A 282,703-nucleotide genomic window follows, 5' to 3' on the forward strand; every position below is an offset into this window, starting at 1 on the left:
CCCTATTATTCTCAATTTGCATTAAGGCTTGATTTTAAGTGAGATAACTTCAAGTTGTTTTGGGAAGGTGAATTGGTTGAGTCAAAGCATAAAAGTGAGAGAAAATAAGAATTGCATGGATATTTCTTCAAATTTTATATTTTCCAATTGTTTTGATCGAGTGGACAATCTATTCATGATGGTGTCAAGTGAAACAACATCAAAATATGAAGTCCCGTGAGACCTATAATCCTTCCACTCAAAAGCTAACTAAGCCTTCCAAACATTTTCAATAGTGAGGCGTGAATTCTCTGGAAGAAAACTTATGAAGGTTGAAAGGAGGTTTATATTGAGAGGTATTGGGGGCACGTTTTGGAGTGGTTGGCAATGTTCCCAATAGTCATTCAAAATTTCTTCCAGGTGTAGTTGTGTCCCACAACTGCCACCTTGGCTGCATGCCCTATGATTTGGACACCAAGTTATGTTCATCCAAAGAGGGAAAGAGAATCTTAGATTTTAGGAATCAACCTTTGATCTTAAACCCCGACCAAGAGATATGAGACTTAAGGTAGTTCTCAAAATCACACGTCTAATTTTTAGTCCCTTCATGGTTTATTCTTCCCATTGGGTTTTTGGACATTGGATGATGAAGGATTTAAATCTCCTCAAAAGACAAATTTTATGTTTCAAATGAAATTGACTAAGGGAGGTTATTTGGATGCCTATTCCCAAAATCCGAACCAAGTTGCAAATTTCTTTTGTGACCTTTCAATGGAGAAGCCTAATGTTTTGAATTATGGTTTATTTTCAAGAGTCTTAGAGTTGGGAGGTTGGGCCAACTCTCTTTACTTAATGAGTGAATGGAACAAGTTCTATATTGGATAATAATAAACTTTTTGATTCCCTAGGATTGCTTATGAGCGCAAGGGAAATAACATACTTATTAAAAAATAACCTAAAAGAATTTTCAATGTGTGGTGTTGATTGTGTGCAAGTGAATTGTGCTAATCACATGTGTTTGCATTGCAATATTTGGATATCACTAGATCCTTTCTAATATGCTAATTAAACTATATAAGATTGTATCCTCGTAAAAAAAAGAAAGGACGTGTGCATGTATGGGGCATTTACTTCATTGTCTAATTAATTCCATGTGAAGTTTTTTGTCTACTTAAGAAGGAAGATGAAGATAACTTAGAAATTGTTTTGCTTCACCAAGAACACAAGATGTGTGAGGTGAGGAGCATAACTCGATAGAAAGCTTATTTTTTGGTCCCAACTTAAGAATGATGAAAATTTAATTAACTAAGTCAAATGCTTTGTTGAATATGGCCATTTATGTGGAAGAAAGAAAGAAATAAATGGTTCCTTTTAAGCCTTTTCATCCATTATGCAACCTAATTTAGCTTGCAATAATTTGTAAACAACCAAACCACATAATTAAGGAGGTCTCAAAAATTAATGGATACAATCTCACTCACAAAATCAAACATAAAAACCTTTGAAATTTACAATGTTGCAAGTTCATGCAGAAATCATGCAAATTGGAGAAATCAACAATGGGGAAACCACGTGACTATTTTATTGACAATCATGCAAATTGACTATGAATGGAAAAATAAAATAGTAAAAGTTAAACACAATAGAGCCTAAGAAATTCGTTTAAAGGTCTAATGAACTCCTTGTGGTTACCTACAACACAATTGGCAGGGAAGAAGGCTATTTAGGTAGCCAATAAGGGATGAAATCAAGTGGATGATGGAATGGAGTCACCAAATTTGTAATATGTTTTAGGCAGAGAGGGATCGCCAAAAACACTTTGTTATAAGAGGAGGCTACTAACCTACAACAAACAACAACTTATTACAGGGAGTTTGAAGAAAAACATATTGCATCGAATAATAAGAATGAAGCGTACATTAAATTACAAACGTGAGACATACATAGACAATAGAAACACAACAATAAAAATGGAAGCATGTTCCTTTTATTTCCAATGGAGAATGGCAAGTGGCCTTGAATGAGACACTAATGAACGTTTGTATGGCACTTGTGAGTCCTCTTCTAACCTTCCGAGGGAGGGCCCTTAATGAAGTTTTGACTACTCTCTCTCAATACAAGAAGGATGCAAGTGTTCACAACGGTGAAGCAACTCTTCACAACAAACAATGCTACTACAATGAAGCTTTAAAATTCTTGAGAATTCTGGTGAAACTCGGGCATCATAACTTTACATTCAACTTCTCATATCAAATGGTTACCCATAATTCTTAGTTATTGGTTTTTCTTGTGTTTCTTTGAAATTGGTTTATGGTGTGAATAGTGTTGACATCCATCATGGTTTCCCATGCATGAGAGGGACATGGTAAGAGCCTTGAGTTGTCAAAGTACTTATCATTAAATCTCCTGGAGCTCTAATCTAATCGAACTTGTATTCAATACTTTCCTTCTAATGGAATATTCATCATTTCTCATGTTATTCATTAATGAACTATTGGCTTCTGCTGATTTGCATGGATATCAAAGGGTTAGTCATGTGGATCATGCAAAACCTGTATTAAAATTTTACACAAAATGAATAAAAATAACTTTGTAATGTTTTTTCTCAGCTATGTATGGGTTGTTGATTAATTACCATGGATAATATTTCTCTTTGATGTATTGATGATATTTTATCATGATCACCTATATAGTTGTGTGAGTGATTATTGCTTGATAATAGGGATGATCATGAAATGTAATTATTGCATGTTCCGCACCCTAGGGGAAGGAACATTTCATAGGTAAACCCTTCAATCAATGGATGTAAATGGTAAATGATATAGTCTGCGATGTACTTCATGTGTGGTGTCATATCCTTATACATAAATTATGTAATACTATCATCCATGAGGACCTTTGTGGTGGGAGCATTTGCATTACTTGAATTACCCTTTCCTCGACGCTACTTTTTCCACCCTTTACTTAGCCTTTTTCTATGATTTGTTTGGATTACATGGAAATATTTCATTGATTTCATTTAAAACCAACTTTTAATATGGGTAATTCATTACTCACAAGGTTTGGGATGTTTTCGTCCATTCCCTTTTACTTTGATAAGTATGACATGCATGGCACTAGGGTGTTGGACTGGCATGAGGGGGTACGACTCAAGTTACTCTTGGATTTTCATTTTCTATTCACCCTTCTCACTCTTTTTAATTTTAATAATTGGCATATGCTCTTAACATTCTTTCTTTTTTGTAGGTGCATCATCCTTTGGGAAAATTTCCAAGCCTTGTTCTCATGGAGTGGAACAGAAAGGGAACTAATATGAGTAATTGGAAACAACGGAACAAAAGGGGGGGAAATGAAATAATAGATAAATGGTGAATGTTTAAAATGATAATAACATTGACACATTATTTCTATCAAGACATCTTAATAATGGCCCTCCTGGAAAGTGAAAGAAAAAACCCAAGTTGTTTTCTCTTTACCGAAAGTAAGAGATGCCCACCAGGGTGAAATGAGGCAAGAAATATAACTTCTAAGCATCATGATCCATTATTATATTTCAATCCATATCATTACTTAAATGTTCCAAATCATTAAATGTAAATGTACTTCACGAATGTTGACCTACCTTCATTGGATGAGCATGCTGATAAAGTGGATGAACTAACCAATGAGTTGGAAAAAGGCATCTGAGGCTAATATGTGAGGATAAGGTGAGGTTGCTTGATGGAAATCTACATCTTAGGATAACATTTTTCTCCTAGGATTACCGATGTATATGGATGGATAACATGCACAAATGCATATTTGTTGAAAGCTTCATTTGTTTCTTGGAGAGATGTTTTCTTGCTTCAAGTTGGTGCTACTTACCACATGAAATTTTAGATAGACTTATTTGAGGAATTTTAAATACAGGGTGCAATATACTTTGAAGATATATCTAATCACAAACCTAATAGAATTAGCAACATCAAGCTTACATTGCCTAAATTCCCATATTTTTTTACATGATGTTCTCTACCTTCTTGAGTTGTAGAGGAACTTGCCATCTCGTGTGCACAACTAAAAACAAGGGCATACTATTCACATGTTTGGTGGAAAAGGTTAAATAAGGAGTCTCTTGACAACAAGTTCATCGTGATAGGATGGGAGGATGTGAAAATGGTGAAGTTGAAATGGACATCTACATGAGCACTAAATTTTGCATATCTTTCACACCTTAATGAAGGTCTATTGTCATCGAGTCTTTTGTGACATGCTATATTTGGGCACATCAATGATGATAGTCTTCTCACATTAAAGAAAAATGGTGTCTGTTGTTTTCTCACCATTTTAACAAATTTGAAGCAATGTGATGCATTGTTATTGGTAAACATAGCAAGCAATCTTTTCATGATTCCACTTTGAGAGCATGTAGAAAATTAGATCATTTACACTTTGATTTGTTTGGCCCCAAGCCTATTGCATCTATTTTCAACAATAAGTATATCGTGACTCTTATTGATGACTACATAAGGATGTGTTGGGTTATTTATTGAAATAGAGATCTCAAACATTTGAAACATTTAAAATTTCGATGTATGAATTGGAATTGAAGCACAATACTTTTAATTAGTTTGAAAGTTATCATTGCCAACATGGGATTCAGAACCGAACCTCTATTCCATATTATCCACAATAGTATGGTGCAATAAAAAAATATGATTAGGACACCCTTAAATATGGTATGTTACATGTTATTTCTCAAGAAAGCAAAGTTGATGTTTTTGGTTGATGCAGATCTCTATGTAGTGTACTTGAGAAATAGAAGTCCATCTCATGCTCTTATGAACAAGAATCCATATGAAACTTCATATAACCTAATTCCTTTGGCGAGGTATCTTAGGGATTTTGGTTCCACTTGCTATGCCTTAATCCCTAAGGAGAAAAGAAACAAACTAGGTGCAAGAAGTTAAAAATGCATCTTCTTGGGGTATTCAAATACCACCAAGCCATATTATTTTTATGATGAGGTGAGCTAAATTTCCATTGTTTCCATAGAGGTGAATTTTCTTCCATTCACTAAAAATGACAACCTTGTTGAACAATAAATTAATCATATTGATAAATGTACCCATATAAAGGAATATCATGAGTTTAATATTGAGACTTCGCACCTTGAAGGGGGATGATTATCTTGGATCAATCTTTGGAATATTCCTTTGATGTATCGTCTCCCCTTCATGTAAGAGATCCAATCACTTCATCATAATAGGACGTTCAAATGGATGGTGTGACTATGAGAATTTAAATTTTGAATCTTGAGGGGAATGAATTACCATCTCAATTAATTGAGCAAGTTGGACCATCATATAAATTTCCAAAGTGGGTCATGAAGACATTTGAAAGTGTTCATCTTAATGAGATTGGAAAGACAAGAACTAGAAGTTTGTAAAATAATCAGATGGAGGTCATGTAGACGATTCACATTTAGGTGATGATCCAGGTGGATATTGGTTCCCACCCATCAATTCCATTGACTCATAACGCAATTTTCCTATCTTGGTAGTTTTCAGGTCCTAAACTTTAGAAGTTGTTTTGAGGCCTCAAGATAGACCTCGAATAAAGCTTTCTAATGTGTTATCGTATGCGCCAAACAAAGATTGTATGCCAAAATTACGACCCTAAGAAGTTGACATTACAACTTACCCCATCAGGGCCCATGAGCCTTTGGTGTTTCATCTCCTAGGGTTAGGGTTTGGATGTTTAGGGTTTCTCATTATTTCACTCATGATAAAAATGCCTTCCAGCCTCATTGTAACTCAGTTCAAGAAGACACATAGCCATCACATCTCTTCTCAAAGATAAGCTATCATCATTCGAGCTAGTTTCCTTTCATTTTGCATGAAAACAGTTTCAACGTTTCTAGTTATTAATTGAAGTGCAGTTTCATTATATCTTTGTGTTTTGATTTTAAATATATATTTCATTGTTTTCCCTTCTTAAATTCAGATCAATGGTATCAGAGTGGTCTGCTCTTTCTCTATTTTTTCTATGCATGTCCCTAATGAGGTTTGGGTATACGAAGTTGGGAGTTGAACTGCTTGATCCCTTGCAAGACCGTCCTTGCCAATCTCGACGGCCTCCCGTGGCGGAAGAAAAGAAAGTTGAGGTAGTAGGAGAACCTATCAAATTGTTGCTCAAAGAACCCCTTGAGCGACAAAGGAACAAGATAATGGATATTTTTTATCAGATCCTTTAGTGAGTACCAATATGTGACACATCTTCACCCAACAACCACTTCAGAGGTTCCCCACCCCTTAAGGTACAAGTTAATTTTGATATTCCTATATTTGAAGGCCAGGTAGATGCAAATGCTCTAGATAAATGGTTAAATCTATTAGAAGGATATTTTTTGGTTCATAACCTTTCCGATAGAGAAAATATTAATTTTTCACTCTTTAAGGTCACTCCCCATGTCATGGATTGGTAGCAAACTTACTGTGAGGATAGGGCCACGGAGGAATCTGCCCTATTTTTAGTCACACCCTCTTGGAACTCTTTTAGGGATGTTATTAAGGAACAATATTACCCAGTTGAAAGTTATGAAAAGTATATAAAATGGATCACACTATAACAGGAAAGGTGCCAACAAGTGCCAGAGTTCACGGACATATTTCATACCTTGCGCACAAAGCTAGGTATCAAGGACTCTGAATGACATATGGTGCTCAAGTACCATGGTTGTCTGCATAAGTTTATCTAGGCATAAATGGAGTTCCTGGACATCTCTTTGCTTGGCACAACATATTGATATGTTGTCAAAATTTGTACAAATTAATATGTAGATTCAATATTGCTCATGAAATTTACTAAATCACAAGACTTGAAGCTACTCTACTTATCTGTGAAAGTTAATTCACCATCTAGAACAAAAAAACATATATATGCAAAAAGAAACATCACACATGCACATAGATTTATCTAGGGGAAAGCAACTGCTCAAAACCCCTTACTATCTATATTACATTAATAAGAGAATAGAGATGAAAAAGATATGCTTTCGCAAGCCTAAGCACACCCTACAAGTGTATATTCTATCCCTCTGCCTGACTAACTGACTCTGGGCAATGGTTAGCCAATTTTCACGCCCTCCAAGCTCCTATTTCCTTGCATTGTTCCTTTGGGAAATTGGTCCCTATTGTTTAGGAATTTCCTACTATTGAATTATGCAATTCCCGATGGTCCTTCGTCTGACTGCTTGCACCACCTATACACATTGGAATATGCTACAATTGATAGTACACTGCCTTACAATCTCCATCTCAACTGGGTAACTCTAATTCTCTGCATGCAACAAATATTTTGGGTTGATTAATCAGTTAACTGGTTGATCGCTGAGTGTGGTTGAAGTTCCACTTCCATAACTTGACCTCCACTAGTTCTTCTAACATTTAGAACTAGTTAAACTAACAATAACTCAAATTAAATGAAACAAATTGCTACAAATTAGCAATAAAACATATTGAACTAAACTCAAGCTTCCCCAAATTGAATTAACTGAGTTAACTGAGTCATAAGTGCCACATCACCTCAGTTAACTACCTCCAAGATTTCTACTGAAATAGAAATTCGAATTTTCTCTAGTTTGACTAAGGCAAAGTCAAACTGAGATTTTCTTGCTGCGTTTTCAACAAAATAAAGCAAAATTTTAAATATAAGAAGCAGGACTTTGGATCTGTGAATCTGAAGCAAGGAAAGGGCACCCCCAAATCATATAAAAAAGGATGGAGCCATGGTGGAACACCCCAAGACAACCCATCAAAGTTGAAATCAAATAATAGTAACGGGAAGACGAAGAAAGATATAGGGAAGTGGTGTGAGTTCCGCAAGAGCCCCACTCATAACACAAATAAATGTCATGCAAAGCAGTCACTAGTGGCCAAGTTAAAAGATTTAAAGTTGGGTGTGGGTTCTGACTCTAAACTAGAACCTAAGAACAGGAAACAAATCATTAATGCAAAACTCGGTGCCATTATTGCCACCACCAGGCTCCAATAAAGTGAGCCCAAAGATATGGAGGAAGGCGAGCGCCTCTTCCACTCATAAATGTGGGTGGAGGGTGCTCCACTGCATTCATTGTCAATAGTGGGAGTTAAAAGAACCTCATCTCAGCAAAGGTCATTTAGTGGTTCGGCCTACCGACAACACCACAACCACATTGATACACCAATGGGTGGCTCCACTAAGGGTGATATTTCTACATCAAACAACAATGTTGCCTACCTTATAGCATCAAGCCTCTCATGAATGAGGTATTGTGTAATGTTGTTCCCCTTGAAATTTGTGATGTTTTATTAGGCCAACCATACTTGTGGAAGTGTCATGTTGTATATGAGTCCACTGTTATTGTTACTTTGGGAAGAAAACTATACAATATACGAAAGGTAGCCTCACCTACTGCCATTTCTTTGATCTCTACTAAGAACTGGAATAAGATCATCTCCCATACTGGGAAATTTTTTTTTCTCCTTATTCATTCCCAAAGTAAGGGGAAGATCGTGGCCACATCCATGGCCTCCAGAAAGGGCTCCTCCATGTAGCAAAAGCAAGTGGACAAGGTTATAGAAGAGCACAGGGACATCTTATACTCACCCACGGGGGGTACCTTTTCACTATTAGGTCGAGATAATCAATCGATATGAACCACAACACACCTATACTTAATGGGCCAATCTAATGCTGCTTTCTTTTGGAAATCAAGTGGCAGATCTAGGAGCTACTACAAAAAGGGTACATCCAACCAAATTTGCTCACCTTGTGGGAGCCCAATTATACTTGTGCAAAAGAAGGATGGCACTTTGATACTTTTCACTGATTATTAGGATTTGAAAAAATCATAGTCAAGAATAGATACTCGATTCCACAGATAACGACCTTCTTGAAAACTCAAGGGGACTAAGTACATCAACAAGATTTATTTAAATTCCAGCTATCACCAAGTTCCAATAGAACCGATGGATTTGTGGAAGACCGTTTTCAAGTCCAAGGAGGGTCTTTTTGAGTGGTTGGTCATGCCCTTCAGTTTGATGAATGCCCCTACAACTTCCATGAGGTTGATGGATGAAATCTCACAGCCTTTCACCAGCTTGTTCGTGGTTGTATATCTAGATGATATCCCCAACTTCAATAAGAGTTAGGTAGAGCACTTCCAACATATTTGATAAGTCCTTCACACTCCGCAATAACACAAATTATGTCTAACTTAGAAAAACGCTCCCTTGGCATGGACAAGGTCCAATATCTAGGTTACATTATTAATTAGTGAGGTGTGCATGTGGATCTATCTAAGATCCAAGTCATTCAGGATTGGTCGGCCCCAGCAAACCTAACAGAGCTTCGCAACTTCTTGGCCTTGCTAATTTCTATCGAAGGTTCATGTTGGGGTTCTCTCATATCACTTAGCCCTTAAGTCAAGTCACCAAGGGCAGAGAAAAATTAAAGTTTTATTGATTTGATTCATGATAGAAGGCATTCGTTGAATTGAAACCCCACCTTTGCTATGCACTAGTCCTCGCCCTGCTAGACCTTCAACAACTATTTGAGATTGAGACAAATGCCTCTGACTATGTTATTGGTGCGGTATTCACTCAATAAGGGCATATAATGGCCCATTATAGTGAGACACTCTCTGATATTGTCTGAAGATACCACACCTATGATAAATATATGTATTCTATTGTGTAAGCCTATTGGCAATGGAAACATTATAATCTAGGGAAGGATACAATCATCCATGTGAATACCAAATTCTAGAATCCCATCTTCAAGATGGATTGTTGTTCTACCTAGGACATCTTTATGTTCCTTCAAGCGAGTGTGCCAAGCTGATCTGGGAGGCACATTACAATCGGGTCATAGGGTACTTTGGTGTGGAAATGGCAATGGAAGTACTACAGAATTATTTTTATTGGCCAAAACTTTGACAAGATGTTGGCAAGTATATCAGATCTTGCACTACCTACACCATCACCAAGCCAACCATAAGAAGCAAGGCCTATACACCCCTATGCATACTCCCAAACGACCTTGGGAATCCATCTCGATGTACTATATGTTTGGCCTTCCTTCTATAAAGTATGGTAATGACTGTGTGTTTGCGGTTGCTGATATATTTTCTAAAATGGCCATTTTGGCTACCTATAAGAAGACTATCACAACATAAGCCACTGCTAAGTTCTTCTTTGAATGAGTGTGGGTACATTTTAGGATTTCACAGACCATCGTATCACATCGGGATAACATGTTCATAAGTGCATTCTATTGGAGCCTCTGGTCATTGTTGTACACCAAGTTGACTACCTTCCACCCCCGTACTAGCGACCAAACAAACGTCGTCAACAGGATGATCATGCACATTTTACACTTGTACAATTCCAGTCATCCCTAAACATGGGATGGGAGTACCCCCTATGTTCAACATATATACAACAAAGCTATCCATAACTTTATTTGCCACAACCCCTTCTAGGTGGGCCTGGGATTTTTACCATTATGTCTGATTGATATCACGCTGCCCCTTACAACAACATAGGAAAAATATGCACATGGTTAATCTAAAGGCAAAAAAGCTACCAAGTTTATTGAATGAATTTATCTCATTTTCCAGCAAGTCCATGATATCTTACACAAATCCAATACTAAGTGCAAACAACGTCATGATCATCACAGGGTACCACACAAGTTTGAGGTGGGAGATAAGGTTTGGTTACATTTGTAAGAGGAATGCCCTTGAGGTCCCCATCAGAAGCTTCAACCACTTCTCTATGGACCTTAAACTATAACCAAGGTTGTGGGTGACAATGCTTTGGAGTTAAGTATCCCCGCATTCCTTGTTGTGCACCCAATGTTCAATGTGGATTGCCTTTAGCTATAATTTCCACCATTATTGGACATATTAGAAATTGTAGAGCATTTCAGGGTTTAGGCTTCTATGATATGAGTAATTTTGATATGAGACTTCTAGATCCACCACATTATGTTTTTTAGTCAACGTTTTAAGCCAACAAGTGTGGCTCATCATCAAGACACTCGTATGAGAAATTTGAGCAACTTTCATTAAATAAATAGGTGAGAGATGTGAGATGAAAAGTTCCAAAAAAATTTGAGTTAGATTCTAGTATATATATATATATAATTTATATTAACCAATATATTTGTATATATTGTTATATACATTTTTATTTAATTTGGTAATTTTGTTTTATTTATATTATAATTATATATTTATTCTAATATTTATATGTTTATGATTTTGTTATTTCTATTTTAGGTATATATATATATATATATATAAACACATTTTTTATTTGATTTTTGATTTTTTGTTTTAGTAGTATTATAATTATATCTTTATATCAATATTTATATGTTTATAATTTTATTATTAATATTAATTTATAATATTAGATTTCTATTATTTAATATTTTATTCATATTTAGTTTGTTTGGTTGTAGCTTGTTACATTTTATTGATTTATTTTTGCTTCTCCTCTAAATTTCATTTGATTCAATGTTTATTAACCTTGTGTTCATTTTTGAAGCTTCTAGAATTTCTCATCCCATATCTCTCACCCATTTATATAATGAAAGTTGGTCATATTTCTTATCAGAGGGTCCTAATGATCCATATGTGATGGATCTAGAAGGCTCATATCAAAATTGCAGCGCAGAAGACACAGATAGAGCTCAACCTAGATTGCATTGAACAAGCAGTTGACCAGATCATGGACACACAAATTAAGAACACTTTCTGATAGAGGATTTGACTCTATTAGGTTGTCAAAGCAGGCTAGCTCTTGCACCAAAGCAAGTGGTTCACCAGGGATCAATTTCAACATAAGTTTCCCCATCTCAGGGACACACTCAATGCAATGGAGACCATTGATTCTGATGGGGGGTGATCTAGGTAGATATTGGTGGCCATCCACCTATTCCACTAGCTCATAGTGCAATTTTCCTATTTTGGCAACATTATATTTTTGGGAGTTTTCAGGTCCTGAAATTCTAGAGCCATTTGGAGGCCCTAAACAACATTTTCTGGGGGAAACAAGTTGACATTGTTCTCCCCATCTATACCTTTCTAATCGGCTATTATGTGCGCCAAATGGAGATCGTATGCCAAAGTTGCAACCCTCGGGAAGTTGGCATTCCCATTTACCCAATTGAGGCCCATAAGCCTTTGGCACTTCATCTCCTAGGGTTAGGGTTTTGGATTTGTAGGCTTTTTCATTATTTATTCATGATAAAATGCCTTTGGGTCTCATTGTAACTTAGTTCAAGAAGGCGCGTAGACATCACATCTCTTCTCAGAGATAAACTACCACCGTTCGAGCTAGTTTACTTTCATTATGCATGTAAATAGTTTCAACACGTATATTTATTAATTAAAGTTAAGTTTCATTGTATCTCATTGTTTTGATTTTAAATCTATATTCCATTTCATTCCCTTCTTAAATTTCGAATAGGTGATGTCAATGATATATAATCTCCATATGCTTATGAATTGAATTTATCTACTAAATTTATACCAACTTACTTTCATTCAAGAAATTATTTCTCATTATGAGCGGAAAGAAGCTATGCTGAAGGAGTAGGATGTACTCATCAAGAGTGGGATATGGAAATTCGTGGATCCTCCATTTGGAACCAAACTAATTGGTTGCAAGTGGGTCTACAAGAACTAGAACAAGTCTGTTGGTTCACTTAACAAGCATAAGGTGAAGTTCATGGAAGAAGAATAAACACATAAAGAAATCATGTACGATGAGGAGACTACCCCCCCCCCCCCCACCCCCACCATAGAGAATGGGATACAATTTGTGATATTTTGGCCTTGGTAGCTCAAAATAGGAGGAAGGTTCATCACATGGATGTGAAGGCAGCTATTTTGAATGGATATTTTAAAGAGAATGTCTACATGTCTCAACCATAAGAATTTGTTGTGAAGGGTTAAGAACGTAAGATATGTAAGTTCATCAAGTCTTTGTATGGCCTAAAGTAATCACTTCACATATGGTATGAAAAGCTACTTGAGCATCTTTTTAAGATCAATTTTAGGCACTTTAATCTTGATGATGCGACTTTCTTTGTTAGGAAAGTTGGCAAAATTGTTGCATATCTTGTGTTATGTAGAGGATCCTTTGGTAATAAGGAATAATGAATAATATATTTCATTTATACATAAATATTTAATAAGGTTTTTGAGATGATAGAGACTAGACATCTTTGCTACTAGGGTGTTGAAGTAACTTAAAATCATAAGTATATATTCATCTCCCAAAAGAAGTACATTGGAGAGTTGTCGAATAAATTTAGTGCAATTAATTTTAATCTGGTCACTACTCTAATGGAGCAAATTTTGAAGCTAACATCAAAACAAGGGAACGAATTTGAGGATGCAACTAAATATAGACAACTTGTGGGGAGTCCCATCAAATATTTCCATCACTAGACCAAATATTTCATTTGTATTTGGGATCATTTCTATGTTCATGCAAAAACCTAATGATATTGTTGTGATGCAAAGAGAGTTCTCAGTTACTTGAAGGGAACTCAAGACTTTGGGTTGAAATACTCTAAGTTGGAGGAATTCAAACTGGTTGGATATACATATTCATACTTTAACGAGAACAAGGAGAATAAATCGTCTACTCTAGGATGCCTCGTGAGTCTTGGATTAGCATCCATGTCTTGGAGATCACATAAGTAATGTGTTCCAATAGATTCCATTACAGATGTAGACTTTGTGGCTATTGTATAAGAAACAAAGGAGATTGATTGGCTTGGGAAGATACTAGAGGATATGTAGGAAGAATAGGTGAATATTACTCCACTCTTGATTGACAACACTTATGCAAACAAGAATCTAGATTGCATGATTTAACATGAAGTACCATATGATTCGACATCATGTAGAGGCCAAGACCACTCATTTGATGCATTTTTCCATAAGTGAGAAAATTGCAGACATATTGACCAAAGTGCTTGGAAAAGAAAAGTTTCTAGAGTTCAAAAACATACTTGGACTCGCAAACACCACTTTTTATTAAGGGGGGGAATGTTAGATACCTAATCCTATGGATTATGGAATTTCCAAATGCCATTATTATTATTTAGGAGAAATAAGAAGAGTGATAGGTGAATAAGAAAAGTCATTAGACTTCCTCAAAGATGAAACCAAAGGTCACATCTTAATGTGTTTATATGTGGCTCACATTAATAAAAATTATTCACGTTGGAGTTATTCAAGGTCCATCAATATAAACAATGGTGTGATGGACATCGTATCCCATATTAGTGCAAATTTGGGGATAAGGTGTAGCTCCATTTATATATAAATTTATATATATATATATATATATATATATATATATATATATATATATTTGGAAGGTCCCAATCAAGAGTTCAACCCCCTTTGGTGCACCTCAAGTGTCATTATGGAAGTGATGAGTGATAATCCTCTTATCACTAACATTCCACTTCATCTTGGAATCAGTGTTTTTAAAACCGGAACCGGTGACCGAACCGGTCCACCTAGCTAACCGGTTTACCGACCGGAACCGGTCTAACCGGGACTGGTTTGGTCTAAACGAACCGGTTTTTAAAAAATACATTAAATAATTAATTTTTAATGAAAAAAAACTATTTTTAAGATGTAAAACCATGATTCCAAGCCAATAGAGACAAAATATGCAAAGTTTGCTCATTTATATACCATGCAAAGGTGAATATATCAAAATGGCACCGAGTGCAATACATATCATCGACAAAATAGCAAAATACATAAGAAATGAGGCTCTAAATGGCCTATAAAGTCCAAAAACAATGCTGCAAGCTATGAGGCCATTGGCCTACTACAAGTCTACAGTGTACACATGATCAATCATCAAGATCATCACCACTACTAGACACATGATCATCATCAGGAGCTACATAAACATCATCTGGTTCAGTGTCTGAGGATGCCTCTGCCTCATCTGCAACATCAGTATCAATGCCACCAATGACAATAGAAGTGGACCTAGTGGAAGCACGAGTTTGTCGACCTGCACGACTAGTGCCTTCCATTGGTTCCTTGCCTTTCCTTGATGCTGCTACTGATCCTGGTTCTGATGCCGCCACATAATCTGCCTCATCCTCCGCTAAAGCCATGTCGATATCAAAATCAGCCTCAAACACAGGATCTTCAGTCTCCTCCACCCATTCTGATGTTGGATCAATATCGTCCAACACAATGGGATCTAGATCAGGTGATTTGCTCATCATTTGGTTCCTCCTCAGTCGAAGGTTGTATTGCACAAAAACAAGATCATTTAACCGTTTTTGTTCCAAACGGTTTCTCTTCTTCGTGTGTATGCGCTCAAAAACAGACCAATTGCGCTCACAACCTGAAGCACTGCAAGTTTGACTGAGGACTCTAATTGCAAACCTTTGCAATTGAGGACACTGGCCACCAAATGACTCCCACCAATGTGTTGCAAAGAAAAAGACAATAATTAGTAACTTAGTTTATAATTTGAATTGTAAAGAACGTAAACAATTTTAACTTGAAATGAAAAACAAAATGGAAATTGGAATTGCTTACCTGGTTGGTCCACATCTCTTGCCATCTTTGCCAAGTTTTTGCCAAAAGTACCACTTGCTTGATTGAAAATAGTAAGCTGTCTATGTATATCCAACTGGTCTACATGGTTAGGGACCATGCGCTCCAAGCAATCAATCAATCCAGCTCTGACCTCCCCATCATGCTGATCTCCTAGCCGATTTTTATAGTGATACCTTGGGTTCAAAAAATACCCGGCTGCATGTATAGGACGATGGAGTTGATTGTTCCATCTGTTATCAATGATCTCCCATATACGGCCATATTTAGCTAACCTGTCATTGTAAGCTGCCCGTATCTGCTCCTTTGCCTGATCCATAGCTTCATAAATGTAGCCCATGGCCAATCTTTCCCCATCCACCAACCTTAGCACCTTAACAAGGGGCTCGGTAATTTTCACAAGCTCTACAGACCTTTTCCAAAAATAAGTGTCTAACACTTTCTTTTTGGTGTCTTTTCCATCTGGTCTACGAGCCCACCGAGATTCAGACCATTCATCAGAGGAAAACATTTTCTGCAAGTTTCTATGTTGACCATTGAGACATTGCAACGTGAGGAAGTGAGTTGCAAATCTCGTAATTGCAGGCCTAACAAGCTCTTTGCCTCCAGTGTGTTTCCTCATTAGGCTCAATACCCATGAGTGGTTGTAAATGTATTTTGTAATGCACTTGGCATGCTCTACAGTGTTTTTTACCCACTCCACCTTGCCTATATCCTCAAGCATGAGGTCTATGCAATGTGCAGCACATGGAGTCCAAAATATGGTCTTATATTTGGCCTCAAGCATCTTTCCAGCAAGAACATAGTTTGAGGCATTATCAGTGATGACCTGCACAACATGCTGCTCCCCAACTTCCTAAATAATGTTATCCAAAAGCTCAAATAGAAGGCTTGCATCCTTTACCCTATCAGATGCATCAACTGATTTCAAAAACATGGTTCCTTGAGGGCAAGAAACAAGGAAATTAATGATAGTGCGGTTCTTTCCATCGGTCCATCCATCTGACATAATGGAACAACCTATTTTGACCCATGACTCTCTAAACTCAGTCAAATACTCATCAATGGAAGATATCTCTTTTAGCAAAAGAGCTCCCCTCAAGTCATGCATACTAGGGCCTTTGCAGCCCTTTCCTGCAGCTATAACAGAGTCCCACATAGCTTGGTAATAAGGTGAGCGAGCAGCATTAAATGGGATATCTGAATCATACCACCATCTAGCAATGTATTGGTGAGAAGTTTCTTTGCATTGTTTTTTCCAATGCTGATCCAAAGTGGGTTGAGAACTTGGCTGGGAGGAAGTGGGATTAGATTTAGAAGAAGCAATGGTGGCAGAAGATGAGAAATAACTTTGGATGTTTTGTCTCTTTGGTCCTTTTGATGGTTGGCCAACTCCAACAGAAGGATGAACATAGTGAAAGGGGTCATTGGTGGAAGGGATAGAAGTGCAGTCTTGAATCTCATAATCATCATACCCACTCTCTTTCATGGCTTCTAATAATTCCCTCTTCCTTGCAATTTCATCTTGGATGGCCTTCTCCCTAGCCTTATCCTCATAAAATTTTTCAAGCTTGGCAATGTATTCTGCCCTAATAGGACCTAACAGTGCATTTGGTGCATCACATGGCTTTACTTGGCCTCTTACCCCAGCCAAGTGTTGTTTCAACCTAAGAATACCCCCACCTCCAATAGATTTATGGCATAATTTGCATATCATTTTTCCCTCAACTACATCACAATGAGCCCATGCACTGTCCTTTCCTTTTGGAGCCATGTTTGCTTGAAATAATAACAATTTGCAAATAAATCTGGCATTTAAAAAAAAAATTGCAGCTAAGGAACATGGAAAACCAATGATAAATGTAGGAAAAAAAATGCACATGCAAGCTACAAAATTTGATAGCATAGAGCTAGAGAGTTCATAGGCTTAGCATAGATGATAGATCATTGAAATGAGAAGTTTATAGCACAAAAAAATTAATTCATGGACAGCAGACCCAAATGAGGAATTATCAAGTGCAAATCCTTACCTGGAAATGCAAAGTAGCTCCCTTAGCCTCCTCTTGATGATGGCAACTCCACTGACAGCTACACACTATCTCCAAAATAGCTCCAACTCCAACTCCAAGATGACTACTTCAGCAAAAACTCCACACTCTCCAAGCTCACAAACAAACTCACAAACACTCACAAACACTCCAAATCAGTTGTGTGAGACAAATGAGAGTGAGAGGGGTGTCTTATAGCAAGTGTGAGGGTGTTTTTGGAGGGAAAATCCCTTTCCCTCACCCCCAAAAACCCTAAACCGCCCTCAGCTGCAAAAAACCGTGCGCTTTTTACCTTGACCGGCGGCCTGTCCCTAAACCGGCCGGTTTAGGACGGAACCGGCCGGTTAGCAATAAACCGGCCGGTTTTGACCTAAACCGGCTGGTTTTTACCGGTTAGGTCTAATTTCTAGGCAAGTGAGGCTTCTAACCGGGTTTTTTCACCGGTTCTGACCGGTGAGCCTCCCAACCGGCCGGTTAGGCCGGTAACCGGTCAGACCGGAACGGTTTTTAAAACTATGCTTGGAATACACATGATTTTAAATGTTAGATTTTTTAAGACTTGTTATTTTTGCATGGTCTTCCTTTGTTCTGTCAACTAAAATATATGGATGTTGAGCACTTGGAATATACTCCTACTGATCAAATTGTCACAAAGAAGGGTAAACAAGCTAATGGTTTAACATTCCTTTGTTCTACAATTCTAAAGCTATATGATATCAACATTGGTCAAAGTGGTAGACTCTAGATTAAATTATTGTATACTTGGCAATAGAAGGCCACTGCAATTCAAAGGGGGTGGTGATATACTCTAAAGGTTGCTCCATGTTGTTCCATAAAACTTAGTTCACTTATAATTAGATGCTCACGTTGCAATATAATTTTAATCGATAAACCTCCCTTCCTAGTACTTGTAATTTGATTGCATACTTTCAACTAAAATTCTTTATAACAAAATTAATAAAGTGCAACTTTCTTTATAGCAACATAGATATTACAATTCTTCCTTTATAGACCTTACATTAGTAACAACTGCACTTGCATATTTTTGAATGAAATTGACTTTTAAATATAAATTGAAACTAAATTAAAACCATAACGTCAAGAAGTCAAATTCTCTCTCTCTCTCGCTCTCTCTCTCTCTCTCTCTCTCTCTGTATATATATATATATATATATATATATATATATATATATATATATATATATATATATATATATATATATATATATATATGGGAAAATCTTTATATTCCAACAAATAATCTACCTATGATTGTCCCATGGACACCTAACCAAAAATGAGCCTATCCATACTGACTCTATCCCTCCAAAAACTCCTTTTACAATTTTCTAGACACTTTCTTTTTCCTACCAATGAGGCATTCATCCCTGGCTTATCACTTCCAACAAAATAAAATCCACAACCTTACTTAACATTTGACCATCCATATCAAAAAAGAAAAAACAAAACTAATTAACATTTATACAATTACCCTATCATTTCACAAGGAGGTTCAAGAGAGAGATTCCATGCTCTAAGTCACATGTCCATCATAAAATTCATAAACAAAAAAATGCCCACACAAGATTCCAAAGCTTCTTTTGAGAGCTTGTCTACTTGCTAATTTAACTCCTTAAGGATATGTGAGAAGGAAGAATACACCAAATTCTGAATAAATCTATGTATTTTAGATAATAGCGAATGGAGGTGAGATGCATCCACCTTTGAATTCTTGGGATTCCTTTGGAAATTGTAGACAGTTTAAATCATGAAACAAAGCAAAACGGAGAAAAATGAACAATATAGAGAATTTTTCCTTTGTATTGGAGCCATACCCAAATGTGTATCAGATGTGGTAATAATGGTTTTGGTTGACAAACAAAATAACTTTAATTGCATACTTGGTTGGAGACCCTGGTTATCCCTATCAAAAAATCCACAAGAAGCATCAAAGTTTGAAATGGGAAAAACAAGCACCCTATTCTTTTTCCTTTTTGGACTGCAACTTAACTCATTAGTGAGATTCTCAATCAGTGTAGTGATTACCTTAATTGATATGAGTTTATGTTGAAAATTTTCCATATCAAGTTCCCACTATATGAAAAAAACAAGTTGGTAAGGGAATGAACCATAACTTCTTACCTCTGGATCCATTAACCATAATTGAACACACTGGTCTAAATTGTTACGATTCCAAACAAGTTTTGGCTTAAATTTGTGTCATAAGAGGCTCCAGATCATGCTATCAAAAGAACAAGATAAAAAAATATGACCAATCGATTCAACCTCCTATCTACATAAAGGACACATGTTGGGACTTGTCCATCCTCCATTCAACACATTGTCCTAGGTAAACAACTTATTGTTGAGTGCAAGCCATAAAAAAAAAAATTGTATTTTAGTGACCCGTGCATCTTCCATATGTGCTCCCACCATCACATATGTTGACCTTACACATTTTCCTTCATAAGCGCCTTGTATCCCAACTTGGTTGCAAAGTAACACGAAACATAGTTCTTGGGCGAAACTAAGACATATTGGTCCTATTAATTCTAAACGTGGTTGGAGGATAGAAGGGCAACATATTTATTCCATTCTTCCACGTGAGCTTCTACCAAATATAAATCTTCCTTTGATTTCCAACTCCTCCCACCAATATCTAAAATCCCTTGAGTTTGGGCATCCCACAACAAGAATATTCCATGTTCATGGAGTCAATCCACTAACTCGCTAGGAAACTTAAATTACTTACATGCACCTACCCAAGGATCCTCCCTAATACTCACCTTCTTCCCATCTCCTATCTTCCATACCAGCTACCTTTTGACAATAGGGAAAGCCTCCACTAGAACTCTCCAAACCACCAAGTTGTTTTTGGTTAATTTTCAACGGCATCAAAACAATCCTCTATGGAGGAGCCTTCCATATATTTATACCTCATAATGCATCCCAAAAGAGTAATATTTCGTGTAAGCCTTAAGAGGCTTTTACCTACAAGATTTATGTTGAAGCGGGTTGGGTTTTGCGTTCCTTAGGATTTTGAGTTGAGCCAACACCAACCACCTAGTTAGGAGAACACCTCATTGCTCTTAACTTCCTGACTATAAGAAGTGAAAGCACTTCTTCCAAATATTTGTAAGAATGCCTTTCAAAACCTTAGTTATGGATGTACAATAAACAAGGATGCTTTGAAATATAGTCTTGAGAAGGACCAACCTTCCTCCCCTAAAAATCCACCAACCAAGTCATAATGAGATTTATCACTTGACCTTCTTAACCAACCACAACCAATCCTCAAACTTGTACAAATTTGGCTAGGTGAAATCATAGATACTACCTCTATGGATATAGATTGATCCTCCGATGGGAAATAAAAGTGTACACATGATTTGATTCAATTTGTCTCCATCCCTATTGCTTTATAAAACATGTCCAAAATACCTTTGATACATTGAAATTCCTTAGTTGATCCCACACCAAAGAGTATAACTTCACCAAGAAACAATAAGTGAGAAACAACTTATGAAGGGGTGATATTTTATCCTTTCAACTCACCTATGTTTTTCACATTGAACATAAGCTTGCTTTATCCTTCTGTTATTAGAAGTAACAAAAAGGGGGAAGGGGGCACCCTTTTATTAGCCCTTGAGTAGCCCTAAAGAAACTAGAGGGAGACCTATTTATAAGAACATCAAAATTGCTTGATTCAACATAACCTAATATCTAGTTTAGCAATGTTAGTCTCATTCCCATTTAGATAAGGACAAGTCCAAGAAAGGTCTAATTAACCTTATTGTAAGCTTTAGTGAGGTGGAGTTTAAGAATTACAAACGGCATTTCAAATGATTTGATAGAGTGCACATGTTATTGGGCTATATATAAAACATCATGGATTTGGCCCATGAACAAATAGCCAAATTGTTCCTCCTAGATGAGAACACTAAGTATAGTCTTTGAATGATTTGCTTTGAGTTTGGAGATCACCTTATACACCACATTGCGGCAAGAAATGGGCCTAAAGTCATCAAAAGACACAATATCGTGCTTCTTCATAACATGGGTGAGAAATGTGCCATTGATAGCTCCCAAAAATTTCCCACTCTTCTTGGATACCTAAACCACTTTGAGGATATCTAATTTCAGGAGCTCCTAGAAGCCAATAAATAATTCCATACTAAAACCATCAAGGTTATGGTTGTTGTCTATTTTCATGGCTGAGAGAGTATATTGAAGCTCGTTCTTCAATACACTAACCTCTAATGCCTTATTCATTTCATCAATGAACACATTTGGAAATACCCAAGCACTATAAATATTTATCTCCTCGATGGGGCATCTAACTAGCACTTCGAATAAGGCACTGAAATGAGCTCTACCTGCTTCCACTTTCTCTTCAAAAAATTTAGCCCACTCTCTGTCTTCCTTAGAAATTTCCCAAAAGGTGTTTCTCATCTTCCTGAAAGAATCATAGTTATGAAAAAAAATTGTGTTATTGTCCCCCCTTGGCCAACCATACATTTCTACTCTTCAATCTCCACCTGACCTCTTCGTTGGCTAATAACTTTTGTCAGTTACATGCTATAAATTTTAAAGCCTCAATCTCCTCATTCAAGAATATGCCCATCTCATATGAGGCATAAACAAAGGAAACTTTGAGCTCAATTTCCTTAAGGAGTGTTTGGGCCGATTAAAATAAGCTACCCATTTCTTTGTTATCTACTTGATCTTGTGTGGATTTTTGTGAAACTAGTGCAAATAGGAACAACCTATGTCATTTCAAAGACACACCTAAAACGAGGAAACCAACTCCTTGTAATCTTCCTCTATTAGCCAAGTATGATTTAACTTTAAAGGAGAGGGGGTTTCTGTGGAATTCCTTGAACTGTAGCAACTGGAAATTATTCGCCTAACTTAACCATTTATTTGTCTTCTATAATTATCATTACGAAAATAATGAATAATTATCACTGTAATTCTTCATCATTTAAAATATGTTACATAAATAAAACAAGAACTGAGAAACAAATGCACACACAAAATAAAATGACACTGTTGTTTTTAGACAATTGTCCGAGGAAAAACCTCAAAGGGAAAATTGGTGCAACAGATGACGATTTTATTATTATGCATCAATTGAGAGAATAATTACAATTGGTTACCCAACTCACAATACACTAGTAAAATAATATGGAGGCACCCTTGTCTACCTCTGTAACTGATCTAGCCTCTATCCTAGCAACTTGCACTCCTCCTAGAATTCACACTCCCTTCGGAAATGTGCATTGTTGCCCAAAATAAATTCTCACAGCCATGAAACTACCTCTAACTGAGATGTCCTACCTCCCTCTGCCTCTGGAAAGAATCTGTTATGCCTTTCTGACATTGATATGGCCTCCAACAACTCACACTAGGGTTTCTAGCTATTCATACGAGTTGTAGCAAACCTCTCTGTAGATAATTCAACATCCCCTCTCTTGTCTCTTTGACAATGGAAAATCATAGCAATCTATCTAGAATCTTGCTCCTCCCAAATCTCTACTGCTACCTCTCTCTGATGTTTTTTCCTTGGATCGTATTAAAAATAATGAGAGGGGGCTAAATCAATATTTCTTAATTCAGTTAGTATTTTTAACTTTTCATAGAATTAAACATTATTAGCATTCATTAAACATAAGCAATCATTAACACCATTCAACAATACAAAGAATCAAGACAGTAGACAATAGAGATTTTTAGGTGGAAAAAGTTCTAGGATAAAAACCATCGAATGCTTCTTAATATTTGTCTTAAACAAGTACATCAATAGGAAGCTCCAACTTCCATTATTCTGAGCTACAACTAAGGGAGTCTCCAACCCCCTGGTTTACATGTTACAACCTGATGGATGCTCTAACACCCTATTTACTAGCTGCTACTGGAAGGATTCTCCAACACCCAGGTTTATAAGCTCTCACTTGAAGGATACTCCAATGCCCTATTTACTAGATATTATTGGAAGGGCGCTCCAACATCTAGGTTTATAGGCTCTTACCTGAAGGATGCTCCAACACCCTGTTTACTAGCTGCTATTAGAAGGACGCTCCAACGTCCATGTTTATAGGCTTTGACCTGAAGGATGCTCCAGGACCTTATTTACCAACTACTAATGGATGGACACTCTAATGTCTTTCATATACCCAAACATGCCCTACCATCCATAAGTGTTCTTAAGCACCAACCTGAAGGAGATTCCACTCTCCTGCCTCGCACCACCCTCCCACCTTGATCAGCAGATGGACCACATTTCACAATTTTCAGACTAGATCCACCTATGCTCACTATATATATAAAGAAAAATGCAATACAAGACACTGCCAAACAATATTTGCTAATCAAATCTTCCTCTGCTTAGTCTACGTGTCAAACCCTATCAAGTCCATTGTCATAATAAACCCTCAAAAACTGCATCATGTTTTTCTTCTCATCAACATGACAAATCCTAGGCCACAATAATAATTTTAATGGCAATGAACACACATCAATATCAATCACAAATCAATAAATCCTAAGTAACAATTATGCTTATGTTGTAGCGGCTACAACCACCCTCCAAAATTTTTCCCTAGCCTAGTTTTGGAGCCTCCCTTCCAACCTTCACAGCATCTTGCCTTGCTTACTCAAGTTCACAAGCTCTAGTGTCTTTCTTGCACAAAGGCAGCCTGTCGGTCACAGCTTGATCCATTCCCCTCACAGGTTGTTCACCAGGACTTGGTCCAGCTACAGGCTGAGCAACATCCCCTTGAAAATTGCGCATTTCTGGAGGGTAACCAACCTTCCCTCCAAAAATTGCGCAATCCTCTCTGATAGTCCGTTGGACTCCAGGATTGCGCAATCCTGTCAGCCAACCCTCCCAGCAGGATTTGCGCAAATTTCCCTACCAGCAGGCTGCTCAGCCTAGAATTTGCGCAAATCTGGGCAGCAATTAGTTGCTCTACCCATAAATTGTGCAAATATCTTGGGCAATCAACCCATCTCCCAGCTAGAAATGCACATTTTTCTCCAGCAGTCGAGCAGTCTCTTGCATGTGCAACTGAGTTGATAAGTTCCCTTCGGGACTGAGCAAAACAGACTTGCATGCACATGTTGCTTCTCCCAAGGCAGCATGCAAATGCATCCCTTGTTTCAGGGATCTATGTTTAGTAGTTGGAGGTTATATGCAAGGAACCATTCAGAAACCTCCCACCAAGTGTCGCTTCCCATAGATTTGTGGCATGCGCATCACAACCTCGATGTTATCAAAACTCATCAACCAGATGTTGCAGAGCTCATTCCTCACATCAACCTTGCAGCTCTGACATCCCACATCACATCTAGGAGCAGTCGACACATTCAACTCAGTTGTTTTGGGGTAAGCCCGCTTCCCATGCCTTGTGCTGCATTTCTGTCGCTTTTTGTGTTTTCGCTTGTGGGAGTATTGTTTGCTTGATTTATTTGAGCGCTTGTTGTCGTTTACATGTATACTAGCTTGTCCTAGCTCTGTTTTAGTTTTTGTTGCTATCTCACTGTTGTCGCATGCATGAAACTGTTTTGCACGGACGTTCACCCAATTGGCGAACTGCCACACCCACATGCATGTTGATCTGTTTGTTGTATCTTTTTTCATGTTTTTCATGCAGCGTCAATCACTTTTTCTATCACTTAGTGTTGCCATGCATTTTCTCTCCAGATTTCCGCATTCATGCCTAGCACTGGCCTCACGGACTATTTTGCGCATTTATGGAGGACAGTGGCTGCTTGGCCCAAGAAAATGCGCCAAGGAAAATTTTAAGAATGGAAAATTATCTTGAAGTTTAAAAACATTGGAAAATCTCATTAGTCCCTAATATGCAAACTATAAAATGTTTATTGATGTATTTGTAAAATTATTCAAATTTATTATGATTTTATATATACTCTCTATATAATGTTGGTGATTTTTAAGGAAAAATAGTTTTATATTGTAAAATTTGGGCTAATCATTTTTATAAAAAATGGAAAATGGCGAATAATTTTTTTGGAAAAATCATTTGAAATTAGTCCACCTATGAATATTAGCCCCTAAAATTTTCCATGAATTGCGCAAGTCTGTCCCTGGGCCAACAGTCCTGCCCAGCTAGAATTGCACATTGCACAATCCCAGCAATCAGCAGCCAAACTGGACTGTGCATTGCATAGTTCCAACAATCAGTCCGTCTCCCAGCAACCTAGACTGTGCCTTGTGCAATCTTAGTAGTCGGTCTCTCAACCTCCAAGTCGAAATTGCGCAACCTTCATGATCATTCGCCCAAGTATGTTGCAAGTCAATTGTCATGTTCATTTTGGTTTTCGACTTACAGATTGCTTGCCATGAGTGTTGCCATGTCTCAAAGTATTGCAAGTGTTCATCTGCCTCTCAGCAGTACATGTACAATGGTTTCCAAGAGAGAAGAGACGAAGACACCGTTCAAAGCACACTTGGGGATGCAGTCGATCAAGTGTCTATGGACTTGCTTACCCACGAAGACATAAAGTTGTTCATAGACAATAACATTAAGATATGATAGCGGCAGCATCACAGTGAGCAGTTGAAGACAACATACCAAATGAAACAAATGCAAGAGGAGGGTTGTTGACAACACGGAGGCAGAACAAGGTTGCAAGCTCAAGCATATCCATTGATGATGACTTTGGAGACTCCAGCTATGAGGTGACGATGCGACATGAAGATCATGCAAAGACATAGAATGGAACAAAGAAGGAGTTGCATGTGCTGAAGCAACAACTCAGGAAGAACATGAAGCTGCACAGACAGAGGAATGAGTTGCAATAGGAACAGGGACAGTAGTGAGTGCAACATGCACTCATGAATGAAACTACACCCGTTCAAGTTAAAGATCCAACCCAGCAGCTAACACGGAGCAGACATGGTGAGAAATGTTGTTGATTGCATGCAAGGGATTTTAACATCATGCATGACATTGAGCACACGCATTCAATCCAACCCATTCAACACAATCACCAAGGCAAAGACAAGAAGCAAGTCCAACTGGAGCTGAACATGTACTTCGACAAGATGACGCGCATGACCACCAGCACACACTGAAGATCATCACATACAATATGCATCAGTGTTTTACCGATTCAGCCACACCAGAGAAGACCATGCGCATGTTAGCAGACGATTTGGATGAAGGAGCCGAACCAATGCACCGGTTGCAACGGAGGCAAGAGTTCGCTTCAACAAGATGTCACCATGAGGTGCATTCACACCATCAAGGATGACCAAGCTTGGCATCAACTCACCACCTTCACCATCACAAGCATGTCTTGGTCTCATCACAGTGGACCGAGTGTCAGTGATGTCTTGCAAGGCTTGCTTAAGTCATGTTGTCTCACATGAATACATGTGCATTGTAATTTTGAGTCGTGTCAAGGGCAAGTCAAGTGTCAATAGTTGGATGTAACAGTCATAAAGTAGGCGAAGAGTCATGAGGTAGTTGAACTGTCACAAAGGGGAATGTCAAGGGTCACCCCACCCTTTGCTATAAATAGTCCCTCATAACTCATTATATGGGATTTTGGTCATCCAAGATTCTACTAAGACTATCATGAAGAAGGCATGGACGGGATTGTAATGCACCTTGGCTTCTCCACTGCACGGAGCTAGTACATCTCTTTGGAGGAGCAGGCGGATGTCGCTGTAACATTCCACTGTTGGGGCTAGCAGGTTTACATGGATGTATTGTATGATTGAGACTTACACTTCTTTATATAATAAGAGCCAACACATTTTCATGCATATGTTGTTATTGTAGTTGGACTGTTCCAGTTGCCTTAATGATATATGTTGTTTAACTTACGTACTTGTGTATGAACTAATTCACATGTAATTATATGAATCTTGTTGTTAGTGTGTTGTATATGTTGTTAATGCTATCACCATTTGTGTCGACTGCTCTACTGTATGTCAAACAAAACTTTCACATGAACCTTGTTGTAACAACCGTCGCACTCATCTCGGACTGATCCATGAGTTTTATACGTGTTATCTTACCTTGTATGATGTGACTGCCACATCCGAGTGGACTGCTCTACCGAAAGATGTGCATGTACTTTTGTGTTGTGTGTTCCTAGCTGAGTTGGGACTAATCCCTTTCAACCTGGAACTCACCTTCACCTCCTTCCCCTTTCAAAGAGTTACAACCTCTCATACACCTTCCTTGACTCACTGCATCAGTCACACCCTTGCTACTGACAAAGTTATCTTACTTGCCTCTATGTGACATCGTCGTCAAGGCATTACCTTACGACTCACTGTTAGGACTCCTACATTAAACGGTCTGAAGTCTAATTGGGACCTATTACCGGGGATATCCCCTTGACATGTTGGCGGGTCCAACACTGTCAACATTTCTGGCGCTAGAAGGAGGGTCTAATGACAAGTTGTGCCCTCTCATCCAGTTTTGAACCTTTACATATCTTTCATGGAGTCTTGCACTCTTCTTCCCCTGAGATGTTTTTCGAATCGTGAAGATGTCTTCATCTCAGGGAAGCTTTTCAATCTCTTGTCCACTCACACGTATGATGGTGAAGGCGAAGTGGCATGGCCTGAGAATTTACACAACATTATTTCCATGATTCATGAGGAAGATGAGTTTTCTGACAAACAGGCCGGTTTGCTACTTGCATACACACTTCGCGAATCTCCATTTCATTGGGTTCTCAGCCTATCAGCTGACACCGTGCACTCATTTGAGCACTTCTGTGATCTTATTGAAGACATGTTCTATCATTTTGATCCAGACCATCTTAACTAGAAAATGTTACAGCAATAGAGGGCCTCGCATGAATCCGTTATTTATTTTTGGCAGCACTTCCGTGACTTGCAGTTTCAAGCTCTAAGGAGCCAGATGAAATTTGATTATCTTTGGGACCAGTTTTAGTATTGCCTTAACAAATCTGCTCGTCCCAAGAGAAAGTTCGAGATCAAGCCTTGCTCAACATTCTTCGTTCATGGAGCTGCGCAATCTAATGTGGAAGCGGGCACTGTCTCAACTGACTGTCCGCCTTACTCTTATTCAACAACTCCACCATTGCCTAGTGATGTTGAAGATCATGCTCACACACTTGTTCATCCTTCACACCCTGCCAACATCACTTCACTCAATTTTCACATAGATTTGATTGTGAGTCCTTCGAGTCCTCATATGCATTCTTTTCTACGACCTTCGTCTTCACACCCAGGTGTTCCTCCAGATGATGTTGTCTTGTGTTCGTCCATTCCGGACTCTTCATTTGTTCTGAACGAGGAACAACCCTTAGCAAGTTAATGTTGCACAACCAACATGCGCTGTCATTCATGAAGAGTATGAGTGGGAGCTTGAGCATCAACACTCGGCAAAGGATGACTCCCTTCCATCCGAGCCCCCTCCATTCTTTCCTAACATCGTTGGTGAACCTGCCATCCATGATTTCACATGTGTGTTTTCATCCACGGATTCACCCATTGTTGATCTTTCGTAGGAAACATTGTATGTTAGCCCATCATCCAACAAAGGAGAGGACGAATCACTCATTGGAAATCCACTTGATCTTTCATCTACTTTTTCCAGAAATGCAGAGGGTGAACATCCTTCCTCCTCATCTACCCCTTTGTGTGATTCGTTAAACCATGAGGATGCAGACCAACATCCTGAATTTTCTGATCTTGGTTGTCGTGATCTCTTCACCTCATCATCTGATAACGATGTTGATTCACTTGTTGCTAATCCATCTAAGCCATTGGTCTACGAACATCCATCTATCAATGAAGTCGAAACCCCACAGACCGTCAAGGCACTTCAGCCCGAGCTGATGGTTATGTCAAGCCCTCACTGTCTTGAGGTTGGTTTCACTTCTAATCAAGAGATTGTTCAAACACTCAAGGCTCCTCATCACTCATCTGTATGCACTCAAGATCAATTTAACACCCAATTTTTACTTCCTCCACTCAAACTACATGATCCCATTGCTCATGCATTGGAGGAGTCTTGCATTGCAAGCACTCGTGCGCGATGCAAGTTATCTTTGTTTCTTTCGTTTGCTTGCATGTCACAATCAAGAGTGTGCTTATGCTTCAAAGTTGCACGTAGTGTCACACAGCACCATGATAAGTCTGTGGGCTGCCCGTCATGCACATGCACTCACTTATGTCCCGTGGGCACTTTGAATCACGAAGTGTGGTTGCCATCATTGTTATATCTTTCTTGCTTGCTGGTTCACACAAATAGGTTGCTCACGGACCAAGCCTTCACCAACATGGGTCTACTAATGCGTCGTTGGCTGCATTGGAAGTATCACTTCATGTGAACAGGCCCATGTACCATTAGTATAGGAGTAGGAGTAGCGTTTGCTTTCAGTTGTTTGCTTGCATGTTTGTTTGCTTATGTGCATTGTTTGCTTGTTTGTTCACTTGCTTCGCTTTCATTTTTGCTTCTGCTCTTGCTTTTGTTTGTTGATTGTTAGTTCGTTTTCTTGTTTCATTCATAGGTTAGTTTTGTATAAAGCCATGTATGACTCTTAAAGCGAGCTGGGTAGAGTACAAGAGGGCTTGTACAACTATCACTACTTGGTTATCTGTCATCTTGCCTTTGTATGATGAGATTGTTACTCTTAGTCCATGATACGTCAAAGGAAAATACGTATTGTTCAAAGTGAACCTTGGTGTAAACACAACGCTTGCGCGCTAACTAGTGTCACCTTCTCTAGTCGATTGTTTTTAGTTTAACCCTTGTCAGCTCAGTCAAGTAGATTAAGGTAAGGGGGAAAACCTTAACAATCACGTCAAAGATACAATAAACTACTTCTCTGCTGGAACAACCTCTTCTGCTCTCAATAAGTCGAGATCCCTCTTCCGCCTCTAAAATGAATAAGTGTTATGCACAGTGCAAAATGAAAAAATGAAAATTCAAAAATTCAAGATGAAAAATGAATAAGGCAAAAGAAGAGAAAGGCTTCTTACACAGGGAGGTGATGCAAGTAACTCCGTCGGCGTACTGACCAAGCTCACCGGCAGTGGAGCCATTCTTGTGTTCCTATGTGACTCCATCAGGGTACTTTCCAGGCCTGCTAGCAGTGGAACAACACCAGAGATGAAACTAAGACTCTAACGACTATACTGCTTATGCACTTATATGCCCCTTGACCCCAATCGAAACAACTGTGTTGCCTTCAATCGACCAAGGTTTGGCAGATACTACATCTTATGATCAAGTTAGTGTGAAACCAAGATAAGCTAAAAACTGAACAATACTTCCGAAGGTGTTAGACTTGCTTTTCACGAACAAGGTCCATTCAAAGAGCTGGAGTTTTACCAGTGTGTCGCCAAGTGTTGTAGCGGCGACAATCACCCTCCAAAATTTTTCCTTAGCCTCGTTTTGGAGTCTCCATTCCAACCTTCATAGCAGCTTGCCTTGCTTCGTCAAGTTCATAAGCTTCAGTGTCTTTCTTGCATAAATGCATCCTATCGGTCACAACTTGATCCATTCCCCTCACAGGCTGTTCACCCAGACTTGGTCCAACTGCAGGTTGAGTAACTTCCCCTTGAAAATTGCGCATTTCTGGAGGGCAATCAACCTTCCCTCCAGAAATTGCGCAATCCTCTCTGACAGCCTATTGGGCTTTAGGATTGCGCAATCTTGCCAGCCAACCCTCCCAGCAGGACTTGTGCAAATTTTCCCAGCAGCAAACTGCTCAACCCATAATTTGCACAAATTTGGGTAGCAGTTAGTTGCCCTGCCCATAAATTGTGCAAGTCTACTAGGTATCCAGCCTAGCTCTCAGCTAGAAATGTGCATTTTTCTCCAACATTTGAGCAGTCTCTTGCATGTGCAGTTGAGTTGACCGGTTCCCTTCGAGACTGAGCAAAACAGACTTTCATGCATGTGCTACTTCTCCCAAGGAAACATGCAAAGGTATCCCTTGTTTCAGGGATATATCTTTAGCAGTTGGAGGTTACATGCAAGGATCCATTCAGAAACCTCCCATCAAGTGTCGCTTCCCGTAGATTTGTGGCATGCACGTCACAACCTAGATGTTATCAAAACTCATCAATCGGACGTTGCAGAGCTCATTTCTCACATCAACCTTGCAGCTATGACATCCCACATTACATCTAGGAGCAGTCGGCACATTCAGCTTAGTTGTTTTGGGGTAAGCCCGCTTCCCATGCCTTGTGCTGCATTTCCGTCGCTTTTTGTGTTTTCACTTGTGGGAGTATTGTTTGCTTGATTTCTTTGTGCGCTTGTTGTCGTTTACATGTATACTAGCTTGTCCTAGCTCTGTTTCAGTTTCCATTGCTATCTCACTATTGTCACATGCATGGAACTGTTTTGCACGGACGTTCGCCCAACCGGCGAACTGCCTCACCCACATGCATATTGATCTATTTTTTTAATCTTGTATTCATGTTTTGCATGCACTGTCAATCACTTCTATTATCACTTAGTGTCACCATGCATTTACTATCTTAGTTGCTTTCATTTGTCCGTCGGCGAGTTGGGCCAGCCTTAGCCCGGACTTTGCCTTCACCAAGGCTGCATTGCGCAATCAGGGGAAGGAAGGATCACCTTCCTCTCCAGATTTGTGCATTCATGCCCAACACTGGCCTGCAGGATTGTTTTGTGCATTTATGGAAGACAATGGTTGCTTGGCCCAAGAAATTGTGCAAATCTTTCCCTGGGCCAGCAATCCTTCCCAGCTGGAATTGCGCATTGCACAATCCCAACATTCAGTAGCCAGACTGGACTGTGCATTATGGAGCTCCAACAGTCAGTCCGTCTCCTAGTAGCCCAGACTGTGCCTTGTGCAGTATTGGTAGTCAGTATCCCGACCTCCCGGTCGAAATTGCGCAACCTTCATGATCATTCACCCAAGTATGTTGCAAGTCAGTTCTCATGTTCATTTTGGTTTTCAATTGACAGATTGCTTGCCATGAGTGTTGCCATGTCTCCAAGTATCACAGGTGTTCATCTGCCTCTCAACAGTATAGGTACAATGGTTTCCAGGAGAGCAGAGACGAAGACACCATTCATAGCACACTTGGGGATGCATTCAATCAAGTGTCTATGGACTTGCCTACCCATGAAGACATCAAGTTGTTCATAGACAAGGACATCAAGATATGACAGCGGTAGCATCACAACGAGCAACATCATGAACAACATCAGAAGACAGCATACCAAATGCAATGAATGCAAGAGGAGGGTTGTTGATAACACAGAGGCGAAACAAGGTTGCAAGCTCAAGCAGATCCATTGATGATGAAAGAAACTTTGGAGAATCTGGCTATGAGGTGACGACGCGACATGAAGATCGTGCAAAGACAGAGAATGGAACAAAGAAGGAGTTGCATGTGTTGAAGTAGCAACTCAGGAAGAACATGAAGCTGCACAGACAGATGAATGAGTTGCAGCAGGAACAAGAACAACAGTGAGCGCAACATGCACTCACGGATGAAACTGCGCCCGTACAAGTTAAAGATCCATCCCAAAAGTTGACACGAAGCAGACATGGTGAGAAATGTTGTTGATCACATGCAATGGATTTCAGCATCATGCATGACATTGAGCGTATGCATGCAATCCAACCCATTCAACACACTCACCAAGGCGAAGACAAGAAGCAAGTCCAACAGGAGCTGAACATGTACTTCGACAAGATGATGTGCATGACAACCAACACACACTTGAAGATCAGCACAGACACTATGAATCAGTGTTTTACCAATTCATCCACACCCAAGAAGACCATGCACATGTTAGCAGATGAGTTGGATGAAGGAGCCGAACCAATGCACCAGTTGCAACAGAGGCAAGAGTTCGCTTAAGCAAGATGTCACCATGAGGTGCATGCACACCATTACGGATGACCAAGCTTGGCATCAGCTCACCACCTTCACCATCACAAGCATGTCAAAGAGTTGATCTCATCACAATGGACCAAGTGTCTCACATGAGTACATGTGCATTGTAATGCTGAGTCGTGTCAGGTGTAAGTCAAGTGTCAATAGTTGGATGTAACAGTCATAGAGTAGGAAAAGAGTCATGAGGGTAGTTGAATTGTCACAAAGGGAAATGTCAAGGGTCACCCCACCCTTTGCTATAAATAGTCCCTCATTACTCATTATATGGGCTTTTGGTCAGCCAAGATTCTACCAAGACTATCTTGAAGAAGGCTTGGATAGTATTGTAACACGCCTTGGCTTCTCCACTGCATAGAGCTAGTACATCTCTTTGGAGGAGCAGGCGGATGTGGCTGTAACGTTCCACTGTTGGGGCTAGTAGGTTTACATGGATGTATTGTATGATTGAGACTTACACTTCTTTATATAATAAGAGCCAACACATTTTCATGCATATGTTGTTATTGTAGTTGGACTGCTCTGGTTGCCTTAATGATATATGTTGTTTAACTAACGTACTTGTGTATGAACTGATTCACATGCAATTATATGAATCTTGTTGTTAGTGTGTTGTATATGCTGTTAATGTTGTCACTGTTTGTGTCAACTACTCTACCAGACATCAGACAGACCTTTCACATGAACCTTGCTGTAACAACCGTCGCACTCATCTTAGACTAATCCATGAGTGTTGTACATGTTATCTTACCTTGTATGATGTGATTGTCGCATCCGAGTGGACTGCTCCACTAGAAGTTGTGCATGTCCTTTTGTGTTGTGTGTTCCTAGCCAAGTTGGGACTGATCCCTTTCAACCTAGAACTCACCTTCACCTCCTTCCCCTTTCGAAGTGTTAGAACCTCTCATACACCTTCCTTGACTCACTGCATCAATCACACCCTTGCTACTAACAAAGTTATCTTACTTGCCTTTGTGTGACATCACGGTCAAGGCATTACCTCACGACCCACTGTTGGGACTCCTACACCAAACGGTCTGAGGTCTAATTAGGACTTCTTACCGTGGAGATCCCCTTGACATGTTGGCGGGTCCAACACCGTCAACAGCTTCTACACAACAGAACATACCTACGCTGCTAAATTCCTCAACTCTACAACACATATCATCAAAGTATCAACTTGTGCATAAAATATTGACTCAAATTGTCCTCATGTCTTTGTTCAATTCTTTCTTTCTGCAAGTCAATTTGAAAGATTTCCCACAATACTTAACACTGACTGCAACCAAACACAAACCCTAGCTTGCCAACATATATCCAATGCATTAACAATGTCAATACTTAGCATCAACAAAGACAACAAATGTTGTCTACCACAAAATCACAATGTTTCTCTGCATAACTACTCAACCCTACCTATGGTATACACATCAACGATGTTCTCAATAACATCATACATACCTTGGTATCTTAGTTCATGTAGTAACCCTAGTGTTATGTCAAGTCAACCCTTAAAATTACGCTTCATGATATGCTAGCACATTATTGTTGCCCTTGAAATGTTGCAACAAGATAGCTGACAACAACACCATTCCTCTCCAACAATCTCAATGACAACATAACATAGGCTTAGCATATATCCTTTGATCAAGGATCAATGTACTATTCAAATCTTAGCTTAAGTACTATTCACACTATCATAACTAGGTGTCACTACAAATTCTCATTACAACAAGAGTTTATGACACTGATGATCATGCTTCATATATTTTTACTACAAGATAGACCTTTGCATTCACTGAACTAATCCTTCATTTTATTTAACAAGAGGTTCCTTTTGACAATTTCTCCTTAGGTATCAATCTATGCTAACACATTTGTTTTGCTCACAAGTAGTTACAAACCCTAGCAACATCTTATGCACCTTATTGTCAATTCATGTGGTATTTAAACCTTCCACAAGTTATATGAATATAGACTCAACACAACAAAATCATCCTTCATTTGTTTACCTTTTCTGCAACAATCTTATTATGCTAAATGTGTATATTGCAGTGACTAACAGTTGTCTTGAATTACCATAGTCATTTCAGAAAGACGCCATTCATATGTGAATTATTAATGTTGTTAGCATCTTCAAAAAGGAGGTCAAGTAAAATTGAGAACAATGTCACAATGCTAAGTTCTTAATGAATCTTTAGTGTCTTGAATACAATCCTCACACACACTACTAAAGTTGATGGGAAACTACTTGTCAGTAACAACTTCATAAATACTCCTTAAATGACTGCAACAAAAAGGTTTAGGAAATGTGCTTCTTAATAGGTCCTCACTACTCCATACTTTGAAAATTCCACTATAATGATTCCTTTGCAACAATTGTTAATGGACAAGACTTGAATTTTCTTCAAGATCATATAGTCGCATATGGTTTACTCTCCAATACTCATGTGACTTAGAATTCATATATTCAATCAAACCAAAATTATCTTATGGCTAAGTTCACCCTCCTGCGTAGGTATAACATTTAGATTTGTTTGAGCAGTGATCACAGACATGCCAAATGTAGAGGCACATGTATAAGCAATAATGCCACAAATGTATATAATGTTGACTACAGATACAAAAAGGGATTAAGTTAGTTAAGGAATTACCTCTACTCATGCCATCAAATACACATAAGAAATTCCAAAATGTGCAACCACGAGCAATCTTAGTTTGTCCTCAAATGTATCTCGGACTTATTTTAGAGAGAAGGCCATGAACTGACCAAGACACGCTCAAAAATTTATCTTAGAAAACAATCATAAAATATGGCATCTCAAGAGTTGTGTGTCTCAACAGAAATTCAAAACGAATCATCCACGTTCAAAATCCCACATCTGTCCCGAAACTCGTCCTATGGATCCACTGCAGAAGTAAACGTCAAAGGCATCATATATCCCTTAGAAGAAGCATGACTTCATATTTGTGGTTTTAGGGCTATAATTAATTTTTCAATGTATGCAAATCTATTGCAAAACAACTTGAAGGAACTCAACAAATTCTTGCAAAATGATCACAAAAGGAAACCATCATATCCCTTAAAAAAAAAAAAACACTTACAAATTTGGCGTGTAAATTCGAATCTCTGTTATTGTTCAAAGTCCTCAGATCAAGTTGTGCATTCAATCATTCTACTTGGTGAGGGAGATAAGCCTCCTTATATAGCTTTGAAAAGACCTCATTTAAGATAGTTGACTTCCACTTTTGGAGGGAACTTTATTTTGAAATTTAAATTTTAAATTTTATTTAGCACCAAAATCTTCACTCCAATTTGAAATGATTTGACTTTTATTCTAAGATTGGATCATGATAAATTTGAGAGTGATATTTGACCATATTAATTATGTTTTCCCCTTCATAAAATTATCCTTGAAAGTGTGCCATAGTCCAACCAATATAATAGTGACACATCATCATACTTTGGGGTTTTTTACCATAAGGAAGGGCTTCATCTTCAACTGGGCATATCTCTCAAATCGTGAGGGCTCCCAGGACATGCCACATACCATCAAAATCCATATGACGAGGAGAATCTAATAAAGTTGGTCGTGTGAGAAAATAATATGACCTTCATCCTCAAAATCCTCAATAAGTATGGGCTTCAAGGGCTTCCTGCCATCCTTCCAGGGCTTTTGTCAATTGTAGTTTTTGACTTGGTGTAATTGATGACATATATTAAGAGAATTCAAGAATTGATGTTGGCATCAATGACAACACCATTCAACAATCTCCCCCTTTTTCATTGATGGCAACACATACTCCTCCTACTCCCCCTGACTTCATGTCTCTGATCTTTTTTTCCTAGTTTCTCTCCCCATTTGACATCAATGGCAAAGGATGACTCCCCCTGACAAGTTGCTTTCTTTTCTTTTCCTGTAACATATCGTTTCTCCCCCTGATGAAATGCCTTCCTCTCTCTTCATGCAATAGACTGCTTCTCTCCCCCTGACAGGCTATGCTTCACACAGGTTGTGAACTAATTCTATGAAATTCTATTGATGACTTTATCTTACAAAACTATTGCTTCATAAAGCTAGCTAATTCGTTCACCATGTTGATCACTTCTTTGACTTCTACCATATGTAAACTTGTCAAATCATATATCTCTCAAGGTGTAATCACTAATACATAGACTCTCCCCTATTCAACATTGGTCATACGGGGAGTATTCAATTGCAATGTTCAAAACAAGGCAGGACCCAACTCTGCAACTCCATCATCTAGAACCTTGAAATCTTCCATTGTGGAATCATCACAACATTTTGACTTCACAAATTATGAGATCATAATCACTAGGACATCTTCATTCTCTTGATTTGATTGTTATTACGTTCTTCTCCAAAATTTCTCTTACTTGATATTTGAATTCTCTTTCTTGGAGGGTTCCATCCTATGTCTACAACCTTGAGCAATATGTCCATAGTGATGGCACTTGAAGCATTCTATATTGACCTGAATGATGAAGCAGCTAACATGTAATTTTTGCTAGCATAATTATTTTGAAATTTGTCCTTTGATCTTGCAAGCTTGCTTATGGGGTTCTAATAATGTTCTTGATAATTAACCTTGTTATAGATACTGCAACCCCTAACCATATGCCCAAAATTAGAACAAGAAAATAAATAACCATTAAACATGCTAGGGTACCTGGATGAGATGAGAATATTCCTTCCTAGAGGGGGTATAGTCCTTTGATGACCCTTGATTGCTTCGACATTGCTTCTTGGAGCCACAACATTTTCAACTTTCTTCTGTCCTTGATTTGACCTTCGAGGTATATTCTAGTCTTTGCTCTACGTGGTCTTGGAGGCTTCCTCTCCTTTGGATACTGGTCCTTCAACATAACCAATACCTATTTTTATACATGAAAGTCTCTAGAAACTGAGAATATCATCCAAAGTTTGTGTGCTCTTCATTATCTTATTCAACTCGTCTACTTTAGCTCTTAATGATACAATTTCCTCTTCTCTTTTCATGTAATCCTCTTCTTTCTTTTGAATTTGACACTTATGTTCTTCTTCGATCCTCTTGGGTTCTTCAAGTCGGGTCTTCAAATAAATGTTCTCTTCTTTCATCTTGTGGAAAAGGTCTTCTCCAACCTTAGATCTTTGAGATGAGAAATTTCCTATCCCATTTCATTAATAAAATGATCCTTCTTTTCAACGTCATATATTTTTTCCTTAAGCCTATCAATATTTGCAATACCTACATGAAGTTCCTATTGCTTTTGATTAACTTCCTCCTTGAGCCTGTGATTTTATTCCTCTATGTTCTTCAACTCTTTCACATATTTGTTCCTTGATCATGTTAATATCTACAATAGCTACATCAAGTTCATTTTTTCTTTGATTAACTTCTTCCTTGAGCCTACGATTTTATTCCTCTATGTTCTTCAACTCTTTCAAAGCATTGATTAATAACTTTTCCATGTCCACTTCCTCTTCCTCATCTTCTTCCTCTTGTCAGAATCTTCCATATGTAAATCTGCCCAACTAAAAGCATGATCATCATCATCTTTGTCTTGACCAACATGACCTTGACCTGCATGAAGATTTTGAATTCTCTCCCAAAGATGTTTGGCATATGAGCATCATCCTACATTGGATTTCATAGAATTTGGTAGGGCACTTAAGATGATACTCATGGCCTGAAATGACTCGACTGGTTCCTAATTGAAAAAAGATCGGGGGATGAGGGTTTCGTAGACGAGAGCAACGAGAGATTCGTCAAAGAGAGGGAAGAAGGTCTGTTGAATGCGGACCAGCGCACCAGGATAGATTCCGGGTGTGAGACTCAGAAGCAAAAGAACCTGAATAAGTAAAAGAAGAAAACCTAAAGACTGGGAGACAAACAGAAACGCAGGCTTTGAGGGGAAGAAATGGGAACGGAGCAGGGGAGGGGAGAGATCCCCTCCTTTAAAGCAGTAATAACGGGAGAAGCGAGAAAGGAAAGGCAGAAGGAAGGAGATAGAATCAATGAAGGAGAAACCTCAGCAGCGGGAGCGCAAAGGAGAACGGGAGCAACAAGCAAATGTCTGCCGAGGGCGACGAACAAACCCAGGTTTGTAATTCCACCTAACAGATTAGAGAAATATAGAAGTTACATGAAAGATTATGCTTTGATCTGTAAGTTCGTAGGATATTGGCCAGCAAAGAAAGACCTTCTAAGATGGATCCAGCAAAGGTGGAAACCAAAAGGACATGTGGAAGTAAAGTTGGGGGCGAAGGGATTTTTTACAGTTATATTTTCTAACCTAGAAGATAGGGAAAGAATCTTTGAGGAAGGACCCTACTTCATGAACAATGCTGGATTATTTATGAGGCAGTGGGTAGACTGTTACAACCCAGATAAGGAAAGAATGCTAGCAGCCCCGGTATGGATCAGACTCTTTGGCCTACCAACAGAATTCTGGGACCCAACGATCCTTGAGGGTATAGGTAACGCAATAGGATCGTTTGTGAAAGTGGCAGAATCAACAAAGAGGGGAAGATATACAACATATGCAAGAATATGCGCGTACATGAACATCACAGAGCCACTTCCAGATACAATAGAACTGGAATATCATGACGAGATCTGGCATCAAACAATAGACTACGAACATATTCCCTTTCGCTGCAGAAGATGCCATGAGTATGGCCATCTATATCGAGAATGCCCTATCACGCTAGCAGAAAAGGAAAAGGAAGCTGAAAATGAAAGGAGAAATGCAGCAAAGAAATTAGGAGAGGAGGATGAGGACTTCAGAGAAGTGCAGAAGAAGAAAAAAAGAGGAATCAGCAAGACCCAGACGGGCAAACAAAAAAGAGCACATAACATAGAATCCCAAAACAAGTTCCAAATACTGCAAGATGAGGAAGTAGAAACAGAGGAGAACGAGGAGGAGGAAACAGAGGGAATGGAAGTCATAAAGGAACACGTAGATAAAGAGTCAGATCAAATGGATAAAGATCAAGAGAGAACAGGGACCCCAACAGAAAACCAAGAGGATCAACGAGGAATGGAAATAGATCCACAGAAAACAAAAGGAGAAGAAGAAGAACAAGTAATGACAAAGCTTCTGCAGGAATGGAAAAGGCTCGATGAAAGATTTATTCCAGAGGATCAGAAACAGATGTACAAAGAAGCCTTTCAAAGAAATAAAGAGAAAAAAGGAATATTGGAAGAAAGAGAAGACGGGAAAATGGGGCAGCAGGAAACACAAAATTTAGGAATGAGCATCATTGGCAAGGGAGGCAAAAAAAGAGGTAGAAGAACAATGAGTGAAACAATTCAAGAAGTTGGAGAGATGTTAGTAAATTCAGGAAGAGTGATACCTCTCTCAGAGGTATTCCAAACTCCCTCGAAACTTCTGCGATGATCATCACAAGCTGGAACATAAGAGGCCTCAACAGTAGAGGCAAACAGAGGTATTTAAATGAAAGACTAAAAAAAAGAAAAACCCAGCATAATGATAGTACAAGAAACAAAAATAAGTACTGAGAAAATGAGGGACATTTTGAATAGAAACAAGAGCAGATATGAAATGATGGGACATGATGCAATCGGGAGCGCAGGTGGTCTGGTAATAATTTGGAACCCTGAGGAAATTCATTTAAGCAATTGGATAAGCTATCCAAGAATTCTAACAGGGACAACAAAGATAATAGGAATAATGGAGGAGATTATTATAACAGGGGTTTATGGGCCCCATACCTAAGGAGAAAAGGAAAACTTTCTGTAGAATCTAAAAGCACTGAGAAGTCTAATCCCTGGAAGGCAGTGGATAATAGGAGGGGATTTCAACCTGATTAAAAGCTCAGCGGAAAAAAGAGGAGGGCTAAGGAGAACGGATAAAACAATGGAACAGTTTGGAGATTTGATAAGGGAGCAAAAACTGATTGATATCCAAACGATAAATGGAAACCATACTTGGAATAACCGAAGAGGGGGAGTTAATCAAATAGCATCTCGGCTTGATAGATTCCTAATTTCAGAGCAAATAATGATGAAAGATGTCTTCATAGAAGCCACAATTCTTCCGGTAGCAGGATCGGACCATTGGCCGATAAAAATGGAAATAGATCTCAAGCAAAGACCAAACAACAAACCTTTTAGATTTGAAGCTTTTTGGTTAAGAAATGAGGGACTGTTAGAGAAACTCGAAGAATGGTGGAGGAAGAGTGAACAAAGAGGGAAAAATAAAATGCATACCTTTCAACTCAAATTAAAGGAGATGAAAGACAAAATAAAAAAGTGGAATAAAGAAGAATTTGGAAATATATTGGAAGAGAAAAAGCGCCTGGAGCAGAGAATGGAAGAGCTGCAACAGAGGGATATCCTAGAAGGCACACAAGAAGATAGAATAAAGGAAGAAGGAATTATATTAAACCAGCTAGAAGAAAGAAGGAAACAAGAAGAGATTTTATGGAAACAGAAGTCAAGGGTTCAATGGCTTAGAGAAGGGGAAAAGAATACTAAGTTCTTCCATAAAGCAATGATACAGCATAGACAAAGAAACCAAATCTTCTCAATAAAAAATCAAGAAGGCCAGAGAGTTCTCCAGCATGAAGAAATCGAAAAAGTTTTGGTAAATCATTTCAAAAACTTATTAAAGGAATCTCAGGATAACAGATCAGAAGCTATAACAAAGATAAGCAGGGAGATCCCTAAATTGGTAACCAGAGAACAAAACTTGGCTTTAATGAGGAAAGTTACAATAGAAGAAGTGGAAGATATAGTCAGGAACATGAAAAGGAACAAAGCCCCTGGGCCAGATGGGTATACGGTAGAATTCTACCAAGCAGGTTGGCATTTCCTTGCAGATGAAGTTCTAGAAGTGGTGGAGGAAGCCAGAATCAATCAAAGAATATGGCCAGGTATAAACTCAACCCTGTTGACTCTTATTCCTAAAACTACCCAAGCAGATCAAGCTGAAGGCTTTCGCCCCATAGCTTTATGTAATGTCATCTACAAAATAGTGGCATCAGTGGTGGCACAGAGGCTGAAATCGATTCTCCCAAGCATAATATCCCTAGAACAAACTGGGTTTGTAGAAGGAAGACAGATTCTGGATGGACTAGTGGTGGCCCAGGAAGTAATCCACACTTTGAAAATGAAGAAGGAAAAAGGAATGCTGATAAAATTAGACCTGTCAAAAGCCTATGACAGGTTAAACTGGAGATATCTAGAATCCGTTCTTCAAGCCTTTGGATTCTGTGACAGATGGGTGAAGTGGGTCTTAAGTATGATCTCCACACCGAATTTCTCCATCCTGCTAAATGGAGCTCCATCTGCTACTTTTAATGCTACAAGAGGACTCCGACAAGGGGACCCCCTATCCCCCTTTCTCTTCATAATAACAGCAGAAGGATTAGGTAGATATTTCAAAAAAGAATTAAGAGAAAGGAAAATCCAGGGTCTGAGACTATGGGGCAATCAAACTACAGTCACCCACCAACAGTTCGTGGATGACATCATGATATACTACAAAGCATCCATGAATGAGGTGAGAAGGATAAATAAAATTTTAGAGGTATTCATGGACGGCTCAGGTATGGAGGTAAACAATGAAAAATCAAGAACGTTCTTCTTTAATACAGTGGAACCCATCAAAAATCATTTAACCAGGATCCTGGGTTATAGGAAAGGGGATCTCCCAACTAAGTACTTAGGAACTATGCTTGATTCCTCATCCCTCAAAATAGGAAACTGGAAAACCATCCTGGAAAAGATCAGGAAAAGACTGGAAAATTGGTCCTTCCGCACTCTGAACTTGGCTGCAAGGGTTGTTTTGCTTAAATCCACCATTCAGGCGATCCCGATATATCCTTTATCAGTAATGGCAGCACCAAAAGGGATATGCAACAAGCTGATAGAGATATACAGAAAATTTCTATGGGGAGGACCTAAGCAACAAAAGAAATGGGCCCTCTGTTCATGGGACAACCTAACCAAACCAAAAGAAAAAGGAGGTCTTGGCCTAAGGGACCCATCGATCCTAAATCAAGTTCTAGCAGCCAAACTAAGATGGAGATGGATGCAAGGAGGGAAGGATCTGTGGAAAGAAATCTGGACAACAAAATATAATATGCCATCAACCCCGGAAGAAATTCTAAGGAAACAAGAAACACCTCGGGGATCAGATATATGGAACCTGACCATTCAAAGCAGAGAATTAGTTGATGGTCATATCTTTTGGGAAATTAGAGGAGGTCAGAATGCGAGATTTTGGGAGGAAGCATGGCAACAAAGGGAGAAGATGTTGAACCTACAAGGAATGCAAGACATATACAGAACAGGTATGGACAGGGACCTCATTAGGGTTAAAGATTACTGGATAGAAGAAAGAGGAAACGAAGAATGGAGGGAATGGAAATCAATGGAAGAATGGAACAGGAATGCAACAGAGGAACAAAAAACAATATTTAGCAAGGAATTAGACTCCACGAAAATAAAAAATAGAGGTGGCAGGGACATTCTACGATGGGGGAAAGAAACCAAAGGAACATTTACCATAAAGGAAGCATATAATGTAAAGATACAGCAAGAGCAGGGGGAGGAAGAGCAGAAGTGGAGGAAGCTATGGAGAAATAAATGGTGGCCGAAGATTAAGATGTTCGTATGGCTGGTAGGAAGGAAACGCATTCTAACTTGGGATCGAATACAAAAAAGAGGTTTCTCAGGCCCATCAAGATGTTGCCTCTGTTATCAAGAAGAAGAAGACCAGGAACATCTTCTCAATGGATGCAGCATGGCCCAATTCCAATGGGAAAAGACTAGAAACTTATTCTCGACCACTGAACGAAATCCACAGGATATAATTCAAACTCTATGTGACTGGGGAGAAGGAAAGTTCAAAAGCAAGGTAGTAAGAAGAGCTTGGAACATGGCGGCAGGCTTCAACGTGTGGAATCTTTGGAAAGAGAGAAATGGTCGAATCTTCAAGGGGAAAACATCAAATCCGGAAGAAGTCTGGAAAAGAACCATAAGACAAATCAGAGAATCAATCCTCGCGGAAAATTGGGCAGAAGAAGACTGGAAGACCTCTGAGGAAGAGGCAGAAATCCTAAAAAGGCTGAACTTGGAACAAGGGATGATCTATCAACAAAAAACAAAGCAACACCAACCTATCGTGGGCCAAAGCCATGCAGTCTACCGTAAGCCACCGGAAGGGTTTATCAAGCTTAACTTCGACGGGGCAGCAAAGGGGAATCCAGGTCCAGCAGGATTTGGAGGAATCTTTAGAAATAGACAAGGAGAGGTAGAATGGATATATGCAGAACATGGAGGAACAATGAGTAATAACGAGGCGGAATTTATGGCAGCTTATCAGGGTCTCAAAATTGCTATAAGAAATGGGTATAGGAAGATAGAGATCGAAGGTGATTCAGCCCTGGTCATAACCACCATAAGAAAATTAATCCAAGGGAAGCAATGGGAGAAGGTAGTTAAAAGCTGGAGAACAACGAGTATAGTCCAAGAAATCGAGGAAACACTGAAAGGGATCGACTACAAAATCACCTCGCATGTCAGAAGAGAAGGAAATAAGCCTGCGGATTGCTTGGCCAATTGGGGAAGTAAGGAATTATTGGCGAAAGTGGATGACAGCTGGACTAATCAAGCAACGACAACAAGATGGGACGGCTTAAAACAGCTCATAGACAACGATAACCATGAAACAACATAATGGTAATCAAAAAATCGTGAAGATTTGGAGAAGGAAAATAAGGCAGGTTTATTCGGCAGCGAAGACAGGACAAAAGGACGGCGGCCTCACCTCACTGACATCAGCATTTAATGATAATTCAGAACAGCAGGTACGCAGCCCAAAAAAAAATCCGGAAAACACCGAAGAAAGCATCATTCAAGGTGCAAGGGCGGAAGGAAGTGGAGAGCAAACCCATCATAAGCGAAAAGGTGGCGAGAATTCTATAAGGTGGAACAGGAGAAGGATGACAGACAGCAAGAAGTCAAAGAAGGTGGCGAGAGAAGGTGAGACTTGGCAGAGGAACCAAAATCAATGCGTCAACCGTACCAAAATGGTTGAGAAATGGGATAAGACGGTCTAGGCAGAGAGGGAGGCAGTAGGTGACAGGCATTTTGAAGGGGGTAGAGTAAAAATCGAAATCGAAAGCTCAGATGAAATGGAGTATAACCAGGGGGAAGGTTTCAGGAGCAAGAATTTTGAAACAGGGCAAAGCAGCAAAGGAACTAAGCGGGGCAGAAAGGACGGAAGAAGGAAGGCGCGTGAACAGAGAGGCAAAGGTAGACCCCGACAGCCAATCACCAGCGAGGAGGGGAATCAGACGCAGAGAAGACGAAAAAGGGGGAAGAAGTTGATCCGCATGGCGGTGCACGAAGCTGAACAGGCATACAATCTGGAGACCAATGTAGACATAAGGAAAATTATTGATGTTATGGAGGACAGAGTCTTGGAGGAACCGTCCGACCCGGAGATGGAAGAATGGACTTCTCAGCTACCTGACCCAGGCAACACTCGAGGTAGATTAACCCTTTACCGTCGCGCTCTTCACACATACTGGGTGCTGAAGCATCTCTTGGCAAAGGCCATGGAGCAAGTAGCGGCGGAGATGGTGGAAATGGCTCAGGAAATGACGACAACGAAGAAGGAGGTGGCGAACGTTGAAGGGATGCTCCGTCAACAGAACGAACAACTCAAGGAAATTTGAGAGATGCTGAAGGAGCTGGGGAAGACCAATGAAACCAGAAGAGGAAACACAGAGAATTGAGAGGTCTGTTAACTGTCTTCTTTTTGAATTTTGATGATATTGCTCAGGTTTTTGGATTTTAGTTTGCATGCCATAGCAGTAGAAGTAAAGTTAGGTCTGTTAGTAGATCTTGGAAAGAATAGTTTTTTGGAAAAACCTGGAGAGATAGGGCTTAATGTCCTGCAAATTTTTTTGACAGTATTCAGCATGAAAAACATTATTGAACGTCTGATGAAGAGGAGCCAACAGATCCGGTTTCCCAGTTGGGCGGATTGAGGTTCCTAAGTTTGTACTTTTAAATTTGATGTAGATAATAGAAATGTCGTAGCTTACAAAAAAAAAAAGATGATACTCATGGCCTTGGAATTGTATTTTCTTGATTTATCAATACACATGTCTCCAAAAACAACAAAATCCCATACAACATATTCAATAACTCCCAAATAGGCTTCCATTTTATCTTTTCCAAAATTCAAAGGATGATTCGTTGAACAGAGGAATTGGACCAACCTATTACTCTTCGTCAACTGTAATAGGTTCTGAAACTATTTAAATACCAGGGACTTCCTTTGATTCCTTTGAACTCTTGGCGAATTGCTTCCTTGACTTTCCCATCTTGATTCACCTGAGATCTGCCTTCCAGTTGTTAAGTTGCAACTAAAGGAACCTGCTCTGATTCCAATTGTTGGAAATATTGAGAGGGGGGTGAATCAATATTTCTTACTTTAATTAGTATTTTTAACTTTTCAAAGCATTAAATATTATTAACATTAGTTAAACATAAACAATCATTAACACCATTCAACAATGCACAAAATCAAGACAGTAGACACCAGATATTTTTAGGTGGAAACCCTTCTGGGAGAAAAACCACCGAATGCTTCTTAATATTTGTCTTCAATAAGTACATCAATAGGAAGCTCCAACTTCCATCATTTTCAGCTACAACTGAGGGAGGCTCCAACCCCATGGTTTATAGGCTACAATATGACATATGCTCTAACACCATGTTTACCAACTGCTACTAGAGCTTGGGTTTACAGGCTCCAACTTGAAGGATGCTACAACACCTTGTTTACTAGATGTTATTGGAAGGATGCCCTAACACCTTGTTTACTAGATGTTATTGGAACGATGCTCCAACACCTTGTTTACAAGCTATTATTGGAGGGATGCTCCAACACCTTGTTTACTAGCTACTATTGGAAGGATGCTCCAACACCTTGTTTACCAGCTAATATTGGAAGGATGCTCTAATGTCTAGGTTTATAGGCTTTGACCTTAAGGATGCTCCAAGGTCCTGTTTACCAAGTGCTACTATATGGACGCTCCATCGCCTTTCACATGATCCAACTTGCCCTAACCACCTTCCCACCTTAAATTGTTCTTAGGCTCCGACCTGAAGGAGACTGCACTCTCCTGTCTCGCAACAGCCTACCACCCTTACCAACTGACGGACCACGTTTCACAATTTTTAGATTGGATCCGCTTGTGCTCACTATCAATATAAAGAAAACTACAATAAAATACACTGCAAAATAACCTTTGTCAGTCAAATATTCCTATGCTCGGTCTGCGCATCAAATCCTATCACTTTAATTTCATAATAAACACTCAACCACTACATCATATATTTCTGCTCATTAACATGACAAATCCTAGGCCACAACAATACTTTTACTATTAATGTACATACATCAATATCAATCATATATTATTAAACCCTGAGCAACAACTCTACTTCTACACAACATAACAAACTTGAGCTACTCAATTGCTCAAATTTTCAATGCATATCATCGAAGTATCAACTTATGCATAAAAACTCGGCTCAACTCATCTTGATGTCCCTATTCAAGTCTTTCTTTCTACAAGTCAATCTGAAAGATTATCCTCAATACATATCACTGAGTGAAATCAAACACAAACCATAGCTTGCCGACATATATCCAATGCATTAGTAGTGTTAATACTTAGCATCAATAAAGACAACAAATGTTGTTTATCACAAAATCACAATGTCTCTCTGCAAAACCCTTATGACAACGAAATTGCTCAAGATCTCCTGTGGTATACACATCAACGATGTTCTCAATAACATCATACAAACCTTGGTATCTTAGTTCATGCAATAACCCTAGAATTATGTCAATTCAACCCTTAGAATTACGCTTCATGATATGCTAGCACATTATTGCTACCCTTGAAATGTGGCAACAAGATCACTGGCAACAATACCAATCCTCTAAAACAAACTCAACAACAACATAACATAGCCTTAACATATATCCTCTGATCAAGTATCAGTATACAACCTCTAGCCCCAGTATTTTATAATGATGTTGTCAAATCTTAGCTTATGTATTATTTAAAATATCATAACTAGTTGTCACTGCAAATTGCCATTACATCAAGAGTCTCCGCCATTAATGCTTTTGCTTCAAATATTTTTACTACATGATAGACCTTTACCTTCACTGAAATATTCCTTCATCTTATCCAATAACAAGTTCCTTTGATAGTTTCTACTTAGGCATCAATATGTGCTAACACACTTGTTCTGCCCACAAGTAGTTACAAACCCTAGTAGCATCTTATCCACCTTACTGTCAATTCATGTGGTATTCAGACCTTTCACAAGACATATGGATATAGACTCAACACAACACAATCCTCTTTTGTCAGTTTACCTTTTTTTCAATAATCTTATTCTTCTACATGTGTATACTGTAGTGACTAACATTGGTCTCGAATTACCATAGTCATTTCAGAAGGACACCATTCATATGTGAAATGTTAATGTTGTTAGCGTCTTCAAAGAGGAGGTCAAGTAAAATTGAGAACAATGTCACGGTGTCAAGGTCTTAATGAATCTTCAATGTCTTCAACACAATCCTCTCACAAACTACCAAAGTTGACAAGGAAACCATTTGTCAATAGCAACTTCATAATTACTCCTTAAATTATTGCAACAAAAAGGTTTAGGAAATGTGTCTTTTAACAGGTCATCACCATTCCATACTCAAAAAATTCCACCGTAATGATTCCTTTGTAGCGATTGTTAATGGACAATACTTGAAATTTCTTTAGGATTAGATTGACGCATATGGTGTACACTCCACTACTCATGTGACTTATAATTCATGCATTCAATCAAACCTAAATTCTATGTTATGGTTGAGTTCACCCACCTGCGTAGGTATAACATTTAGATTGTTTGAGCAGTGATCGCATACACGTAAAATGTAGTCATAGGTATAAGCAAGAATGTCACAAGTGTATATAATGTTGACCGCTGATACAAAAGGGCTTAGGTTAGTTGAGAAATTGCCTCTACTTGTGCCATCAAATAAACATAAGGAATTTGAAAATGTGCAACCATAAACAACCTCAGTTTGTCTTCGAATGTATCTCAAAAGTGTTTATGGTAGAGGGCCATGAACTGCCTAAGACACACTAAGAAGTTCACATCAGAAAACAATTATAAAATATGACATCTCAAGATTTGATGTGTCTCAACGAAAATTCAAAACCAATCTTCCACATTCAGAAGTCCACAATTATCTCAAACATCGTCCATGAATCCACTGCATAAGTAAATGTCAAAGGCATTAGATATCCCTTGGAAGAAGCACTGCTTCAGATTTGTTGTTTTAGGGCTAGAATTAATTCTTCAACTGTGTGTGAATCTACTGCAAAAGAACTTGAAATAAATCAATGAATGCTTGAAAAAAGATCACAAAAGGAAACCAACGAATCCCTTAAGCCCACTAAAAAAAATAAAATAAAAAATTCAAAACCCTTCCAAATCTACCATATACATTCAGATCTTCGTTACTATTCAAAGGCCTCATATCAAGATGTGCATTCAATCATCCTACTCGGCGAGGGAGATAAGCCTTCTTATATAGCTTTTAAAAGACCTCATTTAGGATAGCCAACTTCCACTTTAGGAGGGAAAAATTTATTTTGAAATTTAAATTTTATTTGGCACCAAAAACTTTCCCTCCAATTTGAAATGATTTCACTTATTTTATAAGATTGGATGATGATGATAAAGATCTTGTGTTCCTTAGCCTCTTCGACACCTTAAAGACTAGAACACCTATCTGATGCTACCATATCCATAAAAAAACTAACACTCCCTCTTAACGAGGAAGACATTCTCCACACTCCACTATCCATTATGCTCATCTCTCCTGATGAACAATCTATAGTTGGATTGGCACACATTGTTGTTGTTTAAGATCTGTTGTATCTCCTCTCTTAAAAGATCTAACTTCCTGTCATTGGAAATCATTGTGAAGAAGTTAATCTGGCAAATGTTGTCCATCATGCTACTGCGAATACTCTGATTTGCCTACTACCCACTATAGTTGAATCAATCTTGATCTCACACTGCTTGTGCCCCTGCATCGTTACTTTTGCACTTCCATGGTAATCACTGCAATAGTGAGTCTCGATCTCCCTATGAAAAGGAACTTGGAAATATCTCTTGAGCGAGAAAACCTCTCATGGAGTCTCTCTCTGGCTGGAACTACACCTGCACTCTACTACTAGCTAATTTTCACTGCCACCCTTGGCTAGAAACTCTCATGGAGTCCCTCTCTGGCTAGAACTGTGCTTGTTACCTATAATTGGCCAATTCACACTGCCACCTCAATCACACAAATTTCCTGCAATTTGCACTTGCCACTGGAAACTCGACTGTCCTGATCTACCGTGTAATTGATACTAGCTCTGCAATTGTCCCTTGAGTCTATAACTACAACTACTTTGCATTGTCCACCAAACACTTCACTATGCCCAACTGCCTTTACAACTGTCTCTCAAGTATCTAACTACAACTAGCTCTACAATTGTCTCTCAAGAATCTGACTGTGCCTGCTAATACTGAACTCATGTACCTCATGTATGACGACAATTCCAATCCTCCTACTACTTTTAACTATTGGGCTCTCGTAGCAAAGGTAATGATCCATGTGAGGAATACACAACAACTAGATCTGACCTACTATTCAAGCCCTCGATGGCTAGATATCGACCTCCCGCTGCTCCTCCCTCCAATCCTGCCCGACTTGGCACACTGGAGTCTCATACTCCTCCTCTTGAATCTAGTACCACAAACATAAGTGTGAATTCATCCTTATTCTTGGAAGACAAATCCTTTATCTCACTCCTCAACCTGGCAAATCAATCTAGAAACACTAAGTTTCCTCTGCAAAATCCAACTCGACCTCCTTCCATGGACCCACACCCTCTGCCTACAATTTGCACTAGATTCTGCAACTCACACTTGATCCTGCAAATCGTCCTAGAAATTGAGAATGTTTACAGAAATTTATTTTGACAAATATATTGCCTCCCTCTGTCCTCTGAAGCTACTCGCACCTCCTCCAACAAGTCTTTCAACAACTGGAAATGGAATTACTGCTTCATATCTGCGAACTAGGAAGACTAGCCATTTTGTTACTTGCTTTGACCCTCTTTTCATAATGAATTTTGCCTTCTCCAACTCTGAGAATACTATAGAAATAATTTGGGAGATCTTCTTCTCCTTCCAACAAGTTAATTCAACCATCTTTCTACACTCACACTCCCCCGTGAAAATGCGCAGATTTGCAACTAGAAAAATCGCACTTGCCTCTGGTGTCCTTATGAAACTCGTACTACCTTCTGCTCCTCTTTGGGCAACTTGCTCTACCTCCAGATGTCCTTCTCCAGTGTTGACACATGCATTGTTGACCTTGAAGCACACATTGGATGGATTAACAAGTTTACTAGGACCACCTTCTGCTAGAAATTGTGGCCTCCTTTTCTGCAATTGGAAAACTGGAAACCCTTTGAGTGATTTACTGGAAATTCCCTCTGTGTGTTTTTCTCTTCCCCCCCACACTAATATACCACTGCAAAACCCTTGCTACAAACCTACTATGTTAGATATGCTCTACGAATCAACTGATCCGCTCACTAGAAACCCTCTCTAGTAATCTTATTGCCTGTTGCTATAGATTTAAGGCAAAATCGAAATTTTCCTCCCCCTTGGATTTGGAAATTGAATTCCTGCCTCTATGCTACTTCCACTGCCTGGTTTCCCTGTGTAGATATGAAAACTGGTGCTTCAGATCTCTTTCTAAAACTGCAATATCATGCTTGCTTCATTTTTGAGCCTCTAATTTGATCAACTTGGCATTGATACCATGTGAAAAATCCTTGAACTATAACAACTGGAATTTATTCTCCTAACTTAATACTTTATTTGTCTTATGTAATTATCATCATGACAAATAACAAATAATTCACACTACAATTCTTCACCAATTAAAATACATTGAAGAAATATAAATATGAACTGAGAAATATATGCAAACACACAATAAAATGACCCCGTTGTTTTTGGACAATTGTCCACGAAGAAAATCCCAAAGGGAAAACTGGTGCAGTAGATGAGGGTTTTATTATTATGCAACAATTGAGAGAATAATTACAATTGGTTTCCCAATTGGAAAACCTTCGACAATACATTGGAAAAAAATCTGAAGACAACCTTGTCTCCCTTTGCAATTTATCTGGGCTATGTCCCAACTTGCACTCCTCCTAGAATTCACACTTCCTTTAGAAATAAGCACTGTTGCCTAAAATAAATTCTCACAACCACGAAACTGCCTCTAATTGAGAAATCCTCCCTCCCTCTGCCTTTGGAGAATTCGCTTTGCCTTCCAGACACTGATTTGGCCTTTGATAACTGAATCGATCCTCTTCCAACAACCCGCGCTATGGTTTTTGGTTATTCATACTCGTTGTAGCAACCCTCTCTGCGAATAATTCAATCTCCCTTCTCCTGTCCCTCTAACACTAGAAAATCATTGGGAATCTGTCCAAAATCATGCTCCTCCCAAATCTATGTTTCTACCTCTCTCTAATGCTCTTTCCCTCGATCAAACTGCACCCTCATTGAATATTGTGAGCTGGGGAATTTGATTTGCCTTGCGCACAACTTACTCCAAGCCCCTTCCACTTACTCTTATAACCTCTCATTGGAGCATCAACGACCAAGATCTAATCATGATTGATGGCTTAGATCATATTAGACTCCATCAAGTGACTTTTCCGAAAGTCTTTAGAGCAAAATCGATTTCCTCTATTAGTACCCATTAATTAATTAATTTTCCTATGTTAGATTTAGGAACTTTTTAATTATTGATCAATTAATTTAATTGAGGGGTTTCTAAGTGTTTTCTCTTAAAACCTTTTTTGGGTTTTGGAGATCTTGTGCTCCTTAGCATCTTTGATGCCTCAGAGACTAGAACACTTGTTCGATGCTACAATATCCATAAAAAAACTAACAATTTCTTCTCCTTGGGGTTGAGCTTAAATAAGATAGGTATGTGATTTGAAAAACCCCTAGAACCAACCCAAGACTTCAAGTTCTAGGGGTCATTAAGTAGTGCCTCTGAGACTAATAACTTGTCCAATCACTTTGCAACACTTGCCTCTCCCTTCCTCCCATTCCTCTAGGTAAGACAAAGTTTGGGTGGATCTAGGTCCACTAGATGGAGTGATTCTAGAAGATTTTGAGAAAAATCCTTCAATGGCATCTTGATGGGGTGATCTCCCCATATTTCTCTTCGAGAGAGATAGTGAAATTTAGGTCCCCACCCAAAATGATACTGTCCCCTATGAGAAACTTAGACAAAGCTAAGTTTTCCTAGAAAGGCTTCTTATCAACATACAACCCATACAAGTTGACAATTTTGAAAAGTTTATCATATCCGTGGCATATATCTTAACTACAATTCTTGAGTTCAAAATAACAAATGACAAAATCTTAAAATTTGGACCACACATTGTCATCAACCCTACTGAAATATCATTAGAATCTAGAGAAATTAAGGATTGATCTTTTAACCAATAAGAAAAAGATTGTACCACCTTTGACCCTGAACACATTGTTTCTTGTAGGAGAATGATGTTTGGAGAATAAGCCTTGATTAGTCTTTCGAGAGCTAAAAGCTTGGGGGTGCCCACAAACCCATAATTATTGAAGGATAAGGAAATCATGGGTCACTATGGGCATTCCCTACCCCAAGGGCCTGAAAAATGGTGGATTGTTTGCTAGCCCTTGCCTCCTTTTTTGCTTGTAACTAGACAAGGGAGATATGGGATTTCCTTCCAACTTGAGAAACCAAGGAGGACTCGAGAGCTATGCCTTTCTCAATGGCCTCAGTGTCCTTTGAGTTGACAAGAGAATGGAGTAAATACTCGGAAACATGAGGGGAATCACCTAATTGTTCCCTTCTAACTCCAAAGAGCCTTTGCATAATCCTACGCCGAGCCTACCCTTCCTAGGGAGCTTCTTAAAGATGAGACAAAGGGAGAAGGAGAGATGACTCATATCGACTTTTATATAATTCAATTACATTATATATTTAAATTATCTGATTATTTACATTATTATAAAGACGAGGTTAATTGCACTAAGAGGCACTCTCCAACCCAAAATAGTAGAAATGTTGTAATGTAATCTCGGTAAAAATAAAAAATAAAAAAAATAAAATTATAATAAAATATTTTGACTGGTCAATTTACATAAAAATAATTAGACTAGCCCAGATCCATTTAATTCTAAATCTACCAAGCTCATAGAGGAATCAAATCTCTTAATACAAACCTTTTTAGAGTGAAAAGAGATTTGATATGTAAATTCAAAATTAAAATAAATCTCGATTAATTATAAAAAATATATATTTTTTTATATAAAAAATAATTAAGAAAAATTATGCATAAATAGAGTTTAATAACTGCGACATAAAATATAATTTTTGTTTTCAATTCGCTGGCGTCGGCATACAGAACCCTTCTAAAGATTTTAGGCGCACTCAATTTTTGAACTTGTAATCTTTAAAGAAATACTATTAGTGCGTTTGTATAGACATGTAACAAATTCTTAGTTACGGTCTTACGGAGTGGACTTGACTCTTCCTTTCTTGCCTGGTTATTTTGCTTTGTTCTTTAGCTGGACTTAGTGTCATCGCTTGTCACTTCAATATTACCGTACACACATATTCTGATCGTTTTACAGAGCGATAAAAGGAAGATTGAATTACTATTGTTTTGACAGAATGTACATTGAGAAACACGCCGACGGTTTTCTTTAGTGAATATAGTTTACACGGCCAGGATTTCTCAGATGCAAAAATTATTTTTTTCGTCGTAAAAAAGTAAAAGCTTAAAATTCTACACGTATGCAATGTCCCACCACCCATCTCAGGCAAGCCTGACGTGGCTCTATAATTCAGCCAATCTCCACAGGAAGGGAGAATATACAAAAGGGACTAAAACACTTTGTGAAAGGCCATTGTGATCGTTCCATAATGTATTTATTCGAACTTTCTCCATTCGCCCATACGTATCTGCAAAGTTAAATGATGATATATGGATCTAAGGAACATATCTCAATATGGTTATGATGCCCACTAAATTCAGCACCTCAATGTTGCATAAATCCGGAAGAAGCTTTGCAGTGTTCTAGGTGGTAATGCCATGTTTCGGGTGGTTCACCTCGCAACATACCAGGGGGTTTGGATTCAGTGGGCTTTGCACTACCGGGGAAGCTCAGGGCTGCAACGGAACTCTTAGTTTTGCAGTGGTCTCTTATGAATTTCTGATGATCATGATTCTTGCGGTTTGAACATTTTTTGCTCACAGCGGTTCGGGTGAGTCAGGGAGTAAGCCCATTACAAGTCGCAAGTAGGAAAAATGCAACAACAAAAGCAGGAGGGGCTTGGGAGAGGAGGAACGAGGGCCGAGCAAACAGCACCACCAGCAGGAGGGGGAGGAGCAGCAAGAGACATGGGGGTCGGCATGGGAATGGGCTTGGGCATGGGTATGGGGTACGGTCACATGGCAGGGCCGCAGCACTTTGGTTGGGGCTATGGATATCACCACCAGCCAATGCCCCCTTTTCCTACAGGGCCTTTATTCAGGCCAGCAACATTTGCGCAGGGGATGATGCCAAGGCCCACTTTCCCGCTGGGAATGCAAAACAATAACTCTGGTGGCGCTTATAAGCGAGCTGGAAGAGGCCCATCATACAATCGGGGGCGGGGTTATAGCCGAGGTTATGGAGGCCGTTATTGGGGTGAGTACCAATTTCAGGTTCAATAACATCCTGTTTTGTTCTTCAGTTTCTGGTTATTTTTTTTCGGAAAAGGGGCAAAATCTAATTATCGACGTTGAAAATCAAATGACACCCTTTTTTCCTCCAGTAAACTTCAGTTTCAACTTAAAACCCCAAAGACATCACTTTCAACTACAGCTCTGTGTCGATACAACTCCACGCATACACCATTGAATTTCTACCGATAACGTGGGCACGTTGCCCAATACCCCAGTTTGGCATGACTCACATCTACATGTAGTTTGTGTTAGTTTAGTGTTTACTCAGTCGTCCGTGTTCTTCTTCAGCACAGCGTACTCTTCAGTCCCAGCGCAGCACTTTGCAGATCCGTGCCCCAGGATCTGTGCAGACAGATAGGCGACTTGGGTGAGGGCACATCAGCATTAGCAGAGGCCTCTACGAGGCGCAGCAGACATACGCAGAAGTTGAGGCACATGCATGCCTTACACACTCAGAGTTAACACATATCTTAAAACTAACGTAGAGGCATGAGTTAGAAGTATTTCTAAATTTAGCTTGGAACGCGATTCTAGGCAGGTCTCTTTTCAAAGCTGGGCGCACTTCTTTCGAGGAGTTAAGTTTTTGGCACAATCAACCAAGGCGCTTTTATTAGACAGTTTATTTTTTGTGAACCCTAGTTCTCTCCTGTTCTATGAAGGAGAGAAAAGACAGACTTTTGGAAAGTGTTTTGAAGATTTGGCAATTTGATTGCTATGTAATCTTTCAGTTTTGAGTTAATAAACGGAGCTGTGATTGGTTGCTGCAATATCAGCTTGCTGTAAATATTTTCAGTATGGTATGTTTTCAGATCTAACATTCCTTCCTTACAATGTTGATAGGAATTTCTTATTTCAGTGTTCATTGTGGGATTGGAGGTCTGATTACCATGTCCTGAAGATTTAACATGGAATGGGAACTATGCATCTGAAATCTTCTAAGAATTTGTGTGTGGAGAAGGCTGGTGCATGTGAGAGGGAGCTGTTGGAAGGTTTCAGTGGGTGCGATGTCCAAGAGGCTTTAGTTAGTGAAGCGTTTCGTGCTTGAGATAGACACTTGGACCCATGATAGGTGGTAGGGTGTAATGACCTAAGTGCTCCATTGATTGGTGTGGTGTTCTGCAACTATAATGAGTTGCTGATATGATTTGTCCTCCCACAGATCTTTTTGGTTGTGGTGTGTTTGAGCTACAGGGATGGTTAATCTAGGTCTTAGAGAGAGTGAATCACTATAAGGTGTTGCAAACTTCCCTCCTTGGAGTTGGAAGTGAAAGCATTCGTTTCTGTTGGAGGGGGTTTATCTTCAGTGTTTTGTTTGAGGGAAGGTTATAGTTTCTATGGATCTCATGGAGTTGGCCAAACACAACAAAAAGCAGTCAAACACAACAAGAATCATCCTTGATTTTGTGAAACATAAAAGAAGTCGACATAGGATATGTATGATGCCTTGAACACTTTGTATCACAACATTAGTATTTCTTGCAATATGCTTTTAAAGAACAAGTTTTTGCCACTTGCATGAGGGACTCAAACACAATGACTACCTACTTAATGAGAATTACTAAGTTGAGAGTTTAGGTTGCTATTATCTAGACGAAGCTTGAGAATGAGTTGGTGCTTATAGCACTAAATGGGTTTTCTTCATATTGGGAACCCTTTATTCATGGTGTTTGTGTTCGTGAGAAGTTTCCCAACTTTCAGAAGCTCTGGGATGATTTCATTGGGGATGAAATCAGGCTAGAGATAGTTTAAGTCCAAGCAGAGGAGATCTAGAACCTAGTCTTCATGGGGAAGATGAGGAAAATAGGACCTCAGAAGGGTCATAAGGGGAAGAAGGAAGATTTGGGTTATTCAAACAAAGGGAAGAGACTTGAGTCATGTGAAGTGCTTTAGCGCCACAAGATGGCCCAATAAGTATCTCAATGCCATGAGAAGAAGAAGGAGAAGAAGGAAGATTCAGGTTCTTCAAACTAGGGTAAGAAAGACTTGAGTCATGTGAAGTGCTTCAAGTGCCACAAGATGGGCTTTTATGCATCTCAATGCCCCGAGAAGAAGGATGGGAAGAAAAGACAAACAACAATAGAAGTAGTTTGCAAGGATTGTAGAAGCCTTAGTTAGAGTGGTTGAGTTAGCATCTAGGGTTGAAACATCCTTCTCCATGGTTTTGTGCCTTTCCATTAACATTGTTTTTGGTGTAGGTGGGCATGTGGATAATGGAGAATCCATACATATGATCTTCAATAAGAATGATTTAAATACATTTTATGGGTAGGAAACGTTGCCTTGTATGTAGCTATAGGAGTGGGATTTGTCTCATTTGCATGCCACCTAGGGGATGTTCTTGAGCTATACAACATCTTGTATGTTCTTGGTTTAATAAGGAACCTTCTTTAGTTTCAATCATGACAAATCTTAGATCCATGACTAAGTTTAATGATTAATGTCATTGTTAGAGATCACAAACCTAATTCCGGTAAGGTTTGGTCCATGCTGAAATTATTTGGCTCATGGTTATAGTCCTAGTTTGATTTCTAATGTGCCTTATTAATAAAACACGAAATTGAATTTTGTATAAAAAATGCAACCTAAAATCTATTGGAATTGAAACACACCTTGTTGATGAAAGTAGCAACAAGTACACAAATCTAGGAACTCAAATCACATAAAAATCTTAATTCCAATTACTCACTCTATATTAAATTGAATGATTAACAATAGAGACCTTGCCTCTCTTTTATATAGAATGAGCTTAGGGTTGTACACAAAAAATAACCGAACCCTAAGCACCTAGGTTAGAGTGCCTATCTTGCATGCATTGTCCTTCTAGAGAATTGTGCCTAAATTGGAGTAGACTAACATGCACCTCACCTTCTTCCTTTTTGGGATAAATGCACCACCTCTCTAATTTTAGAAAAATAAATAATATTAGAAAATGTCAAATAGAAACATAAGTGAATACCAGAAATTGGAACTTACTAAATTTGCAACAACAGTTTGCCAGACCTAATTGAATGTGGCACATACATGATGCATGCATTCTCTACAAAATAGTAGTTTGTAACTTGATCTATTGTGCCCTCATTAAATTTGTTCATTATTTGTTGCAAGGAGATGTTGATTGTGCTCTATTTGTGCCCTATACCTATAATTGTACTTCTGTTGTCTTTAGGGTTGTTGTAATTTGCCATTGTACCTTCTTTGCATGCACTTGGATATTCTCTAGTCACTGCTGCCATTAATGGCACTATGTTGGACATTCTTTGCAAGTCTAAAATTCCAACACTTCCTTTTGTCAAGGATGTTGTTCTTTGCCAAACATAAGATACTTCTTGGACATATTGAACCTCCCTCTTTGCTATGGGCTTGGTCAACCACTTGACCATCAATGAACCTCAAGAAACATGGATTTGATCATTGCTTCCTTCTATACTTTTAACTCTCTTCAAAATCTTCATGGTGAAAACCTTTTGTACAAGAATCGCTACATTGACAATATGCCAACCTTCTTTGTCCTTCATGTTATTTGCATTGATTTGAATCTTCTTACATCACATCATGAACTATTCAAAACTTCTTACAACATTGAACTCATTGATATATAAGGCTAAGGCAAGTTTATTAGATCTGTCAAATAATGAATTGAAATGTGCAAACTCATAACAACCTAACCTGAGTATAGTCTCTTATTGGTATTGATAGATAGGGAGGAAGATCAAGACACTGAGGTCAAATAATGGATTTGCCTTGTTTTTTGTGGCCAGAGATCTGCAACACTGCCATATACTTGTAGAATAGAAGCCCACTCAAAGTGTTGGGCAGATTGACACTAGAGGAGGCGTTTAAAAGGAAGAAACCAGATTTGGGACACATTTTTATCTTTGGGTGCTTTGTGCATTACCACGTTCCTGAGGATAAAAGGACCAAGTTGGAGGCTACTGCAAGGAAGGTTATCCTTGTGGGGTACAACAAGACTTCAAAAGCCTGTCACGTTTACATTCTTGCTCTCAGGAAGACAATAGTGTGCCGGGATGTGAAGTTTGAAGAAGAGAGGGCTCTTAAGATGTTTGGCGGCATGAGTTCTTCTACAGTTGAGGTTTAGGAGGAGTAGGCACCAAAGTTTGAGTCAACACAAATTCCTTCAACTATAGTCACATAAGTTGGTTAGCAGAGCGAGTAGGCCAAGTAGAGAGATTAGGATGAGGAACAGGGGATTCCTCACACCCAACCTCAGACTCTAGGCATAGGGAGGAAGTAGGGCATGTGGGCATAACAGACATTGAGAGAGACCGGGAGAATATTGATGCTTCGAGATATTCAGTTAGGCAGAGCAAGGCTCCTCAGTGCTATTCCAAGTATATGGCGTTGATGCGTGAACTGATTGAGGCTGAACCTACTAGCTTTTAGGAGGCATCCCGACCTCAGGCATGGATGGATGCCATGGTGGAAGAATATTCTTCCATCATGAACAACAATGCATCGTAGGTTGTGCCATGTCTAGTGAGCAAGTTTATGGTGGGCTCGAGGTGGGTGTACAAGATCAAGCACGCTGCGGATGGTAATGTGGAGAAGTTCAAAGCCCGTTTTGTGGCTAAGGGCTTTTCGTAGAAGGAACAAATCGATTATGATGAGACCTTTGCTCTAGTAGCCAAATACTCATCCGTCAAGGCTATCATTTCTATAGTAGTGCAAAGGGGTTGGAGAATTCACCAGATGGACATGAAGACAACCTTCCTCAATGGTATTATTAAGGAAGAAATCTACATAGAGTAGCTGGAGGATTTTGAGCTGCATGGGAGAGATTCCCATGTTGTGTAGGTTGAGGAGAGCACCATATGGGCTCAAGTAGGCTCCTCGGGTGTAGTATACGCGGATTGACAGTTGTGTGGGCTTCACCAAGAGTGAGGCAAACCCGAACTTGTACTACATTCAGGTGAAGGTGAGCCTCTCATATCGGTGCTATATGTTGATGACCTGTTTCTCAAGGGGATTGAGGAGCTCATAACACACTGCAAGTGGGATCTCGTAGAAGAGTTTGAAATGAAGGATTTGGGGCTAATGCACTACTTTCGCGGGTTGGAGGTGTGGCAGAGAGGGAGAGATTTTCCTTGGACAGAGAAAATACATAGTTGGGATCTTGAAGCGTTGAAGGATAGAGGACTACAAATTCATCACTGTGCCACTTCTTACCTTTTACCCCTACTTCTAGCAGGGGTACCTATATCAAATTTTCTCATAATTCAAGGCTGAATATTAAAGAAGGGCAAAGATCAACACCAATATGTGTATAAGATGATGATGGCAGCAGTGGAAGCATCCAATACCACGTTAAGGAATTTGTTGATAAAGCAAGAATATTCAACAGATGAAGAAAAGTGGCTGGGATGGCATTTGTTGCTTTTCTTGTAATCTTGTTGAATACACAAAGGTAAGACACTAGTAGAGTGGGAATTGCTTATGGCCCAGTTCTATTCATATGGTTTCTTTCCCTTGGGCTGGTTGGTCTCTACAACATTATTTCATATGACAATAGTGTTTTCAAGGCGTTCAATCCAGTCTATATCTATTACTTCTTCTTCTTCCTCTTTTTATTTTTTATTTTATTTATTATTTATTATTTATTTTTTATTATATATATATATATATATATATATATATATATATATATATATCTGAGCAATTTAGATCGAGCATGGTTTTCTCTTGGAGACTGTTTGTTGTGCATAACATGAGCTGAAGCAATGTTTGTTGACTTGGGTCAATACTTAATGAGATTTGTTTGGATAACCTTTACATGTTTGGTGTTCCCATGTCCGTTACCGGCATATATGGGCCAAGCTGCATTTCTTATAAAAAATCTTAGCATGGAAAAAGCTGTAGAATGGGTATTCTACATTTCGATTCTAGCCCGTGCATTCTGGACAATATTTGTGCCAGCCTCTACTACCATTATGATCGCAAATCAAGCTATGATTTCATCAACATTTTTATGTATCAAACAATCAATGGCCCTTGATTGCTTCCCTAGGCATAAAATCATCCACACCTCAAAGCGGTTTATGGGCTAGACATTCAACAAATGGAAGTGAGGAGGTTGATGCAAATACAAAACATGCTAGCTATGGGAACAAAGCTGTATCTACAGTATGATAGAGAGCTTAAAAAGCAAATAAAGAATCTACACAAAGATCTTTTGATGAGAATAGTGCTAATGATGATGTCATCTTAGTTCAAGGACGCAATCTAAAGAGAATTCGTGCTTAAAAGCTAAGGGAACCAATGAAAACCAATAGGCACCATTATTCAATTTCGATAGCGAAATATTCTAAGCTATCTTTGAGTAGTTGTTTATTGTAGTTTTGAGCTTTGACTTATAATTGCAGAAGTTGCACCTGTAAAGAAAAAGATATTCTGCCTCAAAAATTGTCATTGCAATTCTAGGATCTGCTACCTAAGATTGATTCTTTTAGCAAAATATTTCTTCTTGGTGTTATGGTTGCTTGTATATAGAAACCCAAACCCAACAAATTAGCCATGAGCTTGAACGCTCTGTGAGATCTTTCCTAGTAGTGGCAGATTTCGGGATGACAACTGGATGAGAGAGGCAATGAGGGTTTGACAACAAAGGAAAAAGAAGGATTTTTCGTGGCCAGGTTCGAGTCTCCATCTCAAAATAATGTTATGGTGAGTTAGCCGTTGGTTAGAAATGTAGCCACAAAGGCATCAAACATTGGTCGAGACATTGAGTGTTGAATTGCGGGGTCCTTCAATGATGGTTATTTGAGCAAGGGGTCAAGTGCCAACCCCGATTTGGGGCTTGATGGATAGGCTTCAGGCCTCAACCAAACTTAATTGTGGCATATTTGGTGCGAACAATTTGACTTTTTCAAGGGAATTGTTTGACCATTGGAGTTGGGGTTTGATTAGAAATGTTGGGCTATAATTTTTTTTATGAGTGGATTGAACCCATCCTTCATGGAGTATTTTTTATAATCATCATTGTATATGTGGTTTTGCTCACTCTTTTTTTTTTCATTGTTATTTTAAAGTTAGATCTTGTCTAACTTATTTTATATTAACTTAGTTAGGTTTGGTCCTTTTATACTGGGTCATTTTATGCAAACAATATTATTTTATGGTAAAGGAAATTCCTCTCCTCATCTATATAAAGGAAGGTTTTTCTCACTTGTAATCATGGTCGAAGAGTGGGAGTATTCCTCTCCTTAGGGACTAATAAATTTTTTTCTTAGGTTTATGGGTGTTGTTTCAGGTTGATTTTTCTATGCTTCTTCTTCTTAGTTCTTGCCTATAATTTGTGCTTTAATTAGACTAATCTTGCAGGTATAAATTGATGATCACAAAATTGCTTTACTGATCCAGTGAGTGAATAAGTCACTGGGAAGGGTGTTGAAAAATAGTGAAGGAATGGATTCCTTGATTTGTGTCTTAGTTCAAGTAATCGATTTTGTGATTTTCTTAGTCATGTATGAGGTCCAGTGATGTGGACAAGTTCAAGAAGCAGTTTGACTAGTGCAAGTTTTTATAGGACCGAGTTATTTGTCCTCTAGTGTGAGTTAGTTTCGGAACTGAAAGAACAAGTAGAGTTATCCTCCAAAATTTTAGGAGGGACTAGTTAACAACTTGTGTTGATTTTTGTTAACTAGAAAAGCACCAGTTCAACTTCCCAAACATAGAACTTACTAACTATAGCCAAATCAAAGTGCTTATAAGGAGATCAAAGGCACACCTTGTATTCATAATTGAGCACGAGTTTGTGAGTTTGTGAAGGGAACAAGCCAAGAAGGTTTCCTTGTGCAATTTATTGGAGGAATTTTTCCCTTGGAAGTGTGCCTGAAAATAGGAAGAAATTCCTACTTCTTAGGGCCAGGAATGCTAAGAATGCACCGGGATTTCGGGTTGAGTGTGGGCTGGTTGAGGGAAGTAGATCAACATTATTGCAGGGTTGTTTTAATACTAGTTCAAGGATGAGAGATCAGTTTGTATTCTCTATTGAAGCAAGGTTATTTGTAAGAGATTTGTAGCTTATTCTCCTTCAATAAAATTCTCAAGCAAGAGAGGGTTTTCCCAGTTGGGTTCCCTAGAAAATTGTCGTGTTCTATTGTGTGAATTTGTGCCATTATTTCTGTTCCTATTCTGTTGTTTCTAGTAGAGAATTTTTGTGATTATATGAAAAACAAATTGTTTTCAAATTTCATATTAGTGAACCAGAATTTTGTGGAAAGTCTACATGGTATCAAAGTTGTGAAAAGGAATCAACCAACTCATAGTCTTTAAGTTTGAAAGATTACGACTCGCACAGGGTCGGGATTGAGAGAATAGGATAGATTGGATGGAGCCTTACATTATGGCATTTGGAATGTCCAAATATTGTTCTTACTAGACAAGTTTGCGCTGAAGGAGTTCATTGAGAAAGGTGTTTCATACGAGTTGAGGCTTTTCCAAAGGAAGATGGCCAAGACCAAGAGGATGATCTTGGATGGACTTCAAGATCATGTAGTCCCACATGTTGCAGGTAAAGATACAACTATGGAAATGTTGGATGCCTTTGTCCAACTCTACCAGAATTCTTCCAAGAATCGGAGGACGGTCCTCAAAGAGAAGCTAAGGACATTCAAGATGTAGAAGGGTGAGAGTGTATTTTCCTATCTCACTAGAACTCAACATGTCCGTGATGAGCTAATAGTTGTTGGAGAAAAGCCTGTGGACATAGAGCTAGTTCATGTGGCTTTGAATGGGTTTACCAAAGATTGGCATACCTTTGTTCAATGTATTATTGGACTAGAGCAGTTGCCATATTGAGAAAGCCTATGGAGTGATTTCGCTCAAGAGGAGCTAAGGCTTAGACTAGTTGAGAGTTCTAGTAGCAGTGACAAGGGTTCCAAGGTTGAGAAGGAGGAGGAAAATCTTGCTCTTGCAGGAAAAGTCAAAGGCAAGAAAGGCAAAGGGAAGAGCGAGAACAATCAAAAGGGTGACAAGAAGAAGACGGATCTAAGTAAGATCAAATGCTTCCATTGCCATGTTTTTGGACACTATGCTTCTAAGTGTCGTAATCAGAAGAAGAAGGGGTCGAATAAGGAGCATGTAGTTGCATTAGCTGAGGTAGATGAGTTTGCCTCTTAGTTTGAGAAGGATTTCTCATTGATAGCTTGCATGGCAAGCTCAGTAGGGGGTAGTACGTGGTATATTGATTCAAGAGCCTCTTTCCATATGACTGGGAACATGGAGTATTTTAGCCAGCTGGATGTATGCTGGTGAATATCGAGCATTGGAGATAATGCAAGTATGCTACCAAGGGACTTGGTATTATTAGCTTTGAGAGGGAGTCAAGTAATCCTCTTAATCTCAAAGATGTTCTCCATGTTCCAGGGTTGAAGAAGAACTTGGTTTCAGTGGCTGTCCTTGAGGACAAAGGGTATGATGTTATCAGTAGAGGTAAGGCTTACCTCAAGCATCTAGCTTCAAGAGCAATGAAGCTGATAGGTGTGAGGGTGAAGAACCTCTACAATTTGCAGGTAGAGATAGATGCAACCTTGAGAAGCAAGGTAGGTTGTGCAGATGTTGGTGAACTTTGGTACGTGTGCATGGGACACATGCATCATGGGGCACTAAAGATTCTTCAACAAATTGCTACAAGATTACCAACAGGTGGTCTTGACAAGATTGGAGTATGCAAGGGATGCACAGTTGGCAAGTATGCCAAGTCTTCCTTCCATGGTCAGGATAATAGAGCCAAAGGGATTTTGGAGCTGGTGCATTTAGATGTGTGCGGGCCCTTTTCATCTCCATTGTTGATGAGACACAGGTATTGTGTTACTTTCATTAATGATTTTTCTTAGAAAACTTGGATTTATTTTATGAAAAAGAAAGATGAGGTCTTAGACAGGTTCATGGGGTTTAAGGCCTTGGTAGAGAAGCAAACCAAGAAGAAAATCAAGGTAGTGAAAAGTGACAATGGTGGAGAATATATCTCCAACACCTTCAAGGAATTTTGTGCAAAGTAAGGTATTAGGAGAGAGTTGATAACACCTCATAACCCTTAGTAGATTGGGGTGGCGAAGAGGATGAATAGGAGCATTGTTGGAGCAACTAGGGCTATTTTGCATGATCGGGATTTGTCTAGGTTCTTATTGGCAGAAGCATGCAACACTGCAGTATTTCTGTAGAACAGGAGTCCACACAGGGGTCTTGGATGAGTCACACTGGAGGAGGCTTTCATAGGCAAGAAGCTTAATGTTTCACACTTCCGGATCTTTGGCACAAAGGTCTACAGTCATATGTCCAAGGATATAGTGAGACAACTCAGGCATACAAGGTGTATCTTCCAAGACTCAGGATGACAGTTCTTAGGAGAGATGTGAGATCCTAGGAGGATTAGGCTCTGAGAGTTTCCTTAGAGTGTGAGCAGTTAGAAGTACATGAAGAGGAGCTACTCGCTTCCAAACAGGAGACACAACCAACCCCATAGAGTTAGCCATAGTCACAGTCTAGTAGCAAGAGGGTAGCGCAGCAGGATTTGCAACAAGATGACGAGGAGAAACCAGGCTAAGAGCAGATAGATCAACTAGAGCCACCCACCACAGGGAGGAAGAAGGCTAAGTGGGCCGAGAGGTTGATTCAAGAGGCTCAAGAGCAGGTCAATGCTCATAGCACCATGTTTAGGCAAAGCAAACAACCACAAAGGTACACAGGTTATATGGCATTGATGATAGAGTTGGTGGACACCATAGTATTAAAAACCAGAACCTTTGACCAGACTGATCCACCTAATATACCGAGTTTCAAAGTGGAATTGATCAAACTGGGACTGGTTAGATCTCAATGAACCTGTTTTATAAAAAAACACATGAAATAATTAAATTTTAATGAAAAAAACTATTTTTAAGATTTAAAACCATGATTCCAAAACAGTAGACGCAAAATATGCAAAATTTTCTCATATATATACCATGTAAAGGTGAATATATCAAAATGGCACCAAGTGCAATACATATCAACAACAAAATATATAATCAATGAGGCTCTAAATGGCCTCTAGAGTCCAAAAACAAAGCCTACAAGCTATGGGGCCACTGGCCTACTACAAGTCTACATATATGATATTAGTGATCAACATTATCACTTGAAAGTTGAAACTTCTCATCATGATCAAACTCAGTTGGTTGAATCTCGACTCCGAAACTTTGCAACTGCTTGAGTCACACACTTCTCTATTGGTTTAGTGACTTGAGTCTCAAACTTATGAAGGTATTTTTCCCTAATATGCCCTATTACTTCATTTGGTGCTTCACATGGCCTCCTATCCTAGCCAAGTGTTGCTTGAACTTGTTAATACCCCCTCCTTCAATAGATTTTTGGCAATATTTGCAGATCATTTTGCCATCAATCATATTACAATGAGCCCATGCAATATCCTTGGCTTTTGGAGGCAAGTTGGCTACTACTTATCTCAAACTCTCTGTTGTTCCACTACTCCAGCAAAAACTCAACACTCTCCAAGCTCACAATGAAGCTCACAAAAACTCTAAATGAGATGTCTGTGGCAAATGAGAGGGGATACCTTTTATTCACTTGGAGGGGTTGTGTTTGGAGGGAAACAACCCTTATTTTCCCTCCAAACCACGTTAGAAGCCTCCAAGAATGCCTCTAGTGGGTCAGCGACCGACCTGGTAATGAACTGACTGGTTTATGATGGAACCGGTCGGTTTATGGGAAAACTTGTTGGTTTTGTCATAAATTGGTCGGTTTATGCACGGTTTGTCTAAAAAAAGGGTGAATGTGGGCTATTGACCAGGTTTTTTGACCAATTTGGTTGGTTTGGCTAATGAACCGATCGGTTTGACCGGTGTCATGTTTAGATCGACTGATTTTTAATACTATGGTGGACACTGAGCCTTCTTCTTTTAAGGAGGCAATTTCTCAGTAGGTTTAGCATGATGCCATGGTAGAGGAATATTCCTCTATCATGAAGAATGATGTCGGGGAGATTATTCCACGACCCGAGGGGAAACAGTAGTTGGATCTAGATGGGTGTACAAATTGAAGCTTGGAGCAGATGGGAGTGTGAAGAAGTTCAAGGCCAAGTTTGTGGCCAAAGGCTTCTCACAAATAGAGGGCATAGACTGATGAAAATTTTGTCCCAGTAACATGGTATTCATCCATCAGGACTATTCTAGCACTTGCAACACAGATGGGGTGGAAGATCCACAAGATGGACGCGAAGACAACATTTCTCAATGGAGTTGTTGAAGAGGAGATCTATATGGAACAACCAGAGGGGTTTGAGCAGTTCAACAGAGACACACATGCGTGTAGGCTAAAGAGAGCTCTGTATGGGCTCAAGTAGGCTTCGAGAGCATGGTACACTCGGATTGACAGCTGCCTTCGAGGACTGGGCTTCACTAAGAGTGACGCAGATGCCAACCTGTACTACATCATGGTTGGAGGACTTCCACTGACCCTAGTTCTCTATGTCGACGACCTTATATTGACCGGAGATGAGAGCTTGATCCAGGATTGCAAGGAGGACCTTGCAAGGGAGTTTGATATGAAGGATATGGTGCTTATGCGCTATTGCCTTGGCTCAGAGGTTTGGCAGGGTGATGCTGAGATCTTCGTGGGACAAGGGAAGTACACTATTGAGATTCTCCAGAGATTTCATATGTAGGATTGCAGGCCCATGGCCATGCCTCTAGTCACAAATTGGAGGAAGGTGGATGCTAGCAGAGGAGAGCGAGTGGATCCTATAGTATACAGGCAGCTCATTAGGTCATTGATGTACTTGGTCAACACACAACCTGATATTTGTTTTGCAGTCAACTAGCTGAGTTAGTTCATGGTGGAACCGACCAAAGTGCATTGGGTTGCTACAAAACATGTGTTGAGATATCTCAAAGGCACAACAGACTATGGATTATGGTACAGACAGGTTGATGGAGTGAGGCTTGAGGGCTTCACAGATGCAGATTGGGCAGGGAGCTCCACAGACAAGAAGAGTACTTCAGGTGGCATCTTTAGCATTGGGTCAACAACTGTTTCTTGGTACAACAGGAAGTAGAGATCAGTTGCACTCAGTTCAACAGAGGCTAAGTACATGGTTGCTAGTTAGGCAATGTGCAAGGCTATTTGGATGAGGAAGTTGCTTGTGGGACTTTTTAGACAGAGGATGGGGCCTACCATGATACATTGTGATAATCAAAGTTGCATTAAAATCTTTGAGAATCCAACGTTTCATGATCGCTCAAAGCATATCGAGATCCGACATCACCATCTTAGAGATTGCATGTAGAAGGGGATAGTCAAGCTACTGTACATTCCAAGAGGGGAGCAAACAACAAACATATTGACTAAGGCATTGGAAAGAAGCAGTTTTGTTCATCACAAAGATAAGTTCGGAGTTGTACAAAATCCCTTCCTTGCTAAGAGGGAGTGTTGAAAAGTAGCGAAGGAATGGATTCCTTGTTTTGTTCCTTAGTTCAAGGAATCGATTTTGTGATCTTCTTAGTCATGTATGAGTTCCAGTGATGTCGACAAGTTCAAGAAGTAGTTTGACTAGTGCGAGTTTATGGAGGATCAGGTTATCTGTCCTCTAGTGTGAGTTAGTTTGGGAACTGAAAGAACAAGTGGAGTTAGCCTCCTAAATTTTAGGAGGGGCTAGTTAACAACTTGTGTTGATTTTTGTTAACTAGAAAAGCACCAGTTCACTTCCCAAACATAGAACTTATTAACAATAGCCGAATCGAAGTGTTTATAAGGAGATCAAAGGTAGACCTTGTATTCATAATTGAGCATGAGTTTGTGAGCTTGTGTGCTAGCTTGTGAAGGGACCGAGTCAAGAAGGTTTTCTTGTGCAATTTATTGGAGGATTTTTTCCCTTAAAAGTGCGCATGAAAATAGGAAGTAATTCCTACTTTTTAGGGCCAAGAATGCGCTAGGAAATAGGGGCCTATTTCCTAAGGAATGTGCAAGGATTTCGGGTTGAGTGTGGGTTGGTTTAGGGAAGCAAATCAACATTTTTGCAGGGTTGTTCAAGCCTAGTTCAAGGATGAGAGATTAGTTTTTATTCTCTATTGAAGTAGGGTTATTTGTAAGAGATCTATAGCTTATTCTCCTTCAATAAAATTCTCAAGCAAGCAAGGGTTTTCCCTGTTGGTTTCCCTAGAAAATTGTTGCGTTCTATTGTGCGAATTTGTGCCATTATTTCTCTTCCTATTCTGTTGTTTCTAGTAGAGGAATTCTGTGATTATATGAAAAGAAAATTGTTTTCAGATTGTTCATATTAGGATATCAAAATTTCGTGGAAATTTTACAAAGGGGAGGTCTACGCTTCTAGGGTCTTCATCTCACTCTTAGCTGTCACCAAGAATACACATTTTTAAGTCTTGGACAATCCCTTTCAGGGGGAATCTTCAAAAAATTTGTGGGATATTGGTGACAACTGTTAGTACAGTAGTTGGGGCATCTCGAATGAGTAAGTTCTCCTAGTGAAGCTGAGTTCCCCATATGTTAGTCTAGATTGGCTTGAGAGGGATAGTTTCACCCCTAACTCACCCATTTAGTACTAAAGGAAGAGCTGACAAAGAGGGGGTTATGATCGTGACCCCACCTATTGCCCTTGAATATTGGCACTGGTCTTCGTATCCTTTTGTCATCCTCATTCCTTTTTTTTATTTCAAGAGAACCATTCAATCCCTAAGGGTTATTTGTGATATCACCTTGCTTCATATTGTTAAAGTCGTAATGATTCAAATAGGGGAGCCCTCCCTGGAGCTGTTCAAAGGAGAGGCAAGTTAGGTTCCTGAGTTGATAGTGGGTGACCTACATAAGTGCCACTCGGATTGTGTGACATGGTCTGGATATTTTACCATTTTAACGCACAACTTGTAGAGGTAACATTACCAACTGGAAGAAGATCGATACTTCCAGATCAAAGGCAATGGGCCCCACCTTATATAGACAATTGATTGGCTATCTCATGTATCTGTTCAACACCAAGCCAAACATTTGTTTTCTAGTCACACGTAGTCAATTTATGGTAGAGCCTAATCGAGTTCATTGGGTAGTTGTGAAGCATGTTTTGAGATATCTCTGAGGCACAATTGAGTATGGATTGAGGTACACTTAGCAAGATGGAGAGAAGTTAGAGGGGTACACCAATACGGATTAGGTAGGCAATACAACTGACAGAAAGAGCACTTATGGGTGCATTTTCATTTTGGGATCAAGAAGAGTCCCTTGGTACAACAGGAAACAAAGGTCAGTTGTGTTGAGTTCTTTAGAGGTCGAGTACATGGCTGCCAATATGGTGGCATACGATGCTATTTAGCTTTGGAAAATCTTTGTCGGCTTTTTGATCAGGAGCTGGATCTGACTGTCATTCACTGTTAAAATAAGTCAATGACAAATTAGGTTGTAATCATTTATCTTAATGAGTCGAGATCTAATCTCAATTGTTGAGATTAGGGATTTCACTTTAGATTAAGGTTTGATCATTTTAATAGGAGGTTCAAGCCAAAGGAGATGAACATTCAATTTGGCATGAGTTGGGATTCAATGGAGTGTAGTATTTGACAACGAGAGCAAGAAAAGGCTAGATTGAGCTAACTAGAGCAAGATCAGGGCAAGTGAGATCAACAAAGAGGCGGAATTTCTTTGTATGCAAAAGTTATCTACTGGGCCACGCGTGTGTGTCGTAGAAGAGTCGAGTGAGAGACAGAGGGCTGAGATCTTTTGCTGGGTATTTGCCGGAGCAAATTCTTGTGTAACTGTTGTACGAAAATATTTCTCTTGAAGTTGAATACGAAGCCCAACATTTGTTTGTTTTCCCCACACTGGGGTTTCCAGGGTATATCTGTGTTATTCTTTGTTGCATGTGATTGGTTTCGAGTATTTTTGCTTTTGCTCTTGTTTTTTTTTTGGTTAAAAACCGAGAATATTTATTGTTAGAAATCATATTAGAAAGCTTTGTTTATTTCAGATCTGTGATTATTTGTTGAGATAGTAAATTTGTAACTAGTTTTACAGAAATTAACATTTTCAACGCTGGAGGAACCCTCCTTCATTATTGCATCTTACCATACCTACCCAACTAGATTTCAAGTAGCTTGCAAAGACCACCTTTTCGCACTCTGATCAAAACTTGACCAGATACATATCTGTCTTTGATGGTGACTTGTTGGCCATCAAACTTAGTGAAACATTGTAAACTTACCATGCAAGACATTGAATGCAGACTCTTTGTTAAATTAGGAACATACAATACAAAATCTAACTCAAGAACATCACTTGAAGTCCTCTGGAAAGTTATGGAGCCCAATCTCTTCATATGATACATGGGATCATCACCCGTGACCCAACTCCACAAGCATTCTTCCCTCTTGCTCTTGAAACTTGTTGAAGATCATTTTGTCATATGTCTCAAAGCTCCATTGCCCACATACCATCCATGTTAAATTTTGCATATTTAAAATTTAATTTATGAGATCATAAACCATAGAAGACTGTCAATGAACAACAAGACACAGGATTTGGTCCAAGACCGGGGAAAAACCCCACTATGGGGGAAAACCCTTTTAAAATGCTCTTTTATTAGACCGTCTTCAAATGTTCAACAACGTTACTCCTTTTCAAACTAGGACAGAGCTTTTGAAGTGTGAGATTTGATCACACAAGCAAAAACTGATACAAGGGAGATCTGCCACCAATGATAATACAAGATAGAGATCTTGCCAATAGTAAGAAATCTGCCAGACAATAATGCAAGAAAGAAATCTCCAGAAATGCGAGAGAGATCTCCACTAGATGTGCCAAGGATGAAACAAAATAACAGGCTTCCAATAAATCTGTTAACAGTGAGAGAGATAAAAATACTAATGCAAGGGCTTTATCACCAACGCGAAAGAGATCACCTGTGATGATAAGAGATGTATCACTGATAATCAGAGATCTGCCACTTATAATAAGAGATCTGCAAATGATGATAAGAGATCTGACAATCTGATATAGATCTGCTAACTATAAGAGATCAATCAAGGTAACTTCCACAAGTTTTAAGGTCTTCTTCACAATGTCTTCCAGCTAGATCTGAAACAAGAGGTTGATCCTCTCACCATACCAAAGAGACATATCTCAGACCTTCTACCCTTATGATGCTCAAACTTGAGATAGAATACAACTCTGTGAAGGCATAAGCTTGGACCAAATCACAATTCAAAAATGGTTCAGATATAAATCAGTGGAGGCACCCTGAGGTGGCTTGGATCTATATCTGTGTGAGGCAGATGTGAAATGTATCAGATCTAGATCTGTGGAAGAATCTGAAGTAAATCTCGGCCTAGTTACAGTCTTGGAGCAGTTATAATCTCTGACCAATCAATGAGCTCAGATCACAGAATAATTGACAACCAAAACATAGTCTTCAATAAAAAATAGAAGAGAAATCTCTTCACTTGATCGGACCCTTAAACATCTCTTTGAATACCTTCGCATAGGAGAGCAGATGAGCAATGTATGCATGATCGAATTACATATCAAGGAAAGTAGATTAACCTCTTTATATAACCATCATGTGATCTGAATGAGAGTGTTTCAAGGCAAGCCAACTAGCCATCATGTAAGTTTCTAGGCAAGTCAAATTGACCATCTAGAAGAGCCAGCCTAGCACTTGTGGAGCCACTTGAAAATAATTTGCTTCAAGGGTGAAAGGGGTTAACTCTTAGAGTTTTTTTTGTTGTTGTATTTTTAATAAGGAAATTTCTCCCTTAGTTGCACAAAATTCAACACTCCCTCTCAACTAGGGAGGAATTTCCATCAAAAGTGTCAAAACTGCTGTACTTGTCAAATCATCATGGCTCATGTTGAACATTCTCGAATCTAAAGAAGAATACTCATGGCAGGGGAGGCTCAACTACCACCCTGAATCCAAGTTCAGCCAAATAAAGGCTAAGAAACCATTACCAGAGAGTCTCAAGCTCCAATCTGGCCTAAATATCATTGGGGAGCCAAATGCTTCCACCCGGCATCAGGGAGCCACATGCTACAACCTGGAATAAATATCATCGGGGAGACTCATGCTACCACCTGGAATGAATACCGCTCAGTCATGAAGACTAAGAAACCACTGCTCAGCCAATGAGGCTAAGAATCCATAATAGCTCAACACATAGGCTAATAATCCATAATAGCTTAGCTCAAGGCTAAGAATCCTTAATAGCTCATCTCAAGGCTAAGAATCCTTGCAGTTTAAGAATACCAACATCTTCAACCTTGAGCGAGATACAACTTACCATGACTAGTAAGGATCACCATGCAATCTCGAGTAGCCAACACCCATTAGCCAGATGGGTGGGAAAACAAGATGCATGACTTGGGCATACTCCTAGTTGGAGGTCCCTCATCCCCAAGAGCTCACTAGCTCAATTCCTCGTTCCTGGGAGCTCAACTAGGGGGGAAGAGCACACATCTAACTGTTCTTGATTAGTTGGGTCCCGGATTCGGGAGGGGAATATCCCTTAATCCAAGCATATCTCTGAAGACTAGAAATTTCTTCTTCGACAATGCTTTAATAGGTATATCAACAATCTGCTCATCAGTCTGAATATGGTGGAGTCTCACTGCTCCTCTTTGTACCATTTCTCGAATGAAATGATATATGATTTCAATGTGCTTGGATTTGTCATTAAATGCGGGATTCTCAGACAATCAGATCCCACTCATATTATCACAAAATATCACTGTAGTATCCAAGACTTGCTCAAATAATTCTCCAAAGAGTTTTCCTAACTAGACAACTTCACAACTAGCTAAGCTAGCAACAATATACTTAACTTCAACAGAACTAAGAGCAACTGATTTCTGTTTCCTGCTCATCCAAGAGATTATGGCGGATCCCAAACTGAAACAACATCCTGAAGTGTTTTTTCTATCAATAATGTTGCCTGCCCAGTCAACATCCATATAACCATGCAACTTTATATTGCCAGCAGTATATCGAAGACCAAAGTTAATTGTCCCATGTAGATATCTAAGCATGTGTTTAGCAACAACCCAGTGATTATGTAAAGGCTTGGTCATGAATTGACTCAAGGTGTTTACAACATAGCAAATATTAGGACGAGTGTTCACTAGGAACATCAATGCTCCAATCAATTGACGATACTCAGATGGATCAGATAAATCAGGTCCAACTTCATCACCACAAAGTTTCTTGAAGTTCATCTCCATGGGAGTGCTCATGGATTTGCACTCTACCATTCCAAACCTTTCCAATAGCTTTACAACATACTTCCCTTGGGAGAGAATAATTTCTCCAGGTCTCTGCTAGACCTCCAGGCCCAAAAAGAAGTGCATCATCCCAAGGTCTTTCATTTCAAATTCAGAGGCAAGCTCCCTCTTACACTGAATCATCAAAGGTTCATTACCTGTCAAAAACAGATCGTCAACATATAATACCAAAATCAAAGGCATACCTTGTACAACTTTGAAGTAGAGGTTTGGATCAACACTGCTCCTTGTGAATCCCAACTTTACTAAGTAGCTGTCAATGCGAGAATACCAAGCCTTGGGGGCTTGCTTTAAGCCATAGAGTGCTTTCTTCAATCTGCATACATGGGTTCTTCTGTCATGTACCTCAAAGCCTTGAGGTTGTTCAACATATACTTCCTCTTGAAGAGCACCATGGAGAAACGTTGTCTTGACATACATCTAATAGAGAGTCCACCCTTGATTAGAAACTAAAGCAATAATAGAGCGAATGGTGGTATAACGAGCAATAAGAGCAAAGGTGTCTTCATAATCAACTCCCTCTTTCTGAGAGAATCCTCGAGCTACAAATCTTGCTTTATATTTTTCAATACTGCCATTAATGCCATGTTTTATTTTGAACAAACACTTTGAAGTCACAACAGATTTACCCTCAGGTCTAGGAACAACCTCCCATAATCATTTTGCATAATGGATTCATATTCTCCTGTCATGGCATCTTTCCATACTTAATGCTTTATCGCTTTTTCAAATATGATTGATGTTCACTATGTATGATAGATCTCATAGCAACAACATAGTTTTGGTATCGACTGGGCTTGTTGCTTTCTCTAAAAGTGCCCTTGGGAGCAGTATGTTTTTCAACATCCTGTAGGGTATCATGAAGCCATAGAAGCCTTTTCTTATATGAAGGAGGATCTAATGGATCCATAGGCTCAAAAGGTTCATCTAGGTCCTCATGATCAGGTTCATGAGTAGAGGGATCCACAACACCATTTGTTTCTTTAGAAGAGATAGAAGGAGGACTAATTCTTACTTTTTGAAGAGCTGCATCTTCATCAAATATTACATCTCTACTGAAGTCTATTGTTCTTTGACTAGGTATATAGTTCTAAATGCTTTAGAATCTTCACAATAACCCACAAACATACCTTTCTTAACTGAAGCCCCAAGCTTGTTCCTCTTTTCTTTTGGTACTTGAAAATAAACAGGACAACCAAAGATCCTTAAATGACTGACATCGGGTTTCTTGCCTGTGAATACTTTTTCAAGAGTCTTGTCATATAATGCTCGATGAGGAGCATTGTTCTGTACATATATGACATTGTTGACAACTTCTCCCCATAGGTACTTTGGCACATTCTGATCATGTAGCATGGCGTGAGCAACCTCCATGATAGTTCTATTCTTTCTTTCTGCCACACCATTATGTTCAGGATTATATGGTACAATGATCTCTTTCTTGATACTCGCTTCTCTAAAAAAGTCGATGAATTCATTTGAAATGAATTCTCCTCCATTATTTGATCTGAAGACTTTGATTTTCTTTCCAATTTGGTTTTCAATCAATGCTTTGAAATTTTTAAACATATCAAAGGCTTCATCTTTGTGCTTTAGAAAGTATATCCACGTTTTTCTAGAGAAATCATCCACAAAGGTGATATAATACAAATATCCACCTATGGATGTCACTGGCATAGGTCCACACAAATATGAATGAATTAGCTGCAGGATGTCATGAGATTTGGTACAACTAGAGGGGAAAGGCCCTCTCGTTTTCTTTCCACTTTCACAACCAAGGCAAACACCATCATGTTTTGATTGGATTTCTGGCATTCCAGAAACCATCTTCTTTACTTTGGGCAGTGCCTTATAATGAAGATGAACAAATCTGCGGTGCCATAACTCGATCTGATTGAAATTGCATTCTTGAGCCATAGCTTTAATAGGTCTCCCATTGACCTTGTAAAGCCCTTCGACTCTCGATCCAAGAGTAAAAGCATTTTTCATGTTTGTTTTCTCTGGCCAGGTTAACACCTTTCCTTTTATAAAAGCCACCTTCATTCCTTTATCTTCTAGAGCAGATATAGATACCACTGTTTTACAACCCGCCCGTTTCGACTCCGACTCGGCCGTTTCGAACCGAGTCATCACCATAAACTTTGACCCGGCCAGCAACTCGGCTCGGTTGACCGAGTCACATATGACTCGACCGAGTCATATGTGACTCGGTCAACCCGGCCGGGTCCGTTATGACTCGGCCGAGTCAATGCATTCCGGCTGGGCAGCGAAACAGTTAGAAAAAATTCACTTTTTTTGTGATTTTTGGTAAAGTTAAATTCAGTTTATGGATTCCAAAGGGTAATGGTAAATTGTTAAATGCTTTTGGGGTCCATTTCCCCCTCCCAAACCCTATTTAAGACAGCCAAATGCTCTCATTCACTCACAGCAGTCTTATGCATTTGAGTGAGAGTCTTCTTTGAGAATTAGTGAGCAGTTCTTGAGCTTGTTTTGGAGCAGCAGTGAGGAGTCTTGGAGGAGCATTGTAGCTGGAGTGAGGAGCTTCTTGGGCAACCATTTGGAGCAGCATTGAGGAGCTGATTCTTGGAGCAAGCTTGAGGAGGCAGTTTGTGCCTGGAGGTATGTTTTTCCACCTCTATAAATCTGTTTTTGCTTAGTAAATTTTAGGTGCATATCAAGAAAGCTTAGAGAGTGTTTTTTGTCAAATAAATGAACGTTGAATCAAAATTTTTTTTTTTTCATTTTCAGATTGTTTTCCTAGTCAAAAAATGGCACCTAGAGCAAAAGATCCTGCTTGGGCATATGTTGAAATGGTTGATAGTCAGATGCATTGCAAGTTTTGCCATAGGAAAATTAAGGAAGGTCTTGGGGGGATTAATAGGCTGAAACAACACTTGGCAGGGATTAAAGTCCAAATTACCGCATGTCCCTTTGATGAAATTGAGGAGATTAGAAAGAATTTGTTGGCCAGCTTTGAAAAATTTAAAGAAGATAAGGCTAGGCAAAAAGAGATACAGGATGAAATTGGGAGGAAGAGGGAGATACAAAGAATGATGGCTACCAACCCCCACTATGATTTTGAGGGTTCTTCCTCTATCCCTCAAACTGAGGCATCCAACCCTTTCCGTTATGTTCCTCCCTCTTTTGGTTTTGTTCAAGATAAGGGAAAGGGTAGAATGAAGGGTGATGTGACTATCAAAAGTTATTTCACTCCCTCCTCTCCATCAGATGCACATGGTCCTGAAGTTAGTAAAGGTCAAATTCAGCCCACTTTAGATGACCATTGGAAGAAAGAATTGAGGGAGACTGCTTGTGACTACATAGCTAGATGGTGGTATGATGCTGATATCCCCTTTAATGCTGCTCGTTCACCATATTATGAGCCTATGTTTGATGCCATACATGCTGCTGGAAAAGGCTTCAAAGGCCCTACTATGCAAGAGCTAAGGGGGTTTCGTTTGCAGAAAGAAATTCAATCCATTAATGAGTATTTGCAAGAGTTCAGGGACTCATGGGCAAGAACAGGGTGTACCATCATGTCAGATGGATGGACTGATCAAAGAAACTGTACCATCATAAAATTTCTTGTCTTCTGCCCACAGGGAACCATGTTTTTAAAATCAGTTGATGCATCTGATAAGGTAAAAGATGGCCACTTGTTGTTTCAGCTATTGGAAGAGGTTATTGAGGATGTGGGGGTGGCTAATGTTGGTCAAATCATCACAGACAATGCCTCTAACTATGTTCTTGCTGGTAAACTGTTAGAGGAAAAACACAAGACCATCTTTTGGACCCCATGCGCTGCACATTGCATAGACCTCATGCTTGAGGATATTGGAAAATTAGATTGGGTCAGAAACACTGTAGATAATGCCAAAAGCATAACAAAATTTATCTACAATCATACACTGGTTTTGAGTCTCATGAGGAAACACACTGGAGGCAAGGATATTATTAGGCCTGCCATCACTAGATTTTCTACACATTTTTTGACATTGCAATCTATGCTTTCCCAACATAGAAACTTGCAAAAGATGTTTTCCAGTGATGAATGGAATCAAAGCAATTGGTCTAACAAACCAGAAGGCAGAGAATTGAAAAGGAAAGTCCATGATAAAACTTTTTGGAGAAAGGCAGCAGAGATTGTGAAGCTTGCTGAGCCACTAGTTAAGGTGTTACGGTTGGTGGATGGGGAAAGGTTGGCTATGGGCTTCATTTATGAGGCTATGGATCAAGCAAAGGAGCAAATAAAGACAGCATACAAGGATAGAGTGGCAAAGTATGGGCCCATTTGGGCAATCATTGATGAAAGATGGAACAATCAACTCCATCGCCCTATACATGCAGCTGGGTATTTTTTGAACCCACGGTATCATTATAAAGCTAAGGAGTTAGGAGCTTTGAGGGGGGAGGTCAGAGATGGACTGGTTGATTGCATTGAACGCATGATCCCATCGGAGTCTGATCAGCTGGAGATACATCAACAGGTCACATCTTTCAGCAATGCAACATGTACCTTTGGGAAGAACCTAGCAAAGATTGCAAGAGAAGCAGATGAGCCAGGTAAACAAAAATTTCAATTTTCAATTTCTTAATGGTTTTACAGTTTTACTTTTTTTATTAAAGACTAAAGTTTGTTAAATCATTTATAATTTGAAAGTTAGATATAATTTGTAATTTTGTTGAGCTTCAGCCTTCATCTAACTCATAATTCATTACACTCCTATGTTTTTTGCAGCACAATGGTGGGAGGCCTTTGGTGGCCAGTGCCCTCAATTGCAAAAGTTTGCAATTCGTATTTTGAGTCAAACTTGCAGTGCATCTGGGTGTGAGCGCAATTGGTCTGTCTTTGAGAGGATTCACACAAAGAAGAGAAACCGTTTGGAGCAAAAACGGTTGAATGATCTAGTTTTTGTCCAATACAACCTTCGGCTCGGACGAAACCAATTGCTGAACAAAAGACCTGATTCAGATCCCATTGTGTTGGAAGACATTGATCCAACATCAGATTGGGTAGTGGAGAGTCGTCCACCAGAGTTTGATCCTGATGAGGATCTTGATGAACTTGAACTGGAACATCCACTTCAGCCTGTTCAATTGAATGCAGATCCCAATCCACCAGCCTCAGTCTCACAGCCAGCAAGGAGTAGGCCTCAAGTTGTAGGTGCTTCCTCTGCTCAGCCATGACAGAAGCGCAGCCGCATATCTACTCTATCTCAGCTTGCATCTGCTGCACAGCTTGCTAGTGGTACTGGCACCACTTCTACAGTTGCAGTTGGAGACGATGATGATGAGGAGGAGCCTTGGGGCCCCTTGTCTGACTCTGATGATGATGATCCAGAGATTGGTCGAGATGATCTTGGCTCCTCTGGCAGTAGCTACTAGCCAATAGTACTAGTATTGGAGTCTGGTCACCATCACAGTTTACTTTTGTTGTAGAGGCCATTTCTAGCCTCCTTGGTTATTTGTATTTTGTTTTGACTCTTGAGTCTTTGATCATGTATGACAGTTGACTATGTATTGCCATTGGGTACCATTTTGATATAATGGATTGGTTCATGAACCTGCTTTGATCATATGTTGTCTTCCATCTATATTATAATGCTGTGTGTTTGGAAACATGAATGAAAATCTTTAAAATTATGTTTAAAATATTTAAAATTATGTTTTTTTATAAAAAAAATAAATATTTAATGTATTTTTTACAACGACCGAGTCATTGAAATCAAGCCGGCCGAGTCATTACCGAGTCGGAGTCGGAGTCGGAGTCGTAAAACATTGATAGATACAAGATTTTTCTTTAGACCAGGTACATATAAAACATCTTGAAGGTGAATAGTTTCTCCAAGATCCAAATGAAAAGAAACTGAACCAAACCCTTTTACAGGGTATGTAGTGTTATCTCCAAGGATAATGTTTAAACCAGTCTCCCTCTCAACCAAATTAGAGAGGACTTCTTTATAACCAGAGAAGTGCCTAGAGGCACCACTATCCACTAACCAACTATCTAAAGAATCTGGAGGAGAAGCACTAGACAAAGCTGAAATTAGAAAGTACTCAGATTGAGAAGCAACAACATTATTTTCATACCTTGTATTTCTGTATCTCTTTTGAGGATGAGGCTCTTGATCACGATCACTGCGAGCATTGCTTCTTCCTTCATATCTTCTTCCTCCATAATTCCTCCTTTTTCGATCAGGAGACTGATTATTGTAGTTGCTGCTACTCCTTTGATTATAAGAGGATCTTCTTTCTGGACAATCTCGAGCATAGTGCCCATGCTTGTGACAGTTAAAGCATTCAACATTCCTCATGCTCTTCTTGAAAAACTTGGGTTTGGACTTTGGCTTAGAAGATTTTCCCTTTCCTTTCTTCTTCTTTGCTTGTGCAGCGAAGGCAGATGGTTCTCCTTCTTCATGTCTCTGAATTCTGCCCCTTGAAATCATCCTTGATTCTTCCTGCTTGCATCTTTCGATCAATTCATCAAAAGTTGGCAGAACATTGTTATTGCTGATAGTAGTAATGAATACTTCCCAAGCTGCAGGAAGTGTACCAATTCCCTATCAGACAAGGGCTCGCCAACAAACAAAATTTGGTCCTTGAGTTCAGTAATCCTTATAAAATAAGACTGAATAGATTCTCCCTTATTCAATTTGATATCTTTGAGTTGTTTCTTTAGGTCAAGGATGTGATTCAGATTTTGGACTTCAAACATGCCAACAATCTTGTCATACATTTCCTTAGATGTCTTCAGTTTGGAGATACAAGTAAGAAGATGATCTTTCAAAGAATCAATGATAATTTTGCGGGCTTTGATCTCACCTTTCTTGTATCTTGCTTTAGCAGTAGCAGGGGCATTTTCAGGAGGCTGGGGTACACCTCCTTGGACATACTCTAGAACATCTTCTCCATCCAAGTTGGTGTCCAGCTTGAGTTTCCAAGCAGCGTAATTTGAAGCCCCTATCAATTTATCGCTGTCCTTGAAGAAGGATGTAGCCATCTGAACTGATCTACTGTTATATTTTGAGCAGCAAATAAGGTCTTTCAATAGATAATTGCCTTCAACTTACTGTTCTTGAGCTTATCTTCACCACAACTCTGATACCATGTTAAATTTTGCAGATTTAAAATTTAATTTATGAGATCATAAACCATAGAAGACTGTCAATGAACAACAAGACACAGGATTTGGTCCAAGACTAGGGAAAAACCCCACTATGGGGGAAAACCCTTTTAAAATGCTCTTCTATTAGATCGTCTTCAAATGTTCAACAACATTATCCCTTTTCAAACTAGGACAAATCTTCTGAAGTGTGAGATCTGATCACAAATGCAAAAACTGATACAAGGGAGATCTGCCACCAATGATAATACAAGATAGAGATCTTGCCAATAATACAAAATCTGCCAAACAATAATGCAAGAAAGAAATTTCCAGAAATGCGAGGGAGAAATCTCCACTAGATCTGCCATTGATGAAATGAAATAATAGGCTTCCAATAAATCTGCTAACAGTGAGAGAGATAAAAACACTGATGCAAGGGCTTTATCACCAATGCGAAAGAGATCACTTGTGATGATAAGAGATCTACCACTGATAATCAGAGATCTGCCACTGATAATAAGAGATCTGCAAATGATGATAAGAGATCTGCCAATCTGCAATAGATCTGCTAACAATAAGAGATCAATCAAGATAGCTTCCACAAGTTTTAAGGTCTTCTTCACAATGTCTTCTAGCTAGATTTGAAACAAGAGGTTGATCCTCTCACCATACCACAGAGACAAATCTCAAATCTTCTTCCCTTCTGAGGCTCAAACTTGAGATAGAATACAACTCTGTGAAGGCATAAGCTCAGACCAAATCACAATTCAAAAATGGCTCAGATCTAAATCATGGAGGCATCTTGAGGTGGCTTGGATCTAGATCTGTGTGAGGCAGATCTGAAATGTATCAGATCTAGATCTGTGGAAGCAGATCTGAAGTAAATCTCGACCTAGTTACAGGCCTGGAGCAGTTATAATCTCTGACCAATCAATGAGCTCAGATCACAGAATAATGAACAACCAAATCACAGTCTTCAATAAAAGATAGAAGAGAAATTTCTTCACTTGATCTGACCCTTAAACATCTCTTTGAATACCTTTGCGTAGGAGAGCAGATGAGCAATGTATGCATGATCAAATTACATATCAAGGAAAGCAGATTAACCTCTTTATATAGCCATCATGTGATCTGAATGAGAGTGTTTCAAGGCAAGCCAACTAGCCATCATGTAAGTTTCTAGGCAAGTCGAATTGACCATCTAGAAGAGCCAGCCTAACACTTGTGGAGCCACTTGAAAATAATTCTCTTCAAGGATGAAAGGGGTTAACTCTTAGAGTTTTTATTATTATTATTTATTTATTTATTTTATTTTTAAATAAGGAAATTTCTCCCTTAGTTGCACAAAATTCAACAGTCCAACCCTTGAATCTATGTATGTGGAAAGCCTGGACATGATGGCAAAGTGGGTGTCTAGCCTGGCAACCATATTGTCAACATTGAAAGCATTTGCATTCCTTACAAACTCTTGTTGCTACTTACCCTTGCCATTCTTCCTCTTAGGATATTGAGAGGCATAGTGATTGTGCTTGTCACACCTAAATCGCTTGATATGTGTGAAGTCTTGTTTCCGTTGCCACGAAGAATTTGATTCTTCCTCCTCACGCTTTTTCCCCTTCTAGATCCTCCTTTCCTACCTCCTCTCCTTACTTTTTGATGATGGAAAGGTTTGGTACATCATCTTGCCCACGTAACTTGTTGAGTCTTGCTATAGTCTCATCTTATCTCTAATGAAGGCATTCCACATCTAGTGAAAGTTAGTAACCTCTACCAACCACAAAGAACTCAAACCAAGTTGTGCCACAATGAGTTGAAGTCATTCAAAGCGATCCAAATTAGCTCATCATCTTTGATTTCGTCACCAATGGGACCAAGTTGGTCTCTTAGCTTTGCTAGCTTCATTAGATAGCTAGCTATCGTATCATCTTGTACATATATGTTGTGGTGAGCTTGTTCCTTAGGAGCATCTTCTTGGATATTGTCACACTTTTGTATAGGGTTCCCAATGCATCATACATTTCCTTGGCAGTTTTCTTTCTGATGATACGAGGGTTCAAATGATCCTTCACCAAATCCACTAAGACTTGCTTTGTGTTCACTGCTTTCTTGTTGTACTTTGCTAGATCTTTGGGATTTGTAGGATGTTTTCCCTCCTCCAAAAGGTACAAAAAGTTCATTGCTTCCAAGAGGTTTCGTAGTTTACACTTCTATGGCATGAAATTAGAGTTGCTTTACAATAGGTAACTCTCTCACATGTTGGGAATGGCTGTTATAGAAACTACACTAAATAAACTCCAACCTCACTCCCTAGATCAACTTGGGTCTCACACCCCACAACCCTTCTCAGGTTGACATGTTGATTGCTGGCACATATTTTCCGTAGTCATTGAACCTTGGACATGTCGTGCGTTGAGTTCTTGGTTAACACACTTTCCTTCAAGCTTGATCTCTTCATACATGAAATTCTAGAAGGCTTTAGATATGCTTCTTTGATACCATGTTGAAATTGTTTAGCGCTGTTGAAAATAGTACCAAAGAGAGGTGTTACCAAGCTTTTATCCCTTTTAGCCTAGTGAGCACATTAAATTACTTTCGTTTCAATGACATTTATGAGTTATATTAATGTCATGGGTGGAAAAGGTACTTAGAAGTGATGTACCATGTACTTTTTCTAATATTAAAGTCACTTGTACTTTATAAAGTGACTTTATGTGTAAAGGACTAAGTGTACTTTTCTAATATTAAAGTGAGGCGAAAATCACTTTATGAGAGAAATTAGAAAATGTACACGACTTGAAAAAGGTAATAGGACACTTCTAAGTGATGGGGCCAATGTATGAGGGGGGTCATTTGGGAGAATTGATCTCAACCACACATGTTGAGATTTGAGGATGAAATCTCAGCCATTGGATTTTAGGTTAAGGGATTCAATCTTTTCCAAGGAGACAAAAGAGGGAAAAGGGAAATCATTTTTCACTTCACACTTGAGAGAGCACGAGGAGAAGAAAGGAAAGGAGAAATTTCATGAAGGAGGAAAAAATTTGCAGTTAGTGAGGGGCATGAATTCCAAGGAGAAGGAGGCAGCCACAACAACTCTGAAATCGAGGAGATTAGTAGCTACATCAAGCACGGATTTCGAGGCAGGGAGGCCCGAATTTGAAGCGCTGCTACACGAATTTCGAGGAGCAGAACAACTTGAAATTCGAGGACAAGGTTGCTGCTATCAGGCCCAAAATTCGAGGCACGAATTTTGGGACAACAAACTGACGCGCGAAAATCAAGGAGCTGTTTGGCTCGATTTTTGAGGCAGAATAGTCACCTTCAAGCACAAAAATTGAGGCAGGGATTGCACATATTTCGAAGTAGAATTTGGACACAAAATTCAAGGAGCTGAGCTGTGAGAAAATCAGAATTTTTTGTGAAAATCTGAAAATTACAGTGGGCACAAATTTCCAGAAATTTGCATTTAATGCTACAACAGAAAAGGGAGATAAGTATTGTGTTTATTTTATGTACTTATTCTAAATTTCTCAAGCAATAAAATCCTCCTTTGAAGACTGGTTTTCCCCAAGAGGCTGTGGGGTTTTTCCGGGGTCAGCTTGACCAAAAATAAGTGTCTCATATGTGTGAATGCTTGCCTAAATTTTGTATTAATTACCAATTGATAGGAAAGTGAAAAATAGTAGAAGTACTCTTTTAATGTTTACAATAAATGCATACTGAAATTTATATCAGCATGACAAAACATGTGGGTTGGGCCTAAACAAACACATGCAAACTTGTAAACTGGGTTAAGGCTGCAGATCATAATTTTTCTACATTGTATCAGAGCTGAGTTGAGCCAAGTTGAGACTCAGATTTCAAATTTCATTCAGCTGATAAATAGGGCAGCTTGCATTTAAGTCTTCAAACAGTGAACCAATACCTTTAAAACCTTGCCAGAAACCAAAAGACTTCAACAGTTCAGAGGGAGGAAGGTTCTAGCTTTCAGATTTGCTCCATATTGTTGATTGTGGGATCATGGCTACCGGTTTGAGAGTAGAGGACAAATTGGAAGGGGCTGAAAAATTTGGCCCATGGGAGGAGAGAATTATGCTTTTATTGGAGGAGGTGGAAGTGTGGGATGTTGTGGAATCAGCTATGCAAGCACCCACTGATCCAACTCAGTTGGTGGAGTTCAACAAGAAAAATGTGAAGGCAAAGAGGATCCTTCTAGATGCCATCAAGGACCATTTATTCCCTCATGTTTCAGGGATGAGATATGCATATCAGATGTGGGAGTCCTTGGTCTCCTTACACCAGAGTTCTAATGAGAACAAGAAGATGATGTTGAGACAAAAGCTACGCAACACCAAGATGACCAAGACCGATAGTGTGACATCCTTCCTCACCAGAGTCTCATAGGTGAAGGATGAGTTAGCTGCCATTGGAGAGGTTGTTCCAGAGGAGCAGTTGGTTAGGATTTCCTTAGATGGGTTCACCGAGAAGTGGGATGGTTTTATCCATGACTTGCCATTGGAGAGGCTGTTCTAGAGGAGTAGTTGGTTAGGATTACCTTGGATGGGTTCATTGAGAAGTGGGATGGTTTTATCCACGACTTGGTGGCTAGAGAGCACTTTCCTAGTTGGAGGAGGATGTGGGACGGTTTCATCCAGGTGGAGATCAGAAGGAGTGCGAGGGCTGGCAACAAGAGTGGTGGGGGAGGTGAAGAGGAGAATGTTGCTCTTGCAACTAAAGGGCAAGAAGGGAAAGAAGGTCAAGAAGGGGTCTTCTAGTGTAGCAAAGCAGGAGAAGGGGAAGCAAAAGGATAAGGAGAAGGACATGAGCAAAGTGAAATGCTTTGCTTGTGGGAAGATGGGTCACTAAGCTGTTCAATGGCCCAACAAGAAGGGTAAGAAGAAACAGGGGGTTACAACTTCGATAAATGTGGATGATTTTGCGACTATGTTTGATTCAAAGTGTGCTCGGGTGGTGAGTTTAGCCACTCATGTCACATCTCCCCATGCTTGGTTCATAGACAGTGGAGCATCCTGCCATATGACTGGAATTATAGAGCACTTTACAAGCCTTTTGGAGGATGATATTGACTTGGAGGTTATGCTTGGCAACAACTCCAAAGTCAAGGCAGCAGGGATGGGGACAGTTTCATTTCAGAGGGAGTCATCACCTCCTCTAAAGGTGACAAATGTTCTTTATGTTCCAGGGTTGAAGAAGAGTTTGATATTAGTCTCTAGCTTGGAGGATAGGGGGTATTGTTGAGAATTCAATAGGGCAATAAATGTGTTAATTCTTTTGAACTTGATAACTGTTTGTGTTACCTTTTTCCTTATTAGCGTTGATCCTTATTATTATAATGTGAAATACATCAAACAACTACCAAAACAATAAGAACAGTGACACAGTATATAGGCTGCAAGCCAAGGCCAAACCCCTCCTCTTGAGAGAAAAACCCTTAAATCTCCTCTTCTTATAGATCCTTCAATTGACGAATACCATGACCTAGTGACTCAGACAAATACCCTCCAAGATCAAGATCAACTCGGCCTCCTACTACAAGAACTTTGACCTCCTAGTGCAAATCCGAAATTTTGTCTCCCGGCAATTGTTGCTGCTCCTTTTGAAGACTTCGATCTTCTTCGTATGACCTCTTCTTCGCTTTGCTTGCCTTTCCTTGAGACCTAGGGCTAGAGATATACCCTAAGTGACCTTCGCTTAACTTCTTTCTTCTCCTTCTTCCAAGATCGACCTAGAGATGACCCTTGCGCAGAAAACCCTAGCTTTGACTTGCACGTGAGAGAGAGAGCTAGCCCAAGCACCGACCTCTTCTTCGTCCTTCTTCTTCGACCTCTTCTTCGCATAGAATGAGAGTTGAGTGAGTGATGACAATGGAGGATGAGTTCCTCTCCATATATCAGTGCTTTAAAAACTGGTCGGTTTGAACTGGTAACTGGTCAAACCGGCCGATTCACTAGCCGACTGGGTCAAATTGGTAGAAAAATTGGGTACGACCCCTCCCTTCGCCCAGAAACCACAAAAACCGGTGCTAACCGGCCAGTTCACTAGCCGACCAGGTCAAATCGACAGAAACATTGGGTTCGACCCCTCCCTTCACCCAGAAACCACAAAAACCAGTGCTAACCAGTTGGTTTAGGGCGAAACCGACAGGTTTATGGTCAAACCAGATGGTTCCGTCTTAAACTGGACGATTAGCTGTCGAGGCTGTGGAGGACCCACACAATGCAATTTAGGAAGCTTCTAAGGTGTTTTGGAGGGAAAATAAGGGTTGTTTCCCTCCAAAAACACCCTCTCCAAGTCTTTAAAAGGAGCTTGCCCTTCTCATTTGTCTCACACATCTCTTTTGGAGTTTTTGTGAGTTTGATTGGGAGCTTGGAGCGTGTTGAATTTTTCCTGGGAGTAGTCATATTGGAGGCTTGGAGTTGGAGTTGGAGCTATTTTAGAGATAGTTTGGCACTGTCAGTGGAGTTGGCATCTTCAAGAGGAGGCTAAGGAAATTAGTTTTCATTTCCCGGTAAGGATTTTCACTTGAAAAATCCCTCATTTGATTGCTGTCCATGTATAATTTTTTTTTGTTCTATCATCTATGCTATCAAATCTCTAGTTCTATGCTATCAGATTTGTAGGTTACATGTGCAATCTTTTCCTAAATTTAGCTTTGGTTTTCCATGTTTCTTAGCCACATTTTTTTTTTTAAATGGCAGATTTCTTTGCAAATTTTAATTATTTCAAGCCAACATGGCTCCAAAAGCCAAGGACAGTGCATGGGCTCATTGTGATTTGATTGATGGAAAAATGATATGCAAATTTTGCCATAAACCTATTGGAGGTGGGGGTATTCTCAGATTGAAATAACACTTGGTTGGGATAAGAGGCCAAGTAAAGCCATGTGAAGCACCACATGAAGTGTTAGGTCCTATTAGGGCAAAATACCTTTCCAAGTTTGAAAATTTTGAGGAGAATAGGCTAGGGAGAAGGTCATCCAAGATGACATTGCAAGGAAGAGGGAATTATTAGAAGCCATGAAAGAGAGTGGGTATGATGATTATGAGATTCAAGACTCCTCTTCTATCCCTTCCACCAATGACCTCTTTCACTATGTTCCTCCTTTTGGCCAACAATCAAAAGGAACAAATAGAACAAACATCTAGAGTTATTTCTCATCCTCTGCCAACATTGCCTCTTCTAATCCCACTTCCTCCCAGCGAAGTCGTCAACCCACTTTGGATCAACATTGGAAAAAACAATGCAAAGAAACTTCTTATCAATACATTGCTAGATGGTGGTATGATGCAGATATCCCATTTAATGCTGCTCGCTCACCTTATTACCAAGCTATGTGGGACTTTGTTATAGTTGCAGGAAAGGGCTTCAAAGGCCCTAGTATGCATGACTTGAGGGGAGCTCTTTTGCAAAAAGAGATTTCTTCCATTGATGAGTATTTGGCTGAGTATAGAGATTCATGGCTCAAAACAGGTTGTTCCATCATGTTAGATGGATGGACCAATGGAAAGAAACACACTATCATTAATTTCCTTATTTTTTGCCATCAAGGAACCATGTTTTTGAGATCAGTTGATGCATCTGATAAGGGGAAGGATGCAACCCTTCTGTTTGAGCTTTTGAATGACATTATTTAGGAAGTGGAGGAGCAAAATGTTGTGTAGGTCATCACTGATGATGCCTCAAACCATTTCTTGCTGGAAAGATGCTTGAGTCCAAATATAGGACCATATTTTGGACTCCATGCGGTGCACTTTGCATAGACCTCAAGCTTGAGGACATAGGCAAAGCGGAATGGGTAAAAAACACTGTAGAGCATGCCAAGTGCATTACAAAATACATATACAACCACTCATGGGTATTGAGGCTAATGAGGAAAAACACTGGGGGCAAAGAGTTTGTTAGGCCTGCAATTACAAGATTTGCAACTCACTTCCTCATGTTGCCATGTTTCAATGCTCAACAGAAAATATTGCAAACAATGGTTTCTTTTGATGATTACACTGAATCTCGGTGGGCTCATAGACAAGATGGCAAAGACACCAAAAAGAAAGTGTTTGACAATTATTTTTGGAAAAGGTCTGCAGAGTTTGTGAAAATTACCGAGCCCCTTGTTAAGGTGCTAAGGATGGTGGATGGGGAAAAATTGGCCATGGGCTACATTTATGAGGCTATGGATCAGGCAAAGGAGCAGATACGAGCAACTTACAAGGACAAGTGAGCTAAATATGGCCACATATGGGAGATCATTGATAACAGATGGAACAATCAACTCCATTGCCCTATACATGCAGCGGGGTATATTTTGAACCCAAAGTATCATTATAAAGTTTGGCTAGGAGATCTGCAGGATGGGGAGGTCAAAGCTGGATTGTTTGATTGCTTGGAGCGCATGGTCCGTATCCATGTAGACCAATTGGAAATACATAGACAACTTACTCTTTTCAGTATGGCAGTTGGTACCTTTGGCAAAAACTTGGCAAAGATGGCAAGAGATGTGGATCAACCAGGTAAGCAATTCCAATTTCCAATTTGTTTTTCTTTTCAAGTTAAATTGTTTACAAATTTACTACTCAAATTATCTATAAATACTTGTAATTTGTAAATAATTAATGAAATGAACTAAGTTACTAATTAATGTCTTTTTCTTTGCAGCACATTGGTGGGAATCATTTGGCGGCCAATGTCCTCAATTGCAAAAGTTTGCAATTAGAGTCCTCAGCCAAACTTGCAGTGCTTCAGGTTGTGAGCGCAATTGGTCTGTTTTTGAGCGCATACACATGAAGAAGAGAAACCGTTTGGAACAAAAACGATTAAATGATCTTGTCTTTGTGCAATACAACCTTCAAGTAAGGCGAAAGCAAATGATGAACAAAACATCTGATCTAGATCCCATTGTGTTGGACACTAAGTTGCACGAAACGGGGAAACAGGGAAGCGAAACGAAACGCGGAAGCGAAACAAAACGCGACCTCCCCAAATTTTGGAAACGGGGAAACGCGAATATATATAATAATATAATAATATAATAATATATATATATATATATATATATATATATAACATTTAAAAATTATTAATATATATATGTGCAATCATAAAGCATTAATGATACATTTACTTAAACATTTTAACATTAAGATTAAATTTACATCACAATGATCACATTTACTCATGAGTCATCACATAATGAAAATAAAAATATAGGAACTGGAAAATCCAAAATCAGCCTTTATGTATATTAGTATATGAGGCTGCAAGTACAATAAAGACTATAAGGCTGCAAGAACTATAGAGACAAGTCACAAAAGACTAATCCTCATCATAACAATCCTCATCAAAAATAGAAGCAACAGAATGCTCAACAGTGGATGGTGGTGCTGAAGAAGATGATGCACCAATTCCACTTCCAGAATCCTCCTCAATATTCAGGGCAGCAAGAGAGAGATCCAAATCAGGATTTTCTGCATCCACATCCCATTCTTTAGAAGGACCACTGTTGTATTCTGGACCCCTACGAGATGCAAGGCGAAGGTTGGAGTGCACATAAACAAGATCCTCTGCTTTCTGTGAGCCCAACCTATTGCGCTTCACAGAATGAATAAAACCATAAGTGCTCCAATTCCTTTCTGCTGATGAAGAGCTTGCCACTTGTGAAAGAATACGAATGGCAAGGCTTTACAAATGTACACCATTTGCTCCATGACAAATCCACCACCTAACTGGATTCATGGTGTTTCTCTCCTCCAAAGCTGATATATCTGCATAATCATCTATTCCTGCAGCAAATCTGGCGAATTCCTCCTTTACCTCCCTATGTAGATGAGAAGGAAACATTCTCATTAGTGCTTTTTTCACCCCAGTAGCCACCTCTCTATCCTTATGGGGTGCCTTCCTCTTCCCATTGCTTTTAGCAATAAGCTCCTCATCATAAAATTTGGGGTTCAAAGCATGTGCTAAAGTGTGCAATGGTGTATTGAAATTGTTCCACCTGTCAACAATGATTTTCTTGATCAAACCAGCAAAATGATCATCAACAAACAGAAGTTGTGGAGACTCCTGCGAAATGATTTCCATAGTTTTCTCAACCATGGAATCCATGCCATCATATACCTCTCCCAAGAAAGGTTGGTCAGTGTCAGCACTCCGGAGAAGCTCAAATGCAGGGGTTGTGAACTTTAGCAAGAAATCTACCTTGCTCCACCAATCCTCATCAAGGCACAATCTACGCACCATAGATCCCCGCTCTGAATCTGCTTGTCTCCACTCAATCCAAAGTTGACTCACCACCATAGAAACTAATGCATGCTTAACCTCAACAAGGCGGCGCAACATCACGAAGTTTGAGGCATATCTTGTCTCAACAACTTTTACAACTCCAATTTGGAGTACTCTCGAAATATGGCCTGAGACTGGTGGTGGTTGGTGATGAATTTGATAATCTCCCTTGCTTCCCCTGTGACTTCCTTCATCCAGGAAACTTTGTTGTCGATCTCCTCTAAGATCAGATTCAGATTATGGACAATGCATGGTGTCCAAAAGATGTGGTCATACCTCCCCTCAATAATTAAACCTGCATCTTTGCAAACTGGTGCATTATCCGTGATAACTTGCACCACCCTGTTAGCCCCTATTTGTTCAATAGCTTTTATAATAACATCAGCAATGAACTGTGCATCTTTCACCTCTCCTGAGCAGTCTTCTGCCTTGATAAACATTGCTCCTTTGGGGGAAGTGGCAATGATATTTATCAATGGTCTGCGCCTCATATCTGTCCAACCATCTGAGACTATGGTAACCCCAGAGCTACTCCAGGAAGAACGAATTGGAGCTAAAACGTCCTCCACAAGTTCCTTCTCATTTTTGAGAAGCTGGGTTCTGACTTTCTCATAGTTGGGCGGCGGGCCCCTTGTACCCTTGAGGAGCTTTGTTAACTGCCCTTATCATATCTTGCCAGTAAGGAGAGCGAACAACATTGAATGGGATACCACATGCATAAATGCACCTGGCCACTCTGGAATCAGCTTCTTCTCTTGCTTGCACATTCACCAATCTAGCAATTCTGCTATCCTGAACTAATTGGGATGCCCCTGAGCCTCTGGTATGTTTGGGTGCTGCTTGTTCATGTTCTTGAGTGTGACCAGCTCTCCTCTTTCTTGCTTCAACTACAATCCTTGGCTCAATGTTAGATGTAGCCTGAGTATGCTCATCATGCCTTCTTTTAGTACCATCCGCCTCATCTTGCTCTCTTTGATATGCCCTCCTTACCAACGGATCTGATGTTTTTGTGCAACCCAGAATCCCCTGTCCTCCTCCATGCAACAGATGCGCCTTCACTCTTGGGTAGGAGCCCTTGTACGTATTATTGCAAAGAGTGCATCGCCATTCCCATGAGCCACCACCTCCACATTTTTGAAGCTTCTTCACATGCCTCCAAAGAGGATAATATTCAGCCCTTGGGTTGGCCCTAGGGTTTGAAGTTGCAGCTGCACTTTGGCTGGAAGCCATTGCTGCAAAAATAAATTAAAAAAACAAATCTGTAAATAATAAAAACGTTTTTCATATTTTTGGCTGTATAAACCCTAGAAAAATTAAAGAAATAGTAAGAAAAAAACTAAGAAATGAATGTGGCTTACCCAAATTAATTATCTGTGGCTGAATCTACCCTAAAATGCTAGAAAAGAGGAGAAATATGGCTGTAGCTGAGCCAAATCTGCTGCAAAAATAAATTTAAAAAACAAATCTATAAATAAAAAACGTTTTTAAGCAATTTAGCTGCATAAACCCTAGAAAAATTGAAGAAATAGTAAGAAAAAACTAACAAAATGAATGTGGCTTACCCAAATTAATTTTCTGTGGTTGAAACTACCCGGAAATGCCAGAAAAGAGAAGAGAAATATGGCTGTAGCTGAGCCAAATCTGCTGCTACAGAAATCTCCTGCTGAAATCTCCTTCTCTTGCTGCTGAAATCTCTTTCTCCCGCTGCTGAAATCTACTTTGCTCACTGCTCAAAACACCAGCTACTGAAACAACTGCCAATCTCCAAGAGAAACTCCTTGCTGAATAGTGTGATGAGAGAATGAGAGGCACTGCTCTTTTATAACTTTAGAAATGGTTTCTAGAACAGCTTAGAAACCCTAAAAAAATTTAAAAACTAATTAGAAAAAAAAAATTTAAAAAACAAGTAATTTTTTTGGGGAAACGGGGCCCGTACGGCCTGGAAACGCGTTTCCAGTCGTACGGGCACGTTTCCATTTTGGGAAACGTGCCCGTACGGTCGGAAACGCGTTTCCAGGCCGTACGGTACGCGGAAACGCGTTTCCGTTTCGTTTCCGTACGGAAACGAACCCTGTACCTGCGTTTCCTGCAACTTAGGTTGGACAATATTGATCCAACATCAGAATGGGTGGAGGAGACTGAAGATCCTGTGTTTGATGCTGATTTTGATATTGACATGGCATTAACGGGGGATGAAGCAAATTTGGTGGCGCCATCAAAACCAGGATCAGTAGCCGCATCAAGGAAAGGAAAACAACCAATGGAAGGCACTAGTCGTGCAACTCGACCAACTCGTGCTTCCATTAGGTCCACTTCTATTGTTATTGGTGGCAGTGCTACTGAGGTTGTAGATGAGGCTGTGGCATCCTCAGACTTTGAACCAGATGATGTTTATGTAGCTCCTGCTGATGATGATGATCATGTGTCTAGTTGTGGTGATGAATTTGATGATTGATCATGTGTAGACTTTAGAGTCTAGACTTGGGTTCTTGTAGTAGGCCAATGGATTCATAGCTTGTAGCATTGTTTTTGGACTTTATAGGCCATTTAGAGCCTCATTGCTTATGTATTTTGTTGATGATATGTATTGCACTCGGTGCCATTTTGATATATTCACCTTTACATGGTATATAAATGAGCAAACTTTGCATATTTTGTCTCTATTGGCTTGGAATCATGGTTTTAAATCTTAAAAATAGTTTTTTCATTAAAAATTAATTATTTAATGTATTTTTTTAAAACCGGTTCATTTAGGCCTGATCAGTTCCGGTTTGACCGGTTCCAGTTTTTAAAACTATGGTTCTAATATGATATTTGATTTGATGACCTGCATGAATAGGAAACTGTTGCTATTGCTACATGATGATCAAGCTAATCCCAGATATAAGTATGATGAGTGCAACATTGATTGAGGACACTGAGCCAACTCTTCCTCCCTTGTTTGAGCTCCCAGGGTGTGGAATTTAGATAGAGGGCCCCTGGGGTTGAGGGAACTCTGGACAATAGGGTATCACCCCTATCTGTTACCCATAGGGTTGGAGTGGTAGCTCACCCTATCTTGGTCTTTGCAGAGTATACCCTAGTTGGCATTATACCCACAAGCTGGGCTTGTTGGGAATACGCTCCCTGTTTAGCCAACGAGTTGAGAGTGTACTTGGGGTGTACAACCTGTTGAAGAAAAGTGTAACTAGGTTTGGTATTTGTAAAATGTAATTTTGATATTTATACTTGTCAAGAAAAAAAATAAATATTATCTTTGTAAATTATAAGAATGAGTTTCTTGCTCATTCCATAGGTCTAGGAAAGTCAAAGAGTCAAAATCATGTTAAAGAGCTCTTCTTGAGCATTTATGTAATGCACATGGGTCAACCTAGTGTCAAGCAGCCCTCCAAGACAAGCACCATTCTCCAAAGAACAAGTCTGCCAGCGAAAACAATGAGAAATATACTCGAGTCGGCTTCAATGTATATATAGATGACATGTCGGCTCAACAAGAGGACGCAACAGTACACTGGCTCATGTCGGCTTGCATACATGGTCAAATAACTATATTTCTATGCAACTATGAATGATCAACGAAGACATGGAACCTTGGATCACTCTGAAACTTCGGGATATGATCTCGGTGATACTAAACAGTAACATACTCGACATATGATCTCGATAATAGAAAACAAGTGACAAAATTTCGGTATATGACCTTTGAGGATACTCTGTTTCAGTGACAGAGAAGGATACTCTGTCTCGACATCCCTATACAATCTCCACACAAACACTACCTCGACACTCCTATGATCGCCATCTTGGTGGATGCTCTGTTTCGGTGGATACTTTGTCTCGATGGCAACAATCTATGTATCATACTTTCGGCATACCTATGACGAAGAAGGATCACTTAATATAGTCTCGGGTAGCTATATAACATACAAAACATAGTCTTGTGAATACAAATACAGTGATGTGAGATATATCTTTGGCATACAAAACGCAGTCCTATATTGAACGTAGTCATATGACATCCCAGTCACAAGTCTCGGTGTAGCTGTGTAATATTCTCAACGCAATCACACTGAATGAAGTTATAATAAATCTTTGTCACAAATTACAATTACAAATATGATCTTCATGATTCTGAAAAAGATAAGGAGAATCTCAACAATAGAGCAGCAACAGTGATCTAGTTGACATTATAAAGATCTCATTGAAGGAACAACAGTACAACAACAATGATGATCTCTACCGTGACAAAGCAGAGGATTGGTGTCTTGGTCTTGGAGTGGCTTAGGAAGTCAAGGGTTGTGGTCTTGGTGTTCATCAATAAGAATCTCTATAAGAAGAATTTTGTGCGGGTTTTCCTCTCCAAGAGGGAGAGGTTTTGGCCCTGGCAGAATTCCATATCTTGTGCTCATGTCTCTTTGCTTTGATAGCTATTTGTTGAAGAAATACACACACTAATGATAATAAGCAAAAGATTGTGCTAATGATCTAAAGACTAAATGCCTTACAAATAGTTATCATGATAAGATTAATCTCATTAATTCAATCTGCCCTAGATTCTTCAACATGGGATCAGAGCTATGGTTACAATCGAAGGAAGGGCAGAAAAGAGACATTCAAGGATCAAATTTCTAGCAGGGCATCAAAGCAAGCTGAAGGACATCAAGATCTGCATTAAAGAAACACAATGCTAGGCAGTCATGTGGTGTCAATAAAAAGAATGCCACTGCAAAAATTCAGAAATGAGAATGATGCCAACAACAATTTTAGAACACGACAACAATTTTAGAACTCTCCTATAATATACCACAGTTTTGATAAAGTCTCGGCCCATGATGATGCTCCAGTCTCAGCCAATGGTGATGCTACGGTCTCTGCCTAACCTACCATAGTAAGAAAGGTCTCACTAATTCAATGTCATCACAGTTAGATGAAATGATCCTCTAAATATTTGAAGTAACCAAGTAAGTATTAAAGTAAAGAAGTCAAAGGTACGTATGAATCTCTAAGATTAGCTAGTTTAATTTATAACCTTCAGATAGTCCATGTGATTCTTAAAAAGTTTAGATATGAAATAAATTAAATTGATCCTATATATTTGAAATCTAACTTGAAAAATGAAGGCATATTCTTGGTACCACAGTTTTGCTTGAAAGCATATATTGCAGGCCACTATTAAGGACTTGCTAAAAGATCAAGGAATATGGAGGAAGGCATCACAAAGGTTTGTCAAAAGTCACAGGTATGTCTATTATAAAGTTTTTGTTATTCTCTTTGTCAAATCCTATCTACACTACTAATGTTCATCTTGTTTAGATCTCTTGACTCATAAAAGATTCTTGTTTGAGGTAATTCATCATCCGATGAATTTACCACCCTATTCATCTCTAAATTGTTTGAATGAAAAGAACCTTGAAAGGTTCTCTGGAAACCCTGACCTAAGGACATATTGATAGGATGTCAATCCCTAAACCTAATTAGGGCTATAAATGAAGAAATTCCTATATTGATAATATCATATTTGAGTTTTTGATATGATCGTGGAAGTTCTAACCTATTAAGGTTGAAATCTTGAACCATTGAAGTTCTGATGGAATAAGGATTTGCTTTGACAATGAATCAAAACCCTAAGTTTTGGTTAGGTCTACAAGCAAGATCTGTGCCATGAAAAATCCTAGGAATGAAACCCTAGGTACATGTTTCTTTTTCTAGCTTAGTCTTGGTCAATGTATTAACTATATATGTGTCTATACATGACGGGTGTCTCCTAGAAATATGTGCTAATCAAATTTTCTAAACTTTGATAGTCAAGCCCTAGTCAAAGTTTGAAAGTTCTATGATGATAAGTGAAATCTAGGGTTTGTAACTAAATCCCAGTGATGATTAAATTCTCTAGTATGTGTATTCATCTGAACTTATAAATTGCATGCTCAGAATTTATAAATGGAAAATCTAGGGTTTACCTCAAACTCTAGTAAGGAACTCCTTATATGCTGATAATTGATTGAAAATCTAGGGTTTACATCAAACCTTAGTAGAAGTAATTCATGTTGATATAATTTAGGGTTTATCGAAAAACTCTAATAGATAGTTTATCATATAGTTTCTCAAGTTACCTAATCATGACTAAATTGCTGATATGACTTAGGGTTTGTATCAAAACTGGTCTAGATGATTGAAGTAATTAAGAGTGTAATCTCTTGCTAATTATGTAAATTATAAATGCTTCTGCTACTCTAAAGTTTTTGTATGACCAATTCATGGTTCTACAGAATTAGTTTGTACTTACTGTCTAAGTGGTGCAGGTACATCATATTGGTAAAGAAGCTAGTAAAAGAAGTTAACATGATCAACATGAGATCAAGGAAGCTGCTGGAAGAATCCTATATGACCTAAAGGTAAAATGAGGTATGTATGCTTGTATTTTATAATGCCGTATGGTTGCAGGTAACATGGATCACTACTTCTATCTTAAGAAGCATGATCAAGAGAAAAGGATCTCCCCCTCTGAAAAGACACAGAAAAGCATAAGTCACACTAGATGAAATCAACATAATATGTTCTCATATAAAGTATGAGGTGGTTGACTACGATTACAAGAACTCTGATTAGTAACCCCTGAGAATGGAATGAGGAAGGAAGAGATCATGAGCTATGCAACCATGATGAAGGCAATCAACATCCAAAAGATCAAGAAGACTTGATTAGAAAATCTCCCGGAAAGATATGAAGACTCTGATGGAAAAGATGTAGACCCTTGACATTGGATATCTTTGGGAGATGTGTCAACATGAACGTAGGATGCTAATACCTACATAAAGATGTCATGATGAAGAGCCACCTGGTAAGGTATGATTTGATTTAATGATATATTTGATTTCTTGAATTATATTTGGATAAGTTCATGCAGGGCTACTTACAAGTACAACTAGCTTTCGTGTGATGAATGGAAGAAACATCATGAGAAAGAAGTAGTCATATGACGAAGGTTCTAGTTATGAAGAAGGCCACTTTCCATGAAGAAAGGAATGACATGACGAACTAAGGAGGAAATTGATCGATGACTATTGCCCTACAAGAAAGAAGCTCAACTAACTTTCATGACATCAAGGAGAGAAGTTGATCAAGCAACTGAAGGACCCACAGAGAAGAAGTTGTTGATGTATAGAAGAGTCCCTAGCTAAGATGAAGCTCTGACAAGTCTCTGATCTAGAAGGAGCTTGGATTAGATCACCCTTGATTACAAAGGAGTGACAATTGTGTTTTTCTATTTGATGTGTCATGCACTAGACCAAGACTAACAACCGTAAGTCTAGGTGAAGGACATAAATAGAAATGTAGACACATGATAGACACAACATTCTTGTCTTCATTTTAGAAGAAAGAATGGAGGATTGGGTAATCATCTGGCATCCAATACTCTTTGAGGATGTGTAGGGCATCCAAGACAAGAGTAGGCAAGAGGACCGATATTCTTTGAGGGTAGGGAACCCAAGATAAGAACAGTCCTAGAAGTGCTTAGTGGACACCCGGGTGGGTATGTACCTTGAGAGACAATGATGAAGGTGTCTATAAATCATTGGTCTCGCAAGCATTGTAGTTCATGATCTCGTGGAGAGATGGAGCTCTTAGTCAAGGCCTTGCACTATGACAATGCTGGTTGATATGATGCTATACATATGGGATTATCAATCCGATTCTTCTTATGAGAAATTCATCAGATTGAGAATAACCAAGTACCATTGTAAATACCTCCCAGTGTTTTTAAAACCGTTTTTGAAAACCGGTTACCGGTCAAACCGGCCGGTTAGCAAGGCTGTCGGTCTGAACCGGCCAAAAAACCCGGTTTGATAGGGCATTTCGCCATTTTTTAGCCCTAACCGGTGAAAATCGGCCGGTTTAGGACAGAACCGGCCGGTTTTAGGCACGCCCACTGAAACATGCAAAAAAAGGGATTTTGCCTGTGGTTTAGGGGTTTTGGGGGGGAAGTAAAGGTGGGATATATTGTTATGAAAGATCCTATAACTGGAATTCAAAGTGATTTGCTACGTATGGAAGGGGCAGAGGTCATTGGAGTCTACCATGGTCTTGTGAATGAAAAGCTTGTTAATTTGGCACACAGGTATCTGAAAGTCCATCCAAAGTGTTCTTGAATGAAGCAATAGTATTTTTTTATGTGTAGTTTAGTTTGATAAAGATCCTTAATATTTGTTCTTGCATAACCATTTTACTTTCTTTGTATTCGAATACCTGTATTGGTATTAAGTTATTAACTACTGCACATCTGAGATTTTCTGTCAAAAGTACAACAATTTTCATGCCCCTTTAAATGAATTCTTTCACAAAAGTTGCAAAAAAAAATTCTTCAAAGGGATAGTTGCCAAAGTTATTGAGAGCCTAGCCTTCCTGTAACCTGCATGGAACCCGTTTGGTAAGTGCCTCACATATGTTGGCTGCTTCAGAATATCTTTTAAAGCCTGCTTCTGCCACATCTCTCTGATTATCTCCCAGTGTCAAGAAGCTGATTGTGCCCCCATTGCACACAAATGATCCTGGTTCATACCTTGATGGGCATAGAGCCATAGAACAGAGCATGCTTTGGCTGAATTTGACAGCTCCCCACATTGAACTCGGACTGAGATAATGTGGACATGGGATTCATAACTCTCCACCGATAATTTTTTCTTTCTTTATCCTTACCAGAAAAATGACAATTTTTTGTTGTTTTTTACAGCCAATTTATCACCCCACCCTCCAGCCCATAAGCGAGAGGTATTCCTCATAGCTTATGAAGAGCCTCAATGTCGATTGCCTCACAAATAGTGAACATGTCATTTGCAGGATTTGAACTCTGGTGGGGAAGATAACAGTTTCTTCTCTCAACCACTTGAGTTAGACCTATTTGACAAAAACATGATGTTCTATCTCTGTTGTTTATCCATTTAGACACATTTCCAAAGCTTCAAGTTTCAACAGCTTGGACTTTATAGGCCATTTAGAGCCTCATTTCTTATGTATTTTGCTATTTTGTTGATGATATGTATTGTACTCGGTGCCATTTTGATATATTCACCTTTACATGGTATATAAATGAGCAAACTTTGCATATTTTGTCTCTATTGGCTTGGAATCATGGTTTTACATCTTAAAAATAGTTTTGTTTCATTAAAAATTAATTATTTAATGTATTTTTTTAAAACTGGTTCGTTTAGACCAAACCAGTGTCGGTTAGACTAGTTTCAATCGGTAAACTGGTTCATTAGGTAGACCGGTCCGGTCACCGGTTCCGGTTTTAAAAACATTGATACCTCCTTAGTTAAGAGGGAGTGTTGAAGAAAAGTGTAACTAGGTTTGGTATTTGTAAAATGTAATTTTGATCTTTGTACTTGTCAAGAAAAAAAGAAATATTATCTTTGTAAATTATATGAATGAGTTTCTTGCTCATTCCATAGGTCTAGGAAAGTCAAAGAGTCAAAATCATGTTAAAGAGCTCTTCTTGAGCATTTATGTAATGCACATGGGTCAACCTAGTGTCAAGCGGGCCTCCAAGACAAGCACCATTCTCTATGATAATCTCTACTCTGACAAAGCAGAGAATTGGTGTCTTGGTCTTGGAGTGGCTCAGGAAGTCAAGGATCGTGGGCTTGGTGTTCGTCAATAAGAATCTCTATAAGAAGAATTTTGTGCGGGTTTTCCTCCATGAGGGAGAGGTTTTGGCACTGGCAGAATGCCATATCTTGTGCTCATGTCTCTTTGGTTTGATAGCTATTTGTTGAAGTAAGAAATACACACACTAATGATAATAAGCAAAAGATTGTACTAATGATCTAGATTCTAAAGACTAAATGCCTCACAAATAGTTATCATGATAAGAAGAATCTCATTAATTCAATCTACCCTAGATTCTTCAACACAACCCAAGCCGATTATGATGCAGGTGTTATATCGCATGATTGCTTAGAGTCATTGGTGGGAAGACCGACAGGCAATAGGATTGGGTTGAGATTTGCTACCCTATGGAGTGTCGGGTTGAGATTGAGCTCCCTGTTGTGATTCTACGGTTGACATGTGCTTCCTTCTGTTTGGATATCTTATTGCTCGATATGGGGTCGTAGTAGTAGATGAGATTCTGTGTCCTGATGTGCTCCTCAATGTGGTTCCAGGTTGAGATATGCTCCCTGATGGTATGCTCTCTGATGATGATACAGATCACAGATTTAGCTCCCCACCGATATCCCTGGGTAGCAACCCACTGGCAGAGATTTCGGGTAGTAGCCTGATGGATAGAGGATGGTAGATTTGTTGAGAAATCAATGCTAGTAGACTTAGGGTTAGATTTCTCTTTCTTGATAATTACTTGTGAATTATGTTGGCTTATTTTACTTATTTGTTATATTATCTTTCATCAAGCAATTACCAAATTATGTGTGCATGAAGATCACAAAAACACAAGACACAAGATGTAGGCACTCTGCCAGGGAAAAACCCCTATCTAGGGGAAAACCCAGTCAAAATCTCTTCCTTCAATAGTTTTTCTTGAGACTCTTCAACCTAGACACAAACCTCCTCCACACCAAGCCAACCTTTCCTTCTTCGATCCAACCTTCGACCTAGTAGCAACAACACTTCAACTCCAACAACTTCGACTTGGCAGCTTCTGGCATCAATAGGCAACAGTAGCAACTTCGACTTTGACAAGGAGACTTCGATCTCCTAAATTAGCCCACACGAGAGAGAGAGAGAGAGAGAGAGATCCCAAAGCTTCGATTTTGTCCTTCCCTTCTTCCTTGACCAAACTCGCACTCCTTTTAGCCTCCTTCTTTACCTTCACACTTTTCCTAGCTTCCAGCTTCAGATATCGAACTATGTGTGAGTGAGTGAGATGCTCCAAATGAATTAGAACTACCCTCTATATATAGCCTTCCAATGAGGTCGAATTACCTTTCTTGAGGCTGACTTGGTGTGGAGGTTACATAATTCATCTTTGACTAAAAAATAATTCTTTTTACATCGTTCGAAAGTCCAAGAAGGGTCTCATAAAATATACAATGACTCTAATGACTCTTTATTAATCCTAGGAGTCCACAATATGGACTTTGACTAATAAAATGATGACCCAAGCATGAAACTCGTGCTTTAATACGTCATTGTAACAATAATAAAAATTCTTTTGACAAATACATTTTATGAAGACTGAACTTATTTACATTTTTCAAAACTTCCTCTTAACTAGGGAGGTATTCATAAGGAAGATTTCAAACTATATGAATCTAGTCCATCGCAATGCCATGGACTAGATTCCTTACCAGGGCAATCTATCGAAGGTCTCTCAAGAGTTTAGGCTCTGCAATGCCACAGACTAGATTCCGGACCACGACAACCTATCCGAGTGGGCTAAGATGGACTAAAGCTTTCAGCCTCTCTAGGTACCATCATGCTTACTAACCATCAACCTAATGATATAGGTGCGTATCCGAGTTCAATGCTCCATGACCAGCGCCACCCTCCCTACTTAGGGAACTAGACATCAACAAAAAGTGTCGGCCAGATGTACTCCCAAGCAATTTGTCTCACGCATAAAGCCTCAACTTTCCCGATTATTACAATCAATGACAAATCCTCCCCGATCAAACAGATCAGTAACAACAAATCTCTCCCAATCAAACTGATTGATAACACTAAGCATGTAAAACATGCTATAAAACCTCTGAGAGATTTACCCATACAAACACAACCCCAATTAGTAACAAATTTTCAAATGTACATAAGTAAACACAAACCTCTAGGGTATTCCAGACCACTGATGTTGCTTCTCAATCATAGTAGGACTTTCAAACGAATCTTGATAGAAGATTCGTTAATCATACATCTTCCTTTCTTACTTCACATGCAACAACATCTTTTGCAAACAAATCTGGCTTTTCTTATCTTAGCAACCTCTCAAAATACATTCTCCAATTTCTTCTTTCAAGGTGTCCATCATGGCTATAGTATGCCCTCCCTACTTATTTCCAAGAAGATAAGAGTAATGTGTCATTCTCTCACTTGTGACCTTCACGAAGACTTACGACTGTTAGTCCTGGTCTAGTGCATGACACATGAAGTAGAGGACCATATCCATCACTCCCTCTTAACCAGGGAGGATCTAATCATTTCTATACAAGGAATATACCCAAGCTCCTTCTTAACTTAGGGAGATCAACTTCTTTTCTATGACATCAGAGAATCTTTCATGGGTTCCATCCTTCTCATCAGAGTTATCATGACCATCATCATTCATATAACTTTCTTCATCATGCTTATCATATTAACTTTACTTACCAACGTCTTCACCATCTTGAAGATTATGTACCTGCACAACTTAGATAGCAAGTACAACTAAATCTATAGAAGCATGAAGTTAACCTTATCAAATGTGAACATTCCTACACTCTGAAGGAACCCCTACCACAACAAATCTAAATCTACTTCACATACTTGATTTTTAAATTGCATTCATCAAGTTATTCTTTTGAATACTGAAGCAAATTACTTTTGCAACCTACACTAATTAAATATTTGATTTCATTAAACAGAAAACAAAGCAAAGAACAAGATACATAGGACACACTTATTTTTGGACCCAATAGTCCCCGGAAAAACCCAATGTGGGCAAACCGATGCAGCGACCTTGAGGGTTTATTATTATGCAGGAGAAATATCTGAATACATATCTAGGATGCTCATTTAGCAATCCTGTACAGAGAAAACACTGGCGGAAAATCTCAATGAGTTTTACCTCACTTCACCAGGCATAATTCCGACTGATCCGGCGCAAGACTGGCTAACCCCAACTATTTCTGCGCTGGCTTTGCGTCACCTTCTCTGCCCTCCGCGTCAGCTCTCCTGATTGTTCCGGCAATTCTCGGCAACTCCAACTGTTCCAGCAGTTCTCGACAGTTTCAGCTGCTCCGATAGTTCTGGATTCTGCATGACAGACAACTTTTTTGCTTCAGCTCTCCCGGAAACTGCGTTAACTTTGCGTTAGCTCTCCCGGTAGTTCTTGATAGTTTCGGCTGTTCCGACAGTTTTGGATTCTACGTGACAAGCAACTTTTCTCTGTGAGCTCTCTCGGCTACTGCGCTGCCTCTATGCAAGCTCTCTTCGCCTGTCTCTTAGATTCTCTGGAAAGTCCTCCCAGATTCTCATTGCGCCTCAGCTGCAAGATCTCCCCAATCGATTTTCCTCTTGAGAACTTCTCACCTCAGAAAATCGATTTCCTCAATCTTTGTGTGTGTGTTTCCAAATGAACCCAAGCCTCCATTTTATACTTTTCTTTTTGAGTCTTCAACAGTTGAGATTAAGTCTCTAATCAACTGCTAATATTAAAACATGACTTGATCCGCCTTCTAGATCATTCTCACCCATATTTTGATTAGTACCCATTAATATTTTAATTTCCCTAAGTTTAGACTTAGGAACTCTATAAAAAATATTAATTATTTTAATAAAATACCATCCGGGTGGAATTTCACCAAACGGTTTCTGGGTTCTTTAGAACTCATGTGCCTTAGCCTCTCCACTAATTTTGAAGGCTAGAGCACTTCCGATGCTACCAAAAACTAACACTCCCTCTTAGCGAGGAAAGTGCTCTAACAACAATGTCCACCTGCATGCTACTTTGTTTCTGAAGCACCTCCTTTTTGCACTGTCGTTGCCACCAACATTGTGCTACTGTTGCTACTGTACTGCTGCCCATGACAATGTCACTGCCACTGTTGCATCTGTACTACAACTCCCTCTCAAACGCTGCATCTGCTATGTTACTCGCATTGCCACTGCTAACGCTGCATCCGTACTACAACTCAGTTGTTGAGAGAAGCAACTGAAAAACATCCAAAAATTAGTTGAACTTATCCGTGTTCAACATAATACAATGAATGTTGGAATCTGACTGCTATTGTTTATGACCCTCTAAATCTTTTGCGCTGCTGCTGACTCCTGCACAATGTTGCACGAAGCCCCCCCGGTTCCAAGCCCGGAAGCTCGTCCTGTGCGGAAGCGCCGCCGGAAGCGCGTTTCCAATTTTTTTTGCTGCTTCTTGGACTTTTCGGAAGCGTGGCTCGGAAGCGCGCTTCTAGACCTTAGAAGCGCGCTTTGTACCGCGCTTCGGGCGTCGGCAGCGTGGCGCTTCGGAGGAGGAAGCGTACGCTTCCGGAAAAGGCCACGCGCAAGGTAAAATTTGTTTTTTTTTTTAAATTTTTGTTGACTTGGCATAAAGCGGGTGGGTTAGGGTGAGGTTAAGGTGAGGAATGAAGGGAATAAAGCCCCCATTCATTCCTCATTTTCTCACTTTGAGTTTATGAGAGTTGGAGAAGAGAAGAGAGGAGAGGAGAAGAAAAGAGAGGAAAGGAGAGGAGGAGAAAGGAGAGCTTGGAGGAGTGAAGGAGGAGGAGCTAGGAGAAGGAGGAGGAGCTTGGAGGATTTCATCTACAAGAGCTAAAGAGGTAAGTTCAAACCCCAAACTCCCTTATTTTTTTTGACATTTTTTTTGTATTTTTCTCCTCCCTCTCCTTCTCTTTCCCATTGTTTCTACTTGCTCCTTTACTTGCAGGTTGTCCACCACCTATATCCATATTCCAAGATGGTGTTCTTTTGGCTTCTATGTATCATTCCACTTTTGGTTTTAATGATGGCAAGGGGGAATAGGAATCGAAGGGAAGAAACACAAGAGGACAGTGGTCCCAATATGAGTGACCCAATGTATGATGAGGAGGAAGGGTTTGAAGAGGAAGGGGATGAACCTGAAGGGGAAACTGAAACACTAGATGGGAAAGTTGCATTAACACCCTTGTGGAACTATGTGACCAAACTTGATGGGGGAAAGGGTGGTGGAACTTACAAATTTGTGTGCCCTCATGGTTGTCATGGAGGAAAACCATATTGTGGTTCATATACTCGTGTGAGGAGGCATCTTTGTGGGGTGCTGGACAGTGATGAAAAAAGGGTCCTGTGGGGGTACAAATTTGCCCAAACATTTCAACTGAAGAAAGAAGAAAATACATCCAAATAGAGGAGGCTGCACAACAAAAAAACAAGAAACAAAAAACTCATTCTAAATCAAGTGCAACCTCTAAATTTGGTAGCTGCTCATCTCCTCATGGTACTTTTGCAAGCTCTGGAGGTAGAAGAACAATAGGGGATTTCCTTAATGTTGCTGGGAGGGATGATGTGGATGGAAAGATAGTCCGTTGTCTTTGTGCTTGCGGTGTACCATTCAATGTGCTTCACTCTCCCTATTGGCATGAAATGGTAAAGGCCATCAATGAAGCCCCAAAAGGATACAAGGCCCCAAACTATGAGAAAGCTAGAACAATGTTATTAGAAAGAGAAAAAGCTAAGGTTCAAAGAGCTTTGACACATTTTACAAATGATTGGGTAGATTCTGGGGTATCCATTATATCAGATGGGTGGACAAATATTAGAAACCAACATTTGATAAATGTTCTTGGTGTTTCTTCTAGTGGTGTAGTATTTATTACATGTCATGACTCCTCCATCACTGCATCTGCACAAAACATTGCAGATCTCCTATTGAAATCAATCAAAGATGTTGATCCGAATAATGTGGTTCAAGTGATCACAGATAATGCAGCAAATTGTAAGGCAGCAGGAAAAATTATTGAGCGTACGTATCCACACATCTTTTGCTCTGGGTGCCTGGTTCACACATTGAACCTTTTGATGCATCATATTGTGAAGCACAAAGAATGTGGGTGGATTACCGAGCTTTACAGGAGAGGGAAGCAACTCATTAAATTCATCACAGGGCATACAAGGGTAAACTAATTCTATGGCACTTACTCCAAGTTGCAGTTGCTTAAAATTGCAAAGACAAGATTTGCTAGTTATTACCTCACCTTTAGGCGGCTAGTGAAGGTGAGACAAGCTTTAACTAATCTGGTGTGTGCTGAATCATGGGATGAAATTAACACTAACATAGATGGTGCTAATGCAGTCAAGGACACTGTTCTTGACAGTTACTTTTGGGCACAGGTTAAATATGTTTTGCAGTTCACCAAACCAATTTATTACATGATCAAGTTTGCAGATTCAGATCTACCAGTAATTGGGGAGGTGTATGAGCAAGTGGATAACATGTTGGGGCAGATTAAAGACATTGTTGAGCCTAGAGATACCACCTTGTACAATTATATTCGTGCAGAGGTGGAAAACCGATGGGAAATGCTAAATGTTCCATTGCATGCATTAGCATATGTTTTGACACCTAAATACTATCATCCATCATGGCTTTCAACACCAGCACCTGGGGGGGAAGCAGGGGAAAACCACACCAAGATCAAGAGGTTCACAGAAAATATATGGCTGCATTGAGTAAATTAATCCTTGATGAGGAGGACGCTGCATTGGTACGGAGACAGGTGAGCAACTATGTGCTTAACACTGGTACATTTGGGAGCATGCATGCAATTAAAGATCGAGAGACTTTTTCTTCTCTTGAGTGGTGGAACATGCATGGAGGGGGTACTCCACTTCTACAGACTTTGGCATTGTGGGTGCTATCACAGGTGGTAAACACTTCTTCTGCAGAGAGGTGTTGGAGCTCTTATTCTTTCATCCACAGTGTTAAAAGGAACAGGTTGAGTTTAGACCGGGCAGAGAGCTTGGTTTATGTTCATTACAACCTACGATTGTTGTCCCATTACTATGAAGATGCAAAGTCTAATAAAGACCTGTTGATTTGGGACAAGAATCCAGAGGAGCCCAATTTGGAGGATGGAGTGTTGCGATTAGAGCAATTCGAGGATGCTCTTATCCAGGTATGTCCATTGTGGTATGAATTTTCCAAATTTTCCTTATAAAGCATTTCTCTAATTCATGTTTTTAATTTTTTTGTTAACTAGTGTTTTTTTTTGCATGATTTTTTTGAGCGATTCCAGGATGATGATGATCGTGTTGATATGCCACCCCCACCTCGACCCCCATCTGGTCCCTTGGTTCCTAGGTTCCATGGTTCAAAACCAACAACAGGGGGTTCTTCTTCATTAGTTTCAGTGTCACTGCCACAACTTCCACAAGCACCATCTTCTTCATTGCCACCACGTGGAGACCTGCCGCCACGTTCTCTTCGTGGTGGAAGGAGGAGAGATTAGTAGATACATTCACAATCTACCACTTTTGTCATAGATTACTCATTAGACTTGTAGGCTTGTGAATTTGAATTTTGAACCTTTTTTGTCTTGGCGATGACCAAGTGACATATTTTGTAAACATTATTATTTGAATTTTGGACATGACAAATGTTGATAGTTGCTCACTTGCTAGATAAATCATAATATGCTCTATGTTTTATGTTTTATAATATGCTTAAATGTTTTATGTTTTATAATATGCTTAAAAATTTGATGTATGTTTGTAATAGCTAGAATATAGATGGTTGTTGTACATACTAGTAACTACAATGGAATCATGGATGCCATATCTATCTTGATTTATGCAAAAATATGCATGTTTTCATGTCTTCTACAATTAATTTGGTATTTGGGATGTTTGTTTTGAGTATAAATGCAAAAAAATATAAATATTTATATATAGTAGACGCTTCTGCGGACGATTCGCTTCCTAGATTTTTGGAAAATGACGCTTCCGCGTCCACTTCCAAAAAACGTCCCCGCTTCGTCCTCGCTTCGTGCAACATTGCTCCTGCACTGTGCCAACTACACTATTGCCAACCTTGCTTTGTGTTGATCAATCTGTGGTCCCCAACTACTGCATCTGTCCTCCAAACACTCCACTGCATCTTCTGACACTAAGTCCATCTCGCTACTGCTGAATCTTGGGCTCTCGTAGCAAGGAATCGATCTAGGAAGTGGACTCCTTTAGGATCCTGCCCATATTTAGTCCTCCTGACTACAGCTCAATATTGCCCCATCTCCCTCCTAGAGATGTATGAGCACTCATGGCATACTCTTCCTCGTCTAGCTTCGCGGCTGCAACCTTTGGATCATGCTTCTCATCTTTTGCTTCAAAGGACACTGAGAGGCAAAGTGACCCATCTTGCCACATCTGAAACATTTCACCTTCGAAATGTCCTCCTTCCGCTTCGACTTTTGTTGTCCCTTCTAGTTCAGAGTTGTGTTCTCCTCCTCACCCTTTGTCTTTGTGCCATTCTCACTGCTACCATTGAGGTTGACCTTCACTAGGTCCCTCCTTAACTCCTCCTGTTGAAGAGCCGCCCACATCTCCTCCGATGAAGGTAGTTTTTCTCTACCCAATATGCTTTGGACGAAAACTTGCGATTCATCCGAGACTCCATTCATGGCTATCCTCACCATCGCGGTTGGTTGAGGAGTGGACCCCACTACAGCAAGCTGGTCTCTAGTGTCTTGAAGACGTTGAAGATAGAGGTTCACCCCTTCTCCTTTTTGCATCAAAATCCGTTGCAACTTCTGCTCTAAATACATCCTCTACTGTTCGGAAGAGCCTTCATACATTGAAGACAAGGCTTCCCACATCTCTCAAGTTGTATCCTTGCCCTGCAAGTGTGGGACCACATGATCTCGGACTCCATCAAGAATGAGCCTCTTTGCCTTCCCCTGCTCGGCCTTGTACTTCTTCTTTTGATCATTGTCAGCAGGAACAACTACAACACTATTGACGTAGGCCTCGAGATCATATTCCTCCAGAACAACTAAGATTCTGGTCTTCCATATGACATAGTTGGAAGAACCTTCCAACCTGTCTTGATCTTTGAGCCCATGCGATGCCATCTCACCCAACTGTTGGACTGACTCCTCTAGTCACTGCTCAACGACTCAACAAGTGAGAAATTCGAACTTTCTGGCGGAAAGTTCTCTAAGGAGAAAATTCCCCTTCTATGTGTCTTCATTCTTTTCCAATGGATTTTTGCCCCAACAGAAACTACACCCTTAAAGCACTGCGCTGAGGCTCTGCGTCACTCACTATGCCTCTGCAAAATCACGAATGGGAAATCGTACCTCTTTGTCATCTCACTCAAAGAGAGATTTCCTCGGATCTGCTTCACGGCAAGAGCTGCGCAATCCCTTCAAGGGGATTCGAATCGCTGCCAAGTGCAACTTTCGGACTCACTGCTCAACACTTGATCTACGCTCCCTGTTTCAAGATCAATGCTTTGATACCATGTGAAAATTCCTACACTCTGAAGGAACCCCTACTATAGCAAATATGAATCTAGTTCACCTACTTGATTTTTAAATTACATTCATCAAGTTATTCCTCTGAATATTGAAGCAAATTACTTCTGCAACCTACACTAATTAAATATTTGATCTCATGAAACAGAAAACAAAGCAAATAACAAGATACACAGGACACTTATTTTTGGCCACAATAGTCCCCGGAAAAACCCAATGCGGGAAAAATAGTGCAACAACTCTGAGGGTTTATTAATATGCAGGAGAAATATCTGAATACATATCTACGATGCTCATATAGCAATCCTTTACAGAGAAACTACTGGCGGAAAATTTGAGTGAGTTTTACCTCACTTCACCCGACAAAATTCTCGCTGATCCGGCACAAGATTGGCTAACCCCGACTATTTCTGTGCTGGCTCTACGTCACATTCTCTGCCCTTTGCGTCAACTCTCCCGACTGTTCTGACAGTTTTTGGTAGTTTCGGCTGTTCTGACAGTTCTGGATTCTGTGCGACAAACAACTTTCCTGCATCAGCCTCCCCGGCTACTACGTTGCTTCTGCATCAGTTCTCCCGACAGTTCCCGAAAGTTCCAACAGTTCCCAATAGTTTCGGCTGTTTCGACAGTTCTAGATTTTGCGTGACAGGCAATTTTTCTGTGTCAGCTCTCCCGTCTATTGCGTTGCCTCTTTGCAAGCTCTCTCCGCCTCTCTGTCAGTATTCTCCGCAAAGTCCTTCCGGATTCTCACTGCCCCGCGGCTGCAAAATCTCCCTAATCGATTTTCCTCTTGAGAACTTCTCACGTCAGAAAGTCGATTTCCTCAATCTCTCTGCGTGTGTTTCCAAATGAACCCCAAGCCTCCATTTTATACTTTTCTTGTTGAGTCTTCAACAATCGAGATTAAGTCTCTAATCAATGGCTAAGATTAAAACATGACTTGATCCGCCTTCTAGATCATTCTCACCCATATTTTGATTAATACCCATTAATATTTTAATTTCCCTAAGTTTAGACTTAGGAACTCCATTAAAAATATTAATCATTTTAATAAAATACCATCCGCGTGGAATTTCACCAAACGGTTTTTGGGTTCTTTAGAACTCATGTGCCTTAGCCTCTCCACCAATTTTCAAGGGCAGATCACTTCCGATGCTACCAAAAACTAACATCAAAATCATACAATAATGGAAGCATTAGACTTTATAAACATATTTAGCAAGAGACTTTACTTCTATACTTCAATTTCTTGCCCATGTTTTGTTACAAACCCTAAATCACTTCAACAACTCAAGATCTCAATCTCATTATATCTAGGGCTTCAATATTTCTTTTAGAGACATGACAAACTCTTTTATAACATATAGCAAACCCTAGAGACCAGTATAACAATGCATCTAACAACTTTCAAAATTCATATGTTAGACTTCCTACTAGGATTTCATACAAACCCTAGATTTCATACATGAGATTTAACAATCAAAACCAATCACAGCTCAATCAACAACATGACTAGCTTCTACTAGGGTTTGATGTAAACCCTAGATTTTCATTTACTAGTTTTCAACAATCAAACTGATCACAATACAATTTTGAGGGTTTTATCAACCTTTCATAAATCCGAGATGTGTCAAATCATATGCTAGAGAATTTAACTTCTACTAAGGTTTAGCTACAAAACCCTAGAATTCACAAACAATATCATCCTAGAATATCAAACTTCGACTAGGGCTTAGTTCCAAACCCTAGGACTCATGACCATCAACGATTAGGTCAACTCATACATCTAGGATTCCATCATCATGTACAAGCATATCATAACATGTGTTAGTCAAACCCAAAGATACAAATATCAATAAAGTTAGACATATAACAAACTTGATCAGACTAGGGTTTGATTGGACAAACACACACATGCCAAGGATTTCATTTCTAAGACATTATAAGGGTCTTGCTTATACACCCTACCAAACCCTAATGATCTAGGGTTTCAATACAAAATATAGCAAACCCTAAATTACCAATACTTCAAAGGTTCGGGATTTCAGACATTACCATTCAACCCTAACAAGTTAGGGTTTTCATACCCATACCAAAACCTCAAACATGACATCATCAAAGCATCAAACATTTTCTTTAGACTTCATCAATAATCGCAAGTAAGCTAGGGTTTTACACACAATCATCAACATACCCTTAAGTTAGGGTTTTCACAGAGAACCTTTCTAGGGTTCCACAAGAGTAATCAAAGATACAAGGAGGGTAGATTTATCTAATGCTGAATCACCCAATCAAGAATTTTTATGATTCAGGAGAGCTAGACACAATGATGTTAGTAATATTTTATCAAGAATGAAAGCTAGACACAATGATGTTAGTAATAGTTTATCAAGAATGAATATCATGAAGAGAGCAAAAAACTTATAGTTTAAGACATACCTTTGTTTCTTAACAAACCTTGTAATTCCAATGCTTTGTCTTGTGAAGCCTTCTTCCATGTTCCTTGAGTATTCAACAAGTCTTTCCTAAACAAGGAAAATATGAAAATGTGATTAGTATTTAATGCAAACAAACTTAGATAAGTAAGGAAAACTAAAAAATAAAAGGTAATAAGATACTTATCTTTGGAAGTTGGTAAGGGCTCCCTCCAAGCTTGAGGGATACTTAGAGTAGAAGGATATGCAAGGGATAGAGTCCCTAAGAGTTCCTAGCAAATAGGTCCTTGACTTCGGATCCTTCCTGTTGAGAATTGAATAGAACAATGAATATGTTAATTCTCTTAACTTGATAATTGTTTGTGTTACCTTTTACATTTTAGCTTTTTTCGTTATTATTCCAATGTGCAATACATCAAACAACTACCAAAATAGTGAGAAAGTGACAATATATAGGTTGCAAGCCAGGGCCAAAACCCCTCCTCTTGAGGGGAAAACCCGTAAATCTCTTCTTTATCTTTCAGATCTTTCAATTGACGAATACCATGACCTAGACTCAGACAAATACCCTCCAAGATCAAGTCTACCACGACCTCCAGCTGCAATATCTTCGACTTCCTAGTAGATCCAAATTTCTTTTCCCCAGCCACTGCTGCTGCTCCTCTAGGAGACTTTAATCTCCCTCTAATAGCCTTCCTCTTGACTTCGCTTGCCTTGACTTCAGTCCTAGGGCTAGTAGCATGCCCTAAGAGACCTTCGCTTGCCTTCCCTTCTCATCTCCTTCCAAAATCGAACCCCAGAAGATCCAGCGCAGAAAAATCCTAACTTCGATCTTCCCAAAAGAATGGATAAGGCCCAAAAACTTTGAATTCTTCGACTTCCTCTTCTTCGCACTTCCTTCTTGACTTCTTCTTCTTTTGCTTCTCGCATAAGAGATGAGTGAGTGAGTGATCCAATTGGAGGATGAGTTCTTCCTACATATAGTCTTCTTCAGGGTTGGACGTGGCTCTTCATGTAGGCTGACTTGACAACTCATTAGACTGACTTGATTTTGGAGGTATTTTGACACTTTGTTAGGATATTCCGACACATAGGAAATAGTTAAGTATAACTTGGTTTAGTATAGAGTTAGGTAAAGTGTGTTTCTTTACTATGTACATTTTGTAACTTACAAACCGACGGTCACGATATGTAGTGATCCGACGGTTCATTCTCTCCTCGGTATTATCGACACTTGATCCGTGGCTTAACACCCGATTGGTCCATGATCTCTATTTAAAGAGCATGGAGGGTCATTTGTAGGTTAACCGTCCATGAGAGAATCTTATGTAAATTTTCATTCTTTTATTAATAAATTGCCTGAAGTGGCCGCGTTGGCTCAGGCCGTGGACTGTTTCCCTCTTTGAGGGTTTTAACCACGTCAAAAGTACTGGTGTATTGATTTATGATCTGTTTGTGAGTGGTGTCCTTTGGTGTTCTGTCTGAGGAACTTACCCTGTAAATTCCTACATGGTATCGGAGCTATTTGAGGGCCGCGTCCGTTGGTGATCCAAATTTGAAGCCGGTAGAACTGCATCCGACTGTCGTTTCCTAGATCTACTGTTTCTGATTACTTTCGGGCTGAGAGGACTGCTTTATTGTGTTGGGAGCATCTGTTCCAGTGAGGAACCCCTTTCGTTTCATGCGAAAAGGTTTCTGATAGCCCTAGCTACGTCATTTTTAAGATCTGGAGGTATACAGTGTTTATTTGCAGTTTACAGTTACTTTCTCATTGTTTATTTCGGTTTCATTTTATTTAGCCTTTTTTATTACCGGATCTATACCTTTCATTTCTGCGTATGCTCTTTGCCCCGCGACTCTGTGCGATCTGGGCAAATCAAAAACGGAAAGGAAGGATTTTTCTCATGCGTATGCTCTTTTCCGCTGTGCCTTAGTGTGATCTTGGAAAATCAGAAACATTGAGGAAAATATTTAGTTTCCGGCTAAAGCTAACTTCGAGCCGCAAGGTTCATTTTTTTTGTATGTCCGTGTTGGGTTTTGTGTTTTTTGTTTTGTAGGGAAAAAGAGCTTTCTCAAAACAAGCACGCAACCTAAAGCTTCAACCCCCCCCTCTCTCTCTCAAACTTTTTGTTTAGCTCACTTGGTCCAAAGCTAATTTATGAGAGTAGAGGTCTTGAGTTAAAGTCTCCTTTTTGTGGGGGCGGATTTTTCATTCTCGCACTTCGTCGACATCTTCATCAAATTTTCTTCAAAAAGCCATAACTTCTTCATCCGGAAGCCGTTTTCAGAGCCGTTTTTTTTGAACCAGCCTAATTTTTCGAGATCTTTCCATTGGAACACTTAGTTTCAACATCTATAGCTTTAGTTTCTGTTAAAATGGAAAGTCCATGCCAAGTTATTCTTGACAACACCAACTACTTCCAATGGTGGTCCTACATTGTGGATTTACTTAGAAGTAAAGGTCTCTACAGAATAGCCTTAGGCCAAGAAACCAAACCGAAAGATGAAGATAAGGCAGCTAAATGGGAAAATAGGCAAGATCAAGCACGAAGGTTGATAGGGATGTCTATTTCTCCAGATCTTAGATTCCATATTGCAGAACTTGATACTCTTGAAGAAGCAATGAAACAAATCACTAAAGTTTTTGGAATTAAAAATGAATTTAAAGCCCATCAACTTGAAAATGAGTTGCTTACATTAGACCCCAATAATTTTTCTTGCATTGAAGATTTTTTGTCCAAGTTCAAGACCCTTAGACTTCTCTTGGAAGGTGTTAAGGTTAAGAAAGAAGATAGTAGCCTTATCTATTCCATTCTTACTAAGTTGGGACCAGCCTATTCTGTGTTTGTTTCCACCTTCCATTCTACAAGAGAAGCCTTCATTTCTCAAGGACAAGCCTACAAGTCCCCTTCCTTTGATTCCTTTTGTGATTCTTTAATAAGAAAACAAGAAAAACTCTTACACCTTGGTCTTCTTAATCTTGGAAACTCTTCTAAGAAAGCGTTAGCCGCCCGGCAACAACCAAATTCAAAGAATCCTAAGAAGTTGTATCCTAAAAGGAATGGTCCTAAACCAAACAAGGGTCCTAAGCAATTTCAGCCTCAAAATGAAAAATTATTTTAACAAAATGATAAGACAAATAAAAACTAAGGGAAGAAGACTGATAGACATTGCAACTTTTGTAATCGAGATGGCCACTTAGAATCCAAATGCTTTAAAAAGATGGAAGCCTTGGAAGCAGCAATGAAGAAGCATAATATCCATTTGGAGCACTCTTCAACTTCAACTTCATCTTCAGGAATGGCACTTTCTGCATGTGGTTCTCAAGCATCTCGGTCTGGCTATGCACTAAATGTATCTTCTTCTCATTCTCATGAGTGGCTCATTGATTCTGTAGCTTCTTATCACATGGCCAAAAACAAAGCCATGTTTTCTTCTTTAAATGATTGTAACACCAAAAATATATATGTTGGTGATGATAGATCTCTTAGTGTTGTAGGGACTGGAACTGTTCATATAGACAATGGTCAATTTAATGATGTATTATGTGTTCCAACCTTATCCTGCAACCTTCTATCTGTATATCAGATAACTCATTCAGGTGAAGGTAAAATCGTTGAATTTTCACCTCACGATGTTGTAATTAAGGACCTAAGAGATCCTAGACAGATTTTAGCTATTGGCATTGCTGATGATTCTACAAGGTTGTATAAGTTTCACAACTTTGGGTCATCAAATCTTCCCTCGGTATTTGTTGCTCATAATGATGAAGTGAGCAAACTTTGGCATGAGCGATTTGGTCACTTAAACTATCGCTCTCTTCAGAATCTATGTAAAGAAAAATATGGTGACAGGTCTTCCAATGGTATCTTGCAGAGATGGTGTTTGTTCCGGATGTGTACTCGGAAAACATCATCAGGACAGTTTTGAAAAACGTGCCTCTTGGCACGCCTCAGCCCCTTTACAGCTCGTGCATAGTGATTTATGTGGTCCACTTCCAGTTGTTTCATTCTCTGGCTACAAGTATTTCTTAACTTTCATTGATGATTTCTCCAGACGCACTTGTATATACTTCTTAAAACTCAAGAGTGAAGTATTTAACATGTTCTTGGCCTTTAAGGCCTTTGTTGAAAAACAATCTGGACATCAAATTCTTAAGCTAAGATCTGATATGGCGGAGAATATGTTAACAACAAATTCATCAACTTTTGCACTGAGAATGGAATTCAAATGCAACATACTGTTCCATATACTCCACAACAAAATGGTGTAGCTGAAAGGAAGAATCGCACCTTAAAGGAAATGGCTAATTGTATGCTTCAATCTAAAGGACTTAGTCTAAATTATTGGGCAGAAGCAATTAACTGTGCAAATTACATAATAAATCTCACTCCTACTAAGGTTTTAAAGAATATCACTCCAGAAGAACCATGGAGCTCAATTAAACCAGATGTAAGTCACTTTCGTGTTTTTGGAAGTGAAGCATGGGCCCATATTCCAGATGAGAAACATAAAGCTTTAGAACCTAAGAGTGAAAAATGTATTTTTGTTGGATATTCTGAAGATGTCAAAGGATATAGACTTATTCCACTTAAGTCCAAAAATGTTATCATTAAAGGAGATGTAAAGTTTGTTGAAAATGTATCGGCCTACGAGCCTAGTTCGGCAGATGTGCCACCTCTCCCTATCTCTTCTACTTTTGAAAATATTTCTTCTTCAGATGATGAAAGCGAGGATGAAAATCCTCCCCCACCTTCTCAGGATCCTCCTTCAGCTCCTCAGCTTCCAAAATGGGTCCGTGCTACTCGGGATGCAGCAGGTGATCTTGCCGATGATCCTACAGATCAGCGACGTACACGTTCTCAGTTTGATAGAGCCTCTTCTTTACTGGCTCAAGCTTCAGTGAATTATGATCCTGACACCTTTGCAGAAGCTTCGGGCCATCCAGATTGGGAAGCAGCTATGAATGAAGAATATCATTCATTATTGGCAAATGATACATGGGATCTTGTTCCTCTACCAAAGGGACGAAAACTTGTTAGATGCAAATGGGTTTACAGAACCAAGTATGGACCAGATGGGAAAGTTGATAAACATAAAGCTCGTGTTGTTGCTAAGGGTTTTTCACAAGTTGAAGGCATTGACTACACTGAAACCTTCTCCCCTGTTGCCAAAATGAACTCTATCCGCCTTGTTCTTTCCCTTGCTGCCTCTTTCAAATGGGAAGTCCATCAGATGGATGTTAAATCCGCCTTCTTGCATGGGGACTTGCATGAAGAAATCTATATGGAACAACCTATTGGCTTTATACAAACAGACTCCAACCTTGTATGTCGGCTTAAGAAATCCCTTTATGGTCTCAAGCAAGCTCCTCGAGCTTGGTATGCCAAAATGGATAACTTTCTTTTAGAAAATGGCTTTTCTAGGTGTCATTCTGACAACACTGTCTACACCAAGAAAGTGGGCAACTCTCTTATCATTCTTGTTCTTTATGTTGATGATCTTATCCTGACTGGTAGTGATCCCAACCTTATAAACCATGTGAAGACTAGCCTTAAAAGGAAGTTTGAAATGATAGACTTAGGACACTTACATTATTTTCTTGGTCTTCAAGTCTTGCAATCCAAGGAAGGTATTTCCCTTTCCCAATCCAAGTATGCCTGTGATATTCTACGCCATTTTCACATGGAAGACTGTAAGCCAGCCCCTTCTCCCTTTCAGTCTGGAGTCAAACTTTCAGTCACTTGTACTTCTCCTGAAGTTGATGCTACCTTATACCGTCAACTTGTAGGAAAACTTTTGTATCTAACCCATACTCGTCCTGACCTTTCCTTTGCTGTTGGCCTTGTTGCTCGGTTTATGCAAAACCCACGTGAAAGTCATTGGAAAGTAGCTAAAAGAATACTTCGTTATGTTCGAGGTACAGTTCAGTTTGGGATTCATTACAGTGCCGAAGCATCTCCTCTATTGGTTGGTTTCACTGATTCCGATTGGGCTGGTGACCCTGATGATCGGAAGTCTACTGCAGGTTATGTGTTCACTCTTGGTTCAAGACCTATTACATGGGCTTGCAAGAAACAAGGTGCAATTTCTCTTTCTTCAGCAGAAGCAGAGTATCGTGGTGCCGTAGAAGCTAGTAAGGAAGCCTTGTAGCTTCGTCAGATCCTGTCAGAGTTTGGCTTTCAGCAGCAACATCCGACTACACTTTGGTGTGATAATCAAAATGCCATTCAACTATGCAAAGATCTAGTCCAACATCAGCGCAACAAACACATTGAACTGCACATGCACTTCATCAGAAAGCTCATTCACGACCATGTTCTTGAAGTGCAATATTGTTCAACAGATGATCAAGTTGCAGACATCTTTACAAAGCCTCTCATAGAGGCGAAGTTCACTAAACTTCGATTTATGGTTGGAGTTCAGGAAGTTGTAACTAAGGGGGGATAGGCTCTAGTGCTTCCTTCCTTCTCCTATTGTGTCATATTTGTAAATCCTTCAATCCTATCCCAAGTTGTTCTTAAGGGGGGATCTTAGGATATTCCGACACATTGGAAATAGTTAAGTATAACTTGGTCTAGTATAGAGTTAGGTAAAGTGTGTTTCTTTACTATGTACATTTTGTAACTTACAATCCGACGATCACGATATGTAGTGATCCGACGGTTCATTCTCTCCTCGGTATTACCGACACTTGATCCGTGGCTTAACACCCGATTGGTCCATGATCTCTATTTAAAGAGCATGGAGGGTCATTTGTAGGTTAATTGTCCATGAGAGAATCTTATGTAAATTTTCATTCTTTTATTAATAAATTGCCTGAAGTGGCCGCGTTGGCTCAGGCCGTGGACTTTTCCCTCTTAAACCCACGTCAAAAGTACTGGTGTATTGATCTGTGATTTGTTTGTGAGCGATGTCCTTTGGTGTTCTGTTTGAGGAACTTACCCTGTAAATTCCTACACACTTTAAAGACAATATTTTTTTCTTTACAATTTACAATGTGCCCATAAGGTTTTCAATATATGGCAATGACTCTTAAACCTAGGACAAACCCGAGAAGCACTCAATGGGTGCGTGACCTATAAAAGAAGAGAACTTGAGCATGAAATCTACAATCCCATAATAATAATATTTTCTTTTTCATTTTATATTTACAAGAATACATTTCATACTTATGAAGACCGAACCTAGTTACACATTTTCCAACACTCCCTCTTAACTAGGGGGGTATTCATAAGAGGTACATGCTAATTCTCAATCTGAAGAGATCTGATAAGAAGAGTCGGATTGGTAACCCATCTCTCTAGCATCATATTAACCAACATTGTCACATAGCAAGGCCTTGACTAACAACTCTATTTCTCCACAAGATCAAAGCACAATGCTGGTGAGACCAATGATGTAGACACCATCATCATTGTCTCCCAAGGTACATAACCCACCCGGGTGTTCATAGAGTATGACCTCCCATTGGAATATTCTTATCTTGGGTGGCTAATACTCAAAGAATATCGGTCCACGACTACTCTTGTCTTGAATGCCCTACCACATTCTCAAAGAGTATCGAATGCCATATGGTTACCCAATCCTCCACTCTTTCTTCCCAAGTGAAGACAAGAATGTGGTGTTTATCTCTCCCTCTCAATTAGGGAGGACAAATCCATCAAACCAAGCTTGTCCCTTAAGTATACAAGCTTCTTGTTTGGAGGTGATTTTGTTAATAGGTCAACTACCTGTTCGTCAGTGAAGATATACCGTAGCTACAACACACCATTTTATACTTGCTCTCGAATATAGTGATACTTGTTGCTGATGTGCTTTGTCTTTCCATGGAACATTGGATCCTCAAACGAAGACAATGTTGAAGTTTCTAAGTCTACCAATTAGAAGCCCTCCATGCACATTACTGATTTATTCCTACCTACTTGTTCGGTTACTTAACAAATTATTTACAATGTAAATACTGAAAATAAACACTAGTGCATGCTCAACATATTACAAATCATCAATTGAAGGAAACAAAAACAAGCACACGAAATCACACCGTTATTTTTTGACCAATGTCCCCAGAAAAACCCAATGTGGGAAAACCGGTGCAGCGATCTGAGAGTTTTCTTATTAAGCAATTTCAGAGTACAATCTGGGTGCCAAATCCGGTTTACCCAACAGAGGATGCCCTTGGCAGTAGTACCTCTCAGTCTGAGACAAATGTCTCGGCTCAAACCCCGGATAAACCCTTCGATAGCTCCTCGGCTCCAATTTGCCCCAGAAACCCCACCGTCTACCTTTCTGGACTGCGTCAGCCTCTCTCTGCCCAGCGCTGGCCCCTGTGTCACCCTGAATGGGTTTGCATCACCCTCAGGAGGCCCTGCGCCAGCCTTCTGGTCCTCTGCGTCAGCAACGCTGGCCTCTCTGAAGCACTGCGCAACTCCTGGCTACCTCTGCGTGAGCCCTGGATGCTAGTGCGTCACTCTTTTCTGGCTCCTCTGCTGATCTCCCGACACTATCTCTGCCTCTCTGTACTCATTGCCCCTCAACTTCAACTCCGATCACTGATTCTATCTCTCTTAGCAAACCTCGCTCTAGAGAATAGAATCACTGATCATCTGGTGTGCTCCACAAGTGACCCTCAAGCGTCCTCTTATACTTTTCTCGTTGACATATCAATGACCGAGATTAAGTTCCTAATCGACCACTAAGATTAGATCTGGCTTGATCCATGTCTTTTGGACCATTCTAACACAGTTCTATATTAATTCACATTAATATTTTAATTTCCCTAAGTTTAGACTTAGGGACTCCATACACAATATTAATTATTTTAATATCTCCTAAACTGTTTAGAATCTGCCCAAACCCTTTCTGGGTATTGGAAATCTCATGTTCCCCAACCTCTCTACCAAATTTCATGGCTAGAGCACATCTGATGCTACCACAAATCAACACTCCCTCTTAGTGAGGACTGTGTTCTATTAATACTCCTCACTGAGTAGTACTCTGATCATCAGACATTGGTCCCTGTGCTGATGCTAGGCCTGCTGCCCACCATCCTCTGCATTGTTGTATCCTGTACTGCTGCCCATGGTTCTGCCACTGCCACAACTGCATCTGTATGACAGCTCCCTCTGCATCTGTGTTGCTGCCCATGGCTCTGCCACTGCCACTGCTGCATCTGCACTGCATCTCCTCTCATCATGCTGCCCGTTGCTGCACTGCAATTCAGTTACTGAGAAGTAAGTAACTGATCTCCCAACTCTAACCTCTCTGTTGGGCTAGAGACCCTCTTGATGCTGAAGCTCCCTCTGCTGTTGACAAGTTCTCCCTCTCTGACCTCTGCTGTTGCAACAACTCCCTGCATCCCACACTGTTGCACACCTCTCTGTACCATCTTGCACTGGTGCAACACTCCCATGCCTCTCGCACTACTGCAACTTGCTAGCCTCGCGCTGTCCTGGGTATCCTGCACTGTAGCTCTCTCTGCTGCTTCATCCACATCCGTCTCTACCCATATTAGCCAGTCCTGCTACTCCTCTTTGGGGCTCCTGTAGCAAGGTCTAATCCAAGACGCTGGGTACCTTGAGGATCCTGCCCCTCATCGCCTGTGGTTCGCCTGACTACAGCTCAATGTCTCCCCACTTCCACTCAAGTGGTGCATGTGCACTCATGGCACAGTCATTGTCTGTCTCCACTTCCTTCTCTGCCCTTGCTGGCACGCTGCCTTAGTCTCGGAAGACTCTCCCTTACTCTTCTTCCTTGGACACTGGGTCGCATAATGACCCAGCTCCCCACAGTGGAAGCACTTGATCTTGGAGAGATCCTTTTTCTTTCGTTTTTCTTGCTTTCCCTCAGATGCTAGGGCAACATCTTCCTCCTCCTCCTTTTTGACTTTTATCCCCTTATTGCTGCTTCCCGCCTTTTTCTGCCGTCTGATCTCTTCTTGGCGAAGAGCTGCCCACATCTCTTCCCAAGGTGGAAGGGTCCCTCTGCCCAGTATACTCTGGACAAATACCTCCCAGTGTTCTGAGACTGCATTTAGGGCTGTTCTCACCATCAATTCCTGATTCGGCGTGGCTCCTATGGAAGTCAACTGATCTTGGATCTCATTTAGTCCTCCGAGGAAGGTGTCGATCGGTTCTCCCTTCTTCATCTGATATGACCTCATTTGATTTTCTAGTAACATCCTTCTTTGAACAGAAGTACGCTGGTACAATTTCTTTAGGGCCTTCCACATTTCATTCGCCGTTTCCTTCTTGGCAATGTGTGGTACTACATGGTCCTTGACCCCATCAAGAATGATGCTCTTGGCCCTAGCCATTGCCTCCTCGTACTTGTCGTTCTCAGCTGGGTCAACTGGGATAGCTATCGTCCTCAAGGCAAAGTGCTTGACATGATTTCTGTTAAGTACGGATAAGATTCTGGCCTTCCAGACTGCGAAGTTTGAGGCTTCGTCCAGTTTGTCCTAGTCTCTTACTCCGTGTAGTGCAATGCTTCTCTTCTACTTCCCTCTTGGAAGTTCTCGATGTGACTCCCTCTGAGTCTCGATTTCCCTCTTGGAAATCCTTCTGCTGATGTCGAGATGCTCCCTACTTTGATCGTCTGTGCAACTGCACCACTGATCTGGATTTCTCGGCTAGAAACCCTCGGTAGCAACTCCCTCCTCCTTGGATATATACATGTTATAGACATGACTTATAAAAGACCTCTTGAAAGCTACGATTGCGATTGTGATGTGGCATGTGGGACCTCCCTGTTGGTACAGTCTCTCCAATGAAATCCTCTGTAAATAATGAAGTCTAATGTATGAATATTATTAAAGGAAAAAGGACCTCTCCGATATTTTTTAATAAGCAACAATTCTTTGTATTTTGGCTTCTCTTCCTCCTGAACTTGTCCTGTGAGTATTGGAACACTCGCATAGACAGAGGAAGCCATGGATTGGGAAGACAAAGTGTTAAGCGAGCATAGATGGTCGAGTGAGTGCAAAGGAAGCTAAAGCGACCGGAGGAGGGAAGCCAGAAGGTCGAGCGAGCGTTGAGGAAGCTGAAGGTCCAACAGGACAGGAGGAAGCCAAAGGTCCAGCAGGACAGGAGGAAGTCGAAGGACGAGCAACTTTGTTGATTGGATTCACCTTTGAAAAGCTCAGACCAGTGCTAGGTTAATCAAGTACATAATGCATATTGAAGAACAATTCTGTGATATAATAAATAAAGCTTCATTTGATATCGCTTGAAGGGAACAGTAACCAGCACCAATATTGAAGCATATGTGAATGTATTTCTAGGAAGTAAGAGATTGCAATAGCAAGAATAGTGAGCAGTAGTCACGCTGGAAGCATTCACCATGACAGTGAGAACAGAGGCTTGAAACAGAGAGTTGGTTCTTAGTGCAGCTAATAGTAGACTCACTAAAGCTGTGTGGAGACATTATCAGAGATCATGATGGCTATTTGATATCATCATGAGATAAATTTTGTAGACTGTGTGTGGAGAGTATGAAGAGTTGTGAAGACTTCTTCATATGTAGACTAGTTGCCATTGATGCGGTAGCATGGAGACTGTAGTGAAGCTGTAAACAAACAAAACTCAGTAAAGAAGAGTTTTGGGAGTAGAGGATCACTATCAAACATGCCTTGACAAGATTGGGTTGGAGCCTTAGAATTGGAAGGATTGGTGTACTTGGGGTTGGTGCCTCAGAAGTTGGAAGGATTGGTGTCCTTGGAGTTGGTGCTCCTATATCCAAGGTTGGTGCCTTGACAACAGAGGGTTGGAGCCCTTGAGGTTGGTGCCTCAAAACTCGAAGGATTGGTGTTCTGGGAGTTGGTGCTCCTAAGTCCAAGGTTGGTGCCTTGACAAAACAGAGTTGGTGCTCTGGAGGTTGGAGCCTCACAAAAGTCCAAGTTGGTGCTTGGCAACAGATTGGAAACATATATATATTGTATCTATTTTATTGCAAAGATTATTTTAATAAAAACATTTATTCTTGTTGTTCATCTTGTGTTTTGAATATAAATGTTTTAACTAGTAAAATAACAATTGAAAAGAAACACTGATTCACCCCCCCCTCTCAGTGTTTCCAACATTATAGTGCCATTCAGAAACAAGGTCTTGACATCCATTTGGTGGATGTTCCATCCCATCGATGATACAAGAGAGCTAATGATTGAATCGTTGTATATCTTGCTGTTGGAGCAAATGTTTCTTCATAGTTGATGCCTTCAAGTTGAGAGAACCCTCTAGCCACAAATATTGCTTTATACTTACCTATACTTCCATCAGCTGCATGCTTCATCTTATAGATCCACTTGGTAGTAACCACAAATTTGTCTTCGGGCCTAGGTACGATCTCCCAAACTCCATTCTTCATTACAGATTGATAATCTTTGTTCATGGCATCCTTCTATTCTCAATGTTGTACAACCTCTTCAAAGGTGTATGGTTCTGCTTCTATTAATTTTGTCATGTATGTAGCATACCCAGAATATTTCTTGGGTCTCTTACTTTCTCTAAATGATCCTTGTGCTGCCCCATGACCTTCTGCGTCAAGTAGTGTGGATTTCAACCAATTACGTCTTTTCCTTGTTTTGGGAATGACCATGGGTTGAATAGGTTCACTTGGCCCTTCTTCTTCATGGTGTAATCCTTCTCCTTCCGTGTCAGCTTCCTCCTTAAATATTGGATGTTCTTCGTCATCAGAATCTATGGAAAGTTCTTTTGACTTCTTGAATGCTATACTCTCATCGAATATGACATCACGACTAACTTCAATGTGATGTCCATCTTTCATATAGATTCTATAGGCCTTTGATGAGTTACTATACCCAACAAATATTCCCTTCATACCAGAAGGATCCAACTTCTTTTTTTGTCCTTTGTATATGAATATACATAGGACACCTAAGATTCGGAGATGATCTACATATGGCTTCTTCCCAGTGAACACTTCTTCCAGAGTCTTGTTATCTAGAGATCTGTGAGGACATCGATTTTGAATGTAGACTGTTGTCTTTGTTGCCTCTCCCCACAGAAACTTAGGTAGATCTTGATCGTGTAACATTGCTTTTACACTTTCTTCAATGGATCTGTTCTTTCTTTTTGCGACTCCATTTTGTTCGAGATTGTATGGGACTATCAACTCCCTCTTAATCCTAGACTCCTTACAAAATGCTATAATCTCTTTAGACGTATATTTCCCTCCATTATCAGATCTCAGTATCTTGATTCTTCTTTCTGTAAGGTTCTCTACTTCAGCCTTGAATTCTTGAAATTTTGGAAATAATTCATCCTTGGTTTTCTTTAAGTAAACCCAAGATTTTCTTGAATGATCATCTATGAATGTGACATAGTATAGATGGCCTCCAAGTGATTTTGGAGTCATAGGGCCACACACATCATAGTGAATGAGATCCAAGATTTCTTTCGACTGCGAAGCACTACTTCCAAATGGTCTCTTGCTATTTTTGCCCAATGCACATCCCTTGCAGACACCTTCATGATCCTCCTTCAAATTTGGTATTCCATCTACTATGGAATTTAAAGTTGGAAGTATTTTGAAATGTAGATGACCAAACCTTTGATGCCAAAGTTCACATGGACTAATCTTAGTGTGAACTAGGGCATGGTTTACAAGAGATATTAATCTGTAAAGCCTTCCTTCTAGGATGCCAATAACTTTAACTTGATCTATGCTTGAGTCTTTTCCCCAAACAACTACTTTTCCATCATTGAAGGCTACTCTATCTCTTTATCTTCTAAACTTGAAATAGAAAGTAAATTTTTGTGCAAACCTGGAACAAATAGAATGTTGTTGAGGTGGATGTTGCTTCCATCCTTGAGTTTTATGGAAGTTGATCCAATGCCCTTCACTAAATAGCTTTTGTTGTTTCCAAGTTCCACAGAGTAAGCGAATTTTCCTTTAGATAAGGTCTTCAATTGGTTGAAGTGACCAGTCATGTGCCTTGATGCACCACTATCAATTACCCAGATGCCTTCGTCTTGGAATGTACTAGAGAGAGCTAAGAAGAGACCTTCATCTCTTTCATTTATTGATGCTTTCTTTGAAGAGAATAAGAACCTCCATGCTTCCTTGATACCTTTCTTGAGATGGCTTGCAATTTTCTTGATGAACTTCTTCATTGTAGAGGAGATCTTCATGATGCCCTTAGAGAACCAAAGCTCTAAAAGCATGTTGAGAATTCAATAGAGCAATGAATATGTTAATTCTCTTAACTTGATAACTTTTTGTGTTACCTTTTACTTATTAGCTTTGTTCGTTATTATTCGAATGTGCAATACATCAAACAACTACCAAAACAGTAAGAACAATGACACAATATATACGCTGCAAGCCAGGGCCAAAACCCCTCCTCTTGAGGGGAAAACCCGTAAATCTCTTCTTTATCTTTCAGATCTTTCAATTGACGAATACCATGACCTAGACTCAGGCAAATACCCTCCAAGATCAAGTCTACCACGGTCTCCAGCTGCAATATCTTCGACCTCCCAGTAGATCCGAAATTCTGCTCCCCAACAACTGCTCCTCCTCCTCTAGGAGACTCTTATCTCCCTCTAATAGCCTTCCTCTTGAGTTCGCTTGCCTTGACTTGAGTCCTAGGGCTAGTAGGATGCCCTAAGAGACCTTCGCTTGCCTTCTCTTCTCTTCTCCTTCGAAAATTGAACCCCAGAAGATTAAGTGCATAAAAACCCCAACTTTGATCTTCCCAGAAGAATAGATAAGGCCCAAAAACTTTAACTTCTTCGACTTCTCTACTTTGCACTTCCTTCTTGACTTCTTCTTCTTCTGCTTCTTTGCGTAAGAGATGAGTGAGTGAGTGATCAAAATGGAGGACGAGTTCCTCTTATATATAGGCTTCTTCAAGGTTGGATGTGGCTCTTCATGTAGGCCGACTTGACAACTCATTAGGCCGACTTGATCTTGGAGGTATTTTGACACTTTAAAGACAAAATAATTTTTTCTTTACAATTTACAATGTGCCCATAGGGTCTTCAATATATGACAATGACTCTTATACTTAGGACAAACCCTAGAAGCACTAAATGGGTGCTTGACCTATAAAATAAAAGAACTTGAGCATCAAGCCCATGCTCCAATAATAATAATAATTTCTTTTTCATTTTAAATTTACAAGAATACATTTCATACTTATGAAGAACAAACCTAGCTACACATTTTTCAACACTTCCATCATGTTCTTCTTTGCTGAAACTTCTTTGGCAAAGTTTGCTTGATCCTTGTCCCTTCTTTCTTCGCCCTATAGACTTCTTGATTTTGTAGACTTCTTCACTTTTCTTTTTACTAGATCTAAGACTTTATTCTTTTCGAGGATGAGATCTATCCTCTTTTTCCAAGCATTGTAATTGGATGTTTCTTCTAATTTGTCCTCTCCCTTTATTGTGTTAGACATTGTCCTAAAGATAGTAAACTTATTTCCTTATAAGGTCTCCTTATATGGTCCTTTAATCAATTTCTGTAGGTTCCTTAGATTCCTTTCAATAGATCCTTACATCATGTTTTTCCTCTTTCTTCACTTTAGCTACATTCTCTGGCTTCAATGATGTTGATCCCGAGCCTTTAATAGCATAACTTTTTTGTTGTTTCCCAATTCCACTCCATGAGGAGATGATTCCTTTGATAGAGTTTGAAGTTGTTTACTCTTCCCTGTCATGCCTAGATGATTTATTGTTAATAATCCATGCAATGTCATCATTATGTGATGCTGTAGGTGCAGCTAAGAACCCTTGAATTTTGACCTTGTTGAACAAGTAGTAGACAATCTTCTTGATCTATCTTCCTGTAGAATTGAATCCCATTCTTATCATAGAGGGAGTAATAATTTCCTTCAAGCCAACAAAGTGATCTTCAATCTTCTTAAACCTTAGCTATGATATCATGTTGAGAAATCAATTCTAGTAGACTTAGGGTTAGATTTCTCTTTCTTGATAATTACTACTTGTGAATTATGTTGGCTTATTTTACTTATTTGTTATATTATCTTTCATCAAGCAATTACCAAATTATGTGTGCATGAAGATGACAAAAGGACAAGACACAAGATGTAGGCACTCTGCCAGGGAAAACTCCCTATCTAGGGAAAAACCCAATCAAAATCTCTTCCTTCAATAGTTTTTCTTGAGACTCTTCAACCTAGACACATACCTCCTCCACTCCAAGCCAACCTTTCCTTCTTCCATCTAACCTTTGACCTAGTAGCAACAACACTTCAACTCTAGCAACTTCGACTTGGCAGCCTTCGACATCAATAGGCAGCAACAACAAATTCGAATTTGACAAGGAGACTTCGATCTCCTAAATTAACCCACACGAGAGAGAGAGAGAGAGAGAGAGAGAGAGAGAGAGAGAGATCCCAAAGCTTCGATTTTGTCCTTCCCTTCTTGACCAAACTTGCACTCCTTTTAGCCTCCTTCACCTTCACACTTTTCCCACCTTCGAGCTTCAGATATCAAACTGTGTGAGTGAGTGAGATGCTCCAAATGAATTCGAATTGCCTTGTATATATAACCTTCCATTGAGGTTGAATTACCTTTCTTGAGGCCGACTTGGTATGGAGGTTACATAATTCATCTTTGACTCAAAAATAATTATGTTTACATTGTTCGAAAGCCCAAGAAGGGTCTCATAAAATATACAATGACTCTAATGACTCTTTATTAATCCTAGGAGTCCACAATGGGGACTTTGACTAATAAAATGATGACCCAAGCATGAAACCCATGCTTTAATAATTCATTGTAACAATAATAAAAATACTTTTGACAAATACATTTTATGAAGATCGAATCTAGTTACATTTTTCAACAAGATTGAACTCCCCTCCGTTGTCAAAATTCTTCTTCTTTTAGATTCAATAATGTTCATCATATGAGCAGGGACAATCAAGAGATAAGCAGGAATAAGCAATAGATGAATTGATATGATCAGTGACGATACACGATGACAAGATACTTGAGACTGGATAGTATATGATGGCAGGATGGCATGTTGATTGAGGTTAGATATTGGCAGGAGGAATTCTTCCTAGTTGAGAGGGAGTGTTAAAAATATTGCAACTGTGGTCAAATTCCACTTTGGACAACTCACTTGATGGAGATAATAATTGCATTGAATTCCTCTTTCCGAGAGGACCAAAATCAACCTAAAGATCACTCAAATCGGAGAAGGGAAAGTGTAATGATGAAGAAAATCCCACATGTGCATCTTTGATAAGGTTGGCCCTAAAGCAAAGTGGACCACCTTGAAAGGCTGTAAATACAAATGTCCTCTACCTCCATTTAGACACAATGATAAGACACTCTTCTATCTTGGTTTCTGGGTCGCACAACTCTGAGGCTTGTCAGCGGAGGAACAGGTTCGCTTTGAGGTGAAATTGCAGGGTCCAAAGCTCGCATCTCTGATTTAGGGTTTCGGGCCTTAGTCGCAGGCACAACACCAGACGAGGTCGACCCCAGTCGCTCGCACATAAGCTCATCCGTGCGATTGGAGCCTTCGAGTTGCACATAAAACTCTCCATCCATGCGACTGGGGGTTTAGGGTTTCCGCAGTCCAGATCTGACCCTAGTGGTTCATATGCCAGGCTTAAGGGAGCGACTGGAAAAGCCATAGTCACTCGCATGACACCTCCTTCGTGCGACCGAGACCTAAAAGATGAAATTTCAGTCTTCCAAAGTTTTCACTCGTTGACTGTAGACAGTGGCAATTCATTACAAACTTCAAAATCTGGGTTTTGAGTATATATATTGTTTGGTTCATTTCATGGATGTTGTATTTGTTTTGCTGGTTAATTGCATAGATGAAGACATGGATCATTGTACTCCCTTTCGCTGAATCTTTTGATGACAATCTACTAAGAAGAAGAATTTGAAAGGGTTTTCCCCATAGTGGGTTTTGCCCTGGTCTCCGACCAATCCTGGTGTCTCTATGTGTGAATGCTTTTCTTCTATTGTTCCTTTATATTCTGCTGCATTGATGATGATGATATTGTTCTTTCTACATAGTTGCATGTGATGATGAATAATGATGTAAATCTGAATAATGTTATGAACTTAATATGTTAATGAAAAAATACAATTATCAAAACAAAGAACATATAGCCCTATGAAAAATTAACAAGAGCATGGTATTCTTGGATAAATAGATATTTGCAAAGCATGGGATTCACTGAAATTGAAGCAACTCCTTATTTATATTATTTATTTGTTGGGACTAATGTGCTTGTTTTGGGTCTATGTGTAGATGACTTGTTTCTTATAGTTGTATAGAAGCTCATTGCAGGGTGCAAAGTAGATATGGCAGTTGAATATGAGATATAGGGCATTGGCATGATGCCTTACTTCTTTGGTTTGGAGGTTTGGCAAAGTTCAAGGGAGATTTTATTTGGGAGGGTAAGTATGTAGTTGAGATCTTGAAGAGGTTTTAGATGGAGGATTGCAAACCTATGGCCACACCCATGATCACTAAGGTGAAGAATGTTACAACTTCAGATTCATAGTTGGTGGACCTATGTTGTACAAGCAGTTGATAGGGTCTTTGATGTATTTGGTCAACGCTAGACTAGATATATGTTTTATAGTGGACACCTTGAGTTAGTTCATGGTTGAGTTGAGGCAAGAGCACTGGGTAGTAGCAAAACATGTGCTTAGGTACTTGACGGGCATAGTGTAGTATGGTTTAAGGTACATTGGAGATGGTTGAGTGAATCTGCAAGGGTATACAGACTCATATTAGGCAGGTAGTTCTGCAAATAGGAAGAGCCCCTCGGGTGTTGCTTTAACTTGGGATTAGTGATGATATCCTGGTTCAGTAGGAAGCAAACTTCCATGGGACTTAGCTCAACAAAGGAGTACATGGTAGCTAATATTGCTAGTTGTGACTTGTGAGTCCATTTTACTTTGTAAGTTACTTGTAGGTTAATTTGATTAGGAGCTGGATCCCATGATCATTTACTGTGATAATTAGAGTTGTATCAAATTCTCAGAGAATCCATTGTTTCATGATAGGTCCAAGCACATAGAGATTAGATATTACTTCATACAAAACAGGATTTAGAAGGGAGTAGTGAAGCTCCACCATAGATCAATAAGTAGTTCTATTCTAATCAAGCCCTTAGCAAAAAAGAAGTTTGAAGAATTTAGAGACAAACACGGATTAGTGTATGAAGTGTAAAACTATATAAAAATACTTTATAAATAAATGAATAGACAGAAATATATATAAAAATACTTTATAAATAAATGAATAGACAGATGATGTCTTTTACAATGGGGTTTCCTGGCTTAAATACTGCCATGGACACCCTTTAGGAAAGGGCATGATCTTATGATCGTGCCCTTTTGCCTAACTAAACCTAAATTAAATAATAAACCTGAAATTAACTAAATTTTTACATAACATTGCCTTCCTCTCGAAAGAATGCTTTGTCCTCAAAGCATACGTAACGATGGATGTTGTTGACAAAATGATTCATTCTCCCAGAAGGCGTCTTCTTCGGGTAAGTCCTTCTACTTGATCAGATACTCCAAGATGATCAAAGTCACACACTTTAAAAGATCTTGGATTAATCTCTCAATTCCCGCTTTTTGGAGATGTGGATATCGGTATGGCTTGATGTTGATGGGGTTTGACTCTGTTTTAACTTCTGTTCTACGCTCAATTTCTGTATTAGGCGGCATCTTCATAGGTAGGTCTTGAATCTCTGGTGATTCTTCTCTGGTCATATTTGCAGATAACATTTCTAATTGGTGACATTGTATTGCATAAGCATGTGCTCTTCTTCGACTCAACTTCATCATCTGAGATGATGATACAACATGATTTTCTGGTGCTTGGAATCCATGTAGTTTGTACTTCTGACCTCCCCATTTGAATTTTATAAATTGTAATTGATGGTTGGCGGCATAAGTACCTAAAGTTCGTAGCCATTGGATGCCTAAGACTACATCTACTCCTCCTAATGGTACTGTGAAAAACGGAGACTCTAAACTGAAGTCTTGAATCTGCAATTTAACCTTATGGCATTTTCCCACCTTTTCAATCTTTTTACCGTTAGCTATCATCACTTTCATGTTTGGTAAGGGAAATGAAAATATATTGAGTCTCTTTGCCACAGTTGTATCTAAAAAATTGTGTGTGCTTCCAGAGTCGACGAGAACCACTATGTTGTTCTTCTTTATGTGTCCTTTTAACTTTAAAGTCTGAGGTTGTGATATACCTGTCATAGCTGATAATGATACTTGTGGAATACTTCCATCATCTAGTTCTGGTGAGAATTCTTGGGCGTCTTCTGTGTCTTCTACGTCATAATCTTCACTGTTTGAATCATTGGTTGCTTCACAATTATATAGGTTCTTTGGTTCTTTTCCTTTAGCACATCTATGTTTGGGGTCCCACTTCTCACCACAACGTTTACATTTACCCTCTTTTATCCTTTGCATTTCCAAATTAGATTTTTCATCTTCACGACGATGTGGTGGAACATATCTTGTATTATTTGAGTCCACATACTGGGGTATCCTTTGTCTTGCATAAGCTTTTTCCGTCGTTGACCAAAATATTGGTTCGGATTTCTTTTCGGCTGTTTTTGCTTTTCGTCTTGCTTCTTCTATAGATGTAATATCATGCATCTCAAGTTCTGCTTGTAAATGGGTTTTGAGTCCCGATATGTATGATTGAATTAGACGAGATTCTGATAACCCAGGTACTCGTGTTGCCAAGGTCTCCCATTCTTGAGTGTATTCATCGACACTTCCTTTTTGTCGTAGTTTGATGAGTTTTGAAAAGAACTCTTCTTCCTTTACACCTTGTAATCTTTTGAAGAATGCATCTTTAAATTTCCTCCAGCTAATGACATGTGTTGTCTTTTTCCACCACATATACCAGTTATATGCTTCTCCCTCCATTTTCATGGATGCATGTCTGAGCTTTTCGTCATCGTCAGTGATGTCATATATCTCAAAGTATTCTTCTGCTTTATTTATCCATGCAACATTGTTTTTTTCGTTTCCATCGAATTTAGGCATCTCGACTTTTGCCCTTCGCTGGTATGTTGCCACTGGTTGAGCGAAAAAAGGGTGTTGATTGGTAAAGTTATCCCAGAGTTGCTTGTTTGTAAAGACTGTGTTACTTGCTTCTTGGTGGGGTGTCGCTGATTTTTTTGGGGATTCAACCTTGTCATGAGAGTCTGTTGACTTAGTTGAATCCGACGAGATGTGTTCTTGATTCTCTTCACCTTCTTTCAGTAGTTGTTCGGGCGTACAATTCGACCTTTTACACAGAACTTTTAGCATTGTTAAGACCTCTTTGAAGTTTACTTCTGTTTGGACATGTTGACTTTCCATTTTTATCTCTATTCGATTTGTCGTATCTTCAAGATTTTTGATTTTGTCCGCTTGCTCCCCAAGCTTGCTCTCGACTTCATTTAATCTTTTACTGACCTCGTCGTGGTTGTTATTTATCTTTTGCTCTGCATCCAACAACCTTTTTTGGAAATCCGCCATTGTCATTGTCGACATTGAGCGGGTTTGCGGAGGCGTGTATTTATTTGCCAGCTAAAATATTTTTCCTTCCCTTCTTTTTTTTTTAAATAATTAAATTAAATTAATTTAATAATTTAATTTAATTAATTATTATATATATATATATTTTATTAAATTAAATTAAATTAATTTAATAATTTAATTTAATTAATATATATATATATATATACATATATATATTTATAACTTATAGTTAAATTATAGAATATATATTATATATAACTTATACATATAATTATAATATTGTATATATTATATATATCCTAGGGACAGTTACGTCCACCAAAAGGTTACGACCAATGCTTCCACGAATCGATTTATGAAGGGATGTGACTTATTGAAGTCAATGAAACGGGTGGGGTGAACGAAATAAGGCACAACGGATGGGCACAGATAACGAGTGGTGAACTGGTAGTCGGAAGCACGAGAGAGGAATGGACGGCGGTTGGCGTGGGTCACGGGTGGTCGGGAACGAGGGTTGGAAATAAGTGAACAGAGAATAAGCAGTCGGGCTAGCAATCGGTGAACAACAGTGGTAGGAGATGCGACGGAGATAGCAACGGTTGTTGGGACTGGTGCGGACGTAGAGAATGTGTGGTCGTGGTTGCGGAATTAACAGAGGGGGAAGCGTTGACACAGAAAAGGTGCAGCAGAATGGTGACAACGGCTGGTACGCGACGATGAAGTGGTTAATCGACTGAGTGTGTGGCTGCCGCGATTGAACTGGACGCCACAAACGACGACTGAGGCAGTTTGGCCTGGGACGGAAGCGAGAAGGCAGCGATCAACCCGCTCCGATACCAGATGAAGTGTAAAACTTCCGGATAACAGAAATATATATAAAAATACTTTATTAATAAATGAATAGACAGATGATGTCTTTTACAATGGGGTTTCCTGGCTTAAATACTGCCATGGACACCCTTTAGGAAAGGGCATGATCTTATGATCGTGCCCTTTCGCCTAACTAAACCTAAATTAAATAATAAACCTGAAATTAACTAAATTTTTACATAACAGTGTAGAATTTTTTCCTCTCTAAGAGAGAGTGCTGAGAAATATAGCTTGAATAGGAACTTCCATTGTCGTCTGTTAATGTGTTGGAAGTATTCAAGATATTTTGAAAAGTAACTCTATTTTGTGATTCATTTTAGGGAAAAGTGAAGTGTTTTATATATAGCTATAGAGTGTAATAAAGCGTATTTCATGCATTAATCACTTAAGCTAGTGCTAATCTCAACTATACATCTCACCGTGATATTAGGGTTTCACCTAGAAGTATAAATACAGGTCAAGATGGAGAGTTCAAAATTTCAAACGCAGTTTTTATTGGATAGCGACAACAACTAGTTAACTGTTAAACACAGATGAAGATCAAGAGAGGAGCTAGAATAGCCATCTGTACAACAGCCATATGCCAGTAGATCCATACAATTGTACAGAGATGTACAACAAATCCATACAGTAGTATGGAGTCATACAACAAATCTGTACAATCTTATGCATCTGTACAGCTGGCTGTACATTCTTCCCTGCATGCTGTTTCTTCTCAGTTTTTGTGCGGATCTTTTTCCTTGGTGATTTTTGATAGCCAGGTAGCTGTTGTTTTAGCTGCTTGTAGAGGCTTCCTTGAAAGCTTTGAGTAAGGATTTGGAAGGTGACTTCGAAGGAGAAATTACCTTTGAATATGGGAAACTATTTTGTGCTTCCAATATTTATGTTTTGAGCTATTGTGTGATTGATGTTGTGATATGAAATAAATTTCTACATTAAATTAAATTCAACAGTTTATCTATTTAATTGAGATCTTAAGGACAAGAGTCACATACAGTTGGAAATTTTTACAATTTCAATATAAACATCTTTCTGATTTTTTATGTCGAGTAGATCTGTATTAGTTCCTTTGAACTGAATTGGTTATTGTTTTTTTATGGATCAATGGTTCTTTGTTGACAAGTTGATCTAACATTTTACCTACATTGGAAACAACTTGGTAACTTGGAAAAGCAAGAGGCAACGGGTTGTCTCCATTTTCAGTGCAGAGTCAGAGTATAGAGCTATGTCATCAACTGCCAGAATGTCGTGTTTTCTTCTCATTATTTAACTTCCTGATTTCTGTGATCAAGCTTTGATAATGACTTCTAAGGCGAGAAATTTCTTATTTTTATCTGTGACAACCTCGTCAAATATTTTTAAAGTGATCATGATTTTGGCGTTGAGATTCTGCAGGCATCACCAGTATGTGGCTACTTTGTGCATCATTGATATCTTGCTACTTCTTATTTTAGTTTTTCAATTTCTTTAGTGAAGGTTGTATTTTTAGATCATAAATTCATGTGTGTAAGAGTTTCCTTAACACCAGTTGCTCTCAGTCTCACTATTCCTTCTTTTGATTGTGCACTTCCATTATGATGTAAGTATGGCATAGTTAGTATAATGTACCCTTACTTTATAACTTGATTCATGTAAAAAGTTACCCTGTCCAAGTGCTATTGGTATTTTAATGAACCTTCACCACCTCAATTATTCTTTTATCCCCTATATAATTTCAATTGACTTGTTCGTAAACTTGATTCCTCTTAAGCCTTTTCTCTTGAGTTGGGACTTACTTCCTTGTAGCCTACCTATATATTTATGTCATGTGTTGTGGATATACTTCTAGATCTATATCTATCTATAAAGGATAAAGTATAACTATTTAAGGTCCAATAACAAATTTGGCTTGTTGGAGTTGTGTTAAGCTGCATTGATGATGGAGGGAAACCAACTCCGGGAGGTCAAACTCTTATCCTCCCACACACACAAGGGCTGCACACCTGCCGGGGTTTGAACTGGCCTGTTTGCGTGCTAGTGCCTTGTCCCAAGTTCCAACTACTAAGCCACAGCCCCCTTTTCCTTGCAAGCCATACTCCCTCAATATATATATATATATATATATATTATGTCTTTCTATTTTCAAGATATATGTTTACATCTGTACTTGTTACATAAAGTAAAATGTATTGATCTCCAGAGTGGGAGAGAGAAAATGAATGATCTCTTTTCTGATCCGCACACATAGCCAGTCTGTTTTAGGCTGCCCTTTCCTTTTTAATTTTGCCTGCCTGTTTCTTTCATTGAGGAGCTTTCCCTTAGATATATCTCATTTGCAATTTTCGAGTACCCACCTTTCATCTAACATTTATACCAAGATGTCTATTTTTATTTTTTTCATTTCAAAGCTATGAATAATTGTTTTCCTTCAATAGAAATGTGGTTAAGGAATACTTTTCTGAGACTTTGTACTGTTGAATTTCCACAGCACTAGAGAATCTAGGTTAGGGTCTTACAATCTCTGACACAACCAACTGAAATACCACAACAAGACTACTTTGCACAGCAGAATAAACATAGCAGTAAATCAACACATGCACAATAGACAACTTTCTACAATTTTCAACCCAACTTCATTATATTAACAATCTTTAATACAATTGTCTAGGGCTCCCGTACTAGGGATCATCGTCCTCATACAATCGCTGATACAAGAATACAAACTAGGGTGTGGTGTCAGTCCTTAGACAACCAACCTACCCTAAACAAGACAACACTTGACCTACTTGCTGATGTGGCACCCCGCATCCCTTTCAGTCCACGTGTCCTGAACACATCTGCTGGTCCTTTGGTTCCCGATCTGCAGCAACACTAATCTGCCTCTATCAATGAATCCTACTTCTTTAGGTCACTGAACACAGCTTACCAATTGTCTGCCCTCTAGCTGATCATTAGTCCATCAATGAGTCAACAGTGAACACATAGGGTCTTTTGTGAGTTGTTCACAACTCCGTTTTTGAACAACTCCTAGTCTTGCCCACTTGCTGCTTCTTAGTCCTTCAAGAACACAACACTTTGGGACTTCACAACTCATCCCACTTCTGCCTTCCTCTGCTGCTTCTTAGTCCATCAATGAGTCAACAGTGAACACATAGGGTCTTTTGTGAGTTGTTCACAACTCCGTTTTTGAACAACTCCTAGTCTTGCCCACTTGCTGCTTCTTAGTCCTTCAAGAACACAACACTTTGGGACTTCACAACTCATCCCACTTCTGCCTTCCTCTGCTGCTATATATAAAGACAGACTTAGGGCATGGAGGCTGCCCTCTATCACTGTCAAAGGTCCTTCTCCAACAGTCAACTTAGGGCCTGTTCATAAGCCCACTTGGATGGTCCTTATTCTTTCAAGAGCTAGCCCTTAGGGCTTCTCTGATTCTGCCCTTCTGACAGTCCTTAAATTCCTTTATAAGTGACTGTTCTTAGGGCTTTGGAACAAGTCACTACAGCCCTCCAAATCTGCTCTTTTGACTGTTCCAACCACTTTCCCAAACTGGACACCGATTCTGCACCCTTCTCTCCTAGAAGACGTCTTCTTCTGCTCTCCAAAACACCTTGGATCTGAGCAAGATTTCTCTGTGGAACTCAGCCCTATCTAGGGCATCCTGCACCTGCACAAAACACAGAAATCCCACACCTACAAACCTCCCATTCCCGCGATGCTCCTGTGGATGAATGCGGCCTAGTTCTGGTAGGTTACCAGGCTGCTCGGCCTCCCAAACCAGACTTTATTCTACCTGACCAACAGAGAATTTATCAGCCTCTTTCAGAGAGAGATTATCACTGTTTTCATGCCCAGAATTACCCTCAAAAACTTCGGCCTGTTCTCCTACAGAACCTCCTCTCCTTCGCTGCCTTTACCTGCCCAAACGTCACCCAAAACAGTCACAAGAACATACCTTAAACTCGTCCAATTCCCTCCTTCGCCTAGGCTTCTAGGGCTGCGGCTGTCTCAGAATATTCAGCCTCCTAGTTCAGTCTTCACATGAGGAATGAATGCCTTGATTGGATGCCAAATGAGGTCACAACTATCTTATATTTATATGTTCTTTGGGTGGCACAACTAGCCCTCTTCTAGGGCTGTCCTCAACCAAGGCTGACTTGACTATTGTGTCACAAGCCCACACACACACAAACAAAAATTATTATCTCTCATTTGACAAATGCTCTCTTGGTGTTCTTGGCAGCCCCTTGCTCCATTAAGGGTGCTCCATCATCTCCAAGTGTCAAATCAACAAAACCATACATGGTTTCACACCCACAAGCTTGGGTGGAAAACCCACCTCTTGGGTTGTTAGCCCACAAAGCCCTTTTTGTGGTGCCAATTCCTCCACAACCATTCGCCCTAGGGTTTGGATCACCTCCCAATCTACCAATCTCAACAATTTCCGTAAATTCTGACTCAGCCCTTTTTATATGCATTTTAATTGTCTCTTTGAATGTGTTTGGTTCCTCTATGTTATACATCCGTTTAATGTTTCTGTTTTCCAAAACAGTCAGATTTCGGCCTTGACAACCATGGGTATACCGGAGCCTGCATCCATGTGCAGTCTAAAGCTTCCTGTCTTCATATACAAGAGTCTTGCTTTTCATGAATTAGCCTGCTTCCCAAAAGTTTATGCAAAGTTTGGTTCTGAAGTATGTGATTTATTTAACAAAAATTGTTATGGTTTTCTGGTTTTAGTTCTGTGGACAAGCCTGTCTTAGACCATGTGCTCCATTCAATTCAAATATTTTGTTTTAAACCTCCAGTTAGTATGTTTAAGGCAGCTATTAATGAAAATGTTTTTTCATGGCAGGTGGACATGGGCGCGGACATGTGCGTGGACATGGCCGTGAGTTATTAACAAGGGAGGCACTTGATGCTGATTTGGATAAGGTTTGTTTAGTTATCACTTATTTTGTCTTTTGTGGTGGCACTATTTGAAGAAATGGGGCTCTGGATGCTTTTGTTCTAAGAAATGGGAATGTCTTAGGAAAGTCTTACAATAATGGAAGAAATCACCACTTAAAGTCATTCGAGGAATCTGTAGAAACTTGAAAGAGGTACCATATGCATTTTGAAGAAATATCAAATATATTGATAATGTGATGTCAATTGGTCCTTGTCTTCCTTTCAAAATGCTTTTTGAAAACATTATAGATAATATAGCAATTCCCAAGGGTGAGGAATAGATTACCAAATGACAACATTATTACCTCCTATTGAATGCTTATGTGATAGGGCTTAGAGAAGACGCCCATTAGGTCTGTTAGGCCTAGTTCCAAAAGGGATCCAATACAAGCATTCAAAATGTCGAAGATGAAAAGCATTGTCGGACTCGAACTCATTCCCATTGTTAGGGGATCAATTTATTAAGTTCTCACGTCCTATGGAACTTTTGAACAGGTAGGGAATGTTCTTAGTTAGTTTCCAGTCAGAAAGAGGAGTAACTTTTGGGTGTTACTTGGTTCAGGTTGGGCCCCAATAAGTGCCAAAACATGCCTGTAATAGGCCTGTTTTTGGTGCCAACTCAGCCAAGAGTATCTCATGATTGGTCCAATGTGGCTAATAAACCCCAAATCCAGTAAAAATTGTTAGATAGAATGACCATAATTAAGACTTAGTTTTACTTTAGACACAAAATAAGGACTTTGTTAGACTTTGTACCTTTAAAATCATAACACTTCTCTCTCTCTCTTACTATGTAATGAAACACTGCATCACTCAATAATTAAGTAATTTATTCTCTCTTTTATCATGCACTTATTCCTGTCTATGATCTTGCGTATGTAAGTATCACATGGTATTATAACCATGGTGAAAAAAAGTTCCAAGCAGAAACCCAGTGAAGGTCTGGGGGTTGCAGTGATCAAGGATGGATCAAGGAACTGCTCGCATGGATTGATCATTAGACAGAAGAGCAATTAACGCCGACCTGATGTCTAAAAATTAAAGCTGACATGGAGGTGGTATTTTGTTTTGTAATTTCAAGGTGACCTTGACCAGTTCGATTATCCAGTTATTTTTTAATAAATGTTTATGTGTGGAAACGATTGGTTTGGTGTGAAGGGCATATCAAATAGGTTAATACGGGGGAGGGAGGGGAGGTGGGGAACTGCAATGAATGTGAGCTTGTTATCCTAGTGATTATGTATGGTTGTGAACTCTAGGCTGTAGTATTTCTAGGGAGATTGGAAGGAAAATTGAACAAATGCAGATGCATTTTATAATACACAATATTAAAATTAAAAGCAATACACCATACCAGTGTTGCGAAAATCGTGATTTTTTGACTTAGCCGATGTTATTGACCCCCCCCCCCCCCCCCCCCTTTACCATACCAGTGTTGCGAAAATCGTGATTTTTTGACTTAGCCGATGTTATTGACCCCCCCCCTTTTTTGGTTTCTGTTTTTTTATTTATCGAAAAAATCGCGATTCGAACGGAAAAAATCGCGACCCTCCGGGACAGCCCGTTTTATAAGCAAATTGATGAGTTTTATTTCTCATTTTTAGCAGACATCATACTTGTTTGAGCACTGACATGGAGAGGAAGGCGTATACTAGGGCAGAGGAGGAGAACAACGAGAGATTTTAGCATCCCAAGCAAGAGAACTTTGTGTTTGGACCAAATTTCTTCGGCAAACCATGGTTTCCAGGTATGGGCACCAAATTTAGCCATTTTGTTTTGTTTTTTTTCTTGTTTTTGCTTGGGTTTTTATAACCCATTGATTATCAATGATTTTTGAGTGGATTTGATGGTGTTTTTTTTTTTCATTTTTGTTGCATAGAGTGGAGAGGGTTCATTTTGGTAAAAAATGCAAAAACTTGATTGTTAGATTTATTAGTTTAATTTTTTCTTGTGCTCTATTTTTTTGCATCATTTTTTATTGGGTTTGAATGTGCATTTTTCTATTATTGTTGGATTGAGTTGAGATTTTTTTGTTTGTTTGTAAAAAATTCAATGTGTTGTGTCATGTATGTAATTTTTTTTAAATTTTTTTAACTTGCAATTCTTATTGTGCCATAGGTTCAACTTCAAACTTCATCTTACATTAAAACTCAAGAGTTCAACCAAGTTACAAACATGCCAAGGAAATTGGACTCTCTGTGGGAATTTGGTGATCCTGATGGAGGATTTGATAGAATAAATTTGTCTTGCAAGTTGTGTGGGTAGCATATGTCGCGGGGGGTTTATAGATTAAAGTATCACCTTGCACAAATCCCTAGACGTGATGTAGGGCCTTACACCAATACAAATGCGGAAATCATCCAATGAGCCATGAGAACATTGGAAGAATTAGAGCAAGACAAAATGACCAAAGTAGCTTTGAAGAACCAACTAGCAGGGAGTGTGTTAGGATGTGAATATGGAAGTGGCACTGGTTCTATTTCAGCATCAATGTCTACAACCAACCTTGTAGCTACCTCATCATTTTTTGTTCCTAGAACCATGGCTGGTTCACAACCATCTATCACTTCAATGCTTAAAAAAGGAGAAAGAACAAGCTGACGTGTTGTTTGACAAGTTTCTCTTTTGGAGTGATATTCTTTTCAGCGTTGCAAGGAATAATCCATTTTTCTAGCCTGCTGTTGATAATATTGCAATTGTTGGCCCAGGGTACACAATCCCTTCTTATGATGACTTTAGAGGCAACATTCTTCAAGACGAAAATGTTGACTGCACCAAAAGATTGGAGGATTTTAGGGCATCATGGGCACAAACAAGATGCACTGTGATGTCAATTGTTTGGACCGACCGAAAGGGGAGAACCCTTATAAACTTCTTGGTTAATTGTCCTAAGGGGACAATGTTTATGAAATCTGTTGATGCATCTTCACATATCAAAGATGCAAAATTATTATGTGATTTGCTAGATGTGTTTATTTTGGAGGTGGGTGCAAAACATGTTGTCCAAGTCATAACGAACAATGCTGCAAATTATGTTGCTATTGGCAAGATGCTTATGGAAAGACATCCTACTTTATTTTGGACACCTTGTGCTGCACATTGTATTGATTTGATGTTGGAGAACATAGGAAAAATTTCTTTTGTCAAAGATATTGTTGACTCATAAAAAAACATTGCAAAATTTATATATAATCATGCATCTGTGCTTAGATTGATGAGAAAATTCACCAACAACAAGGGGTTGGTGTGCCCCGCCATAACGCAGTTTGCCACCAGTTTCATATCTCTTCAATCCCTCTTGAATTCTATGTGGGATGTGAAGAGAATGTTTCTTTAGATGAGTGGCGTGCTTTGACATTTAGCCACAAATCGGAGGGAGAGGCCATATGCAGATTAGTTTCATACCAAGAAAACTTCTGGGCGGGAGTGTAGGAGGTGTGCAACGTTACTGAACCTTTGGTAAAGGTTCTTCGATTAGTTGGTAGTGAGAAGCCCGCAATGGGCTATTTGTATGAGGCCATGGATAAGGCCAAATAATCCATTCGGGCCTACTATGATGATAAGGGAGATGAGGGTTTCAGAAACAACTCCTATGGGACATTGGGAAGTGATTGATGAACGATGGAACAACACACTCCATTGTCCCATTCATGCTGTAGCGATCTACCTGGACTCCGCATTTTCTTACCCATGTGGGTTCGTATTTGATGTTGAGATCATGGATGGATTCTTAACCTGTGTTCAAAGGATGGTGCGATCTCCAGCAGAACATGTAGAAATCTCCATAGAAATGGAAATATACAGAATGGCAGGTGGCACATTTAGCTTTGAGATGGCTATGGTTGATAGGAAGACTAAAATGCCAAGTATTTTTTCGTTTGTTTCAATTTTCATTGTCTCTTCAAAGTTCTTAACTTCATACTTTGCTTCAATTTTCAAATTTCATTTTTTTCTTATGTTTATCTTATTTGTAATTTTGTTGTAGATGCATGGTGGACTCGCTATGGTGCCAGAGTACCCTATGTGCGAAAGCTTGCCATTCGAATCCCTAGCCAAACATATAGCTCCTCAGGATGTGAGTGAAACTGGAGTGTATTTGAAAAAATGCACAACAAGAAGCGCAACAAGTTAAACTTAAAACTTAAAATATTCCAAATTTCCAATTAATTTTTTGAATTCATTAAATAATTTTTTTTTTTATAATTATTATTTTATGATCTTTGTATAGGTTGGAGTCCCAGCGACTTAATGACATGGTCTACGTCTACTAAAATCTTCGATTGTGGGTGAGGCAACTTGAGAGGATACTTGATATGGAGGCCATCTCATTGGATGGGATTGACACCACTGCTGCATGGAGGGTTGAGGCCGAGAGGCCTCTCATGGAGTCTGCCGATGATTGGTTAGAGCAGGAGGTAGTGGAAGGCATAGAGGGGGAGGAGGAGGAGGAGGAGGAGGAGGAGCAACAGGAGGAGGAGGTGACACCACCTACCCAGGCTACCCCTACCACCAGTAGAGGACATGGTCTACCTCCTGTAGCTCCTAGTTCTTCAGCTTCTAGAGCACAATAGAGTCCACTGCCAACTCCACTGGCATTTACATCTAGAGGAAAAGGGAAAGCTATTGCATTTTCTCGCAAGAGGGGCAGAGGAAATCAGTAGTATTAGTTATTTGGTTCATTTCATTGTATATGACATTATGATTCATGATATGAGATACATTATTATATTTTTTGTTGATATTTTGAGGCTGAGTTGGGACTCAGGAGTTAGGACTTACTATTTAGGACATGATTCACTGTTATGTGTGATGTAGCACTAAAAATGATATTACACGTCTTATATATTAGTTCTTTTATCATATTTATGTGTCAATGTATTTATTTTATGTTGTAGATGCTTTAGATATTAAAAAAATTGAAAGAAAATGAATATTTTTGTATTTTACGATTTTTTTTTTCTGATTTTTACGGACTTTTTCCCGATTTTTATTTTTATTTTCTAGATATATATATATATATATATATTTTGGTTGACTGATTTTTCCCCTTGCCGATTTAATCTCGCGCGATTTTCGCAACATTGCACCATACCCTATCATGCTTTTAAAGGTTCGTCTCCCACCCGTGGAGAGTAAGGCAATGATAAGTATAAGTTGGTGATTATGAAGAAAGGGAGGCTTCTTATTTCAAATAAAAGTGAATGTCAGTCAATGCTAAAGAGAAGGTGGACTAAAGATGCTACCTCTTGGCTCCATTATTGGGGGGTAGTAGAAGAGGATGCCCTTCAAATTATCAATACCATTAATAGTATTGTCATAACTAACTTTAAAGAAAAACTATGATGCTATAATGAGATTGAAAATAAGAAAAAGTTGGTTTTTTACAAATATGCCATTAACTTATGAAAACACATGGGTAAACATTTCCCTAGTGTGGGTAAACGTCTGAACGCACCCCACTCCCCTAGAAGGGGGACATTTGGGCACTCCCAACCCCCCAGAGTCTTTGCCTAACAACCCATCAAGATAGAAAAAAAACAAGGGATAGAGCTTTGAGGAGTCTAGAACCTTGGTAATTAATGGTAATCAAGTAATAGTGACATTCTCCTTATATCTTACTTTTTTCTATCCTTTTCATTCTCCTTTATCTTACTTTTTTCTATCCTTTTACTTAAATTTTTAACATTACCACTAATCTTTTCAAGATGTTAGAGATTAGTTCCAAGTTCCAACGTCATTAGACTTCATATTGAGAAGGTGAAATTTCACATCCCATTAAGAATTTATAGGCTTAAAAGTTTTCAAGATTTCGGGATTGGCAAGATTATAGCATTTCCATTGGATTGCACAATTTTGAATTTGAGTAGGATGAATTGTTCTTTATAGGATTTTATCGTTATTATATTTTATAAATTTAGAAACAAGGACCCTTATGCCAGGAACCCCAACATCGCTCCCTCTCCCATGAATTTTTGTAGATTTCCAAGAAAATTTTCAGTTGCTTGAATGAACAATCTGAACTAATGACAACTACAAACTGAAACCAAAAATTCTTTTCACCAAGACACTAAATTTTTCCACAATAGATAAGCAACAGAATAATCATAGAGATAAAAACACAGTCACACAATAACATAATAATTTTGTTGGGAAACCCAACTGGTAAAACCCTCTCCTTGCTATAGAATTTTATTTATAGTTTGAACAAATAGATCTCTTTACAAGGAAATCTGTTTCAATAGAAAACTCACTTTTCTCATTGCTGACACTAAGCTTGAAACACCTTGCAAGTCTCTTCACCCAACTCTTACTTGCGCAGTCCAGCCCCTATTACCTAGCGCAAGAAATTTGCTATTTCCTGTTGCAATAATGGCTCTGATGCTGCATCTCCTAGAATGTTGTCCACCTCCTGCATAATGAGGGACATTACTTCTGTTATGCTGCCACACTGCCTTCGCTGCTGGCTATGGCCTATGGCCTAGCCCAACAACAAGATAAGCTATGATCCTACAGTCCTAGGATACACAAAAGGCTGTCATCAATATGTGGCCCACTGAAATACAGTGTTGATTTGTGTGCTATTGGAGCTTCTTCTCATCAAGGTATGGAGGTTTCTCATTGCTGTAGCAGTTCCTTTAGCTAATGTAGTATAGCCCTTCTAAATTGCTTATAAGAACCTCTTGTGATAGCATATAGGATTTCCTCATAAAACCTCTGAAGGGACTTCTCCCTTTAACGTGGCTGGTCTTCAGGACTATGTCCAAGATGTGCACCTAAAACACATTCTTAGGACTGTTAACAATGTCTCTTTCTTACAGCGGATAGGTGGTGTAGAAGACTGCAACTAGGGCTTCATTTGAGGCTTCTCTAGACAGCGTATGGAGGCCTCCTTACTGCGTTGAGGAGCCTTCTTTAAGGACAGAGATAGAGTCTCTATCTACAGTGACAAGACCTGCGGCTAGGGCATGAAGGACTTGCGCCTATGGTAGGATAGGACTGCGCATTAGGGCAACATGTATAGGCCTCCTTCACCGTGCTAGATCTCCAGCTTGAACTACGGCTAGGCATCATGAACTGCGGTTAAGTCTCCTTGATTGAATGGCGGTTAGATCACCTTCTTTAGGACTGCGACTAGGGCAGTATTAGATCTCTTCTTAACTACAGCCAGACTGTGGCTAGGGCTCGTTTTTTAGTCTCCTTTCTTCTTGCGTTTAGGGCTTCCTCCTCTTAGACTTCCCTTCCACTAAATCAAGAGTGAAGTGTGTCCAAATGACTTGCAAGGCACTTGTATTTATACTAAAACGTGGAGCACAAGTGGGGGCAGTTTGGGTGTTGGCCAACCTTGACGAATTGTCCCATAACACAAATAAATTCATATCTCCATGAATTCTTATCGAAATCGGATGATCTTTAGATCAATCCTACATTTCTTGATGAGAGGAATCCAAGAAAAATATCAACTGCCATGAATAAGATGACCTACATGGAGTTTGGCCCTAGTTGCCAATTTTAACACTCCCTCTCAACTAGGGAGAACTCCATCTGCTGATCCATCTGCCAGACTGTACTATCTCTGCCATCAGTGCCCTGCACTGCTTTGCTCTGCTGAACCATGAATTAGAAGAATTGATTGAGAATGTCTCATACCATTCTCTACTGACTCGAAGTTAGTCCCATATGAAGAGAGTGTGTCATACCACTCTTACTGATCTCAGATCAGTTCCAAAAGAGAGTGATTTATATCACTCTTACTGACCCAATGTCAGTTTCATTGATCCCAGATCAATATCACAAGAGAGTGTCTCAAACCACTCATACTAACCCGAAGTCAGTTTTATTGATCCCAAATCAATATCAAAAAAGAGTGTCTGAAACCACTCATACTGACCTGAAGTCAGTTTCATTGGTCCCAGATCATATCACAAGAGAGTGTCTCAAACCACTCATACTGACCTGAAGTCAGTTTCATTGATCCCAGATCAATATCAAAAGAGAGTGTCTCAAACCACTCATATTGACCCGAAGTCAGTTTCATTGATCCCAAATCAATATCATCCTAGCATAGGGAGTACGGTAGTAACATGATGCGTTCACTGTTACTACTGTGGTCTCTATCCTTATTTCCCTGCTCATTGGCCAGATGAGAGGTACTTCCTGTGAGTCCCAGACTGCATGGGTAGGATGTCTCAGCAGGAGAAGGATGAACCACTCATCCTGCCTACATGTCGCTAGGGGTATCCCAGGGGAAGACTGAACCACTCACCCTGTACACAACATATCACTTGGGGAAGGTTGAAACACACACCCTGTACACAACATATCACTAGGGGAAGGCTGAACAACTCACCCTATGATTGTGTCTTGGCAGGAGAAGGATGAACCACTCATCTTGCCTACATAGCAAACCACTAGGGGAAGGCTAGACCACTCACCCTATGGTTGCTTATCGCTCCACGATGTACCCCCAAGTCCCCCGGATTTCCCAGAGCTTAATGTCCATATCATATAGGACCCGGAGAGAGTTTCTCCACAACTCCTAATCGTTCTCGGAAAGTCACAAATTTGACCTTTCTCAGGGGCTTCGACAAAACGTTGGCGACCTGCACATCAGTCCCAATGCGATGGAGCCTTCTTGCTCATCGATGTACCATATCCCAGATAAAGTGGTACCTGATGTCTATATGCTGGAGCGATCATAAAATACAAGATTTTTTAATAATCAAATCCCCCTTTGGTTGACACAAAAGATCACGGTGGTATCCATCATGGGTACAAAGTTCAAACAGCTCAGTGAAGAGCTTCCTCAACCAGGCAGCTTTACATGAGGTCATACTTGTAGCTATGTATTCGGTCCCCTTGTAAGATTTTCCTTCGGTACATCTCAGACATGTACCTTCATGTTTTTCTTGAATTCAGGCATCCTAGTCACCATCTGACTCACATCGGGTAGGGCCCCATAATAAGCATACCTTTGGTGCTATAGGAGAAATTTGTCAACTGACATGGTCCCTAATGGACTTCCTGCAACTTGATACAAATTGCCAACCCTGAACTCATGAGTGAAATCATCTTTGAAAATTTCATTTTCAAACACGTACCTTTCCAACAATGAATGCCACCCTGAAACCTTTGACTTCCATTGCCGAATTGAACACCAGGTTCTTCTTGCGATCAAGTACATAAGGAGCTTCTTTTAAATGAATCGAGTTACCCTTATTCAATTGAGAGGTAACATTCCCTACACCCTTTCCGAGATAGGTGGCATTGACTCCAAGTATAATCCCATGATTGTTTCCATCTCTACCAAATTAGAGAGAGCACCCTTCTATCTGATGAAGTGCCTTGAAGCACTACAATCAATAAGCCAGATTCCTAGAGAGTCTGGAGGAGAGGGCCAATATAAGATAATGCTTCTTTATCTTATTAGAAACAACATTTGATTCTACATACCTGGGGTTCCTTGCTTTCTTTGAAGAGTCGGCTATTTCCTTGATGACTTGCATTATTTGTCGTTCCTCCGATCATTGAAGATGTCCCTGGAATGATTGTTATCATCTTCAAGTGATGTGTTGCTACTTTCGGACACTCCTTCACATAATCGCTGAACTTATTGCAAGCAAGGCATCTGCCTTTCCTTCCACCCTTAGATTTGGACTTCCCATTGAAGTGATCTTAAGGTAGGCCATCAGAAGCTTTTGTTGCGCTATTCTGATAATATTATCTTCTTTGACTTCACCCTTGGTGAATTTGAAGAGGGATGAGGAATCCATTGAGCCTTTTGTCGTTTCCCAACTGTCTTCCGTGATTGCTCTTTCACTCTTGCTTGGGCTTTATCTTCACCTCAGCTCTGATACCATGTTAATTTTAGGTATGTTCTATGCTTAGAGCAATTTATTTCAATTTTCACAGTTAGCTCAATATCTTTTCTAGATTAGCAATCACATCAGCATAATAGTAAATTGCAGATAGAACATAAACATGAATCGCAGAAGGCAAGCCAAGACAAGAGGACACAAGATGTGGCGCTAGCCAGGGACAAACCCCAATGTGGGGAAACCCTTGATCAATTATTCTTATATGTTCTTCAATAATTCAACAGAGAGAGAGAGAGAGAGAGATAGTACATATACAACAGAAGTCAATACTTTGACTTATCTAAATAAGAGCAGAGATCATCTCTAAGAAGATGATACATGAGGTAGCTAAACTCAGTTGAAGACACGCTGTTTCAACTCATTCTCCAAGTTGACTCCATCACCATGTTGCACCTATCATTGTGCTGCACCTCATCATCATGCCGCACCTCATTGTGCTGTACCTATCATTGTGCTGCACCTCATCATCATGCTGCACCTCATTGTGCTGTACCATGCTACACCCATCATCACTATGTTGCATCTCATCATGCTTCACTAATCATGACTGTACCCATCACTGTGCTCAATGTATACTACAATGTATCATCACGCTGCACCACTGTCATTAAGCTGCTCTTCATCACAAGCTCCCATCACCGGGCTGCACTCATCATTATGCTGCACTACACTGCTGTCTCTAACACCATGCTGCATCTAGATATGTAGCTGCATCCATGGGCTGTATCTAAACATGTTGCATCAACCATGTAGTATCCAACCATTATGCTGCATCTCCTAGAATGTTGTCCACCTCTTGCATAATGAGGGACACTACTTCTGTCATGCTGCCACACTGCCTTAGCTGTTGGCTATGGCCTATGGCCTAGCCTAGCAGCAAGATAAGCTATGATCCCACAGTCCTAGGATACACACAAGGCTGTCATCAACATGTGGCCCACTGAAATACAATGCTGATCTGTGTGCTATTGGAGCTTCTTCTCATCAAGGTATGGAGGTTTCTCATTGTTGTAGCAGTTCCTTTAGCCAACGTAGTATAGCCCTTCTAAACTGCTGATAAGAACCTCTTGTGACAGCGTATAGGATCTCCTCATAAAACATCTGAAGAGACCTCTCCCTTCAACGTGGCTGGTCTTCAGGACTGCGGCCAAGATGTGCACCTAAAACGCATTCTTAGGACTGTTAACAATGTCTCTTTCTTATAGCGGATAGGTGGTATAGAAGACTGCAGCTAGGGCTTCATTTGAGGCTTCTTTGGACAACGTATGGAGGCCTCCTTGCTGCGTTGAGGAGCCTTCTTTAAGGACAGAGACAAAGTCTCTATCTACGGTGACAAGACCTGCGGCTAGGGCATGAAGGACCTACGGCTAGGGAAGGATAGGACTGCGCATTAGGGCAGCGTGTATAGGCCTCCTTCACCGTGCTAGATCTCCATCTTGAACTGTAGCCAAGCATCATGAACAGTGGCTAAGTCTCCTTGATTGAATGGCGGTTAAATCACCTTCTTTAGGACTGCGGCTAGGGCAGTATTAGATCTCTTCTTGACTGTGGCTAGACTATGGCTAGGGCTCCTCCTGCGTTTAGGGCTTCCTCCTCTTAGACTTCTTTTCCACTAAAACCCAAAACAAGTGGAGAGAACTCAAGATTGAAGTGTGTCCAAATGACTTGCAAGGCACTTGTATTTATACTAAAACATGGAGCACAAGTGGGGGCAGTTTGGATGCTTGCCGACCTTGACAAATTGTACTTATCGGAATTTGTTAATTTTAGGTATGTTCTATGCTAGAGCAATTTATTTCAATTTTCCACAGTTAGCTCATTATCTTTTCCAAATTAGCAATCACATCAGCATTAAAGTAAATTGCAGATAGAACATAAATGTAAATCGCAGAAGACAAGCCAAGACAAGAGGACACAAGATGTGGCGCTAGCCAGGGACAAACCCCACAATGTGGGGAAACCCTTGACCAATTCTTCTTTTATGTTCTTCAAAGTTCAGCAGAGAAAGAGAGAGAGAGAGATAGTACATTTACAATAGAAGTTAACACTTTGACTTATCTAGATAAGAGCATAGATCATCTCTAAGAAGATGATACATGAGATCAGTTGAAGACATGCTGCTTCAACTGATTCTCCAAGGTGATTCCTTTACCTATCGTTGTGCTGCATTTTGTCATCATGCCACACCTCACCGCGCTGCACCATGCTACACCCATCATCACTGTACTACATTATGTGGCATGACTGCACCATGTTGCCTTCCCGTCAATTTTGGCCGTTCCCTGCAATTTCGGCTATTCCTGCTGTTCTCGGCAGTTCCTGCAGTTTTGACAGTTCCAATGGTTCTGGATTTTCCGGCTTTTCCGGTAGTTTCGACTTTTTTGACAATTCCGGCTTTTCCAGCAATTCTGGATTTTCCGGCTTTTCCGGCAGTTCTGGCTTTTCCAGCAGTTCCGGCTTTTCCAGCTTTTCTAGCTTTTTCGGAAGTTCTGGCTTTTTTGGCAGTTCCAGCTTTTCCGGCTTTTTCGGTAGTTTCGGCTTTTTCGGATTTTCTAGCAGTTCCGGCTTTTTTGGCAGTTCCGACTTTTCTGGCTTTTTTGACAGTGCCGACTATTTCGGCTTTTCCGGCTTTTTCGACAGTTCCGATTTTTCTGGCAATTCTGGCTTTTCCGGCAGTTTCAGCTTTTTCGGCAGTTCTGGCTTTTTCGGCAGTTCCGGCTTTTCCGACAGTTCTGGCTTTCTGGATCAGGGTAGCATTATCCCTTAAGATCTCTCCTCCTACTAAAACCCAAAGACAAGTAGAGAGAGGAAGAGATCCCAAGTGTGTGTTGAAATGACTTGAAGTCCTCTATATTTATACTAAAACGTAGATGATGAATAGGCATGTCTATTGGGCTTTTGAGCCTACTCAAGTTGCTGGTCGGCTTGATAATAATTCCATAATCAAAATAAATTCATAACTCCATGAATACTTATCGAAATCGGATGATCTTTAGATCAATCCTACACCTCTCGATGAGAGGGATCCAATAAAAATATCAGCTGCCATAAATAAGCTGACCCACATGGAGTTTGGCCCTAGTTTCCAATTTTAACACTCCCTCTCCACTAGTGAGAACTCCATCCGCTGATTCATATGTCCCACTGTACTGTCTCTGCCATCAATGCCCTGCACTGCTCTGCTCAACTCTGCTAGCTCTGCTCATCTCTGCTGTCTCTGCTGGCTCTGCTTTGCTCAGCTCTGCTGGCTCTGCTTTGCTCAGCTCTGCTGGCTCTGCTCTGCTCTGCTTAGCTCTACTGAACCATGAAGAAGAAGAATTGATCGAGAATGTCTCATACCATTCTCCATTGACCCGAAGTCAGTCTCAGAGTGCGTACCACTGGTCCCAGACTAGTCTCAACCGACCCAAAGTCAACGTCATAGTGGGTACCACTCCTATCACTGGTCCTAGACTAGTATCATCAGTCTTAGAGTGTGTAGCACTGGTCCCGGACCAGTCTCAACCGACCCAAAGTCAGCGTCCTAGTATGTACCACTCTCACTGGTCCTAGACCAGTCCTCCACTGACCCAAAGTCAGTCTCAGAGTATGTACTACTGGTCCTAGACTAGTCTCAACCGACTTGAAGTCAGCGTCATAGTAGGTATAATTCCTACAACTGGTCGCAGACTAGTATCATTGATCCCAGATCAATGAAGGCCATCCTAGCATAGGGAGTACGGTAGATACAACGATGTGTCCATCGGTACTACTATGGTCCCTATCCTCATTTCCCTGCTCATTGATCAGATGAGAGGTACTTCCCATGAGTCCCAGACTGCATGGGTAGGATGCCTCGACAGGAGAACTAATCAATCTTGTCGTCACAGGAGAACTTATTATCCTGCTACACAATTTCCATGGAGAACACATCATCCAGGCCTCACAGGAGAGCTAATCATCCTGCTACATAATCATCATGGAGAACACATCATCCAAACCTCACAGGAGAACTAATCATACTGCTACATAATCATCATGGAGAACACATCATCCAAACCTCACAAGAGAACTAATCATCCTGCTACTTGATCGTCATGGAGAACACATCATCCAGACCTCACAGGAGAACTAATCATCCTGCTACATAGTTGCCATGGGAGAACTAATCATCCCGGCCCACAGGAGAACTAATCATCCTGTTCATAGCGCATCACTAGCGGAGGGTGAGTGGCCCTGTGGTTGTCTATTGCTCTAGTAAGTACCCCAAGCCCCCTAGAGCTCCCAGAGCTCAATGCATGCAACATGCAAGACCCTTATAAGAAGGTCTCTCAACGACTCCAAGTCGTTCGGGAAAGTGACAGATCTGACCTTTCCCCGGGGCTTTGACAAAATGTCTACGACTTGTACATCAGTCTCAATGCGATGGAGCCTCCACACTCATTGACTTATGATATCCCAGATAAGGCAGTATCTGATGTCTATTTGCTAGAGCAATCATCGATATCCCAGATAAGGCAGTATCTGATGTCTATCTGCTAGAGCAATCATCGAATACGGGATTCCTTAATAATCGAATCCCACCTTTGGTTGTCACAGAGAATCACAGTGGTATTCATCATGTGTACAAACAACTCACTTAAGAGCTTTTGCAACCATGCAGCTTCACACGAGATCATATTCGTAGCTATGTATTCGATCTCGGCGGTGCTTATAGCAACTGATTTCTGCTTCCTGCTTATCCATGATATCAAAGCAGAATCTAAAGAGAACTAGCACTAAGAAGTGCTCTAGTGATCCTCCACACTGCCTGCCCACTCAACATTCGAATAATCATGCAGTTTCATATTTCCGGCAGTGTATCTCAATCCATGAGAGATTGTGCCCTGAAGATATCTCAGAATATTCTTGGCACCAATCAGTGAGGTTCAACCAAATGTGAGCTCACCATGCTAACTGCAAAGCATATGTTCGGACGGAGGTTCACCAATAACATCAACGCGAATGAGTTTATGAAACCCAAAGGCATTTCCCAAATCTGGTCCGACATCACTACCATATAACTTCTGAAAGTTAAGATCCTCGAGGTAGTCACAGGCTTGCAGTTTATCATTCCACATTCGGAATCCAACTCCCTCTTACTTTTGCAAATGAGAGGGTCTTCACCTATCAGAAATAGGTCGTCCTCTTAAGGTGCCGGTATGAGAGGTCTATCATCCACAACCTTTGGGTAATGGTTTGGATCGGTTTCACTCCTAGTGAATCTCAGCTTGATCTGATAGCTATCAATCGTCTCATACTACGCCCAGGGAGTTTTGCTTCAGCCATAGAGGGCTTTCTTCCACCTGCATACGTGAGATTCTTGATCATCAATCTCAAACCCCTCGGGTTGTTCCAAACCTGTGGACTTGCTACATGAGGGGAATGGTCCCTTTGTAAGATTTGCCTTTGGTACATCTCAGACATGTACTTTCATGCTCTTTTTGAATTCAGGCATCCCTGTCACCATCTGACTTACAGACCTTCGGTGCTATGTGTCAATGGACATGGTCCCTAGTGGACTTCTTGCAACTTGATACAACCCTGAACTCAAAAACATCTTTGAAAATTCTATTTTCAAACACATACCTTTCCATCGATGAGTGCCACCCTGAAACCTTTGACTTCCATTGTTGAAATGGACACCAGGTTCTTCTTGCGATCAGGTACATAAAAGAGATTCTTTAAATGAATCGAGTTACCCTCATTCAATTGAGGGATAACATTCCCTACACCCTTTCTGGGATAGGTGGCATCAACTCCAAGTATAATCCCACGGTTGTTTCTATCTCTACCAAATTAGAGAGTGCACCCATCTATCCGATGAAGTGCCTTGAAGCACTACAATCAATAAGCCAGATTCCCAAAGAATCTGAAGGAGAGGGCCAATACAAGATAACACTTCTTTATCTTATCAGAAATAACATTTGATTCTTCATACCTGGGGTTCCTTGCTTTCATTGAAGATTCGACCATTTCCTTGATGACCTGCATTACTTGTCATTCCTTTGATCATTGAAGATGTCCGTGGAATGATTGTTATCTTCATCAAGAGATGTGTCTCTGCCATTCATACACTCCTTCGCATAATGGCTGAACTTATTGCAACCAAGGCATCTGCCTTTCCTTCCACCCTTAGATCTGAACTTCCCAATGAAGTGATCTTTAGGTAGGCCATCAGAAACTTCCGCTGCGCCATTCCGATAATATTCTCTGCTTCGACTTCACCGTCGGTGAATTTGAAGAGGGATGAGGAATCCACTGATCCTTTTGTCCTTTCCCAACTGTCTTCGGTGATTGCTCTTTCACTCTTGCTTGGGCATTGTCGTCACCTCAGCTCCAATACCATGTTAATTTTAGTTATGTTCTATGCTGGAGCAATTTATTTCAATTTTCACAGTTAGCTCATTATCTTTTCTAGATTAGCAATCACATCAGCATTAAAGTAAACTGTAGATAGAACATAAATATAAATCGCAGAAGACAAGCCGAGACAAAAGGACACAAGATGTGGCACTAGCCAGGGACAATCCCTACAATGTGGCGGAACCCTTGATCAATTCTTCTTTTATGTTCTTCAAAGTTCAGCAGAGAAAGAGAGAGAGAGAGATAGTACATTTACAATAGAAGTCAACACTTTGACTTATCTAGATAAGAGCATAGATCATCTCTAAGAAGATGATACATGAGATTAGTTGAAGACATGCTGCTTCAACTAATTCTCCAAGGTGACTCCTTCACCTATTGTTGTGTTGCATTTCGTCATCATGCTGCACCTCACCGCGTTGCACCATGCTACACCCATCATCACTGTACTACATTATGTGCCATTGCTGCACCATGTTTCCTTCTCGACAGTTCCGACTGTTCCCTGCAGTTCCCGCTGTTCTCGGCAGTTCCTGCAGTTCTGACAGTTCCCACAGTTCCAGCGTTTCCAGCTTTTCCAGCAATTCTGGCTTTTCCGACAGTTCCGGCTTTTTTGGCGTTTTGGGTAGTTCCGACTTTTCTGGCTTTTCTAGTAGTTTCGGCTTTTTTGACTTTTTCGGCTTTTCCGGCAGTTCTGGCTCTTTCGGCAGTTCCGACTTTTCCGGCTTTTTCGACAGTTCCAGCTTCTTTGGCTTTTTCGACAGTTTCGGCTTTTCTGGTAGTTCTGGCTTTTCTGATAGTTCCGACAGTTCTGGTTTTTTTGGCTTTTCCGACAGTTTCGTCTTTTCCGGCAGTTCCGGCTTTTCCACCTTTTTCGGCAGTTCCGACATTTTCGGCTTTCTGGATCAGGGCAGCGTTATCCCTTAGGATCTCTCCTCCTACTAAAATCCAAAGACAAGTAGAGAGAGGAAGAGATCCCAAGTGTGCGTTGAAATGACTTGAAGTCCTCTATATTTATACTAAAATGTAGATGACGAATTGGCATGTCTATTGGGCTTTTGAGCCTACTCAAGTTGCTGGTCGGCTTGATAATAATTCCATAATCAAAATAAATTCATAACTCCATGAATACTTATCGGAATTAGATGATCTTTAGATCAATCCTACACCTCTCGATGAGAGGATTCCAATAAAAATATCAGTTGCCATAAATAAGCTAACCCACATGTAGTTTGGCCCTAGTTGCCAATTTTAACAGAATCAGATGATGTTTAGATCAATCCTACACCTCTTGATGAGAGGAATCCAAAAAAAATATTAGCTGCCATAAATAAGATGACCCACATGGAGTTTGGCCGTAGTTGCCAAGTTTAACAAACTGACTCTCCAACTCGTCCTTGCCTCAATTAGAAACTGAAGCTCCCACTCGTACTCTTCTATATTTGAACTTGCACTTGGAGAACCACATCACTGAGCCTCCAACTATGTGCATGAATTAACCATCTCTAGGAACTCGTACAAGTCAACGAAATTGTCCATGATAAAAGGAAAACACATCGTGGTCTTTCTTGACTAAGGCACGAGTCAAAAAGACCTTCCGCGCTACCATTTTAAACACTCCCTCTTAGCGAGGAAGGGATTCTGTAGAACTCCCAACTTATCTCTAAAGTGTACAAAATTGCTTCTTGCCAATGCCTTGGTCAAGATATTTGCTGTCTGCTCCTCTGTTGGAATGTACGATAGCTTCACTATCCCTTTCTGCACACAATCTCTAAGATGATGATACCTAATCTTGATATGATTTGAGCGATCATGAAACATTGGGTTCTCAGAGAGCTTGATGCAACTCTAATTACCCCAGTGTATCATAGTAGGCTCCATCCGTTGTCAGAAAAGTCTCACAAGCAACTTCCTCATCCAAATAGCTTCGCATGCTGCCAAACTGGCAACCATGTACTCTGCCTCTGCTGAATTGAGTGCAATTAATCTTTGGTTTCTGCTGTACTAGGAAACAACTATTGACCCTATGTCGAAGCTTCCACATGAAGTACTCTTCCGATATGTGGAGCTCCCTGCCCAATATGCATTTGCGAAGCCCTCAAGTCTCACTCCATCAACTTGTTTGTACAATAATCCATAATTCACCGTGCCTCTGGGATACCTCAAAACATGCTTTGTAGCAACCCAGTGAACTTTGGCCGGTTCTGTCATGAATTGACTCAGCTTGTTGACTGCAAAACAAATATCAGGTCGTGTGTTGACCAAATACATCAATGACCCGATGAGCTGCCTGTATACTGTAACATCCACTCGCTCTGCTTTGCTAGCATCCACCTTCCTCCAGTTTGTGACTAGAGGCATGGCCATGGGCCTGCAATCTTGCATATGAAATCTCTAGAGAATCTTTGTAGTGTACTTCCCCTGTCCCACAAAGATCTCACCATCACCCTGCCAAACCTCCAATCCAAGGAAATAGTGCATAAGCCCCATATCCTTCATCTCAAACTCCCTTGCAAGGTCCTCCTTGCAATCCTAGATCAAGCTGTTTGCTCTTATCAATATAAGATTGTCAACATAGAGTACTAGAATGAGCGGAAGCCCACCAACCATGATGTTGTATAGGTTGGCATCCACCTCACTCTTAGTGAAGCCCAATCCTCGAAGATAGTTGTCAATATGAATGAATCATGCTCTCTAAGTGCATGCTTGAGCCCATAGAGAGCTCTCTTCACACACACACGCACACGTGTCTTTGCTGAATTGCTCAAACACTTCTGGCTGCTCCATATAAATCCCCTCAACCACTACTTTGAGGAAACCTGTCTTCATGTCCATCTAGTGGATCTTCCGCCACATCTGTGCTGCAAGTGCCATAATAGTCCTAATGCATGAATACTGTGCTACTGGGGCAAAGGTTTCATCATATTCTATGCTTTCAATTTTTGACGAGCCCTTGGCGACAAACCTCATCTTGTACTTATTCACACTCCCATCTGCTCCATCCTTTGTTAAGTTTTCATAGGGCTACATTGTTCTTTGCTTTGATAATTGCATTTCTTCATTAATATATTAAGTTCATCTCATATCATCATTACATTATCTAGATCTACACCATTATTCATTAGCATATGCAATTATATAGAAAGAACAACATCATTATCATCAATGCAGCGGAACATAAAGGAACAATAGAAAAAAAGCATGCACACACATAGAGACACCAGGATTGGTCCGAGACTAAGGCAAAACCCACTATGGGAAAACCCTTGCAAATCTTTTTCTTCTTAGATCGTCATCAAATGATTCAGCAAAAGAGAGTACAATGATCCATAACTTTATCTATGCAACAAAATAATCCTGATATCCATGAAACAAATCTTTAGAATACTGAAATCTCATCTTTGAGTCCTGTACGCAAGGAGGAGTGTTGCGAGCGTCTATATCATTCCTGGACGCTCTCTGTGAACTGTATGCCAGCGTCTATGGTAGCCTAGATGCTCCCTAGACCATTTTGTGCGTGCGTCTGGGGACCAACTCACCAGATCTGCTCCAAACACCCAGACACTCTCTTCTAGTTACTGTGCATGCGTCCAGGACAACCTGGACACTCTCAGGACGACTCTGTGCAAGCATACGAGGACTGACACCTCCAGATCTGCTTCTGAAACCCTGGACGCTCCCATAGGCTTCTGTGCCAGTGTCTAGGGCTCTCTGGACGCTGTCTTGACCACTGTGTGGCAACGTCCTGGGACTAAAATGCCCATTTCTGTGCCAGCGTCTAGGAATCAGAAAACCCTAGATCGGTGCGAGCTTCATCCCTGAGATTTTGGACCCTTGCGCGAACTTTCCTCCGACAAACCTGTGCGAACCAAGACAATAAGAGAAGAGAGGATGGCTTGATCAATGTGATGAAATGATCTTGAGGTTTCTTCTATTTATAGGCTTTCATGTGGGTCCGCTTGGTTGAGGTCGACCTATCCAATTTAACATGTGCTTAGGGCCGACCTAAACCAATATACATGAGAGAATAAGTAAATTCAAAAACCAACTTTCGCTTGTACAAATAAGGTGATCTTTAGGTCGATTTTGGTCCTTTCAAAAAGAGGAATCTATTGCAATCATTATCTTTATCATATGAGCTTTCCAAAGTGGAATTTGATTGCAGTTGCAAAAATTAACATGCTTCACCTTGTACACCCAGGGTGAGCCTATTACTGATTTGCCCTCAGGTTGTGGCGCAATCTCCCAGACATTGTTCTTCATGATGGAGGAATATTCCTCCACCAAGGCATCTTGCCAAACCTACTAAGAAGCTGCCTCCTTGTAAGAAGAAGGCTCAGTGTTCACTAACTCAGTCATCAGTGTCATTAACCTGTGTACCTCTATGGTTGCTTGCGTTGCTTGAACATGGTGCTATGAGCTTCAACGTGCTCGAGGGCCTCCTAAATCAACCTTTCATACCACTTGGATCTCTTCCTCCTTATGCCAGGAGTCTCTAACTGAGTAGCTACTTGCTCTCGTCCTGGCCCCTTCTCCTCATCATCCTATTTTGCATCTTGCTGTGCGACCCTCTTGTCACTTGGCTAAGACAAACTGTGATCCTCATTGAGGTTCCTCCATCTTAGGTACTCCAACTTGCTCTCGCTCTAAGGACTCCCTCAGAGCTTTGAACTCCTCAAACTTCACATCCTGCTCGAGAACTATCTTCTTGAGTCTTGGTAGATACACCTTGTATGCCTGAGTTGTCTCACTGTATCCCACGAAAATACCCTTTTTAGCTATGGGTTTTAGCTTCTTCCTGCTATCTTTGGACACATGGCGATAAACTTTTGTGCCAAAGATCCAGAAGTGTGAGACATCTGGCTTCTTTCCTGTGGAAGCCTCTTTTGGTGTAACTCATCCAAGCACCTTGTGTGGACTCTTGTTTTGCAAAAATACTGCATTGTTGCATGCCTCTGCCCATAAGAACATAGGCAATCCCTGATCATGCAACATGTCTTGGCCGCTCCAACTATACAACGGTTCTTCCTCTCAACCACCCCATTCTGTTGAGGGTTATGGGGTTCAATCAACTCTCTCATAATGCCCTCCTTGACAGACAAGGCCTTGAACGCATTGGATACATATTCTCCTCCATTGCCACTCCTCACTGCCTTGATCTTCTTCTTGGTTTGGTTTTCTACTAAGGGCATAAACTCCATGAACTTGGTTAAGACCTCATTTTTCTTTTGCATAAAAAATATCCAAGTTTTCTGAGAACAATCATCAATGAAAGTGACATAATACTTGTGTCTCGTAAGAGATGGAGAAGAGGAGGGTCCACATACATTTGAATGCACCAACTCCAAAATCCCATTGGCTCTGCTGTCTCAGCCCTAAAAAGAAGTCTTGGCATACTTGTCAAATGTGCACCCCTTGCACGCATCATGCTGATCAAAATTGCTTGTTGGTAATCCTGTGGCTATTTGTTGAAGAATCTTCAGTGCCCCATGATGTTAGTGCACCATGCACTTGTGACAAAGTTCTCCAACATCTCTATTCTGCTCACCTCATGCTTTGCTGCTCAAGGTTGCACATTTCTCAACCTGCAACTTGTAAAGGTTCTTCACCCTCACACCTATTTGCTTCATTGCTCTAGAAGCTAAGTGCTTGAGGTAAGCCTTACCTCTGCTGAAGATGACATCATATCCCTTGTCCTCAAGGGTAGCTACTGAAACAAGGTTCTTCTTCAAGTCTGGAACATAGAGGACATCATTGAGATGGAGAGGGCTCCCAGACTCCCTCTCAAAGATGACAATACCAACTCCCCTAGACGTGTACTTGCTATCATCTCCTAGCTTGATCTGAAACTAGATGTCCTTCTCCTTCAGTTTGCTGAAATATGTTGAGAAATAAGGATGCTTGTAGATTAGGGCAAATTTTTCTTAACTTGATAATTACTTGTGAATGTTTGTTGGCTTCTTATTAAATTTATATTCTTTTCGTCAAACAATTATCAAAGTGTACAAAACGTGAAGATCACAATAGACAAAGAATAAAAGAAATTGGGCTTCAAGCTAGGGCAAAACCCTACAAAGGGGAAAACCCAAGAAAATCCTCTTATAGAATTAGATCAAAGTGAGATATCCAAGACCCAAGACCAAGACCAAGACTGCCACAAAGACCCAAGTCAACCCTCCTTCAATCCATCTTCAACAAGTCATAGTCAACAAAAGTCAACGTTGGTCAAATCTCAGAAATCTAGTCATCTCCTCAAATTTCGGGCCTGTAGTAGCACAAAAACTGCCTCAAAAATCTTGCATGTGTGAACAAAAACTAGGGCAGTAAACATAAATTTCTCTCTCTTTCCTTTGACTTTCGTTGAAATTCTCCTTTCACAAAAATCGAAGTGATAGATGGATGATCAAATGAGGTCGAGCTATCTTGTATTTATACATGTCTAGGAAGTTGAATGACTACCTCTTTAGGCCGACTTGTCCAGGAGGGCATACTTGGTCTTTGTTGTGGCATTTTTGACTCTTTGACTCGATAATTAAATTTTTCCTTTTCTTTTACAAGAAATGCAAATGGAACTTCGACTCAATTACATTTCATTAACTCATGATAACTTTTCTTTTGACTCAATTGACCCTAAAAGCATGAAGAACATGCTTTGACTAGAAATAAAATAGTAATAATGAATATAATAAGTACATCAATGATACATTTGAATTTCATTATGAAGACCAACACTAGTTACATTAAGCCATACCTCTATTGAAGATGACATCATATCCCTTGTCTTAAAGGTAGCTACTCAAACAAGGTTCTTCTTCAAGTCTGGAATGTAGAGGACATCATTGAGATTCAGAGGGCTCCCAGACTCCCTCTTAAAGCTGGCAGTACCAGCTCCCCTAGGTACGTGCTTGCCATATGTCAATTTTAGATAACATTGGTATGTTCTATGCTTAAGAGCAATTTACTTCAATTTTCTTATTAGCCCAATATTAATTTCTAGATTAGCAATCACATTAACATGATAGTAAATGCAGATAGAACATAAATAATAAATAAAAGACAAGCCAAGACAAGAGGACACAATATTTGGCGGATGCCAGGGAAAAACCCCAATGTGGGGAAACCCTTTGATTAGGTCTTCTTATTATTCTTCAGAAGTTCAGCACAGAGAGAGAGTACAATATACAAAATTTACTTGCCCAAACACAGTCAAATCTGTCCAGTCAAACTGCAGTCAATAAGATGCCCTAACTAGAAAGTCAACGCTGGTCAACTTAGCATAGATCTTCCTCCAAATCAGCTTGGTCAAACCTAGTCAACTTGGCCTCCAAGAATAGTTTGTTGAAGGAAATGTAACTAGGTTCGGTTTTCATTATGACTTGTAAATATTATGTAAAGAAAAGAAACAATTATTATTTCTTGCATCATGGGTTTCATGAGCAAGATATGTTTACCATAGGTCAAAGACATTTTCTTGATGTCTTTAGGATTTGGTGTCTTAACATAAGTATTGTCAAAGTCATGTTGTCAAAATATCTACGCTCCAAACAAGTGTCACTATCCCTTGCAAGTCGGCTTCATAAAGACAGTGATCTCCTTGATATGTCGGCCCAGCTTATGGTTTACATGTCGGCCTAATGTATGACGCTGACCCATATATATAACGCATGAAGTGGCATTACAAAGACACAACTTCGAATCAATCTTTGAAGAAGCAACGAAGAAGAAATACAGTGACATACCTTCCTCTCAGTGAAACTCGGATAATAGTCTTCTTCTCGGTGAAGGTTGGACATCTTTGTGTATTAAATGAAGAAGCTAAGACACCATACAGTAAACAAAGGAAGTAACATACATCTCGGTGAAGTCTGTGTCGTATATATATATATATCTCAAGGCTCTCGATAAATTCTGTCTCACATATATATATCTCAAGACTCTCGATAAATTTTGTCACGCATACATACGTCAAGGCTCTCGATGAAGGATTGTTTCATATATCTCAGAAGTCTCGGATAGACTCTGTCCCGTCATAGCGAAGAAGTAAAGGACTGTCACAAGACAATACCATAAAGATGAAGCAACAGACTTGTGGAAAAGCGAAGAACTAAGGTAACTGAAGAAGAGAAAAACTATTGTAGCCGAGGACTATAACAAGACAGCGAAAGGAGACTGAAATATGAAGAATGCTATAAGGCAGTGTCACAACAGTATAGTGATACTCTCATTGTTGAACTGTAAAAGCCGAGGAAGAAGAGAACACTAGAAACCGAGGATTGTACCTAGTCAGCGAAGGAAAAAGGAGACCAAGGTTTGAAGTAACACAACGATGTGACAATGCGAAGGAAGAGTTATGAAGCAACACAGTGCGAAAATATAAGTCTATAACTTGAAGGCCGAAGACTGCAGGGGATAGTGACAAGTATCTTGGAGGTAATCTTGAGTCAAACACTTTTGTCAAGGGTCTTGGTATTCATCAATTGGAATCTCTATAAGAAGAATTTTGAGCAGGTTTTCCTCTCCAAGAGGGAGAGGTTTTGGCCTTGGCAAAAAGCCAACATCTTGTGTTCTTGTCTCTTTGTTTTTGGTAGCAATTTGACGAAGCAAACACACACACTAATAAATACGAAGAAGATCAAGGTAAGATATATTGTAAAAACACTTCACAAATTGTTATCAAGCTTAGAAGATTCCTACAAATACTAATTGCCCTAGATTCTTCAACACGAATTAGCCCAAAACAGTCCCAAAAATATCAATCAAACTCGGTCAATGCAGAGTCAAACCTGCGGTTAAACTTGTTGCGGTCAACGCTGGTCAAACAACACAAAAAATCTCGGTTTTTGTGCCAAAGAATATGGCTTACCCAAAGAGAAATAATCCCACAAAATCGCAGTCAAACAAGGTCAATGTTGCCCTGTCAACGTTGGTCAAACTTCCTTTAACTTGGTCAACATTGGAAATAGAAAATCGTAGTCAAACTTCACACGCATGGAGGAGAAGAAGGCAACCTGAAGTTTGTACAACCCAATCAGATGAGGAGAGAGAAATATGTGTGAGATGAATGATGTCCAAATGAGATAGATGCACCTTCTATTTATATGCAACGTTGAAGATGAAAAGACATGTCTTTTGGGTTTCTGAGCCTACATTAGATCGCTGGCTGACCTTGACAATTTTTCCATAAACGGAATAAATTCATATTTCCATTTTTACTTGTCAGAATGAGATGATCTTTAGATCAATCCTACACCTCTCGGAAAGAGGAATCCAATAACAATATCAGCTACATCATATGCGCTATCCAAGGTGGAGTTTGGCCCTAGTTGCCAAATTTAACACTACCTCTCAACTAGGAAGAACTCCACCTGCCAAATCATCTGTCAATCAGTACCATCTCTGACATCCCTATTATACTATGCTCTGCTTTGTTGAACCATGAAGAAATAATGAAGAAGAAATGGTCGAGAATGTGTCATACCATTCTCCATTGATCCGAAATCAATCTCCAATAATCGAGAGTGTATCATACCACTCTCCACTGACCCGAAGTCAGTCTCCATTGATCCTAGATCAATATCAAACATCCTAGCATAGGGAGTATGGTAGTACACGATGCATCCATCGGTAGTACTATGGTCCCTATCCTCATTTCCCTACTCATTGGCCAGATGAGAGGTACTTCCCATGAGTCCCGGACTGCATGGGTAGGATGTATCGGCAGGAGAAGGTGAACCACTCATCCTGCTCATATGCCATAGGAGAAGGTGAACCACTCATCTTAAGCATATCTCAACCATCATGGGGTATCACAAGGGAAGGTGAACCACTCACGTTGTACACAACGCACCTTTAGGGGAACGTGAACCACCCACCCTATGGTCGCTCATCACTCCAAGAAGTATCCCAAGCCCCCAAAGCTCCCAGAGACCAATATCCAAATCAAACGTGACCCTCATAAGAGGGTCTCTCCACGTCTCCAAGTCGTTCACAGAAGGTTAAGAATTTGACCTTCCCTAGGGGCTTCGTAAGAATATCTGCGACCTGATCATCCGTTCCAATGTGACGGAGCCTTATTGCTCCCCATTGTACCATATCCCAGATAAAGTGGTACCTGATATCAATATGCTTGGAGCGGTCATGAAACATGAGATTCTCAGAAAGACGAATCCCACTTTAGTTATCGCAGAAGATTACAGTGGTATCCAACACATGTCCAAACAACTCACTAAGAGCTTCCTCAACCAGACCTCCAACCCTTGGAAATAATGCATCAGTCCTAGGTGTTTCATTTCGAACTTGGAAGCCAACTCCCTCTTACATTGATGAATAAGAGGGTATGCACATGTCAGAAAGAGATTGTCCACATAAAGTACCAAGATGAGAGGTCTATCATTTTCAACGTTAAAGTAAAGGTTCAGATCAACTTCACTTCTTGTAAAACCCAGCTTCATCAGATAGTTGTCGATCCTCTCATACCATGCCCGGGGAACTTGCTTCAACCCATAGAGGGCTTTCTTCAACCTGCATACATGTGTCTTACGATCTTGAACTTTGAACCCCTTGGTTGTTCTACATAGACTTCCTCCTTAATTGAACCATGCAAGAAGGCGGTTTTGACATCCATTTGGTGTAGGTTCCATCCTTACGAGGCAGAAAGGGCTATAATCGAACGGATGGTGGTATATCGGGCAACTGGTGCAAATATCTCATCATAGTCCACACCTTCCTTTTGAGAGAATCCTTGAGCAACAAATCTGGCCTTGAACTTTTCAACACTTCCATTAGCTCCATGCTTGATCTTGTAGGGCCATTTCGAGGTGACAACAGATTTGTCCTTGGGTCTAGGGACCACTTCCCAGAGATCATTCTTCATAATCGAGTCGTACTCTTCGTTTGAAGGAGATCTTGGTTTCTATAGACTCCTATTTTGTAATTGTTTCTTCCATCTTTTGGGCAGCCCATTAAGGGGCTTTCTACTCATTGTAAAAAGCTAATAAAAGGTCTCTTTTCCTTATGGGAGCTTGGGTTTTACCCATGGCATCCCTTCTCTCCATTTAGGGAGAGAAACATGTGGGTGAATTAACTTTTGCATCTTCTCGTTTTCCATTTTAATTGCATGCTTAAAATTTACACAACCTCACTCATCACATTTTTATTTTGTTCAAATAAGTTTGCTACAATTCAACTTAAGGTTTTGCATTTTCCATTTTATATGTTGATTTGAGCTACAAGCACTTTACTTTGAACAATCTACTCTTCACATGTTCATTAACTTAATTTTCTATAAGTCATTTTAATTTCATATTGCAAATTCAAGTCCATTTCTTTTGCAAAGTTAATCAATCTTGAGTTCACTTAATCACAAACATTGTTATTTACTTACATGCAAGGCATCTCTCAAGTTTTATTTGTTTTTGGGTAAATCAAAAAACTATCATAAGGCAAAGCAAATATTTTTCACAAATCCTACATGTGTATGCAATCTTGTGTTTAAGGCAATTTCTATTATTTACTTAACTTTTACAAATTTACTTGCATGACATAGTAGACATATTAAATTAGTTGCATTTTACAAGCTTCCAAAGTCTTATTCAAAATTAAATTCCAACTTAAGTTGGTTGTATAGACATTTAGGGACCCTCCACCTCTATTGACTCCTCACTGTGAGATCCGAATTTTTGGGCGAGGGTGAGGTCTGAGGATTGGAGTTTAATTGAAATCTTGCTTTTAGAGTTTAACTAATAAAATCAACCAAGAGCACATTTACATCATCATTTTACTTGCAATTTCCCATTTTGCTATCTTGATGTGTTTTGAGTTTCATTTGCAAATATCATTCTTTTCATTTCAAGAAGCATTTATGATGCAAGTATTGTGAGTCCTTTACTTTTGCAACAATTTAATTTTCTTGTACTTAAAATATTTATCATTGTTGTAGTTCTATTTCATCTTATTGCTTTGATGATAATTATGCTTATGAGTAATTGATATATCTTGTTATCTGAGGCATTTTCTTCCAAAGTACTATTTCCTTTATAGTTGCAATTGGTGTCCATATGTTTATTTTGGTCTAACATTTGAATTGTCTATCATTGTACCTTGATTTCATTTTTGGAGCAAGCTATTGTTATTTACTTGAATGCACTGGTCTATACTTTGAATATATCATTGAAATTTGTGCATTTATATGTTTGTTTAATTCTTGGAAACAAGTTATTTTTGACAAGTAATCCAAATTAACTTTCCTCCTAGTACCTCATATCACTTTTGACTTAACTTTTCATTAGGGACCACCCCCCTTAGTTAACCTAGGAGATAGATTAGACGGAGAGAGTCGGGAACAATGTGACAACCCCTTCTCTGAGTTCCCTTCCACTAACCACACCTTGTGGGGTTGAAGGCTTTTTTCACTAACCTATAGGTAGGTGTAGGCGATAGGTGACAACAAGACTGATATTCTTTGAGGACTCGCTATCCAAGATAAGGACAGTCCTGGTGGAACATACTTTGAGAGAACCCGGGTGGGGTATGTTCTGAGAGAGACAATGATGATGGTGTCTATAAATCATTGGTCTCGCCGGCATTGTGCTCTGATCTTGTGGAGAGATAGAGTTGTTAGTCAAGGCCTTGCTATATGACAATGTTGGTTGATATGATGCTAAACAAATGGGTTACCAATCCGACTCTTCTTATGAGATCTCTTAAGATTGAGAATGTCCATGTACCATTTATGAATACCTCCCTAGTTAAGAGGGAGTGTTGAATTATGAACATTGTGTAACTGGGTTTGGTCTTCATAAATATGAAATGTACTTTTGATTCTTGTATACTATAAAATGAAAGAAAAATTATTATTATTATTTTTGGAACATGGGTTTCATGCTCAAGGTCTTTTATTTTAGAGGTCAAGCACCCATTGAGTGCCTTTACGATTTTTCCTAGGCCAAGAAGTCAAAAGAGTCATTGTCATAAGTTGAAGACCCCAAACAATTGTAACTTGTAAAGAAAATTATTTTTGTCATTATAAGTGTCAAAATACCTTTCAAGACCAAGTCGGCCTAATTTGAGGAGCCACATCCACCTTCAGAAGCATATATAAAGGAGGGAACTCGACCTCCTTGGAACACATTGATCACTCATTCATTCAAGTGAAGGAGGAAGAGGAAGAAAGCAACGGAGAAGGAAGAGAACACAAAAGACTTGTTTATGGGCTATTTCTCTCTCACGCATGCGAAGGAAGGCTAGGGTTTCTGCTGTTGGTCTAGGGTTTTTTTTCTACAGGTTCGATCTTGAAGAAGGAAGAGAAAGAAGGTCAACGAAGGTCACATTAGGTCATCCTCAAGCACCAGAAGAAGGAGAAAGCTAAGTGAGGCTCTGAAGAAGTCTCGGGAGGCCAGAATAAGCTCACATGTGTGGCAGCAGCAGCTGCTGGGAGGGCCGAAAATTTCAGACCTGTAGTAGACGCTGAAACTCTGATGCTGGGGGTCAAAGTTGTGCTGCTGGAAGAGATTTGACTGGGTTTGACTTGGACAAAGGAAACACATCATCCAGAAGGGTTGGTCTTGGTCTTGGAGGGTATTGGTCTTGGTCTAGAGGCCTTGGAATTTGTCAATTGAAGAATCTATACGAAGAGAAGAATTTTGTGGGTTTTCCTCTCAAGTGGAGAGGCTTTGGCCCTAGCTTGTGGCCTACATTCTGTGTTCTTGTTCTTCTTGTTTTGGTCGCTGTTTGATGATATACAAACATAATAATAAGTAAAGAAGCTAATAAGTAAGAAAAGGTAAAAAGAGATCACAGGCAATTATCAAGAAAACAGAAATCACTCTAATCATTGCACTATAGATTTCCCAACATTTTGGGCCTAGAAATAATTTCTTTCCACAATCATAGGTGTCAAGACTCTAAATATTTGGGAAGTTATATTAGCACCAACAAGAAAGATATCGAAGCTCTCCCTAAGGTTAATGAAGCATTGATTCAGAAGTTTGTTGAGGCTTCTACCCAACACATGACAGTAATCAATAATATATGGCTTAAAATGGAGAAATGGGAGACAAGAATAAGGAAAGAGTATTGTGTTATATAGAGGCTTCCTTAAGCAATGTACTTTTTCTCATGGGGATACACTGAATTGAACTTTTGAGGCATGGGTGGCATTTATATAAAATGGATAAGAGAAAAGGAAGCAGCTTGCTCAAACCAAATAACGTTATTCTAGAAAATAGGATTTGAATAGCCAGAAAGGAAATTCAAACAGCGAAGCAAAGGGTTAAAACAATGAAAGGGAATTGGATCCTCATATGGGCAAAGAAGACGAAGTGATAAGGGCACTAAACATGCAACAAGGGGAAACGAATAGTCAGTTAGGTGTATCAAAACTCATGATTTCTTGCCTTTTTCTATAAATAGGATGAATTCGACTAAGAAGTAGCTTTGGCTTTTACAATTTTGTAATCTCTTTTAGGAAATTAATGAATAAGAAGCAATTGTTGGATGAGCTATTTGGAGAGAAATTTAAGTTCTGAAGTTTATGATATGTAGAACTTCTTTTACTAGTTTATTGAGTTTTGGAATGCTGTAAGCATTTGCTTTTATAGCATGGAATTTTCTCATGTTTGAGCAATTTGTCTTATTTTGTTTATCTGACAAATTATGTGTTTATAGCCATAAGGATAGTATTGTAGTTAATTGGTATGCAACTAGTTATTTAGATCTCTGCTTTTATTTCCCTACATTCTTGATAAAGATACAAAGCAGTGATATATTTGGTGCTATGTTTATCTCCTTGGTTTTGCTAGTTTAGCTCAAGCAGTGCTTTGCATTTTGCATATTTGAATAGTTCCATTTGATTTTATTGCATCACATAAAATCCTAAATTGTGGACTTGGCCTCAAGTGGTAAATTCCTTAAAACTAATAAAAGGTTGGCGAGCCATAATTCATATGGGTTTCCTATTCCAAAAAGTGTAAGGTGTAATTGTGAACTTTTTTTTGGAGAACCCCTATTGATTGTATAGGGTCATCCATCCTCTTATCTAATATATGTGTGTGTGACCCCAATGTTCTATTTCCAAGGTCGAGATGTACCATGTCGAACACTTGTATCCATATGTTCTATGTTCTCATGTTAAGAAGAACTATTATATTTAGGTTTAAAGAATTCTCTCATCATATTTGTATCGTAGGACAACCATGACCAATCATATTTGCTTTGAATCCTAGGACTTGATATCACTTGGATTTTTATGAACATTATAGCACATTAGACAAAAGTTGTGAAACACTGTAGTCCCGAGTGAAAAGACATAATTTGAACATTGAAGAATGTTTAGGCAAATAGCAAGAAAATTAATATGAATAGTACTATTACTTTGATGCAACATGTTATTGAGAATGAAGTTAATAAAATGTTGTGGCTAGTGTCATGACTCATGAGTGAGTGTGAGACATGGAGATATGTTAGATTATCTGTTTCGTTTTCCTTAAAATAATTTGGTTGCAAGCAATGACATATGATTTTTTTCCGTTTTGCAAATGTTGTAGCAACCAACAAAATCACATAGGAAAAAATGAATAATAGAACATGGATTAGCACAGTAAATATATAACCATACAGGGAAAAAGTTTAAGTAATAGAAAATGGTGAGTATTTGTTAAAATAACATTTGTAGTGAACCTAAGTATTTTAGCTCTTTAAAAACACATGTTTTGCTATTAAGAGTCCATGACTCAAATGAAATATACTAAATAATATTCATTAGATGCTTATATGAATGCATGCGCTATTTTATAATCATCTCATTGTTGAATAACTATTGAGATAATTGTGCAATTGACCTTTTTTATTAGAACATTTCATTAAAATTGATTCTAACTATATTTCAGATTTGAGATTCATGCTAGATATAATATTATGTGTAGAATTTTTTGTATAATCTGCATTCATATCTTTAATTCTCAATGTTTTGGACCTCCAATTGAGGTCCATCGTCAGGAGAGATGTTGAACCATAACACTTTCTCTCCTGATGGTGGACCTTAGTTGTAGGTATAAAACTTTGAGAATAAAAATAATGAGTTTATTCGAAATTTTTTACATATAATTATTTTATTTATTTAGTACTTGTTATTTTATTTTCCAAGGAAAATCGTGCAGGGAAACTCAAGGGATGATTCCCCATATTTGTGGATGACATCCTTAGTAAATCAATAGGCGTAGACTAGTGTGCCTCACCTAGGTGGATATGAACTAGGCATTGGTTCGCATGAAACTAGCCAAATGCCCAACAAAAGGGGTGACAATTGATTGAGCTAAACCCTTGGGATAGCTTTAATGCTTAGTATATCAACATAGCCCATGATGGGCTACCTTTAACACCTGGTATATCAACATAGCCCATGATGGGATAGCTTTAACACCTAGTATATCAACATAGCCCATGGTTTTATATTTAAAAAGGTATTGTAAAGAAGATTAAATATTGGCATTGCTTGTGAGATATGTTCTTTTCCCAACTTGATTTATCAAGACAATTGTTCAGAAGTTGAGAGTTGTATGTTCCACTGACAGAGTAAAACTTTTGTAACAATATGTGGATAACCATCCCAAGGAGTAATTTTATGTTAGAGTCAAACTATGCAAGATTTCAAATTAGAGTACCCTTTAAATTTGCTCGCCTCTAGTAATGTTGCTCTTGAACCTAATCGTGGTAAAATTTACAAATTATTGTGTTGGTGACCAATGTTGCAGTAATTGTTATCGGGATATTATCGGTGCGGGGAAAAAATCGTAAAAATTGGTAACAATTGGGAAAAATCGTAACATACAAAAATATTCATTTTTTTTCAATTTTTTTCAATATCTAAAGCATCTACAACATAAAATAAATACATTGACACATAAATATGATAAAAGAACTAATATATAAGATGTTTAATATCATTTCTAATGCTACATCACACATAACAGTGAATCATGTCCTGAATAGTAAGTCCCAACTCATGACTCCCAACTCAGCCTCAAAATATCAACAAAAAATATAATAATGTATCTCATGAGTCATATCATGAGTCATAATGTCATATACAATGAAATGAACCAAATAACTAAAGTCTAATACTATTGATTTCCTATGCCTCTCTTGTAAGAAAATGCAATATCTTTCCCTTCCCCTCTAGATGTAGATGCTGGTGGAGTTGGCAGTGGACCCTGCTGTGCTCTAGAAGCTGAAGAATTAGGAGCTACAGGAGGTAGACCACGTCCTCTACTGGTGGCAGGGGTAGCTCAGGTAGGTGGTGTCACCTCCTCCTCGTGTTGCTCCGCCTCCTCCTCCTCCTCCTCCTCCACTAGCTCTTGCACTAACCAATCATTAGCAGACTCCATGAGAGGCCTCTCGGCCTCAACCCTCCATGTAGCAGTGGTGTCAATCCCATCCAATGAGATGGCCTCCATATCAGGTGTCCTCTCAAGTTGCCTCATCCATAATCGAAGATTGTAGTAGACATAGACCATGTCATTAAGTCGCTAGGACTCCAACCTGTACAAAGATCATGAAATAATAATTATAAAAAAATATATTGTTTAATGAATTCAAAAATTATTTGGAAATTTGCAATATTTTAAGTGTTAACTTGTTGCGCTTCTTGTTGTGTATTTTTTCAAATACACTCTAGTTGCGCTCACATCTTGAGGAGCTACATGTTTGGTTGAGGATTCGAATGGAAAGCTTTTGCAGAAGGGGTACCCTGGCACCATACATTCTGCACCATGCATCTACAACAAAATTACAAATAAAATTTTAAATAAATATAAGAAAAAAATGAAATTTGAAAGTTGAATCAAAGTATGAAGTTATGAACTTGAAGAGACAATGAAATTTGAAACAAACTAAAAAATACCTGGCATTTTAGTTGTCCTACAGTCACAGCCATGTCAAAGCCAAATGTGCCACCTACCATCCTATATGTGTCAATTTCTTTGGAGATTTCTGTACGTTTTGCTGGAGATCGCACCATCCTCTGAACACAGGTTAAGAATCCATCCATGATATTTGCATCAAATACGAACCCACATGGGTAAGAAAATGCAGGGTTCAGGTAGATCACTACAGCATGAATGGGACAATGGAGTGTGTTGTTCTATCGTTCATCAATCACTTCCCATAGGGAGAGTTGTCTCTGAAACTCCTCATCTCTCTTATCATCATAGTAGGCCCGAATGGATTATTTCGCCCTGTCCATGGCCTCATACAAATAGCTCATTGTGGGCTTCTCACCATCAACTAATCGAAGAACCTTTACTGAGGGTTCAATAACGATGCACACCTCCTGCACTTCTGCCCGGAAGTCTTCCTGGTATGAAACTAGTCTACATATGTTCTCTACCTTTGGTTTGTGGCTCATTGTCAAAGCACACCACTCCTCTGGAAGAAACATTCTCTTCACATCCCACATAGAATTCAAGAGGGATTGAAGAGATATGAAACTGGTGGCAAACTGTGTAATGGCGGGGCGCACCAACGCTTTGTTGTTGGTGAATTCTCTCATCAAGCTAAGCACAAATGTATGATTATATATAAATTTTGTAATGCTTTTTGATGACTCAACAATATCTTTGACAAAGGAAAATTTTCCTATGTCCTCCAACATCAAATCAATACAATGTGCAGCACAAGGTGTCCAAAATAAAGTAGGATGCCTCTCCATAAGCATCCTGTTAGCAACAACATAATTTGCAGCATTGTCCGTTATGACTTGGACAACATGTTCTGCACCCATCTCCAAAATAAACACATCCAACAAATCACATAAATTTTTTGCATCTTTGATAAGTGAAGATGCATCAACAGATTTCATAAACATAGTCCCCTTGGGACAACTAACCAAGAAGTTTATAAGGGTTCTCCCCTTTTGGTCAGTGTAACCATTTGACATCACAGTGCATCCTGTTTGTGCCCATGATTTCCTAAACTCCTCCAATCTTTTGGTGCAGTCAACCTTTTCATTTTGAAGAATCCGGCCTCTAAAGTCATCATAAGCAGGGATTTTGTACCCGAGGCCAACAATTGCAATAGCATCAACAACAGGTTGGAAAAATGGATTATTCCTTACAACGCTGAAAGGAATATCACTCCAAAGGAGAAATTTGGCCAACAACTTATCAGCTTGTTTTTTCTCAGTTTTTTTAAGCATTGAAGTGATAGATGGCTGTGAACCAGACATGGTTCTAGGAACAAAAAATGATGAGGCAGCTACCGGGTTGGTTGTAGATATTGATGCTGAAGTAGAACTAGTGCCACTTGTTCACCTGAGCCTAACACAAACTTTGTTAATTGCTTCCTCATTTCTGCTTTAGCCTCTCTATTGTGCTCTAAATTTTCCAATGATCTCATGGTTTTCTTATGATTTCAGGATTTGTGTTTTTGCAGGGCCCTACATCAAATCCAGGGATTTGTGCAAGGTGATACTTCAATCTGTAAACCCCCCTGACATATGTTGCCCACACAACTTGCAAGACAAGTTTATTCTATCAAACCCTCCATCAGGTTCACCAAATTCCCACAGAGGGTCCAATTTCTTTGGCATGTTTGACTTTGAACTTTGAACTTTAAAGTTGAATGGTGATTTGGTGAACCTATCGCAAAATAAGGATTACAATTTACAAGTTACAAACTTACAATTTACAAAAACTAAAAAGAAATTACATACATGAGTAACATAACAAAACACATGGAATTTTTGACAATTTAAGAAGTTTTAACAAACAAAATGAAAAATCAAATGACGAAAACCCCATCAAGATTCAAATCAATTAAAAAATATTTGATAACCCATTGAATTCTTTTGATAAACAATGGGTTATCTAGATTCCAAACCCAACCAAAAACATAAAAAAAAACCAAAACAAAGTTACAAAACACAAAATTTTGGTGCCTCTACCGGTTTGATGGAGAAAATTCGTCTCCTCTTTAGCTCTCACTCTGTTTTTCTCCTCCAATCAGCGGATTCAACGCCCAAACTACCAAGAGGTCACTCCAAAACCCCGTCACTTCCGGCGTGCTGTTGTCTGTGGAAATGAATTTAAAAAAATCATGGATTTTGTTTTATAACCGCGTTGTTGTAAAGGCCCGCGATTTTTTTCTACCGAATCACGATTTTTTTCAAAAAACCAAAAAAAAGTGTGTATTTATCGGGCGATTTTATCGTGGGATTTAAAAAACGCGATTACAATCATAAAATCGCGATTTTATCGCGAGTAATGCAACACTGTTGGTGTCCATTTTTATAAATTCCTAGATGGTAATTCCCCATTGTTAGTTTAGATTGTTGTCACAAAACTTAACTAAGGTATTATCAAGAGATTTCAAATATAAATATTATGGCATTCTTTTTGAACGTTGTATAAATCCTCTATCAAAGGTTCTTTATTTGTTAAAGACAATGGATTGGAAGTGGAACAAACAAATCTACACTACTGGAACTGCCCCTTCAAGCTGTGGATCCATGGATTTGATCCATATTTGGATACAAATTTGCCAAGATCCAGCAACGATTTATGCCAAAACACACCTTGACACTCTAGCTAAGATGGACCCCATCCATGCACAATGAATGTAGTGCAAAATATTCCCCAAAAGAATATTTTTCCCATGTTGGGTTTTAGAGAATGCAAGAGTTGTCAATTTTTAGATTTGTGTTCTCCTCGAGATTCCATGGTAGGCTGCATCCCCACATTGACATAAAATTGTATAATATCATGCCCAGGTCCCGTGGGTCGCTTTAATGAATTTTTCACCATGAATGGTCGTGCAAATTGGTTTAACAACTTTATTAACTATGCATTTTAAATAGAATAGAGTAAGGTATAGCCGTCGACTTTAGTTCGGATTAGTAAAACTTGTATTTGTAACATGAATATGCTTGCTAGTATTTTTAATAACCCTTCACACTTTATTGCAAATACTTTTGATAATAAACTGTTATTAATATTTTATGGCACTTAAATTTAAATGATTACATTATCAATTAGTAATACTAATATTAATGATAAGTAATATAAGAAATAATATTATTCTTTACTTCATATTTGGGGATGTATATCTTTTTATTGAAATTATTACTTGTTTTTTAAAGGTCAAACACTTTCCTTTACATACATACAATGGGCTCTACACTCTTAGGGGTTTCTCATTTGACGTTGGGTTGTTTAGATGGTGGCACCAATCCCAACTACTAAACCATAACGCAATGAATAATATCTCTCCTTTTTGTTTATATTTCTTGTTACCCCTCATTTTGCATGAGACCCACAACAATGAATTTGTTCACTTCTATTATGAATTTCATCACAAAGCCAAGTTTCGAAGTTGATCATTGGATGGCCTAGGGGTTGTGATTGCATTTGATGAGGCTATTGTTGTTGGAGTCATGGATAGCTTGATAATGTTGATGCTTTGGTGATTGTTTCCTTTCATGCTAATAGACTTAGTTGTGAAGCCCCTATTATTGTTGGATGGTTGATGATGCATGTTGATGTATGGCTCTTCATTGATAGAATGTCCCAACACTTTTGGCCTAAGCTAACATTGTATTCACATCTTCATTTTATTGGCTTGATAATGGTGTAGAGCGCTTGGCATTCTCTCCTTGCTATCATTGAATTATACATTTGTTGGGTTGAATTGACATGGTCTAAGCATAATTAAGCCTTGGTACAAGAACACCCTAACTTCCATGTGCTTGTTTTTCATTGATACACCATCCTAATTTTATTGGCACATGGTTTCATAGAATTCTTGTCACTTGCACTCTTTCCTTGGGAGGATCTAGCCCTTTTCTATTGCTAGTTTTTGACTTATCTGGAACACCTTGTACTTGGACACCCTTCATTGGTTGTAGATTCTTGACACATGGGTTGGTTCTTAATGACGTGGACTGTTTCCCATAGGAGATATTTTTTCTCCTCATTTGATAGCCAACAACCGCCCTATGATGGTCTTTAGATAGCTTTGGTCAATGCTCTCACCCTTCTAACATTCGTCTTGAAAGAAGGCGGGTCATCTATCCATAGGCACTTTAACCATTTTACCAATCATATGCCTTCATTTAATGTTAAGGGCATATTGATATGAATCACTGGGAAAATTGGGTGATTGACCACTCCTGATGGTATCCTTGTTCCCGCACTTCACTTGGGAGGTTAGCCTTTGACCTTGTTGGAAAATGTAACTATCTTCGGTCTTCAATAATGTACTTGAGTCATTATGTAATGTACTTGTCAAAAGAATAAAGAAAATAATTATTATTATTATTATTGTGACTTATTAAAGCATGGGTTTCATGCTTGGGTCACCATGTTTTAGGCCAAAGTCCCCATTGAGGACTTCTAGGATTTATTCTGAGCCGATAGAGTTATTGTACATTTAAAGAGACCCTTCTTGGGCTTTTGAGTCATGTAAAAAGGTTAAATATTGAGTCAAATATGAATTATGTAACCTCCACACCATGTCAGCCTAAGAGAAGATCAAGTCGGCTTAAGGACCTATTCGGCCCCACAAGAAGCCTATAAAAGGAAGCACATCGAATTCATTTGGAGCCTCATTTCTTTCATAAAGTTAGAATTCTCTTGTTGCTGGGCAGAAGTGCGAAGTTCTCTTGTAGCTGGGAAAAGGTGCAAAGTCTATTGCTGGGAAGCTGAAGTGAATGCGAGTTTGGGGAAGTCTAAGGAGAAAGGAAAAATCGAAATTTTGGTGCCTCTCTCTCTGTGTTTCGTGTTTTGGATTGGGAGAATGAAGTCTCTTAAGTTTCGCTGTTTCCGGAAGCTGCCAGTGGCCGTGAGTTGTTGCCCTAGTCAAAGTTGCTGGAAAGAGGTCGAAATTTTGGGAGGCTGACTTGGTGTGGAGGGAAGGGCTTGTCTTGGTCTAGGGTGAAGAGTCGCAAGGAATACTATTGAAAGGAAGAATTATCTTGACTGGGTTTTCCCCTAGAAAGGGGTGGGGGAGGGTTTGCCCTGGCATGTGCCTACATCTTGTGTCCATTGTTTTATGTGCTGCTGCTTTTGGTAATTGCTTGATAAACAAAATAAAGAAGATATAAAGAATCGTAATAATAAGAAACATCACAAGTAATTATCAAGAATAAGAAAATATTTACTGCCGTTTTGATTTTCCAACAGAGCCGAGTCTAGTGGGACCTCCTCTAAGGCATTTATGGTTTACGAGGGGCACTAATAGGGGGTGACTAAATGATATAGCGTGTCCATGGTATTCCTTGTTTACCACTCTCCATCATTCCCTATTAATCATCTCCATTCTTTGGGTTGATTGTCATTGGTCATTAGGATTGGCACCCTGTATCCACATCCTTGAGTCAAGGCTAGGAAACATGGCCCCTGAGATTGCTGTGGCTGAAGGAATGATAAAAGCATCTAAAGCCACAATAGAAAGAAAATGTAAAAATGTAAAAGATTGTTGGGACCCATGTAGCATGTGCACAAAAGCCTAGCATAAGCTCTAACCCCCTCATTAGACATCCCTCAGTTTTTGAAAGCATTTAGTGCTTCATCTAAAATAAAGGAGCTCTTGAATGTCCCAAATTCGATGAGCGAGATACTGCTACATCTTTAAGGGCTATTGGAAAAGCACAGAGCAAGCTTGGTCCATGCACCAAAAATAAATTATTAAAGTAAAACGTGCACCAAAGGGGTGGGAAAAGTAAGCCGAGGAAAGAGGTAACTCATGCTTCCATGATTGTTCCTCCTTACATCATTATACTTACGATGTTGGACTTCCATTAGCTAGTCTCATGACTATGGCATCTTCCTCGAAGTCCTTTCCACTCCATGACCACATTATCACGTACATCAATGGATTGGTGGGTCCAATTAAGATATGCCACTCCCCTTGGGGGCTAGAAACACCTAATAGGGTTGTTGATCTAATCATCCCTAATATAAGTGAGGTATTTTGTTAACAAATTTTGAGGTAGAAACACATTTGAAGGTAAGTCTTTTGTGAAGTATTTTTGTGCCCCTAGGATCAAATATAGTCCATAATGATGCTTTAATGGTTTTTGCCCCTAGTTATATTGATCTTACTTGATCTTAAGAGGTTTGTTTCAGGTGTTATCACATAAATAACAAAGACCCCTTGAGGGATGCCGTGAATTTTTCACCGACACACTCCAAAGGATGTTTTGTTGTGTTCCGAGAGAAGATGTGACCTTGTAGCCCCAATGTTTCCACTCCAGAGATGAGCATTAGGCCTTGAGTAGATTACACATGGTTCCATACCTGTTGATGTACCTCGAGATGCAAAGCTTGGTCGTTGTCTTACTTGACGATATGTCCAGATGGACCCAGGATGCCCTCAAGATGGCTTTGACCTTGTTTAATGGACATTGACTTATTTTAGGGACAGGATGATGATGAATGTCAATGAGATGACTTGGGAGGGCTAGCACACCATGGCTTGATGCCAAGGCTTGTCCTAGATGATGCCAAGTCATCCCAATATGCCCTAGGAGGGTAAAATAATCCCTTTTGTGGATGTGGAGGAGGTCCCTATTAACCACCAAAAGTGGGTAACCCATAGGAGATTTTTTCTCCTCATTTGATTGCTAGCTAGACAACAACCCTAAGATGGTTTTCATATAGCATTATGCTAGTTTTCTCTACATATTATTGCTTTGGTCAGTGTTCTCTTCCATCTAACATTCTTCTTGGAGTAATGTGGGTCATCTATCAGTAGGTACTCTAACAATTTTAGCAATCATGTGCTTTAATTTAATGTTATGGGCATACTAATGTGATTCAAAGGGCGGATGATTGACATCTCTTGAATGTATCCTTGTTCTCGCACTTCCACATGGGAGGTTAGTCTTTGACTTTAGACTAGTGGGACCTTCTCCAAGGCCTTATGGTTTAGGAAGGGCACTACTAGAGAGTCAGTGATTGATACAGTGTCTCTAGGGTAATCCATACTTACCACTTTCCATCTCTCCTGATTATCCATCTCCATTCATTGGGTTGATAGTCATTTGAATTGGCACTCTATATCCACATACTTATGTTAGGACCTTGAAACTTGTCCCCATAGGTTGATGTAGCTGAAAAGAATAATAAAAACATGTATAGCACAAATAGAAAGAAAATGTAAAATGTAAAAGATAGTTGAGACTGATTTAGCACGTGGGCAAAAGCCTAGCATGAGCTCTACCCTCATTAGCCATCACCCAATTCCTTAAGCATTTAATGCTTCATCTAAAATAGAGGAACACTTGAATGTCCCAATCTTGATGAGCAAGAAACTGCTATATCCTTAAGGGTCTTTGGATAAACACAAAGTAAGCTTGGCTCCTAAGCTATGCACCAAAGAAAGATAAATCATTAAAGCAAAAGGCACACTAGAGCGGTGGAAAAAGTAGGTCGAGGGAAGGTGTAACTCATGCCTCCATGGTTGCTTCCTCCTTACATCATTACAATGAGGATGTTGGATCCCCATTAGATTGTCTCATGGCGGTGGCATCTTCCTTGATGTCATTCCTAATCCATGACCACCTTATTACACACACCTATGGATTGATGGGTCTACCTAGGACGTCTGAAACACCTAATAGGGTTGTTGACCTAATCTATTGACCTAATCTTGTTGACCTTTAGATAGTTATACATTTGAAGGTTAGTCTTGTGTTCTATGCCCCTAGCATTAGATATGGTTCATTATGATGCTTTAATGGTTTTATGTCCCTAGAGATGTTTATCTTCGCTGATCTTGAGAAGTTTATCAGGTGATATCACTCATGCAGTAGGGATCCCTTGAGGGATAGCTTGAATCCTTTCCAACACCTTCTAGGGGTATTTTGACCCGTCTTAAGAGAAGATATGACCTTGTGGCCCTAATGCTTCCCCTTGAGAGATTAGCGTTAGGCCTTGAGCACATTCTACGTGCTTTTACACCTCTTGATGTAACTCTAGGCGCTGAAATGTTGAGCTTGGGAGCTTGGGTGTTGGACTACTTGATGATGTGCCCAAATGGACCCAAGATGCCCCTAGGATGGCCTTGACCTTGTTTGATGGACGATGCCTTGTTCTCGATCCCAGATGAGGATGGTTGCCGCCAGGATGACTTGGGAGGGCTAGAACAATCTTCCTTGATGCCAATGCTTGCCCTAGATAGTACCATGTCACTCCTACATGCCTTGGAAGGGTGATGTAGGCCTCTTTTGGGATGATGTCATAGTGGAGGAGGTGCCTTTTGGATATGTACACATAGACTTTGAGGATTTGTTGGAATGAGGAGCATGCCTGAACCGTGTCATCACTTGATGCATTATTGACCATTTCTGGAGGGTGATGTCATGGTGAAAAGCACTTATTCCCACAAATGGGTTATTTTTGGCATTTTATTATGTTTTAAAGCTATCTCAAGGCCCGCTTGTGACCATTGACCTACTTGTGCTCAAGTAAATGTGTTTTATGGCTTGTAAAATGAGTGAAATGAGACTTGGTTGACTTCATCTAAATAGAGGGGAGTCTCATTCACTTATTCATCATCATCATCATCATCACACTTCTCTCTCTTTAGAGGTGCACACTATCTTGTCTTCTTTCTACCTGGATGCAATGTGATATTTTGTTGAAAAGTGTAACTAGGTTCGGTCTTCATAATGACATGTAACTAAGATTTTATGTAACGCGATGTAAAGAAGAATTTTTTTTTTATTATATTGACTTGCTTCATGGGTTTCATGAGCAAGAGATTTTGTTTTTGATTCAAGACTCCCATTGAGAGTCTTTAGGAATTATTTCTCATCTAGTCATAAAATGATAGAGTCATTGTCATGTAATGAAGTCATGTTACACTTTGTATAGAGTCAAACTTATCTATGTAAAGTATCCTCCAAGACCTTGTCACCTATCCTCTTCAAGTCGACCTACAATGATGGAAGAACATGCTAGAAGAAGTTGGCCTAACTCTTGAGATCATGTCGGCCTAAAGGACATGAGAAGAAGTGTATATATAGCCTATCTCAGCCTCACTTGAAGGCAAGCAACTCGACAAGCATTCGTTGAAGAAGAGGCTACCAAGTGAAGTGCGAAAAGGGATAAGAGAAGTTTCTTCTGGGGCAACGAAGAGAAGTATCTTCTGGGGTAGCGAAGGAAATTTCTTTTGGGTAGTGCGAAGGAAATTTCTTTTGGGTAGTGCGAAGGAAAGATTCTTCTAGGTAGTACGAAGGAGAGGTTTCTTCTGGGGCAGCGAAGAAGGTATCTTTTGGGCAAGCGAAGGAGAGGTTTCTTTTGGGCAAGCAAAGGAGACGTTTCTTCTGGGGCAACAAAAGAGGGATTCTTCTGGGTGGCCGAGATAGAGATCTAGAGACCGAGTTTCTCTAGAAGAGATCAGTAAAGACTAGAGACCGAGATTCTCTAGGGAAGTCGAGAAGGAGCAGTGTGAAGAATAGAGGCCGAGTTTCTCTTGAAGGAGTCGAGGAGAGCAGTTCGAGATAAAGAAGAAAGATGAGACAAGGAAGAGGCAGAATATCGAGGTTATTGACAAGGTTCTTGGGAGGATACTAGAGTCAAGGGTTTGTGTCATGGTCTTGGTACTCATCAATTGCAGATCTAGAAGAAGAATTTTGATTAGGTTTTCCTCTTAAGAGGTGGGAGGTTTTGGCCCAGGCTAACAAGCCTACATACTGTGTCACTTGTCTTTTATTGTACATATTGGTAATTGTCTTGATGAAAAAGAACACAATAATAACATAACAGAGAAAACACTGTAAGCTGAGAAGTATAAGTATATCACAATCATTTATCAAGCAGTGAAATCTTTTAACTATCCATGCCCTAGATTTCTCAACAATGGTATCAAAGCTTAGGTGCTGAAGACAAGAAGGGGCATTGAAGCAAGTAGACACACAAGAATCAAGCTTCAAAGAAGGATTGTAGCAAATCCAAGGGCTACCAAGGGCAAGATATTCAGAACCCTATGTCGTAGAAATCTACACCAACAAGAGTCTTGAAATTATCTTCAAAAAGGAAGCAGGAAGAAAGATTGAAACCCTAAAAGCACTTTAGAGATCATCACTCATACATCACCAAAGAAGTGGAAGCTATTCAAATCTAAGGAAGGTTAGATCGAGAGGCAATCTTCTCTCTATTGAAGCAAGGATCTCATTTAAAAAGGATCATCTGAAGCAACAAGCTCGTTATCAAGTTGAAGATTCTATCTTCACATGTAAGTACCCTTTTATAATATAATCTAGTAAAAATGACTTCATGTTTCAAGGAGAACTATAAGCTGGTGGGGATTTCAAACTTCCTTGCATGGAAAAGAAAGATGGACATAGTCCTTGAAGTAAATGAAGTCATTGATCATGTCTATGGAAAGGTCTCCAAGCCATCCGAAGAACAATCATTATCTGAATACATGGAAAGGGATCTCAAGGCTCAAAAGAATCTTAAGGAATCTACTAAAGATCCTCTCATTCCCTACGTAACTGAGTTGGAGACATCTAAAGAAATATATGATAAACTAATAGAATTTTTCTCTGAAAGCACAATAGAAAAGATCATATCACTTGGATTTGATCTATATAAATTAAAAGTGTCAAAGGATTATTACCTCCCTCATTGATTTGACACAATCAAAAAATGGTGCTCATGCTTCTAATTTATTTCGAACGCCGTTAACAACCAACCGCGGTGTTATCACCTTCTTTCTCCTCCCTAATAAGGTTACTGGTCCCTTGCCAAGTCATAAGGTAAGATGATGAATGGATATTGTCATGTCTTTCAAAAGCATCTCAAATAAAAGGGCAATTGTAGGATCTAGGAGAGATGGTGTCTGATAACGAAATAATCTCCATTATTCTAAATGCATTGACTGATGAACAAGGTAACCTCATATCTACTAGGGAAGAGGAAGCTATCCCATTCATCAAATTATGGTCTCTATGCAAGGCAGAAGAAGACATGTTGCAGAAAGAAAGTGACAAAAGATCAGATAGAAGGGATCAATCAGTGACAAGAAGAAAAGGGAAATTTGGAAAGTTTGGTCCTCCAATGAAAAGAAAGAACATGGCTAAGGAAAGATGCTATGGTTGTCAGAAACTTGGGCACTATAGAAGAGATTGTCCTAAGTGCAAGAGGGACAGGGAAGAAGTCCATATTACTGAGGAATTGAAAGAACATGTGACAAAGAAGTGTAAGAAGGAAGAAGCAAAAATATCTCTACTATGACTGAGATGATCTTCTTCACTAAGAAGGTACTTTCTACTTGTAATTTATAGATAAGAAGCAATGTAAATAAGATAGGATGCATCTGATTAAAGAAATAACATCATGATAGAAGCATTAGAAGCAAGAGCTCTTGATATGGGAAACATAAAGAATGTCTGGAATAAATTCTATTGATTGCAAAGAATAAGGGCTCTTGGAAACCTCATTGAAATCTCAAGTGATACTTATAGAAAGAAGTAGAGGTCATCATCGACTAGGATCATCATACATCTGCCGGGTAAGGATATAAAAGATCCTCAAGTTTCTATGATGGAATCCTTGTCCAAGGATTCATCGATCTAGAAAGAAAGCAAGAGTTTCATCAGGAATTCCAACTCGTGGGATTCAAGGGATGATGGTATGATAGCATAACAGGAAAGCATGTCTAAAGGATAAATATCTTTCAAATGAAGCTGCTACTGGAAGTCTGGATGACCGAAAGGAAAGATGAGGTATGTATGCTTACATAGATTATTATGAAAGTCATGTCATATGGTTATAGTTATTATGGATCAATGTTGCACGAAGCGGGAGCGAAGCGGAAGCGCGAAGCGGAAGCGCGGAGCGCGGAAGCGTCATTTTCCAAAAATCTAGGGAGCGAAGCGTCCGCGGAAGCGTCTGCTATATATATATATTTTTTTATATTTTTTTGCATTTATACTCAAAACAAACATCCCAAATACCAAATTAATTGTAGAAGACATGAAAACATGCATATTTTTGCATAAATCAAGATAGATATGGCATCCATGATTCCATTGTAGTTACTAGTATGTACAACAATCATCTATATTCTAGCTATTACAAACATACATCAAATTTTGAAGCATATTATAAAACATAAAACATTTAAGCATATTATAAAACATAAAACATAGAGCATATTATGATTTATCTAGCAAGTGAGCAACTGTCAACATTTGTCATGTCCAAAATTCAAATAATAATGTTTACAAAATATGTCACTTGGTCACCGCCAAGCCAAAAAGGTTCAAAATTCAAATTCACAAGTCTACAAGTCTAATGAGTAATCTATGACAAAAAGAAGTAGATTGTGAATATATCTACTAATCTCTCCTCCTTCCACCACGAATAGAACGTGATGGCGGGCCTCCACGTGGTGGCAATGAAGAAGATGGTCCCTGTGTAAGTCGTGGCACTGGAACTGATGAAGAAGAACCTCCTCTAGTAGAAACCAAGGGACCAGATGGGGGTGGGGGTGGTGGCATATCAACACCCGTGTCATCATCCTAGAATCGCTCAAAAAATTCATGCAAACAAAAAACACTAGTTAACAAAAAAATTAAAAACATGAATTCTTTATAAGGGAAAATTGGAAAATTCATACCACAATGGACATACCTGGATAAGAGAATCCTCTAATTGCTCTAGTCGCAACACTCCATCCTCCAAATTGGGCTCCTCTGGATTCTTGTCCCAAGTCAACAAGTCTTTATTAGACTTTGCATCTTCACAGTAATGGGACAACAATCGCAAGTTGTAATGAACATAAACCAAGCTCTCTGCCCGGTCTAAATTCAACCTGTTCCTTTTAACACTGTGGATGAAAGAATAAGAGCTCCAACACCTCTCTGCAGAAGAAGTGTTTACCACCTGTGATAGCACCCGCAATGCCAAACTTTGTAGAAGTGGAGTAGGCCCTCCATGCATGTTCCACCACTCAAGAGCAGAAAAATTCTCTCGATCTTGAATTGCATGCATGCTCGAAAATGGACCAGTGCTGCTCGTATAGTTGCTCACGTGTCTCCGTACCAATGCAGCCTCCTCCTCATCAGGGATTAATCTACTCAATGCAGCCATATATTTTTCGTGAACCTCTTTATCTTGGTGTGGTCTTCTCCTGACTCCCCCCCCAGGTGCTGGTTTTGAAAGCCATGATGGATGATAGTATTTAGGTGTCAAAACATATGCTAATGCATGCAATGGAACATTTAGGCTATCCCATCGTTTTACCACCTCTTCACGAATATATTTGTACAAGGTGGTATCTCTAGGCTCAACAATGTCTTTAATCTGCCCCAACATGCTATCCATTTGCTCATACACCTCCCCAATTACTGGTCGATCTGAATCTGCAAACTTGATCATGTAATAAATTGGTTTGGTGAATTGCAAAACATATTTAACCTGTGACCAAAAGTAACTGTCAAGAACAATGTCCTTGACTTCATTAGCACCATCTGTGTCATTGTTAATTTCATCCCATGTTTCAGCACACACCAGATTAGTTAAAGCTTGTCTCACCCTCACTAGCCGCCTAAAGGTGAGGTAATAACTAGCAAATCTTGTCTTTGCAATTTTAAGCAATTGCAACTTGGAGTAAGTGCCATAGAAGTAGTTTACCCTTGTATGCCCTGTGATGAATTTAATGAGCTGCTTCCCTTTCCTGTAAACCTCAGCAATCCACCCACAATCTTTGTGTTTCACAATATCATGCATCAAAAGGTTCAATGTGTGAACCAGGCACCCAGACCAAAAGATGTGTGGATGAGTACGCTCAATAATTTTTCCTGCTAACTTACAATTTGCTGCATTATCTGTGATCACTTGAATCACATTATTCGGACCAACATCTTTGATTGATTTCAATAGGAGATCTGCAATGTTTTGTGCAGTTGCACTGATGGAGGAGGAGTCATGAGATGCAATAAATACTGCACCACTAGAAGAAACACCAAGAACATTTATCAAATGTTGGTTTCTAATATTTGTCCACCCATCTGATACAATGGATACCCCATAATCCACCCACTCATGTGTAAAACGTGTCAAAGCTCTTTGAACCTTAGCTTTTTCTCTTTCTAATAACACTGTTCTAGCTTTCTCATAGTTGGGGGCCTTGTATCCTTTTGGGGCTTCATTGATGGCCTTTACCATGTCTTGCCAATAGGGAGAGCGAAGCACATTGAATGGTACACCGCAAGCACAAAGAAAACGGACTATCTTTCCATCCACATCATCCCTCCCAGTAACATTAAGGAAATCCCCTATTGTTTTTCTACCTCCAGAGGTTGCAAAAGTACCATGAGGAGATGGGCAACTACCAAATTTAGAGGTTGCACTTGATTCAGAATGAGTTTTTTGTTTCTTGTTTTTTCCTTGTGCAGCCATCTCTAATTTGATGTATTTTTGTCTTTGTTCACTTGAAATGTTTGGGCAAATGTTTACCCCCACGGAACCCTTTCTTTCATCACTGTCTAGCACCCCACAAAGATGCCTCCTCAGACGGGTATATGAACCCGTATATGGTTTTCCTCCATGACAACCATGAGGGCACATCCATTTGTAAGATCCACCACCCTTTCCCCCTTCAAGTTTGGTCACAAAGGTCCACAAGGGATTTGATGTACCTTTCCCATCTTGTGCTTCAGTGTCCTCTTCAAGTTCATCCCCTTCCTCTTCAAACCCTTCCTCCTCATCATACATTGGGTCACTACTATTAGGACCAAGTTCATCCCCTTCCTCTTCCCCTCTATTCCTCACCCTTGCCATCATTAAAACCAAGAGTGGAATGATACATAGAAGCCAAAAGAACACCATCTTGGAATATGGATATAGGTGGTGGACAACCTGTAAATAAAGGAGCAAGTAGAAACAATGGGAAAGAGTAGGAGAGGGAGGAGAAAAATACAATTTTTTTTTCAAAAAAACAAGGGAGTTTGGGGTTTGAACTTACCTCTTTAGCTCTTGTAGATGAAGTCCTCCAAGCTCTTGCTCCAAGCTCCTCCTCCTTCTCCTAGCTCCTCCTTCTTCACTCCTCCAAGCTCTCCTCTCTTCTCCTCTCCTTTCCTCTCTTCTCTTCTCCTCTCCTCTCTTCTCTTCTCCAACTCTCATAAACTCAAAGTGAGAAAATGAGAAGAGAATGGGGGCTTTATTCTTTTCTAAAGTCACCCTAGACTCACCCTAAACCAACCTAACCCACCCCCTCATGCTAGTTAAGACTCAAGTTAAAACAAATTAAAAAAAAATCAAGTTAAAAAAATGATGCCGCGGGTTGCTTCCGGAATCGCCTGGGAACCGTGCGGGTGGCGTGCGGTTCCGGGCCGGAAGCTTGGCGCCACCCCGTGCCCGAACCGCCCTCGGATCCGCGGTTCCGGGGTGGCCGCAACCTATATGGCAGGAACCGCGTCTAAAAGACGGAACCGCGCCCCCTCCTCCTCAGAATCGCGATTCCTAAAGGGATTCCGGGACGGTTCGCTCCGAACCGCGGTTCCGGGTTTGGATCCTCCGGGGGGGGGGCGATTCCTGCAACACTGTTATGGATCACTCTTTCCATCTTGGGGAACATGATCAAAAGAAGAAGGGATCTCCTACTCTGAAAGATTGCAGAAAAGCATAAGTAACACTAGATGAAATCAACATAATATGTTCTCATATGAATCATGAGAAAAGATGACTACAATTGAGGAACTCTGATCAGAAGCTCATGGGAATGTTGGAAACACTGAGTGGGGGGGGTGAATCAGTATTTCTTTTCAATTATTATTTTTCCAGTTAAAAACATTTATATTTGGAACACAGAAATAGATAACAGGAATAGATGCTTTTATTAATATGATCTTTGCAATAAATCAAGTACAATATATATATATATATATATATATATATATATATATCTATGGTTTCAATCAGTTGCCAAGCACCAACTTGGACTCTTTGTGAGGCTCCAACCTCCAAAGCACCAACTCTGTCTTGTCAACGCACCAACCTTGAATTTAGGAGCACCAACTCCTAAGACACCAATCCTTTTAATTCTGAGGCACCAACCTCAAGGGCTCCAACCCTTTGCTGTAAACTATCTGGATCTGTTTGGTTGTAATTCTCTGCTCCCAACCCTGCTGCACCTATGACTTACTTCTGTCCTCCTGTTCCTTCTTGTTGGGCACCTAATCCTCTAAGGGTTGGTGTGGAAGCCGAATAGACTAAGTCAGTGCAAGAGACCTTGGAATACGAAACCAAAGGTCATATGAATGTACTATAAATGTATATCATTTGTTAATAATAGAAGTACTCTCCTGCTTATCTTTAATATTCTGTTGTTGCCATGTGTGTGTTTAACATGGTATCAGAGCGGGCGTTCTCCTGCCCTGCTCAAATTTGAGCCATTGTTTTGTGGCCTTTGTAGATCTGAGCACTTCTCCTTATCAGTTTTGTGCCATTCTGGCTAAGCCTGGCAGCTCTGACGTTGACGCTTCCACTGGTTTGACAGTGTATTCATTGACTTGAACGTTTCTGTAGTGTTGCCTTCTCTGTTCCTGTCGCTGTTGGATACCTGCATACAAAACGCTCAGCCTTTTCTGCGCTCAGATTTGTAACTCCCATTCCTGCCATGAATCCCTGCAATGGACAGAGAATTCTATGATTTCTGCCTTTAATAGTTTGGTGTGTACGTTGTTGGAGTATATGTGGAAGCCGAGACCCCGTTTTGAAGCTTGAAAGCTCGCAAAGTTATGAACGCTGCTCCTGGTATAACGCGGTTTGTAGAGATGGTATAATGCTGCTCTTGATGGAACTGGTAATGGATCTTAATTCTCGTCTTTCGGCCACAAACGACTATAGAATTGATCCTTTGTAAAACTTGGACTTGCAATTAGAAGACAACGGACAATACTGAAGTCACAGTGCCTCAAAACTGTCTGCAAAACATTCACCATAGAGCTTCAGTGGAGAACGAATTTTCTACGAGGTATTGAGGTATTCAAGCTTATCAATTGTTTTATATTCTTATACTGCATTTTCCTATTTCCTATGACAAACTGAAGGCTTCATGGAGAATGAAGAGTCCAAGGCAAATTAATATCAGTAAATACTCCAGCTTCATAGGACCCACGAATTATTGAGCAAGCTGCATATTTTATGGTGGGTCCAGTTCATATCTCTTTAAAGAATTAGAATGGCAGAGGCTTGCGTGATTGAATCTGCAGTGGGCCATATCTTGACAAATTCGTCACTGTGGGAGGTTGAATGTAGATACGAGAAGAAGTTTTAATTGCTGGGCATGATTCCAAGGAGAAATAGGGTTGAAATCCCTCACTGTTAATGCTGGACAAGAGCTGCATAATTTCTGGGCTGAGTCACAGTTAAGGTGGAACGAGTTAACCGCTATTCGAAGGCTGCCACTATCCCCCATTGCATGAAGCTGTATATCATCTTGGAGAGGCTCATATTGCTGACTGTGTGGAGTCCGAGCCTTTACTGGTGAGCTGGAAGGTGATACGACCACCTTATGGTGTCTATGATAACCAATGTAGATAATATCGGTGAAATATCGCTGAATAGCATAAATATCGCGATATTTTCGGCGAGCCGAAATATTGTCGAAAAAATATCGCGATATTTTCTGCTCCCGAAAATATCGCGATATTTTCGAGATATCGGCGATATATCGGTAAAATATCGCGCAACGATAGAAAATATCGCCGGGCATGTTTTGCTGTGGCTAAAAGAAGGAATACTTGGTTTTTTTTTCCTTCATTTTTGTTTTTGAGTGTTGGAGAAGGAAGGAGAAGAGTTTTGTGGTGGTTGTCAAGGAGGGTTTGAGGATCAAACAACGATTATCACCACCAACTAAGATTTTTTTGTGGATCAAAGATTGAAGAATAGTGAGACAAACTTCATTTCTTCCATTAACAGGTATGTTCTTAAAAACCCTTATGTTAATGATTTTTTCATAGATTTAGGGTTATGCTTGCTTGCCTCTTTGCCTACCAACATTTTGTTTCTTTGTTTTTTTCCATTTGCTATGATTTTCATGCCCATGAACCAATGCAAGGGTTTTAACTTTTCTCCATATTTGGACAACAAGCTTCATTTTTTTTCTCAACTTTCTTATGCACCCTCTTATTGCCATTTTTTATTCACTTTGCAAAATGCAAATAATGTAGTAATTTTTTTTGAATGAGGTGGTTATTACTTATTATTTTTTCATTTTGTGTTGGGGGGTTTAATGCCAAATTTTTGTGCCCTTGGTTTGAATTAGTTCACTACAAATGTCAAATATGCCAAAAGCCTTGGACCCATTTTGGGAGTATGGGGACGCTGTTGGTGGGGCAAATCAGGCATATATATCATGCAACTTGTTACTTGTGTGAGACCAAGATGTCAGGAAGGGTTACACGATTGAAATACCATCTGGCTAGACTCTCTGCATATGATGCAGATGTAATGCCTTGTATGGTTTCTAGTGCAGAGGTTACACAAAAAACTCATGAAGCAATTGCTGAACAAGATAGAAAGAAAGCTGCTAGGGAGAGGCCAATGGTTTCAGATAGATAGCTGCTAGTTTTATTTGTTTTGCAACTTTGCTACATGTAAGTTTATAACTCATGATGATGAAATACTTTTAAAGTTTTATATATGTGAACTTATTTTGTTTGAGTTCTTGGTTGGACAATTATCACTATCAGGGATCAGCAGGATTTGGTATCGCCTTTGAAGTTTGATGTATCATTTCTATTTGACATCATATATATCAGTGCCTTCTTCATATTTATGTGCCAATGTGTTTAGTTCATGTTGTTATTGCTTTATATGTTTAGAAATCTAAAAAAAATGAATATATTATGCATTTTTTATGCTTGCCGATATTTGCTGATATTTTCGCCGATATTGCCAATAAGATATTTCTGGACCCTCGCCAATATTTTGCTGATGCCGATATTTTCAACACTGATGATAAATGCTGGTACCTTTATATTGATTTCTGTTGGGACGTTTTGAGGAGCTGTACTGAGAGGAGCAAATTCTGAACTTATATATGTCATTGAAGAACAGAAAAACTACATCGAACGTCTATTGTACCCAAGTTCCTCTACTCTAAGTGTCTCGATTCTATTTGCATAGTAAATACTAAAAGGAAGTTGCCTATTTTCTCTCTTTCTATGACAGAAATTACATATATCAGTCCTATGTAAATCTCCGTGCTTGAAATATATCAACTTGAAATTTTTGTAGCTTCATTCTGGGTACATGTCATTTATTGCATGTATTTTCTGAGTTGGAATTGTGAGAAAACACCTACAGCAGTACACAGTCGAGCTGTTTAACGAAATGCACTGAAACCATAGCACAAACTCAGAAATTTAGTTTGAGAAATTAAGTTTTTTCAAAGAAGGGATATTACACCAATGAAGGCCGAGCTACCTAGAGAAGAGAGCAAAAGTGTAAGGTTTCTATATAAGATCTAAAATCATCATTTAAAGATCATTTATGTGCTACAACAATAATCCAAATTTATGATTATATCAGTCCTGAAAGGAGCGAGTAGTTTGAAGATTTTACAAATACATTTTCACTATGGAAAGGAGTTGATCTCCCTCAAAATTCTAAGCATAAAATATAAATTGGAAGCCCTAAAGTCTGGCCACTGTCACCTTCAAAAAAAAAAGCCGAAATTCTGAGCAAGATTGAGTTCTCAATTAATCTATCACCCTCCTTCACGATATCATCTTGGAGCAAGTAATACGGTGGTAAATTCTGAGTATATAAATATACAGTCCGATCCAAAAATAGTGAGACAGTAAACCGACCCGTGGAAAAGAATCTGAGTCTTGAAGGAGAATCAAACTTATGCATCTCTGTAGGAAGAAAGCATTTTTGACTCAAGGAAGGAAGAAAGCATTGGTGAATGTGTCATGCACCAACTCATGTAAGGACCCCTGAAGACTTCATCTAGATTAGAAGAGCCTGTGGGCTGCAAACCTGTCAAGTTGGACATTCTGTTAAGGCAGCAATATCGGGCTTGCTATGTAGAAATTGAGGCACAAGACATTGTGAAGTGAGAACATGAGCAGACATCAGTGCAAATTAATTCGTGTTGAAAAGTTGACAAATTAATTTTCTAAAACCATTATTGTTTCTACAAGTGCATTTTTGGTCATTTATTGATTTGATTGTTTGAATAATGGAGAAAATTCATGGATTATTAGAGTTGTTAAGCACTCTAATCTTATCTACTGGTGGAAGCACAATTAAAGTTAGCAGGACACTCTCAGAGATATTCAAACATCTTTACAACATGCACAAGAAAACATTGCTTTTTTTGCAGCTTGAATCTCAACTACAACAGGAAGAATTACAACAGTGGAGTCATCATTCTGAACCTGTTTCTGTTCAGAAGATTGAAACAGACTCCCATAAACAACAAGACAATAATGTTACAATTCATTCAGATCCAGTGCCCAATAAAGCAGCAGTTGTATGTGCAAATGCAGAAATTCAGTCTGCACTTCTCAAGTCTGCCATCAGAGCTTGGGAAGATCTTGTGCACAACAAGCACAGAACTGGTCTTGGGTATGACAAGGATGTGTCCTTTCGTATTCCAGATTACTCAAAGCCCATTCATTTTCAGAGTGCTGGATTTCTTCATGACAATTCACCTTCAGTTGTTCCAGATTCTGCTCCTCTTCTACAGCAACAACAACAGATTGTGAAATGCCAACACTGTGACCGAGTTGGCTATCTGAAAGATCACTGCTTTGATCTTCATCTATGTAAGCACTGTCATAAAACCAGTCATTCTTCAAACAGATGCTTCAGAAACAAACCTCGTGCAAGAACAAAGATTCATCTTGGATGGATCGCTTCTTGGCAATGGGCATCGACAACCAAGAAGATATTCCAGTCACATGTCAGAACTTGTTCTAGAGTATTGAACAGTTTTGCAGTTGAGTTTTCTCCATCATCTCACCTTGTATCTGATAGGGGGGAAATGATGGTCATTTACAAACTTCAAAGTCACATCAAGCGACCCTAAGCCACAACCTGCCACACTAGATTCAAAGTTGTAGCCAGAGACAAATATGCCCCTTGAGCATACCTTCAGTCGGTGATACCTCTTAAAAGAATTGGGGACACTTCCTCTAGTAGAAGGCTTCAGCTTATTGCCAGTTTTGGAAGAGTTCCAGGAATCGCATTAAGCATTCCAGAGTTGGTGGTAATCCTTAAACCATCACACGTTGAGACCTCCCTTTTATGTGGGGTGAGACCTCCCTTTCATGGTTGAAGGTTTCCCTCTTCAAAACATCAAGAGCACTTCCTATAGCAGAAGACCTGAGCTTCATGACAGACTTGGAAGAGTTCTGGGAACTGCACTAAGCGTTCTAGTGTTGGAGGTCATCCTTAAACCACTGCTCTTTATACCAGCATTTCAGAGAGCACATTCAACCTAGTGCTGCCATGCATTTTTGCACATTTTGTATTACAACTCAGTTCTTGGACTCATACACAACCCTTCGGATTAAGGGGGGGAATGTTGGACACCTAATCCTCTAAGGGTTGGTGTGGAAGCCGAATAGACTAGGGAAGTCCAAGAGACCTTGGAATACAAAACCAAAGGTCATATGAATGTACTATAAATGTATATCATTTGTTAATAATAGAAGTACTCTCCTGCTTATCTTTAATATTCTGTTGTTGCCATGTGTGTGTTTAACACTTCCACTTCTACCAGAACTTCGGCTTCCTTTTTTTTCTTATAGTTTTCCAGCCACATTAAACTTTCCTTGTTCTTCGTTTTATATGCCTGATACGCTTGACCTTTGGCTTCCTCCTTGCTCGCTTGAGCTTAAGCTTCCTCAACACTCGCTTAATCTTTCAGCTTCCTCTGCGCTCACTCTTCGGCTTCCTCTGTCTCTTCTAATTCATCAATACTCACAGGACACATTAATTAGGAAGAGAGGCCATCTTTATTATTATTCAAACAAGAGACTTATTCTTTACGGCAATCGCAACATTCATGAATAGTCGGAGTTATTCCTTTAAACCCACAATCGCAATCGCAACATTCTGGAGGTCTTTATAAGTCGTGCCCATGGTACAGCCGATGGCCGATAGCTGATTCCCCTGCTGCCGATAAAGCGGATGCGATTATGTTATTAACCAGTGGTTAATAACTCCATCGGGTCCATCGCCTTATCACAATCGACAATTTATATCGTTACACTCCTTCAAGACTTGCGATTGAACCGGATGCGATATTACATTAAGGCGTATTATAATGGTGTTGTCGAGTCCATTCTCCACTGTAGATTTCAATACCCAAAATCCGACGGTCTATAGCGATTTCGAGTGGACTACTTGCACGAGAGTTATCCGCCCGAAATGAGCAGTTTTTCTCTCTCCTCTAGTTGCTATGTGTCAACCATTAAATGGAATCGGACGCGCTCCTCTAAATACCACTTACCATTTTGCATCCGCCCGAAATCCCGCTTATATCTTTAAATCCGCCTTCCTCCGTTGACCAATGCCCAAGCTTGTTTGTACTCGATGACCATAGATATTCTACCATCAACGATTGCGACGCTTTCTCCGGATTCCTCTTCCGCTATAGCTTAAATCAATCTCCGCCGTTCATTTCTTGACACCCGTCTGCGCGATTTAATCTTGGCCTATCATTTCCTTCGACCTCATCCGTTGATCTTTGAGATCCAACGGTTTCTATGTGTTCAATCTTCATCTGTCTCCTCAATTTGACTTTGATTCATTTCTTCAGTGTTTTTTCCTGTGGTTTCGGGTTTTCTTCAGGGTTTTGGTCTTTCACTTTTCCGCCTCTCTCTAAGCCTGCCTTTTGCGAATTCATACATCGCTGATTCTCTCCGAGCTTCACTTTGATTCTTCAACCGGATTCAATGGACCCATTATGATTCCTCTTTGCTTCTTTTGATGAATTATTCCTCTCATTTTTTCTTGGGCATACATTACACGCGATACTCCCGATATGGCTCCTCTGATGTTGCTCCTCCTCAATCTTCCACTCTTACACTTGCTTCTCTTCTCTGCTTTGATATCTCTCCTTGATAGCTCCTTGGCTTCATATTGACATTAATGACAATCTAGATCAACAATCTCTCCCTTTGTCATTGATGGCAATATTCTTCTTCTCTCCCCCTTTGACATCAATGGCAAAGGAGTGTACAAGGACTCCCCCTGTCGAATTGCTCCCCCTGTGCTGCACCATCTTTATGAATCAACTTAAGTGATGCTAAAGAGATAACCCCCATCTTTTGACAAAGATGTTCAAATGCTTCTCGAGGAAGAGGTTTTGTGAAAATATCAGTTATCTGCTCCTTAGTATTGATATATTCCAAGATGATATTTTGTTCAGCTACTTGTTCATGAAGGAAATGATACTTGATTGGTATATGTTTGGTCTTTGAGTGCATCACTGGATTTTTGCTGAGGCTAATCGCACTTGTGTTATCACAATAGATGGTAATTGGTTGATTTGTACCTATGTTGACATCTTTTAGAGCTTCCTTCATCCATAGTATTTGAGTACAACAATCTGCGACAGCTATATACTTGGCTTCAGCTGTAGATAGTGATATGGATGTTTGTTTTTTACTGAGCCAAGATACTAAACAGTCTCCCAAGAAGAATGCATATCCACTAGTACTTTTCCAATCATCGACACTTCCGGCCCAATCAGCATTGATGTATGCAGTCAAAGTAAGAGTTGAGGTCTTAGGGTACCAGAGACCGAAATCAGGAGTTCCTTTCAGGTATTTGAGAATTCTTTTTACAGCCAACAAATGGGATTGTTTAGGAGCTAATTGAAATCTTCCCACCTTTCCTACTGCTTGCATAATGTCGGGTCTCGTAGCAGTTAAGTATAGAAGGGCTCCAATTATTGACCTGTAATGAGTTGCATCTACCGGAGGGGAGTCATCATTTTTGCTCAATTTGCAACTCGTGGTCATAGGTGTGCTCATAGGTGCACAATCTTCCATTCCATATCTTTTAAGCATGTCTTTAAGATATTGGCTTGAGATATAAACATACCTGGTGGTTTGAGATACTTGTAGTCCAAGGAAGTGAGATAACTCTTCTATCATTGACATCTCAAACTCATTTGACACATTTTGAGAAAAGTCATGGCTCATCTCATCAATATTACTAGCAAAAATCAGATCATCAACATAAACAAGTGTGACTAGTAACTTATCCTCATCCGTCTTTATGTAGAGATTACTTCTTGCCACCCCCTTCTTGAAGCCTTGTTGTTGTAGATAGTGATCCAATCTTGCGTACCAAGCTCTAGGAGCTTGTTTCAACCCATATAATGCCTTTTTCAACTTACAAACAAAGTCTTTTCCTTCTGTTAGATTAAACCCTTCTGGTTGCTCCATGTAGACTTCTTCCTTGAGTTCCCCATTCAGAAATGCTGATTTTACGTCCATTTGATAGATTTTGAATCCTTTTGAGCAAGCAAATGCCAAGAACATCCTGATAGCTTCCACACGAGCTACTGGTGCAAATGTTTCTTCAAAGTCAATTCCTTCAATTTGTGAATAGCCTTTACAAACAAGCCTTGCCTTGTTTCTGATGATTTGTCCATCTTCATTCATTTTGTTTTTAAACACCCACTTGGTTCCTATTATGTTTTTGTCCTTTGGACGAGGTACCAGCTCCCATGTCTCATTCTTCTCAATTTGAGACATTTCTTCTTCCATGGCTTTTACCCAATGAGGATCCTTACTTGCTTGAGTAAATGTTTCTGGTTCTATCATGGATAGAAGAGCAATATCATTTTTCTTTGGTGCATTTGTCATCCTTCTTCAGGTTTACATCCCTTCATCTATATTGCCAATAATCTGCTCTTTCGGGTGATATTTTTGGAGAAGTTTCATCTTTGAAGGAGTTTGAGATGGTTATTTTTCCTTGGGTATTTCTTGATGTTTTTCTTCTTCTTCAGGTTCTTCTTCTTCAATGAGAGGATCAACTTCATGTTCTTCAATATTTTTCTCTGGAAGGTCTTTATCAATCTTCACATCAATGCTTTCCACTATTTTCCGTAGTCGGTTATTGTCGCACTTGTAGGCTTTGCTCCGTGTAGAATATCCAAGGAAGATCCCTTCGTCAACCCGAGAATCAAACTTTCCTGGTGAGCCATCATTGATTTTTATGAAGCACTTGCTTCCAAAAATCCTGAAGTATTTTACTGAAGCAGGTCTTCCTTTCCATAATTCATAAGGAGTCTTTTCATTATTTGGTTTTAATTGAGTTCGATTCAAGGTATAGACAGCTGTCTCGACTGCTTCTCTCCAGAATTTTGGCTGCAAGTTAGCTGCTTTTAATATTGTTCTTGCCATTCCTTGAACTGTTCGGTTTCTTCTCTCAACTACCCCATTTTGCTTGGATGTTTTGGCAGCAGAGAGTTCTCTTTTAATTCCATGTATTTTACAGAATTCATTAAATTCTTTTGCTGTGAATTCTCCCCCTTTATCTGTTTTGAGGCACTTAATCTTTGAGTCCTTTTCATTTTCTACAAGAGCTTTAAGATTCTTAAAACACTCAAATGATTTGGATTTATATTTTATAAAATATATCTACATCATTCTAGTATAGTCATCAACAAATAAAGCAAAATACCTTTCTCCTTGGAGTGTCGGAGTTCTAGTTGGTCCACATATATTAGCATGGATGATCTCCAAAGGCTTCGATGTAGAAAACTCCTTGGTCTTGTGGATGGTTCTGGTTTGCTTTCCATGTTGACATGGACCACATATTCCTTGATTTGGTTTGAATAACTTTGGAATGTCTCGTACTGCTTTAATCTTGCTGATATTGATCAAGTTATCGAAGCTTGTATGTCCAAGTCGCTTGTGCCACAACCAACTTCATCTGTTTTACTTAAGTAGCATTTATCTTCTTGAATCTTGTTCAGAATATAGACGTTGTCTGGTGTTGTAACCCCATTTGCCACAAGTTCCCCTAAGAAAGAGTTCCTAATTTCACAGTCTTTGGTGCTAAAGACAACATTATGTCCTTGATCACAGATTTGGCTAACACTCAGGAGGTTGTGTTTGAGGCCGTTTACTAGCAAAGCATTTTGAGCTTTTCCTTTTCCATCAATAAGAGTAACAGTTTCTTTTCCAGCAATTTTGGCGGATCCACTTCCAAAGGATACATTTCCTTCCTTTTTGTTTAATGAGACAAATTTCCTTTTGTCCCGTGTCATGTGTCTAGAGCACCCACTATCCACAAACCAATGATTTTCATTATTTTGAGCACATAGAGCTAGGCCACATTTATCCATGTTGGGATTCTTACTTCTTGCTTTTCCTCTTTTGAGTGGGCAATTTTGTTCATTGTGTCCATTATTATTACATAATGAGCAAATCAGATCAAATTTGGCCAAGGGATCAAAAGAATTGTAGGTCTTGATTTGTCCTTGCCCTTTGGGGCCATATGGTTTGTTTATTTGATCCTTCAGTTTTGGCGTGTCATTCTTACTAGCCATGCAGTGTCTAGCTTGATGACAATTTTTTTTACAATGGAAACAATGCCCAAAAAAGATAGTTCTGTACTTGTTGTAATAGCCATGATTTGAATCAACATTCTTCCTTGGAGTTAGTCCCACTTCATTCTTTGGATTTGAGATGGGCCTTTGATGAAATACTATTTTGTATCTGTTGTAACATCCATGATTTGAATCAACATTCTTCCTTGGAGCTACTCTCTCTTCATTCTTTGGATTTGGGATGAGCCTTTGATGAAATAATCTTTCTTCTTTTGGGTTGCTGGAAAGTACGTCGGCATAGCTTTTCGCATTATTCTTAGTACTTGATGATTCTCCTTTAAAACCTATTCCAGATTTGTCATGTTGAGGTTTTTGATTATTTAAGATAGTGTCAAGTATTTGAGAGCTTTTTGAACCCTTTTTAACTTGCTCGAATTCCTTCCTCAGAGATGCTATTTCGGCTTCATGTTCTTTACAAGCTTCTATTTTTCTTTTAGCTTATTTTGCAAGAGATCTTCCCTTCTTTTGTTTCCTCATTTTCTACCTTGAGGGAAATGATTTTATTCCGTAATTTCTCATTTTCTTCAATGGCACTTATTAACAATTCATCTACATTTCCATCTAGCCCTGAGTCATCATCATTTGTGAATGCCATGAATAATACTTCTTGGCTTCCAACATGGTCATTTTCTTCATCTGATTCTTCATTACCTCCTTTGCGATGAGGGCACTGATTAGTTGATTTCTTTTTGATGACTACAAATTCATCTTCACCAGACTCATCTTGCTTAGGGAGGAAATTTTTCTTATTGAACCCTTTCTTTTTGTATACCATCCTTTTAGAATTCTCTTCATCATCACTATCATGCTTATGAGGACATTTTGCAGCATAATGACCTATTTTTCCACATTTGAAACAAATAAGAGGGTATTCACCTTTTATCTTAGATCCTTTCTTCAGCCTTCGTACAAATTGCGCCAATTCGGATTCAACATCAGAGTCATCACTACTGACATTCCTTTCTTTCCCCTTTTTTGATTTTGAGGCCTTGAATTCTGCACATTTGGAACCTGGGCAACCTTTTCTCATCTCATAGGCAATGAGGATTCCATGGAGTTCATCCATCTTGAGAGTATCTAGATCATTCATTTCTTCTATGGCACTTACTTTGGGGTCAAATCTGTCTGGGAGAGATTTTAAGACCTTTTGAACAATGGTGCTTTCTTCAATATTTTCTTCCAATCCTTTAAGAGAGTTGACCACTTCAGCTACTCGGAGAAAGTATGATGCAATATCTTCTTCATCATGCATTTTCAGATTTTCAAATTGCCTTCTATGAGTTTGAAGCTTTGCCTTCTTGACTTTGGAGTCCCCGTCGTATAAGCTAATTAGCTTATCCCATACTTCTTTGGCAGAGTTACAATTCATGACTTTTGTAAATTCAGAATCAGTGATTCCACTAGTGATGGAGTTTAAGGCTTTTGCATTTGCAACGTAGACTTTCCTCTTCTCTTGATTTGTTGGAAGAGTGGAAGGAGCTATGTACTCATTTAAGATTGAATGCCAAACTTCAGGTCCAAGGGACATTAATTAGTAGGACATTCTCTTTTTCCAGAAACCAAAATTTGTGCCATCGAACAGAGGAGGTCTTCCTGACACTTCTTGATTTCTCATCATGACTAAGAATCCTTCTTTAAGCTATTACGCTGATATGAAGAAGCCCGCTCTGATACCAATTGTTGGAAACACTAAGGAGGGGGGGGGAATCAATATTTCTTTTCAATTATTATTTTTCCAGTTAAAAACATTTATATTTGGAACACAGAAATAGATAACAGGAATAGATGCTTTTATTAATATGATCTTTGCAATAAATCAAGTACAATGATATATATATATATATATGGTTTCAGTCAGTTGCCAAGCACCAACTTGGACTCTTTGTGAGGTTCCAACCTCCAGAGCACCAACTCTGTCTTGTCAAGGCACCAACCTTGAATTTAGAGCACCATGGTTTCAGTCAGTTGCCAAGCACCAACTTGGACTCTTTGTGAAGCTCCAACCTCCAGAGCACCAACTCTGTCTTGTCAAGGCACCAACCTTGAATTTAGAGCACCAACTCCCAGGACATATATATATATATATATATATATATATATATATATATATATATACATATATATGGTTTCAGTCAGTTGCCAAGCACCAACTTGGACTCTTTGTGAGGCTCCAACCTCCAGAGCACCAACTCTGTCTTGTCAAGGCACCAACCTTGAATTTAGAGCACCAACTCCCAGGACACCAATCCTTTCAGTTCTGAGGCACCAACCTCAAGGGCCTCAACCCTCTATTGTAAAATGTCTGGATTTGTTTGGTTGTAATTCTTTGCTCCCTACCCTGCTGGACCTATGACTTACTTCTGTCCTCCTAATCCTTCCACTTTTTCCAGAACTTTGGCTTCCTTTTTTTCTTACAGTTCGCTAGCCACATTAAACTTTCCTCGATCTCTGTTTTATATGCCTGATACACCTGACCTTTGGCTTCCTCCTTGCTCGCTTGAGCTTCAGCATCCTCAACGCTTGCTTGATCTTTTAGCTTCCTCTGCGCTCGCTCTTCGACTTCCTCTGTCTCTTTGAATTCATCAATACTCACAGGACACATTAATTAGGAAGAGAGGTCATCTTTATTATTATTCAAACAATAGACTTATTCTTTACGGCAATCGCAACATTCATGAACAGTCGGAGTTATTCGTTTAAACCCACAATTGCAATCGCAACATTCTGGAGGTCTTTATCAGTCGTGCCCATGGTACAGCTGATGGCCGATTCCCCTGTTGCCGACAAAGCGGATGCGATTATGTTATTAACCAGTTGTTAATAACTCCGTCGGGTCCATCGCCTTATCGCAATCGGTAGTTTATATCGTTACACTCCTTCAAGACTTGCGATTGAACCAGATGCGATATTACATTAAGGCGTATTACAATGGTGCAGTCGGGTCCATTCTCCACCGTAGATTTCAATCCCCAAAATCCGATGGTCTACAACGATTTCGGGTGGACTACTTGCATGAGAGTTAGCCGCCTGAAATGTGCAATTTTTCTCTCTCCTCTAGTTGCTACATGTCAACCGTTGAATGGAATTGAGCGCTCTCCTCTAAATACCACTTACCATTTTACATCCGCCCGAAATCCCGCTTATAGCTTTAAATCCGCCTTCCTTCGTTGACTAGTGCTCGAGCTTGTTTGTACTTGATGATCGTAGATCTTCTACCATCGACGGCTGCAATGCCTTCTCTGGATTCCTCTTCTGCTATTGCTTAAATCAATCTCCGTCGTTCATTTCTTGACACCAGTCTGCGCGATTTAATCTTGGCCTATCATTTCCTTCAACCTCGTCCGTTGATCTCCGAGATCCAACGATTCCTGTGCGTTCAATCTTCATCTATCTCCTCACTTTGACTTTGATTCATTTCTTCAGTGTTTTTTCCTGTGGTTTCGGGTTTTCTTCAGGGTTTCAGCCTTTCACTTTTCTGCCTCTCTCTGAGCCTGCCTTCTGTGAATTCATACATCGCTGATTCTCTCTGAGCTTCACTCTGATTCTTCAACTGGATTCAATGGACCCATTATGATTCCTCTTTGCTTCTTTTGATGAATTCTTCCTCTCGGTTCTTCTTGGGCACACATTACACGTGATACTCCCGATATGGCTCCTCCGATGTGGCTCCTCCTCAATCTTCCGCTCTTACACTTGCTTCTATTCTCTGCTTTGATATCTCTGCTCTGATAGCTCCTTGGCTTCATATTGACATTAATGACAATCTAGATCAACAGGGAATGAAGTGTGTGAAAAGAAAGGAAGAGATCATAGAATATGCAACAAAGGTAGAAGGCATTCAACTACTAAAGTCTAAGAAGACTTGACTAGAATATTTCCCGGAAAGATATGAAGACTCTGATGGAAGTTAGAAAAGGATAGAGACCCTTGACAATGGATATCTGTGGGAGATGTGTCAATCTGCATGCAGGATGTTGATACCTACAAGAAGATGCCATGAAGAAAGACCATCACAAAGGTAATTTCGATATAAGTGTTCGTTCTTATTTTTGAACTAATAAGAAATATTTGGATGGGCTTATGTAGGACTGCCAAAGGGAAGACCCGTGGATGACTTCCAAGAGGACCATATTGAAGGGTGTAAGATCCTTCTGGAAAATATGGTATGAAAGTAGAATGACATGAAGTAAAGCCAAATGGAAAATCTGATCGATCACTTTTTGATGAGATGAGGACACGACGAACTCATGGATAAAAGTGATGGATGGTTTGTGCCCTATGAAGTCCCCGAAAGATGAAGACTCCATGACAAAATAAATTTATGATATCAAAGAAGAGAGGAGTTCTTCAGGCAACTGGTTGTTCCACATGAGGAGCTGTTGTAGGTCTCTAGTTAAGAGGGAGTCTGGAAAAGAAGTTTCTTACTTGGAAGAAACTTGAAAATTCCGAAGCCAAGAGGGAGCTTAGGTACATTCCTTTTGTAGGAATGAGTACATTCGTATTTCTCAGTTTCCAACATTTTATTTTCTGTAGCGTTTTTATGGTCAAAATTGCAGTTGTGATTTTATTCGTTGTTTGCCGTAGCAAATAAATTGCATAATTAAATCTACAGTTAGAAGAATAATTTCCAGATGCTGCAATAGAGTTGTAAATTTTCACACTAACAATGGGGAGGAGGCCTAATGTCACCTCAACCAAACCCCCTTGCTCTTTACAGATTTTCATCGATGGGAGGAGTCTTGGTAGGATATGATCACCTATGAGAGGTATTCTAGGGTTAGAGTATTAGGTAATAGGCTAGAATCTCTCAAGGAAGGCTCAAATTTATGGTGTGAGGCTTCAAAACACAATTCCTTTCTACAAGAGAGCTATGAAAGAAATGCACAAGAACTAGGGTTTCGTGAATTTGCGTGGTTTTAGGTACTCCCGAGATCGAGGTAATAAGGAGAAAAGGCTTCTTCTGATGTACTTCAACAAGTACTAAGCTCATACAACCTTCAAAGAAGTCTCCAAGTTGAGGAGGAATAACTAGGGTTTCCCTCTTAGGGCAACACCTAGGGCAAAAGATCTTATGGAGAAAACATAAGTGGATGCCCACCAAACTTGGAGGTCAAGTAGCTAAGATCCTTACCTTGATGTTTAGGCTCTCAAGTTTCTGCAAAACCAAGGCAATTCGCTCTAAGCCCCCAGTTAGATGTCCTACCTTAAGAGGACCAAAATTTTTAGGAGAAGAATCTATGGATGAAAAAGAAGATTGATCACTAAAGACTTGGATTAGTTCCTTGTTCTTGGGGCATATGGAGTCTAGGAGGCTCAAGATGAGATAAAACGTTTCTAAGGAGGCTAAAAATTGATGCCCTAGGTATCAATTCTATCATTTAACCACTTCAAAGGAGAATGGAATTTGAGGAGAGTTAAAGGATTCCTACCCTAGGAACATTCATTACATACAATGAATAGCATATGCAATTCTCAACTAGATAGCCTTTCAAAAATAATTTTCAACAATTAGTGCACAATGTAGTGTAATCTAGAAGCAACAAGTCCATATATTAGACAATTTTAAGAGAAAAATTCATCAACATTAAGCATTTACAAGACATGTAGTATATCCATCCATTATCCAAAGAAATAGCTCCAAAGACAATTTGAATTAACTTCCAAACATCGAAATGCATCCAAAGATACCGAATAGCCACGAAGGAACAAGTGCGAAATTCTCAAAGAAGTCTGAATTCTCTAAGTGATGATGATGGAAGAGTGAAATGACCTCTCTCTTATTTATACATGCCTAATGATCTCTAATTTAGCTTAAGAGCCCCTCAAATTGTAAAATAATGGGCTTGATACTAGGTGAGGTTACAAGCCAACCTCATAGGCAATGCAAAACATAAAAATTAACCCACAAAAGTGGTTGAAATGCTGACGTCATGCATATGTAGGCACTTTTAAGGCATGCGTTGGGATCCTCCAATGCCAAGTTGAGTGTTGAGGGCTCCAAAAATCCGAATCTAGGGGTTGGCCCCCAAATCTCCATGCAAATCATCCAGTGGACCCCATTTTTGTGTTTGGGGCACAAAATGGGTATCATGTGTGTCCTGGTGATAGAATAGGCTAGTATTGCTCCAACATTGAGGGCTCAGAATATGGTGCTAGTGCTCCCATGTCTCAAGGGGTGAGACAAACCTCATTTGGGCCTCAGATCCACTGCCAAAACCCATACATATTGCTAAGCCAACTGGGGGCATGTTGGTCCAAGTGCATCATCTCATGAATAATGTGGGGCAAAGTGAAAATCACTGGAGTACTGTAGGTGCCCATGGAATGGAATGTTGCTTTGCAAGTGATAGGAGTCCCATGGCTCTCAATGCTTCACCTGTAGGGTGTCATAATGCTCCTCTAGTGGATTTGGGCCCAATTAATTTACTCAGTCCATAATGAAAACCACTTGCCAATCACACACAATGTCCAGTGCTTTTGGGTCGGATTGCCCACCTTCTAACATGCGAGGAAACACACAACTCATGCAGGTGGCAGAGACAAAGTGGCACATTGCATCGACTACAATGTGGCTATCAAGGGATGTTGGATGTCGGTTGGAGGAAGATGAATAGGAGAAAAGTTCTCCTAGGGTACCCACTTTTGGTGGGTAACAATAGTAAAATTGAATATGATAAAGAGAGGCTACAAATTCAGAAAGAACATATGATAGTAGAGAATTTTGGAGAAGCTACTTCAACTATGATATCCTTGTTGGACTAGAAGCAAATTTCTATATATTGCAGCCTGTATTGCAAGACATGAAGAAATTGAGCATTAGAGGACAAATGAACATGGCTAAGTCATCTTATTCAAGACATGGTGCAGAAAGGAGCCATGGAGCTCCAATACATATATGAGTAAATTGCTAACCTTTCATTAAGTAAAGCTTGTATCCTTAAGAAGCAAGCTTGAAAGAATATTCTTTCTTCATTAAGAGGGAGCAATGATGTCCTTAATAAAAAGCGAGGCATCTTTTGAAAGCCAAATGGGCTTGGCTAGGTCATAAAGGACTTTAACCAAAAGATGAATGATTCCTGGGAAAAATTGGGCAAAACTTCTAGAAGCCAAATGGACTTGGCTAGGTCATAATGGAATTTGACTGAAAAAGATAAATGAAATTCACCCAAAAAAGCCATAAAGGACTCTGGCTAGGTGAAAGGAATTTTTTTAAAGGCAGATTGACTTGGATATCAAAAGGACTTGAATAGGTCATAATGGAATTTGACCAAGAGAAACTGATAGAAGCCATAATGGACTTTGGCAAATTACCCTGAAAGATGGAATGATCTATAAAATGTGTACGTGAAAAATTACTTTTCCCATTCCAAGATGGATTTATCTATGAGCCCATGAACTTTTCTTATGAAGGAGAATTTCCAAAAGGAAATTTGTTGCTAGAGAATACATCCCTCCCTAAGAGGGATTGTTGATCTTTTGTAGCATTAAGAGGTATTTTCACATGCCAAATAGGCCTCCTTAATTGGCCAAAGAAAATTGCACAAAATGAAAAATAATAATAATTATTTCTAGCCTTCATGTAGGTCCCAAAAGGCAAGTCGACCCCACCATGTGAATGGGTGTGACCCTTGGTCAAAACCCACCTTGTTTGACCACTATAAATATCAATTCGACCTCCATCATTTAGACAATTCAGATCACTCACAATCTTATATAATTCTGTTCACACGTGCAAGGAGGAAATATTTGAGGTTTGATAAAGACATCGAAATTGCTTGTTAACCATCTTTGACCTGCCTGTTTTGATTGAGATTCAAAGTACTATTTTGACTGTTGTTTGACTACATTCTGGTTGAGTTTGACTAAAGAAGAAGGCTGCGTTGACCACACAAGTTTAGACCTATTTGACTGAGTTCTTCTGGTTGTTGTTTGACCGAATCTTTGGACAAGTTTGACCTTGGAAGGGAGAATGTTTTGATTGGAAGAATCTCTAATTTTGACTGAGTCCCTGGCAATTTGACCATAGTTGACCTTAGGCCGAATTTCGTCCCTTTGACCAACTGACCTTAGGTCGAATTTCGACTCCTTTGACTAGAATTGACTAACATGCCTTTTGGAGGATTTTAATAAACATTTGATCAAATTTGACTAGTAATTTTGAATTTGGATTGGGCACAAATTTCCAGAAAGATTTTGATTTGTTCTTTTGAAGAATTAGTTCTCCTAAGAAGAAAAGTTGTTGGGTTTTCCCAGGGTAGACTTGTTGTGTCTATTGTGCTTGGCTGTCTCTTATTGATCCTACTATTATTGTATTACTGTTAAAGGTTTTCCAAATATAATCGTTGAATGATACATACCACACATGACAAGTTAAACTGTTAAATCATTGGAAGTAATTATCAAAGTTAGAAGATCAAATTCTACTATGTATTATTGTGGAAATCTCAACAACAACAACCATTCCATGCAATAGCCATAAAAAGATATTCAACAATATAGAATACTTACAAGAAATGCATGAACTAATCCTTTATTATCCCAAAATGATGTCTTCACAACAACAGATTGTCTCCAAAAGTAAAATCTCCACAAAAGATCACATATCCACTAGTATACAAGACTATTTCAGCTAGGACGGAATCCTTCAAAGAGGCTGAATTGATCCACGAGTGATGATTAATAATACAAATGAGGTGATCTCTATTTTTGTTAGGGTCTACCTCAATTAAATTTTGACTAATGAAGCCCCTATGACAAGTTTTACGTAAGATAACTTTGGGTTACAAGCCAAGCCACTACTTAAGTGACAAAATAAACCATAATTTACCACACGTGTGAAAAGCTGACGTCAAGCCCTTTTAGGGCTCCAAATGCCATATCATGGTGTGATGAGGTGTGAAAAAGTGTCATAATTCCAAGATCATCCAAATTTTGAGGAAAATCTCTCAAATCCACGTCAAATTCTCCTTTGGGGTCCCAAGTCCAGCTAGGGTGCCATCATGTCACCTTCATGGGTTTACATTTGTCAAAACAAGGCCTCCTCTCTCCAACATTAAGGCTTTGCCAAGTGCAATAATCCCTCCTTAGTCTCTTAATGGAAGACCATCTTCATCCGGGCCCTGTAACAATTCTTGCGCCCCCCCCCCCTCCCCCATGTTGTGTCAAGGCTAGCCTGGGGGCATGCTAGGTCCATTAGTGCAATCATCAAGAATCCTCTATACTGGGTCAAAGTATATAGACTTCTTGGGTCTTGAGGGTGCTTTGGGACATGTAACATACTCAAATCATAATGAAGGCTAACTTTCTCAATGCTACATCTGTGAAGCCATCTATCTCTCTGAAAAGGCTTGGGTTCCTGTGAAGTGGGTGCCCTCTAGGCCTGGGCTGCCATGGACCACCTGACAAAACCACCATGAACTCAAGTGAAAGAAACCATCCATCAGAGACCAAGATCATATGAGCATATTGTTAATTTGGTAGCTTAGTGACAAATTCTGACCATGGGACTAGATTCCTCTTTTCGAGAGGACCAATTTTCACTATTGAAGCACTCAATTTGGACAAGGGAAAGTGTACTTTTGAATTAAGGCCCACATATGCACATTTGATTAGGTTGGCCCTAAAGCAGATTGGACACTCTTGGAAGTCTATAAATGCAAGTGACCTCAACCTCATTTGAACATCATCATGAAGCATTCCTCTATTCTCTTCTTTGGTTTTGGCTCACACAGGTCTAAGGTAGTTCGTAGAGATTGGCTCGCACAGATCTGAAATTGCAGGGTCTGAAGCTCATACGAGTGATCTAGGGTTTTTGGTTCCTAGTTGCAGGGATGCTACAGGGAAATTTTAGTTGTAACTGTAGGCATGCAGGCCTATGCGTGCGGTTGAAGGGTTTCAGGCGCACACACAACTCTCTCCGTGCGGTTAAAACCTAGGGTTTGAATTTTACAGTTGACTGCAAATTTTGTTAGTTGACCACAAAGTCGACAATTGATCACAAACAATGATAGTTGGCAGCAAGCTTCTGAATCTAGGTTTTGATTATTAGCATTGGTGTATTCATCTCATGGATGTTGTTTAGTTGATTTTGCTGGATAGAATTATGGTTGAAGATATGGCTTATTGTACTCTCTTCGTAGAATCATTCAATGACAATCTATAAGAAGAAGAATTTGAAAGAGTTTTCCTCGTAGTGGGTTTTGCCCTGGTCTCCAACCAAGCTTGGTGTCTCTTATGTGTGAATGCTTTTCTTCTATTGTTCTTTTTATGTTCCGCTGCATTGGTGGTGATATTGTTCTTTCTATGTAATTGCATATGTTGCTGAATAGTGTGGTAGAATCTGAATAATGTTATGAGTTGTGGGGTGAATTCAATATGTAATGTCCCAAATGAAATAAATTTGGAATAAGCTCTTCACATAAAAAATAGAGCATTGCAATCTCACAACATAATGGACAAGAAAACTCTTACCTTTATTATATTAGATAACTAGGGTTTTACATGCTGGAAAAATCAAAATAGCTGAGATAGCTGAGATATAACTAGCCTCAAATAGATCTACAAAAATGCCTCAATTAGCCTCCAAACAAACTGAAAAACAATACACTGCAACCTGTGAACCCTAAACGGATCCACTAAGGGAAGAGATGGGTGCTTGCCCACTCTCACTGAATCACCCGAGGGTTTCTTTCTTAGGGCTTTTGCTGAAGTAGAGACCCACGTTCCCAAACCTCTGCACGAGAAGAAATCTCAAATCCAAGATGTCTCCAAATGACCTCCTCCTCCTCTTTTATAGATCTAATGAATAGATCTCCAAGCCTCTAGAAGCATCTTATTTTATTATTATTCTAGAAGCTCCTCCATTGACTTTATCTTAAGCGACATTCTAATTTAATTTTATTTCATTTAAGTCACTTTTGGCCCATTTCCTCTAATTTATTATTTTTCCTTAATTAGATGACTAATTAAAGTCATTTTTTTAATTAAGGAAAATGGTAAATCACCCACCATACTCTCCTCGGCCACTGGAAGTCACTTCTCAGCATTCCATCCTGTAGATCTTCTCGTTCTGGTTCCAACGAGCTATTACATTGAGGTGTTCCATCAATTAATCTCCCCGAAGCAGTGTTGCAGGAAGCGCCCCCCCCCCCGGATCCTAGGTCGGAATCGCGTCCCGTACGGAAGCGTTCCGGAAGCGCCAAAGGAAGCCCGATTCCATTTTTTCTGAAGCGCGATTCCGCATTTTTTGAGCGATTCCTGGTTTTTGAGAAGCGTTGCCCCCGAAGCGCGCTTCGGAGGGCGCTTCGGGCCTCCGGAAGCGCCACGCTTCGGGCCCGGAAGCGCACGCTTCACGAGCGCTTCCGAAAAATCCGCGCGGGCTAAGGAATGACACTTCAATTTTTTTTAATTTTTTTTAAAAGTTAACTTAACTTGCAATGAGGGGGTGGGTTAGGGTGAGTTTAGGGTGAGTTTAGGTGAGGAATGAAAAGCATAAAGCTCCCATTCATTCCTCATTTTCTCACTTTGAGTTTATGAGAGTTGGAGAAGAGAAGAGAGGAGAGGAGAAGAGAAGAGAGGAAAGGAGAGGAGAAGAGAGGAGAGCTTGGAGGAGTGAAGAAGGAGGAGCTAGGAGGAGGAGGAGCTTGGAGGACTTCATCTACAAGAGCTAAAGAGGTAAGTTCAAACCCCAAACTCCCTTGTTTTTTTGAAAAAAAAATTGTATTTTTCTCCTCCCTCTCCTACTCTTTCCCATTGTTTCTACTTGCTCCTTTATTTACAGGTTGTCCACCACCTATATCCATATTCCAAGATGGTGTTCTTTTGGCTTCTATGTATCATTCCACTCTTGGTTTTAATGATGGCAAGGGTGAGGAATAGAAGGGAAGAGGAAGGGGATGAACTTGGTCCTAATAGTAGTGACCCAATGTATGATGAGGAGGAAGGGTTTGAAGAGGAAGGGGATGAACTTGAAGGGGACACTGAAGCACAAGATGGGAAAGGTACATCAACACCCTTGTGGAACTATGTGACCAAACTTGATGGGGGAAAGGGTGGTGGATCTTACAAATTTGTGTGCCCTCATGGTTGTCATGGAGGAAAACCATATTGTGGTTCATATACCCGTCTGAGGAGGCATCTTTGTGGGGTGCTGGACAGTGATGAAAAAAAGGGTTCTGTGGGAGTACAAATTTGCCCAAACATTTCAACTGAAGAAAGAAGAAAATACATCCAAATAGAGATGGCTGCACAACAAAAGAACAAGAAACAAAAAACTCATTCTGAATCAAGTGCAACCTCTAAATTTGGTAGTTGCCCATCTCCTCATGGTACTTCTGCAACCTCTAGAGGTAGAAGAACAATAGGGGATTTCCTTAATGTTGCTGGGAGGGATGATGTGGATGGAAAGATAGTCCGTTTTCTTTGTGCTTGCGGTGTACCATTCAATGTGCTTCGCTCTCCCTATTGGCATGACATGGTAAAGGCCATCAATGAAGCCCCAAAAGGATACAAGGCCCCCAACTATGAGAAAGCTAGAACAGTGTTATTAGAAAGAGAAAAAGCTAAGGTTCAAAGAGCTTTGACACGTTTTACACATGAGTGGGTGGATTCTGGGGTATCCATTGTATCAGATGGGTGGACAAATATTAGAAACCAACATTTGATAAATGTTCTTGGTGTTTCTTCTAGTGGTGCAGTATTTATTGCATGTCATGACTCCTCCTCCATCAGTGCAACTGCACAAAACATTGCAGATCTCCTATTGAAATCAATCAAAGATGTTGGTCCGAATAATGTGGTTCAAGTGATCACAGATAATGCAGCAAATTGTAAGGCAGCAGGAAAAATTATTGAGCGTACTCATCCACACATCTTTTGGTCTGGGTGCCTGGTTCACACATTGAACCTTTTGATGCATGATATTGTGAAACACAAAGATTGTGGGTGGATTGCTGAGGTTTACAGGAAAGGGAAGCAGCTCATTAAATTCATCACATGGCATACAAGGGTAAACTACTTCTATGGCACTTACTCCAAGTTGCAATTGCTTAAAATTGCAAAGACAAGATTTGCTAGTTATTACCTCACCTTTAGGCGGCTAGTGAGGGTGAGACAAGCTTTAACTAATCTGGTGTGTGCTGAAACATGGGATGAAATTAACACTGACACAGATGGTGCTAATGCAGTCAAGGACACTGTTCTTGACAGTTACTTTTGGTCGCTGGTTAAATATGTTTTGCAATTCACCAAACCAATTTATTACATGATCAAGTTTGCAGATTCAGATCGACCAGTAATTGGGGAGGTGTATGAGCAAATGGATAGCATGTCGGGGCAGATTAAAGACATTGTTGATCCTAGAGATACCACCTTGTACAATTATATTCGTGTAGAGGTGCAAAACCGATGGGAAATGCTAAATATTCCATTGCATGCATTAGCATATGTTTTGACACCTAAATACTATCATCCATCATGGCTTTCAACACCAGCACCTGGGGGGGGGGAAGCAGGAAAAAACCACACCAAGATAGAGAGGTTCACGAAAAATATATGGCTGCATTGAGTAAATTAATCCCTGATGAGGAGGAGGCTGCATTGGTACAGAGACAGGTGAGCAACTATACGCTCAACACTGGTCCATTTGGGAGCATGCATGCAATTCAAGATCGAGAGACTTTTTCTGCTCTTGAGTGGTGGAACATGCATGGAGGGGGTACTCCACTTCTACAGAGTTTGGCATTGCGGGTGCTATCACAGGTGGTAAACACTTCTTCTGCAGAGAGGTGTTGGAGCTCTTATTCTTTCATCCACAGTGTTAAAAGGAACAGGTTGAATTTAGACCGGGCAGAGAGCTTGGTTTATGTTCATTACAACTTGCGATTGTTGTCCCATTACTGTGAAGATGCAAAGTCTAATAAAGACTTGTTGATTTGGGACAAGAATCCAGAGGAGCCCAATTTGGAGGATGGAGTGTTGCGACTAGAGCAATTAGAGGATGCTCTTATCCAGGTATGTCCATTGTGGTATGAATTTTCCAATTTTCCCTTATAAAGCATTTCTCTAATTCATGTTTTTAATTTTTTTGTTAACTAGTGTTTTTTTTTTTGCATGAATTTTTTGAGCGATTCTAGGATGATGATGACCGTGTTGGTATGCCACCACCCCCAGCCCCATCTGGTCCCTTGGTTCCTAGGTTCCATGGTTCAACACCAACAGCAGGGGGTTCTTCTTCATCAGTTTCAGTGCCACGACTTACACAGGGACCATCTTCTTCATTGCCACCACGTGGAGGCCCGCCATCACGTTCTATTCGTGGTGGAAGGAGGAGAGATTAGTAGATATATTCACAATCTACTACTTTTTGTCATAGATTACTCATTAGACTTGTAGACTTGTGAATTTGAATTTTGAACCTTTTTGGCTTGGCGGTGACCAAGTGACATATTTTGTAAACATTATTATTTGAATTTTGGACATGACAAATGTTGACAGTTGCTCACTTGCTAGATAAATCATAATATGCGCTATGTTTATTGTTTTATAATATGCTTAAATGTTTTATGTTTTATAATATGCTTAAAAATTTGATGTATGTTTGTAATAGCTAGAATATAGATGATTGTTGTACATACTAGTAACTACAATGGAATCATGGATGCCATATCTATCTTGATTTATGCAAAAATATGCATGTTTTCATGTCTTCTACAATTAATTTGGTATTTGGGATGTTTGTTTTGAGTATAAATGCAAAAAAATATAAATATATATATATATATATATATATATATATATATATATATATATATATATATATATAGCAGATGCTTCCGCGGACGCTTCACTTCCTAGATTTTTGGAAAATGACGCTTCCGCGCTCCTGCTTCCGCTTCGTGCAACATTGCCCCGAAGTGCCACCTTGAGCATAATTAATTAAGTTAGGCTCCATAATAATGCTAATTTTTGAAAGTTGTCAGAATGCGATGGAACGAAAGGAAAACTATGCGGATGATGAAATATGCCAAGAGAATGCCATCAGATCCCATAAAAACTCCTCAAAACTCCATCAGAACACCTGATGACATAAACCTACTCCATTGTCTGGGGCATCCCCTACCCTGGAAATCCACCCTTGCTGTAATATGGTGGAAAATAAAAATGGGGACATGACAATCCTCCTGCCCCAAGATTGCTTGCGCTCAAGCAATCCAAATCTGTGGACCAATCTTGTGGCCCAACACAATTGAGACCTAATGCCTGGATCCCATATGAACCATTGGGTGATGCTTTGCTCCTATGTCAACCCACCATGAACGGATCCCTCAATGCTCGAATCCCAGACCAATCTCTGACTGAACCTGTCGTCAAGAAATCCTTCTGGATCCCAATGCCACCAAGAACAAGTATCAAGGCTTCAAGGCTCCTGCTGTGCTGTAACTCCAACCATGAACGCTGCTCCATCCCCTGCGTACCAACTCATCACCTCTCTCCAATCCAACCCTTATCATAGACCAAGGTCAATCTCATCATGTTGATGCTGTGCTGAAATACTGATGAGTGGCCAGCTTACATCTTGTTGCCAACTGAAGCATGTAATATCCCTCACCTCTAAGGGCTCCTGCAATACAATGCTTCTGACTAAAAATGATACTCCATCAATAGGGTACCAGCTCATGATCTCTCACCAATCCAATGCATGGACACCTGTGTAAGGAACAAGTCTACTGGGTTGATATGGGTTCCTGCTCAACTGATGATGCTCTATCTGGTCAATGAACCCAATCTTTCTAAGGAAACCCACCCCTCGCTCTATAATAGGCAAAAGTGGGAAAGATGTGCTACAAGCCCTATCTATGTACTCTTGGAGAGGGATGCCCTCTAAAAGTACTGCAACTTTACCAACTGCCTGTGCAAGTACCTACACCTCATCAGAGGGTTGGCCCAAAGATTGATGCAGACCATCTCTAAAAGATCCACCCTCATCTGGCTGAAAACTCCATGCTCGTCCAGTCTATCAACCTCCTGCAAAACTATCCTGTCAGGCTCCAACAACTCCTGACAAAAAGTGCCTACACATACTACCATCATGCTGGTTGCTTCTACATCTGTCTACTCCTCATCAATGGCTGGCCCCAAGGATGTCTGCTTGTCCTCCTCCATCATGGACTCAACATGAGCCACTAGCTCACTCTCCAAAAATGGCCCATCACACATCCTGTGCTCCACTGTGGGTTGCACACGCTGAATGAGTACAAGCTGCTGCTCATTAATCTCCTCCACCAAACACGGTGCATCGCTGAGCCACTATCAACAACCTCCCCTGACTGCTCATGCTCCTCAGAGGTGTCCAAGGACTCAACTATAGAAGAAGAATCCTCATCCTGAAAGTCAGAAGGAATCTCCTCCTGATCTGACTCATGCTCCTCTATGTGCTCTCCATGCCAAATCCTCACTGGGAGCTTATCTCTCTGAACGTCTCCTCCCCTCACAAGGACAATTTGCTGCGTGTCATGTTCAACCATTAAACATTGATGCACATCAAAGCTGCTGTCAACATAACCATATGATGGTTCAGGAGAACCAATGGATTTCTCTATAGGAGACTCTTGTTCAACTAAGGACCCTTCAATCTTCTTCATAATCAATTGACTTGAGTTCCTTGCCAACTCTGCTTCAATTTTAGCAGTCTCGTCTGCTTCTCTGTCCCCTCTAATTTTACATTTGTGATCTAGTGTCCATGCTCCTTGACATGTAAAACAGATCCGCTCTCTTCTCATTTGATTTCTGCTCTTCTTTGGGGGTTCTGGAGACTGCTCTTTCTTTGGCTCCTCATCTTTTCCAGATCTGAACCCTCCAAAAATTCTCCTTATCAAATTTCTTCTAACAAGAGGGTCAGCGCTAAGGGCTGTGAGCTGCCTCAGTGACTCATCCATGAGCCAATAAATTTGAAAATTTCAAGCTCCCTATAAAATTCCCACTTGATATTTTCAGTGTTCTCTGAGAGCATATGAGTTTCTTTGCCAATAGTTTTTCCAACAGTCTATGATTGTATTGCTGTAGGGGTAGTCTTGGTTTATGACATGTAATTTAATTTCAAACCAACAACTCAGATATTACATCATTCCCAAAATTAACATAAATCACTGGCATACATATTGCTTTGATGACAAGCTGATATATACACAGAATTAATTTACTTGACAAAGGAAATATATAGCAACATGGATTACAGAGGAACCTGGTTTGAATAGCAATGAAGCAACCTTCAAATGATACTCAATTTCTTTGTATGTCTTCAGCAATAATTTCCACAAGAAAAGGATCTCCCCTTGTACTCTCTGTCTCAGCCCATCTTATTGGAATAAGGATCAGCTAGGCACCCTCCAATATAGTGTCCAAGTGCAGATGTAGTTTCAGCCTCTTCTCAAGGTATACACAGCTCCAAAGCTCAGCAAACAATGAGTAAGACCAGCTCCAGGAAGAAACCAACAACTCAACCCAACGCTAGATAAATATTAGTCACAAAATAAATATGCAGGCTAGTCTTTTCGTGATCATGGAGAATCACCTGCTCCCAAAGTATCTTGTTTCTTTGATTTGATTTTCAGTGGTCTGTTTATAGTTGTTTCCCTTCAACAATGGTAAAAACACTCCCACTTCAGGCTTGGAAATATATCAACAAACCTCCAGCTAGCAGATAAGGGACAGTTTCACCTCAGTGAATGGCACGCTGTTCTAGAATATACACAGAGATAACCAGCCCCAAGCAAGCAAACCATACGCTTCAGCAAATAGGCCAGTCTCTGAAAACCCACACTCAACGACTCTACAGGGACGTATAAATGACTCGGCCTCAATCTCTGCTTCAGCCACCAATCGAACAGTAAGTACTTCGTGGCTCCAACATGTCTTTAGCAATGATCACTTTTTTCTTCTAATTGTTGTACTTTGCTACAGCCGTCAGCGCTCAGCATTTGAAACCATTCACCTTTCTATTTGGCACAGTATTTCGACCTCAAGGATTCACTGCTTATTGCCAAATAATATCGGCCTCTGTTGACAAGATTGAACTCCACTGTCTTAGGAATAATCAGACCAGAATTTGTAATGAGAATTTCTCTGCCACAATAAGAGAAAAACTTGCCCACGTATGTGAAATTTTGCCCTGGCGAAGGAGAAGAATCACACACAGGATTCTGATCTGCAAATTAAGAGGATTGCGCCCATATGAATGATAATCTCAGTTTAGTTCACTGGGAATCTCCACGACTCTCGTCCTGCCAACACGAAAAACAAATACGCACGCCTCTGCCTGAACAATAGACAAAGAAGCCCTGCGTCCAATAAGGAATTGGCTTCTTGAAAGCAGTGCACTCCAATCAAGCGCTGAGATAAACTCGACCTGAAGCACGCACATGAAATCCTCAGTCCACTAATAGAATGCTTGCAGCCTCCATTGAGCAACAGGGCAATTCAATTTTGTTTGGAAATTCTGAGTAATCCGTCCTACAGCGAATTTACATATGCAGCGAGTAGTTCTGCCAACGCCCACGTCCAACAAAGGTGATCACGGTCTGACTACAATCATCACATATTAGTTACAACGCACAGGTAACTGATTTGAGCCCCAATACCGAGGTAAAGTTCTTCCTCACTTTACTTAGCTGACGCTGGGTACGAATGCGTCCACTTGAAACTCAGTCATTCATCAAATGTTGCTCCGGAATTATACAACAGTGATACAATTATGAAGAGGGAACCTAGTTATCTCATCCACCATGATGGAATTCTTCTACAATATCTCTGTCATGTCCCACGCCCAGCCACAGAGATAGATCGATTGTTCTGGAAGGCGAAACTCGGCCCACAGGAATTCTTTGACCCTTTTTCAAGCGATAAAGCGTGGCCCTTGGAGAAATTCGTGTAGAAGCTCGACCTCTGCAAAAACCCTGAATAATCAATATATCTTGACTTTGATTGAATTCTAGAATTCGGTCTGCCCGAATCACGAGTTCGTACAGCAATGCAACGCTAGATACCCAGATTTGTAATTGAAAAGCGTTCAACAAATATAATGGATTGTTGCCTTTGATCTTCCCATCAATATAAAATTACGCCCAGATTCGATCTTTCCAAGTCACAAGGAATTACGACAATTTACTCGATGTAAGAGGTGCTTGCAATGCTGTCTATATGCCCAGGAAGAATGATGGAGCTCGACCTTCAAGAAACGAACAGCAGCAGATACAAACTCGGGCCAAAATGACTGTATATCTTTGGACTTAACCCACTGAAGCTTCAAATGACCATTTCATCCCCCACATGCTCAGGAAACTCGGCCAGCCACCATAATTAATGGGTTCCTTAATAAAATTGGACAGCCCCACTTCATAAAAAAAATCACACGCTCCTCTTGCTGAAATTTGACACTGCACTCAAGCTTCCACAATATGTTTCGACCAAGCCAAATATATTCTGGCTTTTAAAAATTCCTGTTCTCTTCAATTTGCAATTCTTACTGGTGATGCAGCTCCCAGTTTTGATGACGGCTCTCACGAAACCAACGCAGCCTCATAAAAGAACATTTCACCCAATATTTAAAACAAATTGTAGACAATCTCACGGTCACCGTATAATAAATTTTGTCCCAGGTTTAATATTCAGGCAACAATTTCACTGAAATTTTGTTGCTCATTTAATGAGAATTTGTCGAGCTCTTTTAACAAATTCTCATTTTGCTGCAGGACCAGGGTACTCAACTTCTCCAGCAAAAACCCCCTAACAATAATAACTGCAATTGAAACACTGAAAAACCCGTAGGCTGAGCCAAGACCAAGGCTCTGATACCACTCTAATGTCCCAAATGAAATAAATTTGGAACAAGCTTTTCACATAAAATTTTTCATTTACAAACAAAAGATTGCCATGTAAAAATAACAAATAGAGCACTGCAATCTCACAACATAATGGACAAGGAAACTCTCAGCTTTATTATATTAGATAACTAGGGTTTTACATGCTGGAAAAACCAAGATAGCTGAGATAGCTGAGATATAACTGGCCTCAAATAGATCTACAATAATGCTGCAATCGGCCTCCAAACAAACTGAAAAACGATACACTGCAACCGGTGAACCCTGAATGGATTCACCAAGGGAAGAGATGGGTGCTTGCCCACTCTCACTGAATCACCCGAGGGTTTCAGTCTTGGGGCTACTGCTGAAGTAGAGAATCACAAGAAGAAATCTCAAATCCAAGATGTCTCCAAATGACCTCCTTTTTATAGATCTGATGGATAGATCTCCAAGCCTCTAGAAGCATCTTATTTTATTATTTTATTATTATTCTAGAAGCTCCTCCATTGACTTTATCTCAAGTGACCTTTTAATTTAATTTAATTTTATTTAAGTCAGTTTTGGCCCATTGCCTCTAATTTATTATGTTTCCTTAATTAAATGACTAATTAAAATCATTTTTTTTAATTAAGGAAAATGGTAAATCACCCACCATACTCTCTTTGGCCACTAGAAGTCACTTCTTAACATCCCATCCTATATATCTTCTCGTTCTGGTTCCAACGAGCTATTACACTGAGGTGTTCCATCAATAAATCTCTCCGGAGTGCTCACCTCGAGCATAATTAATTAAGTTAGGCTCCATAATAATGCTAATTTTTGAAAGTTGTCGGAATGCGACGAAACGAAAGGCAAATTGTGTGGATGATAAAATATGCCAAGCGAATGCCATCGGATCCCATAAAAACTGTTGACACCTAATCATGGGGATTGGGTGAACAATTGTAAATAGTGTAAATAATAAATAATGGAAAAGGAAGAGTCATCGGGAGATGAAACCCAAGAGTCACTCCCTCATGTATATAACTATGAGTAGTCTAAGTGAATAAATAGATTTCATTTTGAGGAGTTACTTCTAGCCTGACATGGTATCAGAGCCAGTGCCATTTTTGGCTTCCCTCTCCGCTCTTGTAACTCCCTTTTGTGATTTCTGTAGTCTGTCATATTCTTTATCCTACATTAGTATTATTCCACTCTGTTTTCCTAACATGGTATGCCGCAATTATTTCTGTTGAACGTTGCAATACTCTCCATCCCTATTGTAGACTCAACGCTGCTCAACGCTGCTCAATGCTGCTCCCCTACCTACCCAGGCCAGCACTGCTTGCGGCAAGAACCACACCAAGGTTGCCTGAGTCTCGGCCTTTCTTCCTCCTACGCACTGTGGCAGTGCTTGGACACAGTCCTCCGTGTTACACAGTCCACAACACTCCACTCCTTCAACTGCGTGGTTCAACCTCGATCCCTCCTCACAGTCTCTGCCCAGTTTTTGATCCCGCATTCCTCCATTGTCCAAAAGGATAGAGCACTGCACGTGGAGTACTGCAACGGATAGAGCACTGGAGTGGTGCAGTGGATAGAGCATTGGAGTGGCATGGGAAAGGCGACGATATACTGTGTTAATTTTTTTTTGAAACTATGTTTTCTTTGTGTTAACTCTTGCATAGTCAGCTCATATAGCCCCTTGCACAGTGGTTTCTGTAGCCCAACACTCATACCACCGATTTTTTATATATAACGCTAAATCTGCTCCATTGCTTAATACCACCGCTGTTTATGTTTAATACCACCGCTATTTGGTATTAATATCACTGTTGTTTGGTATTATAATCACCGCTATTTGGTTTACGTTTAATACCTCCACTTTATAACGTATTCACCTCACAAAACTGTGCTCCCTTCTCGCTATTACGTTGAACGCATTCACTTCGCCATTCTATATAACCCCTCCCCGTATATAACCCCTCCCCCATACAATACTTCCCCCAAATATACCTCTGCGATATATATCAGAATTGTATTTTTTAACACCAGAAGTGAAAATATTTTATATATTGGCAGCAAAGTATATTTTACACTGTACACAAATTTTAAAATGCATTCATTGATATCTATTGTGGGAGTGGTTCTCACTGGGAAGGAGAACTATCTAGAATGCTCGCGGAAAATCAAACACACTCATTTTTAATGAGCTATGGAAAGGAGTGTCTGTTGGAGAAGGAGACAAAGAACCAGAAAAACCTACCTCAGACAAGGAATTTTCCATTTGGGAAAATAAGAACAACAAGGCTTATGCTTTGATTGCAGCATCAGTAAATGAAGAGGTGAGTCGCCATATGTTGCCATTTTCAAATGATTTCGAAGCCTTACAAAAACTGAAGGAAAACTGTGACTCACACTCTGCACTTGAATTTGTTCAACTCATGATTAAATTGTTCAGTCTTGAATTACAAAATGATGATCCTCTTGCTTTTGCATCAGAAGTAAAATCTATTATGCATGATATCAAAGTCACTAATGTTGAACTGGACATTCCTCTGATAGATTTTGTCAAGGCACTTTATCCCACTTACTCAAATTATCTTGAGTCATTGCAAGCAAATGGAAACCTCAAAGAAATTACCTTTGATTCTCTTGTGAATAAATTTGCCGAGAGAGAGAAAGCTTTTGGGAAGAAGATAGCTCCTTAGTCTTCTGAAGAGGCTGTGTGTCTTGCACATAGAGAGAGGAATCTTGCTCAAGATTCTTCTAGAGGAAGAGGTGGTTGAAGAGGAAGAGGAAGAGGAAGAAGAAATTTTAGAGGCAGGGGGGGCAGACACTCTCAAGGAGAAAAGTCAAATTTGCATTGCATATGTTGCAATAGAGATGGATCACATGATGCATCCACATGCAAGTTGCCTTGGGACAGAATTGAGTAGGAAAGAAATCAACCCAAAGGTAAAACTAATGACAAAGAGAAAGGTAAAGCACATGAATCCGCTCACTATGTTGTGGCACATTTTAATATTGGAGTAAATGAAGACTTGTTTAATGCTTCACTTGCTTCTTGGAAAAATGATTGGTTGCTTGATTCAGGAGCAACTTGCCACATGACTTTTAGAAGAGATTTTTTTGAAGAATTTATTGACAATGTTGATAGAGCATTATACTTTGCAGACAAATCAAAACTCAAGCCATCAGGGCTTGGCACAATCAGGCTTAAATTGCTTGGTCTTCCAAACTTTCTTCTGCATGATGTTTTATATCTCCCACAACTGAGGAGAAACTTGCTGTCCTTGGTCTACATCTGCCAGCAAGGACAATCCATTCATATGTTTGATGGAAAGGTGAGAAAAGCATCAAATCACTCACTTGTCATGACGGGGATAGAAGAAGAAAGGCTTCTCAAGCTGCAAGGTACCTCTGCTCGTGCACAAAATTTATCATACAATTCTCATTATGATGAAGGTAAATTTCCATTAAGTCTATTATGGCATGCTAGATTTGGACACTTGAACTATGACAACCTTCGCTTGTTGAAGAAAAATGGTGTTACCGATTTGCCTACAATTCCTAGGAGACTTGAGCATTGTGATGCTTGCATTTTAGGAAAACATAGCAAACAGTCTTTCATGATTCACATTCCAGAGCACATATAAAACTTGAACTCATTCATTCAGATTTATGTGGTCCAATGCCTGTTCCATCTGCAAATGGAAATAAATATATGATGACATTTATTGATGACTACATCAAAATGTGTTGGGTTTATTTATTGAAGAACAAATCTGATGCTTTTCAAACATTCAAGAACTTTCATACATGGATTGAAAATGATGCACAATCTCATATTGGCTCTATTCGCACTGATAATGGAAAATAATACACTTCAAATGAATTTGAAAACTATCTTCGTCAACATGGGATCAAACATCAAACAACTGTGCCTTATAATCCCCAACGGAACGGGGTAGCTGAAAGAATGAATAGGACAATCTTAAATATGGCGCGCTTCATGATGTTTTTCAAAAATGTAAAATTGATGTTTTGCGCTGATGCAGTTCTATGTGTTGTATATGTAACGAATAGATGTCCGTCTAATGCTATTAGAAACAAGACTCCTTATGAAATGTGGTATGGACACATTCCTTCGGTAAAACATCTCAGGGTCTTTGGTTCCACCTGTTATGCCTTGATACCAAAGGTACATAGAAACAAACTTGGTGCAAGGAGTCGTAAGTGTATCTTCTTGGGGTATTCAAACACCTCTAAAGCATACCGTCTCTGTGATGAAGTTAATGAAAAGTTTGTTGTATCTAGAGATGTAATCTTTCTTGAATCATCCAAAGTTGACAATGTTGTTGAGAAGCAACTTGATCACTTGGATAGATTCACATATGCAAAATCATTTCAAGAATTTGATAATCAGATTCCACATCTTTAAGGGGGGATTCCTATACTGGATCAACCTATGGAATCTTCTTCTGAAGCACTCTCTCCCCCACATGAAACTCCAACCACTGATGATACTTTGACTGATGTGATTGACAGAATTGGGAGACTTAATCTTGATTTAGTCCCAACTCAATCAATTGAGCAGCTTGGACCATCTCAGAAAGGTCCTCCAAAGTGGCTGACAAAGACACTTGAAAGTGTTCATCCTGATGAGGTTGGAAAGACAAGAACAAGAAATTCAACCCGACAAAATTGAGGTGATGTAGATGACTCTGATTCACCTATTGATATGGATGTTTCTTATGATTGTGAATTGAATTTGTCTACAGATTTTGAACCAAATTCCTTCAAAGAAGCCGCTTCTCATGATGAATGGAAAGAAGCGATGCAAAAGGAGTATGCTGCCTTGATAAAGAATGGCACTTGGACGTTGGTTGATCCTCCATTTGAACCAAACCAATTGGCTACAAGTGGGTCTACAAGAACAAGTATAAAGCTGATGGCTCACTTGACATGCACAAAGCCAGGCTTGTGGCAAAAGGTTTTGCACTGAAGGAAGGGGTCGGCTATGAGGAAACTTTTGCCCCCATAGCAAAATGGGCTACCATCTAGACACTGTTTGCCCTAACAACTCAGAACGGTTGGAAAGTCCATCAAATGGATGTAAAAACTACTTTCTTGAATGGAGATCTAAAAGAGAATGTTTATATGTCCCAACCTGAAGGATTTGCTATGAAAGGACATGAACATAAAGTATGCAAACTTGTGAAATCCTTGTATGGCCTCAAGCAAGCACCGCGAGCCTGGAATGAAAAATTAATTGAGCATCTTCTGAAACTCAATTTCAAACATTTTAATCTTGATGATGCAACTTTGCCTGTCAAGAAAGTTGGAAAAACAGTTGTATATCTTGTGTTATATGTAGATGATCTTTTGATGACAGGGAATAGTGAGAGCTACATTGCATCCATAAAGAAGGAATTGAAGAAAGGTTTTGAAATGACTGATTTGGGCTATGTTCATTACTATTTTGGTATTGAAGTAACTCAGCATCCGAAGTCTATATTCCTTTCTCAAAAGAAGTACATTGGAGAGCTGTTGAACAGGTTTGCATGACTGAATGCAATCCTCTAACTACTCCAGTGGAACAAAACTTAAAGCTCACATCCATTGAAGGAAAAGAATTTGAGGATGCAACAAAGTATAGACAGCTTGTAGGAAGTCTCAACTACCTGACTACTACCAGATCAAACATTTCGTTTGTTGTTGGAATCCTCTCCAAGGTTATGCAAAAGCCTTTTGAGGGACATTGGTTAGCTGCAAAAAGAGTTTTAAAGTACTTGAAGGGAACTCAAGACTTTGGACTCAAGTATACACAGGTGGGTGACTTCAGCTTGATTGGATACTCTGATTTAGGCTTTGACGGAGACAAAGAAACTGGGGTATCTACTTCTGGTTATGCTATGAGTCTTGGATCAGGAGATGTCTCCTAGAGATCACACAAACAATCAGTTCCAGCAAATTCCACAATAGAGGCAGAATATGTGGTAGCAGCTGAGGCAACAAAATAAATTGTGTGGCTCAGGAAAATCTTGGAAGATTTGTAGGTAAAACAAGTACATTTGATCCACTCATGATTGACAACATCTCTGCATTAAAGTTGGCCAAGAACCCAAATATCCATGATCGAACGAAGCACATCAATACAAAATACCATCTGATTCGACATCATGTTAAGGCTAAGACAATCCATCTATGCCATTGTTCCACTAATGAGCAGATTGTAGACATCTTCACCAAAGCACTTGGAAGAGAAAAGCTTGAAAGATTCAGAACGATGGTTGGACTCACCAACATCCCTTCAGATTAAGGGGGGGAATGTTGACATCTAATCACGAGGATTGGGTGAAAAATTGTAAATAGTGTAAATAATAAATAATGGAAAAGGAAGAGTCATCGGGAGATGAAACCCAAGAGTCACTCCCTCATGTATATAACGATGAGCAGTCTAAGTGAATAAATAGATTTCATTTTGAAGAGTTACTCCTGGCCTGACAACAACAACTCAAAACTCCATCAGAACACTTGATGACATAAACCTGCTCCACTAACCTGGCCATCCTTTGCCCTGGAAATCCACCCTGGCTGTGCTATGGAGGAAGGTAAAAATGGGGACATGACACAATATGTAAATGATGAAATGCAATTATCTAAAGGGAAGAACAATATAGCAGTGTTGCGAACATCTTGATAACATCCCGATTTTATCTCGAAATCACATTTTTTTGGCCTAGCTGATGTTTGCCAATTTTTAAAAATATTTTTATGGTATCTTAATTTTCTAGATGTTTGCTGATTTTTTATCGATATTTTCCTGATTTTTACGATTTTTTGGTTTTTCAGTCCCTTGCCGATTTTATCCTGATGCTGATGTTTGCAACATTGCAATATAGACCTGAGAAAAAAAGTTAACACATCTAAGTGGACCAAACTTGAATGATAAGGGCATATTAATACTTCAAACAAGGACCACCTTCTTATATCTAACTAGATCAAGACCTGTAAAGGTGTTCCCTACTTTGATAGAGGTGGGTAATGGTCAACCCTATTAGGTGCTTCCAACCTGTTATGAAACCAGCTCAAGAAAAGATAGAAAAGATAGATCAACGCCTTAGAATTCAGCCTCTTCGAGGGGGCAACCTCCTTTACATTACATAAATGAACAATTCTTGGATGATACAAATGACAAAACCTCCTTTCTATATATAGGAGTCTAAGGAGTCACAATATAATCCAACCGACCTAACAATAATAATATAAAGCCACAAAAATAACAATAGAGGGGTTCTATGGGGCACAGAAATAATAATATGGGGGTAATAGGGGCACAACAATATAAATAAGGGGTATAACTACAATAGTAATGGGGTAATCGCTAGTATTATAGGGACCCAACACAACCCTCAAGTGGTAGTGAGATTTCCAAGGTCAATCACTCAATCAATAGGTGTTAGTGTAAATATATGACAATGAAAGGGGGAAAAGGCTACACTAGGTAGATCCATCACTACACCTATGGATTGATGGATCTACTCTCGAGTTGTTACATCGCTATACTTGCTTGATGGAGATTGATCATTCTTGGAGAATGATGTCATTGTGAAGAATCTTTATCCCCATGCGTGCGTTATTTTGGCATTTTATCTATGTTGCACGAGTTTCTGGTACGTGGGTACTTTGGATATGTGGGAACGAGTATCTGGTACGGATATAAGCTTTGCCCAAATTTACAGGAAACGTCAAGTTGGGAGCGGAAATTATAATATATTAAAAATTAAAATTTAATATATATATATATATATATATATATTTTGAAAGTGTAAAGATTAAATGTACATATCAAATTAAATTTTTAAATGATTCATCATTCAAGAGACAACCATACAAAGTTAAAACAAAAACTAAAAGCCACATAAAATCATATTGATGTTCATACTAGGAAAAAACTTTAAAAGCCAAAGCCTAAAGTAGTACATAATTCAAAATGCCCAATAACCAAAATATAGCAACAAAAATACAAAGCTTATGATCATATGGTGTGATCTTCAGCATCAAGGAGATCCATATAAGATTGAGCCTCACTGGGTATTGGATCACGCCATCATCATCATCATCAAATGCAACAATGTCATCTAAAGGTATGCCAACCAATCCTGCATTTGGTAAAGGATTGTCATCATCATCATCAATTTGGGTAGCATCTTCAGCGTTCACATCCCATCGTGTAGCAGGTCCTTCTAAATATTCAGGTAGCTTCCTTGAACAAAGTCGAAGACTACTATGCACATAAACAAGTTTCTCTGCTCTCTTAGAGGTAAGTCTATTCCTCTTAATAGAGTGTATGAAACTATAAGTGGACCAATTCCTTTCAGCAGCTGAGGAACTAGCAACCTGAGATATCAAACGTGAAGCAAGATTTCAGAGCTCTGGGACCTGGCCCCCATACATTCTCCACCATCCAAGGGGTTTCTTTTGAGCATAATGCTTGATGTCCCTCTTTGCATCTTGGCTGAATGAAGGAGGGCTTAATGTACCAAAATCAATAAATTGCTCCCGTATCACACTTGCTTCATCAACAATATACATCTTAGTTATAGCATCAAGAAACCCTTGTTTTACCTCTTCATCATCAATAGGAAGAATTCTATTTGGTCTTTCCATATACCACTTTGGATTAAGGGCATATGCAGCCATGTGAAGGGAGGTATTGAGTTTAAGCCATCTTTTCTCTATCAACTTGTGGATTTCATGGAAAAACTCCAAAGAAGGGTTTCTTTGGCGAATGATGTGTTTTACCTTGCCCACCATGGTATCAATACATTCATATATTTCTCCAAGAGAAGGAGAATCTGAATCAACATACTTGATCAACTCCACAATTGGAGCTGTGAAAGAGACAACATATCTACAATCAGCCCACCAATCCTCATTAAGAAGCATTTCTCTTATCTTCTTCGCTTGAGGTGACTTAGACTCAATCCATGCATTCCACTCTGAAGAAACAACAGTGGCTTGTAAAGATACATAGACTTCAACCATGCGCTCAAGCAAAATAAAATATGTGGCATATCTTGTTTCTGCAGGTTTTAAAAAATGCTTCTTTGAATACATCCTGTAAATTGCCAAGGAAGCATGGTGGTTGCAGATGAACATTTGTGCCTCCCTCGCATCTGAAATGATTTTTGTAATCCACTGTATTTTACCAATGTCTTTTAAGAGATTGTTAAGGGCATGTACACAACAAGGAGTCCAAAAGATATGCCTATATCGACTTTGGATCATCAATCTTGCTGCTTTACAAACAGGTGTTGCATCTGTGATGACATGTACCACATTTGAAGGACCAACCTCATCAATTGCATCCTTCAACATTTCAAACATGAAAGTAGCATCCTTAGTTTTACCACTACAATCAATTGCTTTTAAAAAATAAGGCCCTTCTGGTGATGTGACAATAACATTCAACAAAGGTCTTTGTTGAATATCTGTCCAACCATCCATGACAATTGAACAACCTGAATGAACCCAAGATTGTTTGAGGTCCTCCATAAGTCCATGCATTCTTGTCACCCCTCTATCTAATAATGAAGTCCTCATTTTGTTGTACCCCGGGGGTGCATATCTTGTCCCTGCAACTATGATTTTTCTCACCATTTCTTTATAGTATGGTGAACGAGTGACATTAAATGAAATTCCATTTGCCATAAAAAAATCTGTTATGGCATCATCTGCTTCATCCCTATTCAAAACATTGTATATCTTTTGCATAGAGTCATTTAAAGTAGTCTTCTTAGTGCTAGAACTTCCTTGATTAGTCTCAATTTGGATGTGACCTTTTTCATTCATACATTGGGATGAATCTTCATGTTTGCCTCTCTTATTATTAGGAGATACAATGCTACTATCACATTCATTGTTTCCATTTGCTTTCATGTGAAGCTTACTCATCTCCATTCTTTGTTCAAGGTTACATGTGCAACTCTTCACTCCTAACCCAGGTATGCCCAAAAGATGATGCCATACTCTTGTATAACTACCTTTAAAAACATGGTCACACAAATTGCATTGCCATTCCTCACAGCCCCCACTGTTTTTTGTCTTGTTTTGTGTTATTTTTTTCATGAACTTCATTAAGGGCTTCTTGGAAATGTTGCTTGATTGCTTGTGGGTACCTATTGTTGCCTCTACATTCTCTTGTTGAACTTGTGGAGGTAGTGGGGGTCTCATCTTGCTGTTGTTGTTACCACATTCATTGCCCAACCCTCTATCCATGGTATCAATACTTAAAATTTACATTAAAATACAAAAAAAGCATTAGAAGGTATCAATACTTAAAATTTACATTAAAATACAAAAAAAACATTAGAAGTGGAACAAATAAATATATTTTACAATGTACATAAATGACAAAAAAGTAAAAATCACAATACTAATATTTAATTTGTATATTCTGAGTTCTCATAAACTAATAAACTAGTCAATGATAATTTGCATACTTCTAATAAACTAATAAACTAGTCAATTACTATTAGTGATTTCAGTCTGATGGATGTACTTTATGGATAAAGTACATGATTATCTACTTAATGAGCAAACTTATAAAGTGAATGATTGTAATAACATATTACTAAAATAAATTAATAATTAACTTTTATCTAGGTGTAATAATCTCATTACACCTTAATGTAATTTTAATTTAATGGTGCACCTTAGATTTGAATGTAATTTTTAAATTTTATATTGAGCATAGGGCCTTGAGGATAATTATTAAATTATTATATTGAGCATAATTATTAAGGTTTATAAAATCTTATGAATTTTATTGCTTTCCATATTGAATCTTTTCCCAAAGTGCTTTGATATATATTATACATTCACTTTAATATAAAAAATCTTGACTTTAATGATTCTTCACCTTACTTCAATAAGATGGCATACATTTCAACATAGCCCAGAATTATTGACAAATAGAAGTTGAAATGTTACTTAAATTCCCACTATCATTTTAAGAAGCCACGCCATGAAGAGACAAACCAACTACAAAAAAAATTAAAAATGTTGCACCTGCGTAAGCAAAGCTTGGTCTTTATGTTCATCTTATAGTTAATTTTCAGCCATATGAGATAAATAAAAAGCAAAAGGATATGACATGAAATGAATAAAGCATTGACATAAAGTGTTTATAAAATATTAAAATCTTATGAATTTTATTGCTTTCCACATTGAATCTGTTCCCAAGTGCTTTGATATACATTCATTTTAATATAAAAAATCTCGACTTTAATGAACTTTCACCTTACTTCAAGAAGACGACATACATTTCAAGTTTCAACATAGCTCAGAATTATTGAAAAACAGAAGTTGAATGTAAGATGACATACATTTCAACATAGCCCAGAATTATTGAAAAATAGAAGTTGAAATGTTACTTAATATTCTCAATATCATTTTAAGAAGCCACGCCATGAAGAGACAAACCAACTACAAAAAAAATTAAAAATGTTGCACCTGTGTACGCAAAGCTTGGTCTTTATGTTCATCTTACAGTTTTTTCAGCCATTATTTGGCATTTGCAAATGATAATCATAAAACTTAAAAGGTTTTGCAGTATATATATTATATATATTTTTGAATTTTAATTTTTCCCCTTTTCTTTGGGAAGGAGAATGTCTCATACCCCCACCTGAATGGGGCACAAAGAGCAGACTTCCTGCAGCTTATATGCCATGTGACAGAGTAAACCATATGTAAAAAATTGAGGGAATAACTGAAACATAGGATTTTCGGTAATTCCTAATTACAAAAAGGATTGTTGCGCAGAGAAAGCCGACTTCTTGCAGCTTATATGCCATGTGACAGAGTAAACCATATGTAAACAATTGAGGGAAACACTGAAACACAGGATTTCCAGTAATTCCTAATTTAAAAAAGGATTGTTGCCCAGAGAAAGCTGGTTTAAACAACGTTTGTGGGGTGACGAAAATTAAAAATACACAATGTAAATAAATTCTCCAAATGCATACCAAAAGAAACATAAGCCCATTGCAACACATTATCAAATATAACAAAAATTCACGACAAACTCGACCTTTGTTTCTGATAAATCCAAGCCAATTTTGGGGATCTATATCTTAAGCAGATGCGAGCAAAACAGGTCACAAGGTTATATCGAAGTTTAAGCTCGGATACGATGTACATCTAGAAATTAGAATGCAAACAAAGTTCAAACACTTATAGGCAGGCGAAGATAGGAAAGCACGACAGGCGAATAGGCAGCGAACACATCAACTTACCCCTCAACGGACAAAGTTGTTGATGCACTAAGAGCTGATGAGGGACAATTATATAGAAAAATATCAGTCACTTTTGCCGCCAATACTAAGTACTTTTGTAGCCAAAAAATTGTGCGGGCTTTTCGGGTACGCATGGATCGGGAGCCCGTAGGAGCTCCGATCCATCAAGGATCGTCTAGACGCTCCTCGATGGATTGGAGCTCCTACGGGCTCCCGATCCAAGCTCCCACTTGAAACCCACTCGGGAAACTGCCATTTTGACCGAGACAAGCTCCCAAGCTCCAACCAAGGTTTCCGCCCATTTTGGAGCATTTCATACCAACTCCTAAGGTCCCAGGAGCGCTGGAGCTTCGGGTACTTGCTCTCCAACGACTAGGAGCGGTACCTGTGCAACATTTCATTTTATTATTCTTTTGAGCTATCTCAAGGTTGGCTTGTGAGTTTTGACCTAGTTGGACACTTCAAGCAAACTTTTTAGGGATTTTCTTGTAAAGTCATGAAAAAAAATTTGGTTACCCTCATATAAATAGAGGAGAGTCACTTTTCATTATTCATCATCATCATTCACTCAGTTTTTCTTATTTAAAAAGTGTGCACTAGTTATCTTTTTTCTTGGACACAATGTGATCATTTCGAGCAAATCATCTAAGGAGGGAGATTTTTTTGCATAGAGAGACTCTTGCGATTGATTGAAGTGTTTCTTGTTGGAATTGTGTAAATTTAATGTCATTTTCTTCCATTTTGCATGTTATATTTATGAAATTAGGGTTTCTATGTTTGCCATATTATAAAGTACAATGCATTTTGTTGAAATCTTGATTATCTATGGTATGCAAATTCGTCTTGCAAGATTGCATCAAAGGAACTTGGTTCATGCATCCTTTTCCTTTGATTTTAAAATCTCCCATATTGACCTTGCCCTATATTGACTTCACTGCCCAACCAAATAAATGCACTAGTCTAGTAGTTTTTGATCATTATAAATTTCTCTTTAATTTAATGGTAACTAGGGTTAAGGTAAGCTTCAAATCTGCATATAATATTAATTTTGTGTCCATATGTTATTGTCCTATTGGAAGGGATTGCATTCAATAAATAATAAAAGGGAAACTCTAGCATTGGTTGCATATTTCCGTCCTTAAATTAGGGCTGATGTTTTGGTATTTACTGCTATCATATGCATTTTCAACCATTTAAAACTATTGTTTACTTAACCCTAGCTTGCCTCCATTCCTATTGGTCTTTAGTTTATCCCATCCCTTCTAGGCTATTTTCTAGAGCTATTATATGCCATTGTGTGCCCTAAATTTGAAGATATTACAAATCCTAACTTATAACAACTCTCTTGTAAATTATAATGGTCTTAAGGTAGTGTGCTTGAATGACAACTCTCATCCTTAGCCTTTGAAGGCTTTACCGATACATTTCCTCCTATCATAAGACCTTGTATCACCATTGGGCTCTCCTTAATTGAATATCTTTCAAGTTTTGGTGATCCTTTTAGGGAAGCCTCCCTCGTGGGATTAATTTCACCACTAAACAACTAGAGAAAAGCCACTTAGGTGAAAATGGTGGCCAATTTCTTCTTGCCATAAGACTTAGGTTGCCTAGTGAGGCTTTGCACTAGGCTTGCCAGATTTCACGTCAAGGGATGGTATTATTTATTGATTGATGAGGGGCCAATCTCTTCTTTATGGAGTTTGTTGAGCATTGATGACATTTCACGTATGTTCTACATAGATGATGCCTTATTTCATGGATACACTTTCTTGACACTTGATTTGAGGAAGATATTTGAGGCCATTTTGGACTTTTCTATGTCTTATTTGATGGAATGTTTCTCTTAGAGGTCTCACATGTGTTGTTATAACTTATTGGAGGTTTGATTTGATTCAAACCCTACTTTGAGGAGAAATCCACCTTTGTAGTTTACATTATACATCTTTTCTTGCTTATTGATGGGGCGTCTCACCTTGGGAGGAGGTTTCATGTTTTACGTCGTAGATGTAGGATGTCCACTTCTGGATGTTGCTTGGACTTATGTCTATGCTTGTTATTGAGGACATCCACCTTTCTTTGAGCCTTATTGCACTTATATCTATGCTTGAGGAGCATGTCTTACGCTGGAGAGAAACACATTCCACATTGGAGGAGATCTAGGAGGTTTCAAACCCTAGATCTAGGGTTTCATTGCATATTTTGAAGACATCCTAGCTTCAAGAGCTGTTATCTTTTGACACGGTGCCAAGATTTCCGCAAGATCAATGCCATTAGATGCCAAGTGGCTAAGATTTGTGGTCATAATAGAAATTCTTACAAAAATTGTCGTAGTTATGGTGTTTTCAAACTCTGTAAACAGAAAAGTCTTGATGCATTTTGACCACTCATATGAGGAATGCCCCATCTTTATTGCTTGAGTGCTTTTGTCATTTCACGAGATCATTATTAATGGATGTGCATGGTGGCTAGCACCTTGGCTTTTGATGCCACATGGCACATATTTTTATGCACTATCGATAGGATATTTCACCTTGGAGATCTTTGTGGAGGTTGTTGTATAACCAACTTCTTTATTTTATTATTGTTGACTTGTCTCATGGAGTTAGTTACATGAGAGCATTATTTTATTGTTTTCCTATCATATTTTATAGAATGTGGATCACAACAAATCATTGCTACTTTTAGTAATGAAGTTGTTGAAGAGGTTATTTTATTGTATTCCTTGGAGAAGAAAGTGGATATAGGAAAATAATTATTATTTTATTGTAAAAGAGGATGGAACTAGATCCTTTTGAAAGTGTAGTTCTCCGTATTTGTAGTCATGGTTGATTGGTGAGGAGTCTCTTGTCTTGGAGCTTTGTTGAATATCTTTTTTAGAGGTTTAATGGAAGTTCTAGGGTTCTTGCTTATTATATGTCAAGCTATTTTTATATCTAATTGTTGCTGGTGAACAATGTTGCAAATATCTAGATAACATCCTGATTTTATCGTGAAATCGCGATGTTTTGGCCAAGTTGATGTTTGTCGATTTTTACCAATATTTTGGTGGTATCTTAATTTTTCTGATGTTTTCCAATTTTTATGGATATTTTCTCAATTTTTATGATTTTTTGGTTTCCCGGATCCTTGCTGATTTCTTCCCGATGTTGATGTTTGCAACATTGCTGGTCAATACTAGGAGTTGCTTGCAAATACCTTGTTATGAGAGACCATAAAAAAGGGTTCATCTATCATACATGGAATGGTTTTATGTAAGAGTTTTTCTCCTCTTAATTTCCTTTTATGTCATATTTTTGAATGTATTATCATGCATCTATCATCTTGTTAAGAGTGGTTGTTGGATCAATACTTCATTGTAGGAGTCACTCTTGTAACATTGTTTTGAGTTTGGGACTTTAATGACCTCTCCAAGCACATTTTTTCCTCATTTAGCAACAAGTTAAAGCTTATTGTGGATGCATAATAGCTCTGTGATTTAGCAATTCATGAACCATTCTTTGAATTTCCCTCTTGACTCCATTTGCCCATAATTGTATAGGCACTAGTCCCCTATCTATCTTCCATCACCCTTTTATTCTCATTATACTACAAAAAATGATAAATTTTGTTTTGCTAGAGCTGTCTCTTCATATCACTTTTTGTGCCTATTGTTATATCTTTACTACTTTAGTAATCCCAATCCTATGGGGATACCTGCTTCAAGTTGGAGAAGAGCCAACCAAAAGTGAGAGGATAGGTTGCTTAGGTAATAGCAGAGACTGCCCTAATAGATCCCCCTTGGGTTGCACCTTTTGGATTAGGGATTTTATCATTAAGTGCAAGTTGGGGAGGTGACAGTTCTAATGTTTTAGTCCCTTATGTTTTTGATTCTTACCTTTGGACTTTTTATTATTATTTAATTATAAAATATTTTTATGTTTTTTGTACTTCTTGTTTCTGCATGGTATCTGGATCCTAGGCTTTAAAAAATCTGGCAGTTCTGTATCTGGATTTGTATCGTGGTAACTTAGAAATAGATCTTATATTAGCATATAACTATGTCAGGCATGTCCAAAGATGTAGTTTAGCTGGCATTTATTAATCTGTACAACTAAGAATAATGCAAGAGCTCATTGACAGCTTCAGGATGAGAGTTCAAAGGCTCAAATAAAGCATTTGCTGAGAAAGTATATATATCTATAATTTACTATAATGTGTATCGAGATGCTCAAGGCAAGAACTGTGAACCTGAAATTGTGATTGCAAGTTTCTAAAGTCCAACTGATTGTGTAGAATAGTGGCATGGCATACCAACCATTTGTCTCCTTTTGAAGGTCAAGTTTGCATCCATGGAGGCTTTCACTTATCCCACTTTTCTTGCTTGCTAATTGCTACCTAGAATGTTTTACAGCCCTGCATGTTAGGAGATGAATTCATGATGGTAATAATGGCTGGATAAGCTTAAGACAATCTGCGACAGGATAGGTTATAACTCTAGAATCACACAGATATCAGACTAGCTGGGATAGGCAAGTCTATAATGCTACAGTAGCAGTGTAGAAAACAGTTGGATTGGATGTGATGGATAGGATTCTGAATCACTTCAAGTTGAGCTGCAAGAGTGCTAGGATTTCAAATTGTTGGACTTTCAGTGTATTACATTGTTAAAGAAATGCCAAGATTGCAGTTGGATTTCATGAAGGCAGGGAAGGTTAGTTAATCATGCTCATTATTTCAGACATATCTTGGACTTTTTACTGCATTTTGGTGATGCATTATTCTTTTGATTCAATATATTTTTAAACAATGTTCTTGCTAAATATGAGTGAGAATGTTTTTAATTGCGTAATTAAGCTAGTGTTAAATACAGGGTGAGGTTCTGACGACCATTACTCAAGTTTATGTTGTTTATGAAATCACATAGCATGGGTTTTTTAAAAGCTGGTGACCTCTTCACATATAAACTTAGACTTGTTTTGTATCAATTTAAAAGTTGAGGATACTTTTAAGATCAGCATACACCATGGCTTTTGACTTTTCCTGTGCCTATGGTTTTTTGTCTGATGGCTAGTTAACATTCTTATTGTTTAACCCAAGTTTTATATTTTTAGGTTAAAAGGACAAATTTCACCAATAAGCTTTTGAAGAGGCAATTTTTACCAATCCCTGAGACTGTTGATTTATATTGATAATTTTTATTGCTACTATATACTGGTAGACTTTGGATATCCCTTGAAAGAATTTCAATTTGAAGCCTATAGACATCTTTATACTGATAGAAAAATAGAGTTCATTAGCTAATCATCGATTAATTACTGGTAAGTGAGTTTGTGTACTTCTAATTTTTTAAACTATTGGCTATTCAAGATTGTGTTTACTCCCCTTAGTTCTATTGCCTATATAACATAAGCAAATTGCAATTAATGTTATTTATAGCCTTTTGGAGATTTGACATGTTTACATCCTTTAATTTCTTGCATCTGGAGTGGTTTGTGCTCAATCTTCGAATGCCATAATGTCTTCATATGTTGTCAACGAAGCTTGCTTGGGGAGCAATGCCTTTTTTCATCTATTGTCACTGAAGCTTGCTTGGTTAACAATTCTTGTTTTTCTTTATTCTCCAAAACTTTGCCTCAGAAACATTGCTTGTGAGATCACTGACCTTGATTCTACTATTTTAAAGAGGCAGTGATGCATTAAGTTCTTTCCCTACTGTTATGACCCCAATGGTGGTTAAATATGGCACTTTAGCCAATCCAAGGGTTCACATGCATAAATAAATAGTAGGTTGCCCTGGTATTGGGGCTACATCAGTAACTAGCGAGAACTAGTATATATATAGCTAAGTTGCATGATATGGGGAAATGGGAACTTGTCTCTGAAACAGAAATGCATGGGAAACATGACCCCCAGAATATAAGTCTGCTGAATTTTGAATAGGCTACGAAATTCTACTTTCTCCATATGAAGTCCAATGATGTTGGAAACACTCTCAAACATCCTGAAACAAGTAATGGTAATGTTACAAATTTAAAAGTGACATTTCTTTTACTTCAAGAATTTAAAATTACGATTAATTAACAACATTTGGTGCAAATTGAGAGTGAAATGCTCTTTCAAAGAAAAATTTCCAGTCTTAGAGGTTTCTAGAAGTCTTGTTAATTCATAATTAACGTATGATCAGGCATTAAAATAAAAAATGTGGGTCCCAACAATTAAATCAAGGCAAAATCAGAAAAATTTCATTTGGAAACACATTGTACAGATGTTGAAACACATTTCAGTTTGTATGAAACATATTTCTGACATGTGAAATACATTCTGTACAAATTGAAATGTGTTTCAGTTGCATTTCAGAGTTTAGTTGCGGAAATGCAGTTGATATGCAAGAGTTATTTGGGTAAATCATCATTAATAATGACTCTATTAACCTCCAATATATTAATGACCATTTATTACTCATGTAAGCCCAGTGCCAAGACGACCTATTGTTTATGTATGCGGGGTGTTTGCTATTTCTACTTGTTCAATTGTCTTTCGGAAATGAGTAAGTCTGGCCACGGTCAAACCCAAGGATATAAGCTGCAAGGTGGCAGGGGTATTTAGTTACCAACTTCAAAGCTGACTGGCATCCTATATGCATGAAGTATTCATGAAGGTTGGCTTGTGGGTTGTTATAGATTAGAACCCGAATCAGTCAAGCTGGCCACTCATGGTACACCTGTTCTCCTTGTTACTTCAATTTTCACCTTTTGTTGCTCATGCTTGCTTCTGCACCTCCTATTCACCTGCTATTTGTTTAAGAATCAGTTTCTTTTACAAATCAAAAGTAGCAAGCTACAGATTCAAAAAACAAGAAATTTGATCACTCTTGTCAACGTATAAGTGGTTTCTGTAGCATCTTTTTCACTAACTTGATGACAAGTAGCACCTTTGGCTTTTCTTCAATTTTAATAGCACAACTAGAGATTAGTCTATTTTCTATTTATTCAGTTGTAAGCTGTTCTCCGACAATTTCCTGTTAATGTTTTGCTTTTATTTTGGTTTTTGCTTTCTGTATTTGTCAACGTTCTCAATTACATTTTGCTTTTGTGGCTATTTTGATAGACGTGGCCATGTCATGCTCTTGTCATGTTTCTCCAAATAGATTGACTTGAGAAAAAATAATCAGCTTAGTTAGGTCGATCAGATTTTTTTATTTATGTTCCTTTTTCTCTCATTAATTGTATGCCGCTTGAAAGCAATTGATTTATACGATTTTTTGGTGGCTGCATGGTATAGCTGCCCCAGCTTACATTTCTGTGATTTTTGGTACATAGTGGCGGATGAAGGATAAAAAGTCTGCGAGCCAGTCCTTGGATGCTGACCTTGATGAATACTGGAGCCAAAAAGAAGACGATTCTGATCAAGTTAAATCTGGTAGGATTCATTTTTCTGGTCTTTCCTTTGTGAGTTTATTTTGGAATGCTGCTCACACACACACACATGCACTGCTGACCAACATATTTTCACAACCAACATATTTTCTCTGTTGTGAGTATTAGAACCCTTGGAGGACTCACCTGATTTGGAAAAGAGAGATTCATTAGATACTGAAAGGAGCAATGTGCCCAAAAGAACAATAGAAAGTGGAAGCAGTTTAAGACCAAGCAAAACGATGAGGAACACAGATCTGAATTCTGGGGAGTAGGCAAAATAACACCGGTGCGATTTGGGTTAGTCATGCCTGTGTATGAAGTTATGAACGAGGACGCTTTATTATTGTTGCTGTGTCTTTGCTTACTCTTGTCATTTTTTCTCAGCTACTTGTTTTATTGCAGGGAAGAAAATAGTCTCATTTTGCCTTAATACGCTTATAATCTTAGCGGGGTAGAGCTCTTGAGAACTGGATTTTATTTGCAGAGAACTTCTTGGATGTATTATTGCTCTTAGAAAACACTCTGCATAGAATCTTTTTCTGGTTGAAATACCCCCGTTATTGGAGTCTGGTCTTTGTGATCGGAAGGAATGCAGGATTCTATGCACAGTATTAATTTTTGTAGGAGATATGAACAGATCATGTACAGTGTGGGCTGAATGGCTGTATATCTGAAGCCCAAGGCATCGAACATTTAAATTTCAAAGAGATTATGGCATTCAGTGTGTATCTTACTCTTATGACATTCAGATTGAAAGTTGGAGTAAGCAGTAAACTTTATTTACAAGAAAATGTATAATTTTGAGGGATGGAATACTGACTCGAAGTAAGATGTGTTCTCTTTTTATTTAAGATGTAAAAGTTACTTGGATATGGAAATAATTTGATAAGATCAATATTGTTGCTTATGTACTGTTTGCACTCCTGAATTAATGATTTTTTGCTTTCTTAATTGGAAGGGTATCAGCTTAGTTTTATCGTGTAGATAACCATTAATTATGCTCGTTCATCTGTACCTACTAGAGGAGTATACCTCGAGTTACAATCGTTATTTGGTTTACAATTTCTATTTTGTCTGCATTTAATGCTCTCAGGACATGGCTTCATATATTTTCATTTTCCACAACCTTTTTGGTATTTTGGCCATGTTTACGTCATATGAACAATAATATATTGATTATTCCCACAGAAACATGATCCCATTACGGAATAGTAGCAGAGAAAAATGGGATATTGCAGCAACTCAGTAGTTATAATGGAGAAAACTCTTGGTATCTTTTTTGGTGGCAGAAATTTACGTTCTCTTCACGGACAATGGTAAATCATTGTATGTAGGTGGATGAGTAATTATATTAAACGACAACTATATGTAGGAGGATGTTCTTAGAGGACGTTATATTTTAGTTAGAACTAAAGGGAATATCATTATGTAGCTGAAATATCAGGGACGTTTTCTTGATACATGGTTTTCTTGCTTCTTGAACTGCCTTTCAAAGGACTTGTTAAAAGCTGGCCTTCTATAGAGCAGGGACATACATTCCGAAAACATTTTAATTTGGAAATATAGATTAGTGTCTCAAGGACTTGATATGATGAATAAATTAAGAAGACAGTTCACTGCAACGCTTGTTATGGTCATTCATTATCTCCGGTGGAGATTTTGGGCTATGGAGATTATTGTGAATTATTGTTAGCTTCAGATGTGACATGTTTTGCTAGTAGAGGTGACTGATCTTTTTCTGAAGCAGTGCTTTAGACGAAAACATGAGATATAAAGTTGTGTAATTCGTAATAGACAATTCTATTTTCGATATTTATTGTCTACGAATATGTTTGCAACAGCACAATGGTTATTGTTTTAGCATATCGAGACAGTAGTGACGAAGATTACCGTTTGCTTAAAAAACAACGCAAAAAATGATAACTGAACCTGCTTTTTATCGCTGCTTCTGCTCTCCAGTTATAGTGTAAAACACAATCCTAAACTGTTTTACGAACAACCACAAGCATTATTTAGAGTTTTCGCAACAAAATTGGTTTTCGAATTTCTTAAATAAGTACAGTTAAATGACCGGGATAAATGGCTTGAAGGGATACTGATTGAAATTTTACGTCGTGGGTTTGTGAGATTTTCCTTACCTTGAAATTATAACTTCTGCACAAATGGAGATTTTTTGCGCGTACAGTGGTAGATGAGAATAGAGACGTCGATGTAAATATGTGAGCATATATTATTGGTGTTTAAGTGGAGGTGGCATGGGCAATGACACTAGCATCACATGTTTGTTGTACTGTTTGCAGAGTGATCCACACCCTAATTAAAAAAAAATTAAATGAAAAAAATGATAGTGTATTAAATAAAATAATTTAAAATTAATAATGTGTTTTATGCAAAATTATGTAGAAAATTAGGAATAAGCTTTCTGTGGTGTGATTTGGCATATATATATTTTTATTATTAATGTTATTGATTTCACGGATAGGTGTATTTATTATTTTGGAATTCAGAATTTTAATTTAAGTATCAATAATTATTAGGTGGATGGTAAAGATTTAACTTCCATATAATATTTTAGAATATTCATAGTAGTATACAAAAATCAATGGTTAAGATTCATCTCCAAAGTAGTTATGCTTTTGTTAATTTTTTAATTAAAAAAATGTCATATGAACAAGTGTCATGTGAAGTGAGTTATAGTTTTTTGGGCATGTGGTATTGATAAGCCATGGTATTGTAAGAAAGCCTATTTATAGATTAAGATTCTCCATGGTAAAGTGGGAGTAAATCTTCATGGTTAAAAATCTTGTTCCATGTTTCTTGAAATGTATATATGTTTATAACTTATATAATAATTATTTTTATAATTAATAATAATTTAAAACAAAGTTATAATTGAATTAGTTTTTATGATTTTTTTAAATTTTAGTAACTTTAGATGTATCATGAAGCAAGCATTTTGATGCTTTTTATGGATTGATGCCTATGGACATTTACCGGTTATTTAATTTATGTGAGTGTTAGTCTTGACATGTTAGTGGTTTTGTGGTTTCCTTGCATGAACTTCATAGTGTCACAAGAAATTTGAGTACCTATTAATGTCATCCACTACCAAGGACGAGTCATTTGATCCGTCAAAAGATGTTATGCTTCACACTGTTTCCATGTTGATTGTGGACACAATTGTTTTGTCAAAGCTCCCTTGTGAGTTTGTATTGAAGGTGTTTCATGAGGTAATGCTCTACCTTGGTAATGAAATCCTTGTGGATATTTTTATTGATTAATATATTAGAGTTAATGATAGATTAAAAAAACCTCAGTATTTAAGGTGTTACATGAGGTAATGCTCTACCTTGGTAGTGAAATCCTTGTGGATGTTTTTATTGATAAGTACATTTGAGTTAATGATAGATTAAAAAAACCTCACACTTCTTGGGTATTTTCTTAATCGAAATCTTCTTGATATGTGCATTAAAGAAGTTTAGGAATTACATGGGTGGCATTATCTGAGAGTGTGAAGCCTAAAAATGAGCATTTTCCTAATTTATTTCAAGAAGAGTTACATTGTATAGTTATTTGGCTTATGGTCCCTAGGTTTATTGAAATATCTTAGTTGTGTTATTGTCATGGGTTTTGATAATTTCTCAACTAAATAATTTTCCCATAGAAAGTTGTTGCTCATCAAGTCCAATAAATGTAAGCACAATGGTTATGCCAATGACCTCTTCAAAATGCACTCACTTCTTGGATATTTTTCTCTATAGGAATCCTCTTGATATGCGGGTTAGGGAAATTTAGGAACTACATGGGTGGCATTGTTTGAGCAATTGAAACCTAAAAAATCACTTCGTATTTTATTTTCAAGAAGTGTCACATTATATTATTATTGTTTCTTGTGGACCTTGATGGAATCATGATCATCGTTAGACCAAAAAGCACAGGTATTAGTCTCTACTACAATCACCAGAGTTAGGGTCCACGAGAGGTGGTTAGTCCATGTCGCGAAACACATAGGTATCATTGAACCCAATGTTCAACAACCTCCCCCCTAGTGTGAGGTGTTAGGTTCCCGTATTGTCTATTTTTTGACCGAATATTTTGCCATTATATTACCCTCTTCAACCTTTAGTTGAAAGCTTTTGCTAGTGTTTTGGCTTAATCACTCCAAAAGGTATAGAGTAACTCTCCTCATTGCTATATGTTTAATTATTCAACACGTAATCATGCTATCTTTATAATTGTTCCCTGAAGTTGATTAAGTGTTGACCAATTGTTGAAACTGCCTAACTGGCAGGATCACATTTTGCAGTTGCTGAAACAGCGCAAACCGTGAAGCTGAAACAGCAAGAACAACATGAACCTCGACGCCGAAACAACACGAACAGCGCGCGCACTTTGAGGAACAGTGGAGATTTGCGTAACAAATCTGCGTCGGCAAAGGAGTCTGACCGATTACTATATTGGTCGTAATGATCATAATCCACATGACCGTAACAATATTTTGTTATCGAGAACTGACTTTCCTATTTTTGGTACAAAAGGATTGAATCAGAACGTATGAAAATCTTTTGTAATAGATGTCTCCTCTATAAAGAGGAGACATCTACATTAGAGGGATAAACAGAAAAGAAGGGAACAAGCTGTAACACAGAAGCTGTAGTGAAGGGATGAGACTAAATCTCTTTTTGTAATATGGTTTATTGGCAGATGAATACAATTCTGTTCTGAGTATTTTATCTTAGTTTCTATGTTCTGGGGAATCTTGTGAGAAGGACAGGGCCCACCTTCATCACAAGATTTACCTATCTTCTTTCTGTTGTGTGGTGTGTGTGTGATTTCTGTTTATATCATGAGTACTGCTTCTAATGATATTTGCTTTTGTTGAACTCTGTTTTCCTTTTTAACTGATTGATGCTGTATATGAGTGCTTCACCGGTGATTAGGATTTACAGAGTGTATTGGTAAACTGGACAACAGAGGCAGGTGTTGAAAGTCCTTACTTTGAGGATAGGGTCCTGATCCTTTGTTGCAGGACAACCATCACTTCCTTTTGCAGATTTGTTTCCTTTAAGTTATTTGTTCTTAGTTCATTCCTGCAATAGGCTATAACTGCTATAACACAGAGTAGGGATTTAATAGATAGTAGACTGTTTATACTACAACTTTTAATACCATTAAGATTGAGTACATACAGTGCGTAGTCACCTTTGGAATAATCAGAGTTTCCCGGGTTGATAATTTATGTGGCACTCGAATGTTTTTAAACAATTAAAGTGACCAACATTTTGGCGCCGTTCCCAGGGAAGGCGACTGAAGATTTTAAGGGTATTAACAATTTTCATTTAGAAATGCAGGATGCATGAGAGGACGCAAGAAGGTTAACCATTCAGGTGGCAAAGGCAAAGGAGGAGGAAGAATTTTTTTATTGATGATATTATCTCAAAAGCTGAGACATCCCAGAGGTTAAGCTCTCGAAGGCCATAGACCCAACACTCTTCCCAGACAGACTATCAGATAGAGGAAGTAGTGGAACCAAAGAGGGTTATAGAACCATCAGAATATACTGAGGAACCGGTGGAAGAAGACGAACGACCAGTAGAAGAACCAATAGAGGAAATTAAGGTGGAGGAACGAGTGCAGGACATTGAAATTCCAACAGAAAACTCCGAAGGCCGGGCAAGCGCATCAGGAAAACAACCAATGGAGGATAACAATGAAGGACTTTTCGGTGGAGGTCGCAGAATAGAAAGAAGGGGAGAAAATTCTCTCTCCACCCTGGAATTCCCTATTGGAGATCTCCCCAGAGGAGCAACTCCTATGAAGAATATCCCACTTTCAGCATTTCCATGGGTTATCCACAGAAGATCCTGATGAATTTCTTTTTGAATTTGATATATTGTGTAGAAGCTATGACTATATTAATGCTGCTCAAAAATTGAAGTTGTTTCCAACTACATTAAAAGGGAACGCATTAAGATGGTTCATGAGCCTTGGAGCTCATGTGATTACAACATGGGACCAGATGAAGGATAAATTTTTGGCTAAATACCAAGATTATTGTCGAACAAGAGAAAGGAAGGAGGAATTATTCAAAATGACTAAGAAGGAGGACGAAAGTCTGGAGGACTTCGTGGAAAGGCTACAGTATAACTTACAACGATCTGATCATCCTGATATGAGTAAGGATATTCTCAAGTCAATATTGCTAAAAGGGGTACGAGATGATTGTTTAGATATGTTGAATATGCTTGGAAAATGAGACATATCTAAGGAATCCTATGATGAGATTATCAATCTCTGTAAAAGATGTTCGAGAGGAGCAGCGAGCAGACCAAAAAGCAAAGATAGTACATACTCAAGAGTCCAAAAATCAGCAAGTGGAGGAGCAACACGAGTCGAAATAGGTAACTTACTTGAAGAATTTAAAACTGAAATGTTAAGCTCTTTTGCTTCACAAATTGATACCTTGCAGGTTAAAAAGAAGCAGGCAGAAGCAGAAGCCGCTCTGGCTATTTTCTGCTCTAAATGCAGGGAAAAACACCCACTAAGGGAATGCCCCCTGGACAAGGTAGCAATCTGCACTATCTGTGAAAAGGACCATGAGACTCAACAATGCCCTTCTTTGCCAGGAATAAAAGCAACACTGCAGCCAACTGAAGAAGAAGTTGAAGCAGTGTACCTCTTCACACAGAGAAGGCAATGGCAACCACGAGGACAAGGTACGAATTCTAACATGTCGTTTAATCGTTGGAATAATCATCCTCCTTTTCAAACAAATTATCCACCCTTCAATCAAATGCACTACCCACACTTTAATCAAATGAATTTCCCACCCATGCAGCAACCGAACCCTCCTTTTGTTGATCCTACGATGTGGAATCCCTGGGCTCTACAACAAACCTATTTTAATCAATGGAACCCAAATTGGACAGCTCCATAGATCCCATTTCCAAACCAATTACCTCAGTATCATCAATCTCTCTCCTTACCATCAAATGCTCCACCAAATAATCAGACAATGAGACCCCAGCTGCCTATACAACCTAACTCCAACCCGAATAATAGTAAAGCTCTGCAGGTAATTGATGTTCAAAACCAACTGGTTTCCCCTATGCAATGTAATGACATTCATTTACGCTCTCGAAGAATAGTTGAACCCATTATTGATGACATTACTTCCGATTCTGATAAAGAAGAAATCAGAAAAGAAAAGTCATCTAATGCTGAAATAGTTGGATCATCCTCTAATAACAATGCTGAAACAGTTGGATCATCCTCTAATAACAATGCTGAAACAGTTGAAACATCCTCTAAAAAGATTGCTGAAGCAGCAAAGCCACCATTCCCTGAACGTTTGGCTCTTACCAAAACACTTGAGCCACCTGCTTTTAATATGTTAGGAGAGCTGCAGAATTTATATGTTAAAATTCCATTCTTACAAGCACTGAGAGATGTACCGATTTATTCTAGAACTGTTAGAGATATTTGTGTTAAGAAGCCTGGAAGAAAAGCTAAGGACCCCCTCACAGTTCATGTGATGGGTGATCTAGCTGCTCTAATGTCAGAAAAAAAACCTCCTGTGAAATATGGTGACCCTGGTCATCCTACGGTCACAGTACAGGTGGGAAAAACTTTTGTTTCTAGAGTTCTAGTAGATCTGGGTGCTGCAATAAACATCATGACACTTGAAACTGCACAGTTATTACAGTTAAAGGATGTAATTAGGGAAACCCCAACCATTCTAGAGCTAGCTGACTGCTCCACAATCAAACCTGAAGGAGTCATTGAAGACCTGATAATTTCAGTCGAATCTTGGAACTACCCAGCTGATTTTGTGGTGTTACAGACCAAAACAAAGTTGGGGGGTCATCCATTGATTTTAGGGAGACCTTGGTTGGCTACAACAGATGCCTTTATCAGCTGTAGGTCAGGTTCAATGACAATTTCTAATGGATGTGAAACCAAACAACTTACTCTGTACCCTCATGCTACACCTATGATTAATAATGATAACTCTGTGTGGTTAGATTATGAGGACGATGAGACTCAACCCATCTTTACTGTCGGACAAGCCCTAACTTTTAAGGATTCAACCGAAGATGAATTAAGTAGTAGTTTTATTTCTGAACCTTCTTCTGTTAACTCTGAAATACATGATCACTTGACTACAATCTTGGAATCTGAATCACAACAAAATCTTAGAATTGAAGACTTATCTCAGACATCATCTGACACCTCCTCCAAAAGTATAATAGTCGAAATCGAGCCTGGCAAAACATTAAATATAAACCCTAACCTAACAGATGCTGAAACACAACAGTTAATGAAGTTACTCCACGAGAATAAACAAGCATTCACATGGGATTACACAGATATGAAGGGAATTTCTTCTGAATTATGTACTCATCGTATTTATATTAAAGAAGGATCCCGCCCAGTCTGTCAACCCCAACGACGAATGAATCCCAATTTAAGAGAAATTGTGAAGGAAGAACTTCAAAAACTGTTGAATGCAGGATTTATATATCCTATATCTGATAGTGAATGGGTTTCACCATTAGTAATGGTACCTAAGAAAAATGGGAAATGGAGAGTGTGTGTGGATTACAGAGCTCTAAATAAGGCTACTCAGAAATATCATTTTCCCTTACCATTTATTGATCAGGTACTAGATAATTTGGCAGGTAAGAGATTCTTTTCCTTTTTGGATGGATTTAGTGGATATAATCAGATCAAGATTGCACCCCAATATTAGGACAAGACCACTTTTACCAGTCCATGGGGAACTTTTGCCTATAGAGTTCTTCCATTTGGACTATGTAATGCCCCAACAACATTTCAAAGAGCGGTGATAGGAATTTTTTCTGATATGCTTAATGATTCCTTAGAAATATTTATGGATGACTTTACTCCTTATGGTGTGACTTTTGAAGATGCTTTACAAAACCTTGAAAAAGTACTTAAACGATGTATAGAAGCACATCTTGCCTTAAGTACTGAAAAATGCCATATGATGATGAATCAAGGTATTGTTTTGGGACACTTCATCTCATTCCTAGGAATTCAAGTTGATCCAACTAAAGTACAAGTAATTCAGACTCTGCCTATCCCTAAAACACAAACTGATGTAAGAAATTTTTTAGGACATGCTGGATATTATAGAAGATTTATCAAGGATTTTTCTAAAATAGCTTCTCCTTTGTTTGTGTTACTTATGAAAAATGTTGAATTTAAGTGGACTGATGGTTATCAAAAAGCATTTAATGAACTTAAACATCAATTGTCTACAACTCCCATTTTAAGAGGAGCTCACTGGGCACTCCCCTTTTATATATCCTCTGATGCTTCAGATACTGCAATTGGAGCTGTCTTGGGTCAAGAAGAAAACAATCTTCCCTATGCTATCTATTTTATTAGTAAAAATATGACCCCTGCTGAACTTAATTATACAGTCACCGAGAAAGAATTCTTAGCAGTTATTTATGCTATTAATAAGTTTCAAAATTATATCGCTGGTTACACTACTTTTGTGCATACTGATCACTCAACCATTAAATATTTAATAAACAAATCAGTTACAAATGCTCGAGTTACCAGATGGTTATTATTATTACAAGAATTTGATATCACAATTGTAGATCGACCAGGTAAAGAAAATGTAGTTGCTGATTTTCTTTCTCGGTTAAAAACTGATGAAAATATTCTAGTGGATGATTCTTTTCCTAATGAATATTTATTTGCAGTATCTGCTCACTCACCTTGGTATGCAGACATTTCCAATTACTTAGTTGCAGGGAAACTACCATCACACCTATCGCATAGAGAGAAAAGAAAGATCATTCAGCAAAGTGCTAGGTACAATTGGATAAGTGGGTGTCTCTTTCACACAGGACTCGATCAGGAAATTCGAAGATGCATCAGAGAAGATGAAGTTTATGATATATTGAAGGCTTGCCACGATGGCCCTTGTGGAGGGCATTTTGCGGACAAAAGAACAGCACACAAAGTTCTTAGAATGGGTTACTATTGGCCCTCACTTTTCAAGGACGCAAAGAAATATGTTAGGGCCTGCGGTAACTGTCAGAGAATGGGCCAGCCTAATCACAGGGATGAAATGCCACTTAACCCCCAGGTAATACTTGAACCGTTTGAAAGATGGGCACTATATTTTATAGGTCCCATCAATCCTCCATCCAATCAAAGAGTTTATATACTGGTTTGCACAGATTATATGACTAAGTGGGTAGAAGCTAGGGCACTCATCAAAGCTAATGAAGAATCAGTGTTAACTTTTCTATTTGAAGAAATATTTGTTAGGTTTGGTTTGCCTAGAGAGCTAGTTACAGATGGAGGACCTCCTTTTAATTCTCATGGCTTCAAAGATACACTCCAAAAATATCACATTAAGCATAAAATGACTACACCTTATCACCCCCAGGCAAATGGACAAGTGGAAAGTACAAATAAAGTCATAGAAGCCATTTTAATAAAGAGAGTCAAGGAGAATAGAAGGCACTGGTTTCAAAGGTTGCTTGAAGCATTATGGGCTTACAGAACTACTTGGAGGAACACTACGGGTTTTTCACCTTATGAATTAGTTTATGGTAAAAGTGCTGTTTTTCTTGTGGAATTTGAAATCAAAACCTTAAGGACTGCTTTAGCTGTTAACCTTGACTTGACTGATGCACATACAACTAGGTTGCAGCAGCTTCAGGAATTGGATGAAAAGAGTTTGGATGCCATCCATCAAACAACCATGATACAACAACAAAGAACCAGGTGGCATGACAAAACTATTAAGCACAAGCAGTGCCAAGAAGGTAATTGGGCCTTACTGTATGACTCCCGTTTTGAAAATTTTCAGTGTAAATTAAGAACAAGGTGGCTAGGACCTTATGAAGTAGACACTGTTTTTCCAAATGGAACAGTTAGACTCCTAACGATTGATGATTCTAGAACACCATTATTAGTAAATGGGTATCGACTTCGTTTGTATAAACAACCCATTTCTAAAGAGGATTTCAAAGCTACTTGCATGACAGACATACACTATGCCTTTTTGGGGGAATCGGCTATCCCTCAATGCACTTAATTTCCTGTTTATGTATTTATTTTTAGATTAGATTTCTTAACTAATAATCTCTGTCAAGGGTTTCCATGTTACAATTAATTATTTTGCAGATCTTAGCTTTGGATGGTGGCTGAAAAGAAAAATTCCAATATAGGAAGAATTAATCTGCAGATTGGAAAGCATTGCTATGTCATTCCAGATCATAATTCATTCCCTCTACCACTTCCTGTTGCCGATACACCATTTCCCGTTGCCGAAACACCATTCCCCGTTGTTGAAACACCATTTTCCGTTGCTCAAACACCACTTTCCAGTGTCGAAACACCAAATCCCACTGCTTAAACACCAATCTTTTCCATTTTCCTAAAATGTCCCCATTTTTACTCCCGAGAATGAACTATTACTTCAATAGAAACATATCATTCTTTATTCAAAGGAATCAACTATTTATCCTGTTAATAATATCCCTTCACTACTGCCTCTCGTGAATAATAAAAACCTCGTGTATAAAAACCCTCACACCTTACAAACTCTTTCTATAATGATCATTGACCTATTAAGGACGAGATAACACTTTTCGGTGCAACAACCAAAGGTAATTGTAAAGGTATGCATGTTAAGTGTGAATATTAAATTGTAGTTAATGAGGAGATAGTTGACATGACCGCTAAAAGCGTCGTACTGCCAACCATATCATTCAGCCGCAGTTGGGGGGGGGATTACCGAAATATTGTAATCATTACATAACACGCCGATCACCGCCATCCCTATTCCTCGCAGTTGTGTCTAATCCACCTCGTTTATACCTTATCACGTCATAATTTCATTTTGCAACGTTCTGCTCTGTTTCGACCTCGGCAACTCGGCTCTGCACTTTGTATTCTGCCTAAAACAGTAACTATGGGAGGAGATGCTGTTAGACATGAACTGGGCTCGACGGCATTACTGGAACTTTACCCAGACGCATACCAAATCTTCCTACAAGCAGGATGGGTGGACTATTTCAGAAGACTTCCGGATTTTGATTTGCAGCAGGTTCTGGAATTTGCATGCAATTTGAGGGAGGGGTACTCTACTGTCCAAGGGGTGAGAATCCCAGTAACAGAAGAAGACATAGCGCAAGTTTCGGGGCTTCCAACCAACGGTATTCGCTGGTTCAGCAGGAAGCATCTTATCCTCAATGCACAACAAGATTTCCTGTTACCTGGGGAGCAGGTGGAAGCCAAAGGCAGGGGTGTTGCGCTTCAATCACTACCACCACCTTGGCCAAAGGTTGCAGAATTCATCAAGCATTACTTCACTTGCGAGGGCCGTTATCAGGTAGTCTACCAACACGACTTTGTTTTATTAAATCATTTGCGGCATGGTCGTCTAGTAAATATGCCCTATTATCTCCTTGGATGTCTAAAAAATATGGCACACTATACTGTGAACGCAAGGCACCAACTCCTCTGCCTCACGCACCATCGTTTGGTCCAACTCCTGATAAATAGAGGCTTCGCCCTGCACAATCCACCTCCCCTCAATAACCCTCCCCAGCAAGCTGAGGAAAATCCTCAGCAAAATGAAGAAAATTCCCAGCAAGATGCTGAAACTCAGCAACCAGCAGCAGGAACACCCCAATTGAGCACTGAAAATCTGCAGCAGTCCTCACCCCCTGATGAAGCCGAACCATCCACCCCCATAGTTCATATCCCTACCGATGATTCAGACGAGGATACCCTCATCACTTTCCTTAAGAGGAAAAAGCAACAGAAAGCTGCAACCCCGCTAAAAAGAAGAACCAGGGCCTCAGTTAAGGGAGCTACTATTTCTGATGATTCCCTTACCCTGAGTAAAAGTCCTCGCAAGAGGAAAACTACTGTCTCTCCTGGTTCCCTACCTCGGCAACGAACAAGGTTGTTTGCAACAACTGAGGCCGTTATCTCAAATGTCCCTCCTATAATTTTAAATCCCCGTATTCCGCATAGCCCTGAACCTTCACCTCCTTCATCCTCACATGTCGAAATACAGAGTGTTCACGATTTTGTGACATCATTTTTCTCAACAGAGGCAGCTGCTCCACAAGAACTAGCTGCCGACACATTCAAACTAGACATCCAAGACGATATAAGACATGTGGCTGTTACACAAGAAACAGCCACTGACCCAACATGTGCCACACAAGAACCACCTGTTGGGGAGCAAAAAGAAGATGACCTGCATGTGGCTGTTACACAAGAACCAGCCACTGACCCAATAGGTGCCACACAAGAACCACCTGTTGGGGAGCAAAAAGAAGACGACCTGCATGTGGCTGTTACACAAGAACCAGCCACTGACCCAATAGGAGCCACACAAGAACCACCTGTTGGGGAGCAAGAAGAATATGCCCTAGGTGAGACTGATACACAAACTGACCCAATAGGTGATACACAAGAACCACCTGTTGGGGACGCAAATGATGAAGTTAATGCTGAACAATAATTCTCTTCTCCTTTGGAATCTGCAACTATAGAAGCCCCGGTTACTCTAGCCTCCCTACAGGAAGAAAATGAGTTCTTAAAATCAGAAATTAAGGCCTATCAGAAAGAGTTAGCAATGGTTAGGGAAGCCTATAAAAAGGAACTCAATCTGTACATGTTAGCTCAGGTAGCATCTCAAGCTGAAAAGAGTGTAGAGAAAGAGCAATACAGTGAATACATGTGCAATGAATGTGGGGATATCTACACTCAAGCAGGATATAAGATAATTGCAGTCCCATTGACTGGAGCCAGCCCTGTTATATTAAAAAAGGAACAACCTACTGTTACACAAGAACCAGCAGGGTCTTCAAGAATTTCAGAAGAAGAAACAGAACCACCCCGGCCTACCCAAGTTATTGATGAGTAGAAACCAGAATCAAAATCTTTTACAACTGTGCATATACAAACTGAACCTCCCTGTGTCAGAAATGCTCATGCACAGACTTCCAGTTTTCAATAACTAAGCAACACATGGAAGGCAGAATACGAGCTCTCCCAAGGAAAGGCATTTCAACAACATAAGTCATTATGGCTTAACTATGCCTATAGAAATTGGGAAGCAATGGAACAGTCTCGTGCACAACACAAGGAAAATAAGCAATTAAAAGCCAGACTGTCCCTTATCTTCGATTTGGTCCAACGCTTACTTGCTACAAGAAAGCCTTCTTTTAATTATTCTGTATTCTTGAGAGAACGCTTAGCGTTCCTCCAATTAAAAGCAATTAAGGATGGAAGAACACACCAAGTCTCTACACCACAACAATTCATTGATACTTTTGCAAAAGCACCAAATAATGACCAGAACTTGCTGTGTGAACTCTATCTTCACAATGAGGCTATGCCTGAAGATAGAAAAATTAATTTACTTCCTATTTGTGGTGATATTCAAATAAGAGCTTTTATTTCCTTTTTGGCCAACCAGCTTACTTGGCAGAATGCTTTTATGTTTGCAAAACACAATGAGGAGAACTGTCTTCTCTGGATTCGTCCAGAACCACAGAATGCAGCCATCTTCCTTATGGAACATCAACAGAATCTACGAGAACCAGGGATGACCGATCATATTAGGAATCTGCAAGCAGCAGTCTTGGAAGACTGCCAACATTATGTCAAAACTAAAGGACCTCTGGCCATAAAAGCAAATGAATTATTCTGGGAACACTGTCCCAAAGAAAGACGGGAATATCATCCCTACAATCCCCTCAATCTTCAGGCGGCAATCTCACGGATACCTGATTATGTAAAATGCATGAGACAATGTGCTGAACGGTGGATTGGTTACCGTTTTCATTTCCCTCTCTTATGGCTTCTTGGAGAACAATACAAGGCTCAATTTACATTGACTAAAAATGAAGAGTTGACAGCATGGAAGAGACTTCAGAATGTCCAAGGGTTCAGAGACATGGTTGACAACACCTTCTACACTTATTGCATAAGCAATTTACACTGTTCAGCCTAGTATTCTGATTCCGATTCAGAGTAGACGTTGCATGCGGACATGCAACATTTTCAGTTGGGGGGGATGTTAGGTTCCCATATTGTCTATTTTTTGACCGAATATTTTGCCATTATATTATCCTCTTCAACCCTTAGTTGAAATCCTTTGCTAGTGTTTTGGCTTAATCACTCCAAAAGGTATAGAGTAACTCTCCTCATTGCTATATGTTTAATTATTCAACACGTAATCATGCTATCTTTATAATTGTTCCCTGAAGTTGATTAAGTGCTGACCAATTGTTGAAACTGCCTAACTGGCAGGATCACATTTTGCAGTTGCTGAAACAGCGCAAACCGTGAAGCTGAAACAGCAAGAACAACATGAACCTCGAAGCCGAAACAACACGAAAAGCACGCGCACTTTGAGGAATAGTTGAGATTTGCGTAACAAATCTGCATCGACAAAGGAGTCTGACCGATTACTATATTGGTCGTAATGATCATGATCCACATGACTGTAACAATATTTTGTTATCAAGAACTGACTTTCCTATTTTTGGTACAAAAGGGTTGAATCAGAATGTATGAAAATCTTTTGTAATAGATGTCTCCTCTATAAAGAGGAGACATCTACATTAAAGGGATAGACAGAAAAGAAGGGAACAAGCTATAACACAGAAACTGTAGTGAAGGGATGAGACTAAATCTCTTTTTGTAATATGGTTTATTGGCAGATGAATACAATTCTGTTTTGAGTATTTTATCTTAGTTTCTGTGTTCTGGGGAATCTTGTGAGAAGGACGGGGCCCACCTTCATCACAAGATTCACCCATCTTCTTTCTGTTGTGTGGTGTGTGTTTGATTTCTGTTTATATCACAAGTACTGCTTCTAATGATATTTACTTTTGCTGAACTCTGTTTTCCTTTTTAACTGATTGATGCTGTATATGAGTGCCTCGCCGGTGATTAGGATTTACATAGTGTATTGGTGAATTGTACAACAGAGGCAGGTGCTGAAAGTCCTTACTCTGAGGATAGGGTCTTGATCCTTTGTTGCAGGATAGCCATCACTTCCTTTTGCAGATTTGTTTCCTTTAAGTTATTTGTTCTTAGTTCATTCCTGCAATAGGCTGTAACTGCTGTAACACAGAGTAGGGATTTAATAGATAGTAGGCTGTTTATACTACAGATTTTAATACCATTAAGATTGAGTACATACAGTACGTAGTCACCTTTGGAATAATCAGAGTTTCCCGGGTTGATAATTTATGTGGCACTCGACTGTTTTTAAACAATTAAAGTGACCAACATGAGGTAGGTGAGTTTCGAACTTAAGACTTATCACTCTAATACCGCTTCTTGGAATCATGATTTCTGATAGATCAAAACCCACATGCATCAGCCTTCGCTACAATCACCAAAGTTAGGATCCACGAGAGGTGGTTAGTCCATGTCATGAAATACATGGGGAGCGCTGAACTTGATGTCCAACAAACCATAGGTTTATTGAAACACCTTAGTTGTGTTGTCTTAATGAGTTGATCATTTCTAAGCTGAATAATTACATAGTTTTGTTGCTCTGTCAAATTCTATAGCTTACTCATGCAATTTCAGGATTTCTATATCACATCTCCATGTTGATTGGGAGGTTTATTTATCGTAATATTCCCCATTTTATACCCTATTCCCTAAATGAGAGTATCTAGAACTGAATTTGTCAAAAGCCCTGAAGAAATTTGTCTTCATTCAAGCTAAAGGCAAAGTGATTGAACAACTTATGAAATGTTATGAAACCAGCTCACAAAAGATAGAAAAGATAGATCAACGCCTTAGAAATAAGCCTCTTCGAGGGGAAACCTCCTTTACGTTACACAAATGAACAATTCTTCGATGATATAAATGACAATACCTCCTTTGTATATATAGGAGTCTAAGGGGTCATAATATAATCAGAGCCAACATAACAATAATAATGTAAGGGCACAATAATAACAATAATGGGCTTCTATGGGGCACAATAATAACAATATGGGGACTACATGGGCACAAAAATATAATAAGGGGGTTGTACTAATAACAATAAGGGGTTACACTAGTAGTATAGGGACCTAACATGAAATATATCAAGTGGTTTTTAGATTTCATCTCTACATTGCTTGGGAGGTTTATTTTTCATGAGACTCCCAATTTTTTAACCATGCGCCCTAGATGCAAGTATCTTTTTAGTAAATTTGTCGAAATGCCCTTAGAAGTTTTTCTTAGTCAAGTTGAAGACAAAGTGATGGAAAACCCATGAAATATATCAAGCTTTTAAATATTAGCTTTAGGTATATAGTCTTGACCATAAACTTTGGGATTCCTGCCTTATTTTTAAAAATCAATAGCCCCCATTGTCCTAGCTAGTGTCATGTTAGGTCCCTATACTACTAGTGTAACCCCTTATTGTTATTAGTGCAATCCCCTTATTGTATTATTGTGCCCATATAGTCCCCATGTTATTATTATGCCCCATAGAAGCTCACTACTATTATTGTTGTGCCCCTACAATATTATTGTTATGTAGGCTCTGATTGTATTGAGACCCCTTAGAATCCTATATATAGAAAATAGGTATTTTCATTTGTATCATCCAATAATTGTTCATTTGTGTAATGTAAAGGAGGTTTCCCCCTCGAAGACGCTGATTTTTAAGTCGTTGATCTATCTTTTCTATCTTTTTGTGAGCTGGTTTGACAACATTTGGTATCAGAGCTTTGGATTCTCGGGTTTCGCTGCTCCAAAGAGGTCATCGTGGAATTTTCTATATAACGTTTTCTCTTTGAAGTTTCAGAAGCTAAAACAAAAACCCATTTGAGCCAAAATCGTTCTGAACCTTGCGTATGAATTTCAGATCTTGTCTCTCTATGTTTTCAGAGATATGATCTGCGGAAGTTAGGGTTTTGTAAGCTCCAGAATTCCATTGCAAACAGGTCATAGTAAATTTTTCGCTATAATTGTTTTTCTACGAAGGTTCAGACTTTGAAATTAAAGCTCATTTGAGACGAAATCGTGATGAATATCGGGTCTGAATTTCAGAACTTTTTTCGCTATATTTGTGGAGATATGGTCCAAGACATTTAGGGTTTTTGCAGGCTCCCGAATTACATCCCAAACATGCGACCTGGGGAAAATTGTCATAACTTTCTCTCTGAGCATCAGATTGAAATTCTGTAATAAGTTATAGAAAGAGGATGGCCTTTAGTCTTATGTGTATTGGTTTCAAGTCCTAAGGTCGAAAAAGTGACACGTGGAACTTTGTATAAGTTCGCTCTACTGAACCAGTTTATAATCAGGTCATCGTGGGAGATTTAGCGTAACTTTCCTTTGGGGAATCCAATCGTGATCAGATTTGCAGGGTTGGAAAGAGGACTCAGAGGGCTATTGCAAGACACAATTTAAGACCCTAGGGATCCGAAATTACAGAGATACAACATATTCAATATCGAGCTCCTACAAAGTGAAAAAAAAGGTGTATAGTTTTTTTAACGTTTTTGCACAAGTTTGGTTGAAAAATTAGTTTGAAGCAATTCAAAGGGCGTGGAAGCTAAGATGGATGGTATAGAAGAAAAACTTAAAGGGAACATGGAAGATTTGAAGATATATTTGGCAAAGTTGCTACAAGAAATGGTTACCAATGGCGGAAGGGTAGTAAAGGAAACTCATGATGAGAACAAAAGAAATGTTAATCATGATTTCATAGACTCTAACGTTGGATTGAAGACCCACCATGTTCCAAAGATCAATATGAGGAAGTTTGATGGCAAGGATCCTGTAGCATGGATACTACAGATGGAGCAATATTTTGATCTCCATAATGTGCAAAACACACAAAAGGTATGCATTGCAACTCTATATTTGGAACCAAATCAGTTTGTATGGTATCGATGGCTTTGCTTTCGTAAACAATTTGTCACTTGGGAAATTTTTACGGAAGAAATGATAGCACATTATGAGGATACAAAAAACAACACCTTTTTTAGCCAATCGATAAATCTCAAACAAAAGGGTTCAATGATAGAGCACATTGAAGACTTCCAAAAATTGAATATAAGGGTAAAAGATATTCCAGAGGAGCATAGGATTGATTTGTTCATAGGGACTTTAAAGGATAACATCCAACATGAGGTTTGCCTTTGGCAACCTGATTCATTGGAGAAGGCATTCAGGTCGGCAAGAAAATGGAAAGCAAAATTATGCCAAGAAGGATGCCTACCACTCACAACTATAAAGTTGGAAGTGTTGTTTCTCCTAACCTTTCAACACCTACAAGGTTGACACCACAACAATTGGAAGAAAAAAGAGAAAAATGACTTCGTTACAATTATGATAGAAAATACATTAAAGGTCATAAGTGTGCAGAGAAGAAATTAATTTACAGAGATGTAAAAGAGGAACAAGAAACATCAAAAGAAGAGGATATACACCAAAAACCAATCCCAGAGAAAGAAGAAATGAATCTGACCATATCTTGTAATGCATTGATAGGAATTACCACTCCTCAAACTCTCAATATAGAAGGGCATATCAAGAAGAAAAAGGTAATAGTGTTGATTGATTCGGGTAGTACCCATAATTTTATTCATTGTAATATAACCAAGGAATTGAATTGCTTCCTATATCCAACACTAGAGTGTCAAGTAATGGTTGCAAATGGAGGAACCATAAATTGCTCTGGAAAGTGCCATAATATCAAGCTATTGATGGGATAATATTTCTTTAATAGTCCAATGCTTTCCATTCCAATGGGTGGTGCAGATGTTGTATTAGGAGTCTAATGGTTACAATATTTGGGTACGATATCTTTTAATTTACAAGAACTTTTCTTGAATTTTTTTTGGGAAGGAAAGGAAGTTGAATTAAGGGGTATCGAAGGGAAACCAGGAAAGATAATCAACTCTAACAACATGACAAAGCTTCTAAAGAAAGAACAATGAGGCGTAATTGCACAATTATGTTCACTAAAGGTTCCCACATCGAAATAATATATTTCTCCAGAGCTCCAAAACGTTTTGGACAATCATTCAAAGGTATTTGAGACTCCCAAAGGCCTGCCACCTATGCATGATCATGATCACACTATTCATTTGATTCGAGGAAGTGTTCCCCCAAACATCATGCCTTACAAATATCCATATGCCCAAAAAAGTGAAATTGAATGCATGATTGTACAAATGCCAGAGGTTGGTATAATTCAACATAGTCAAAGTTTTTTCTCTGCTCTAGTGGTATTGGTACACAAGAAGGACGGATCATCGCGCATGTGTCCGGATTATAGGGAGCTCAACAAGATTACTATTAAAGATAAATTTCCCATTCTTGTCATTGATGAATTATTGGATGAATTACATGGATTAATTTAGTTCATCAAGTTGGATCTTCGTTCAGGATATCATCAAATTAGAATGAAGATTGAAAGCATTCCAAAAACAACATTTAGAACTCATGAGGGTCATTATGAATTTTAGGTCATACCTTTTGGCCTTACCAATGCACCTTCTACATTTCAAGGTTTGATGAATTCGATTTTCAAACCCTTCCTTAGAAAATTTGTGTTAGTATTTTTTGATGACATACTAATCTACAAGAAGTCTTGGAAGGATCATGTTCAACATGTTGAAAGGGTGCTCAAACTATTGGAGGAGAAACAATTATATGCAAAAAGGTCCAAATGTTTCTTTGGGGTACAAGAGGTGGAATATTTGGGTTCTTAGTTAGCTCATAGCTCATCTTATCATCCTCAATCTGATGGGCAATTTGAGATAGTGAAAAAATGTTTGGAAGGATATCTTCGTTGCTTTTTATCTGATAAATAGACACAATGGGTCAAGTGGTTGCCTCTGGCTGAATGGTGGTATAACACTTCCTTCTATACTGCAGCGAAAATGACCTCGTTTATGACACTTTATGGATATCATCCAATGTCCATCACATGATTTTTAAAAGAAAATTCTAAGGTTCAAGCAGTGGAAGATCAGATCAAGCATCAACAAAAAGTTCTCAAACTCTTAAATGATAACCTCACTTTGGCGTAGAATAGAATGAAACTATAGGCAAATCAACATTGCAGCGAAAGAAGTTTTGATGTAGGTGACTGGGTATTTCTACGACTACAACCATACAAACAAATGTCCCTCAAGCAAGCTAAGAAGGATAATAAATTATCACCAAAGTATTATGGTTTTTACAAAGTGTTACAAAATATTGGTACTATGACATACAAATTGGAGCTTCCTGCATCTTCCCAAGTGCACCCAGTTTTCCATGTTTCATGCTTAAATAAGGTTATAAGTGAGAAGATCCCAGTTCTAACAACATTTCCAGAACTTGACAAGGAAGGAAAAATCATATTGGAACTGGAAGCAGTCACAAAAACAAGAAATCGACAACTACAGAATCGATCAATTTTAGACTATCTCATCAAATGGAAGAACTTACATGCTGAAGATTCCACATGGGAGGATGAGAATTTTATACAGAAGCATCCATAACTACTCAAGTGTTTAGGACAACACTTTTTGAAGGAGAGGGGCATGTTAGGTCCCTATACTACTAGTGTAACCCCTTATTTTTATTAGTGTAGCCCCTTATTGTATTATTGTGCCCATATAGTCCCCATGTTGTTATTATTATGCCCCATATAAGCCCACTATTGTTATTGTTGTGCCCCTACAATATTATTTTTATGTAGGCTCTGATTGTATTGGGACCCCTTAGGCTCCTATATATAAAAATGAGGTATTTTCGTTTGTATCATCCAATAATTGTTCATTTGTGTAATGTAAAGGAGGTTGCCCCATCGAAGACGTTGGTTTTTAAGTCGTTGATCTATCTTTTCTATATTTTTGTGAGCTACTTTCATAACATTTTCCTTAAACTACAACTCAAAAGATCTCTTAGGTAAACAATGCAGATGGAAGGGCGCAATTTGATCAAAAGTTTTTTTAGAGAAATAAGGCACCAACAACTTAAAAGGTCTAGCTCGAGGTTTAGATCAATTGGTCGATTCCTCATCATTAAAACACCTATGTTATTGAGAGTTCACAGGTTCAATTCTCTCGACACTCTCGGGGTCAAGCTCTGTGGTTGAGCTGGTATGAAGAAATGATTTTGAGTAGATATGCCTGGTACAATTATTCCATGGACGTAGTGATCATTGATCTTCAGGGACCATGAACCACATAGAAAAAAAGGCCTATCTTTTATGGAAAAATAACTTATTTAACTACAATGAGGAAATGCTAGTTCAAGTTCTAGGAGAATTGAATCTCTCATAGTACCACTTCTTATCTTCTTTTCATGTTCTTAAGGGCTAAAAAAGGGGCATTTAGAAGACTTTATTCTTTCTCAAATTCTTCCAATTATAACACCTTCACTCAAATTTTATTAAAAGATTTTGGTTTCTTCTCCCTAAGTCAAGATATCAATATGGATGGATATGTAGGAAAATGATATTGCTTAAGCCATCAATTTCTGATATGGATATGAAAGGAAATTTGTATTTATCAAAAGAAAATGCCATAAAGTTGTGAACAACTCAATAAAAAGCTTTAATTCATGATGAGGAGCTACAAGACCAAGTAACCAACTCTAACAAATTTTGAAGGTTGTTAAACTACATAGAGCTCAAGGGGCACAAGTATGAGAAGGTTTCATTGGATTATGTTTGGTGACAGCCCATGAAAGATTTTTTCTAAGTCTTGGTCACCAAGAAATTAATTGAGAATATTATTTTACTCGAAATGGTTAACATGCACACAAGAAAAGAGGAACCTAGGAATAAAAATGAATTGTGATATGTTGTAGTCTATTGTTTCAATTGCAAGGTGGAACACACAAATATAAGGTATCCATGCAAATCTACTTGGATGTGGTCTCATCTTGCCTATCTATTGAGCAATTAAAAGATGTGTCAAAAATCATTGACTTTTGTTTAATTGACATATGCCTTTTTTATTGATGACAAGTCACCATAATTAGATTGCTTGTGTGAATTCTACATGGCTACATGTGATTTGGTCAATCTTGTCCTTCTTTAGGCAGATAAATAAGATTTTAGAAACCAATCATTAGGCGAGTACATGAACAAAGGCCTAATCAAATTTATTCCCAAGCTTGGTTATCTAGAGAAAATTACTAATTGGAGGTATATTACACCAATAAATTCTTGTTATAAAATTTTATCTAACTCTTACAAATATCTAGCTAAGGCCAAGGCCTTGAATATTAAACATATATTATCTAATATCATTTTTTTTGGAGCACAGGTTCCTTATTAGAGGATGATTTACCTTGGATAATGTGATTATTGTGTAAGAATGAATGGAATGGATCTAATTCCTTGGCCTTGATGCCATAATTATTGAAATTAAGTTTGGAAAGAACATTGCAAAGTGGAGTGGCCTTTCATCTTGGTTGTGCTTAAGGCTCTTGGGTTTGTCTTCATTCTCAAAGGAAATTAATTTTTTGCTTGTTGTGCTTCCATCTATTTTTTATTAACATTTTATGTGAATACGAGGAATTGACATTCACAGATCAATTTGCTAAGATGCTGCCATGCTTCAACACTCTATTGTGATACTCTAATCCCTATGTTGTCTCCTACATAATATAATGGATCAAGGCCTTATCAAAGGGTTTCCTCTTCCTTACTAGTTATGGAAAATATGGTTAATGGGATTTTTTTGGATAGCTCCTTTCTTACAATCCTTAAAGACAAGATTGTAATGGAAAATGCCACTTATTATTTACAAATATTTTTGAATCCTCAAATTGCAATTGTCAATGAGCTAAAATTCAGTGCTACAAATAAATCCAAAATGGTTTTCATATTTACATTTCTAACCAAGGATGGTTTTGGATACAACTTAACTAAAATCTAAGTTCTAAAGATTATTTTTTCCCTCAAGGCTCCCCAAAGGAACTTCAAGATGTTTTCATTTACTAAAAGAAAAACAAATGGAAAGTGGATCACAAGGCCAATGACTTTGGCTAAAAAATTCCAATATGTACCAAGTTCTTGGATTCTATGCATGTGTGCTACTCTTCTTATTGAGTTATTTTGGCTATCCCATTAGGGAACTACAAAAAGTCTTTCATAATTTTCTATGGGCCAATATTGATGGCCACTAAGGCTTTTTCAAGGTTAGCGATTGTTAGGATATATAGATACTAGAAGTTAGTTAAGGTAAATTTGGTCTAATGTAATATTTGGTTAAATTATGTTTTAATTGTGCTCCCTCAGTGTGTTTTTGTGCTTTATTAATCCAATGGTCACAATCTTATATGTCCTACACATGGGTAATTTGATAGTTCATACATCTCCTCAATCTTAATGACACTTTATATAAGGCTTAACACCTGATTGGTACATGATCTCTGTTTAGAGAGCAAAAGGGTAATTTGTCGATTATCAATAGTGAGAGATGATAATATAATCTATTTCTTCTTTTGAATTAACATATTTTTCTTGAGTGATCATGGTGGTTAGAGTCATGCATTGTTTGCCTGTTTGAGGGTTTTAGCCATCTAAATCATTGGTGTACTTATATTTGATTTGTGTGTGTGAATATTTATTTTAAGATGTTCAAAGTGTGTGGATATATCATGTTTTTATTGAACATGGAATTGAAGTACTTTTAAAAATTATTCTCTTTGCTTGATTAAGATATTCCTTTGTTATTGCATGAAACAAAGGCATGTTTCTTCTATGATTTCTTAAGCTTGTATTGGTGTATCAAAAAATTTTGAGTTCTTTTGGGCGAAGTGAACCACTCCATTATATTTGGAGAATTGTTTCCAATTGGAAACCCTTTCATTTCAGCGAAAAAAGATTCTATTTACTTAAGATATGAGTATTTCTCTCGAATCTAAAGGTATAAATTCCATTTTAAAATTTTTGACCTCTTTTATGTTAAGTTAATTTGTTATTTCATTGTTTTGTTTAATATTACCACAATGGTTTCTTTCTAATCTGTATAAGTTCATTTTCTTGTACCTTGTGTGATATTGGTACGTCATAATAGAGAGTAAATCCATTGTTGTTCTTTGCATACACTTTGCCATGCACCTTAAATTATCATATCCGATTAAAACTCAAGAAGAAAAGTTTCATTTTGTAGGTGAACTAATGAAATCTAATCTTGAGTAGACAAGGATCCATAAGTTTTAAAAGATAAGTATTTTCTTGTTTTTGCATGTAGTGACACATGAGGTTGTTTTTTGGTTTTGAGGTAAGCATGCACTATTATTTAACTTGACTTAGCACATGAATTTCTTGTGACATAAAATCTCAATTGAGTTAAAGTTTCATCTTCAAAGGATTTAAATTCTCAATGTTTCTTGGACAAATTTGAACATTGTGTTTGTTAAACACAACAAGGTTGAAGCATAATAGCTCAAAAATCAATTGATTTCTTTGAATCCTAACAATTTTAGCTGCAATTAATCGTTTGCTTTGAAGTTCAAGACATATATTCTTAATTCTAGATTGTCAAGTCAAGAAAAGAGATGATCAACAAATTTTTGTTATTCTCTCTAAATTTGGACCTACCTATTCTAGTTATGTATCCACCTTTCACTCTATTAGGGAAACCGTTGTAATCAAGGTAATACTTACAAAATGCTTTCCTTTGAAGCATTTTGTGATTCTATAATTAGAGAAAGATAATCTCTTGCACCTTGGATTGATTGACATTGCATTTACATATAATAAAACTTTAGTGGCTCAACAACATCAAAGCCTCACACAACCAAAGAAGAAATTAGAAGCTCCTCAAGGGTGATCTTATTCAATAACCCCATGATTGACCCCTAGAGAGGGTAGAAAAATAAATAATAGAATTGCGGGGAGGGGACATGGGGAGAAGGCTCTTAGAGAATTGATGTTAGTATACAGGGAATTGGATTTAGAGGGGATATTCATATCAAAGAATAATTTGTCACAAGTCATCACAAAAATGGCCAACAAGTAAAAATAAATCAATTTCATATTGTCATTAATACATGATTCTTCATTCCCCTCTGTTGTTGAGTAAACAATTCTTCCTTTGACTTTCAACTTGGTGTCTCTCCCTATGCATAAATTGGGGAAATACCATTTTTGCAACATGAAGCAAAACAAGAGAACCCAACCCTCTCAACTAGATCCTACTAACCCAACACTCTCATATAGATCCTACTAATCCAACCCTCTCAACTAGCTCCTACTAATGGTGATAAAGGATGTCTTGTCCCTTTTCGAATAATGACTATAGGGGTTGACTTAGTAGCCAACTTGATTCCCATAGGCTACACTAAGAAGAAGGGGATCAATTAATTTAATTATTTGATGTAATTTCTAATGTTATGTTGAGTAATTGAATAAAAATGGGTGTTATTTTATGGCTCATGGTATTCTATTAAAAAAACTATAAAAATAAAATTAGAGCTCACTTAGAGTATGATTTGGTTGTTTGTAAATTTTATTTGAAGAGATAATGTAGCTTGATGTGCAGGGGTGAAACCTTGGCGACAATCAATTTTAGTGGTGAGACTAATCCTCCCTAGTTGGTTAAGATTGAGTTCGATGGTGAGACTATCCACCCACGCTGATCCAAGGGAAGAATCACTCATATTCTTCATAGGGATTTAAGACTGCTTTTTTTCGAGAGATTCAAAACATGGAGACAAAGCTAATTTATCCATTGCATTAACGCCAAATTTTTCTTGGGGGATGAATTGCTTGTGGCAGTTAAACTAGTTTGTGAAAGCTAAATTTATTTGTGGAAGGCCGAGTTTGATTTGTGGTAGTTGAGAAATTTAGTGGAGGCCAAATTTAATTGGGGAATGAAGTCATCTACAATAGTTTTGTAATTTTATCCTCAAAGTTTTGATTAATTTGAAGAGGTTGAGTTTCTCTTGGGGCTGAATTTCATTGTTGTAGCTCAACAAAATTTGGAAATGTTGAATTGAATGGAGGAGGCTAAATTTCTTGAGAGGCCGAAATTATCTGAAGAGGTTGAATTTATTTGTGGAGACCTAATTCATTTGGAGGAGGCATATTCCTTAGAGGGCTGAATTGATTTCGAGGAGGCCGAGTTCCTTTTGAGGGCCGAATTATTGGAGGAATTCGAGTTGATCTTCAAGGGTTGAATTCTCTCTTGGAGGATCAAATTGATTGAGGATATCATAGATATATTTTTCGGAGGCCATAGTTTTGATCTCAACTAAATCATTCTAGTTGCTAAAGCATATTCTAGGTTTCAAAAAAAAATAATTTTTCATGTAAACTCTTTATTTGGTTTAATAAAATCTAGCTCAAGCATTTGGTGTCTATTTGGTGGATTTACTACATAAAATTCATTAATTCTAGTTTCTTAATTTTATTGTGCATTGCCTCTCATTATTCACATGGAAAATGTTTGAATAAATAATTTCTTGCAAAATGTTTTTCTAAAACTTGAAGGAAGATTTGAAAAATTTGCAAGTTAAACTAGTATTTTAGTTAGGGGGATATTGCAAAGGAATCAAGTCAAAAGGAAAGAATATTGAGAAACATTGTAATTTTTATGACCGAGGTGGTGATCAAGGAGTCTATATGTTTCAATAAGATGAAATTCCTAGAAGCATCAAGGAAGAAGAAAAATATTAATTTAGATATTTGTTATTCTAACTCTTCTTCAAAATCTTCTTTTCATGGACATGCTCTTTCTACCTTCATTTTTATTTAAATTCAACATCTATTTCTTCAAATAAGTGGTTTATTGATTCTAGAGAATCTTATCATATGACTAAGGATAAAACCACATCTTCTTCTCTTAATGAATGTTAAACTAAACAAATATGTGTTGGTGATGACAACTCTCTAATTGTAATCAATATAGAACAATTTACCTAGGTGATGGCTATTTTAATGATGTCTAATGTGTTCCAAGCCTTTGCTACAACCTTTTATAAGTGTTACATCAAATCACTCATTTTGATGAACTAAAACCATATAATTTTCGCCTTACCAAGTTGTAATGAAGAATTTAAAAGATATTCATTATATTGTAGCATTGGGAGTAATCAATGACATTACCAAGAAGTACAAGCTTGACATTTTTGTGTCAGGTTCTCTTCCTTTAGTTTTTATTTCTCATAGTGATGATATGCACATATTTAGCATGAAAATTTTGGTCACTTGAACTACCACTCACCACAACAATTGTGCAAGCATAATATGATCGCTAGTCTTTCTCTTGTTTCTTACATACATAGTTTTTATTTGGCTTGTGTTCTTGAAAAACATATTTTGAAAATGTGCCTCTTAGCATGCCTCACGTCCCTTACAACTTGTGTATAGTGATTTATGTGATCCATTTCCTTCTACTTATTTCTTAACCTTCATTGCCTACTCCATATGCACTTGAGTTTACTTCTTAAAACTTAAGAGTGAGGGTTTTCACATGCTTTTGGCCTTGAAGGCCCTTGTAGAAAAACAATATGGACATAAACTTTAATACCAAGAACTAACAATGTTATCAGTAGAAACAATCATAACTTAAAGTAAATGGTTAATCATACATTATTTCAATCATTTTAATTAACTTAAATCCTGGAAATTAAAATATCAATTCAGGGGCATAAAATTGCAGGATACTAACACTATATGTGTAGGGTCTAGGACATGAATGGATTGATTAATCTATGAGAAAAATACTCTGAACTTAAAATAATTAAAATTTTATAAAAATATCACTCATTGGTTAGCGAATTAGAGAAATACTTTATTAGGCATACAATATAATACATCACTCAGGGATATTCCTAATTGTTCTTGTCTTTGTTTATGAAGAAAATCTCGTTTTCTCTTCTTCAATGGGACCTATTATTCTGGAGGTTTGTTATATTAGATTTCAAATGAAAACATGTGATAAAACATCATAAATAAGATCAATCTATTGTATCATTCAACACTTCACAAATAAATTATTCATCATTGGATTAGACAATACAAAGTTTTCTTGATAACACAGAATTCAAATATTTTCTCTTTTGAGTGTTCTTGCAATGGTCTAAGAAAAAACAATATATTGTTAACCTTCAATGAGAGCTTGTTTTTCTCTGTAAAGGAATAACACAATAGGAATATAATCAATGAAAAGAAAGAAAACTAACTTAACAACCACACATTTTATTCCTAAAATAAAATGGAAAAATGAAAATCAATAAATACTTATTAGTCTACACTACAAAATGAAAAAATAAGGGCAATGATGGCCAAGTCGAAGGGACCTCCCAACCAACTTCACACTACTTCGAAAACTACACGTTACAAATCAAATGTGCACACAAAATATCACAGAGCATCAAATCACTACTTGTATTAATGAAAATGAGGTTCAAAAATACATATTGGTAAAAATGCCTTTATTCCTCTACCTAAAAATTGACGGATCAGAGGATATTAGATGAACCAAAGATTATAAATATTATTATTATACCATTGTTGTTATATTACATCATGTATCCATAGTTTTTATAGACCATATATTACTAAATAGGAATACACGTGAACTCGAATCAAATCCCATATTTCACACATGGTTTACACTAAATATATATCATAATGAGAAAATAAGGAAATATGGTAATTATCTTGGCTAAAATAGACCATGATCAACTCAAATGAGACAAGAAAATCCTAGATCATTTTCGTCAACCAATTTTTTGACTAAATACATTGTTCATGGCACAATTGACGATGAGATGTTAGTGCTCATCTTATCCAACTAGAGTTGGTCTCATGGACATGGAAACATATTGAGGTATTCAAGAGAAGAACCCATGTATTCATTTTCCTTATATTTGTCAACAACCATGCTAAACAACAAAGTGGGCTATAAGATTCTTATAAGAGTTACATGACCTGAACTAGTAAACCATTATTAGTAACAAACCAACTTTTCAATCCCCCTAATTCACCAAAATACAATGGAACAACTATTAAGTTAACAATGTAGTTACCTTGTAGCTCTCGAATGGCCTTTGCATAAGAAAAAGGGCAAAGGAGTGATAAAGAGGTAAAAAGGGTGGGTTAATATGGATACAAAAGGGATATTTGGTAATGAAAATTGTGTCAAATTAAAGGCCTAATATGTTGGTGAAATAGAAGGAAAAATAGGAAAGAATTACACACGTTCAATTATATATTGACCAAGAAAACACCATAACTAACTGGAAACAAAACACACACATAGACACAGGATTTACATGGTAAAACCTCGACAATGTGTCAAGGAAACATCCACGGGGCAAGTGATTGGAATATATTAAATCAACAATGATTCTCCACACATTTACATTTCATGGGCATTCACCAGTTTTATATCATCGACCTCCGTTACATAACTAACAATTCGGTATAAAACTGACTAATGACATTTTACCCAAAATTACTGATTCGTTGTCAAACTAACAAACTCCACCTTGAAAACAAGTTTCCTAATCCCTTGCCCATGCCCATTCATCATCTTTTTTGCAAGCCAAGAGAAGCTAAACACCACCCAGCTTCTCTATTGTAACTGGCTTTGTGAACATGTCGGCACAATTCTCTCGCGTATGGACCTTTTGAAGAGCTACTTTTCCACCATCGATCACATGTCTCAGAAAATGATACCTTACATCAATGTGCTTGGTTCTGCTGTGATAAGTAGGGTTTGTAGCCAAGTGAATAGCGCTTTGACTGTCACAAAGTACATTCACTTTCTCCCGTGTCCTTCCAATCTCATCGAGCAGACCCTTTAACCAGATTGCTTATTTACTGGCATCTGAAGCAACTATATATTCAGCGTCGGTAGTGGAAAACGCAACTGTTTCTTGAAGCTTTGACATCCAACTAATTGCTCCACCTGCAAGAGTAAAGACATAACCTGTAGTAGATCTTCTTTTGTCCAAATCACCTGCATAGTTAGCATCTACATATCCGCAGACTGATCCTTCACTACCATTAAAGACGATGCAATGGTCACTTGTGCCTCTTAGATATCGAAGCACCCATTTCACTGCTTGCCAATGTTCTTTACCAGGATTTGCCATGAACCTGCTGACAACCCCAACTGCATGTGAAATGTCAGGTCTTGTAGATACCATCGCATACATTAAGTTGCCTACAACATTTGCATATGGTACAAGAGACATATACTGCTTTTCTTCATCAGCTCTAGGACTCAAAACTGAAGAAAGCTTAAAATGGGAAGCTAGTGGAACATTAACAGGTTTCACATTGTTCATAAAGAACTTTTCAAGTATTTTCTCCACATACTTCTGCTGTGATAACCAAAGCTTACCATTTTCCTTGTCTCTGTGTATCTCCATGCCCAAGATATGTTTTGCTGCTCCAAGATCCTTCATATCAAACATCCTAGAGAGTTGAGCCTTTAACCTGTTGATCTCTTCCATGCTTTTGCTTGCAATAAGCATATCGTCAACATACAAAGCTAAGATAATGAATATGCCATTGAAACTTTTGAAGTACACACAATGATCATACTCACTTCTTATAAAGTTCTGGCTCACCATGAAGGAATCAAACTTCTTGTACCATTGTCTGGGAGACTGCCTCAGACCATACAATGATTTCCTGAGCTTGCAAACTAATCTTCTGCTGTGACCTTGTACAAAACCTTCTGGTTGTTCCATATATATCTCTTCGTTCAAATCACCATGTAGAAAAGCTGTTTTAACATCTAACTGTTCTAACTCAAGATTAAGCAACGCAGTTAGTGCCAACACAGTACGAATAGAAACAAGTTTTACAACTGGAGAAAAAATCTCATGAAAGTCTATACCTTCAACCCGAGAATACCCTTTTGCTACCAGTCTCGCCTTATACCTTTCGATACTTCCATCAACTTTCTGTTTTAGCTTGAAGACCCATTTGCATCCAACAACACTTCTCCCTTCAGGAAGCTCTACAAGATCCCAGGTATTGTTCTTGGCTAAGGAGTCCATTTCTTCTTCCATAGTCATTTTGCATTTCTCGCTATCTGTATCATCTACTACTTCCTGATAACAAGAAGGTTCCCCATCTTCAATAATCAAAGCAAAAGATGAAGCAGAATCTTCATACCTTTTGGGAGTTTTCCTTTCCCTTGTAGACCTTCTTAGAGCGACTGGTTGCTGAACTGGTTCAGAAACTTGCACTGGTTCAGAAGCTTCAACGGCTTCCTTTGTGTCGTCAACACCTTTTTCTCCAGAATTCTCTCCTTCCTTTCGAATGTCACCAAAAGGTCTAGCCTCCAACTTAACTCGTTGATTTGGCGATACCTGTTCCTATTCAATTCTTTCAACATTAGATTTTAACAAAGAGGATTCATCAAATGTTACATCTCTACTAATGACTATCTTCCGCAATGTAGGATCCCACAACCTATATCCTTTCACTGCATAGTCATACCCAACAAAGACATAAAATTTCGACTTTGGATCTAATTTTGAACGCTGATTTTTCGGAATGAGAGAATAAGCATCACAGCCAAATATCCTCAAATGTGAATAGTCACAAGACTGACCTGTCCAAACTTCTTCAGGAATTTTACAATCAATTGCTACTGAAGGTGATCTGTTAACTAAATAACAAGCAGTAGATACTGCTTCTGCCCACAACTCCTTTTGCAAGTTAGCATTGCTGATCATGCTTCTGGCTCTTTCCATAAGAGTCTGATTCATACGCTCAGCAACACCATTTTGATGAGGAGTATAAACAACAGTTTTGTGTCTAACAATTCCCTCATCCTTACAGTATTGTTCAAATTCAACTGAAGTGAACTCACCACCATTGTCAGTTCTTAGACATTTAATAGATTTTCCTGTTCTTTTCTCTACCATTACTTTAAATTGTTTAAAGACATTTAATACATCAACTTTCCGTTTTAGCATATAGACCCAAACTTTATGGGAGTAATCATCAATAAACGATAAAAAATACATTGCACCTCCATATGACACAACAGGGGATGGTCCCCATAGATCAGAATGAATATAGTCTAAAACATCTTTACTATTATGATTTCCAACTTTAAATCTCTGTTTACACTGTTTTCCATACACACAATGTTTACAGAAATCTAACTTCAAGGATTTCAGACCGGGAAGAGATTTACGTTTCATCAGTATCTGAAGACCTTTCTTGCTCATATGACCCAATCGCTGATGCCATAGACGAGTACCTGCTTCTTCCTTTTCTGACACAACGCTGCTTCACTGACCTGAGTACTTCCTTTTAACCTGTAAAGATTTCCGACTTTTTCTGCCTTCATAACCACAAGGGCTCCTTTAAAGACTTTCAAGACGCCATCCTGACCTGTAAACTTATATCCATCTGAATCCAACACTCCAAAGAGATTAAATTTTTCTTCAAACCAGGTACATGTCTAACACTAGTTAATGTTCTAACTATGTTATCATACATCTTAATCCTGATATCTCCCATCCAAACAGTCTGACATGACACATTGTTACCCATAAACACAGAACTACCATTTACATTTTTATACGAAGTAAACCAATTTCTATGTGGGCACATGTGATGCGAAGCACCAGAGTCTAACAGCCAACTATCTAAACCCTGAGAGACATTACATTCAGGTGGAGTTTCATCTATCATACATTATTCTTCAGCAGATAAAACTTCGTCTATCATACCTGAATCGACCTGATTCGCTTCCTTCTTCGGGTTATCGGATTCCTTTCGTTTCCAACAGTCCTTCTTCAAGTGACCAATTTTACCGCAGTTCCAACATTTTGCCTTACACTTCTTTCCCTTCGATTTCGATCTGGAAGATCCCCTTGGTTTTTCTCCTCTTTCCTTTGAGCGTCCTCTAGCGACCATGGCTTCTGATGCAACTGTTTCAGTGCTGGATTTCCTTCATACTTCTTCAAACAGGAGAGCTCCCACGACTGATTCAAACTTCAAAGGATCAACAGTGCTCAAGCTGATTGAAGTTATGAAGTGATCCCATGACTCAGGCAGAGAACACAACAAGGTTATGGCTTTATCTTCTTCCTGTATTTTAACTTCCATATCTGTTAATTGACATATTAGTGTATTAAAAACATTCAAATGTTCTGCAACGTTTGAACCTTCTTTCATTCGAAGACTGTATAACTGTCTTTTTAGATAAATTCTGTTGGTTAATGACTTTGTCATATAGATATTTTCAAGTTTTTCCCACAATCCTGAAGCTGTAGTCTCTTCAACAATATTGAAGAGAACTTCATCCGCTAGGCATAACCGGATGGTACTGAGAGCTTGGGCATCCAAGTCCTCCCAGTCTGAAGTAGTCATGGTAGCAGGTTTCTTAGTTGCCCCATCCATTGCCTTGTGCAATCCTTGTTGCACAAGCAAATCCCTAACCTTCAGTTTCCAAAGAGAAAAATTGCTCTTTCAGGTGAATTTCTCCACCTCGAATTTCACATTCGACATCTTGGCCATTTTGTTCTTCTCCTAGGGTTTCAGTCTTTTCAGCAAAGGTTTATATTTCCTTATTTTCCAATGAAAGTTTTTACTTCAACTAAGGTGTATATTTCCTTATTTCTCCAAACAAAAATTTCAATTTAAATAGAAAACCCCCTTTTTTTTGAAAAAAAAAAAAAACTTCTTTTCTCTTTTCCTTCAAAAAAAAAACTGTCTTCTTTTCCTTCAATTTCTCACATTCACCCCTTTATTCAAAAAATTTCTGAAACAAAATTTCTTTCAAAAAAAAAAAACCCGAATTTTCTGAACAAGTTCTGGCCGCCAACACTGAAAACAGAGGTTTTTCCTCTTCCAAACAGGTTCTGGCTGCCAACACGGGTTCTCTCTGCAGCAGATCCAACAGGCTCTGTACGCAGACCAATCACGCAGGGAAGACAATACGTAGAGGGTTTGATAGAGCACGTTTTGGCGTTTTGGTCTTCATGCACGCAGACTTTCAGAGGCTTCTCCCTTGTGCAAACACGCAACCACCATTACGCTCCTCCGCCAACAAACAATTTTTTTTTGAAAAAACACAATCTGGTCTTTACGCACGCAGATTTCCTGGGCAGCGGCTCTCTGGCAGCACGCAACAGCAAACAGTAGCAACTCAGGTTTCCTTGCAGCCCACACAAAAAAAAACACGCCCAACACCACCGGCCGGCACGCAGTTTGTGTCAACTCGGTCTGGTCTTCACGCTGATATACAACCTTACACTCAGGTTTTGGACTCACACTGATATAGCCACCACGCCTTTTCTTCAACGCTCAGTCGCCTTTTCTTCAACGCCCATGCTCAGAGCTCTGATACCACTTGTTGGTGAAATAGAAGGAAAAATAGGAAAGAATTACACACGTTCAGTTATATATTGACCAAGAAAACACCATAACTAACTGGAAACCAAACACACACATAGAAACAGGATTTACGTGGTAAAACCTCGACAATGTGTTAAGGAAACATCCACGGGCAAGGGATTGGAATATATTAAATCAACAATGATTCTCCACACATTTACATTTCATGGGCATTCACCAGTTTTATATCATCGACCTCCGTTACATACTTGACAATTCGGTATAAAACTAACTAATTACATTTTACCCAAAATTACTAATTCGTTGTCAAACTAACATAATATCCTCCCCACACCTAATTTTTTGCGTGTCCTCATGCAAAGAAGATATCTTGTTGATGTCTTGGTATCAAAATTTGTCAAGCAAAAAATTGATTGATGTATCAATTGGTACCAAAGGATATGTTCATTGTAATAAACATAATAATAATTAATAATTAATGAAAAGGCATAAACGTGTGTCTTATCAAAGAGACACATCTCTTCATATGAAAGGGCACCCTTCATATTATTTATAACAGACCCCTAATTTGTATCAATCATTCTATAAATATATATTTTTACAATACATTTGTGTACAATACATTTTAAAAATAAAAAGGCATTGTTTGTTTACTACAATGGTATTGGATCCACATTTGTTGACTCACCTATTCAGAGCCAAATTTGGCTACCTTTATATGATCTAGGTCCTAAAATCATGGCAACATATTCCCAAGTAGTATTGGAATACCATAAAATTGAACAAAAAATATTACAGGACATGAGAGAAATAATTATAAAATTGTTGACGAATTTTAAAACACTGAATTCAACACCTATAATAAAAGTTGACCTTAATGTCAAAGAAGATGATCTTGGTCAAGCTTATGCAGGTGCAACAAAAAATGATACAAAGGGCTCATAAAAATGCATATATGGGTCCTCTCCATGTAAGGAAACAAAGAAGAAAAATGACAATCAATCCAATCCACTTTTTGTCAAGAGGTCAATTCACACAGGTGTGAACTCTTTGGATCGGGTGGGATATCTATCCATGGATGTGTCTCTCGCTTTTTCAGGGTATGCATCTACTATGAAGAAAGAGATTGGTAAGAAACTTCAGGAAGATTGTAACGTCACAAGATATATTTCATCTTCACTGGATACTAATATTGCTTATTTTGTATTAGATACTAAAGTTATTTCTTCCATTTGTCTAAATCATCAAACACTACAAAATTATGACGGTAATGAAGTTGAAAAGAAGAACACGAGCCACATTTGCAGTTGTGATGGAATGATTTTGTTGGAAAAAGGAACAATAGTTTAACGATGATGGGAAAAGTGATAGAGTTTATAGTGGATGATCCAGCCGGATATTGGTGGCCACTGTTAGTTTTTGGTAGCATCGGAAATGATCTAGCCTTGAAAATTGGTGGAGAGGCTAAGGCACATGAGTTCTAAAAAACCCAAAAACCGTTTGGTGAAATTCCACCTGGATTGTATTTTATTAAATTAATTAATATTTGTAATGGAGTTCTTAAGTCTAAACTTAGGGAAATTAAAATTTTAATGGGTATTAATCAAAATATGGGTGAGAATGATCTAGAAGGCGGATCAAGTCATATTTTAATCTTAGCCATTGATTGGAGATTAGATCACGACTGTTGATTTCTCAACAGGAAAAGTATAAATGGAGGCTTGGGTTCAGTTGGAGAAGACACACAAAGAGATTGAGGAAATCAATTTTCTGAAGTGAGAAGTTCTGAGGAGAGAAATTGATTGGGGAGAACTTGCAGCCGAGGGGAAGTAATAGTTTGGGAATACAAACAGAGAGGTGGAGAGAAGCTTGTTGAGGCAACACATTAGTTGGGAGAGCTAACATTGGGCCAATCTGGGCCCACACAGCCTTGATGCTGAGCCAGGAGGGCCAGCGTAGAGGAAGAACTACCTTCCACACAGGAAGCCGGGAAGCGCCAGAAAAACTGGGAAAGCTGATGCCATTGGCAAAAGTGCTAACACAAAGCCTCAAAGAGCTCCACGTAGGCCCACACAATTACTGTGAAGGGGCAACGAAGTTGTAGTCGGGGCTAGCCAGTGTTGCTGTCGAATCAACCAGATTCTGTCGGGTGAAGTGAGGTAAAACTCACTTAAGTTCTCTGCCATTGTATTTCTTTGTCACTGGTTTGGCGGGAGGGCAACCAAAATTTGTATTAAGAAATTATGCTTAATAATAGAAAACCCTCAGAGTTGCGACACCGATTTTCCTGCATTGGGTTTTTTTGGGGACATTTAGTCCAAAAATAAGTGTGTCCTTTTCATGATTGTCTCATTTATTTTTCAGTTCTTGATCTGTATAGTGGTGTAGACTACAGTGCATTTATATTAATATTTTCTAAACAATTATGAAAATAACTTGTTAAATGAAGAATACAAGAAGGTGATGTAAATAAGTTTTTTGCAGTAGGATTTCTGGTTTGTTATATTTAGAAATTTTCACATGGTATCAGAGTGTTGATTTTGAAACAGGAAGATCAGATCAAGTGCTGAGCAGTAAGGCCAAAATCTGCACTTGGCAGCAATTCGAATCCCCTTGAAGGGATTGCGCAGTCCTGGCCAAGAAGCAAATCCGAGGAAATCTCTCTCTGAGCGAGATGACAGAGAGGTACAATTTCCAGTTCATGAGTTTGCATTGGCAGAGGGAGTGACATAGAGCCTCAACGCAGTGCTTGAAGGGCACAATTTCTGTCGAGGAAAAAATCTGTTGGAAAAGAACGAAGACACGTAGAAGGGGAATTTTCTCCTCAGAGAACTTTCCACTAGGAATTTCAAATTTCTCACTTGTTGAGCAGCTAAGCAGTGCTAAGCAATGACTAGAGGAGTCACTTCGACAGTTGGGTTAGATGGCATCACACGGGCTCAGAGATCAGGATAGGTTGGACAAAGCCTCCAACTATGTCATATGGAAAACCAAAATCTTAGATGTTATGGAGGAATATGATCTTGAGGCCTATGTCAAAAGTGTTGTAGCTGTTCCTGCTGACAATGATCAAAAGAAGAAATACAAGGTCGAGCAGGGGAAGGAAAAGAGGCTCATTCTCGATGGAGTTCGAGATCATGTGGTCTCACACTTGTAGGTCAAAGATACAGCCTAGGAGATGTGGGAAGCCTTGTCTTCTCTGTATGAAGGCTCTTCCGAACAATGGAAGATGTATTTAGAATATAAGTTGCAACATACTTTGATGTAGAAAGGAGAAGGGGTGAACCTTTATCTTTAGCATATTCAGGACACTAGAGACCAATTTTCTGCAGTGGGGTCCACTCCTCAGCTAACCACGATGGTGAGGATAGCCCTGAATGGAGTCTCGCATGAATAACAAGTTTTCATCCAAAGAATATTGGGTAGGGAAAACTATCTTCATGGGGGGAGATGTGGGCGGCTCTTCAACATGAGGAGTTAAGGAGGGACCTAGTGAAGGTCAACCTCAATGGAAGTAGTGGGAGTGGCACAAAGAAGAAGGGGGAGGAGGAAAACACAGCTCTAGCATCAAAGGGACAACACAAATAGAAGAAAAAGAAGGACATTTTGAAAGTGAAATGTTTCAGATGTGGTGAGATGGGTCACTTTGCACCTTAGTGTCCTTTGAAGCAAAAGGATAAGGATGAGAAGCATGATCCAAAGGTTGCATCCACGGAGATAAATGAGGAAGAGTATGCCATGAGTTCCCATGCATCTACGGGAGGGAGATGGGGTGATATTGAGATGTAGTCGGGAGGACTACATGTGGGTAGGATCCTTGAGGAGTCCACCTCTTGGATTAATTCCTTGCTACGAGAGCCCAAGATTTAACAGTAGTGAGATGGACTTAGTGTCAGATGATGCAGTGGATTTTTTGGAGGACAGATGCAATGGCTTGGGACAAGATACTGATCAACGCAGAGAAAGGTTGGCAACAGTGCAAAAGTTAGCAGCAACGAAAAAGATTCAGAGGGTTAGCAACAGCCAGACTGCAACATTCGTTGTATTATGTTGAACACAGTTAAGTTCAACTAATTTTGGATGCTTTTCAGTTTGCTTCTCTCAACAACTAAATTGCAGTATGGATGCAATGTTAGCAGTGGCAGTGTTAGCAGCATAACCAATGAAACATTTGAGAGGGAGATGTATTACGGATGTAGCAGTGGAAGTGGAAGTGTCATGGGCAGCAATATAGTAGCAACAACAATACAATGTTGGTGGTAACAACAATGCAGAAAGGAGGTGCTTTAGAAACAGAGCAACATGCAGGTGGACATTGTTGCTAGAGCACTTCCTCGCTAAGAGGGAGTGTTAGTTTTTGGTAGCATCAGAAGTGTTCTATCCTTGAAAATTGGTGGAGAGGCTAACACACATGAGTTCTAAAGAACCCAAAAACTATTTGGTAAATTCCACTAGGATTGTATTTGATTAAAATAATAATATTTTTAATGGAGTTCCTAAGTCTAAACTTAGGGAAAATTAAAATATTAATGGGTATTAATCAAAATATGGGTGAGAATGATCTAGAAGGTAGATCAAGTCATATTTTAATCTTAATCGTTGATTAGATATTATATCATGACCATTGATTTCTCAACAAGAAAAGTATAAATGGAGGCTCGAGGTTAGTGGGACAAGACACACATAGAGATTGAGGAAATCGATTTTCTGAGGTGAGAATTTCTCAGGAGGGAAATCGATTGGGAGATCTTGCAGCTGAGGAGAAGTGATAGTTCGGGTATACAGACAGAGAGATGGATAGGACCTCTGTGGGAGGCAGCGCAGTAGCCGGGAGAGCTGACA

At 39.0% G+C, this 282,703-nt stretch overlaps 1 protein-coding gene across 3 annotated transcripts; it reads left to right on the forward strand.

Moving 5' to 3' along the window:
- Positions 1-55,665: 55,665 nt before the first annotated feature.
- Positions 55,666-243,427, forward strand: LOC149250020 (uncharacterized). 3 transcript variants are annotated; one of them, XM_089458896.1, is made up of 5 exons: positions 55,666-56,458; positions 142,032-142,111; positions 242,422-242,521; positions 242,647-242,806; positions 242,905-243,427. In XM_089458896.1, exons 1-4 carry the CDS (start codon positions 56,077-56,079, stop codon positions 242,790-242,792), a joined length of 708 nt encoding a protein of 235 aa, XP_089315022.1. In that variant the 5' UTR covers positions 55,666-56,076; the 3' UTR covers positions 242,793-242,806; positions 242,905-243,427. The 3 variants fall into 3 exon arrangements, with proteins under 3 accessions (XP_089315022.1, XP_089315020.1, XP_089315021.1); XM_089458894.1 differs by having other exon boundaries at positions 55,667-56,458; positions 242,647-242,817; positions 242,923-243,427; XM_089458895.1 differs by having other exon boundaries at positions 55,667-56,458; positions 242,923-243,427.
- Positions 243,428-282,703: the final 39,276 nt, after the last annotated feature.

This window comes from Pinus tabuliformis, chromosome 7 (assembly GCF_031772625.1).
Source record: "Pinus tabuliformis cultivar Carrire ecotype Pingquan chromosome 7, CPIR1, whole genome shotgun sequence".
Taxonomy (NCBI): Eukaryota; Viridiplantae; Streptophyta; class Pinopsida; order Pinales; family Pinaceae; genus Pinus; species Pinus tabuliformis.

Bases quoted from the DNA above. Each gene is read 5' to 3' on its own strand.
- LOC149250020 (XM_089458896.1), top strand. From the start codon at position 56,077: ATGCAACAACAAAAGCAGGAGGGGCTTGGGAGAGGAGGAACGAGGGCC. The intron at 142,112-242,421 runs GTTTGTTTAGTT...TTTGGTACATAG, and splicing joins TTGATGCTGATTTGGATAAG to TGGCGGATGAAGGATAAAAA. The intron at 242,522-242,646 runs GTAGGATTCATT...TGTGAGTATTAG, and splicing joins TTCTGATCAAGTTAAATCTG to AACCCTTGGAGGACTCACCT.